Genomic DNA, 288358 nt, shown 5'->3' with positions numbered 1-288358 from the left:
TGGAAACACCTCTAAACAGCATAAAATAGCCTGTTTAGACACGCTATAGCATTTAAAGTTGCAAAAAGTGCCAAAAACACCAAGATTTAGAACCTTGAAAAAATGACCGAAAAGGCAAGGCTATAGTATGGAAAAAAGTTCAAAATTGACATGTCCCAAAAAGTGCTGGAAACACCTCTAAACAGCATAAAATAGCGTGTTGAGACACGCTATAGCATTTAAAGTTGCAAAAACAGCCAAAAACACCAAGATTTGGAACCTTGAAAAAATGACCGAAAAGGCAAGGCTATAGTATGGAAAAAAGTTCAAAATTGACATGTCCCAAAAACAGCTGGAAACACCTCTAAACAGCATAAAATAGCGTGTTTAGACACGCTATAGCATTTAAAGTTGCAAAAACGGCCAAAAACACCAAGATTTAGAACGTTGAAAAAATGACCGAAAAGGCAAGGCTATAGTATGGAAAAAAGTTCAAAATTGACATGTCCCAAAAACAGCTGGAAACACCTCTAAACAGCATAAAATAGCGTGTAGAGACACGCTATAGCATTTAAAGTTGCAAAACGGCCAAAACACCAAGATTTAGACCCTTGAAAAAATGACCGAAAAGGCAAGGCTATAGTATGGAAAAAAGTTCAAAATTGACATGTCCCAAAAAGTGCTGGAAAACACCTCTAAACAGCATAAAATAGCGTGTTGAGACACGCTATAGCATTTAAAGTTGCAAAAACAGCCAAAAACACCAAGATTTGGAACGTTGAAAAAATGACCGAAAAGGCAAGGCTATAGTATGGAAAAAAGTTCAAAATTGACATGTCCCAAAACAGCTGGAAACACCTCTAAACAGCATAAAATAGCGTGTTTAGACACGCTATAGCATTTAAAGTTGCAAAAACTGCCAAAAACACCATGATTTAGAACGTTGAAAAAATGACCGAAAAGGCAAGGCTATAGTATGGAAAAAAGTTCAAAATTGACATGTCCCAAAAAGTGCTGGAAACACCTCTAAACAGCATAAAATAGCGTGTTGAGACACGCTATAGCATTTAAAGTTGCAAAAACAGCCAAAAACACCAAGATTTGGAACGTTGAAAAAAAATGACCGAAAAGGCAAGGCTATAGTATGGAAAAAAGTTCAAAATTGACATGTCCCAAAAACAGCTGGAAACACCTCTAAACAGCATAAAATAGCGTGTTTAGACACGCTATAACATTTAAAGTTGCAAAAACTGCCAAAACACACCAAGATTTAGAACGTTGAAAAAATGACCGAAAAGGCAAGGCAATAGTAGGGAAAAAGTTCAAAATTGACATGTCCCAAAAAGTGCTGGAAACACCTCTAAACAGCATAAAATAGCGTGTTGAGACACGCTATAGCATTTAAAGTTGCAAAAACAGCCAAAAACACCAAGATTTGGAACGATTGAAAAAATGACCGAAAAGGCAAGGCTATAGTATGGAAAAAAGTTCAAAATTGACATGTCCCAAAAACAGCTGGAAACACCTCTAAACAGCATAAAATAGCCTGTTTAGACACGCTATAGCATTTAAAGTTGCAAAAACTGCCAAAAACACCAAGATTTAGAACCTTGAAAAAATGACCGAAAAGGCAAGGCTATAGTATGGAAAAAGTTCAAAATTGACATGTCCCAAAAAGTGCTGGAAACACCTCTAAACAGCATAAAATAGCGTGTAGAGACACGCTATAGCATTTAAAGTTGCAAAAACAGCCAAAAACACCAAGATTTGGAACGTTGAAAAAATGACCGAAAAGGCAAGGCTATAGTATGGAAAAAGTTCAAAATTGACATGTCCCAAAAACAGCTGGAAACACCTCTAAACAGCATAAAATAGCCTGTTTAGACACGCTATAACATTTAAAGTTGCAAAAACTGCCAAAAACACCAAGATTTAGAACGTTGAAAAATGACCGAAAAGGCAAGGCTATAGTATGGAAAAAAGTTCAAAATTGACATGTCCCAAAAAGTGCTGGAAACACCTCTAAACAGCATAAAATAGCGTGTAGAGACACGCTATAGCATTTAAAGTTGCAAAAAGTGCCAAAAACACCAAGATTTAGAATGTTGAAAAATGACCGAAAAAGGCAAGGCTATAGTATGGAAAAAAGTTCAAAATTGACATGTCCCAAAAACAGTTGGAAACACCTCTAAACAGCATAAAATAGCGTGTTTAGACACGCTATAGCATTTAAAGTTGCAAAAACTGCCAAAAACACCAAGATTTAGAACGTTGAAAAAATGACCGAAAAGGCAAGGCTATAGTATGGAAAAAGTTCAAAATTGACATGTCCCAAAAACAGCTGGAAACACCTCTAAACAGCATAAAATAGCGTGTTTAGACACGCTATAACATTTAAAGTTGCAAAACGGCCAAAAACATCAAGATTTAGAACCTTGAAAAAATGACCGAAAAGGCAAGGCTATAGTATGGAAAAAAGTTCAAAATTGACATGTCCCAAAAAGTGCTGGAAACACCTCTAAACAGCATAAAAATAGCGTGTTGAGACACGCTATAGCATTTAAAGTTGCAAAAACAGCCAAAAACACCAAGATTTGGAACGTTGAAAAAATGACCGAAAAAGGCAAGGCTATAGTATGGAAAAAAGTTCAAAATTGACATGTCCCAAAAACAGCTGGAAACACCTCTAAACAGCATAAAATAGCGTGTTTAGACACGCTATAGCATTTAAAGTTGCAAAAACTGCCAAAAACACCATGATTTAGAACGTTGAAAAAATGACCGAAAAGGCAAGGCTATAGTATGGAAAAAGTTCAAAATTGACATGTCCCAAAAAGTGCTGGAAACACCTCTAAACAGCATAAAATAGCGTGTTGAGACACGCTATAGCATTTAAAGTTGCAAAACAGCCAAAAACACCAAGATTTGGAGCGTTGAAAAAATGACCGAAAAGGCAAGGCTATAGTATGGAAAAAGTTCAAAATTGACATGTCCCAAAACAGCTGGAAACACCTCTAAACAGCATAAAATAGCGTGTTTAGACACGCTATAACATTTAAAGTTGCAAAAACTGCCAAAAACACCAAGATTTAGAAACGTTGAAAAAATGACCGAAAAGGCAAGGCTATAGTATGGAAAAAGTTCAAAATTGACATGTCCCAAAAAGTGCTGGAAACACCTCTAAACAGCATAAAATAAGCGTGTTGAGACACGCTATAGCATTTAAAGTTGCAAAACAGCCAAAAACACCAAGATTTGGAACGATTGAAAAAATGACCGAAAAAGGCAAGGCTATAGTATGGAAAAAAGTTCAAAATTGACATGTCCCAAAAACAGCTGGAAACACCTCTAAACAGCATAAAATAGCCTGTTTGGACACGCTATAGCATTTAAAGTTGCAAAAACTGACAAAAACACCAAGATTTAGAACGTTGAAAAATGACCGAAAAGGCAAGGCTATAGTATGGAAAAAGTTCAAAATTGACATGTCCCAAAAACAGCTGGAAACACCTCTAAACAGCATAAAATAAGCGTGTTTAGACACGCTATAACATTTAAAGTTGCAAAACTGCCAAAAACACCAAGATTTAGAACCTTGAAAAAATGACCGAAAAGGCAAGGCTATAGTATGGAAAAAGTTCAAAATTGACATGTCCCAAAAGTGCTGGAAACACCTCTAAACAGCATAAAATAGCGTGTTGAGACACGCTATAGCATTTAAAGTTGCAAAAACAGCCAAAAACACCAAGATTTGGAACGTTGAAAAAATGACCGAAAAGGCAAGGCTATAGTATGGAAAAAAGTTCAAAATTGACATGTCCCAAAAACAGCTGGAAACACCTCTAAACAGCATAAAATAGCCTGTTTAGACACGCTATAGAATTTAAAGTTGCAAAAACTGCCAAAAACACCAAGATTTAGAACGTTGAAAAAATGACCGAAAAGGCAAGGCTATAGTATGGAAAAAAGTTCAAAATTGACATGTCCCAAAAAGTGCTGGAAACACCTCTAAACAGCATAAAATAGCGTGTTGAGACACGCTATAGCATTTAAAGTTGCAAAACAGCCAAAAACACCAAGATTTGGAACGTTGAAAAATGACCGAAAAAGGCAAGGCTATAGTATGGAAAAAAGTTCAAAATTGACATGTCCCAAAAACAGCTGGAAACACCTCTAAACAGCATAAAATAGCGTGTAGAGACACGCTATAGCATTTAAAGTTGCAAAAACGGCCAAAAACACCAAGATTTAGAACGTTGAAAAAATGACCGAAAAGGCAAGGCTATAGTATGGAAAAAGTTCAAAATTGACATGTCCCAAAAGTGCTGGAAACACCTCTAAACAGCATAAAATAGCGTGTAGAGACACGCTATAGCATTTAAAGTTGCAAAAAGTGCCAAAAACACCAAGATTTAGAATGTTGAAAAAATGACCGAAAAGGCAAGGCTATAGTATGGAAAAAAGTTCAAAATTGACATGTCCCAAAAAGTTCTGGAAACACCTCTAAACAGCATAAAATAGCGTGTTTAGACACGCTATATCATTAAAAGCTGCAAAAACTGCCAAACAACCCAAGATTTAGAACCTTGAAAAATGACCGAAAAGGCAAGGCTATAGTATGGAAAAAAGTTCAAAATTGACATGTCCCAAAAACAGCTGGAAACACCTCTAAACAGCATAAAATAGCGTGTAGAGACACGCTATAGCATTTAAAGTTGCAAAAACGGCCAAAAACACCAAGATTTAGAACCTTGAAAAAATGACCGAAAAGGCAAGGCTATAGTATGGAAAAAAGTTCAAAATTGACATGTCCCAAAAAGTGCTGGAAACACCTCTAAACAGCATAAAATAGCGTGTTGAGACACGCTATAGCATTTAAAGTTGCAAAAACAGCCAAAAACACCAAGATTTGGAGCGTTGAAAAAATGACCGAAAAAGGCAAGGCTATAGTATGGAAAAAAAGTTCAAAATTGACATGTCCCAAAAACAGCTGGAAACACCTCTAAACAGCATAAAATAGCCTGTTTAGACACGCTATAGCATTTAAAGTTGCAAAAACTGCCAAAAACACCAAGATTTAGAACGTTGAAAAATGACCGAAAAGGCAAGGCTATAGTATGGAAAAAAGTTCAAAATTGACATGTCCCAAAAGTGCTGGAAACACCTCTAAACAGCATAAAATAAGCGTGTTGAGACACGCTATAGCATTTAAAGTTGCAAAAACAGCCAAAAACACCAAGATTTGGAGCGTTGAAAAAATGACCGAAAAGGCAAGGCTATAGTATGGAAAAAGTTCAAAATTGACATGTCCCAAAAACAGCTGGAAACACCTCTAAACAGCATAAAATAGCCTGTTTAGACACGCTATAGCATTTAAAGTTGCAAAAACTGCCAAAAACACCAAGATTTAGAACCTTGAAAAAATGACCGAAAAGGCAAGGCTATAGTATGGAAAAAAGTTCAAAATTGACATGTCCCAAAAAGTGCTGGAAACACCTCTAAACAGCATAAAATAGCGTGTTGAGACACGCTATAGCATTTAAAGTTGCAAAAACAGCCAAAACACCAAGATTTGGAACGTTGAAAAAATGACCGAAAAGGCAAGGCTATAGTATGGAAAAAGTTCAAAATTGACATGTCCCAAAAACAGCTGGAAACACCTCTAAACAGCATAAAATAGCCTGTTTAGACACGCTTATAACATTTAAAGTTGCAAAAACTGCCAAAAACAGCAAGATTTACAACGGTGAAAAAATGACCGAAAAGGCAAGGATATAGAATAGAAAAAAGTTCAAAATTGACATGTCCCAAAAGTGCTGGAAACACCTCTAAACAGCATAAAATAGCGTGTTGAGACACGCTATAGCATTTAAAGTTGCAAAAACAGCCAAAAAACACCAAGATTTGGAGCGTTGAAAAATGACCGAAAAGGCAAGGCTATAGTATGGAAAAAAGTTCAAAATTGACATGTCCCAAAAACAGCTGGAAACACCTCTAAACAGCATAAAATAGCCTGTTTGGACACGCTATAGCATTTAAAGTTGCAAAAACTGCCAAAAACACCAAGATTTAGAACGTTGAAAAAATGACCGAAAAGGCAAGGCTATAGTATGGAAAAAAGTTCAAAATTGACATGTCCCAAAAACAGCTGGAAACACCTCTAAACAGCATAAAATAAGCGTGTTTAGACACGCTATAACATTTAAAGTTGCAAAACTGCCAAAAACACCAAGATTTAGAACCTTGAAAAAATGACCGAAAAGGCAAGGCTATAGTATGGAAAAAGTTCAAAATTGACATGTCCCAAAAAGTGCTGGAAACACCTCTAAACAGCATAAAATAGCGTGTTGAGACACGCTATAGCATTTAAAGTTGCAAAACAGCCAAAAACACCAAGATTTGGAGCGATTGAAAAAATGACCGAAAAGGCAAGGCTATAGTATGGAAAAAAGTTCAAAATTGACATGTCCCAAAAACAGCTGGAAACACCTCTAAACAGCATAAAATAGCCTGTTTAGACACGCTATAGCATTTAAAGTTGCAAAAACTGCCAAAAACACCAAGATTTAGAACGTTGAAAAAATGACCGAAAAGGCAAGGCTATAGTATGGAAAAAGTTCAAAATTGACATGTCCCAAAAAGTGCTGGAAACACCTCTAAACAGCATAAAATAGCGTGTTGAGACACGCTATAGCATTTAAAGTTGCAAAAACAGCCAAAAACACCAAGATTTGGAACGTTGAAAAAATGACCGAAAAGGCAAGGCTATAGTATGGAAAAAAGTTCAAAATTGACATGTCCCAAAAACAGCTGGAAACACCTCTAAACAGCATAAAATAGCGTGTAGAGACACGCGATAGCATTTAAAGTTGCAAAACGACCAAAAACACCAAGATTTAGAACGTTGAAAAAATGACCGAAAAAGGCAAGGCTATAGTATGGAAAAAAGTTCAAAATTGACATGTCCCAAAAAGTGCTGGAAACACCTCTAAACAGCATAAAATAGCGTGTAGAGACACGCTATAGCATTTAAAGTTGCAAAAAGTGCCAAAAACACCAAGATTTAGAATGTTGAAAAAATGACCGAAAAAGGCAAGGCAATAGTATGGAAAAAAGTTCAAAATTGACATGTCCCAAAAACAGCTGGAAACACCTCTAAACAGCATAAAATAGCGTGTTTAGACACGCTATAGCATTTAAAGTTGCAAAAACTGCCAAAAACACCAAGATTTAGAACGTTGAAAAAATGACCGAAAAGGCAAGGCTATAGTATGGAAAAAAGTTCAAAATTGACATGTCCCAAAAACAGCTGGAAACACCTCTAAACAGCATAAAATAGCGTGTAGAGACACGCTATAGCATTTAAAGTTGCAAAAACGGCCAAAAACACCAAGATTTAGAACCTTGAAAAAATGACCGAAAAGGCAAGGCTATAGTATGGAAAAAAGTTCAAAATTGACATGTCCCAAAAAGTGCTGGAAACACCTCTAAACAGCATAAAATAGCGTGTTGAGACACGCTATAGCATTTAAAGTTGCAAAAACAGCCAAAAACACCAAGATTTGGAGCGTTGAAAAAATGACCGAAAAGGCAAGGCTATAGTATGGAAAAAGTTCAAAATTGACATGTCCCAAAAACAGCTGGAAACACCTCTAAACAGCATAAAATAGCCTGTTTAGACACGCTATAACATTTAAAGTTGCAAAACTGCCAAAAACACCAAGATTTAGAACGTTGAAAAAATGACCGAAAAGGCAAGGCTATAGTATGGAAAAAAAGTTCAAAATTGACATGTCCCAAAAAGTGCTGGAAACACCTCTAAACAGCATAAAATAGCGTGTTGAGACACGCTATAGCATTTAAAGTTGCAAAAACAGCCAAAAACACCAAGATTTGGAACGTTGAAAAAATGACCGAAAAGGCAAGGCTATAGTATGGAAAAAAGTTCAAAATTGACATGTCCCAAAAACAGCTGGAAACACCTCTAAACAGCATAAAATAGCCTGTTTAGACACGCTATAGCATTTAAAGTTGCAAAAACTGCCAAAAACACCAAGATTTAGAACCTTGAAAAAATGACCGAAAAGGCAAGGCTATAGTATGGAAAAAAGTTCAAAATTGACATGTCCCAAAAAGTGCTGGAAACACCTCTAAACAGCATAAAATAGCGTGTTGAGACACGCTATAGCATTTAAAGTTGCAAAAACGGCCAAAACACCAAGATTTGGAACGTTGAAAAAATGACCGAAAAGGCAAGGCTATAGTATGGAAAAAGTTCAAAATTGACATGTCCCAAAAACAGCTGGAAACACCTCTAAACAGCATAAAATAGCCTGTTTAGACACGCTATAACATTTAAAGTTGCAAAAACTGCCAAAAACACCAAGATTTAGAAACGTTGAAAAAATGACCGAAAAGGCAAGGCTATAGTATGGAAAAAAGTTCAAAATTGACATGTCCCAAAAAGTGCTGGAAACACCTCTAAACAGCATAAAATAGCGTGTTGAGACACGCTATAGCATTTAAAGTTGCAAAACAGCCAAAACACCAAGATTTGGAACGTTGAAAAAATGACCGAAAAGGCAAGGCTATAGTATGGAAAAAAGTTCAAAATTGACATGTCCCAAAAACAGCTGGAAACACCTCTAAACAGCATAAAATAGCCTGTTTAGACACGCTATAACATTTAAGTTTGCAAAACATGCCAAAAACACCAAGATTTAGAACGTTGAAAAAATGACCGAAAAGGCAAGGCTATAGTATGGAAAAAAGTTCAAAATTGACATGTCCCAAAAAGTGCTGGAAACACCTCTAAACAGCATAAAATAGCGTGTTGAGACACGCTATAGCATTTAAAGTTGCAAAACGGCCAAAAACACCAAGATTTGGAGCGTTGAAAAAATGACCGAAAAGGCAAGGCTATAGTATGGAAAAAAGTTCAAAATTGACATGTCCCAAAACAGCTGGAAACACCTCTAAACAGCATAAAATAGCGTGTAGAGACACGCTATAGCATTTAAAGTTAAAAAACGACCAAAAACACCAAGATTTAGAACGTTGAAAAAATGACCGAAAAAGGCAAGGCTATAGTATGGAAAAAAGTTCAAAATTGACATGTCCCAAAAGTGCTGGAAACACCTCTAAACAGCATAAAATAGCGATGTAGAGACACGCTATAGCATTTAAAGTTGCAAAAAGTGCCAAAAACACCAAGATTTAGAATGTTGAAAAAATGACAAAAGGCAAGGCTATAGTATGGAAAAAAGTTCAAAATTGACATGTCCCAAAAACAGCTGGAAACACCTCTAAACAGCATAAAATAAGCGTGTTTAGACACGCTATAGCATTTAAAGTTGCAAAACTGCCAAAAACACCAAGATTTAGAACGTTGAAAAAATGACCGAAAAGGCAAGGCTATAGTATGGAAAAAAGTTCAAAATTGACATGTCCCAAAAACAGCTGGAAACACCTCTAAACAGCATAAAATAGCGTGTAGAGACACGCTATAGCATTTAAAGTTGCAAAACGGCCAAAAACACCAAGATTTAGAACCTTGAAAAAATGACCGAAAAGGCAAGGCTATAGTATGGAAAAAAGTTCAAAATTGACATGTCCCAAAAGTGCTGGAAACACCTCTAAACAGCATAAAATAGCGTGTTGAGACACGCTATAGCATTTAAAGTTGCAAAAACAGCCAAAAACACCAAGATTTGGAACGTTGAAAAAATGACCGAAAAGGCAAGGCTATAGTATGGAAAAAGTTCAAAATTGACATGTCCCAAAAACAGCTGGAAACACCTCTAAACAGCATAAAATAGCCTGTTTAGACACGCTATAACATTTAAAGTTGCAAAAACTGCCAAAAACACCAAGATTTAGAACGTTGAAAAATGACCGAAAAGGCAAGGCTATAGTATGGAAAAAAGTTCAAAATTGACATGTCCCAAAAAGTGCTGGAAACACCTCTAAACAGCATAAAATAGCGTGTTGAGACACGCTATAGCATTTAAAGTTGCAAAACAGCCAAAACACCAAGATTTGGAACGATTGAAAAATGACCGAAAAGGCAAGGCTATAGTATGGAAAAAAGTTCAAAATTGACATGTCCCAAAACAGCTGGAAACACCTCTAAACAGCATAAAATAGCCTGTTTAGACACGCTATAACATTTAAAGTTGCAAAACTGCCAAAAACACCAAGATTTAGAACCTTGAAAAATGACCGAAAAGGCAAGGCTATAGTATGGAAAAAGTTCAAAATTGACATGTCCCAAAAAGTGCTGGAAACACCTCTAAACAGCATAAAATAGCGTGTTGAGACACGCTATAGCATTTAAAGTTGCAAAAACAGCCAAAAACACCAAGATTTGGAACGTTGAAAAAATGACCGAAAAGGCAAGGCTATAGTATGGAAAAAAGTTCAAAATTGACATGTCCCAAAAACAGCTGGAAACACCTCTAAACAGCATAAAATAGCCTGTTTAGACACGCTATAGCATTTAAAGTTGCAAAAACTGCCAAAAACACCAAGATTTAGAACGTTGAAAAAATGACCGAAAAGGCAAGGCTATAGTATGGAAAAAAGTTCAAAATTGACATGTCCCAAAAAGTGCTGGAAACACCTCTAAACAGCATAAAATAGCGTGTTGAGACACGCTATAGCATTTAAAGTTGCAAAAACAGCCAAAACACCAAGATTTGGAGCGTTGAAAAAATGACCGAAAAGGCAAGGCTATAGTATGGAAAAAGTTCAAAATTGACATGTCCCAAAAGTGCTGGAAACACCTCTAAACAGCATAAAATAGCGTGTAGAGACACGCTATAGCATTTAAAGTTGCAAAAGTGCCAAAAACACCAAGATTTAGAATGTTGAAAAAATGACCGAAAAAGGCAAGGCTATAGTATGGAAAAAGTTCAAAATTGACATGTCCCAAAAACAGCTGGAAACACCTCTAAACAGCATAAAATAGCGTGTTGAGACACGCTATAGCATTTAAAGTTGCAAAAACGGCCAAAAACACCAAGATTTAGAACCTTGAAAAAATGACCGAAAAGGCAAGGCTATAGTATGGAAAAAAGTTCAAAATTGACATGTCCCAAAAAGTGCTGGAAACACCTCTAAACAGCATAAAATAGCGTGTTTAGACACGCTATAGCATTTAAAGTTGCAAAACAGCCAAAAACACCAAGATTTGGAACGTTGAAAAAATGACCGAAAAGGCAAGGCTATAGTATGGAAAAAAGTTCAAAATTGACATGTCCCAAAAACAGCTGGAAACACCTCTAAACAGCATAAAATAGCCTGTTTAGACACGCTATAGCATTTAAAGTTGCAAAAACTGCCAAAAACACCAAGATTTAGAACGTTGAAAAAATGACCGAAAAGGCAAGGCTATAGTATGGAAAAAAGTTCAAAATTGACATGTCACAAAAGTGCTGGAAACACCTCTAAACAGCATAAAATAGCGTGTTGAGACACGCTATAGCATTTAAAGTTGCAAAAACAGCCAAAAACACCAAGATTTGGAACGTTGAAAAAATGACCGAAAAGGCAAGGCTATAGTATGGAAAAAAGTTCAAGATTGACATGTCCCAAAAAGTGCTGGAAACACCTCTAAACAGCATAAAATAGCGTGTAGAGACACGCTATAGCATTTAAAGTTGCAAAAACTGCCAAAAACACCAAGATTTAGAACGTTGAAAAAATGACCGAAAAGGCAAGGCTATAGTATGGAAAAAAGTTCAAAATTGACATGTCCCAAAAACAGCTGGAAACACCTCTAAACAGCATAAAATAGCGTGTTTAGACACGCTATAGCATTTAAAGTTGCAAAAACAGCCAAAAACACCAAGATTTGGAACGTTGAAAAAATGACCGAAAAGGCAAGGCTATAGTATGGAAAAAAGTTCAAAATTGACATGTCCCAAAAACAGCTGGAAACACCTCTAAACAGCATAAAATAGCGTGTAGAGACACGCTATAGCATTTAAAGTTGCAAAAACTGCCAAAAACACCAAGATTTGGAACGTTGAAAAAATGACCGAAAAGGCAAGGCTATAGTATGGAAAAAAGTTCAAAATTGACATGTCCCAAAAACAGCTGGAAACACCTCTAAACAGCATAAAATAGCGTGTAGAGACACGCTATAGCATTTAAAGTTGCAAAAACTGCCAAAAACACCAAGATTTAGAACCTTGAAAAAATGACCGAAAAGGCAAGGCTATAGTATGGAAAAAAGTTCAAAATTGACATGTCCCAAAAAGTGCTGGAAACACCTCTAAACAGCATAAAATAGCGTGTTGAGACACGCTATAGCATTTAAAGTTGCAAAAACAGCCAAAAACACCAAGACTTGGAACGTTGAAAAAATGACCGAAAAGGCAAGGCTATAGTATGGAAAAAAGTTCAAAATTGACATGTCCCAAAAACAGCTGGAAACACCTCTAAACAGCATAAAATAGCGTGTAGAGACACGCTATAGCATTTAAAGTTGCAAAAACAGCCAAAAACACCAAGATTTGGAACGTTGAAAAAATGACCGAAAAGGCAAGGCTATAGTATGGAAAAAAGTTCAAAATTGACATGTCCCAAAAACAGCTGGAAACACCTCTAAACAGCATAAAATAGCGTGTTGAGACACGCTATAGCATTTAAAGTTGCAAAAACAGCCAAAAACACCAAGATTTGGAGCGTTGAAAAATGACCGAAAAGGCAAGGCTATAGTATGGAAAAAAGTTCAAAATTGACATGTCCCAAAAACAGCTGGAAACACCTCTAAACAGCATAAAATAGCGTGTTTAGACACGCTATACCATTTAAAGTTGCAAAAACAGCCAAAAACACCAAGATTTGGAACGTTGAAAAAATGACCGAAAAGGCAAGGCTATAGTATGGAAAAAAGTTCAAAATTGACATGTCCCAAAAAGTGCTGGAAACACCTCTAAACAGCATAAAAGAGCGTGTTTAGACACGCTATAGCATTTAAAGTTGCAAAAACAGCCAAAAACACCAAGATTTAGAACGTTGAAAAAATGACCGAAAAGGCAAGGCTATAGTATGGAAAAAAGTTCAAAATTGACATGTCCCAAAAACAGCTGGAAACACCTCTAAACAGCATAAAATAGCGTGTAGAGACACGCTATAGCATTTAAAGTTGCAAAAACGGCCAAAAACACCAAGATTTAGAACGTTGAAAAAATGACCGAAAAGGCAAGGCTATAGTATGGAAAAAAGTTCAAAATTGACATGTCCCAAAAACAGCTGGAAACACCTCTAAACAGCATAAAATAGCGTGTTTAGACACGCTATAGCATTTAAAGTTGCAAAAACGGCCAAAAACACCAAGATTTAGAACGTTGAAAAAATGACCGAAAAGGCAAGGCTATAGTATGGAAAAAAGTTCAAAATTGACATGTCCCAAAAAGTGCTGGAAACACATCTAAACAGCATAAAATAGCGTGTTGAGACACGCTATAGCATTTAAAGTTGCAAAAACAGCCAAAAACACCAAGATTTGGAACGTTGAAAAAATGACCGAAAAGGCAAGGCTATAGTATGGAAAAAAAGTTCAAAATTGACATGTCCCAAAAACAGCTGGAAACACCTCTAAACAGCATAAAATAGCGTGTTTAGACACGCTATAGCATTTAAAGTTGCAAAACTGCCAAAAACACCAAGATTTAGAACCTTGAAAAAATGACCGAAAAAGGCAAGGCTATAGTATGGAAAAAGTTCAAAATTGACATGTCCCAAAAACAGCTGGAAACACCTCTAAACAGCATAAAATAGCGTGTTTAGACACGCTATAACATTTAAAGTTGCAAAACTGCCAAAAACACCAAGATTTAGAACGTTGAAAAATGACCGAAAAGGCAAGGCTATAGTATGGAAAAAAGTTCAAAATTGACATGTCCCAAAAGTGCTGGAAACACCTCTAAACAGCATAAAATAGCGTGTTTAGACACGCTATAGCATTTAAAGTTGCAAAAACTGCCAAAAACACCAAGATTTGGAACGTTGAAAAAATGACCGAAAAGGCAAGGCTATAGTATGGAAAAAAGTTCAAAATTGACATGTCCCAAAAACAGCTGGAAACACCTCTAAACAGCATAAAATAGCGTGTTTAGACACGCTATAACATTTAAAGTTGCAAAACTGCCAAAAACACCAAGATTTAGAACCTTGAAAAAATGACCGAAAAGGCAAGGCTATAGTATGGAAAAAAGTTCAAAATTGACATGTCCCAAAAACAGCTGGAAACACCTCTAAACAGCATAAAATAGCGTGTTTAGACACGCTATACCATTTAAAGTTGCAAAAACAGCCAAAAACACCAAGATTTGGAACGTTGAAAAAATGACCGAAAAGGCAAGGCTATAGTATGGAAAAAAGTTCAAAATTGACATGTCCCAAAAAGTGCTGGAAACACCTCTAAACAGCATAAAATAGCGTGTTTAGACACGCTATAGCATTTAAAGTTGCAAAACAGCCAAAAACACCAAGATTTAGAAACGTTGAAAAAATGACCGAAAAGGCAAGGCTATAGTATGGAAAAAAGTTCAAAATTGACATGTCCCAAAAACAGCTGGAAACACCTCTAAACAGCATAAAATAGCGTGTAGAGACACGCTATAGCATTTAAAGTTGCAAAAACGGCCAAAAACACCAAGATTTAGAACGTTGAAAAAATGACCGAAAAGGCAAGGCTATAGTATGGAAAAAGTTCAAAATTGACATGTCCCAAAAAGTGCTGGAAACACATCTAAACAGCATAAAATAGCGTGTTGAGACACGCTATAGCATTTAAAGTTGCAAAAACAGCCAAAAACACCAAGATTTGGAACGTTGAAAAAATGACCGAAAAGGCAAGGCTATAGTATGGAAAAAAGTTCAAAATTGACATGTCCCAAAAACAGCTGGAAACACCTCTAAACAGCATAAAATAGCGTGTTTAGACACGCTATAGCATTTAAAGTTGCAAAAACTGCCAAAAACACCAAGATTTAGAACCTTGAAAAAATGACCGAAAAGGCAAGGCTATAGTATGGAAAAAAGTTCAAAATTGACATGTCCCAAAAACAGCTGGAAACACCTCTAAACAGCATAAAATAGCGTGTTTAGACACGCTATAGCATTTAAAGTTGCAAAAACTGCCAAAAACACCAAGATTTAGAACGTTGAAAAAATGACCGAAAAGGCAAGGCTATAGTATGGAAAAAAGTTCAAAATTGACATGTCCCAAAAAGTGCTGGAAACACCTCTAAACAGCATAAAATAGCGTGTTTAGACACGCTATAGCATTTAAAGTTGCAAAAACTGCCAAAAACACCAAGATTTGGAACGTTGAAAAAATGACCGAAGAGGCAAGGCTATAGTATGGAAAAAGTTCAAAATTGACATGTCCCAAAAACAGCTGGAAACACCTCTAAACAGCATAAAATAGCGTGTTTAGACACGCTATAGCATTTAAAGTTGCAAAAACTGCCAAAAACACCAAGATTTAGAACCTTGAAAAAATGACCGAAAAGGCAAGGCTATAGTATGGAAAAAAGTTCAAAATTGACATGTCCCAAAAACAGCTGGAAACACCTCTAAACAGCATAAAATAGCGTGTTTAGACACGCTATAACATTTAAAGTTGCAAAACTGCCAAAAACACCAAGATTTAGAACGTTGAAAAAATGACCGAAAAGGCAAGGCTATAGTATGGAAAAAAGTTCAAAATTGACATGTCCCAAAAACAGCTGGAAACACCTTTAAAAAGCATAAAATAGCGTGTTGAGACACGCTATAGCATTTAAAATTGTAAAAATTGCCAAAAACACCAAGATTTAGAACCTTGAAAAAATGACCGAAAAGGCAAGGCTATAGTATGGAAAAAAGTTCAAAATTGACATGTCCCAAAAACAGCTGGAAACACCTCTAAACAGCATTAAATAGCATGTTGAGACATGCTATAGCATTTAAAGTTGCAAAAACTGCCAAAAACACCAAGATTTAGAGCGTTGAAAAAAAGACCGAAAAGGTAAGGCTATAGTATGGAAAAAAGTTCAAAATTGACATGTCCCAAAAACAGCTGGAAACACCTCTAAACAGCATTAAATAGCGTGTTTAGACACGCTATAGCATTTAAAGTTGCAAAAACGGCCAAAAACACCAAGATTTAGAACCTTGAAAAAATGACCGAAAAGGCAAGGCTATAGTATGGAAAAAGTTCAAAATTGACATGTCCCAAAAACAGCTGGAAACACCTCTAAACAGCATAAAATAAGCGTGTAGAGACACGCTATAGCATTTAAAGTTGCAAAAGTGCCAAAAACACCAAGATTTAGAATGTTGAAAAAATGACCGAAAAGGCAAGGCTATAGTATGGAAAAAGTTCAAAATTGACATGTCCCAAAAACAGCTGGAAACACCTCTAAACAGCATAAAATAAGCGTGTTTAGACACGCTATAGCATTTAAAGTTGCAAAAACTGCCAAAAACACCAAGATTTAGAACGTTGAAAAAATGACCGAAAAGGCAAGGCTATAGTATGGAAAAAAGTTCAAAATTGACATGTCCCAAAAACAGCTGGAAACGCCTCTAAACAGCATAAAATAGCGTGTTGAGACACGCTATAGCATTTAAAGTTGCAAAAACAGCCAAAAACACCAAGATTTAGAACCTTGAAAAAATGACCGAAAAGGCAAGGCTATAGTATGGAAAAAAGTTCAAAATTGACATGTCCCAAAAACAGCTGGAAACACCTCTAAACAGCATAAAATAGCGTGTTTAGACACGCTATAGCATTTAAAGTTGCAAAAACTGCCAAAAACACCAAGATTTAGAACGTTGAAAAAATGACCGAAAAGGCAAGGCTATAGTATGGAAAAAAGTTCAAAATTGACATGTCCCAAAAACAGCTGGAAACACCTTTAAAAAGCATAAAATAGCGTGTTGAGACACGCTATAGCATTTAAAATTGTAAAATTGCCAAAAACACCAAGATTTAGAACCTTGAAAAAATGACCGAAAAGGCAAGGCTATAGTATGGAAAAAGTTCAAAATTGACATGTCCCAAAAACAGCTGGAAACACCTCTAAACAGCATTAAATAGCATGTTGAGACATGCTATAGCATTTAAAGTTGCAAAAACTGCCAAAAACACCAAGATTTGGAACGTTGAAAAAACGACCGAAAAGGTAAGGCTATAGTATGGAAAAAAGTTCAAAATTGACATGTCCCAAAAACAGCTGGAAACACCTCTAAACAGCATTAAATAGCGTGTTTAGACACGCTATAGCATTTAAAGTTGCAAAAACGGCCAAAAACACCAAGATTTAGAACGTTGAAAAAATGACCGAAAAGGCAAGGCTATAGTATGGAAAAAAGTTCAAAATTGACATGTCCCAAAAACAGCTGGAAACACCTCTAAACAGCATAAAATAGCGTGTAGAGACACGCTATAGCATTTAAAGTTGCAAAAAGTGCCAAAAACACCAAGATTTAGAATGTTGAAAAAATGACCGAAAAGGCAAGGCTATAGTATGGAAAAAAGTTCAAAATTGACATGTCCCAAAAACAGCTGGAAACACCTCTAAACAGCATAAAATAAGCGTGTTTAGACACGCTATAACATTTAAAGTTGCAAAAACTGCCAAAAACACCAAGATTTAGAACGTTGAAAAAATGACCGAAAAGGCAAGGCTATAGTATGGAAAAAAGTTCAAAATTGACATGTCCCAAAAACAGCTGGAAACGCCTCTAAACAGCATAAAATAGCGTGTTGAGACACGCTATAGCATTTAAAGTTGCAAAAACAGCCAAAAACACCAAGATTTAGAACGTTGAAAAAATGACCGAAAAGGCAAGGCTATAGTATGGAAAAAAGTTCAAAATTGACATGTCCCAAAAACAGCTGGAAACACCTCTAAACAGCATAAAATAGCGTGTTGAGACACGCTATAGCATTTAAAGTTGCAAAAACTGCCAAAAACACCAAGATTTGGAACGTTGAAAAAATGACCGAAAAAGGCAAGGCTATAGTATGGAAAAAGTTCAAAATTGACATGTCCCAAAAACAGCTGGAAACACCTCTAAACAGCATAAAATAGCGTGTTGAGACACGCTATAGCATTTAAAGTTGCAAAAACAGCCAAAAACACCAAGATTTGGAACGTTGAAAAAATGACCGAAAAGGCAAGGCTATAGTATGGAAAAAAGTTCAAAATTGACATGTCCCAAAAACAGCTGGAAACACCTCTAAACAGCATAAAATAGCGTGTAGAGACACGCTATAGCATTTAAAGTTGCAAAAACTGCCAAAAACACCAAGATTTGGAACGTTGAAAAAATGACCGAAAAGGCAAGGCTATAGTATGGAAAAAAGTTCAAAATTGACATGTCCCAAAAACAGCTGGAAACACCTCTAAACAGCATAAAATAGCGTGTAGAGACACGCTATAGCATTTAAAGTTGCAAAAACTGCCAAAAACACCAAGATTTAGAACCTTGAAAAAATGACCGAAAAGGCAAGGCTATAGTATGGAAAAAAGTTCAAAATTGACATGTCCCAAAAAGTGCTGGAAACACCTCTAAACAGCATAAAATAGCGTGTTGAGACACGCTATAGCATTTAAAGTTGCAAAAACAGCCAAAAACACCAAGACTTGGAACGTTGAAAAAATGACCGAAAAGGCAAGGCTATAGTATGGAAAAAAGTTCAAAATTGACATGTCCCAAAAACAGCTGGAAACACCTCTAAACAGCATAAAATAGCGTGTAGAGACACGCTATAGCATTTAAAGTTGCAAAAACAGCCAAAAACACCAAGATTTGGAACGTTGAAAAAATGACCGAAAAGGCAAGGCTATAGTATGGAAAAAGTTCAAAATTGACATGTCCCAAAAACAGCTGGAAACACCTCTAAACAGCATAAAATAGCGTGTTGAGACACGCTATAGCATTTAAAGTTGCAAAAACAGCCAAAAACACCAAGATTTGGAACGTTGAAAAAATGACCGAAAAAGGCAAGGCTATAGTATGGAAAAAAGTTCAAAATTGACATGTCCCAAAAACAGCTGGAAACACCTCTAAACAGCATAAAATAGCGTGTTTAGACACGCTATACCATTTAAAGTTGCAAAAACAGCCAAAAACACCAAGATTTGGAACGTTGAAAAAATGACCGAAAAGGCAAGGCTATAGTATGGAAAAAAGTTCAAAATTGACATGTCCCAAAAAGTGCTGGAAACACCTCTAAACAGCATAAAAGAGCGTGTTTAGACACGCTATAGCATTTAAAGTTGCAAAAACAGCCAAAAACACCAAGATTTAGAACGTTGAAAAAATGACCGAAAAAGGCAAGGCTATAGTATGGAAAAAGTTCAAAATTGACATGTCCCAAAAACAGCTGGAAACACCTCTAAACAGCATAAAATAAGCGTGTAGAGACACGCTATAGCATTTAAAGTTGCAAAACGACCAAAAACACCAAGATTTAGAACGTTGAAAAAATGACCGAAAAGGCAAGGCTATAGTATGGAAAAAAGTTCAAAATTGACATGTCCCAAAAACAGCTGGAAACACCTCTAAACAGCATAAAATAGCGTGTTTAGACACGCTATAGCATTTAAAGTTGCAAAAACGGCCAAAAACACCAAGATTTAGAACGTTGAAAAAATGACCGAAAAGGCAAGGCTATAGTATGGAAAAAAGTTCAAAATTGACATGTCCCAAAAAGTGCTGGAAACACATCTAAACAGCATAAAATAGCGTGTTGAGACACGCTATAGCATTTAAAGTTGCAAAAACAGCCAAAAACACCAAGATTTGGAACGTTGAAAAAATGACCGAAAAGGCAAGGCTATAGTATGGAAAAAAGTTCAAAATTGACATGTCCCAAAAACAGCTGGAAACACCTCTAAACAGCATAAAATAGCGTGTTTAGACACGCTATAGCATTTAAAGTTGCAAAAACTGCCAAAAACACCAAGATTTAGAACCTTGAAAAAATGACCGAAAAGGCAAGGCTATAGTATGGAAAAAAGTTCAAAATTGACATGTCCCAAAAACAGCTGGAAACACCTCTAAACAGCATAAAATAGCGTGTTTAGACATACTATAGCATTTAAAGTTGCAAAAACTGCCAAAAACACCAAGATTTAGAACGTTGAAAAAATGACCGAAAAGGCAAGGCTATAGTATGGAAAAAAGTTCAAAATTGACATGTCCCAAAAAGTGCTGGAAACACCTCTAAACAGCATAAAATAGCGTGTTTAGACACGCTATAGCATTTAAAGTTGCAAAAACTGCCAAAAACACCAAGATTTGGAACGTTGAAAAAATGACCGAAAAGGCAAGGCTATAGTATGGAAAAAGTTCAAAATTGACATGTCCCAAAAACAGCTGGAAACACCTCTAAACAGCATAAAATAGCGTGTTTAGACACGCTATAGCATTTAAAGTTGCAAAAACTGCCAAAAACACCAAGATTTAGAACCTTGAAAAAATGACCGAAAAGGCAAGGCTATAGTATGGAAAAAAGTTCAAAATTGACATGTCCCAAAAACAGCTGGAAACACCTCTAAACAGCATAAAATAGCGTGTTTAGACACGCTATACCATTTAAAGTTGCAAAAACAGCCAAAAACACCAAGATTTGGAACGTTGAAAAAATGACCGAAAAGGCAAGGCTATAGTATGGAAAAAAGTTCAAAATTGACATGTCCCAAAAAGTGCTGGAAACACCTCTAAACAGCATAAAATAGCGTGTTTAGACACGCTATAGCATTTAAAGTTGAAAAAACAGCCAAAAACACCAAGATTTGGAACGTTGAAAAAATGACCGAAAAGGCAAGGCTATAGTATGGAAAAAAGTTCAAAATTGACATGTCCCAAAAACAGCTGGAAACACCTCTAAACAGCATAAAATAGCGTGTAGAGACACGCTATAGCATTTAAAGTTGCAAAAACGGCCAAAAACACCAAGATTTAGAACGTTGAAAAAATGACCGAAAAGGCAAGGCTATAGTATGGAAAAAAGTTCAAAATTGACATGTCCCAAAAAGTGCTGGAAACACATCTAAACAGCATAAAATAGCGTGTTGAGACACGCTATAGCATTTAAAGTTGCAAAAACAGCCAAAAACACCAAGATTTGGAACGTTGAAAAAATGACCGAAAAGGCAAGGCTATAGTATGGAAAAAAGTTCAAAATTGACATGTCCCAAAAACAGCTGGAAACACCTCTAAACAGCATAAAATAGCGTGTTTAGACACGCTATAGCATTTAAAGTTGCAAAAACTGCCAAAAACACCAAGATTTAGAACCTTGAAAAAATGACCGAAAAGGCAAGGCTATAGTATGGAAAAAGTTCAAAATTGACATGTCCCAAAAACAGCTGGAAACACCTCTAAACAGCATAAAATAGCGTGTTTAGACACGCTATAACATTTAAAGTTGCAAAAACTGCCAAAAACACCAAGATTTAGAACGTTGAAAAATGACCGAAAAAGGCAAGGCTATAGTATGGAAAAAGTTCAAAATTGACATGTCCCAAAAAGTGCTGGAAACACCTCTAAACAGCATAAAATAGCGTGTTTAGACACGCTATAGCATTTAAAGTTGCAAAAACTGCCAAAAACACCAAGATTTGGAACGTTGAAAAAATGACCGAAAAGGCAAGGCTATAGTATGGAAAAAAGTTCAAAATTGACATGTCCCAAAAACAGCTGGAAACACCTCTAAACAGCATAAAATAGCGTGTTTAGACACGCTATAGCATTTAAAGTTGCAAAAACTGCCAAAAACACCAAGATTTAGAACCTTGAAAAATGACCGAAAAGGCAAGGCTATAGTATGGAAAAAAGTTCAAAATTGACATGTCCCAAAAACAGCTGGAAACACCTCTAAACAGCATAAAATAAGCGTGTTTAGACACGCTATAGCATTTAAAGTTGCAAAAACTGCCAAAAACACCAAGATTTAGAACGTTGAAAAAAATGACCGAAAAAGGCAAGGCTATAGTATGGAAAAAAGTTCAAAATTGACATGTCCCAAAAACAGCTGGAAACACCTTTAAAAAGCATAAAATAGCGTGTTGAGACACGCTATAGCATTTAAAATTGTAAAAATTGCCAAAAACACCAAGATTTAGAACCTTGAAAAAATGACCGAAAAGGCAAGGCTATAGTATGGAAAAAAGTTCAAAATTGACATGTCCCAAAAACAGCTGGAAACACCTCTAAACAGCATTAAATAGCATGTTGAGACATGCTATAGCATTTAAAGTTGCAAAAACTGCCAAAAACACCAAGATTTGGAACGTTGAAAAAACGACCGAAAAGGTAAGGCTATAGTATGGAAAAAAGTTCAAAATTGACATGTCCCAAAAACAGCTGGAAACACCTCTAAACAGCATTAAATAGCGTGTTTAGACACGCTATAGCATTTAAAGTTGCAAAACGGCCAAAAACACCAAGATTTAGAACGTTGAAAAAATGACCGAAAAGGCAAGGCTATAGTATGGAAAAAAGTTCAAAATTGACATGTCCCAAAAACAGCTGGAAACACCTCTAAACAGCATAAAATAGCGTGTAGAGACACGCTATAGCATTTAAAGTTGCAAAAAGTGCCAAAAACACCAAGATTTAGAATGTTGAAAAAATGACCGAAAAGGCAAGGCTATAGTATGGAAAAAAGTTCAAAATTGACATGTCCCAAAAACAGCTGGAAACACCTCTAAACAGCATAAAATAGCGTGTTTAGACACGCTATAGCATTTAAAGTTGCAAAAACTGCCAAAAACACCAAGATTTAGAACGTTGAAAAAATGACCGAAAAGGCAAGGCTATAGTATGGAAAAAGTTCAAAATTGACATGTCCCAAAAACAGCTGGAAACGCCTCTAAACAGCATAAAATAAGCGTGTTGAGACACGCTATAGCATTTAAAGTTGCAAAACAGCCAAAAACACCAAGATTTAGAACCTTGAAAAAATGACCGAAAAGGCAAGGCTATAGTATGGAAAAAAGTTCAAAATTGACATGTCCCAAAAACAGCTGGAAACACCTCTAAACAGCATAAAATAGCGTGTTTAGACACGCTATAGCATTTAAAGTTGCAAAAACTGCCAAAAACACCAAGATTTAGAACGTTGAAAAAATGACCGAAAAGGCAAGGCTATAGTATGGAAAAAAGTTCAAAATTGACATGTCCCAAAAACAGCTGGAAACACCTTTAAAAAGCATAAAATAGCGTGTTGAGACACGCTATAGCATTTAAAATTGTAAAAATTGCCAAAAACACCAAGATTTAGAACCTTGAAAAAATGACCGAAAAGGCAAGGCTATAGTATGGAAAAAAGTTCAAAATTGACATGTCCCAAAAACAGCTGGAAACACCTCTAAACAGCATTAAATAGCATGTTGAGACATGCTATAGCATTTAAAGTTGCAAAAACTGCCAAAAACACCAAGATTTGGAACGTTGAAAAAACGACCGAAAAGGTAAGGCTATAGTATGGAAAAAAGTTCAAAATTGACATGTCCCAAAAACAGCTGGAAACACCTCTAAACAGCATTAAATAGCGTGTTTAGACACGCTATAGCATTTAAAGTTGCAAAAACGGCCAAAAACACCAAGATTTAGAACGTTGAAAAAATGACCGAAAAGGCAAGGCTATAGTATGGAAAAAAGTTCAAAATTGACATGTCCCAAAAACAGCTGGAAACACCTCTAAACAGCATAAAATAGCCTGTTTAGACACGCTATAGCATTTAAAGTTGCAAAAAGTGCCAAAAACACCAAGATTTAGAACCTTGAAAAAATGACCGAAAAGGCAAGGCTATAGTATGGAAAAAAGTTCAAAATTGACATGTCCCAAAAAGTGCTGGAAACACCTCTAAACAGCATAAAATAGCGTGTTGAGACACGCTATAGCATTTAAAGTTGCAAAAACAGCCAAAAACACCAAGATTTGGAACGTTGAAAAAATGACCGAAAAGGCAAGGCTATAGTATGGAAAAAAGTTCAAAATTGACATGTCCCAAAAACAGCTGGAAACACCTCTAAACAGCATAAAATAGCCTGTTTAGACACGCTATAGCATTTAAAGTTGCAAAAACTGCCAAAAACACCAAGATTTGGAACGTTGAAAAAATGACCGAAAAGGCAAGGCTATAGTATGGAAAAAAGTTCAAAATTGACATGTCCCAAAAACAGCTGGAAACACCTCTAAACAGCATAAAATAGCGTGTTTAGACACGCTATAGCATTTAAAGTTGCAAAAACTGCCAAAAACACCAAGATTTAGAACCTTGAAAAAATGACCGAAAAGGCAAGGCTATAGTATGGAAAAAAGTTCAAAATTGACATGTCCCAAAAAGTGCTGGAAACACCTCTAAACAGCATAAAATAGCGTGTTGAGACACGCTATAGCATTTAAAGTTGCAAAAACAGCCAAAAACACCAAGATTTGGAGCGATTGAAAAAATGACCGAAAAGGCAAGGCTATAGTATGGAAAAAGTTCAAAATTGACATGTCCCAAAAACAGCTGGAAACACCACTAAACAGCATAAAATAGCGTGTAGAGACACGCTATAGCATTTAAAGTTGCAAAACGGCCAAAAACACCAAGATTTAGAACCTTGAAAAATGACCGAAAAGGCAAGGCTATAGTATGGAAAAAAGTTCAAAATTGACATGTCCCAAAAAGTGCTGGAAACACCTCTAAACAGCATAAAATAAGCGTGTAGACACGCTATAGCATTTAAAGTTGCAAAAAGTTCCAAAAACACCAAGATTTAGAATGTTGAAAAAATGACCGAAAAGGCAAGGCTATAGTATGGAAAAAAGTTCAAAATTGACATGTCCCAAAAACAGCTGGAAACACCTCTAAACAGCATAAAATAGCGTGTTTAGACACGCTATAGCATTTAAAGTTGCAAAAACGGCCAAAAACACCAAGATTTAGAACGTTGAAAAAATGACCGAAAAGGCAAGGCTATAGTATGGAAAAAAGTTCAAAACTGACATGTCCCAAAAAGTGCTGGAAACACCTCTAAACAGCATAAAATAGCGTGTTGAGACACGCTATAGCATTTAAAGTTGAAAAACTGCCAAAAACACCAAGATTTGGAACGATTGAAAAAATGACCGAAAAGGCAAGGCTATAGTATGGAAAAAGTTCAAAATTGACATGTCCCAAAAACAGCTGGAAACACCTCTAAACAGCATAAAATAGCCTGTTTAGACACGCTATAACATTTAAAGTTGCAAAAACTGCCAAAAACACCAAGATTTAGAACGTTGAAAAAATGACCCGAAAAAGGCAAGGCTATAGTATGGAAAAAAGTTCAAAATTGACATGTCCCAAAAACAGCTGGAAACACCTCTAAACAGCATAAAATAGCCTGTTTAGACACACTATAGCATTTAAAGTTGCAAAAACTGCCAAAAACACCAAGATTTAGAACGTTGAAAAAATGACCGAAAAGGCAAGGCTATAGTATGGAAAAAAGTTCAAAATTGACATGTCCCAAAAAGTGCTGGAAACACCTCTAAACAGCATAAAATAGCGTGTTTAGACACGCTATAGCATTTAAAGTTGCAAAAACTGCCAAAAACACCAAGATTTAGAACGTTGAAAAAATGACCGAAAAGGCAAGGCTATAGTATGGAAAAAAGTTCAAAATTGACATGTCCCAAAAACAGCTGGAAACACCTCTAAACAGCATAAAATAGCGTGTTTAGACACGCTATAGCATTTAAAGTTGCAAAAACTGCCAAAAACACCAAGATTTAGAACCTTGAAAAATGACCGAAAAGGCAAGGCTATAGTATGGAAAAAAGTTCAAAATTGACATGTCCCAAAAACAGCTGGAAACACCTCTAAACAGCATAAAATAAGCGTGTTTAGACACGCTATAGCATTTAAAGTTGCAAAAACGGCCAAAAACACCAAGATTTAGAACGTTGAAAAAATGACCGAAAAGGCAAGGCTATAGTATGGAAAAAAGTTCAAAACTGACATGTCCCAAAAAGTGCTGGAAACACCTCTAAACAGCATAAAATAGCGTGTTGAGACACGCTATAGCATTTAAAGTTGCAAAAACTGCCAAAAACACCAAGATTTGGAACGTTGAAAAAATGACCGAAAAGGCAAGGCTATAGTATGGAAAAAAGTTCAAAATTGACATGTCCCAAAAACAGCTGGAAACACCTCTAAACAGCATAAAATAGCGTGTTTAGACACGCTATAGCATTTAAAGTTGCAAAAACAGCCAAAAACACCAAGATTTGGAACGTTGAAAAAATGACCGAAAAGGCAAGGCTATAGTATGGAAAAAAGTTCAAAATTGACATGTCCCAAAAACAGCTGGAAACACCTCTAAACAGCATAAAATAGCGTGTTTAGACACGCTATAGCATTTAAAGTTGCAAAAACTGCCAAAAACACCAAGATTTAGAACGTTGAAAAATGACCGAAAAGGCAAGGCTATAGTATGGAAAAAGTTCAAAATTGACATGTCCCAAAAAGTGCTGGAAACACCTCTAAACAGCATAAAATAGCGTGTTTAGACACGCTATAGCATTTAAAGTTGCAAAAACTGCCAAAAACACCAAGATTTAGAATGTTGAAAAAATGACCGAAAAGGCAAGGCTATAGTATGGAAAAAAGTTCAAAATTGACATGTCCCAAAAACAGCTGGAAACACCTCTAAACAGCATAAAATAGCGTAGAGACACGCTTTAGCATTTAAAGTTGCAAAAACTGCCAAAAACACCAAGATTTAGAACCTTGAAAAAATGACCGAAAAGGCAAGGCTATAGTATGGAAAAAAGTTCAAAATTGACATGTCCCAAAAACAGCTGGAAACACCTCTAAACAGCATAAAATAGCGTGTTTAGACACGCTATAGCATTTAAAGTTGCAAAAACGGCCAAAAACACCAAGATTTAGAACGTTGAAAAAATGACCGAAAAGGCAAGGCTATAGTATGGAAAAAAGTTCAAAACTGACATGTCCCAAAAAGTGCTGGAAACACCTCTAAACAGCATAAAATAGCGTGTTGAGACACGCTATAGCATTTAAAGTTGCAAAAACTGCCAAAAACACCAAGATTTGGAACGTTGAAAAAATGACCGAAAAGGCAAGGCTATAGTATGGAAAAAAGTTCAAAATTGACATGTCCCAAAAACAGCTGGAAACACCTCTAAACAGCATAAAATAGCGTGTTTAGACACGCTATAGCATTTAAAGTTGCAAAAACAGCCAAAAACACCAAGATTTGGAACGTTGAAAAAATGACCGAAAAGGCAAGGCTATAGTATGGAAAAAAGTTCAAAATTGACATGTCCCAAAAACAGCTGGAAACACCTCTAAACAGCATAAAATAGCCTGTTTAGACACGCTATAGCATTTAAAGTTGCAAAAACTGCAAAAACACCAAGATTTACAACGTTGAAAAAATGACCGAAAAAGGCAAGGCTATAGTATGGAAAAAAGTTCAAAATTGACATGTCCCAAAAAGTGCTGGAAACACCTCTAAACAGCATAAAATAGCGTGTTGAGACACGCTATAGCATTTAAAGTTGCAAAAACAGCCAAAAACACCAAGATTTGGAACGTTGAAAAAATGACCGAAAAGGCAAGGCTATTAATATGGAAAAAAGTTCAAAATTGACATGTCCGAAAAACAGCTGGAAACACCTCTAAACAGCATAAAATAGCCTGTTTAGACACGCTATAGCATTTAAAGTTGCAAAAACTGCCAAAAACACCAAGATTTAGAACGTTGAAAAAATGACCGAAAAGGCAAGGCTATAGTATGGAAAAAAGTTCAAAATTGACATGTCCCAAAAACAGCTGGAAACACCTCTAAACAGCATAAAATAGCGTGTTTAGACACGCTATAGCATTTAAAGTTGCAAAAACTGCCAAAAACACCAAGATTTAGAACGTTGAAAAATGACCGAAAAGGCAAGGCTATAGTATGGAAAAAGTTCAAAATTGACATGTCCCAAAAACAGCTGGAAACACCTCTAAACAGCATAAAATAGCGTGTTTAGACACGCTATAGCATCTAAAGTTGCAAAACCGGACAAAAACACCAAGATTTAGAACGTTGAAAAATGACCGAAAAGGCAAGGCTATAGTATGGAAAAAAGTTCAAAATTGACATGTCCCAAAAACAGCTGGAAACACCTCTAAACAGCATAAAATAGCGTGTTTAGACACGCTATAGCATTTAAAGTTGCAAAAACGGCCAAAAACACCAAGATTTAGAACGTTGAAAAAATGACCGAAAAGGCAAGGCTATAGTATGGAAAAAAGTTCAAAATTGACATGTCCCAAAAAGTGCTGGAAACACCTCTAAACAGCATAAAATAGCGTGTAGAGACACGCTATAGCATTTAAAGTTGCAAAAACGGCCAAAAACACCAAGATTTAGAACCTTGAAAAAATGACCGAAAAGGCAAGGCTATAGTATGGAAAAAGTTCAAAATTGACATGTCCCAAAAGTGCTGGAAACACCTCTAAACAGCATAAAATAAGCGTGTTGAGACACGCTATAGCATTTAAAGTTGCAAAACAGCCAAAAACACCAAGATTTGGAACGTTGAAAAAATGACCGAAAAGGCAAGGCTATAGTATGGAAAAAAGTTCAAAATTGACATGTCCCAAAAACAGCTGGAAACACCACTAAACAGCATAAAATAGCGTGTTGAGACACGCTATAGCATTTAAAGTTGCAAAACAGCCAAAAACACCAAGATTTGGAACGTTGAAAAAATGACCGAAAAGGCAAGGCTATAGTATGGAAAAAAGTTCAAAATTGACATGTCCCAAAAACAGCTGGAAACACCTCTAAACAGCATAAAATAGCGTGTTTAGACACGCTATAGCATTTAAAGTTACAAAAACTGCCAAAAACACCATGATTTAGAACGTTGAAAAAATGACCGAAAAGGCAAGGCTATAGTATGGAAAAAAGTTCAAAATTGACATGTCCCAAAAAGTGCTGGAAACACCTCTAAACAGCATAAAATAGCGTGTTGAGACACGCTATAGCATTTAAAGTTGCAAAAACAGCCAAAAACACCAAGATTTGGAACGTTGAAAAAATGACCGAAAAGGCAAGGCTATAGTATGGAAAAAAGTTCAAAATTGACATGTCCCAAAAACAGCTGGAAACACCACTAAACAGCATAAAATAAAGTGTAGAGACACGCTATAGCATTTAAAGTTGCAAAAACAGCCAAAAACACCAAGATTTGGAACGTTGAAAAATGACCGAAAAGGCAAGGCTATAGTATGGAAAAAAGTTCAAAATTGACATGTCCCAAAAACAGCTGGAAACACCTCTAAACAGCATAAAATAGCGTGTTTAGACACGCTATAACATTTAAAGTTGCAAAAGTGCCAAAAACAACAAGATTTAGAACGTTGAAAAAATGACCGAAAAGGCAAGGCTATAGTATGGAAAAAAGTTCAAAATTGACATGTCCCAAAAACAGCTGGAAACACCTCTAAACAGCATAAAATAGCCTGTTTAGACACGCTATAGCATTTAAAGTTGCAAAAACTGCCAAAAACACCAAGATTTAGAACCTTGAAAAATGACCGAAAAGGCAAGGCTATAGTATGGAAAAAAGTTCAAAATTGACATGTCCCAAAAAGTGCTGGAAACACCTCTAAACAGCATAAAATAGCGTGTTGAGACACGCTATAGCATTTAAAGTTGCAAAAACAGCCAAAAACACCAAGATTTGGAACCTTGAAAAAATGACCGAAAAGGCAAGGCTATAGTATGGAAAAAAGTTCAAAATTGACATGTCCCAAAAACAGCTGGAAACACCTCTAAACAGCATAAAATAGCGTGTTTAGACACGCTATAACATTTAAAGTTGCAAAACGGCCAAAAACACCAAGATTTAGAACGTTGAAAAATGACCGAAAAGGCAAGGCTATAGTATGGAAAAAAGTTCAAAATTGACATGTCCCAAAAACAGCTGGAAACACCTCTAAACAGCATAAAATAGCGTGTAGAGACACGCTATAGCATTTAAAGTTGCAAAACTGCCAAAAACACCAAGATTTAGAACCTTGAAAAAATGACCCGAAAAGGCAAGGCTATAGTATGGAAAAAAGTTCAAAATTGACATGTCCCAAAAAGTGCTGGAAACACCTCTAAACAGCATAAAATAGCGTGTTAAGACACGCTATAGCATTTAAAGTTGCAAAACAGCCAAAAACACCAAGATTTGGAACGTTGAAAAAATGACCGAAAAGGCAAGGCTATAGTATGGAAAAAAGTTCAAAATTGACATGTCCCAAAAACAGCTGGAAACACCTCTAAACAGCATAAAATAGCGTGTTTAGACACGCTATAGCATTTAAAGTTGCAAAAACTGCCAAAAACACCATGATTTAGAACGTTGAAAAAATGACCGAAAAGGCAAGGCTATAGTATGGAAAAAAGTTCAAAATTGACATGTCCCAAAAAGTGCTGGAAACACCTCTAAACAGCATAAAATAGCGTGTTGAGACACGCTATAGCATTTAAAGTTGCAAAAACAGCCAAAAACACCAAGATTTGGAACGTTGAAAAAATGACCGAAAAGGCAAGGCTATAGTATGGAAAAAGTTCAAAATTGACATGTCCCAAAAACAGCTGGAAACACCTCTAAACAGCATAAAATAGCGTGTTTAGACACGCTATAGCATTTAAAGTTGCAAAAACTGCCAAAAACACCAAGATTTAGAACCTTGAAAAAATGACCGAAAAGGCAAGGCTATAGTATGGAAAAAAGTTCAAAATTGACATGTCCCAAAAACAGCTGGAAACACCTCTAAACAGCATAAAATAGCCTGTTTAGACACGCTATAGCATTTAAAGTTGCAAAAACAGCCAAAAACACCAAGATTTAGAACCTTGAAAAAATGACCGAAAAGGCAAGGCTATAGTATGGAAAAAGTTCAAAATTGACATGTCCCAAAAGTGCTGGAAACACCTCTAAACAGCATAAAATAGCGTGTTGAGACACGCTATAGCATTTAAAGTTGCAAAAACAGCCAAAAACACCAAGATTTGGAACGTTGAAAAAATGACCGAAAAGGCAAGGCTATAGTATGGAAAAAAGTTCAAAATTGACATGTCCCAAAAACAGCTGGAAACACCTCTAAACAGCATAAAATAGCGTGTTTAGACACGCTATAGCATTTAAAGTTGCAAAAACTGCCAAAAACACCAAGATTTAGAACGTTGAAAAAATGACCGAAAAGGCAAGGCTATAGTCTGGAAAAAGTTCAAAACTGACATGTCCCAAAAAGTGCTGGAAACACCTCTAAACAGCATAAAATAGCGTGTAGAGACACGCTATAGCATTTAAAGTTGCAAAAAGTGCCAAAAACACCAAGATTTAGAATGTTGAAAAAATGACCGAAAAGGCAAGGCTATAGTATGGAAAAAAGTTCAAAATTGACATGTCCCAAAAACAGCTGGAAACACCTCTAAACAGCATAAAATAGCGTGTTTAGACACGCTATAGCATTTAAAGTTGCAAAAACTGCCAAAAACACCAAGATTTAGAACGTTGAAAAAATGACCGAAAAGGCAAGGCTATAGTATGGAAAAAGTTCAAAATTGACATGTCCCAAAAACAGCTGGAAACACCTCTAAACAGCATAAAATAGCGTGTTTAGACACGCTATAGCATTTAAAGTTGCAAAAACGGCCAAAAACATCAAGATTTAGAACCTTGAAAAAATGACCGAAAAGGCAAGGCTATAGTATGGAAAAAGTTCAAAATTGACATGTCCCAAAAAGTGCTGGAAACACCTCTAAACAGCATAAAATAGCGTGTAGAGACACGCTATAGCATTTAAAGTTGCAAAAACAGCCAAAAACACCAAGATTTAGAACGTTGAAAAAATGACCGAAAAGGCAAGGCTATAGTATGGAAAAAAGTTCAAAATTGACATGTCCCAAAAACAGCTGGAAACACCTCTAAACAGCATAAAATAGCGTGTTTAGACACGCTATAGCATTTAAAGTTGCAAAAACTGCCAAAAACACCATGATTTAGAACGTTGAAAAAATGACCGAAAAGGCAAGGCTATAGTATGGAAAAAAGTTCAAAATTGACATGTCCCAAAAAGTGCTGGAAACACCTCTAAACAGCATAAAATAGCGTGTTGAGACACGCTATAGCATTTAAAGTTGCAAAAACACCAAGATTTGGAACGTTGAAAAAATGACCGAAGAGGCAAGGCTATAGTATGGAAAAAAGTTCAAAAATGACAGGTCCCAAAAACAGCTGGAAACACCTCTAAACAGCATAAAATAGCGTGTTTAGACACGCTATAGCATTTAAAGTTGCAAAAACTGCCAAAAACACCAAGATTTAGAACGTTGAAAAAATGACCGAAAAGGCAAGGCTATAGTATGGAAAAAAGTTCAAAATTGACATGTCCCAAAAAGTGCTGGAAACACCTCTAAACAGCATAAAATAGCGTGTTGAGACACGCTATAGCATTTAAAGTTGCAAAACAGCCAAAAACACCAAGAGGTGGAACGTTGAAAAAATGACCGAAAAGGCAAGGCTATAGTATGGAAAAAAGTTCAAAATTGACATGTCCCAAAAACAGCTGGAAACACCTCTAAACAGCATAAAATAGCCTGTTTGGACACGCTATAGCATTTAAAGTTGCAAAAACTGCCAAAAACACCAAGATTTAGAACGTTGAAAAAATGACCGAAAAGGCAAGGCTATAGTATGGAAAAAAGTTCAAAATTGACATGTCCCAAAAACAGCTGGAAACACCTCTAAACAGCATAAAATAGCGTGTTTAGACACGCTATAGCATTTAAAGTTGCAAAAACTGCCAAAAACACCAAGATTTAGAACGTTGAAAAAATGACCGAAAAAGGCAAGGCTATAGTATGGAAAAAGTTCAAAATTGACATGTCCCAAAAAGTGCTGGAAACACCTCTAAACAGCATAAAATAGCGTGTTGAGACACGCTATAGCATTTAAAGTTGCAAAAACAGCCAAAAACACCAAGATTTGGAACGTTGAAAAAATGACCGAAAAGGCAAGGCTATAGTATGGAAAAAAGTTCAAAATTGACATGTCCCAAAAACAGCTGGAAACACCTCTAAACAGCATAAAATAGCATGTTGAGACACGCTATAGCATTTAAAGTTGCAAAAACTGCCAAAAACACCAAGATTTAGAACGTTGAAAAAATGACCGAAAAGGCAAGGCTATAGTATGGAAAAAAGTTCAAAATTGACATGTCCCAAAAAGTGCTGGAAACACCTCTAAACAGCATAAAATAGCGTGTTGAGACACGCTATAGCATTTAAAGTTGCAAAAACAGCCAAAAACACCAAGATTTGGAACGTTGAAAAATGACCGAAAAGGCAAGGCTATAGTATGGAAAAAAGTTCAAAATTGACATGTCCCAAAAACAGCTGGAAACACCTCTAAACAGCATAAAATAGCGTGTAGAGACACGCTATAGCATTTAAAGTTGCAAAAACTGCCAAAAACACCAAGATTTAGAACGTTGAAAAATGACCGAAAAAGGCAAGGCTATAGTATGGAAAAAAGTTCAAAATTGACATGTCCCAAAAAGTGCTGGAAACACCTCTAAACAGCATAAAATAGCGTGTAGAGACACGCTATAGCATTTAAAGTTGCAAAAAGTGCCAAAAACACCAAGATTTAGAATGTTGAAAAAATGACCGAAAAGGCAAGGCTATAGTATGGAAAAAAGTTCAAAATTGACATGTCCCAAAAACAGCTGGAAACACCTCTAAACAGCATAAAATAGCGTGTTTAGACACGCTATAGCATTTAAAGTTGCAAAAACTGCCAAAAACACCAAGATTTAGAACGTTGAAAAAATGACCGAAAAGGCAAGGCTATAGTATGGAAAAAAGTTCAAAATTGACATGTCCCAAAAACAGCTGGAAACACCTCTAAACAGCATAAAATAAGCGTGTAGAGACACGCTATAGCATTTAAAGTTGCAAAACGGCCAAAAACACCAAGATTTAGAACCTTGAAAAATGACCGAAAAGGCAAGGCTATAGTATGGAAAAAGTTCAAAATTGACATGTCCCAAAAAGTGCTGGAAACACCTCTAAACAGCATAAAATAGCGTGTTGAGACACGCTATAGCATTTAAAGTTGCAAAAACAGCCAAAAACACCAAGATTTGGAACGTTGAAAAAATGACCGAAAAGGCAAGGCTATAGTATGGAAAAAAGTTCAAAATTGACATGTCCCAAAAACAGCTGGAAACACCTCTAAACAGCATAAAATAGCCTGTTTAGACACGCTATAGCATTTAAAGTTGCAAAAACTGCCAAAAACACCAAGATTTAGAACGTTGAAAAAATGACCGAAAAGGCAAGGCTATAGTATGGAAAAAAGTTCAAAATTGACATGTCCCAAAAAGTGCTGGAAACACCTCTAAACAGCATAAAATAGCGTGTTGAGACACGCTATAGCATTTAAAGTTGCAAAAACAGCCAAAAACACCAAGATTTGGAACGTTGAAAAAATGACCGAAAAGGCAAGGCTATAGTATGGAAAAAGTTCAAAATTGACATGTCCCAAAAACAGCTGGAAACACCTCTAAACAGCATAAAATAGCCTGTTTAGACACGCTATAGCATTTAAAGTTGCAAAAACTGCCAAAAACACCAAGATTTAGAACCTTGAAAAATGACCCGAAAAGGCAAGGCTATAGTATGGAAAAATGTTCAAAATTGACATGTCCCAAAAAGTGCTGGAAACACCTCTAAACAGCATAAAATAGCGTGTTGAGACACGCTATAGCATTTAAAGTTGCAAAAACAGCCAAAAACACCAAGATTTGGAACGTTGAAAAAATGACCGAAAAGGCAAGGCTATAGTATGGAAAAAAGTTCAAAATTGACATGTCCCAAAAACAGCTGGAAACACCTCTAAACAGCATAAAATAGCCTGTTTAGACACGCTATAGCATTTAAAGTTGCAAAAACTGCCAAAAACACCAAGATTTAGAACGTTGAAAAAATGACCGAAAAGGCAAGGCTATAGTATGGAAAAAAGTTCAAAATTGACATGTCCCAAAAAGTGCTGGAAACACCTCTAAACAGCATAAAATAGCGTGTTGAGACACGCTATAGCATTTAAAGTTGCAAAAACAGCCAAAACACCAAGATTTGGAACGTTGAAAAATGACCGAAAAGGCAAGGCTATAGTATGGAAAAAAGTTCAAAATTGACATGTCCCAAAAACAGCTGGAAACACCTCTAAACAGCATAAAATAGCCTGTTTAGACACGCTTATAGCATTTAAAGTTGCAAAAACTGCCAAAAACACCAAGATTTAGAACGTTGAAAAAATGACCGAAAAGGCAAGGCTATAGTATGGAAAAAAGTTCAAAATTGACATGTCCCAAAAAGTGCTGGAAACACCTCTAAACAGCATAAAATAGCGTGTTGAGACACGCTATAGCATTTAAAGTTGCAAAAACAGCCAAAAACACCAAGATTTGGAACGTTGAAAAATGACCGAAAAGGCAAGGCTATAGTATGGAAAAAAGTTCAAAATTGACATGTCCCAAAAACAGCTGGAAACACCTCTAAACAGCATAAAATAGCGTAGAGACACGCTATAGCATTTAAAGTTGCAAAAACTGCCAAAAACACCAAGATTTAGAACGTTGAAAAATGACCGAAAAGGCAAGGCTATAGTATGGAAAAAGTTCAAAATTGACATGTCCCAAAAGTGCTGGAAACACCTCTAAACAGCATAAAATAGCGTGTAGAGACACGCTATAGCATTTAAAGTTGCAAAAAGTGCCAAAAACACCAAGATTTAGAATGTTGAAAAATGACCGAAAAGGCAAGGCTATAGTATGGAAAAAGTTCAAAATTGACATGTCCCAAAAACAGCTGGAAACACCTCTAAACAGCATAAAATAGCGTGTTTAGACACGCTATAGCATTTAAAGTTGCAAAAACTGCCAAAAACACCAAGATTTAGAACGTTGAAAAAATGACCGAAAAGGCAAGGCTATAGTATGGAAAAAAGTTCAAAATTGACATGTCCCAAAAACAGCTGGAAACACCTCTAAACAGCATAAAATAGCGTGTTGAGACACGCTATAGCATTTAAAGTTGCAAAAACTGCCAAAAACACCAAGATTTAGAACCTTGAAAAATGACCGAAAAGGCAAGGCTATAGTATGGAAAAAGTTCAAAATTGACATGTCCCAAAAAGTGCTGGAAACACCTCTAAACAGCATAAAATAGCGTGTTGAGACACGCTATAGCATTTAAAGTTGCAAAAACAGCCAAAAACACCAAGATTTGGAACGTTGAAAAAATGACCGAAAAGGCAAGGCTATAGTATGGAAAAAAGTTCAAAATTGACATGTCCCAAAAACAGCTGGAAACACCTCTAAACAGCATAAAATAGCCTGTTTAGACACGCTATAGCATGTAAAGTTGCAAAACTGCCAAAAACACCAAGATTTAGAACGTTGAAAAAATGACCGAAAAGGCAAGGCTATAGTATGGAAAAAGTTCAAAATTGACATGTCCCAAAAAGTGCTGGAAACACCTCTAAACAGCATAAAATAGCGTGTTGAGACACGCTATAGCATTTAAAATTGTAAAAGTTGCCAAAAACACCAAGATTTAGAATGTTGAAAAAATGACCGAAAAGGCAAGGCTATAGTATGGAAAAAAGTTCAAAATTGACATGTCCCAAAAACAGCTGGAAACACCTCTAAACAGCATAAAATAGCCTGTTTAGACACGCTATAGCATTTAAAGTTGCAAAACTGCCAAAAACACCAAGATTTAGAACCTTGAAAAATGACCGAAAAGGCAAGGCTATAGTATGGAAAAAAGTTCAAAACTGACATGTCCCAAAAAGTGCTGGAAACACCTCTAAACAGCATAAAATAGCGTGTTGAGACACGCTATAGCATTTAAAGTTGCAAAAACTGCCAAAAACACCAAGATTTAGAACGTTGAAAAAATGACCGAAAAGGCAAGGCTATAGTATGGAAAAAAGTTCAAAATTGACATGTCCCAAAAACAGCTGGAAACACCTCTAAACAGCATAAAATAGCCTGTTTAGACACGCTATAGCATTTAAAGTTGCAAAAACTGCCAAAAACACCAAGATTTAGAACGTTGAAAAAATGACCGAAAAGGCAAGGCTATAGTATGGAAAAAAGTTCAAAATTGACATGTCCCAAAAACAGCTGGAAACACCTCTAAACAGCATAAAATAGCGTGTTGAGACACGCTATAGCATTTAAAGTTGCAAAAACTGCCAAAAAACACCAAGATTTGGAGCGTTGAAAAAATGACCGAAAAGGCAAGGCTATAGTATGGAAAAAAGTTCAAAATTGACATGTCCCAAAAAGTGCTGGAAACACCTCTAAACAGCATAAAATAGCGTGTTGAGACACGCTATAGCATTTAAAGTTGTAAAAATTGCCAAAAACACCAAGATTTAGAACGTTGAAAAAATGACCGGAAAGGCAAGGCTATAGTATGGAAAAAAGTTCAAAATTGACATGTCCCAAAAACAGCTGGAAACACCTCTAAACAGCATAAAATAGCGTGTTGAGACACGCTATAGCATTTAAAGTTGCAAAAACTGCCAAAAACACCAAGATTTAGAATGTTGAAAAAATGACCGAAAAGGCAAGGCTATAGTATGGAAAAAAGTTCAAAATTGACATGTCCCAAAAACAGCTGGAAACACCTCTAAACAGCATAAAATAGCGTGTTGAGACACGCTATAGCATTTAAAGTTGCAAAAACTGCCAAAAACACCAAGATTTAGAACCTTGAAAAAATGACCGAAAAGGCAAGGCTATAGTATGGAAAAAAGTTCAAAATTGACATGTCCCAAAAAGTGCTGGAAACACCTCTAAACAGCATAAAATAGCGTGTTTAGACACGCTATAGCATTTAAAGTTGCAAAAACTGCCAAAAACACCAAGATTTAGAATGTTGAAAAAATGACCGAAAAGGCAAGTCTATAGTATGGAAAAAAGTTCAAAATTGACATGTCCCAAAAACAGCTGGAAACACCTCTAAACAGCATAAAATAGCCTGTTTAGACACGCTATAGCATTTAAAGTTGCAAAAACTGCCAAAAACACCAAGATTTAGAACATTGAAAAAATGACCGAAAAGGCAAGGCTATAGTATGGAAAAAGTTCAAAATTGACATGTCCCAAAAGTGCTGGAAACACCTCTAAACAGCATAAAATAGCGTGTTTAGACACGCTATAGCATTTAAAGTTGCAAAAACAGCCAAAAACACCAAGATTTGGAACGTTGAAAAAATGACCGAAAAGGCAAGGCTATAGTATGGAAAAAAGTTCAAGATTGACATGTCCCAAAAAGTGCTGGAAACACCTCTAAACAGCATAAAATAGCGTGTTGAGACACGCTATAGCATTTAAAGTTGCAAAAACGGCCAAAAACACCAAGATTTAGAACGTTGAAAAAATGACCGAAAAGGCAAGGCTATAGTATGGAAAAAAGTTCAAAATTGACATGTCCCAAAAACAGCTGGAAACACCTCTAAACAGCATAAAATAGCGTGTTTAGACACGCTATAGCATTTAAAGTTGCAAAACTGCCAAAAACACCAAGAGTTGGAACGTTGAAAAAATGACCGAAAAGGCAAGGCTATAGTATGGAAAAAAGTTCAAAATTGACATGTCCCAAAAACAGCTGGAAACACCTCTAAACAGCATAAAATAGCGTGTAGAGACACGCTATAGCATTTAAAGTTGCAAAAACTGCCAAAAATACCAAGATTTGGAACGTTGAAAAAATGACCGAAGAGGCAAGGCTATAGTATGGAAAAAAGTTCAAAATTGACATGTCCCAAAAACAGCTGGAAACACCTCTAAACAGCATAAAATAGCGTGTTGAGACACGCTATAGCATTTAAAGTTGCAAAAACTGCCAAAAACACAAAGATTTAGAACCTTGAAAAATGACCGAAAAGGCAAGGCTATAGTATGGAAAAAAGTTCAAAATTGACATGTCCCAAAAACAGCTGGAAACACCTCTAAACAGCATTAAATAGCGTGTTGAGACACGCTATAGCATTTAAAGTTGCAAAAACTGCCAAAAACACCAAGATTTGGAACGTTGAAAAAATGACCGAAGAGGCAAGGCTATAGTATGGAAAAAGTTCAAAATTGACATATCCCAAAAACAGCTGGAAACACCTCTAAACAGCATAAAATAGCGTGTTGAGACACGCTATAGCATTTAAAGTTGCAAAAACGGCCAAAAACACCAAGATTTAGAACGTTGAAAAAATGACCGAAAAGGCAAGGCTATAGTATGGAAAAAAGTTCAAAATTGACATGTCCCAAAAACAGCTGGAAACACCTCTAAACAGCATAAAATAGCGTGTTGAGACACGCTATAGCATTTAAAGTTGCAAAAACTGCCAAAAACACCAAGATTTGGAACGTTGAAAAAATGACCGAAGAGGCAAGGCTATAGTATGGAAAAAAGTTCAAAATTGACATGTCCCAAAAACAGCTGGAAACACCTCTAAACAGCATAAAATAGCGTGTTTAGACACGCTATAGCATTTAAAGTTGCAAAAACTGCCAAAAACACCAAGATTTGGAACGTTGAAAAATGACCGAAAAGGCAAGGCTATAGTATGGAAAAAAGTTCAAAATTGACATGTCCCAAAAAGTGCTGGAAACACCTCTAAACAGCATAAAATAGCGTGTTTAGACACGCTATAGAATTACAAGTTGCAAACAACGCCAAAAACACCAAGATTTAGAACGTTGAAAAAATGACCGAAAAGGCAAGGCTATAGTATGGAAAAAAGTTCAAAATTGACATGTCCCAAAAACAGCTGGAAACACCTCTAAACAGCATAAAATAGCGTGTTGAGACACGCTATAGCATTTAAAGTTGCAAAAACTGCCAAAAACACCAAGATTTAGAACGTTGAAAAAATGACCGAAAAGGCAAGGCTATAGTATGGAAAAAAGTTCAAAATTGACATGTCCCAAAAACAGCTGGAAACACCTCTAAACAGCATAAAATAGCGTGTTTAGACACGCTATAGCATTTAAAGTTGCAAAAACTGCCAAAAACACAAAGATTTAGAACGCTGAGAAAATGACCGAAAAGGCAAGGCTATAGTATGGAAAAAGTTCAAAATTGACATGTCCCAAAAACAGCTGGAAACACATCTAAACAGCATAAAATAGCGTGTTGAGACACGCTATAGCATTTAAAGTTGCAAAACTGCCAAAAACACCAAGATTTGGAACGTTGAAAAATGACCGAAAAGGCAAGGCTATAGTATGGAAAAAAGTTCAAAATTGACATGTCCCAAAAACAGCTGGAAACACCTCTAAACAGCATAAAATAGCGTGTTTAGACACGCTATAGCATTTAAAGTTGCAAAAACTGCCAAAAACACCAAGATTTAGAACCTTGAAAAAATGACCGAAAAGGCAAGGCTATAGTATGGAAAAAAGTTCAAAATTGACATGTCCCAAAAACAGCTGGAAACACCTCTAAACAGCATAAAATAGCGTGTTTAGACACGCTATAGCATTTAAAGTTGCAAAAACTGCCAAAAACACCAAGATTTAGAACGTTGAAAAAATGACCGAAAAGGCAAGGCTATAGTATGGAAAAAAGTTCAAAATTGACATGTCCCAAAAGTGCTGGAAACACCTCTAAACAACATAAAATAGCGTGTTTAGACACGCTATAGCATTTAAAGTTGCAAAAACTGCCAAAAACACCAAGATTTAGAACGTTGAAAAAATGACCGAAAAGGCAAGGCTATAGTATGGAAAAAAGTTCAAAATTGACATGTCCCAAAAACAGCTGGAAACACCTCTAAACAGCATAAAATAGCGTGTTTAGACACGCTATAGCATTTAAAGTTGCAAAACTGCCAAAAACACCAAGATTTAGAACCTTGAAAAATGACCGAAAAGGCAAGGCTATAGTATGGAAAAAGTTCAAAATTGACATGTCCCAAAAACAGCTGGAAACACCTCTAAACAGCATAAAATAGCGTGTTTAGACACGCTATAGCATTTAAAGTTGCAAAAACTGCCAAAAACACCAAGATTTAGAACGTTGAAAAAATGACCGAAAAAGGCAAGGCTATAGTATGGAAAAAAGTTCAAAATTGACATGTCCCAACAACAGCTGGAAACACCTCTAAACAGCATAAAATAGCGTGTTTAGACACGCTATAGCATTTAAAGTTGCAAAAACTGCCAAAAACACCAAGATTTAGAACGTTGAAAAAATGACCGAAAAGGCAAGGCTATAGTATGGAAAAAAGTTCAAAATTGACATGTCCCAAAAACAGCTGGAAACACCTCTAAACAGCATAAAATAGCGTGTTGAGACACGCTATAGCATTTAAAGTTGCAAAACTGCCAAAAACACCAAGATTTAGAACGTTGAAAAATGACCGAAAAGGCAAGGCTATAGTATGGAAAAAAGTTAAAAATTGACATGTCCCAAAAAGTGCTGGAAACACCTCTAAACAGCATAAAATAGCGTGTTGAGACATGCTATAGCATTTAAAGTTGCAAAAACACCAAGATTTGGAACGTTGAAAAAATGACCGAAAAGGCAAGGCTATAGTATGGAAAAAAGTTCAAAATTGACATGTCCCAAAAACAGCTGGAAACACCTCTAAACAGCATAAAATAGCGTGTTTAGACACGCTATAGCATTTAAAGTTGCAAAAACTGCCAAAAACACCAAGATTTAGAACCTTGAAAAAATGACCGAAAAGGCAAGGCTATAGTATGGAAAAAAGTTCAAAATTGACATGTCCCAAAAACAGCTGGAAACACCTCTAAACAGCATAAAATAGCGTGTTTAGACACGCTATAGCATTTAAAGTTGCAAAAACTGCCAAAAACACCAAGATTTAGAACGTTGAAAAAATGACCGAAAAGGCAAGGCTATAGTATGGAAAAAAGTTCAAAATTGACATGTCCCAAAAAGTGCTGGAAACACCTCTAAACAGCATAAAATAGCGCGTTTAGACACGCTATAGCATTTAAAGTTGCAAAACTGCCAAAAACACCAAGAGTTGGAACGTTGACAAAATGACCGAAGAGGCAAGGCTATAGTATGGAAAAAAGTTCAAAATTGACATGTCCCAAAAACAGCTGGAAACACCTCTAAATAGCATAAAATAGCGTGTTTAGACACGCTATAGCATTTAAAGCTGCAAAAACTGCCAAAAACACCAAGATTTAGAACGTTGAAAAATGACCGAAAAGGCAAGGCTATAGTATGGAAAAAGTTCAAAATTGACATGTCCCAAAAACAGCTGGAAACACCTCTAAACAGCATAAAATAGCGTGTTTAGACACGCTATAGCATTTAAAGTTGCAAAAACGGCCAAAAACACCAAGATTTAGAACGTTGAAAAAATGACCGAAAAGGCAAGGCTATAGTATGGAAAAAAGTTCAAAATTGACATGTCCCAAAAACAGCTGGAAACACCTTTAAAAAGCATAAAATAGCGTGTTGAGACACGCTATAGCATTTAAAGTTGCAAAAACTGCCAAAAACACCAAGATTTAGAACCTTGAAAAAATGACCGAAAAGGCAAGGCTATAGTATGGAAAAAAGTTCAAAATTGACATGTCCCAAAAACAGCTGGAAACACCTCTAAACAGCATTAAATAGCATGTTGAGACATGCTATAGCATTTAAAGTTGCAAAACTGCCAAAAACACCAAGATTTGGAACGTTGAAAATGACCAAAAGGTAAGGCTATAGTATGGAAAAAGTTCAAAATTGACATGTCCCAAAAACAGCTGGAAACACCTCTAAACAGCATTAAATAGCGTGTTTAGACACGCTATAGCATTTAAAGTTGCAAAAACGGCCAAAAACACCAAGATTTAGAACCTTGAAAAATGACCGAAAAGGCAAGGCTATAGTATGGAAAAAGTTCAAAATTGACATGTCCCAAAAACAGCTGGAAACACCTCTAAACAGCATAAAATAGCATGTTGAGACACGCTATAGCATTTAAAGTTGCAAAAACTGCCAAAAACACCAAGATTTAGAATGTTGAAAAAATGACCGAAAAGGCAAGGCTATAGTATGGAAAAAAGTTCAAAATTGACATGTCCCAAAAACAGCTGGAAACACCTCTAAACAGCATAAAATAGCGTGTTTAGACACGCTATAGCATTTAAAGTTGCAAAAACTGCCAAAAACACCAAGATTTAGAACGTTGAAAAAATGACCGAAAAGGCAAGGCTATAGTATGGAAAAAAGTTCAAAATTGACATGTCCCAAAAACAGCTGGAAACACCTCTAAACAGCATAAAATAGCATGTTGAGACACGCTATAGCATTTAAAGTTGCAAAAACTGCCAAAAACACCAAGATTTAGAACCTTGAAAAAATGACCGAAAAGGCAAGGCTATAGTATGGAAAAAAGTTCAAAATTGACATGTCCCAAAAACAGCTGGAAACACCTCTAAACAGCATAAAATAGCGTGTTTAGACACGCTATAGCATTTAAAGTTGCAAAAACTGCCAAAAACACCAAGATTTAGAACGTTGAAAAAATGACCGAAAAGGCAAGGCTATAGTATGGAAAAAAGTTCAAAATTGACATGTCCCAAAAACAGCTGGAAACACCTCTAAACAGCATTAAATAGCGTGTTGAGACACGCTATAGCATTTAAAATTGTAAAAATTGCCAAAAACACCAAGATTTAGAACCTTGAAAAAATGACCGAAAAGGCAAGGCTATAGTATGGAAAAAAGTTCAAAATTGACATGTCCCAAAAACAGCTGGAAACACCTCTAAACAGCATTAAATAGCGTGTTGAGACACGCTATAGCATTTAAAGTTGCAAAAACTGCCAAAAACACCAAGATTTAGAACGTTGAAAAATGACCGAAAAGGTAAGGCTATAGTATGGAAAAAAGTTCAAAATTGACATGTCCCAAAAACAGCTGGAAACACCTCTAAACAGCATTAAATAGCGTGTTTAGACACGCTATAGCATTTAAAGTTGCAAAAACGGCCAAAAACACCAAGATTTAGAACGTTGAAAAAATGACCGAAAAGGCAAGGCTATAGTATGGAAAAAAGTTCAAAATTGACATGTCCCAGAAAAAGCTGGAAACACCTCTAAACAGCATTAAATAGCGTGTTGAGACACGCTATAGCATTTAAAGTTGCAAAAAGTTCCAAAAACACCAAGATTTAGAATGTTGAAAAAATGACCGAAAAGGCAAGGCTATAGTATGGAAAAAAGTTCAAAATTGACATGTCCCAAAAACAGCTGGAAACACCTCTAAACAGCATAAAATAGCGTGTTTAGACACGCTATAGCATTTAAAGTTGCAAAAACTGCCAAAAACACCAAGATTTAGAACGTTGAAAAAATGACCGAAAAGGCAAGGCTATAGTATGGAAAAAAGTTCAAAATTGACATATCCCAAAAACAGCTGGAAACACCTCTAAACAGCATAAAATAGCGTGTTGAGACACGCTATAGCATTAAAAGTTGCAAAAACTGCCAAAAACACCAAGATTTAGAACGTTGAAAAAATGACCGAAAAGGCAAGGCTATAGTATGGAAAAAAGTTCAAAATTGACATGTCCCAAAAACAGCTGGAAACACCTCTAAACAGCATAAAATAGCGTGTTGAGACACGCTATAGCATTTAAAGTTGCAAAAACTGCCAAAAACACCAAGATTTAGAACGTTGAAAAAATGACCGAAAAGGCAAGGCTATAGTATGGAAAAAAGTTCAAAATTGACATGTCCCAAAAACAGCTGGAAACACCTCTAAACAGCATAAAATAGCGTGTTTAGACACGCTATAGCATTTAAAGTTGCAAAAACGGCCAAAAACACCAAGATTTAGAACGTTGAAAAAATGACCGAAAAGGCAAGGCTATAGTATGGAAAAAAGTTCAAAATTGACATGTCCCAAAAACAGCTGGAAACACCTCTAAACAGCATAAAATAGCGTGTTGAGACACGCTATAGCATTTAAAGTTGCAAAAACTGCCAAAAACACCAAGATTTAGAACGTTGAAAAAATGACCGAAAAGGCAAGGCTATAGTATGGAAAAAAGTTCAAAATTGACATGTCCCAAAAACAGCTGGAAACACCTCTAAACAGCATAAAATAGCGTGTTGAGACACGCTATAGCATTTAAAGTTGCAAAAACTGCCAAAAACACCAAGATTTAGAACCTTGAAAAATGACCAAAAGGCAAGGCTATAGTATGGAAAAAGTTCAAAATTGACATGTCCCAAAAAGTGCTGGAAACACCTCTAAACAGCATAAAATAGCGTGTTGAGACACGCTATAGCATTTAAAGTTGCAAAAACTGCCAAAAACACCAAGATTTAGAACGTTGAAAAAATGACCGAAAAGGCAAGGCTATAGTATGGAAAAAAGTTCAAAATTGACATGTCCCAAAAACAGCTGGAAACACCTCTAAACAGCATAAAATAGCGTGTTGAGACACGCTATAGCATTTAAAGTTGCAAACACTGCCAAAAACACCAAGATTTGGAACGTTGAAAAATGACCGAAAAAGGCAAGGCTATAGTATGGAAAAAAGTTCAAAATTGACATGTCCCAAAAACAGCTGGAAACACCTCTAAACAGCATAAAATAGCGTGTTGAGACACGCTATAGCATTTAAAGTTGCAAAAACTGCCAAAAACACCAAGATTTAGAACCTTGAAAAATGAACGAAAAAGCAAAGGCAAAGGATGGAAAAAAGTTCAAAATTGACAAGGCCCAAAAACAGCTGGAAACACCTCTAAACAGCATAAAATAGCGTGTTTAGACACGCTATACCATTTAAAGTTGCAAAAACAGCCAAAAACACCAAGATTTGGAACGTTGAAAAAATGACCGAAAAGGCAAGGCTATAGTATGGAAAAAAGTTCAAAATTGACATGTCCCAAAAACAGTGCTGGAAACACCTCTAAACAGCATAAAATAGCGTGTTGAGACACGCTATAGCATTTAAAGTTGCAAAAACTGCCAAAAACACCAAGATTTAGAACGTTGAAAAAATGACCGAAAAGGCAAGGCTATAGTATGGAAAAAAGTTCAAAATTGACATGTCCCAAAAACAGCTGGAAACACCTCTAAACAGCATAAAATAGCATGTTGAGACACGCTATAGCATTTAAAGTTGCAAAACTGCCAAAAACACCAAGATTTAGAACGTTGAAAAATGACCGAAAAGGCAAGGCTATAGTATGGAAAAAAGTTCAAAATTGACATGTCCCAAAAACAGCTGGAAACACCTCTAAACAGCATAAAATAGCGTGTTTAGACACGCTATAGCATTTAAAGTTGCAAAAACTGCCAAAAACACCAAGATTTAGAACGTTGAAAAAATGACCGAAAAGGCAAGGCTATAGTATGGAAAAAAGTTCAAAATTGACATGTCCCAAAAAGTGCTGGAAACACCTCTAAACAGCATAAAATAGCGTGTTGAGACACGCTATAGCATTTAAAGTTGCAAAAACGGCCAAAAACACCAAGATTTAGAACGTTGAAAAAATGACCGAAGAGGCAAGGCTATAGTATGGAAAAAGTTCAAAATTGACATGTCCCAAAAACAGCTGGAAACACCTCTAAACAGCATAAAATAGCATGTTGAGACACGCTATAGCATTTAAAGTTGCAAAAACTGCCAAAAACACCAAGATTTAGAACCTTGAAAAATGACCGAAAAGGCAAGGCTATAGTATGGAAAAAGTTCAAAATTGACATGTCCCAAAAACAGCTGGAAACACCTCTAAACAGCATAAAATAGCGTGTTTAGACACGCTATAGCATTTAAAGTTGCAAAAACTGCCAAAAACACCAAGATTTAGAACGTTGAAAAAATGACCGAAAAGGCAAGGCTATAGTATGGAAAAAAGTTCAAAATTGACATGTCCCAAAAAGTGCTGGAAACACCTCTAAACAGCATAAAATAGCGTGTTGAGACACGCTATAGCATTTAAAGTTGCAAAAACTGCCAAAAACACCAAGATTTGGAACGTTGAAAAAATGACCGAAGAGGCAAGGCTATAGTATGGAAAAAAGTTCAAAATTGACATGTCCCAAAAACAGCTGGAAACACCTCTAAACAGCATAAAATAGCATGTTGAGACACGCTATAGCATTTAAAGTTGCAAAAACTGCCAAAAACACCAAGATTTAGAACCTTGAAAAATGACCGAAAAGGCAAGGCTATAGTATGGAAAAAAAGTTCAAAATTGACATGTCCCAAAAACAGCTGGAAACACCTCTAAACAGCATAAAATAGCGTGTTTAGACACGCTATAGCATTTAAAGTTGCAAAACTGCCAAAAACACCAAGATTTAGAACGTTGAAAAATGACCGAAAAGGCAAGGCTATAGTATGGAAAAAAGTTCAAAATTGACATGTCCCAAAAAGTGCTGGAAACACCTCTAAACAGCATAAAATAGCGTGTTTAGACACGCTATAGCATTTAAAGTTGCAAAAACAGCCAAAAACACCAAGATTTAGAACGTTGAAAAAATGACCGAAAAGGCAAGGCTATAGTATGGAAAAAAGTTCAAAATTGACATGTCCCAAAAACAGCTGGAAACACCTCTAAACAGCATAAAATAGCGTGTTGAGACACGCTATAGCATTTAAAGTTGCAAAAACTGCCAAAAACACCAAGATTTAGAACGTTGAAAAAATGACCGAAAAGGCAAGGCTATAGTATGGAAAAAAGTTCAAAATTGACATGTCCCAAAAAGTGCTGGAAACACCTCTAAACAGCATAAAATAGCGTGTTGAGACACGCTATAGCATTTAAAGTTGCAAAAACTGCCAAAAACACCAAGATTTAGAACGTTGAAAAAATGACCGAAAAGGCAAGGCTATAGTATGGAAAAAGTTCAAAATTGACATGTCCCAAAAACAGCTGGAAACACCTCTAAACAGCATAAAATAGCGTGTTGAGACACGCTATAGCATTTAAAGTTGCAAAAACTGCCAAAACACCCAAGATTTAGAACCTTGAAAAATGACCGAAAAGGCAAGGCTATAGTATGGAAAAAAGTTCAAAATTGACATGTCCCAAAAACAGCTGGAAACACCTCTAAACAGCATAAAATAGCGTGTTTAGACACGCTATAGCATTTAAAGTTGCAAAAACTGCCAAAAACACCAAGATTTAGAACGTTGAAAAAATGACCGAAAAGGCAAGGCTATAGTATGGAAAAAGTTCAAAATTGACATGTCCCAAAAACAGCTGGAAACACCTCTAAACAGCATAAAATAGCGTGTTTAGACACGCTATAGCATTTAAAGTTGCAAAAACTGCCAAAAACACCAAGATTTAGAACGTTGAAAAAATGACCGAAAAGGCAAGGCTATAGTATGGAAAAAGTTCAAAATTGACATGTCCCAAAAACAGCTGGAAACACCTCTAAACAGCATAAAATAGCGTGTTGAGACACGCTATAGCATTTAAAGTTGCAAAACTGCCAAAAACACCAAGATTTAGAACCTTGAAAAAATGACCGAAAAAGGCAAGGCTATAGTATGGAAAAAGTTCAAAATTGACATGTCCCAAAAACAGCTGGAAACACCTCTAAACAGCATAAAATAGCGTGTTTAGACACGCTATAGCATTTAAAGTTGCAAAACTGCCAAAAACACCAAGATTTAGAACGTTGAAAAATGACCGAAAAGGCAAGGCTATAGTATGGAAAAAGTTCAAAATTGACATGTCCCAAAACAGCTGGAAACACCTCTAAACAGCATAAAATAGCGTGTTGAGACACGCTATAGCATTTAAAATTGCAAAATTGCCAAAAACACCAAGATTTAGAACCTTGAAAAATGACCGAAAAGGCAAGGCTATAGTATGGAAAAAAGTTCAAAATTGACATGTCCCAAAAAGTGCTGGAAACACCTCTAAACAGCATTAAATAGCATGTTGAGACATGCTATAGCATTAAAAGCTGCAAAAACTGCCAAAAACACCAAGATTTAGAACCTTGAAAAAATGACCGAAAAGGCAAGGCTATAGTATGGAAAAAAGTTCAAAATTGACATGTCCCAAAAACAGCTGAAAACACCTCTAAACAGCATTAAATAGCGTGTTTAGACACGCTATAGCATTTAAAGTTGCAAAACTGCCAAAACACCAAGATTTAGAACGTTGAAAAATGACTGAAAAGGCAAGGCTATAGTATGGAAAAAGTTCAAAATTGACATGTCCCAAAAACAGCTGGAAACACCTCTAAACAGCATAAAATAGCGTGTTTAGACACGCTATAGCATTTAAAGTTGCAAAAACGGCCAAAAACACCAAGATTTAGAATGTTGAAAAAATGACCGAAAAGGCAAGGCTATAGTATGGAAAAAAGTTCAAAATTGACATGTCCCAAAAACAGCTGGAAACACCTCTAAACAGCATTAAATAGCGTGTTTAGACACGCTATAGCATTTAAAGTTGCAAAAACTGCCAAAAACACCAAGATTTAGAACGTTGAAAAAATGACCGAAAAGGCAAGGCTATAGTATGGAAAAAGTTCAAAATTGACATGTCCCAAAAACAGCTGGAACCACCTCTAAACAGCATAAAATAGCGTGTTTAGACACGCTATAGCATTTAAAGTTGCAAAAACGGCCAAAAACACCAAGATTTAGAACATTGAAAAAATGACCGAAAAGGCAAGGCTATAGTATGGAAAAATGTTCAAAATTGACATGTCCCAAAAAGAGCTGGAAACACCTCTAAACAGCATAAAATAGCGTGTTGAGACACGCTATAGCATTTAAAGTTGCAAAAACTGCCAAAAACACCAAGATTTAGAACGTTGAAAAATGACCGAAAAGGCAAGGCTATAGTATGGAAAAAGTTCAAAATTGACATGTCCCAAAAACAGCTGGAAACACCTCTAAACAGCATAAAATAGCGTGTTGAGACACGCTATAACATTTAAAATTGCAAAATTGCCAAAAACACCAAGATTTAGAACCTTGAAAAAATGACCGAAAAGGCAAGGCTATAGTATGGAAAAAAGTTCAAAACTGACATGTCCCAGAAAAAGCTGGAAACACCTCTAAACAGCATTAAATAGCGTGTTGAGACACGCTATAGCATTTAAAGTTGCAAAAACTGCCAAAAACACCAAGATTTAGAATGTTGAAAAAATGACCGAAAAGGCAAGGCTATAGTATGGAAAAAAGTTCAAAATTGACATGTCCCAAAAACAGCTGGAAACACCTCTAAACAGCATTAAATAGCGTGTTGAGACACGCTATAGCATTTAAAGTTGCAAAAACTGCCAAAAACACCAAGATTTAGAACATTGAAAAAATGACCGAAAAGGCAAGGCTATAGTATGGAAAAAAGTTCAAAATTGACATGTCCCAAAAAGAGCTGGAAACACCTCTAAACAGCATAAAATAGCGTGTTTAGACACGCTATAGCATTTAAAGTTGCAAAAGTGCCAAAAACACCAAGATTTAGAATGTTGAAAAAATGACCGAAAAGGCAAGGCTATAGTATGGAAAAAAGTTCAAAATTGACATGTCCCAAAAACAGCTGGAAACACCTCTAAACAGCATAAAATAGCGTGTTGAGACACGCTATAGCATTTAAAGTTGCAAAAACTGCCAAAAACACCAAGATTTAGAACGTTGAAAAATGACCGAAAAGGCAAGGCTATAGTATGGAAAAAAGTTCAAAATTGACATGTCCCAAAAACAGCTGGAAACACCTCTAAACAGCATAAAATAGCGTGTTTAGACACGCTATAGCATTCAAAGTTACAAAAACTTCCAAAAACACCAAGATATAGAACGTTGAAAAAATGACCGAAAAGGCAAGGCTATAGTATGGAAAAAAGTTCAAAATTGACATGTCCCAAAAACAGCTGGAAACACCTCTAAACAGCATTAAATAGCGTGTTGAGACACGCTATAGCATTTAAAGTTGCAAAAACTGCCAAAAACACCAAGATTTGGAACGTTGAAAAAATGACCGAAGAGGCAAGGCTATAGTATGGAAAAAAGTTCAAAATTGACATGTCCCAAAAACAGCTGGAAACACCTCTAAACAGCATAAAATAGCATGTTGAGACACGCTATAGCATTTAAAGTTGCAAAAACTGCCAAAAACACCAAGATTTAGAACGTTGAAAAAATGACCGAAAAGGCAAGGCTATAGTATGGAAAAAAGTTCAAAATTGACATGTCCCAAAAACAGCTGGAAACACCTCTAAACAGCATAAAATCGCGTGTTTAGACACGCTATAGCATTTAAAGTTGCAAAAACTGCCAAAAACACCAAGATTTAGAACGTTGAAAAATGACCGAAAAGGCAAGGCTATAGTATGGAAAAAGTTCAAAATTGACATGTCCCAAAAACAGCTGGAAACACCTCTAAACAGCATAAAATAGCGTGTTGAGACACGCTATAGCATTTAAAATTGTAAAAGCTGCCAAAAACACCAAGATTTAGAATGTTGAAAAAATGACCGAAAAGGCAAGGCTATAGTATGGAAAAAAGTTCAAAATTGACATGTCCCAAAAACAGCTGGAAACACCTCTAAACAGCATTAAATAGCGTGTTGAGACACGCTATAGCATTTAAAGTTGCAAAAACTGCCAAAAACACCAAGATTTAGAACCTTGAAAAAATGACCGAAAAGGCAAGGCTATAGTATGGAAAAATGTTCAAAATTGACATGTCCCAAAAGTGCTGGAAACACCTCTAAACAGCATAAAATAGCGTGTTTAGACACGCTATAGCATTTAAAGTTGCAAAACTGCCAAAAACACCAAGATTTAGAACGTTGAAAAATGACCGAAAAAGGCAAGGCTATAGTATGGAAAAAGTTCAAAACTGACATGTCCCAAAAACAGCTGGAAACACCTCTAAACAGCATAAAATAGCATGTTGAGACACGCTATAGCATTTAAAGTTGCAAAAACTGCCAAAAACACCAAGATTTAGAACCTTGAAAAAATGACCGAAAAGGCAAGGCTATAGTATGGAAAAAAGTTCAAAATTGACATGTCCCAAAAAGTTCTGGAAACACCTCTAAACAGCATGAAATAGCGTGTTTAGACACGCTATAGCATTTAAAGTTGCAAAAACTGCCAAAAACACAAAGATTTAGAACGTTCGAAAAATGACCGAAAAGGCAAGGCCATAGTATGGAAAAAAGTTCAAAATTGACATGTCCCAAAAAGTGCTGGAAACACCTCTAAACAGCATAAAATAGCGTGTTGAGACACGCTATAGCATTTAAAATTGTAAAAGTTGCCAAAAACACCAAGATTTAGAATGTTGAAAAAATGACCGAAAAAGGCAAGGCTATAGTATGGAAAAAGTTCAAAATTGACATGTCCCAAAACAGCTGGAAACACCTCTAAACAGCATTAAATAGCGTGTTGAGACCCGCCATAGCCTTTAACGTTGCTACACCTGCCAAACACCCCAAGATCTGGAACCTTGAAAAATGACCGAAGAGGCAAGGCTATAGTATGGAAAAAAGTTCAAAATTGACATGTCCCAAAAACAGCTGGAAACACCTCTAAACAGCATAAAATAGCATGTTGAGACACGCTATAGCATTTAAAGTTGCAAAAACTGCCAAAAACACCAAGATTTAGAACGTTGAAAAAATGACCGAAAAGGCAAGGCTATAGTATGGAAACAGTTCAAAATTGACATGTCCCACAAACAGTTGAAAACACCTCCAAACAGCATTAAATAGCATGTTGAGACACGCTATAGCATTTAAAGTTGCAAAAACGGCCAAAAACACCAAGATTTAGAATGTTGAAAAAATGACCGAAAAGGCAAGGCTATAGTATGGAAAAAAGTTCAAAATTGACATGTCCCAAAAACAGCTGGAAACACCTCTATTTAACATAAAACAGCGTATAAAGACACGCTATAGCATTAAAAGCTGCAAAAACTGCCAAAAACACCAAGATTTGGAACGTTGAAAAAATGACCGAAGAGGCAAGGCTATAGTATGGAAAAAAGTTCAAAATTGACATGTCCCAAAAACAGCTGGAAACACCTCTAAACAGCATAAAACAGCATATAAAGACATGCTATAGCATTAAAAGCTGCAAAAATTGCCAAAAAAAACAAGATTTAGAACGTTGAAAAAATGACCAAAAAGGCAAGGCTATAGTATGGAAAAAAGTTCAAAATTGACATGTCCCAAAAACAGCTGAAAACACCTCCAAACAGCATTAAATAGCGTGTTGAGACACGCTATAGCATTTAAAGCTGTAAAAACGGCCCAAAACACCAACATTTAGAATGTTGAAAAAATGACCGAAAAGGCAAGGCTATAGTATGGAAAAAAGGTCCAAATTGACATGTCCCAAAAACAGCCTCAAACAGCGTGTTGAGACATGCCATAGCATTTAAAGTTGCAAAAACTGCCAAAAACACCAAGATTTAGAATGTTGAAAAAATTTAGAGTACAAGGGAAGCATTGACGCACTTTTCCTTAATATCAGGAGAATTCAAACAGCTCTCATCATGGCAGCCGCTCAGGTACTTTCGGCTCATCTCACTCAGTTAGGAACCTTCGTAAGCAAAAAGAGATATTGGACTGCAGTCAAGGGACAGGAAGTTGAGTTGAGAGACAGGAAGTTGAGTGAAGGTAAAGGATGAGAGTATAAGAGGCAAAAACAGTAATAAGAACAGATTAAGTAGAAGAGTCAAAAAGTATGAAGCACGGGACTGGAATAGGAAAGTCAGGAAAGTGGCAGAGTCATGAGGCAGGAAAGTCAGCAAAGATAAAAGACGGGGATTAAACATCTGTTAGGTTTTGAATGACAGGGAGCAGTCATATAATGTATGGAAGTTCGGTATGTCATCGATGACGTACCTCACAACGAACACTTAAAACAGGTAAAAACACACAATTGTCTCCTAAATTTTCATATACGGAATACTGAATTTTTTCAGTCGAGAAAGAAGAATACAACAGAGCATCAGATAAGTGAAAAAAATACAAAGTGTTTAATACTAATGTTAGATTGTTAGAAGAAATAAAGTTTAAAATTGCACATTAACATAAGTACTATTGCACAAAGTATGCCTCAGTTTGTTGAGTTGTACAGTTTGATGGTCACAGGTAGAAAAGACCTCCTGTGGCGTTCTGCGGTGCTCCTCGGTGGTCGCAGTCTACGGATCAAGGTGCTCCGAGAGGACTCCGACGTGGTCTGCAGGGGGTGAGAGATGTTGCCCATTATACCGAGCAGTTTCCTCAGCATCCTGCAACCTGCTTTTATTCTGCTTTTAGCGACGACTGCAGAAAATTTAAAACTTGAAAGTTATAAATTGGCAAAGACTTCCTGCAGTTTTCTTGGCTGTAACTTCCTGGAGTCATGGTTGCCTGGCAGCGCCAAAAGGAAACAAACTGCATTTTGTTACCTTTGGAAAAAGCCAGGTGAGTTATTTTAAGTGTTTATGCTAAGTTTAGTTAACTATATCTTTGCCTTAGCAAATTTATAGCTACAGCAGGGATACTCAACTTTGCGTTGGGACCGCTTTGACAAAATGACAGGACGCCAGAAACAGCAGCCACATACATGTTTCTAGGATTTTAGGACATTTCTAGGATTTTAGGACATTTCTAGGATTTTAGGAAGTCTTTAGGATTTCAGGACATTTGTTCGATTTTAGGTAATTTCTAGGATTTTAGGACATTTGTCAGGTCTTAGAAAGTTTCTAGAATTTTAAGACATTTCTAGCATTTCAGTACATTTCTAGGATTTTAGGAGTTTTTAAGGGTTTCAAAAAACATCTAGGATTTTAGCACAATTCCAGAATTTTAGCATGTTTCAAGGGTTTTAGGCCATTTCTTGGATTTTAGCACATTTTTGGGGATTTTTGGTCATTTTGAGAATTTAGGAACATTTCAAGGGTTTTAGGACATTTTTGAGATTTTAGGACATCTCCAGGACGTGAGGATGTTTTCAGGATTTAAAGACATTCCTACAATTTTGGGACATTTCTACGATTTCAGCACATTTCTAGGATTTTTGGACATTTCTCTGAATTTATGGCATTTCTAGAATTTTAGCATATTTCTGGGATTTTAAGAAATCCCCAGGGTATGAGGATGTTTCACAATTTTAGGACATTTCTAGGATTTTAGGACATTTTGAGGATTTTAGCACATATTTAGGATATCTCTTCGGTATGAGGATGTTTTGTGATTTTAGGACATTTCTTGGGATGTGGCATTTCTAGAATTTTAGGACAATTCTAGGATTTTAGCACATTTCTTGGATTTTAGGATTTTTCTGTGATTTTAGGACATTTTCGGTTCTTTAGTACACTTCTGGGATGTGGGGAGTATTCATGAATTTAGGACATTTATAGGATTTTAGGATGTTCCTAGGATTTTATGACATTTCTCTGACTTAAGGCAATTTCTGAGATTTAAGGACATCTCTATGATGTAAGGATGGCTCTGGATTTTAGGACATTTCTTGGATTTTAGCACATATCTAGGATTTTTGGACATTTCTTAGAATTTATGACATATCTGGGATTTAAACATATTTCTGGTATTTTAGGACGACTCTAGGATGTGAGGATGTTTCACAACATTAGGAAAATTCTGGGATTTTCTGAAGTTTCTTAGATTTCAGGACATTACTAGGATTTTACAACATTTCTAAAATTTTAGCTCACTTCAAGGATTTTAGGACATTTCTTAGATTTATGAAATATTCATTTGCACTTCCTAATGCTGTGTGCAGTTTACAGAACAGTTTGAAGAACTTCTTTTATGCCAATTTGTCCTGGCCGCCACCAAGCTGAAGCTCTGATAAATGTTCTTTTGCTGTGTTGGGGATAAAAAGGCGTCTGTCCCTTTAAACCGCAGCAGGAGGTGGTGCTCTCCGGCACATGAGAGGAGGGGGAGGGAGGGCCGCTTTGTGCGCCACACACATGCAAACTAAACGGACACTGGAGCACCAACAAGGGAACTGTCCTGCCGCAACTCTCCTGCCGAGGACTTTGTAGTTACACGGAGGCTTTTTCTCCTGCGTTGCTTTTCTCCTGTTTACGGAAAGCCGAGTGGACTATAACCTGAAACTTCTCCGTCGCTGGGACTGTAAAGAAAGGTAACATTTCTTTATTATTTTAGAGTTGACTGAGCTATAATGCCCTGCTGTATTACTTATTTATACTGCGAGTGACGACGTGTTATAATTATCAGGCTATAGTTAGGCTGCCTCATTGAGTTTTCAGACTATTCAGTGGTGTTAGAAAAGAGACTTAGGTTGAAGTAAAGACAACGGTGTGAAATCTGCATCTCATTTGAATGTCAAACCTACCTTTGGTCAATCAGCGCCTGGGTGTCCCATATGGAGAGACAACAATGAGCCCTCTGGCGTCCTCTGTGTCCTCCATCAGCCGGCAGACTACAAAGTAAAGGGCAAGCATTACATGATGAAAGTCACCACTTAGGTGTATCTTTTGTAGCTCAGAATGAATGAAGTTGTGCAGAGTAGCTCAAACTTTTTTTCTAATGTTGTGGGATTTGCAAATAGAGAAAAATGAGATTACATTACATTTTGCACAAAGGCACTACTTTAGCAAGCAATCCTCCGTTTTAAAAATGAAATAATACATCATGAAATTATAGAATTATCCGTTTTAGAGGCAAGGCCATAATAGGCTGATTGGAGGAGCAATAAACAGCAATGACAGTAAACTATATCACATTGAGGATCCCCACTAGGAGTCCTCAAGGGTCCACAGACCTCTGGATTCACAAATTACACATGACTAAGGGACTGTGCTGTATTTATCATGGCATAGGGGCAGCAGAGGTGTGAATGTTGCAATGTTATGAGTTTTTTTTTTACAATACAATAACCATCTCATAAAATACCTATCACAGTATTATAGATTTTTTATTATTATTATAAGTAACAATGATCCTCTAAGGAATGAAAACAGGATGTTTTTTTTTTGTTTGGCTGAACAACTGTTTTCTCACTGTAATGTCAGTGTGAGATGACTTTTATTTTCAGTGGAAGTATGTGGAAAAAGTTTCCCCTTGAAAATAACTAAAAGAAGATGTGAGAGCTTCTGTCCAGTTGCATTTTTTCAACATTGTAAATGATCAGATGTACAAGGTAATAAATGTCAATTTTTATATGCTATATTTAATTTAATTTTAATGCTATATTTTGAAATCGGTATACCGCTTTAACACTAATCATTACCCTCCTCATAGCTACTAATATTTTGCTTTAAGCCTCCTTGGGTGACTGGGGTAGTCATAAATAACCATATTTCACTTTACACCACCCTCCGCTCTCACTAATAATGAACAGTCCCTAAAACCTTCAGTTTTCATATATACACAAGTGGGAACTAGGTTGCAGTGTCTGAAATAAGTGTCCCAAATAACTATTTTGAGCTACAGGACAGGATATGGTTTAATCAGAGCGGCCAGATGGACCTAAAAGCATCAGTTCTCTTCACTGAGAGTTACGTAACATTAATACTCTGTTATGGGAACACAAAGCACAGTAAACTCTCTGGGAATCTACCAAGAGCTCAACAAGCTACACGGCCACTTTCACCTCATCTCTCACTCCCAAATTTGTCCACTTTCCCGCGTCATTAGAGAGTTGTTCCTGTTTGTGTTTACAGACCTGGCACTTGCCTGTCATGCCTCATCATGCCTGATGAACTGGCTAATTTACTCCAGAATTTCCACCGTGGCCGTAAACCTGCCCGGCCTCATTCATCATGCTCCGATCGAAGGCCGAATAAGTGTGTGCTTGTCTTTAACTACACTGACCATAAAGTGTGGAGGCCCATTTTATAACACTCTATTTAATTATTCAGTGCTCATCGTCTGTAATCAAGTCTTGTTAAAGCACCAGTCTGGACAGAAAAGCATGGGGACATACTGACTAATGGGCCTGGCTGTGGTGTTGACTGTTGCCCTTTGACCCCCTCCTACACTCACAAACACACAACCACACCCTAATAACAGCTTGTCATTTCACTTGATGAATCATCTACCCAACACTTATTTTTAGCTCTATGTTAAAGCAAAATTAAGCAACTGGAGAGATTCAGGCCAAGCCCAGACTGCCTGATCACTATCACCAAGCCAGCAGCGCCACTTTTCCAAGCTTGCTTTTCTGTCTTTCCCAGTCACTAAAGCGATGCATTATCACACACACTCCAGGCCTTTCAGCTCCTTATTGTATGACTTCTCCAGAGCTGCCAGGCAGATATCTCTCCATCAAGATCTATTGTGTGCGCTGCAGAGTCAGAGGGGAGGGGAGCATGTGTGTGTCATCTCTGACTGACTGAGCTTTTTTTGTGCAATGGAGGCTCTGGAGAATACTGCCGCTGCGTAGTGAGGAAGCTGGCTACCTGCCCGACTGACTGCGCTGAGGTCATTACAGCTTTATACTGGAATAGAGGGTGTGCAGGAGTGGGGGTTGGGGAGAGGCAGTTAGACTCATTTTGCACTCTCATGAAAACACTATCTTCAGGCAGTTTCACAACTTCATTTAAGTATAAGCCAACTAATTTCCATGTGACTCAACCTTGAGTGAGCATTGTATTGTGTGTGTGGATTTGTTTTTATGTGGAGGTTTAACTCTTTGAAAGTTTCAAAAACATGGGAAGTTTGGAGTGAGCAACTTAAGAAGAAATGACCCAAAAATTAGTAATAAACAAGAAAAAAAGTACATGAAAGTAACCTGAAAGTTAGCACAATTAGCAATTTGCAGATTTACAGTTACACACATTTCAGCATGGCAGCTGCCCAAGCAACAAGTGACGACGCTGAGGGACGAGACGCTGTTATCCATTTATACCACCAGCTAGCTTTTCGATATAGTCTATAATTAACCCTCTGAAACCTGAGCTAATTGGCTTCAGTTCTTTAAAACATGAGAAGCAACAAAAGAAGAAATGACCCGAAATTTTGATATAAATTAGTAAGAAATACAATATTTTTTATTTTTTTTAATTAGAAAAAAGAAAGTAAAAAAACAAGGAAATTACTTGAAAAAGTGCTTAAACTGATAAAAACATTCTGTAACATAATTTGAAATATATAATTATGGTAATTGATTTTTTTCCCTAGCTTTTTAAAAATAATTTTCTAAATCAACAAATTTCTTGCAAATTTCCAATAATTGTGAAAAGCTTCTGAATGCAGCAGAAAAAAAGTTGATCCAGGTTTCAGAAAGTTAATGCATGGAGCGTAAAGTTTTCACTTTATTTAAAAGAAGAAATTAGTTAACCGGAGTCAGATGTGATAACTTACAGTTTGTTGTGTGCTCTTGTTGTTTCCCATGCCTCAGGAAATGCCTATGTAAATTGTTTGCAGCCTCAGCAATCCACCCACCTTTATCCCGGGCTCTGTTGGAAGCCGGCAGGGAATTATTGGAGCGTCTTTTGGCATTTGCAATTGGATGGCCTGCAGAAAAGCAGAAAAAAGCATGTTAGCATGCTTTGAGACAGACTGATGATTTTTTGGGGAAAAATTGATTATAGTGTTTTCCAAGCAAGATTGATAGATTTTCTATTTTTGGAGCTGGACTATTCACCAGGAGCACTGCAAGAATAAATTTACCATTTGGTCATGCATTTCAACACATTCTCGGAGCACAGAGCGTACTCTTGGCACAGACAGAGCAGCAGAACGCTAGACCCAGTGAAACTTTATCGTTACTTTCAATGGCTCTAAAAGTTTGAATTCAGAGTTCCACCTGCTCTATGTTCACCGACCCAAAAAAATGTCAGAATTTAGAGGATTTTAAAAAATGGACACACACATAATAAGAAAAAAAAAGTTGTCACTCTAAATAAAATATCTGAGTCAAATTCAACAGGGCGGCTGTAAAATGTGAAAAAAAACATCACTTATTGAAATGTTATTACATTAGTGGAAGCATTTCAGTAATGCACTCCAGAGCTCCAAAGCCGTGAAGCCTCCCAGTGTCTGTGAAGTATTAATCACTTCAAAGGTGACGGATTTGTATTTTTTTTTCAGCTGTTGATACTAGAAGTCACCGGGGTTTATGCTGAACTCCCTGGGGAGAGTTGTTTTGTCTCAGACAATTACAGGATTCACCCCGCCTGCAAAGAAAGCAGCGAGGTCTTCGAACTTCGAAGAGAAATCATGCTCAGGGTGTTTGAGTTAATCTTTGAACAGACTTTATATGGAAGCAGAATCCAGTGTGAAATCTTAAGGCATTTCGCGGGATATATTTGACTTTGAACTTCGATCAAGGGAGACAAATTAATCAGATCAGTATCCGTGAGACAGAGGTTCCTTGTGCAAAAGGCCGTGATTTAGTTCTGTGGTTTCCAACCTTCGTGGCTTGTGGTCTCTTAAATCAAAGCCACGTCTGCTCTGAGCTTTTCGTTTTCAGCTGCATCTCAGATTTATTACCAGGTCAACCAAAGATTTGTTTTTCTTTGTTCATTTGAAAAGATTTTCAGCGGTAATGTTATCTAAAAAAACAACCTCTGTCTTGGAAAATTGCAACAGATTGATCATTCGTGTTGGAATTCTAAGGCAGAAGGTCAAGATCCATCTAACCCAAGTTTGTGGACATAAAGTTAAACCTTTTTAACAGCAACATAAAAGCACACACAGTGAACCAAGTTAAATTACGTAGTGTCTTAATGACGTTGTGTTAATGTAGTGTTTGCACTGTAAAACGTGCCGTTAAAGTAAATACAGATGAACACAGGTTCTGCAACTTTATACTCTTGGCTGAGGTTCAAACTATTATGCTCAGAATCTGCTTACACAATCATGAGCTGTTGTACCTTCTTGGAATCAGTAAAGACATGAAGGACTATTAACATGTCTACACGTTTTCTCTTTATTAATGGCAATATGGTAATTAATGTAGGTCCTTTGTTGATGCTTGTGAAACTCGTCATACAAACATAATTTTGCTGCAGGAGTCAATGCTTTCCCAAGCAGATGCACTGGGACGATTTCAGATTGGATTTCGGAAATACCCACTCAGAAATATCGACTTCTGACTTGAAATGGATCGCATCATGAGGGTACAGTCAAACATGAGCAAATGCAGGCAAGTGACCAGTGTCCAAAATTAACTTTTTGCCTCACTAGCCAAGAGGACTGGCCAAGCATATTAATCAACTGCCTGCGTGTCACATATACATACAAACCTGAGCAAAATGTGAAGCAAAATTCTGGTAATACAAACATTTACCCATCAATATGGCAGTCAGCCTTCCAAAATATATGCACCAAACAGAAAATCAACCTGCACTTGCTGCTTGGCGGATATACATTTTGGATCCTGCATGTGGGCAGTGTTGGGTTTGACAGACACTGAAAGCAAGCTTGCTAATAATTAGTGTGAAATATGATATTATATATATTTTCTTTCACTCTATTCCTGTCTACGGATTCACTGCTTGCCAGGCAGCACCTCCTATGTTGGGCAGAGTGTTTATTTCATTGCCAACATCATACAAAAGCTGCTGGTTAGAAACAGCAACAACCAACATCTCCTTTACAACATACTTCTTTGCTACTGGCTGAGGCTGTGACTTTGCTGGGCAGAGTTCACCAAAGTGGATGCAAATTTGCTTTGTCATAGCATGCAAATATTTTAGTGGCCCCTCTGCTTGCACTAAATGGAAGTAAAAGGGAGGCGAATACTTGCTGGTGTTAATTTCGCTCATGTGTGGTTATACCATAGCTCACAATAGAGCAAGATTTAAGGAAAGCCTCAAAATATGATTACAATTGTCTAGCAGAAATATGTTTTTGCTTTAGTCTTATCCTGTTCCTCCTCTTACAATCCCACAGATTTGTCTTTTGACCCCTTGATAGGAAACCACTGATCTAGTCAACAGAAGCCTTTAGTTCAGTTTTGTTCTCTACATAGTCATGTCCTATTTTATTTTGTAAGAGTATCCGAGATGCATTTCAAATCTCCTTTTCTGTGTATGCTGTTTTGAGCCAAACCCCCTGCAAATCTATCAACATTCAAGTTTCAGCACAAGGTTGTAACCCTGTTACTCAGAGAGAAACCTTAGCTGATTCTGTCACAGTGACACCACATGCCCTTTACCATCCCATTTAACAACAATTTATCACGGCTGTTCCCAGGAAAAAGGGGGCCACTTTCTCTTTTGTGCAACAACCCGAATGCACCTGTCACTCTACCTCTCAGATCTGGGCCTGTTTTGGTTACTGTCAGTGTAACGTGACCATTGTGGAGGAAAATAACCAGTTCAACAGGAAATATTGTCCTGTGCAGCGCACACTACACAATGAAGTCATTTCACTTCCTTCTTGAAAACACCAACTAGAACTAAGCCCCAGCTTTTAAACATGTGCTTTACAATGACACATTATGTAATACAGCCATCATCACTTTTGCAGCACATGTCACTTAAAGCGTAAAACCAGTTTGGATAATTATCATGTCTGAGGTAAAGGCAGTTCCAGTGAAACTCACTGTGGCCAGCCTGGTGGGTTGTTCCCACATTGAGAATGTCTGAGAACATCATCTGTGGTTTCTGTCGTACACAAGAGCACCACAGAGTAACATCATCTATCATTGGCTGGCACACCTGCTCAACCTCTGGAGTCCTGTCCAACCACAAACACATTTTGGGACACGTGTCATAGTTCTGTTTTAAATTTCGACTTGCTGACGATAGTACAGGTGGTACTGATTGAAGGGGATATTCCTACTCAGGTCTGTTTTTACATTTTTGTCCATTATGTCTAATAACATACTCGCAATCTCCATTGTAGAGATTTGGGAAACCCAGACTTAGAGAAGGACAAGTTTGAAAGGTTCACAAGGATCACAAGCCTCCTACAGGTTTCCCAAAAAAAGTTTCCAGTAGCTGCAAGGATTTCCACTCAGGGAGTCCTCTTCGTGTTTACTTTGACCATTCCAAGAAAAGTGTTTGACGTTATTTTTGTTTAAAGAGTATTTAACCTACAGCCATTTGTATATCAATTAGTCATGCTGTGTTACCTTGAATTTGTGAAAAAAAAACTTTTTCTTGCATGTCTCCATGGAAAACAGCAAACATACTGATTTCATGATCAACAGGGGTCCATGTTAAACAACAGCAAAACTATATCAAAACACCTGTTTACTCTCAACTCCTGCAGTTCAACAGTTTCATTTATCTAGTCATATTTTCAATACTTCCCAAACACATTCATTTCAACACTGAACTGAAAGTGAAACATATCAATGCACTCTCCAAAGCCGACTCCTAAATAAGGTTGTTTACTTAAAAAACGTTTACTTTTACTTTTGCTTTTTTAGTAAAAATGCATGTATTTGGGAAGTATTGAGTACTGACAGCAAGTTTAGATAATTGAGATTCTGATCATAAAGTGTGAGTTGTGTGAGTTTTTAACCATGTTTTGATATAGTTTTGCTGTTGTTAAATGTGGACCTCTTTTACATTCAGAAAGTATTTTCTCCTTTTTTGGATATTTTCCTCGCCGTGGAGGCATTTGAAAAACAAATTTAAGGTAACACAGCATGACTAACTGATTTTCAAATGATCATTTTGTGGGTGAAATAGCCCTTTAAATATATATATGTATGTATATTTAAAAGTTGTAGGAAGCTTGAACTTCTTGCCCTGATTAAAATTGTTTATACCAGAGATTTTCTTGATAGACTCGTCCTAATAAAATGCTTTCAACAAGAAAAGTCATAAAGGATAAAAATCTGAGAATATGACCCAGGCTGACAGATACTAAAATCTCCCTTTCTTACGAAAAGGTACTATCTTAGAAAACCTTGGAAATTCCTTCTTGAGCTGCATAATTATCATCTCTCCATGTAATTGAATTCATTTTTGAATCTTTTGTTGCGCATACAGTTTGAAGCTGATAAAAACCCGGCAGCTGATACATTTATCAGCCGAATTGTGTAAATGACACAGTCTGATAAGGAACTCAGTGGGTCTTCCTTTTCTTTGTTGTATATCTCTATTAAAATCCAGCATGCAAGTGCAGCCAAAACTCCATCAGCTCTGTCGTCTGTGGCAGCACTAATGCTTCTGAGGAATACACAGTCAAACATTAACCACCTAAGATTGCATCAAGTTTCCCTCCTCCGCTGTTTATCACCGACACAATATTGCTTCTAGCAGCAGGAGCCACGATTGTGCAATATATGTTGACTCGACTATGACTGGGTCATACATTGAAAACACACCACTGGTGGTGTGCAGCTGGCCGTTGCCGTCCAGGCTTTGGGCTGTTTACAGTCCAGTGAGCCCTCATTGTTTCGCGGCTCTGTATGGACACAGAAACAGGTGGTTTCTCTCTCAAGCGTACTGAAAAGACAAAGGAGGACTGTTGGCGTAACTGTGGTCACCTCTGCGCCCACTAGATGATAAATTCATGCTGGGAAACTAGTTCAGGAGGCCGTCACATGAACTATTTGTTGGCTCTTGTCTGATGATCCTTTGAGAATTGCTGGTTTCCTTATGAATAAAGACTCATCTTCCTGCCCTAACCTCGAAAGGACATTTTAGGTCAGCAATCCAGCTCTTTGAATGGTTACCTTGATAGATAAGCATCTCCTTTGTTTCTTTGTATTGAATTAACGTGAATCACAGTAAATAATAGGTTTCATTCATGTGGGTCACCTTTGAGCCCATTTTGCGTGTGTGTGTGTGTGTGTGTGTGTGTGCATGTATCTGTTTTCCTTTCTAGGTACATGCGTGCAGGTTGGGTGTGCCAAATGGGTTTGGTTATCGTCTTCCTCTGTACTTTGTTTTTTGTTCTTACGCATCTATTGTATTTTGTGTGACATTGTTGGTTCCTCAGTTACAGAGAAATTTTGTCTGCCGTTTGGGAACCAACAGGGTGTGTGTGTGTGTGTGTGTGTGCGTGTGTTTGTTTTCGAGCCGTATTTTCGTGCCTCTCCCTGATGACCCTTGAACATATTTACAGCAGTTTGAGCGGAGGCCGTTGATGGACTTCAAACTTAGCGCTCACTTTACACACAAACACACACACACAAACAGTTCCTGTGCATGCAGCCAAGACATCTGTATGTGCTTCACTAATGGAAACTTTATGCTCGCAGACATATGTTTCCAGGAAATCCAAGTTGTTGCTTGATTGCCAAATCAAAGCAGCATGCCAGATGTTTGAAGCTATCTTTAGGAAAACTAAATTAAAGTAAGATGGATTGCAGTAAAGTGACACTGATGATGCCTCAGAGACTTTCTTGACATAATTAGGTGGTGATTCCCGAAAGCTCTCAGAATTTCAACTTTTATCATCTGGCCAACAGGTATGGCTACGTGATGTTTAGTTTTGGCTTTTATGTGTGTCAAATGTAATCTGTTTTCCATGCCTTTGGCATCTCATGTCATAAAGCTACAACTAATGATTGTTTTCTTTAAAGAGGACCTATTATGCTCAATTTTGGGTCATACTTGTATTTAAGGGTTCTACAAGAAGATGTTAACATGCTTTATAGGTCAAAAAATACTTTATATTACTTGTACTGTCTGTGCTGGAACACCTGTATTCACCCTGTGCTTCGTTTTAGTGCCTGTTTCTTTCAGCCTGACTCCAGAAAAAAGCTCAGTCTACTCTGATTGGTCAGTGTTTACAGACCTAGCCATACTTTCTACTGTAGAAAAAATCACCAATAAAAGCCCTTTAACACAACTAGACATGGTCCAGCAGGAATATTATCCAAAAATCCTGAAGAAATAACATCAGCAAACAAGACTCGATGTTAGCATTTAGCTACATGTAGCAGTGTGCTTGCAGCCAGGCAGTGACTTAAACAGAGCGTCTGTTGATTTGAGCCTCCAACTTTCTTGGGGCAGCCCTAAAAATCAACAAAACAACAAAAGTTTCTAAACACAACTGGGAATGTTCCAGCAGGAAAATGATCCAAATTTAACAATTTTAGCAACCAAGATTACATATTTTCCCACCATTAGCATGCAGCTACATGTACTTTAGCAGTGTAGTTTCAGCTGGGAAATGACTAACTGAGAATAGCAACACAGTGTAGCAGTGTGTGTCATGTAAACACCTGCAGCAGTGAGTCTGGAGCAGATGACAATATCAAGAAAACCAGCACATTATGGAGTCATGCTGTAGCAAGAGTATGAAAAACTGTTGAAAATGATTGTTCAGAATGACAAAGAACCTTAAGCTTTACTCACAGGGATTACTTCTATCCTTGTTTACCAAATTATTTGAAACTTTGGCCATGTTAAGTAGAAACATCCTTCATTGTACAATTATATATCATATAGTTCGGAAAAGCATAAAAGACATCCTTTAAATAACTGCACCATTAAAAATGTTGAAAAATACTGAATAAAAGCTCCCAGAGTTCATGGTGACATCTACAAAATCCTCACTTTTTCATTTACAATAAAATTAATGACAAAAATATCTGCAATTCCTTACTTCTGACTGCTGGAAATATAAAACAAGTGATATTCTTGCTGCATACATAACAAATGTTTCCTCAACTATCAAAAGTTATTGACTACTTCTGTCAGTACTAATTTTGCATCCTATCTGGCTTTAATGACATGAACTTAGCAGCCGTGCGCATACTGAGTCCATATTAGATTAAAGCATGCACACAAATCATCTCTGTCTCAGTGAGCTGAGCCGCTGAAATGTAATCAGTCCTTGTGTGCTTAGCTGGACATTCCCGAGGAATCACTTTAGGACGAACTCTCTCTCTCTCTCTCTCACACACACACACACACACACACACACACACACACACACACACACACAGACAGTGAGCATGCCCTTCTCACACACAGCACTAACCAAATCACAGTGGATGTAGGTAAATCAAGTAAGGTTGCAATTATGTTAACAATGTGCTTTACAAAGGAAGGAGCTCCAGTCGTCCTCTCTGTCCTGTTCTGGGTTTTCAGCTTGACAGCTGCTGTTGTGAATTATCAGGTTGAAGTGGCCGTGTTTGTGGTGTTCTCTTTTGTCAGCAAGTGTTTCGTTGTTTGCGTTCGGTGTCATTTAAGTCAACACCAGGGGGGTTTATTAACTCATCGTGTCTGTCAGAGCTGGGCGTCCTGAGGCCTTTATGGTCAGTTTGAGTGTTTGACCTCAGTGGGGAGGCTGCTCATAAAAAAGGCCAAGAGCCGTTAAGAAGTTGACACAGTGCAAAAAACGGTCACTTATCTCCCCGTCACACTGAGAGGTCTCCTGCTGACTGAAAAGTTTGTGCGTCCTGTTTTTGTGGAGTGAAGATTGTCAAGCTGGCATTATCTTTTTCATGATTTGACATATTTTGTCTCCCTGAGGTCTCCTTTTAAGTAACTTGTTAGTGCTTCTGACCTTCTTTCAGAGTTTGCACAGACATGAATAACCTAGAAAAGTCAGGGAAAATGCAAAAGGCAACTTCCAGGCCTCGAAAAGTTTTGGAAAACTAAATACAGCCTAAATGTTTGGGAAAGTCATGTGATGATGTTTGATAAACCTGAATAATACAATGATAGTTTCTGTTTTTACAGTTTCTGGCTGTGTTAGATTTTTTAAAAAACATGCCTTCATTAAAAAAAAAAATTGTAAAGAATAATTTTTAAAGAAAAACATTTTTAAAAGATGAAGAAAATTGCCAACATTTTTTTAAAGAAAAAAAAATAGCTAAAATCTTATTTTTTAAAAGTAGCCTTTTTTTAATTGCCAAAATTTTTATAAAAATACAAACACAAAATACAGCTATTGTAAGTTGTATGTCCCTCCCATAAAGCCAAAATCAAAACAAAGGTCGCTCCCCTGTACTTAAAAAATTATTTGACATGCCTCCCCCTTTTTGCAACCGTCCCTCTCTCACTCTCTCGTAAATAACAAATAGTCCCTAAGTTCTATTTAAAAATTCAGTCCTGATCCTGTTCTGAATTCAGTTTCTAAATAACATATACATTTAAAAGAACGTATTATATAGTTATGAAAAAGAACCGATGAGGAGTATTGACGGTCATTTCAGAGAATGTATGGTGTTGCAAATTTCCCTCAAAGTCATGGAAAATTAATGTGTGTGAATCCTGTTCTTTCTTTGGAAAAATCGCAGCTAATATTGCCACTAAACTACTTGAACTTATTCACTAAAGTGCAGGCCAACTGTGACTTTGGCATCTGCACCATAAAGGAGCATTTTGTATTCCCTTTAGCAAAACCCTCAGTAGAAATTCTGCTTTGTTTTGTCGTCCAGCAACTATTGGACGGTAATTCAACCACTTGGCTCAGATCCTGCACTCTGTTACCAGGCGTGGATGCTGTCTGTTTGTCGGAGACTGATGAGGCAGATTTTGGCGATTAATTAGACGCTGACATGCACGCACTCACACACAGTCCAATCCCTCCACTGTAGGCGTAATGAAGGTTTGAGTACATTTCATGCGGGACACGGAGAAAGAACGTCTGTCACTGTGCTGGCATGACGGAGTGAATCCAATGTGGTGACACCCTCCTCCGCCCCTTTGAGGGTGTGTTTCTCTTCAGAGCCTCCATCTGTGCCTTCTGAAAAATCCCTGCGGTATTGTTACTTCACATGAGTAAGGTTGTGGCCTCTCACATATTTACCCAGGATATTATTCATACACGGAGAGGAGGGACATTTATCCCCAAAACAGACTCTCAGGAGATCTGTTTTGGGCAATGGCTTATTATATAATCACGAAACATGTTATCTGTGTGGTTTTCGGCCAAGGTTCTTCTCTGCTCTCTCTGGCTGGAGCACAGCATGGCAGCCCACCCAGTATCTGACCAAACGCTTTGTGTGCAAGAGTAACAGCTTTATAAAAAGACCAGCTCGACTGGAAACACAGAGAAATCGGTTGGACGCCTGTCCTCTGCTTCTAGATATCAGGATTTGGAAAGATTAAAAAAAAAAAAAAATCACTCAACCTAATCATGCGGTGATTGTGTTGTTTGAGATTTGGGGGTCATAACAGGAGCTTGTGCAACACATTAAAAGCAATAGATAGGATTTTGGAGCCGGACAGAGTGGAGCTGGCTGGTGGGCAGCAGGAGGTCGGTTTGTTTGTGTTTTTTGGAGGTGTGGAGTTTGTCCTGAGCTCCCGTCACACAGAGCAGAGGGCCGGTTCAGGCACGCTGGTTTTATTTGCTCACGTCGAACACACTGCCCTTAATCCTCCTGTGGTTTTGTTTCTGCCGGTGCAGCATTGGGGCCCTGGAGGCTGATCCGCTACAGTTTACAAACACACACAGAGGGCGTGTGGTACTTGGGCAACAGTTCTGCTGATGTAGGTATAATTTGCCGGCACAGCTGTTTGAACTCGTCTCCCAAAGATTTTTCCACGTGAACACGATGAGTGTTCACTATCTTGTCAGTCAGTCTTCTGCAGATAGAGCACTCAACATTTCACCCTTGACCTCTGGAGTCAAAGTCTGAGCTTTTCAAAAGATGGTCGGAAAACGTGTGCACGTGAATTATCTGCTAAACCTTTCGAAAATTATGCTTAATATCTGCAAGTTTGTAAATGTGTAGAAATGTTTTGTAGTCGTAGAAAAAATGTCTAAGTGAAATTTCAACCCTTGATTAAAACTTTCCCCTTGATACAGAAAACATTTTGACCAAAACTTTGGTCAACTAAAACTGGACTAAAACTCTGAAGTAGAAAAATGAATTAAATGTGACTAAAACTAATAAACATTTTCCCGTAAAGACGAGAGGGGACACTTTTTGAGTGTCCCTTGAAAGAATTAATATATTTTTAACAGAAAAAAAGTACAGTTCAATACTTTTCTTTCATGCCACACATGGGTAGAAATCTGTGATGTCGTAGACATCAAATTTTGTTTTGCAATGTGATTGAATAGTGTTGCTATTATCGCCATAGAGATAGAAGTTTACAAACCTAACAGAGGATTTTATTTCCCTATCAACCGTAATGACTGAGAGGAATCCACCGCTCACCGGCAGACTGGGGGTTAACCAAAATGTAGGTTTGGTTAGTAAGTTAAATACACATATACAGCTGTTTGTGTAGATTTTTCTTCACGAAACGCAACAGAAATAGACTCAAAGCAGAAAAAAACGCATGGGTCACTGGTTACCATGGAGACAATTCAAACCTTTTCGCTGAAGCATAAATTAAAAACAACGTGCTGCTCGTAAATTTCTACCAAGCGACACTATTCAAAAGGGATAAAATAGATGCCAAAATTAACACTAATCGCCACTGGATCTAATCTAATAATGTAAATTATTGTACAGTTGTATATATATTACAGTATATTCATAGTTGGAAAATAGATTTTTTTCAACAGCCATTTTGCTGCTGGTATGTAAATTCTTTTGTTTTTTTACCAACCACCATTCTGTTTCCACTCTTAAAGTTTATAATAATAAAATAAAGTTTTAAGTATAAATTCAAAATTTACTTACCAACAGTTGATCGGTTTAAAAGGCTGGAACTGGAAGACCCACTTTCAGGTTCTTAGACATCTACAATAGCAAGAGAGAGTTTTGTATGAGATGAAGACGGTGTGTTGGCATCACTTCACTGTAGTTTTACAATGTGCCCATCGGCGAGATGAGGTAAAAACAAACTGATTCAATCGTTTACTGAATGCCCTCTTTGTGTACCCGCCACTGTGGCTGGTAGGTTAATCAAATTCACCTGCGACCAGTCAATTTCACTCGCATTTGGCAGGTGACGCGTGCTAATTTCCAACCCTGATTATGTAAAAGCCTCGATACACTTTTCTGCAGTGACTACAGCCTGCGAGCGTGGCATTTTTCAGGTCATAATTTGCAATAATGGTGGCAACTCCTACGTGATATAAACTTTATTTTTGTGTAAAGTGTCTCCTAATAAAGTTGTGAAGCACTTCTGCATATTCTTTAGGACAAATGTTTTTCTGTAACTCCGTAATGCCTGAGGGTGAAGAGTTTAATTTAATAGCACTGTTATGTGAGGACAAGTCTGTTGATGTTGGAGAGTTTGCTAATTAAGGTATTAAAAAGGGCCCTCAGGAGATTCCGTTTTAATCAAATAAGGTTTTGTTTACACTCAACCTCTCTCACCAAAAACATTATGTTCATCCTCAGTGCCTAATAAACATGTTGAAAGCATTTCTGCCTCATAAAGCATAAATGGACTTTTTTTTTTTTAGGAATTTGACCAAAAAAAGTAACTCAAGAAGTTTTGTGTCTTGGGCTGTCAATCACACCTCTCTGCGGAATACATCAAAACAATTAAAAAATGTGAGTTGTGGTTGGAAAAAGCTAGTAAGTGGAAATACAATTTCCGAGGTCAATAATTAAGTTTGATTCTGAATTTAATAAAATGGCTGTCGTCTCCTTTGTTTGTCCTCTTTAATGGCTGCATTAGTGAAACACATAATACAAACACTTGACATGCTCTGCAGGACCACGACTGGTCACAAACATCAAAATCTATTTTTAATTATCTTAAATTATAAATTAACTAGCAAAACAAAGCTGGTGCCTGTAATGGGACATTAGGCATGTAGATATAAATGCTGTGTCATGATTTTTTTATTATGTGTTTATCATTTAAGAGCGTGGCAGGAATACAAACAAAAAAACAACAAATGGGTGCAGTTCATCCAGGATCATAATGGCCACAGTCATAAGAGTAGAAACATGAGTTTAAATAGGAAATATACAAAGCAAGATATTTAAAACGTCAGCACGTTGTCCCAGATCTTGTCAAAAACACCTCTTCTACCTTCATCATAAAACAGCAGTCTCTCCAGATGTAGTGCGTTTGCTATAAATCACACTTTGGTGCAGAGTTCAAAGGCAGGAGTTTTAAATAACAGCTGTTAGCATAGTGGCTTTTCAAAGAAGAAGAACTGCGGCCGTAAACTGGGAAACCAGTTTGATTCGGGAGCTCCTTACCCTCCAAGCAGAGGACGAGATCAGCTGTCATGTGACAGAGACGGTAAATGATTGTGATTGACATGTTATGCATTTGTTATTGTTAAGAAAGCGCTGTATGTTTAACACTAGTGGTGGACGCTCGTGTGTTAAACGTCACGCCCATCATGCCTCCTTTGATTTGGGGATGCTGAGATGCAGAGTACAATCACGTAGTGCAGCAGACTGATGCCTCCGCTGGTTAGCTCTGTGTAAAAGTGCAGGGGCGGTATAAAGGGGGGACTTCGTTGTGGCCCTATAGTTTGATCTCGGTGTAAAGGCAGCAATTGTCTGCTGTCATGACAACATATGGATGTAAACTGCAGGTTGACTGGTTGGGGGCGTTCATTTTAATCTCTGATCAGCTGCATCAGGTCAGTGCAGGAGGAGCAGCGACCTTTACTGCTAATGCTTAGTGTTTTCATGCAGCGCGAGTGTTGAGTGAGAGCGTTCAGAGCCCTCCAGGTGTGTTTATATGCGCTGGATCTGTTTACTGTGGGATCGTGCTTTCTCACAGACCGAGTTACACCTGTGATAAATAGGTATGCCCATCCTGTCAGCTGTCTGGACAAGATATTTGGGGCATTTGTCATACAGGGTTAGCCTCAGAGCTTGTGTCTAGATATGAAGTTGAACAGGAAGAACGAGTTCTACTATAGCAGGCTGTAACCAGGCAGTGCTAAAGAACAAAGGATGGCGTAATGCACAGTGTTGTGTGTCAGTAACAGGTCGAAGCACTATTGTCGATAATCAAATCAAATGTTACTGTATCATTCACGTTTTTTTTAGGACTTCTGATTCACTTTTCAGGTATGTTAGGCAAAGCAAGGCTGAGTTTGTTTGTGTTTCTTCTTCTGTTATCTGTGCGGTGAGTTGAGGACAATAAGTAGACGATGGACTGAAGGAACCTTTGAGGCTCCTGGAAAAACAGTGAAGTGAGATGGAGGCTTTGCTAATGAGCTCACACCAAGGCTACAGCAACATGATGTGAGGCGAAATCAGATTCATACATAGTTGATGATGCCTCCTAATCCCTTCATTTTTAGCTGATTTAAGGCTTCTTTTAATGTTAAAGTTTTTGTATGCCTTTGCGCTTAGATGTTGACAGTTGGACTCAGAATTTTTTCTAAAGTAAGATGAAAAATAAATCAATTTATAGATGACATCCACTATGATGGGTATTATATCCTTGGTAAATGCATAATGAATTGTGTACTACTGGTGGACAGACTGGGTCCAGTGCCTCTGACACTCCTCTCCCCCCGTGGGAATCACATGTTTGGGCTGGAGGGCCTCACAAAGTAGCTGCAAATGAAGTTTGCCGACCTTCTTTGTCAGAGTTGCGAACTTTTCCTTTCTTATGCAGCTGCATTGATTAATTGATTAGCAATGTCATAAATGGCCCGCCGTTGGCTGGCCTGCATATTCATTTGCATATCAATGTTGCTGACAATAGGATTGAACAATGGAGCAGATTCAAGGTTAAACAAAGCAGAGGTCTCTTACTGCGCAGACAGCAGAGGCTCTGTGTTGAACATTAGATTTGAAAAAACAACAACTGAGGACTTAAAGGGGAAATACACCTATTTTCAAAATTCATACATGTTGCTACTATGGTCTAGACAGACCAACAATATTAGTACGCTGAAGAACTCTCTCCTATATCCAAAATCGAGAGTGCTAAGCTAAGAGCTGCTATATCAACAGTGAATTGGGAACAATGCTCTAGATGAGGCTGAAGTGGGTTCCCTGTAGCTTGCCTGGTGGAGCGGGCCCCCAGTGTGCACATACTTAAGCTGTACAACAATAAAGGAAAAGCAAAACCAGCAATATATTTTAAATTTGTGAGAAAATTTGGTAAAATAGGCAAACAAATGCCAAACAAAGAGAAAGAGTAGCTCATATTCACAAAAATTGAGCTTCCCTTAAAAAAAACCAAAAAAAACCAAAAAAAACAAAACATGGTGGAATTCCTAATTTCGGTGGTGTTCCCCTTTAAATCTAGATGAGGCAAGTCTTTTATGTTTTACTTGCCCAAATGAAATTTGTAAATATGGAGACACCCCTGATGTGGTACATTATTTCCAGACTTCATGACGTGATAATTTTGAATTTTTTGTGCTCAGAATTGTGTCGTTATGCTTTCCCTGCTGGAAAAGTATATTATTTATATTCCTCTTTTCATAGCCTCTTCTGTAAATATCAAAGTAACCGACAGACGCTGGTTGGAGTCCCTTAACTGTTATGTAATTACCCTTTACGTGTTTCCTTGTAACTCTTACATGGAGGCTTCCACCTTCTGAATAAATGATACTCTTCCTCTGTCTCCCTTTTAAAATTTTAAAGCAGTCAAAAATAAAACCAGCAGCTATCGCAGTCAGCGTTGGTCTGTTGCTTTAACTCGACAGTAGCTGAGCTGTGATTGGATGAGCAGGCAAAGCCTCTTTCTCCTTGCTCACCGGGTGAGAGGAGAGAAAGTGGCGTGGGATAACCAAGGACTGTATGGCGCCTGTGATCCACGGGATTACAAGAGTGAGACTGAACGCTGATGAGCACGGTGGTTGTTATGATGTCATTCTGCGCTCAGTCAGGGTCTGCCAGCGACATAAGATGCTCTTAATCATTCATGGCCCTGTCACCACTCGTCTCAGTTTGAGCCGGAGTCATGTGGCACTTTGAGTGCTCGGTTACATAAAGGCTTCGTCACCGGCTGGCACGATGGCCGAGGCAATAATTCTCAGCTAAAACAAACAAGATAATACCTATTACTTCTTTAGGCATATTTAGTGCTCTAACACAAACGTGTTCAGCTGCCTGTGTGTGTTTTTGTGTATATATCGATAGTAATATGACCTCTGGGTCTGTTTGGCTCCACGAGCCTGTAAAAAGAGAGCTGAGAGGGAATTTTGCCCCCAGCTGAACTGAGAAGTGCGTGGTATAGGCCATACAGGCCAGACTGGAATCCCCAGTCACCGAGTTGACTTCAGCACGATGTATGAGCAAACACAGAGCTATGACTGTGTGTTTTTTTCCAGCTGTCTAGACACTGAAGTGAAAGAACTTTTACACCCTCATTTATTTTTGAGCGAGTCGTATATTATTCTCCCCACGCTCACAAATTCAAAGAGACAGCACCAGCAAATAATGTAGAACATTAATTCCAATCCACACGTTACCTCCAACCCCCAAAAATAAATAAAGGAAAGCATCAGAAAAAGTAACGCCTCATTTCCACCAAACAGTCTGGTTAAGTTGAGTCGACTAAACATGTCACATGAAGACTGGAAACTATTGAAACAGAAACATATTCCACTTTGTCTGACAGTATAACACTTCCTCTACAACTGACTGAAACTACACATTTCCCAGTGATAGAAATTAGAACAACTAATCAATGAATATTCAATATTTCAAGATAATAGACTTAATGTCTGAACCAAGTTTGTAAATATGATTACTTTCTATTTTCAATTAAGTAGAGAAATATCAAGTCTAATAATTTAAGAGGTTAAAGTCAACCTCAGTGCTTAACACTGATTTGGGAAAAGTGGGATAGACTTCCCAAAACAAACTGAAAAAAGATGCTAAATATTCTTTTTATGAGAAAGAACATTTAACACAACTACAGTTTTATATGCAGAGCACTAAAGCACTTTTTTGTCAACTTTCAAAATGGTCTCTTAACTGTTATTTTGAAACAGTAGACTGCACATAACACTGCCATTCTTCATGATTTATCTTTTTGAAAGTACTGAAAGGCTGGAGCTGAATATGACAGGACTGCCTGCAGGCCGTACTTCATCTTTTGTCATGCCCACAATAATGGGGTCTTGATGATCCTGGGGGCGTTTGAACTATTCCTCATCAAACACCAAGGGGCCACCATAGACATAAAACGGGCCATTTCCTAGAAAGACTTAAGGTGTGGGGTTTGCACCTTTTGATATTCGAGCACCCACTGACACATTTTATGCCGAGGTTGAATGTCTTGGAGTGACGAGGCACATGAAAGGCATTCCCCTTGTCTTATTGCCCTGCATGTGGCCACCGTGAAGGGTTAATCCATCCATCTGAGTCCATCTGAATGAGCTGATCTCTCCATGTAGGGGATAAAATCTCTCTCTCTCTTGCTGTCTCCGGCCGGCTTAGAGACAGGAAGCTCGCTTGGTAGCTAGTGATGTTGCCATAGAGAAATACAAAACTATGGGCAGCGGGGAGGAACATATCAGTTGATGAGTTGTCTTGAGAGGTCCGTCACACATTCAGCAGGCCTTTTGTGCAGCAGATACTAATTGGCTAACGCACAAGGCATGAAGTAATAAAGGCTTTGGCTAATAATAGATCATACTGCATTAATCTTACCGCTGTGAGTCCGCTCAGAGGGACTTTGTGGGTATTTGTTTGCTCAGTGCCAGTGATACTCAATTTACAGCCAGCGGGCCAAATCTGGTCTTCCAAAAATGCTTTTGTACTTTTAGTAAACACAAGGTGCCAGAGTGCATAAACCAGCATCAAATTAGAGCTCGTTTGTCAAAGAAATTGCCCGTGGGGGTCCTAGCTAAGCCCCTAATGTCCTAAAATCCTAGAAACGTGCTAAAATCCTTGAAATGTTCTAAAATTCTGAAATGCCCTAATATCCAAGAAATATCCAGAAATCCTAGAAATGTCCTAAAATCAGAGAAATGTCCAAAATATCCCTAAAAAGTTTCTAAAATCCTAGAAATGTCATAAAACCCTGTAAAATTTGAGAAATGTTCTAAAATCTGAGAAACACTGTAAAATCCAAGAAACATCCTTCAGTCCTCGAAATGTCCAAAAATCCTGGAGACATTCTGAAAAACCTACAAATATGTATGCGGTTTCTGTGACTGGCCTCCTGTCATTTTGCAAAAGTGGCCCCCAAGCAAAGCAAGTTGAGTGTCCCTGCTCTACGCTATAATCCTATAATTTGGCATCAAGTTGCTGTTTAAATTCCTAACAGTAAGCCCATTCCAGTTGTCACATTGTTGTAAGGGTGTGAACTTGAACTGAAATGGCTTTTACAATTGAACTTGAAAATATGCTTTTCGAGTACTGTTGTTACTGCTTTTTGTTCGGCTTTCTTTTGTGCCATCTTTTTTGTTGCGGGGATAGTGCATCTCCGCCATTAGCAGCAGCAGAACGACAGAAGAAATCTTGAATGAAGTTGTTCAATATAGAGGATAAAACCTTGGCAGCGGCTAGAGTTCAGTTCTGTTCGGGGATGATCTTTCTTTTCAACAGAGCTGTGCACTAAAAAAAAACAAAACAGCACGAGCTTTCATCATCTATCAAACACCCCTCTGTTCTCTCTAATGGTACAGTTGCCTTTTCAATTCAATGGGTTCTTGTCAGAGATGCAAATGTTTTCATGGGTGACGTTGCTTCTGGAATATTGTTGAGTGAAGCCCCCATTCATTCACTGTGGGGATACGCATACAGGCCTCGAGCGTGGGCTTCAGCTCCGGTCTTAAGACACTGAGAATGATGGGGCTGCTGTCTGGCTAAAACAATCGAAACCCTTGTTAATGTCAGTAGCACATGGAGCTAGTGGACTGGAGCTAGCACATAAGTGGGTGTTTAAACCTCTTCTCTACTCGGTTTGAGATAAAGTTTCAAGGCTTGAGTCACTGGTGACTTGAGGACAGTTTGGTCTGAGTGCTGAAATGAGCCATTTTATTATTACATATGTTATTATTGAGCCAAAAGCCATTTATACACATAGATCCTGCGACAGGGCAGCAACAAAGACCCTTCATTACGCTGGCTGACAGTAGCTCGACCTATTTGTGCATGTAAACGTACTGATGACTAATGACTGACTGCCGGCTGGGTGTGTTAGGCCTTGATACAGATGTTGATTTAGTGCTGACACCTCCTCTGCTTCTAGCTTTAAGATGGACTCAGACTCTTTTTCTCTTGCTGTTCAGGCAGAAATATCACGCCATTATTCTGCCTTGCTACTGTGTATAAAAGGTACTCTTGCTGAATTGGGGGACAGAGTTGTCTCACCTTTGAGCTGGCACTGGAGGTGGTAACAGCACCAATGGACGTCTATGTAAAAGGGTTAGCCTGCAGGACAGGACCATTTATGGGATGTGTGTGTGTAGAGTTGTATCAGACTCAAAATTATGTCAGATGAATCTGACTTCAAATGTTGCGATTTTGGTTTTTTTCCTTATAAAGTTTGACAGTTTGAACGGGGCTCAGTAGGACATTCAGTGTGACAGCGGCACTCGTGATATAGAAGACAAGCTAACAGTGTTAACAAATCGCAAATGTGCAACAAGACGTTTAGCCAACGCTAGATGTCAAACAAAAGAGACTGTATAATATTAAGTTGCTGTGAGCTGTAAATTCACCACTTCTAAGGCACAAGACAGACGATAAAGCTGTCCTCGAGTCTTACAGTGCAGAGTCTCTCTTTCTCTGTGTCACTGCAGCGGATGCTGCAGCCTCTTACAAAGAGTGGCTTGACTGTCAAGAGCACTAACTCAGCAGCAAAACCTGGGGACCAAAACATCACCAAAAGTACACTGAACAGCACAATAGCTTGCAAACAAAACCCTAAAAGCTATCTCAGATTGAGGGGTCTCCAACTGATGATTTGAATATCTGATTTTCAGGGGCAGCCCTTGTAATGAAAGCGAACCCACCAACGGGAGATTTCAAAAGCAGCTGATAGCAGTAAGCAGCTAACTCAAAGAGGAAGAACAGCAGTTTAAAATGCACACAATGTTGTATGTCACACTGTAGTCTGATGCTGTTGTGTTACATCATGCCGGTTTTGCTTCCAGGGGACCAGCATGCTATGTAAAACCACACATTGGGATGGCCTGATGCCTGCGTTCTTTGTTTCTGAACAAAAAAGCAAAGACGGAGTAATGAAGCGACTTGGTAGCGGCACTATCATGCAATCTCTCTGTAAAAGGGGCAAAAGATAATAAGTGAGCAAGATCAACCTTCTGTCCTTACATAAAAAAAGGACACTTTAATCTATGACTTGGCTATCACCAGAGCTGATAGACAAATGTAGGTCAAACATGGCTAATGATGTGCGTTCAGTGAAAAACAGATAAAATGAAGCCAGGATAGAGAGAACAGAATATTCTGTTCTAAGGGCTCCAATTTCACCTTAGAGGCAAAAAAAAAGAGACACAGACTAAACTGAAAGAAAAGCACAGAGAGCTAGCTTTGGAGGCACTTTATCTCCTGATGATATGAATTCAGAACAAAAAGGAGCAGATCTGAACTCTCTGAGCTGTGCTGTAACTCGATCTGCGCTGAAGAAGTTGCTGTTCATTTCTTCTTCTTTTTTTTTTCATTCTTTTATTTCTGCCAGCTTGAACTGCTCCGGCTCCCAGTATCCTGTGTCTTGCGGGTTATGTAACAGTCAGGGGCCTAAATGGGAACTAAAGCGCAGCAGAGACAGCGGACACTGCAGCCGCTTGAAAAACTGAATGTGACAGCAGCCTATTAGAGTGTTTTATGAAGAGCTATAAATGTACTAAAAGAACTGCATTGACACATTTCAATAGGAACTTATTTTTGCCCTGTTGAACTTCATGGGTGGTGTAATGTCTGGTTTTGAGTAAAGTGAAGGTGCTGTGAACTTTGTACCAGAAAGCTTTTCTCCATCATTGCATAACAGCCTCTCAGACTCCTGCATATAAAAGCTTTTGTTAGTGTAGAACCACTCAAGTGAGGCTTCGTTCTGAAGCTCTGGCAACAAAAGTTTCCATACTTGATGCAGATCAGGACAGAGGGAGTTATCTGATTGTGGGTGATGAGAAATGAATAGACATTTAAAGTGGTACACTCTTAGAAATAGAGGCACTAACTTGTTCCCGTAGGAGAACCGTTTTTGGATCCCTGTAGAACCGATTAAAAGAACAGCAATGAACTACATTACCCATAGATTTCTCTTGCACTAACCATGGTTTTAGTTCTTAGTAGATCTTTTTGTTTTTCTTACAAAGAACCTTTGAAGAACTCTTTTAAAACCTTTATAACCTCAGCCCTTCAGGATGAACCCTTTTGGAACCTTTACTTCTAAGAGTTGCTTTTTCAGCAGAATAAGATAGTGTTTGTTATTAATTGCATATTTCCACGTTGCCTGCCGGGGCCATATGTGGGTTTTAATGCTCTCTGTTCTTCTTCACAGGCTGATCCAAGATGAAACCCGAGCTGGAGGACCAGAATGGCTGCACACATTAAACACCTGGAATTATACTTTCTTTGACAACAGTTCAAACGATTGCCAAATAGTTCTGAAAGGAACTCCTGAAGAAGTTTCATTTTCCCCTGTGGATTATAACAGACTGCCATCATGCCTATTCTCAAGCAGCTGGTGAATAACTCGAACCAGTCGAAAAGGCGGTCTCGTGCTGACCTGACCGCTGAGATGATCAGCGCTCCACTGGGGGACTTCCGTCACACCATGCACGTCGGCAGGGGAGGAGACGCCTTCGGGGACACTTCGTTTCTTAGCAGCCGATCAGGGGAGCCTCCGAGGGAGCCGGAGACAAAGCAGGGCTCCCCGGGGCCCAAACCGGGGCTGCTGTCCCGCACCTTCAGAAGCAGCAAACGCTCTCAGTCTGTAAACCGCGGGGACAAGTATGACTACAATATGATGGCGTCTTCTGGTGGCTCATCCAGCTATGTGAAAAACGCCATATCCCTGCCATACTTAAACGAGGAGGACATTAACAGAGGCAACCAACTGCCGAAGAGCGTTTCCTCAAGCCCCATGAAGAGGCTTTCAGAGATCGAAAGCAAGCCGGTAAATGGAGCGGCAGCGATGGCAACACTGGACGCAGAGTTTGAAGAGCGTAATTTCGGCGAGATTACAGATCTGCCCCCATCCATGCCAAAAGGAAGCGGAATGAAGCATGCAGAGTCCATGATGTCCTTCCACATTGACTTGGGGCCCTCCATGCTCGGGGACATTTTGAGCGTGATGGAGAAGAAAGGCTGGGAGGAGGACGACCTCGGCTACGAAGAGGGCAAAGGCAGCGAGGGTCGTGCGTCACCCTCTCTCATCCCGCACATAGACGACGATGATGCGGAGGAGCAGGCACCAGCGAGGCCGCCTCGCAGCATGTACCAGCAGAAGCCTATGGTGGATCCCTACACCCCGGAGCTACACACACGAAACAACCACCACAACCTGGACAGCTGCTCCATGTCCAGCGCCGGATCTGTCAATGAGGAGAAACCTCAGTACCACCTCCACGATGGCGACACGGACAGTGCAAAGTACAGCTCACCACGTGGGGAGGAAGATTTCACTTTCATGGATGACGACGAGGATGAGATTCGAGTGTAGTGAATAGTCTTGGACGCTAACGGGGAGGCTGGAAAAGGCAGCGGAGGGATTTAGAAGCAGTGCTGCTTTAAGCTTCTTGTAGATCAGTCTAATTTCTGCACACTTTGTTCAACATCGTATATCAAACCCATTAAGCCTTATTCACTGTGCTGTAGCAAGAAGATATGAGCTGAGTTCCAGCTAGAGTGCATACATGCTGGCTCCCAAAAAGGAACTTTTAAAAGGTTTGGGTGCGTTGATTGTTGCACATTTTTGCAACATCACACTCATCTTTTTTGGGGAATTTTGCATTTTCAAAGACTGGCTCCTGCACTCAAATGTCCTTCTCAAAGGTGCTTTGAGAAATAAAGGGTGACCCCAGATGCCAATACATGAATATCACATTTGGGGTGTGATATGTGGGAAGGAGAAGGGTATGCAAGGTCACAAACCGGATGTGGAAGTGTACTACAGATTCTGAACGAGGAAGGAAACTGACAAGAAGTGAAACTCTTAGTGTGGGACTGATCATGGAGCTTAATTTCCCAATGACAATGTCTTTGCATAGACACTAAATAGATAAAGTAGTTATTACTTTTGTCCACGTCAGAGTTTAAGGAGTGGTTTCTGCTATTTTTTACTTTATTTTATGTACATAGAGCATCTGGAAGTTGGTCAATGGTAGCCTGTTGTACTTTTTAGTTTATCATTTTGCCGCTGTCTCTCTTTGGCGTATGGCGTTTTCGGACCAAAAAGTTCTGGGGACTCCCTGAGAGGAATTGCCCATTGGGAGAACGACATCTTCGAAGGCTTTTTTCTGTTTGCATTCACACCGCAAAGAGGAACGCTGAGGTGACATACTGTAAGCTGGCTGGTAGTTGGTATACAGGGTTCCTGCAGTCATGGAAAACTTGGAAAAGTCATGGAATGCCACAGTCTTATTTGACAGGCCTGAGGAAGTCAAGGAATTAGTCAAATCCTTCCAAATTTTTTGTAATGAAATTGTTACAGTTATCAAATGTGGATAACGGCCCACAAAATGTAACTTAATGGCAATTTTATTTTCTGTAGCCAATGTTATAACGCGGCTCTAATATGCGGCTACGCTTGATGTGTTGTTTACCAACAATGTTTGAGTTAGAATACAAATCATTATGTCTGAATAATGTTGGTCAAAGGGGGCAAAAAAAAAACAATGTTGTGACAGTATAATTTAATATGTAGGGTCATGTATCCCAAAGTGAGTAGTTGACATGGACATTGTAGTGTGTTTGTTACTAGCAGTGTTGATGCGAACTTTGGTTTACCTACTCTGGAAGTAGAGAATTGTAATTTAAAGGTTAGAAGCAAACGTTTGATTTGAATGAATTAATCAACAGGCCAACCGAACTATAGGCGGCCACCCTTGACAGTCATGGATTTTTGTTTTGATTGTGATTTATGTTGTGAATGGTCATGGAAACTTTATTATTGATCCTTAAAAAATCATAGAAAAGAAGATTTTGTCCATGAAAACATGGAAAACCCAGAGAACAGCACCATCACTTTTCGCTTAGGAGTCAAAAATCGCATTTCTACCTCTGCATATACACTCGGTAAAGCCTGGACTTCACCGTTGGTCCATTTGTCTACGCTTTCTTCCATTTTTTTTCAATTATGAACTGTTGTTTGCATATTGTGGTGTTTACACGTCAAACAAGCTTTAAAAAAGTTGGTACTGGTGCTGAATTGGCTGTGTTTAACCAATCAAGTACACTTATGTCACTCATCGTCAGTGGAATAGTGGTAGTTAATGAGGTGGGTGTACCACGTGGTAGACGGGTAGGTTAACCTGGAGAAAGTGGCTATACTGTCCTGAATATACCAATGGCTTTTTGGCTAAAAGGTGGGCCAGAAAAAAAGGTGATTATATCTTTAGCAACAGCGTAGACCCTCTATTAAACAATGGCACATGGTTGCTCTTGTGCTGGGAGAGAATGTAGGAGCTAAAAAAGTCTCTTAAAATGGCGTTCTAAGATCTTTGTTCCTAGTTTTTGCGGTGTGGATACAACAAAAAAGGGGTTCTTAGAACTGTGAAAAAGCTCCTCCGGTCCGAAAATGCCTGTAATCTTCATTTCTTAAATTCACAGAGAGCTGTGGTATTTATTCTCAGAAGGGATGGATCACACTTAACGTGCACTGCTAGGTCTTAAAAGTTTAGATTTGAGGTTTTTCTGATGTGTTGAATTTCTTACAAAAACTTCACGGTACTACAGAGTGAGCCGGCTTCATTTGTAGAAGTTGGCTGCATTGGCACTTAATTATCGGACTCAAAGAAGACACAAAATTGTCTAAGTTTCATAACTCCCGCTATCACCATCAAGGCAAAGCTGTACTAGACGACAATGACTTCTGTTATACAAAATAACCCGCTGCTAGTGAAGACTTTATAATTGTGAGTTGTGGAAAAAGAAGGCCTTTTGTATGTGTTGGACGTCCTGCAGTTTTTAAAAGCAGGACAGAAGTGGTGATTGTGGCTAATTGTGTGTATTTCCGTGTCATCATATCTCATTCCACATCATTGCTGAGTTTGGTAGGATTAGCAGGTCAGCAGAGAGGCGTAACCATGTCTGATAGGGAGTTGTTGCAGTAGACAAATTGTATGAACCTAATAGTTATTGCTCTATATCCAAAACTCTCTCCAGACATGTGTTCACGCTCGTCTCTAAAGGCAGACGACGGATGTGAAAACATGTACAAAGTGTTATTAGAGCGTAACTACTTAATAGATGGGCATCAGTTATGTCTCGGGGCAGTGAGAGCGGCAGATATTTCCTGGACTGGCCCCACAAGTGATACTAGCCACCTCGTCTACACAACCCAAATCACACAGTAGGAACAGATGATTAAATCAACCCATCATCTGGCCTTTCCCTGTCTACTCATTAAATGTGCTGGATTATTGGCCCCTAACCAGCTGGAACTGCTCCAGAAACTGCAGGGTTAGGAACAGACAGGTGGGCTGTTTCTCTTTGACTTTTTTGTGTTTTATTGCTTTTACAGTGCGCGCTCGCTCAGTCGGCTCCTCCAGGTAACTTCACGCTCTAAATAAGGCACAAAGAGGTGAACTCCCCTCTCCAGTATCCCCTGATTAATGTCTGACCTTTTTTTTAGTTGGTGTTAGAAAACTAATTGCCAGGTTTGACGAACGAGAGCTCTCAATTTCCTGTTGTGGCGTTGATGCAGGGGTGTGTACGCAGAATCAGGATGCTGCTTCTGCCTCGGGTTATTGTTAATGTTTTGGAAACACGTGAACAGGCTGTGAGAAGTTCTGAACTTAAAGGGATAGTTCTGATTATTTTTTGAAGTGGGGTTGTATGACGTACCTATCCGTATTTTCGTGTTACCTACAGTCAGTGGTGAAGTGCAATTAAATACATTTACTGAAGTACTGTGCTGAAGTACAAATTTGAGGTACTTGTACTTTACTTGAGCATTTTCTTTTCATGCCATTTTACACTTTTATTCGATTGCATTTTGGAGGAAAATATTGTACTTTTTTACTTCACAACATTTATCTGACCACTTTAGTTGCTTAACAAAGTAAATTGTTTATGTTAAAACATAAGACTTCATAAAAATAGATTTTTTGACATTAATTAAAGTACCCAACAGTTTATACAAGTACAGCTGAAAATATTAGCTGATTAATCAATTAGCTGATTGAAAGAAAATTGACAACTATTTGAAAAAAAACACTGAAGTAATTTTCTATTTTTTGGATGTAGTTACTTACTATTATTATTATTATTTTGTTGTTCTTGTTTTGTTTTTTTTCCTGCATTGGGTGTAGGTTTGAATAATTTTGAGGTTTTTTTTTTTTTTCTGCATTGGGTTCTTTTACTCATTATACCGTAAGTACATTTTCCTGATTGTACTTAATTACTTTTACTTAAGTAACATTTTCAGTGCAAGATTTTTACTTGTAACATGGTATTTTCATGTGTGGTTATAGTTCTTTTATTTAAGTAAAATAACTGCATATTTCTTCCACCACTGCCTACAGTAGATGTCAGCTGGCACGTCCACACTTTAGAGAAGCAGGCAGGAGTCTGATAAGGGAGCTAAGTAATGTACAAATGTGGCTGTCGTCAGCAACAAAATGTCTCACCTCAAAAAAATATTAGTTTAAGTGTACACAATATTAATATTATGTTTTCATTTCTTTACCTAAGAGACAGACAGCCATTTCTCACAGTGAACTGAAGCTGTAAAACTGCCCTCTCTTAGGGCTGCACAATTTGCAAAAAAAAAATCAGATTGCAATTATTTTGAAAGATATCGCCATTGCTATATGAGTTGCAATTTTATGTCATTTGTCACATGAAATAAGCAAGGTACAAGTAGGCATGGAATTTTTTGCATTTTCACAGGTAAAAAATATAAAAGTGATATTTGATGATATATTTTTTTTCTGTATAAAAAAGCATGTTTTCTTACATCTGGAATATATTTTGTAGGCGGGGGCTTCTCCACAACACCACAATGCTACATTTATAATGGTATGTTGTGATCATTATGCCTCCATAAAAAATTAAAGCTCCTGTGATCTGGATATAGCACTTGGCCACATTGCAATTTTGATAATATTTTGATTAATTGTGCAGCCCCACTCTTAAAAACCAGACTCCATTGAGAAAAACAGTGAGTTAACATCGCTGAACACAGGAGTTGCTGGTCTACCGCTGCCTCGATTGGTTACTTTGTTTGTGTTAATGTATGACTGTGGCATTTAAAAGGGTAAATAAGGATTCAACAAGTTCACATTAACGCAAACTAAGTAATCGAAGCTGTGGTAGACCAGCAGCTCCCATGTTCAGCAAGGTAAAATGACTGTTTTTGTCAATGGAGCCTGGTGGCTTTGGGGACATAGATGGGGAACGAAAGCCATTAACGTCGTTCCCATCAGAGCAAGCTGTCTGAAGAAAAGGTAAAGCGGTGAAAACACACTAAACATAGCCTACACCTGCCTGCTTCTACAGACTGGGGGTGTCTCAACTGACACCTACCGTAAATGACACACTGACTATGGATAAGTACCTCATACAACACCACTTTTGAAAATCTGAATCTTTGGGGCGTTGGGTGGCTGAATGGAAAAAGCAGGCGCCCCATGAATGAAAGCAGTGTCTTTGCCGCAGCGGCCTCGGTTTTGACTCCCGCTTGTGGCCCTTTGCTGCATGTCATCCCCTCTCTTTCCCCCTTTCACGCTATTGATCTGTCCTATCTAATAAGGGCTAAAATGCCAAAAATAGTCTTTAAAAAAAAAAAAACAGAATCTTTTAGAAACAATCTGGAGGAAGTCCAAGTATGTTCTAATCATATTATTGGGTATTGTTAGCAGGATGTTTGGTTTTGTCTCATTTAGTTTTTTATGTATGTATAGATTTGCAGTATGATTTGAGTAAAAACTCTTCCATATTTTGATGTAAATGGGCCAAATTCTAAGACGTCTCTTACTTCTTATTGTGAAAATTTGTGGATTGTTTGGGCAGCTGCAATCCAAGAAATAGACACTTAAGAAACAAAAACACTCCTTATCTGTTGTTTTAATCAAGTCATGTAAATATCGTTTGTGCCATGGATGATTACAGTTAACAGTCTTTGTCATCAGCAGTATTTGGTACAAGCGTGAGAACCAGAGGAATGTTAGCGGCTTAAATAGCACATTTGCGGCCAAATTGTATTTGCAAGTAAATTTGGACGAGGTAAATAGAGAACCCTGGGAAAATTACACTGAAATACTTTCTTTTAAACATCTTAACTTTCTGGCATTTGCTGTTTTTCTCTGTAGGGAACTCCTAAGTAGGCCAGAATAAACCATATAAAGGAATTTGCAAATACTTCCTGCCCCAGGTCTGCTTAAAAGTTTCCCGTGCCCTGACAGCTGTGGTTTGGTGAGTGGCAAAAAAAGATAAGGACTGCAAAAAAACAACTGGCTCAAAGTTCTGCTGGTGAATGTTTTCTTATTTTTTTCTATTCAGTGGCTGTAGTGTTATGCCAAGTATGTACTGTTTTCCTTTCCTTCTCCTTACTCTGGTTTTACAGTATATTAATATATTTACCTTCCTCACTTTCCTTTCTTTGAAATAACAACTATATTTTTCAATAAAAGAGAAAGCTGGTAATCTTTAACTACGGCTCAGCTGTTTTTGTTTTATCTCCTTGAGTCTGTCGCCACAGGAACCTTCCTCATTTTCAAACTCTTCTGCAAGTTTATTCGTTTCCAGAATAGGCGTTGAAATCTGACCTTCAAGTAGACCCAAGAATTTTTACTGAGCAAGCTGCTTAAGGAGTTCCAGCCACATCCACCGTTTAACAAACACCCACACCTCCGAGTGGATTATTCTACATAAATAACCCTGAAATGAAAGATAAAACCTTGTTCAAAAGATTCCACATTACGGGCAAGATGAGGCTTGCTAGCTAATTAGAGCCCTCCAGTCTGACACTGATTTTAACAGGCTTTAGAGCTCGCTCAGTGAAACATAAAGATGCTTAAAACACTCAGGCATAACTTGTGTTTCATGACATGCAGGAATAAAAGTGTTTTTGTATGATCTAATTCATTTTGTAGCTGTGAGAAAACGTATCTTAAATTGTGCATCAACGACAATTCAAGTGAACAGTATATTAACTGTAAAGGTGGAGCTTCTTTTTTTTTTCGTTTTTTTCCCCAAGCCATAGATCCAGTTTATGCAGTAGTATGTGATGACACACAGTGTTATCTCCATTCTCCCTATATTTAAATGACATGTATGTGCTGGGTCTGGGCCAACATTGTGACACACACACACACACACACACACACACACACACACACACACACACACACACACACACACACACACACACACACACACACACACGTCTCATGTCACCGTGGGTTCAAGAGAGTCGGATATTTGTATGTGAAAGTGTCATAAAGAGCGTCATGATCTCGAGTATAAGAATATTAAGAATGGTAGCTGAGAAGAGACCAAAGGGAAAAATTCAGACTTTTGTTTAGATTATTTCTGGAGAGTTTCCCACTTACATAGATTTTACTGTCTGGAAGTAAAAGTGGAATGTAACGAAGTACACGTACTCAAGTAGAGCCCGACCAATACTGAATTTTTTAGGGCTGATACTGGTACCCATATTAGGGAGCGCAAAATCCCCAAATTAATATATCTGCCAATATTCAATCCACCCTTATCTGTTTATTTATCTGAATATTTTTTTCTGGATTATGTTCTTCAGCGCATATTGTACAACATATACACAATAACAATACAGTATATCTGTGAAAGGCCAATATCAGCCAATAAAATCGGCTGATATATCTGTCGGGCTCTATACTCAAGTACTGTACATTTTATACTACTTCATACTTAGATTTCAGAGGGCAATATTACCCTACAGTGTCTGTATGTGACTGCTCAACACCCTTTGCATATTAAGATGAAATATACCACACATGGTAACCTGATTAAATATGATTCTTACAAACTGAACTGGGCATTCACCTGCATGATAAATGGTTTAACTGGTAATACTTTAAGTTCATATTGCTGGTAATACTTTTGTGATTTTAAAGATTTTAAACCTCAAATTACTTGCAATAGGTGCAGAATATTTTTAAATTATGGTTTTGCTACTTTTAGTCACAAAGGACTTGAATATTTCTCCCACCTTTTTCCATCAGCACTGAAAGTTGCCCTCAAAGCTACATGAAAACCAAATTAAGATTCAGTGTAGTTTCATTAAATATATAGCCCTCTCTTTCTGCTTAGTAAAGCACTTTAAAGCCGTTCTATAACATTCCTAAAAGATTACCTGAGGTGCAAATCTTGTTGGTTTAGATTTCTGAACCTAAGTAAACAAAAATAACCTGTGTGCTACTACCGCCCTCTAGTGTTACTTTTATATTAATGCATGTGGATTTCCTGGATGGTTTTTTCTGCAGAGCCAATATGCTGGTGGGGAGATATTAATGTGCTCTTGGTCTAAAGTTTAAAAGATCAGCTACAGATGGCAGTGACACAACAAGTTCAAGAGTTTGTTGTCTTCATATACAATCATATATGCTTCATATGTTTGGTATAAATAAAGGGTGGGGGACGTTTATTAAATTTCACACTGATTCATAAGTAACCAGGGCTTGTAATCCAAAGTCCAATAATTGTTCTGCAGTGTTACTTTACAGCAACACGCATTGATCTTAAAGGAATACTTCATCCCCCAAATGATAATTTTATAATCAGTTACTCACCCTGTGTTACGTTTAATTTGTGAAGAACATATTGTTTTTTTCACGCCTGCCTCTGGTGAACAAAGAATCCAGAAATGAAGAAGATTCCCCATTTACTGAAGCGGTTGGGGTCCATGGTCATCAACAGCAAAACTACATCAACACATCTGTTTATAAAACTCTCACACAACTCATGCACTGAACTAAACATGAAATGTATCTTTGGTCTCTTCATGTCAAGACTTCATTGATGAAATCAGTAATTGTACCGTATTAGACACTGAGGCTGTTGGTCTATTGCTGCCTTGAATTGGCAGGTTGTTTGTGTTATTTTGTGACTTTAGTAAATCCAAATCAGCCCTTTAAAACACCGAAGTCACATAGTAACACCAACACATTAACTGATCCAGGCAGCAGCAGACCAGCAGCTCCTGTGTTCAGAGAGGTAAAATGACTTTTTTTGTCAGCGTAGTCTGAAATCGAAGTTAGTGTAGATGAGTTTCACTTCTTGTTCATTTCACAGTCAGAGAGAGCTGTCTGTTCAGGAAGCACTAAGCATACAATTGGATAAATTTGGCTCGGATTATACTGCATGAGATGTGTGACAGTCTGTAAACTTCATTCGTTTGCGACTTCAATTCATCATGATTTTTCTCCATTTTGTGATTCTTCTTTCTACTTACGTGCATACGAGAAAAACCAAGTTCTCTTAACTAATTCAAAGTAACAATGGATGAGTAACAGACACATACATACATATGGTCATTTGGGAGATGAAGTATTGCATTAAGCCCAATCTAGTCAATTATAATGTAAATTTACATCCTTCCAGGTGTCCGTAACACATCCCTTTCCATATTTACAAAGAACTTCAGCTTACTTTTATTCAAAACATGCTTTCTCTCTACTTTGAATATCACATTTACATAGGCTTTTTTGTTGGTTTGGTGTTGGGAAAAGGGATATTCTGCAAATACACAAAGCTACAGCTGATCCCACAGACACATCTGTAGGAAATACTATTCATGGTTTTTCTATCCTCATTCTCTCCCAAAAACAAAACATAGCTCCCCCAATGTGAGAGTGTTTGGTGAAATTTCAAACAACCGCTATTATAATATATGATTGCGCGAATGTTATTTGCAGGAATATCCGGCTGGAAGTGAAGAGAAAATTGTGAGAAAGAAAAAACTCAAAATCCTATTTTCACTGAATTGTCTAAAGCACAGCCTCCTGCCTTCTTTTCATTTTACATGCAAAACATATGCACATGAAAAGGTATGTTACTACAATATACATCAATGTAAAAATATAAGTACTTGACATGTTGGCCAGAATGCTAGTTATCGTTTATCCAAAAATATTCAACCCAGTATTTTGTTTTATGGATTGCCAGAATCAAGGATAACATTCTCTGTATACATTATTCACATCTAAAGCCACTAAATGTTCCCTAATCGCCAATTACACTAATACCCTACCCTTATGGCTTGTCATTTACACAATACAGCAAAAAAAGCATACAGAATGTATTTGCATGGACAGCTAAGAGGATTTCTAAATTGTGCTTTCAGTAATGTATCTTCTTTGTCTCAGTCTGGAGGAGGACAAATAGCTGGATCAGAATGGTGACTCACTGGAGCGACCGCGTGGAACAGTCTGTGTTATTGCCAGCAAGATGAAATATCCTTCTAAAAAATTAATGTCTGTGTGCTGTGCTGTAAATATTTACCCTGCTTTTCTCTTGTTTGATGTTCTCCATCTACTTTACAGCATCATGTCCTGAATTAATCAACTATAGGGCCATAAAAGAAAGTCTTTCAACACATCCTTGAAATGTTGTTCTACTATGTAAGACTTAAAGGGACAGCTCAAACCAAAATCAAATATAAATAACAGCTCAGATGAGGAGGACGCCATTAATGTTTACGTCTTGCGCTGTCATGAGCTTCTCGTCCGTGAGTAGATGCACACCTCCTTCTGCGCATTTTTGAATTGCCTGCAAATGCTGCACATATCCGCCCCTTTCTCTGTCTCTCAAACTAGGACCGAAATCCAATCAAACGGTAAAACTAGGCAATGCTGATCGCATATAAATCAGGATTACGTTACAGCATTGCCTTTTTAACATGTATTTTAGTGCCCCGTTTTTCTGTAATGGTGATAATCTGTGAACAGGAAGTGGGCGCCATACTGCTTCCTGCAAAATAAAAACCAAAACAAATAGAGATCAAACAGTAATATGTTTAACTATAATATAAGATCCGACCTTGTCTGTGCGAACGGACAAAGTCGCACTACATCACCCACCAGCAGGAGCGTTTATTGGTGCAATACATTATGATAGTTGTAGGTTTTCTACCTTTTGAGGTAAAAGAGTCAATGCCACAGTCCTTTTGCCTGGTTTTCTTTGGTCATGTAGCACCAATTTTAAAAGTATTTGTGTCTTTCTACTGCGGAGATGGCCTAGTTTTATGTGAGGACCCTCTTTTTATCGGTGAAATACTTCTTCAGTAGCACAGCTAGGAGGGAAAATGTAAATTTTTGTGATGGTCTATCTCTTTACAAGGCTAGCCCCTCAAATTTAAATTAAAGACTTTTTAAGACCTTTTTCATACCACCTAGAATTAAAGTTAATACCAGCTTCAAGGCCATACTGGCAAACATCTGAAGGATATGATGTAAAAACGTGTGAGAGCAGCGCAGAGCACCAGAGTAAAAACAGGAACCATCACAGACAGTCTGATAACATCCAAAACACAGCAGGACGCATAGGGAAAAAAAGACCTTTGTAAACGAAATTTAAGACTTTGTTGACAAATTTAATTATTTTTAAGGCCTTAAATTTGACATGTAAGAGCCCAGGGGTACCCTGCTTTAACCTGTGTCTGCTTGGCTATAATATATATATATATATATATATATATATATATATATATATATATATATATATATATATATATGTGTATTAATGGGAGCATTTGGACTCATATGCACAATACATTTTCATTTAATTTTATATTTTGGGGCTAAATATACACGTTTTTGAACTGGGACTGGAAAAATTTGGACTGCATTTCTTAGTCAGTTTTAAATAAAAAAATAACAACATGATATATTAAGAAACATGACACATCGAGCTGAAATTCAATAGCAATAGCTGTTGAGATTTGTGTTTAAGACGCACTTTCTGTTTGTGTGCACAAGCTGCAGATTTTTTTTGGTTTGTTTTGTTTTGTATGGACAGACCAAACAAAAAGAAAGAGTTGATACTTCAATTTGCTCTGCTGTAAAAGCCTCTGAGCTGAATTGTAATTTGTGATTAATGGGCTTTATAGATTGGAAAATTGGAACTGAAATGGAATTGAACTTATTATTGGTGCAGACCTTTGGGGCATGTTTTGTGACTTGGCTGATCTGTAAAGCACTTTGGGTTTCCTCAGAGTAAGAAATGTGCTATATAAATAAATATGCCTTACAGTGTCCTTTTCTTCAATTTTAATGTGTATTGATGGCCAGCAGATGGAGCTAGTGGCTGTTAGACTGCAACATTTTTTCCATTTACTGACCTCTTTTCATCAGTGCTTTGGCTTTGACTGGAGACTCATCTGAAGCATCTAAAGCATGACACTACAACATGTGCATGCAGGAGACATTTTTCTATGTACTGTTCTGCAGCTGTCAATCAAACCTTAAAAAGGGATGATAAAAGCTCAAGATACAGAGATGAAAAAACTCCTCTCATTGGCATATGATTTATCTCAGCGTGATACCCTCATCAGCTTCATTTTCCTTCATGCTACCATCTGTTCTGTTATGTTTTCAATAGTTTCGATATTTTCTGCAAGCTCTCTACCCACGCTCTCTTTCTAGACCGCTGATTCCCACCTTTAAGATTTTTCACAGTACACACTCGGTATACGTGGAAGCGATATATCATTCTCTGGAGCAAAATATACAACAGACAAGACACGCTGTTAAAATAGTTCATTAAAAATCGCCATACAAAAAAAGAGTAATCACAGGTAATATATACTACAAATACACCTAAAATTATATTTTCCATAATGTTGTGATGACTGTGATTAAGCTATTAAAGCATCAGAGATGATTGTTTGGAACATTATTGTTTCAGCTGTTCAACTTTCAGCATAATTCTCACAGACTGACATTTTTAAATGGAAACTTTTATTTTCTCACAATCTACAACAAATCTTTTGAAACCGAATGACGAAATCAAATGTTCCATGTGTCAGATTTTAATTTCGTTGGCATTCCTCAAAGTCATTTTTCATCTGACCGTCTCTGCTTTTCTTGGAGTAAAAGCATGAAGACAAGCACGTTCAAAGAATGTCATATTTTCTTTCTTCTTCATTGTCTTGATGAGTAATTCAGTTTAAAATAATTCTTTGCAGGTGTTACGAGATCTCTTTGTTGTGAAGGTCATATCGGCTGATTGAGCTCTTCTCTTTTAATGCACGTTCACGTCATCATCTGCTCTCAGCTATGCACTTGACAGTCAGATGTTTACACAAACTTGCATACAGATTGGTGTTTATTTCACATAAGCGAGTGTGAAATCAAACAGCTGTGAAGGACTTTATGGAACACAAACTATGAGCTTTTTAATAAGAAAAATCACTTATGCTGGAAAACATTTCATTTGACTTTTACTATTCATACCACGAGGTTTCCAAGGACCACTTATGTCATTCAAAATGAGAAACTAGAAGACTGAGAGATGCTAGTTAGCCTGTTAGCACATTAACAACACAACCTGATGTTGAAATGACAAAGTGCCGACGAGGGTCAACGTCACGAGACACAACACCAAAACTACGACAACAGAAGCCCACTTACACAGTGGTGTAATGTAACAAAGTATTATTGTAACAAAGTATTATGAGTTTGTTCTAGTACTTTGGAGTATTTTGGTTTTTTTTATATTTTTATATTCCTCTCCTCCTTCCTTAACTTTTTTATTGCTAACATTTACTCATACATTTACATTTAAGTACATTTAATATCATAAAATGAATTTTGATACTTGCGTGCAGTAAATATCAGATACTTTACTCAAGTAATATTCTAATAGGAGACTTTAACTGGTAAGATATCTGTACTTGTACTTAAGTATGGCTTTCAGGTACTTCATCTACCACTGACTGCTGGGTGGGTCTGTCAGGGCCCTTACATCCAGCAAAAATATTTTAAATGTCTCTTTTTCTAAATGTAAAATTATATTGTTACTCCCCTCGAAATTGACTTGGCAAAGGCTGATTTTAACCAGAATTTGGCGCTCGGTGGGCTGTAATTTTAGAGGGTTATGGATTACAGATCAGGAGAAGCTCTTATGTTGAGTCCTTAAATGTAGCATCTCTTAAATGCACCTTTGAACAAACAGTGAAAATCTTTCCCAGACTTATCTACAATCATTTCATCCTTTGTTTAGTCTCTGCAGGCGTGTAATTCCTTCTAATCCATAATTTTATCCTGTAATTAGACTGTATTGTATCCACGAGCGAGCAGTAAAGAGCATTCATGTCATTCATGTGCACATAAAGCAGTAAAAAAGAAAAAAAAACACATGTTGGCTGGCTGTCTTTGGCTCATGTTGTGCTTCCCTGAGGCTATTGCATACATGTGACAAAGTAATGTGCATGTGATTTAAAATTTATATGTGAGCATGACGGGGAGTTGCCATGCAGAGGGTGTGATTGGAGCGTGGGCTGAGAAAAACAAACCAGGTTCAAGTATAGACCATCACGAGGGGTCTGAAGCCAACCACACGCACCTCAAACACTTAAATATTTAGTTTAGCCGAGCCGAGCCAGCCAATTAATCTTCCCTCATGAGAGAGTGGTCAAACAAACCGAGATGGGTGCGTATTGAAGCCAGCCTTTAATGAGTGCGAGTGTATGTGGTGTTGTGATTGAGCTTACAGCAAAGAACATCCAAAAAGTGACAGACAACATGAGAGAGAGATGTTTTACAGAGGACAATACAGCTCCGAAACTGTTGTGTTTATAACCTCCACCGACATATAGTTTGATTTTGAAAGCTGTTTGAAATTACCCATCAAGTCAAGGTCCAAGGTTGGGCACTCATAAATTATAATTAATGAGCCTGACAGGTGTTTTTTTTTCTCAGGCATTCCCAGTCATTTTCAGCTGAGCAAAGCACATTTAAGTAAGGGGATAACAGCCGCACATTAAGGGCTTTCAGTGAAAGAATAATAAAAGCTCGGAAATGGACCCCAAGTCGCGCAGCTTTGAGTGCTCGGACTATGCTTTTTTTTCTAGCTTTGGTTATTTTTCAGCAGGCCTAAAGCCCTGGGAACCCTCAAACCAGCGAGAAACCAAGCAAGAATATTTTTCTTAAAACATGATGGAAGTTTGTCCAGGTGGCAAAATTAATTGTTGACCTCCTGTTTGTGCATTTGAACGTGTGGAGTGAGCAGTTCAACATAGCATTAAGTTTTAAAGAACCGCTCAGTAATGAAAAAGGGACCAACCTTCTGTTCTTAAATCGTGGGTGTTATCTGCCGATGCTCTTTTTGGTGGCACTCAGCATTGATGAATGGGGTTTGATGTCAGGAACAAAAGATGAAGGTCAGGGTCACTGCAGTAACAAAAAACAAAAAGAATTTAACATTAAGTTATTTATGTATTGAAAATAATAAATTCAACAATAGTGATTTCAAGTCACTGGGCTAAGGTGAGACATGATAAGTGCACCAAAGTGATGTAAAAATGAATGTAAACTACAAAAAAGTGTAGCTGTCATGTTAGTTACATTATCTGTCATGGCAAGAAGAATCACAGTTTTACCAGTAAAAGATCGACATTATGTTTTATCATGCTGGTTGTTTATCTTTCAAGTGTGAAGGTGGAAACCCAAGATTAGTGTAAAACTTTGTCAGATTATGCATATTAATTCTTAAATTGTGCCCAGAAACATTTTTTGGGAGATCGCAGTGACCTTTGGCCACCCAAATCCTAATCAGTTCATGTTTTAGTCCAAGTGGACGTTTGTGCAATATTTAAGAAAATTCCCTGAAGTCCTTCTTGAGATATTGCATTCAAGGGAAAGTTTGTGCCAAATTTGAAGAAATACCGTAAAGTGTTCTTGAGATATCATTTTCACAAGAATGAGACAGACACAGTAACAGTGAACCTTTGAATTTTCACCACCAAAATCTAATCAGTTCATCCTTGTGTCAAAGTGGACGTTTGTAAATTTTCGAAGGTGTTCTTAAGATATCGAATTCACAAGAACGGGATTGACAGGCAGCCCCAAAAAATAAAGCCTCCAGCCACAGCTATCGTCAGCACGGAGGCATAAAAAGAGAACATACACTTGAATCAGCAACAACTTGGGGAGAACACAACAGATGTGTGTCGATACTTTTTTTGGTCACAGATGTAATAAAAGGCTCGAGGGTCAGAACGTCAGATGAACTGCTGCTGTGCCAGAAGGGGTTGCCCCTAGCAACAACAAAACAACTAACTGAAAGCAACTGCTGGTAACACAACAATGAGGATTCAACACCATACAAAGTGACGAATACATACAGCAAAGCATATAGCCTGTAAAAAAGTCAAAGGTAATCCAAGTGTGCCCTCGGTAATCTAATGAGGTATCAGCAAGACCTTTCTTCATATATTGTATTCATTAGTCAATTTTGCTTGATATGCAGCTCACTTGATTATAATTTAACAAAACAGACTTCCATTCAAACTTGGCAAAACGTCTCAAGAGGAATTAAGTCTTGCTGTCAAGTCAACTAGGATGCATGAGCTTGGACAAAATATTGAATAAAATGTCTTGTGTCTGCCTTTTAATGCAATAGACAAAGAGGGGATGGATATGTTTGATGAAAACTGTTGACAGTGTCTTCGCTTGGACTGAATCCAAAGAATAGCAGAGCTCACAGGAAGTATGTAATATAGTGTACAGCGTGGCCTTGGATACCGCTCTGCTCTGGAATTCATGAGTAGTGCTGGATGTGATTATAATAATGGCACTTGGTAATGTGGTGAGCGTTGGTATGTTGGATATAAGGCCCTTGTTTCAGTAAACATTACAGAGCAACGCCTTTTGTACGTATCACGTCCGAGCAGCACTGGTATTTCTCAAAGGGCATATTGTTCTTTAGAGCGATTTTGAGGGTTGAATTCAGGGGTCTACAAATGAAGACTTGTCCTTCAAAATCTGGAGCGACACCACTCTTGTGATTCTTGTGCTGCTCTCAGATCCCTTTTTAAACCTTTGAATGCAAATCGGTTTGATTTATTCCAAAAAGGTGAAAGAATGAATGAAGAATGCCAAAAACATTCATAGTAAGTGAGATACCGAGAGATTCGAGGGTGTTTTTACAGAATGTGAGGTTGCAGAGCCCTGACATGCCAAAGCTTCCCAACACCACGCTGACCTTACACATCCTGCCTGTTACTACGGAAAAACAGTCGCACACTTCCTTTCTGTTTCCTCCTCGTGTTTCCTGCTGTCAGTCGAAGGGACTGCGCCGACACCCTTCTCCTCCCCCCTCTGGGATTTAACCTCATACAGGGTGGAGAGGGTCAGCTTCCTTCCCCATGAGGATGCTTGAGGGGAGGAAGGGCGCTCGGCTGGCTCCGTCTTTGCCCTGGGAGGAGGTGGCAGAGAGGAGACCGAAGATATTTACAGAAAACACAGGCGTGCCCCGCGCATTCTCTCCCTCTGAATGAAAAAAAAGCCGAGGTGGGGTCAAGAGGGATTTCGTGACGAGACACAGAGGAGGAAATGGAATGGACGGATACTTCACTACTCCATCATCTGCACCCTCCCTTTTCCCGCCAAGTGTTTATTTTTTGCCAGATGTGCATGTGTATGTGTGAGGAGGTGTTCCCATAGTTTTAGCCAAAACTGAAGGATTGAAGGGCTACAGTCTCGAAACCAAACAGCAACCTACAGGCCTGAAAAATGACACCTACACAGAAGTGCCAAAACTGCAGTTCCCTGAGTGGCCACTTGGGGCTGGCTCCGAAAGCGAGTCAATCACCAGAGACACCCAGTTAGAAATTTGCTTCAGAAATAAACATTTCTGTGCAAAAAAACTGTTTGGGGCTTTATAGCTAAATTACCCACTCATGACAACTGTACAGAGGTGAATTTTTACACAGTTCAGCACTCATGATGTTGGCCTACATGTCAAACTTGAGACTTGAAAACCAAAACATTCTCACTCCCAACTCTTGTTCAGAGGCCCTACATGTCAAAATATGACACTCCAGAATCAGTTTGGACACTCAGGGATTCATGTCCATTAATGCTCATTACATGTATTGTTTCTTTTAAACAACTTCCAATGTCACATGAAATGTAGTGTCTGCTTGTTAAATGCATAGTCTTTTTTCCAAAATAAACTTAAAATGTAAATCTAAAAACTTTGAGATTAAGTTTTGGAAAAAAAACATGGTTTGTCTTAAAATAAGTACATTTGTGACATGCGTCGCACAACATAATAATTAGATTTTTGGTTTCACATGGGATGCAGGTTCCCGCATGAAAGTCAGTTTCTATCCGCACTTTCCCGTTCTTTGCCTGAGGTGTCAAAAATGCTGCCACATGGTGCTTCTTATACTACTGCTGAAGGGTGCCTTATTGTGTCAGTGTATGGGTAACTGAGGGTCATTGACCAAGTGTCCATATTTGGAGTATTTTAAGTTGAAAATGGGACTCCACATCTCAATAAGCGACATCAAGGTGGCTACTTCCATTATTTTATACAGTCTTTGCTTGAAACCCTGTGAGGACTCAGTCCAACCCACAGGAGCCAGGTATCCTCCCTAATGGTATCACTCCACCCAATTCCTTATTCTGCATCCACTGTTCCTGATATTTGTCTTAATTAATGCGTGCTCACGGCCGCTGAGATATGGCGCAGCTTTAAAACCCAGAGTGGTTTAGTTACAACATTATTAAATAAAAAGCCCAATTGCTAAAGCCCGAGTCATTTCCTGCAAAACCACAAATGAGATGTGAAGGTGAAATGGTCTCTTGTCTGTTTTACAAGGACTGAAAGTGATCCGCGAGACAGACTGTCGCCAGAATAAAGATTCAGGTGAAGGGTCAAGTACTCCATCCCCGAAATCAAATTGCTAAGATAACAGCCTAAAAGGCCACCATCTCCATTTCGCCATCGTTACCATGTAGACATGAGACAGTAAGAAGGAGACATATTGAAATTCCTCAGTCTCATTGGTTAATCTCACACATCTGCGACCTGTCTCTGTATTTTGGAGCTCTGCCTGAGAATTTAGTTCTCATTGCATCTCATAGAGATTTCCTGTAGGATGCCGTGCTGAATTATTGGGTTTGCTCCAAAAGTCATTCCATCTAAAGGGTTGGACTGGTCATCAGGCTAAAAGTAGATTTTTTTTTATCCTCCTCGTCTGTACAGTGCAGGTCTATAAGCTAAAACAAACACTGCAATACAAATGCTAAGTAAGCATGACATTAAAGGCAGTGAATTCTTTCAGACTTTGACTTCTTTTGTATTATTTTTTATTAGTGAGCAATAAAAACGTGAAAAAGGAGCCCTTTGTGAGCATTTACAGGCTCGATTCATATTCCCTAACATTTACTTAGCAAACCGAGCGGACCCCGTGTTGACTGACAGCGGTCATAGCCACTGGCAGATTAATGGGCCATTAAGCCGGCTGTTCAAAACCTCCGACTGGCCTCCTCGGTCATGTATCAGCAGAAGACTGCTGGCTCTTTGAAAGGTTCTCCAAAACGATGGAAAAAAAGGGCAGTTTCTAAGTGCAAAGTCACAGTTAAAAACTTTTTGACACTGGAAAGTTGGTGCAGAAAAAGATGTCTAACAAGCGTGTGTGGAGGATTTGCTGAGGAACTATAACTGCAAGAGAGGACTGACAGCAAAGTCTTTCAATGTCTGGAAGCATTTCTGGGCGATATGGCCTAAAAATCATATCACAATATATTTGGGCTATTGCTTCATTCAAATGGGGCCATGTTTAACTTGTTCAAGAGAAGTGACCATTTGAACGCCCCCCCGATGTGGTATTCATGACCTCGTAAGATTAAATTTTCTGAGAGCTCTGAGTTTATGACTTTTTGTACACGACTTCAATTGTCATAAAAACGAGTTCACGAGTTCCACTTGGACTGAGTATACATCACGACGCACAATATATGTCTCAATATTTCCAAATCTCCTCTACACTGTACACCACTAAAAAACTAAACTACTAAATAAAGTACTGTAAAGGTAAAGTTAGACAATATATTTTTGTAATAATTTTAAATAAAGTAATGTAAAGTTAAAACACTGTCACTATAAACTATATAAGGTACACAAGACACTGTTGTATGGGGTTAAAAAAGTAGTCATAATTAATTAAAACATAAAAAAATATTAATAATAAAGTCAAACAAAGGATTATCATTATAAAACTAAGAAAAGTATTGTTATAATAAAGCTAGATAAATTTAAAATTTGATGAAGTAGTTGCAACAAAATTAGATAACGTAGTTATAATGAAGTCAAATAAAGCACTGTGATCATTTTAAAGTGTTGTTATAACAAAGTTAATTAAAGTACTATTATAATAAAGCTAAATAAAGTAATGATATAGTAACATTAAATAAAGTTGTTACAGTAGAGCTGAATAAAGTACTGTTATAATGAAATACATTAAAGCTGGACCAATGGTGCTTTTATTCTGAAGCGTCTGACTCGCTTGCAGGTGTTTATTATTTTTAGTGTGCACTTTAAGTTTTTGGTCAACAATTCGCTGTTGGCAGAAAGTTAACCGTTACACCGGCGCCATTAAAAGTAAGGATTTATTCACTGTAAGTGGAAAAAAAGAACAAACTCTTCTCCAGCACAGTCAGTAGTTCTGCCCTGAGGGGGTCACTCTTCTACTTAAGCCAACACTTATGCATGACAGTATTTGAATGATTAACCAGAATATTAGGGTGGTAAGAATGAAGAGTGATACAGAAGCTTGTAAAACCGCAGAGAAATTCAGACGATTAACCCCAATCTATCTCATTTCCAGGAACCTTTTTGTGAAGCGTGCAAGTGGCAAAGACGTTTGCTCGAGGACCACACACAGTGGAATCCAACACCTCCACTTTAAGTTAAGGGTTTATTTACTCGGGCACTGCATGTATCCTCCGACTCAAAAAACCAAAAACATCTGCAAACTATTTCTCTTATGAAGGGGGAAAAAATAGTATAGTTTTTTTTAAGATTAATCTCAGGAAAAAGCTGCAAACCAAGCAGTTTCTTCTTTTGCAAGACTGTTCAGCTCACATGGTTTGCTACAGTAGAACAAATGACAGCAATTCAGCTTCTGTCTTGTTTCCCGCCTTACTTCTAAAAATGTTTGTCCCCATCACTGAACTGTCAGATGTGTGCAGGTGCTGCAGAAAACGGCCTGACACTGCACACCTTTCATTCTACAATTCACTACACACATACTTAACAACACTGGCTGCAATCTAAGTTATGTCAGGTTTCCATTCACATGCCTAACAGGTATGAATTACTCAGCGAATCTGACAGAGGTGTTGCTCAGACAAACTGCGCTCAGAAGCCTTAAATCTACACCTCTGCACATTCCTAGCGGTGCTGCAGAAGGTCAAAGGGCCGCTGATGTCTTGGCTTAGAAACAGAGCAGCTATTTTGGAGGAGTGCAGTGAAACTTGTTTAGGTCGAACTTACAACCCTTGAGTATTTATTGTATGCCCTTGGCCATCTGGAATCAGACACAGTACATCAATCTTCTTACACTTGTTATTGTCATGTTAAAAAGTCTATTTATGATTCAAAAACATGCTTTTCTCAGCATTAAAATAAAGCCTGATTCATTTTCAGATCATCACTCAGAGGCCATCTGAACGTTTGAATGTAATTAAGACAAAAAGCAATTAAACTATAGCATGATAGCCTGGGAGCTTTATCGTTGGGTTTATTAAACTTAATGTAATCATGTTTGATTTATTCTAACAATACAAGTAATGCACTGTAGTTAAGTAAAGGTAAAGGTAAATAATCTTCATCCTGATAACTGTAACATAACAGAGAAGCCTCCAGAGAGTCACAAAATTGCAAAAGATTTACTTTAACAGTTGATATTTTGATGTAACGTGCAAAGAAATGTAATATTTGAACCATTATAAGCTGTTAAAATTCAAAATTTACAGACATTTGACATAGTTTATCTTGAGGTCCAGCAGAAGGCACTCTAAATATTCACTTTGTTCACATCAGTTCGACCTTTTGCATGCCCTATTGACTTACTGATCATTAAAGTTGCCATGAAGTGGATAGCAGGAGACATGTATAGCTGCAGCCACATTCTGTTTGGAGTCTACATGACGCCCCCCTACAAACTGCCCCCACCGCCAATTCAAGACAAACCCACCAACACAACAGTTACTGAAACCTGCTACAAATTTGTAGTGAATAACTGTAGCAATAGTCCACCACATAATATATTATACATGGAGACATAATTCACAAGATGTAACCCTTCCCCTTTCCCTGACCCTAACTGCCTCTCTTTTAACCTAACAAATGCTGATGCTTTATTATGGCGTGTGATACCAATGCTGAAGGCAACCTTTAGCGTCTTTATGAGATGCAGCGGGCTTTCAGCTAATGTTGCCCACTGTTAAGCTGGCGGTGGCAGTATCCCACCCTGAGAGCTACTGACGTGTTATGAAGAGAGAGAAAGTCTGAGTAGCGCTGGAGGAAAGGGAGGTGGATGGGCCAAACAAATACAGGACTTTCAACCTGGAGACCACTGTTCATGTCCTGTCAAACACAAAGTCAACCTTGTTTCAACATATGGTTGCATGACTTATATATGGGCGTCACGTTACATGAAATCTAACAGTAACACCATAAAAATTGTACTTATTGTAAGCCAAAACATGATCTTTTATCTAAATGTAACCAAGAAGTTTTGTTGCCTAAACCTAAATGGACCGTTTCAGAACGTTGGCCATGTGTTTCACTAAGGAGACCACTGTGTGTCACATTAAGATGTTTAAGTTGGCCTTAAGAGTTACCGAGGGGTGTGACAACAATGAGAACAGGTTGGACGCATCTGAGAAGGAGCATGTGGAAGATTTTCCGTTTGAACTCAACTTCATGAAAAAGTGAGTTTGAGAGAGTTAATGGTCGCTGTAATTATTTACTCTGTCGGCACAGAATAAATAATTTCTAATCCTGGCTATACTTACACTACAAAGTTCAGCCAACACTGATTCGTGGGACATAAAAAAGGGAATTTTATACTAGAAAGACTAACTTTGGAAGTATCCACTTCATTTGGCTAACTCAGAATGCTGAAGCATCATAGAGCTTCAGTTTAACACTGTGAAGGTTTCACTTTACAGCCAGTATAGACAGTACAAATGGCATGTCAGTGTAGCATTAAGATAGACCTTAAAAAAAGTTTAAATTGATTGAGTCGTCCCAGCGAAGGTGTAGATGTGACCTATGACTGCATAAACACATCCTGCACTGGAGCTGATGTGTTTGCATGTGAAGCATATTTGCAGAAAGCCAGGGACAGCTTTTCACCGGCTCTAAATACACAGCCAGGGAGCGTAAATTATGACGACTCTTACTGTAGCGGCGACCTGTCTGATATCTTGTTGACTGGTTGCCCTGACACATGCACATACAAGCACATGATGAATGCAAATACACGTAAGCCTCCTCTTCATCTTATTTGAGCGGCAAACCATGTGGCTGTAAAAACCACACAGTGAATATGGGACACGTTTAGAGGGGTGTATTTATAAATGGCAAGCCCACCCGGCCTGGCATGCCTCAGATGCTTTGGGTGTTACCAGAACCGGCACCAATAAAGGCCAGCAGCATTCCTAAAGCGGCCGACATTGGATGCAAAAGAGACAATTTTTTTATATATAAGTATAATATGTGAGGTACTGGTCACAGATATCATCATTCATTTCAAATCAACAGTTGTGATATTGAGTTTTTGCAGGAAGCGGTCACTTGTTGACATTTAAAGCGGCTGGGTGTGTCCGCCATGTTGGCTGACACTCGTATATGTCAGGTCACAGGGGCAGCACCTTCCTCTTTAGCATGTCCAGAAAATAACTGCCCTCTCTCTTGTTCACTCTCCCTCTCTCGTTTCAAACACAAACACACACATTCGGCCGATTTTGGCTGCAATCCCCCCCCCGCTATGCAAAGTTTCCATTCCACCATCCGCGGTTTCAAATAAAAACATCCACTGTACTTATTTTTAGTCTCCTAACACTTCATCAAAACACACACTCTAATGCTTGACAACAGCTTGTGGCTTAACAATTTAAAGCCACTTATAAAACAGAGAGAACGCAAAATGGAAAGTTATGGATTTGTCTGAGCAGCTGTCCGTCTGTACGGACGGTTTAAAGGGACAGTCCACCCTAAAATCAAACATACATATTTCTCCTTTCAGCTTGGAGACCACTGAGCTAGCTTATGTTACAGCTCAGCTGAGGAGGACACCATTAATGCTACATCTCCACTGTCACGGAGACAAGCCTCTCATCCATGAGTAGATGCACATTTCCTTCTGCACTGTGATGTGGTTGGTGGGTGTAGTTTGGTAGAGAGAAAATAGTTCCTAAATCGAACTGCTCACAACAAGGTCTGTGGATTATCTTGTGTAACCAGGTCATGATTTGATCGGAAATTGATTGGGAAAAAGAACATTTCGGTACCAGAGACCTTCATCATATTACCTAGTAAAGGTCTCCGTACCAAAACGTTGTTCTTGTTCCCAAAAAATGTCCTGTTATTGCAAATGTAGCAGACAGTGTACAGGATTTATTTGTTCTACGACAATCTGCCCATGGTCCTCCTCTATGCACCTGTTGACTCTCAGATGTGCAAAAGTTTGGCATTTAAATGTATTTTTTTGGCGCTCTGAGCATCACAAGCTGAGTGCCGTCCAGTTCCATTATATTGTAGAGAAGGCAGACATCTCTGCGGCTGATATCTCCAACACTCAGCAACTCACACCAACGCTATCCAGACTGATAAACAGCAACACAGGCAAGAGGAAGTATGTGGATTTTTGACATGAGGGTGAACCGTCTCTTTAAGTCCCTGTGGGGGTTTTATAAGGCCAAATCTGAATTTAATGGAGGTAGTCTTAATCAGATCAGGCCTCCAGATGTCTGACTTTACAAATAATGCAGCCAATAACGATAAAACGTCTGTTGATTTCCCAAAATGCCCTCTAAAAAGCAAAAGTTTGACCCTCTGAATTAAATTGTTGTTATCCTGCAACCTTCAAAACTAAGAAGCACTATTTACATTTTCAACAGCCTAAAGGCAAGTACTCATACACCACTAAAACTGTGGAGGAATCCAGTTATGCTTTGGCTAAATGCCTAAAAGCTGAACTTTGCTTCAACTGCAATTCAGGAAACTAAATATTTATGTATAACAGCATGTGTAAGAAAAAAGGTTTCAGTATGTGAGTATATACTGTGCAGTGTGGCTCAGGATGCCCCATGACTTCCTTTCTTTTGTTTAATGTGCACAGTTGCAAGAGCAGGCTTTAGAGTCAGGAAATGAGACTTTAAGCAGCAAATTTTCTCTTGATTTTATGTTCTACTTTTTTTTCTCTTACTATCAAATGTAGATTGAACAGCAACAGCATGGCCAGAATAAAGAGGCCATGCATACCATAAACCTACAGTCAGACGTTTTTATAGCAATAACTCTTTTGAAAGCGATCAAGAGATTAAGTCGTGCTCCTTTATACGACATAATGCAGCCTTAAAAGCAATGATAATCTGCAAGACGAAAACCTTTTACCTTAATCACCATCAGGAGCAGAAGGGGAGCTTATATTCATGTGGCTTCTCTAAGCAGTGATAAATCACCTCATTTTAATTACGCAACAGAGACATTTTAATTGCATACATCAAAGTTTCTTGCCATCATGAGTCTACCTACTTAAAGACTCTAAAACAATGTTTGCCTTTGTAGGAAAGTTGCATTCCCTGTCAGGGGCGAGCTGCTGCCCCGTCTGCTCCTCATTATGCCTCTAATGATAGACCAGGTAACTCAAGCTCAGTTACCAAATCTGGTTCATCCTCTGCCTTCTCCCAACCTCTTTCAATTGACCATTTTCTCCCTTTTCTTTGTCTGTGCTCTCTTACTTTTTCCCCAATGTATATACTTCCTTTTGGCACCTTCTGCTCTCTCTTTTTCTCCTCCTTTCAAGGACAGTGTGAAGGACTTAATGGCATCTAGTGGCGAGTATTGCAGATCACAACCAGCTGAAACTTCTCCAGTGTGTCAAGCATGAACTCCCGGTTAGGATTTCATTAGTGTTTATTGCTTAAGAGGTTTTTACTGGGAGTCAAATTATCTGCAGAGGTCTCTTTCTCTCCAAAACAAATAAACCCAATGACAAAAACAGCTAGAACCAGCCAGTTCTCATTCCCTATTCATCAAATACTGACGCTGTGTCAGTGCAGAAACTAACGCACAGAGGCACCCTTAGTGGTGGTATCATACGCACAAGGCAGCTCTTTTCAATATGGGTGGGGGGGTCAAACAAACTCTGAAATTTAACCCAAAAGACCGCTTTTCATTTCTCATGTGAAACCTAATGTAAATTGAGTTATTTTAATAATGTAGCGTGCTAGTATGTATAGCATGCTACGTTAGTGACAGATGCAGTGGCGGCACTTGCCGTAAGTGATATAAGTGCCTAGGGCGCCAATCCAAGGGGGGTGATAAATGAGCTGTTAGTTGCAGCCAACAGCTGCTTAGAGGTAACATTAATTAGCTCTCCACCTGCCGATGTTAACACAAATATGTTGCGTATTTTATTTTCTTCTCTCCACATACCCTCCTCTGATGTGCACTTGACTCCACCATAACTGTGATCAAAGTTTGCATTGTGTGTAGTTCAGACTGTGATGACTTGAACTTTTTATTTTTCTAGGCATAATTTTAGCGCCCCCCTGGGAATGGCACCCTAGCCAGCTGCCTATATTGCCTACAGCAAGCGCCACCACTGGATTTGTCTGTTCTGAGCTACTGTAGAAACATGGCGATCTCTGTAGATGAGGACCTGCTCCCCATGTAGATAAAACTGCTCATTCAAAGGTAACAAAAACACAAAAAATCTTATTTTCAGGTCATTATACACTAAAGAAAACATGCTTATTATATTTCTGCCAAAAGACCCCCCTAATTCCTACACACTGGACCTTTAACTCTTTACATACTGTCTGGTGCCAAGACTTCCAGACAACAAAGCAGTCTGTCATTCTTCTCAGCCGTGAGCGCAGCAGACTCGCCGTGTCCCTCAGCCCCAGAGATGGCCTGCCTACATCACCTACAGCGTCTGAAATAGTCTGAGAGCTAAAGGGGGCAGCAGACAAAGGGAACTGTGTTCTGCTCATTCCCACATATGAAATACAGGGGGCAGTGCATGACAGTGACTTGAGCAATCTCATCAAAAATTTGGCTCATGGTGACAACTTGCTGCTTGCATCTTTTTACTTGTGCCACTCGTCTACCTATTGTTACTCTTTGTCGCACAGTTTTTGTCTCTCAAATGCTTTTTATTCCTCCCCGCTCTCATCCTTTCTCTCACCCCGCCTTCCGCTTCTCCCCTTGCCCTTCCACGGTTAATACACATTTTTACATTTCCATGACTTTTCTATGACTTTGAGACAAATTTAAAGACCATACATTCTCTGAAATAACCATCAATACTCCTTAAATTTTTATTTTTCAAATAATATATCCAGAGCAGGATTAGAACTGAATATTTAAATATAACTTAGGGGCTGTTCATTACTTATGAGAGGGAAGGGGGTGGTGCAAAAAGGAGGGGGGGCACATCTTAAAGAAAAAGATTTTTTTTCTATCTTTTTTTGTTGATTTTTAAAGAAAAAAATGTCAAAGGTTTGGCAGGCATGTTTTCTTCACGTGTTATTATACAGGTTTTGGAACAAAATTCCATGACTTTTCCAAAACTTTTAGGGTATATTTAGTTTCCAAAAACCTCTCCAGGCCTGAAAATTGCTATGTGCAAATTCCATGATGATTCCAGGTTTTTCATGACCGTATGAACCCTGCCTTTCTGAATCCACAATTTCATCAGCCATCTCAAGTCAGACGAATGTCCTTCCTCTGTCGTCCTACACTTCCCCCAGAGAGCATTTTCCAAAAAGCTCTTGCAGCCTCGTCCCACCCCTCATGCTCATAGCAGTCACTCCCACAGGATTCTCTTTTGCAAACAAGGGGAAGGCGGGGAGGAAGAGTGATATATTACATCATACTATTGCTGCTTCAATGGACGATGACGATGTGTATACATTATGTGACACATGCATTCACACTAATTCGCAGTTTGAAGATTCTGCAGACTAACACAACAACAACCACAGTAGGATGGTGGTATGATATCAATTTGCAAGGTGGGAGAGTGTCGGGCGGGCTTGTCGTTTTCTCTGCTCAGCACTGGCACATAGATGCACAGTGGGGGTTTTTGGATTGGTGAGACAGTTAAACTGTGTGTGTGACACATAGCAGCTCTTTGTTTGCCTCAGCAGACAGGGGGCACTGGGCTGCTATGGTGGACAGCAGCCAGGATAGCACTGAGCCATGGTTAATAAACTACACCTAATAAACAGCACCACAGCAGCAGCACCTCCCTCATAACACTTATGCAACAGTTCCTCGTCTGCAGACCTTCTAAGGACAAGAGAGGACAATGTGATTTATTTCCTGTTCAGCAGCAGTGATTATGATTGCATTTTTATACACAGATCCGGTTCACACAAGGACCGCTGAGCTCTCAGACCACTCAGTTTCACTGTCGGGTTGTGAGCAGACTGTGGCGAGCGAGGCATTGTATTGTGTGCCTCAATGTATCCTGTATGGGAATAGTAATTGAAAGAGTGTGCTTGTAAACAAAAGCAACATTTACTCTGCAACTTATGAGCCAATAAAAGCTTTCTTTCACTGCACTAATGGATGCTGTGTGCATAGACTATATTAAAGAAGCCTATATGCACACTGTATGCACCAGTCAAGACAATATTACACAGCAACTTTTGTTTCCTTCTTCAAATATGCAGGCATATGCAGTTTTCTAAGCCCTCACTCCACCTTTAGACACATCAGATCTACCAGCTTATCACTGCTCTCAATTCTGTGCTCTCAATATAAATCCAAGGATGATGGAGCATTTTCAGTTGCTGCCCCGAGTATAGACAGTATCAGGTTTTCCTCTTCAACTGGAAGTTCCATTTCAAGAGCCATCAATCGCTTTTGAGTATACACTGCTATTATATAATGTATTTATGGGCAATATGCCTGAACATTTACCTTTTAATTGAATTTTTTTAATCTTGCACAGTGGCAGCCTTTTGCTCCTTGTAGCTCTAAGTGGCTGCACCTTTTGTTTTGGTTGCATATGGTGTTTGGGCTCTGGGATAGCTACAAGTCTAGCTGAAGCATTTGTTGCTCATTATTACTATTTAATTTCTCTCTTGCAACCTTTCGGTTAAAGCATTTGGTCAACATGTCCATTTGTCCAGTATGTGTAGTCCAGTCCAGTCTGGGAGTCAGACACCCTCTCCACATTTAGACTTTCCTTTTTCATTAAACTAGACCTGTATGTATCCCAGTACCCAAGTATAATTTGCAACCAAAACCAGCAGACTTGGTATCAGCCTTACTAGGAGCTGGCTCAGGCTTGCCTTGAACCAGCCCCTAGTAAGTAACTAACTAAACACTTAAGTATTTGTTTTTTATTCCAACTACTAAATTTTACCTTTAAACCTTTCTGTTGAAGTATTTTGGTCAACATGTCCAGTTGTCTAACATGTGTAGTCCAGTTTCAGTCCGGAAAGCAGACACTGTTTAAAGCTCATAGTTAGGGCTGGCTCAGGCTTGTTTTGAACCAGCCCCTTAGGCTGATATGGACTTAGTCTATGGCTTCCAATGATTCAATTTTTACATTTAGTGCACAACTATGATTCAGGTTCTGAGTCACACAGACTGTCTGAACATGATTGTTAACATGGAGGTGGCTAAGTCAGTGGCTAGCAGCTAACAGTGCTAACAGCATGACCAATGCTAAAAACGGCAACAATGCTGACAGAGCTAACAGATGCCAACTTAGGGGGGAATTAGTTGGTTTGGCCTCACGCACTTGCAACAACATCATTATAACAGCTAACCGCCTGTAACTGCTACATGAGTGCAGTGCACAGCGGCAGCTATTAGCTGGTCTACACACACAGGGATTCATATGCACGAACATGCATGCATGGCTGTACCGTCTACTACAACAAAAAAACGGAGAGGCTGGAAATTCAACACACACAAAGATTACGTGACTTCATTCTCTGTTCAGGATCCCATTATTCCATTACATCTTTACATAGTTTGTTTGCTGCTATATTAAAGCTCTGAATGTCACATACCAAACCCTTAAATGTAGTCTATATATAAACTGACTTGACTTGCTGTCTCTATTTTAGCAGATGGCAATATTTTCACTTGTTTTGACAACATCATTCTTATAACTATCCCAAAACATTTTCGGCTTTTAGAAATGCATCAACCACTTAGAGTCAAAGGCCAAAAAGCAATATATGTGCTTTAATCATGCATTTGGTCCAATTAAAAATATAGATAATACGATTTTAAATACTGGCTATGCTGTGTTTCATTTGTTCATTCCGAAAAAGTTATGCATGTCTCTGTGCATGTGGTTAACACATCTGGAAACGTTTGTTTCTGTTGGTGCATCAGTGGCTAAACATCCAGTTTAACAGACAGATGAATGCATGGAACTGACAGAGGTGTGGCTGCTCACTAACTGAGGACCATCCCCTCATATTACTTCACCATACTGAGTCAACAAAGCCTCAGAGTGAATGCAGAATGCATCACTGCCGGTGTGCCCCTGGTTGCAGCTGTCCAGGGGAGAGTGTGAAGAGGTTTTCCAACGTGAGGAGGGTGAAATCCAGCCCCAAGTGCAGCTGTGCTCTGCTGTCCTCAGCAGCCAGGATCAACTATGTGGGCACGTGATGCCAGCGCTGGGTAAACGAGGAGAGAGGCAGTAACACATTGAAGGTCTACCCTCCGCTTCCCGCTCTGGTTGGGAGCAACGTGCAGTGTGGTCAGAGGCCTTGGGTGGTCGCCCCAAACGCTGCATGGAAAAAGTTGTGTTTAACAACTGAGAGTTCACCACAGCGGCTTGTGTTACACACACAGAGCGGGAAGGTTGGCAGCATTCGCAGAGAGGATTAGAGACAGAAGGAACTGAAATAGTGACAAGGGTTTTCTAGAGATAAATATGTTTTGATATTGCAAATTTTTGACAGTTAAGCTATGAAAAAAGTCTAGTGGCTAATTTTTTGTTGGTGTGTGACGGAGATTCCCTAACAACTGGTCCTCCAGAAGTTTCAAATTCTTGGGTCTGTTGTGGTAAAATTAACCCCTTGAAACCTGAGAAAATTGGTTTAATCCCAAATCAAAATCATGTAAGGCACTGAACAACTTCATAATAAATTACCAAAAATTAGCAAGGTAACAGTAAAGAGTTACAAGAAAATTACCAAAAAAATTAGCACATAAAAAATAAAAGAAAAAACAACAGAAAACAAAAACAAAAAAAAAGGAAATAGCTTAGACTGGAAAGTATATATTTATAATTGAATAATTATTTTTCAATTATTATTTTCTATCAAACCAATTTGCTCTGGTTTCAAAGGTTTCAATGCTTGTGAAAGGCATTTGAACGAAACACAAGAAACCGATCACCAATCACAACTGATCAGCTTGTGGCATCGCCACTTTTCTTCCTACATTTTTTAGGGTCAGGGCCGGTTTTACCTCCCGACACAGTGCAACAGGTCTGATCTTCTTTTTTTGACCTCACTTTTGCTGACCTTGGCTCCTCCCACTGAGGTCAACATGCATTCCCAGCTGCTGCAGCCCGTCCTGTCCACACACAAGATGAGGGCGTATAGCTGCCACACATCCAGCAGAGCCATGCAGGGGCTAACTCAAAGCTCATGGGCACCACTCACGTGGCAAAAACACCTGACATAGCCACACAGGGCATGCACACATACTAAAAAAGTGATACTCAACTTATGGCCCCTGGCGCAAGTCTGGCCCCCAATAGGATGCCAGGTGGCGACCTCAACCATTTTCTAATTTACAATGAAAATAAAGTGATTGGGAACTGTCCTCAAATCCAAGAAATGTCCTAAAATCTTAGAAATGTCCTAAAATCCAGGGGATGTCCTATTATCCTAGAAATGTCCTTAAGTTCTAGAAATGTCCTAAAATCATAGAAATGTCCTAAAGTCCCAGAAATGTCCTAAATTGTTCTAAAATCATAGAAATGTTTACTTCATAGGGCTGCTGTGACTAGATCCTGGCCTCCTGTCATTTTTTAAAGTGACCCCCAAGTTGAGTATCTCTGAACTAAAACATCATCGTAATAGTTTGAATAGACTTTAATGAGTGCTAATATGATCCTCCAGGTTGGGGATTTAGGAGGTTGCAGAACTTGAAATACCGCTAAGACATTTTTACAGCTCCACTCTCTGTGTAGTGCCCAAATTGGGAACCATGCGGCCATAATTGTCACATGCCGATTCTATTTATGATGTCTTGGCATCTCTGCTGAATGAATGTCATGCCAGTGACCCACAGTTTGAATCTGATAAAAACATCCTACACCCTGGAGCCCAGAAAAAGGTGGCAAAATTGCTAAGCAAAAATGAAGAGTTCCCACTGCGTCCATCTTTGACAAGGTTGCCAGGAAAGATAAATGAATTTCTCTCAAGCTCCACTAAATAAGTCGACAATAGCCCCATTCTACTTGAGTCCAAATTTGGGAAAAGGGGAACAATTTGAAAGCTTGTGAGGAGCTGTCAACCAGATGCCGTTGGCATTTCAGAGGGGGAAGGAGGGTGCAGGGGTTGGAAAATGCCTCTGAACAAAAAAGCCATGGTTTTAAATGCCTTTCTCCGCCTTGTGGCAGTAAATCTGAATCTTCCTTGGCCTTTTGTTTGGCCGGAGTGAGCTATTAGAGAAGAATTCAGACAGAGTGTGTGCGCAAATGAGGGAGCTTTCAGTTATATTTTATGCAAAAATTTGTTTCGTGGTCAAGTGCACGCTGTATATTTGCACAGGCAAAATGAAACTACAATTGACAATGGCACTCAAACTAGAGAAACGACAAACCAACCATTCTTACATTTATTACAGAGGTCACTCTGGGGGTAAATCTCACTTTTTCACACATGCTGTAAAGAATATTGGCATAGAAAACCACCAAAATAAAATCAATGTAAATGCTAACAATGTATCCTCTGAGTCTGATTAGAAGCTGCTAAATGGCAGCAGGGGTTACATTGCAGCAGGGTGTGTCCCCCTGAAGGCCTTACATGAGAACATGCCTTTGAATCCACCTGATATCTCACTTGATGCTCTCTGACCTTTGGCAGTGCGCAAAGAGAATGCACAACGAGGGAATGCAGTAGCCGCAGCTGTGTATATGTATGTGTACTGCATACCTGCTGTCACTGTGCAGTGCGCATACTCACAAGATCACGTCAAACTCAGTCTGGAGCATTTTTTTTCTTATCCAATCAGAAATTCAAGTTGACTGTGGGTGTTTCAGCATTTACTTAAAGGGTGAGTCCTGTATTTTTCAACCTATTTTCCCATGTTTTGTGTCTAAGGGCCTTATTTAATGACTAGAATTAACACCACACAGTTGTATGCCTTCCTTATCCTGTTAGAAATTTGTGCAAAATTTTGTCATAATCAGCATATGGATTCTTGAGTTATGGCCAAAAACATGTTTTGTGGGGTCACACTGACCTTGACCTTTGACCTTCAATCACCATATTCTAGTAAGTCCATTATTGAGTCCAAGTGGACGTTTGTGCCAAATTGAAAGAAATTGTCTTTGGGTGTTCTTGAGAGTTCACAAGAAGGAGACATAAAATGATACAATGACCTTGACCTTCGATCACCAAAATCTTATCAGTTCATTCTTGAGTCCAAGTGGATGTCCAAATGCTAATTTGAAGTACAATCCGAAAACAAAATGCCTCAAAGCTTGATCATCGTGGGCACAGAGGCATAAAAAGGATCTTGCTCTTTAACAAAAAGGTCTGTCTCTATGGGGATCCTCTCTACAGAGTTTCCAGACTCTTAGAATCACAATCTTAGCCTGTCTGTGGCAAAAACAAACACTTTTAGTGGATGTAAACTGACTGTGTTCACAAGCCTCAAGTGGTTACACTGCAACCTATTTCAGCGCTGCTGGCTGCAGCTCCCTCGCTCAATACTGGACCAATTTAAAAATTTGTTTCCATTAGTTACTAAGACCCATGTTGGAATATACAGATACCTATTAAAAAAAACCGTCTCTTGTGCCACCTGCTTTCAGCTCCCAAGCTTTCTTGTCAGCGTTTTAAAGAGTCAATGTTGAAACAACATGCAATAAAAAGAACTGTCACATTAAACTTCCAAACTCAGCAAAAACTTTAGTAGGACCTTCACGCCAAAGAAGAACAGAAGAGCTGTTCTGTCTTAATCGTGGAAAGCTTCTCCTCTCTGAGACAACGGTGTGTTTGGAAATGCTGTTAATCATGCGGCAGAGGCAGCCACAGTCACAGAGTCCATCTGGACCAGCAGCCCCGCTCCCAGTTCCAACCCTTGTTCCCATGCTGCCAAGGTCCAGCTGTGCACAGTCTCCCATCAACACTGACAGACACCTCTTTGTGCGAGAGGACATACGACCGGCTATAAAAAGGGTACAGAGAGAACTGTGGAACATTTAACAAGTATTTAAAGGGACTGATGGTGGAGGAATATGCAGAAGGGGGAGACGGTGTGTGAAGAAAAAAATAAGGAAGCAGAGGAATTAAGACGTAAACTTCGCTGTTTCCTTCCTTTCTTTATTTGTCCTTTTGGCGCTGATGCACGATAGCACATCCGCCGGCCACATGCTGCCTCCTTTCACACCCTCTCTCCTAAGTGGCACCAACGTGAGAAATTCAGGGTGCTTTCCTCATGATTAAGGCTCATGATATTCCTCCGCCTGTAAAATGCATGATCATGAGTCACTCTACAACCATCTGAGGTTTCTATCATTCATGTTCCCTTCCTGTCCTGCCCTGATGACAAGCACAAGCTGTGTTTTCCCTAATTTGGGGTGGAGGTCCGTGTGTGAGAGAAATACACACACCCAGGATGAATAATTCAACTCCTGAGTCAGCACGGAAACATTAGACCTCTCTCCCCTTTATAAACGTTTGGACCGAAATAGCTACAATTACAAGCAGCAAGACAGTTGTAACCTCAAAGCACGTTGTTAACTCAATTTACAGAAACTTGGGCTGCTTTAAAATCCTCATGTAAGTGTAAAACAATTTGTAACAAACAATCAGTATGAGGATTTTTCCAAGGTTTTTGGGCACACAAATGAAGAAGTTAAAGGAAAAGTTTGGATATGTTGAAGTGGGGTTATATGCGGTACTTACCCAGAGTCAGTATTTTACATACAGTAGATGTCAGTCAATGCCGTTTGTCGAAAAAGGCAGATGTATAGACACAGAAGAAGAATCTTAGCGGCTCATTATGTGATATGTAGAAATTCAACAGGCAACTCAAGCTGTTTTATAGCTCTGTTCAAAGCCAGACTCCACTGACAAAAAACAGTAATTAAACATCTCTAAACACTGGAGCTGCTGGTCTACTGCCGTCTCAAGCAGCAGAACTGTAACCAAATCAGAATTATGTCGGTCAGATTTAGCTTTTTAATTTATCATTCATTTATTATTCATTTAATCGCTCCAACTCGCTCCAACTCTTCGGTAGTGATGGAAATACAATGCCAAAGCTTGCTCAAAAGTCCTTCCAAACTCAGTCTGCATCGAGTTTAAAATCCTGAGAGAAAGAGATATAATGAGGAAGTAATCAGCATAACATTTCCACTGACCTCCATGCTGGTTTCTACTGTTTACTAATCTGTTCTCCGGCCCATCCATGACGTCGTGACAGAACAGAAAAAAAAACAAACAAAAAAAACAAAGGCATACTCATATGCGTAACAGTTCTGGTCTACTAGCAATTTGAAGGCAGTCTATCACCTATTTGAACAGGTTTTCCTGCTTTAAAAAACTGCATACATGCGCTAATTTTGGTGAATAAAGGGTATTACTGATACTTTTAGATGGGACTTTTTATAGGTGGTTAAAACACAGTTTGCTGCTGACCCATCCACACTAGTATAGTGTTTAGCTTCCATGTTGGTACTTCTGCCTGCCTCTCTAAACTGAGGGCATGCTGGACAACATCTACAGTGCGTATTGCACCGACTATGGATAAGTACCTTATACAACCCCACTTCAAAAAATCCAAACTATCCATTTAATGAAAAGCAATAACTCATTTGTTTTGTCCAGTACACATAGGCTGCAGTCAGGCAAATTTCTCTGTGTCAATTGCAAGCACTCGGCCAATCCTGATGACTCATACCTTCCAACACTGGCAAAGAACCAGTCAGAGATTAAAACATGAAGGACTTCATGCGCAAAGAGGAGTTCTCACTACCTGTGGCTGACCAGCAGAGGTGCTGTCTTGTAGCACATGAAAACACAACAGGGGTCTTCAAGCAAAGAGACTGGATTTATGAATGGTTTGAGCTGAAGGACACAGAGAGGATTACTTCACAGCTGTATACTAATCACCACAAGCTCAAAAATGATTACTTCCTCTTCATAAATCGGACACAACCACGTTTCTTTGAAATGATCTTCATGCTGTATGACAGTGAGACAGGCAGAGATTCTGATCAGTGTTTCCTCTCCTGTCCTCTCCTGTCCTCTCCTCTCCTGCCCTGGCCTGCCCTCTCCTCCGCTCTGATGCGCGCCACAGAGTGGCTCCAGTGGAATGTGATGACCACGGATCGGACAAAGCCCTGCATTCATGGCCCCTCGTCCCACTCTGGAAGTTTGCGACTGGGAGCCTTGATCACAAAGTGGGGGGTGGTCAAAGTCCATACACCCTTCGCCTGTCCTGTCAGACGCTCGCTGCCCTCCCCTGCATCACCACATGACTGTCGGCCGCCACATCAGCCGCACAGAGAGTAAAACAGTGATACTCAATTTATGGACCACAACCCAAATCTGGCCCCTAATAGGGTGCTGAGTGGCCCCCACACTTTTTCTAATTCACAGGAAGAATATAGTGATTCACACTAGGAATTGTTCTTATACTCTTAGTATACATAAAGTGCCAGAGTGTATAAAACAACATCAAAATTTAGATTTTTTTTTCATCATAAAAAGTGCCAGTGGAGGATCCCCAACATCCCTCTTGACAGAGTTCATAGCTGAACCCCTAATGTCCTAAAAATCCTAGGAGCGTCCTAAAATCCCAGAAATATCCTAAAAACCTTGAAAGAAACTAAAATCCTTGAAAAGTCCAAGAATCCCCAAAACCCTTTAAAAACATAGAAATGTCCTGAAATCTGTAAAATGTCCTACAATCTAGAAACGACCTGAAATCCTAGAAACATCTGGAAATCTGACAAACATCCTAAAATCCTAGAAAAATGTATGGGGCTGCTGCGACTGGCCCCTGGCCTCCTGTCACTACGCAAAAGTGGCCCCCAACCAAAGCAAGTTGAGTATAGAGGATGTAGATCCCCAGAACAAGTGCTGAGGTAGGAAACTTCCTGTTATCTCTATCTTTAAAAACTCACAATAACAAGCAGCTTGGGATGCTTCCTGCATGTGGTGTGACATCATAGGAAGGATAATTATCTGAGCACAAAAGGTGGCAAGAAGAGAAATTCATCCTGGAACATCTCTTAACCACTAAAAGCCCAACATCCATTAATTTCAATGGTTGCATGGGAGATTTCAAACAAAGGCAGAAAATAAGGAGAACAAAATTAAAGCTAAATCTGTGTGTTTGTGCACATGAAAATATTACTTCGATGCTGGTTCAGAGACTTCAAACCAGATAACATATACAAAGCTCTACATACATCATCTGCTTCCTGCCCTCCTGCCAGTCTGTCTATACTTCCTCTAAGTATCTAATACAGTATCCATTTGCCTCCTTTGTGAAGCTAATATAATAGAGCCAGAGTGCCTCAGAGGCCTCTCCACTAACCTTGTATCAAACTACTAACAGCAGTTACCATGCAACCTCACACAAACATGCACAACGCATGCAAGCATGTTAATGGCTTCTTATTGCTATGCAACCTGTATGTGTGTAGCTTGATAGACTCAGAACTGTACAATGACTACAAATACATGCACAAATCTGCTTAAAATGAAAGGTGTGGTGATATCCTAGATTGTTCTAATCATCAGCAAATCCTATCAAATGAAACAAGTCTTAAATCTGAATCCAAAGCCTTATTGTTCTGTAGAACAGAAATCCACTGCTCTCCAAAATTTAGAAATAGCCCAATAAGCTTTCACTGGGTGAAAGGTTTCCTCCTTATCATGAACATGAAGACTGTATTTTATTTTGAGGCGCTGTCACACACACTGTCTTGCAGCTATAAGTACTGAACCCAAATCTGTGGTTGAAAATAGTCCCTACCAAACTCACCATGTAATTCTTTTTGAGTAATTCTTGCTAATAAAAAAGTATTTCTTTGACTGATATTACACAGATTTCATGGGATTTGTTTGTAATGATGAGAATGAATGATTTTACGGTTGTATGTCTCTGCGAACCAGTCAAGTTGAAGTTTACATCCTTGTCTTTCCAGACTCACGTGTAGACATGATAGTTGACAATGCTTCATATAAAGATGTTGCTGCAAAGAAGCTACAAATTGTACAGTATGGATGCTTCACACACACACAGCAGCACAGAAGATCTACACAATCAGCACAGTTTCAAAACTGACACCCAAGATTAGTGTCACCAATTCAGTGTCTGACCAAACGTTTCTCCCTCTGTTCCTGAGAAGTGTTTTTCAGATCATAATGATGATGTTATAACATCTCACACTTCATTCTATCCTTTTAAACATTTGTGTGATATTTTTGTCATCCCTAGTGTATGTATTTTTGAGTTATGGCCAAAAACATGTTTTGTGAGGTCACAATGACCTTGACCTTTGTTCACCTAAATCTAATCAGCTTATTGTTGAGTCCAGGTGAACATTTGTGCAAAATGTGAGGAAACACCGCCAAGGCCTTCTTGAGATATCATGTTCACGAGTTTGCAGTGACCTTGACCTTTGACCTATGACCACCAAAATCTTATCAGTTCACTGTTAAGTCCAAGTGGACATTTGTGCCAATCTTGAGAAATTCCCTCAAGATGCCACGCCCATGAAAATGTGACTGATGGACAGACTGACAACCCAAAAACATGAGCCTCTGGCTGTGGCTGTTACTATTGTGGAGGCATAAAAATATACAATCTTATAGGTTTTATACTTAAACTAATGATACCACAAAATGTAAAATGTATGATCCAACAACAATGAATAAAAAAAAGAAAAGAAAAAAGAGAGAAAAAAGGGAAAACAAACATAATCTGCTATGATTGAACACTAGTAACCACTAAATACCATCACACACTTACAAGATTCTCAAACTACTGGAAACCAGCCCACACCAATGTTGGCTTTTTCACTTGAAAAATGACATCATCATCATGAATACTGACACAGCGAATTATATATGAGCCCTTTTGGAGACTTGTGAATGCTGCTTAACTGACAAAACAAAATCCAATTGTCTTTCTAGCAAATAAAGTTATGGTGCATTCCAATAGGGGGGTCCCACTTTTGTCTCTAAAGTTTTTGCATTTCTGCTGCATTTTTGCACCACCCCTACAAGAAATTTCTCAGAAAAGTCAGATTTTATTGGCCCACGAGGTCAAATTCTGACTACACCAAACATACTTGCCACGACAGGGTAAAAAAAGGCCTCAATGATAACTGGAGGACTAAAAAGAGGTAGAGGATAGATGCATAATGAGGAGAGGTGGCTCATTGCTCCAACAGCAAACAGTCAGACCACACAGCAGCTCCGTCTCACACCACTGGTGACGACCTGAGATGAGCCCTCGAGGCTCCTGTGATTTTCCCATCTGGAGGCCCATTACCTCAGCGGGGGATCTCTAATACTGTCATCAGATTTAATGGTTGATTTCCTCCCCTGTGTTCCTCTCCAGGTGTGGCCACCCTCCTCACAGACTGCTCCATCCACAATTCATGAGAGGAAACTGATGCCAGTGCAATGGCCTGTATACTTCGACAGATACAAAGAACGCTGCAAGTCAACTTTATTGAAGTGTGCAGTTTCAAAGCACGGTGGGATTAAGAGGAAGCTGTGGTTTGACCAGGGCGCTAGATTAAGAAGGAAGCGTGTCAGGTTGACACAGAAAGTGGTGGGTGGGGGATGGGTGGGGGGGTGAAGAAGTGAAAACACCAGAGGCCGGAGAGGGAACAAACGAGGACTTGTTTTCTCTGGGTGTGAATGTTTAGAGAACACTTCTGACCTCCCTGCCTTGTCTATTCTTACCTGATAAGATGAGGGTCAATGGTGAAAGGTGAAGGATGTTTCAAGGACTTGGGAAGTCTAAGTGTGTGTGTGTGTGTGTGTGTGTGTGTGTGTGTGTGTGAGTGGGTGTGTGTGTGTGTGTGTATGTGTGTGTTGATTTATATGTCAAGAAATGACAGAACTGTTGATGAGTTAAGGTGCAAAGACTGCATAAAACAATCGTAATACACTGGGCTGCTATTTTGAAGCCTCAGGTTCAGCGTTTTGACCGTCACCATCTTGGATTTTTGAAGCCAGGATGAGAGCGCAAAGCTTACCTTTATATGCTAGCTGCAAGCTTGGTTAGCTTATTTTTTTCAGCTATGGTTACTGTAATAATGCCAATGCTAATTTTTGATGGTTAAAAACAGGCTAGAAATCATTACAACACGAACATCCAACTCCCCTGAAGATCTTTTAGTGCAACCAAACGGCAACCAAACCAAAGACAAAAATGTTGAAATTAACTTTCATGAACTACTAGTAAAAACAGCAGTAGTATAGTGACTCCTGGATTTATGATGTTACAGTATTTAATGTTAAAAGCTAACACTCCAGATATTTGTTTCGGTGGTTGGTTGCAGGATGCTGCCTGGTAGCTTATTCGTGCAGACTGCATGTGTTCATATTTGGCAGGCTCTGTAATGCCTGCAGCTCCACACTCAGGCGTTTACAGGTGTCACAAGGCTTTTATTTACTTTATGTGTGTTTTAAATCACCATATTTGGAGAGAACTCTGCTCCCTGATTAAAAGTGATCTGTGGTTTTTGGAGACATATATGTAAGCTCTTGTGTGCTGTCACCTGCGAACGCTGGCAGAAAGCTCAGTGTATCATTTATTTTGTCTCTTTCCAAATGTGTGCATTCTCCACATCTCTCATTTAAGTCAAAATGAGAAACATCTAAGGGCCAAACACCTCCGCCAAACCGCATGACATGAATTATAGAAATCATGATACTTTTCCCTTCCTCCTTTGGGTCACTTTGCTTCCCCAAAGTATACAGTTTAACTGCTAAGTGACGACAATACCACATACGGAAAGGGAATAATTTCTTAAGTGCTGGATTTTTCAGGCAACATTTAATCATAAAGCTCTTATTTATTGTTTTTTAATTTTTCCTACGGGTATTACAGCCTTCAGTTCAGTATCATTGCGCTCTAAGTGGAGTGGACAGCATGCTTGCCTCCTAAGACATTTCCACTATGCAGTAATTCACAACATACTCTCATGGGCCACAAGACAGGGGTGTATATATAGGCCCCTCTAACATTTCCCTCACGTTCTGAGGCCGGCGGGGAGATCGACTGGGAAACACTTTTTTCAGCAGACACTCGCAGGGGAGGAATTTCATACGAGGGCAGGCTTTTCATGCTTTTCTGGGGCGTATTTATAGCGGCTGAGGTCAGGACATGTGTGCGGTGGCCTTCTTTAAGCTGGCCATGTTAAGTGATGCTGAGGCCAAAGGGGTGGAGCAGTGCCATGTTATTCCAGTCTAAATCTAAACCTTAATGTTTATGACAATAGGAGCAGACCACGAGGTGCAAAATAACGCGTGGAGCGGCCTCTTAAAGGCCCTCCACGTTTGAATGCTGGACACTGAGGAGGTTTCAAGGCAAAAAACTTAAACCTGCAAGCCAATCACATAGCAATCATTAGAGAGCTTGAGAGCTCATGGTATGCAAGTGGACAGAACAGATACTTCACAGTTACATCTAGAACTGGAGCCCAAAGAATAAATTTGAAGGCTGATCATATCCCTAGTCTCGATACAGACCACAACACAAAAATCTAACATGATTTTGGCACCATTTAGAACAGGAATGAGCTTCAGAAATGAATATGTGTAACCATATATACAGATATTTTTCAGATGTTTTTCCTTTCCATTTTTTTAAAAATAATTCTCTTTGCATGACTTTTGCTTTACAAAACGTCCACATTAAAACACAAAAAGGACTCTAAACTTTCACTGGCAGGAGCTGTCTGCAGCTGTCTCCCCTTTGTCACAAAGGTAGTGAAGTGTTCAGGCTAGTTTACCTTTTTCTAAACATCAACCCTTCAATACAAGGATGAAGGAGCTCAGTTAAACAGATGAGTGATGCTCTGGACACGCGAAAGCTTTCTTTCCACTCTTCATTGACATCGATCCCACTCTGGGAATTGTCCCAACATCTGCTAATCAGCCCAAAGACTGTAAAAATACGTAACTATTCACAACATTGTTGCTAACACAACGTCAGCAAACCAATGGTCCACTGTTATTGTGTCTAGCATGTGCTTATTGCACAAAGCAATGGTTTTAGTGACCTAAGACACAGTTTCCATCTGAACCAGAGGCCAAAAAAGAGGAAATATTAGTTTACAAATATTTCTGACATTTTTCATGTCGACATGTTGAAAACAATAGTTACTGACATTGAATAGTGCGAACCTAATTAATTAGCCCAATTTAGATCATTTATTTTGAGTTTCCATCTATAAAGCAATGGTTTTAATTATTTGTTAATACACCTCAAATACCCCTGAATACTTGGTCAAAAGGGAAAAAAATGGCTCAAACATAATAATATATGATGACAAAATGTACATGTATCTAACATTTAATTTATTCTTGTTAATATGTATTTTTTATTTGGACAAAATTCAGTGATAAAGACAGACCACCAGAGTAACTCCCGTCTACAGCTCTGCTCGTCTCTGTAGTGGAAAACCAGGCTATCATCTGTCCCGCCCTGTCCCTTCAGAACAGATTAGTGTAAATGATCCTCACTTCCAATGGTAGGTAACACAACACAGATTATTATTCTGTGCTACAGGGGTTTGTGTGGACTCTTCCTGTGGCATGAATCATTAAACAGGCGACTGTAATCCATACAGACAGCTCGCTTCTCAGGGTGACGGCGAGCTATCTGATGCTGCCTGGCGACCAACTGAACTCCTCTGCTTTGGAGACAAAGCTCAGATTGCTCGCCTTCAAACTACTCTCAACATGTTGTGTTTATATCTGCGTAGGAGGCTGTTTCTAATCGATGTTATGTATCGATGTTCGCTATGTTGCACCACCATGTTTCTACAGTGGCCCAGAAAGGACAAACCAAACACTGAACATCTGGGTCTTAGCTATCAGCAAAAAAAGGAGAGCCCACATTAGCAGGTGCTGGTCTAGCGGACTGTCAGAGAAACACTTCAGCACTTGTTGGACCTGTATCTGTTTTATTCAGTGTTTTTCCATTGTCCCTCCAGCATTTCACGATGCTGCGATCGCAACAATTTACGCAAATTCAGGCAATCCCTGTGAAATCTGCACAGCCTTGCAATTTTGTCCAATCACTGCAACTTTACTGTTAATATCACAATGTCATCCTATGTAACTGAAACTTAAGAAAAAAATAATGTTACAATAATAATGATTAAAAAAAACATCTAAAAATATTGCAACTTCATTGCAACTTTTTAGAAAAGCCACCGCAAAATCAGGCATTTCAGGATGCTACAATCACAAAAACAGCCCGTGAAATCCTGGAGGGACTTAGAAAGGGACGTCTGGGGATATTTCAGCTCATAAAGGCGTCCTGAACATTACACAGTGAGGAAATTCTAACTGGGGGTTCATGCTTGGCACATGAGAAAAGTTTCAGCTGGTTGCAATCTGCAATACTCCCCACTAAATCCTACAGGCTGCTCATTTAAGTAGAGAAAAAGAACAATTTGCAGAGCAGCATCAAGTCCAACATGGTCACATAAAGAAATTCACAGCAGCACAACAGCAGAGGGATTATAATGCCAAGCATTTGTTGTATGTGCTTCTATAGATGTCTCCTATAAAAACAGAGTAAAATCAACAAAGCGGGACGGTCAAAGCGGTGGCCAATTTTATGTGTAACCACTGTAGCGGGCTAATTTCCCAATAAACTACCATATAGACAAATGAACTCGCGGCCGTGAACTCACTAACACGAGGTTTATATGCTGTGTCCATTTGAGGAAAACAGTAGAGTGGGCTCATTTGGAGTTGCAGAGAGCATATATCCAAAAAAGAAAAGAAAAATTACGAAGATACAAATCTTATCTATACTGTAGTGACATTTTTATACAGTTTATTTACACCATACAAAGTAAAAGCCACCTGCTCACCATTAATTTGAAAATCCCAGGCAGAGTGTTTCAGTAGCCTATAGCAACTGCCTCTGTGACAACAGAAATCTTGGACCGGCCAGCTCCTGCAGCCCAGGACGGTGCACCGCCACCATTGGCTGGCTGAATGAATGACTCGCAAACTTGTCTATCTATTATGCATGACAGTTTACCTTTACTGCGTTCTTGAGCTCATTTCCAGGTAAGCAGAGCTGAGAGGGAGCCAGATAGCACCGAGACTGTGCATCTAAAGAAAAGCTCTAATCATCTTGGTAAGTTGTTTCTTTTCCTGTCAGTTTATTTTAGTTTCTATTCACTATGAGCCATCTATATATTTTTAATTTTGTGAAGTACACAGCATTTGATTTGTTTTTTTTACATTATACTTGTCTGATCCATTTATCTAAAGTATCGAGTCACTGACAAGTCACAATGCACTCGTCACCATATTTAATGCCATTTTAACAAGTTAGTTGTTTTAGCTGTTTTAATGCATGAAATTTACAAAAATCATGAATATTTTTTAAAAATGGTTTGTTATGGATTCCAGGATTTCCATGAGTTTGCAAGGACCCATAATATTGTTTTTTCCTTGCCAGACTTGCAAAACGATTACTGCAACAATTTAATCACACACAAAATAATTCCATTAATTTTCCAAAACTTTCAATGGTTTTGTATTATTCCATAACTTTTCCAGCCCTGGAAATGTGACTGTGAAATTCCATGACTTTATAAATAAACCACCACAGAATGCACCCAGATAAAAACAGTGTTCATGAGTGGAGCTCACATCTGAAAAGTTAATAAAAACAAGGCAAATATGTACAATTATTTTGTGGGAAGACAAAGTGGTGATCGCGATTAATATTTGATCATGTGAAGAAAAGTCGAAAAGTCTAAAAATTTAAGATGATTTGTAAATACTTTGTGAATTCTTTTATGCACTGTACTCCAGGGGCAGCCCAAAGAAAGTCAAAAATGGAGTTGATTGGATCCACCCTAACAGCCACATATGCTCGTCCAAAAACCAGCCACTTCCTCCCCGCCATCTCCACCATGGCATCCAGCTATCGCAACACCCAGCCCGCCTTGACCATGAATCCCAGTGCCAACCTGTGGAGGACCAACAACTATTTCAAGAGCAGCAGCGCCATCGCAACACCCTCTTCCTTGCAGCGAGAGAATTTAGATCTGGTTCGAGCCAAGACCATGTTCTACCCATCCAACAGGACTGCGCTGTCCACCCGCTACACTCCCGATGACTGGTACAAGTCCAACATAAGCAACTACAGGGAGTCCGAGTCGTCCCGGAAAAGTGCAGAGAGACTGAGGAAAGACACCATCAGGCTGATTCAGGAGAAGGAGCAGCTGACCAGACGGTCACAGGAGAATACCAGCAAGAACATTGGCGAGCGGCTCAATGACGTCGTCTTCTGGAGGTCTGAGCTGAGCCACGAGATTGACAACATGGTGACGGAGATAGCAGCACTCACTGAGGTTAAGAGGAGGCTGGAGAGAGCCTTGGCAGAGACTGAGGGGCCTCTTCAGGTGAGGGTGGCAGGAATAAATGAGTGTGTGTTACCTTGAACTTTTCCTCTCTGGTAAGTCATATCTGAATTTCTGAGTTGCTATCTCGGAACATTTTGCAGGACATATTTACATTTCTACAAAAACAATTTGCATTTGCCTTGAAATCTTAACACTCGGGTCAAGCTTTTGTTCACTGCACTCACACAAACATTCATGCATAACACACTCTCAGGGTGTGTCACAGTACCTGTGGTGAAACAGTTTTTGACTTGTGTTCTCGGTTTAGTTGTAGCAACAGTATCTGGTCCTTCATGACACTTTAAAATGCACCAGCGCTTTAAATTTGCAGGGTTAAACAATTATTTAGGTCACCTCAGTGCCCTGGTACAGAGAGCCACTGGACATTTGTCTCACGCAGAGTGAGTCAACTTGATCTGGCTGGAGATCTCATGACACAGACACCTTGTTCGACGAAGATCATGTGGCGTTCTTAGAAACTTCTCCAGGTAGCTGTAACTGGAGAATGCAGCTCATATGTTTCACCATATATGCATAAAGGGACACATACTGCACTTATATAACATACCTGCTCACCTGATTAAATGTCACAATGAAAAAAATGCTGCATATTGAATGACTTTTAATTATTCTCCTAATGTAACCATCTCAGCTTGTTTTAGTCACCATCACTTTGTCAATAGGTGTCTCAAGAGTGTTTGTACCACAGAGAGAAGCGGATGTCCATCGATCTGGTGCATGACGGCGTAGAGAAAGACCTCATAAAGGTAACGTTGAAGGAGAACATTGATAATCTACGATATGTTATGTCCATGGCCAAGAAAAAGTTACATTTTTATGTACGAACATCAGCTACTCTTTTTTAAAGCCAGATAGGAAGTCTTAAAGTTGTGATGTCATCAAGCACAAAGTCTGGAGCTGCTCTGTAGACGTTTAATAGGAGACTGATTTAATGACTGATTTAATCAACAAGAATACAACATATATAATCAAAATACAGTCCTAGTGCATACAGGTGACCCAAACGCCTGTTCAAAGAGGTTCGTCTTAAACTGGCTTTTAAGACAAACTTAAGAGTCAGTACTTAAATCAGTACAATCAACAGGATTTTATGTGCTGTATTGTTTGCTAGTGCCTTTTATAAACCAAATCTACACAGCACAGAAGCTAAAAATGTACAGATGTGGACAAGGGGGACAGCAAAACATCGATTAGCCACCTCAAAAATCCATATGACTAAGTTAAGGCTATATTTGGAATTTTGTCAGTCCTTTACACACTAACTGATGGAGGCCGCGGCAGACAATAAACTCCCATGTTCTGCGAAGTAAAATGACTGATTTTCTCAGTGGAGTCTGGAGGCCTGAGGATAATGCCTTCAGGTTGGTCTTTTTCAGGTGGCTAAAAACGAACCAGATGTTGTAGCGTTTGCTCAGAACCATTTCCTTTTACACTGGACAAGCAAAGGATTTCTACCTGGAAGTTATTGTACACAAACATTGTGATTCGCTCGATCTTACAGTACTCTCAGTTCTGAAACAGAAGATGTAGCCATACAGTCAGAACATCCTCCTGGGTGCTCTCAGTGCCATCTAGAACGTCTTTACCGATTCAAAGTCTATGGAGAAAGTTGAGACTTTATACTTAAAGCCATCACAAATTTGCATTTAGCACTCTAGTTTTTGATCTGGGAAAGAGTTGTTCATATTAGAAATGTATTCAGACTGTCCTAGACCAGATGAATAACATGTATGAATCTTGAATGTGGAGAAGTTCCCCTTTAAAGCAGGAGTGTGAGTATGTGTGACCTCTGCTACCAATCTTGGAAAAGAAATATGCTGACTTTGTTATTACCTGTATTGCAACAAGGAAGTTGAAGTCATCAAGTCCTGTCAGGAACGGATGCGGCGACATCTGGACAGAGCCATTGCTCAGCTGGCGTGAGTCTGAAAAATCAATTTATGAAACATTACTAAATGCAGGATTCTGTTTGACGACTGCTTCCCGCTGTGAAGTCTGACAGGCGTTTGATCTGTCGTTTTGTTCCTGACTGCTTGGTGGGTTTCCTCAGGTCAAACCGAGCGGCTCAGCATGAATTGGAAAGAGACATGAGTGACAAAGTGACGGCTCAGAGGATAGATGACAGGTGTCACCATCTGAGGAACACATCAGACGGCATCGGCTACTACAGAGGGATCGAGAGAGTGGACCCCTCGTGAGTTTTATGTGATCAAATATTAAATGCTCTGTCTCATCATGTAAAACAGCTGCTAACAATTTCTGTTGTGTTTGTTTAAACCAGCATGTAGCACGGACTGGGCTGTTCAGTTGAAGTGTCAATCACAGAAAAGCATTTGACAGTCTGTGAGAGTCAAATTAGTTGGCTGCTGTCCTGTTTTGAGTCTACAGTCATGTTAGCAGCTCAGTGAGGCTGTTCTGAAGCACAACAGCTCTTCGACCTAATTTCTAACATGAGCATGCTAATATGCTTTCAATGACAATGCTAAGATGCTGATGTTAGGCGGGTACATTGTTTTACCATATTCACCATTTAAATTTATCATGGTAGCGTACTAACATTTGTTAATTAGCACTAAACACAAATTACAGCAGAGGTTGATGGAGATGTCATTGGTATTTAGTATTTGGTAGGGTTGGGTACGGGCACTCAGTACCTTCATTAAGGTATCAATCGAATTTACCTAGCACAAAGTAAAACTAATGCAGTCAAGTGGTACCTGAATTCAATCCTTTTTTTTTGCCAGATCTGTAAAAAAAAATCAAAGTAGAAAAAAGACATCAAATAAAGTCCTGGTCCTGGTATCACTTTGAGGTTACTGGTATTTCTATTGGTATTGTAATTTTTTAAAACAATTCCCAGTCCTAGTATTTGTTCAAAAGTATTGGACCAATATTTGTCCAAAAAGTTCCAAAAAGTTGTCCTTCTTTCACCCTGTCAGACTTTCTTTGCCGGACACGTGGTCCAAGTTCACAGACGACAACATCCTGCACTCTCAGAGCGAACGAGCTGCCTCACACAAGCTGAGGGACGAGATAGAGATCCTGCTGAACATCACGTCAAACGAAATGTGGAACCAGTTCAACAACGCCAATGTCGCCTTCACGAACCGCATATCAGAAACCGCTGATGCTAAAAACAGCCTGCAGACACACCTGGCTAAGGTCATCACTTTTTCTGCACGGTCTCATTTCAACCAAAGACAAGTCTTGTTTTCTCTGATCATGTGTTTGCTCTTGTGCATCATCTGACTGGCTGTTGCTAATCTCATATATTATAATATATAATTATATTATTAGATATATTATAATATATATAATATTTTTTGTTCACATTTATGACTGCGCTCAAGAAAATCCCACGTTTGCAGTAATTCACAATTGTTGAAAATACTTGTTTAAGTATCTGTTTCATATCACACATGCACCAGGTACATTGTATAGACTGGCCACAACCAGCTCCACCATATTCTGTCTGATCTGTATTCCACTGATACCCCTTCCCACCAACATGGAAGTGGTTCTGGAAATTCATTTTGAACAGTTCAGAGTGTTTTGACCAAAAATAATTTGGATAAGGACCAGAAAAGTTGGTTCTCAGCTAGAACAAAACAAATATCATGCTTGTTGTTTGGGGGGAAAACTGTACTAACAGAGCAAAATCTAGAAATGTTGCTACAGCTGTTTACTTCTGTTGAGTTTTGTGGAATGTCCTCCGTTGACGAACATCCTCTTTTTGCTTTGGTTCAGGGCAAAATTGGTGGAAATGCGGGCTGGTTAAAGATAGCACCAAAGTTCAAAGACACCTGAACAGAAATGGTTCAAGAACCAAAGCTAATTTGGTAGAGAAGGGGTTTGAGTGCACTTTTCTAGTTATGTTTGTGTAAAACGCACTTCTATCTTGGTAATGTAAGGAATCAGAAACAATTTTTGATTTTAAATATATATATATATATATATATATATATATATATATATATATATATATATATATATATATATATATAAGTGGCTTTAAAGAGGCAATCAAATCACATGGCTCCACCTTCTTCCATGAGTGGGTAACTAAATTTGCCATTTATCAAGAAGCGATCATGTGTTGTCTACTAACAGTACCTGTGCTATATTCAGCACCATCTGCAAAAAAGTGGGCCAAGATGGCGTCGTGTGAGATAACTATTGTCTGTGGCACGGCTTGTAGTGGATTATGTGCATGTTTACTGTAAAACATTCCTGAGAGGAATGGTAATAAATGCCCTTTTCATTGCTCGAGCCAAATTCTACACTGGATCCCATTGTCCCCGGAGTTAATTGCTGGGGGTTACACTTTGAATCCACATCAGCTGTTGGATGGGTTTGCACACTGACAGCAGCTGTGATGCAAGGCACACAGTACTTAATAAACCTCAGGCACTGTCAGTTGTGAGGAGTAGTGATCTGCTATAATTGAATTACATCAAATGGGTCTGGACAGAGCAGGCCACTGTGCAGCTCTTAGCTGATTCAAAGCTTGCACTGTTTACTTGTTCTTTACATCCATGACTGAGATTCTCATTTTTTCCCACTATTGAAATTGTTCCTCTTTCATCCTAATGAATACCCTCTACACCAGCTGACGTCCTTTTACCATGAATGAGACACTCAGCTGTTGCTATCACGTACAAATTGTTTTCCCGTCATTTCATTCTGGATTTGTTTTGTCTCGTCACACAGACTCTGCAGGAGATCTTCCAGACAGAGATGCTGATTGAGTCTCTGAGGAAAGCCATCAGAGACAAGGAGTGTCCGCTGAAAGTGGCCCAGACCAGGCTGGAGGAGAGGACCCGCAGGCCCAACATAGAGCTCTGCAGGGACAACCCACACCACAGGTACTGTAGCTCTGGTATGGCATGTAAATCAGTCCCTTCGGGGTGTTGATGTTGCAATCCTAAGCCCATTATCAATAATCACAGTTTCCCTCAGAGAGCTTTACAACGTATGACATCCGTCTGTCCGTTGACCTTCAAAGCAACCAAAAATAACTCCCAAAAAACCCTTTAACCAGCAAAAAAAACCCAAAACAGTAGAAACAATATTCAGCCAATAATTGCATTCTGTGTGAAATTATTTCACAGTCTGTACTTCAAAGTGTCACGCAATGGTTCTCATCACTTCTTTCTTTTTCCTGCAAATTTAACAGTGCGCTGCCTCTCTTTATCTTTTCTCACTTAGACTTGTGAGTGAGGTGAGAGAGATCGAGGACACCATTCAGAAGCTCCAGGAGCGACTGATGGAGGCTGAAAACACTCTGCAAACTCTGGTCAAGACCAAAGTGACCCTGGAGCACGACCTGTCCATCAAGGCCAACTCACTCTTCCTGGACCAGGAGAAATGCATGAGCATGCGCAAGAGCTTTCCAAGTATGCCCCGTCTGGTGGGCTACACCTAAATCAAGTCTTAGAAAAGGGAACAATATAACTAACTATGGTTGTTTTAAAGGTTTTGGAGTGATTTTGAGGGTGGTGTGGGTGATTTGAATGTAAACAAAATGACTTTACACGTACTGATGTCAGAATATGATTATAAACAATACATTATCTTAATTCTGAGTATTGTACCTGTAATGTATTTAAAAGATGTATAAAAATAAAGTGTAGTAAATTTGGTGATGAAGTTGGTGATTTGGTGATTTTGACTCAAATTACACACATTTTACATGGTAAATGTACTGCATACAATTAAGCGTTAACCTTGAAAAACACTGGAAACTCGTGCTGCCCCGAGTATGAGTCTATCGTCCATGAGTAGATGCATACTTCCTTCTGCATGGTGATACGGTTGGTGGGTGTGTCGGGCAGAAAAAATGGGACTACTCACAACAAGTTTTTGTTGATTATTATGAGTAATCAAGTCATAGTGTTGGCTACCAAACACACTAGTTTTAAGGGTACTGACCAAATTACGTCGGTAGTAACAAGTAGTAATTCACGTTAAATCTTGAATATCTGTGACTGAGAACACATCTGGGTGAGAACACGTGGTTTAGACAAAACATGGAAGTGCTGCGAAGTGCCTTAAGGCCTGGAAGCCAGCCACAAAGCTCTGAGGAGCTACGGGGTTCAGATGGGAGGCAGAAGCACTCCGAAGCTGGTAAGCCAAACATGGCGCTCCACAGACGCTCCGTCAACTTCCCAGTGAGCCAAAAACATATCACTGTAGTGCTGAGCTGCCACAGTACTTTCAACATCTGGTCTATTTTCTTTTCTGTTAATTTAGCATACTCTTGTGTCAGTACTAGACAAGCAGACAGACGCACACAAGCTGACAGACAGAGAGAAGATTAGCTCTTTGTGTGATTGCAGAATAGCAGAACTGCTTTTTAATCTGCTACATCAACCCTCCACCTTGTTAAAAAAATACATTTTTGTTATTACAGAGAAAGTAAAGTCCCCCAAAAAGGTACCATTGGGTACCAGTACCAAATTTCGGGTATACTTACTTATATTGGTATGAGTTAGAATTTGAACGATACACAGCCATACCTGGGCATGATTTATGGAAAGAGTCACTGCTGTTGAGTTTTTCAAATGTGTTTTTTTGGCATCTTGAGACCACAAGCCGAGAGTTCCTCTATATTGGAGAGAAGGCAGACACCTCTACGGCCGATATTTCCAACACTCAGAAACTCATACCAAAATGCTCTAGACTGATAAATAAAACTAGGAGGAAAAATACGTATTTTTGATTTGGGGGCGAACACTCCCTTTAAGGCCGTAACAGAAGAGGTGCCTCGACAGTCAAAGGGGAGCATAGCCGTAACTACAAATAAATACTAATTTTCTCTCCATTTCCAAACTAGAGAATGTCGATTTACAACATAAGTGTTGCTTTTAACACTATGAACAGCAATAATATGGTGCAGTGTGACGATTCATCCAAACCACAGGTCTGTTTTTACACCGTGTTGGCGACAGGCCACGGCCCAGCAGAGCTCAACAACAGCGGTCCTGGTACCACATGTGACTGTAATCTCCAAACAAATAAATGTGGATTAGCTTGTTCAACACCTGCCGTCTCGAGACGAGGACAAACACACACGTCTCTGACGTCTTACTCAAACCTGTCAGCATACACTGACCTGAATGTCACGTTAAGGGGGCGGTGACATGGAAGAGACTGTGATTTGAATCCTAGTTTGGTGCACACAGAAATATGGATTGTGACGGACTTTTGTGTTTACTGTCCTTCTTTAATGAGCCATCACCTCACCCAAAGGAGGAGCTCTGCAAACAACTTCAAGTAATGTACAAAACCCCACACCCATCTTACAGGACTCGAGCCCCATACCACTCACTTCTCATTGGCTTCTTTTCTTTACCCTTCATCTCCACCCCTGTTTCCTCATGGCTTCATGAAGGCATCTACACTCTTACAAATAAAGCTTCCAAAAGGGTTCACCCTGAAGGGTTTTGTAAGATTAAGAATTCCATTAAGCACTAAAACCATGGTTAGTGGGAAAGATATCAATGGGTATTGTAGTGCATAACTATTTTAAGAGCCCCCCGCAATGGGTTCTAGATGAAATACTTGGAATATTAGTCAAGTTACATTTATTTATAGAGCACATATAAAACAACAAAGATTGACCAAAGTGCTTCTGAAGTATTCTCAATAGAACTCTCCTGGGTAGGTTCTAGATGAAACTCTTAGAATATGAAAAGGTTGTTGATAGAACTCCCCAGGAAGGTTCTAGATGAAACCATTGGAATATGAAAAGGTTGTTGATAGAACTCCCCAGGAAGGTTCTAGATGAAACCATTGGAATATAAATGGGTTCTTGTTAGAATCCCTTAAATGGGTTCTAGATTAAACCCCCTTGGAATACGAAAAGATTCTTGGTAGAACCACCTGGGTGGTTTCTCGATAAATCCCCCCTAATACCTAAGGGTTTTTGGTAGAATCCTTTGGGTGAGTTCTTAGAAGGTGGAAAGGTTCTGGACAGAACACCAAGAGAGGATTTTGAGTGAAACTATTACACAATAGAATAGTTTTCTATAAAACCTCTTGTAATTCTTGGGTTCTTGGTGCAACTTTTCACGGATGGTTCGAGGTATTACCCTTTACATTGGGTTAGATTCCTATTAAAGTGTTCCAGTTGGAACCTCAAAAGAAGGTTCAAAAAAGGCTTCTCTACAGGAACAAGCCATAGAAGCCAATATGGTTCTAGTTAGCACCTTCATTTTTAAGAGTGTAAATAGTTAACCCTGCACATTTAATAGTTTGATAAAATTTTGTTTATTCAATCAACACCTCTCAGAGCTTGAACTAACTCCGAACAAACACGCAGGCTATTAAACGCCTCGACCCAACCCCTCCGCTGCTACTGCACTTCCCGCGTAACCTTTGGTTTCACTCAGGAATGTGCCTGAATACTATTTGACGTTAACATCTTCTGTGCAGCAGTCAGCACGTCTCCAATCATTAAATTGATCACTGCTATCAGAGTGAAGGACAGATCACATCACAAAGCACCAAAGGGATGAGACAGAATATGTCTCAGTTTGACAGTCTGCAAATGAAGTGAATGGAGGTTGGAGGGAGACGCTGCTTAGACCAACAGTAATCAGAGAAACAAGGTTTATACAGATTTTTACCAATAAATTTCCATGACAATGAGACAACTTTTAAAGGCGATGCATTCTCTGAAATGACAATAGATACTCCTTATCGGCTCCTTTTCATTACTATATAATAGTTTTTCAAATATATATTAGTTAAAAAAACATTATGAATTCAGACCTGGATAAGAACTAAATATTTAAATATAATTTGGAAAATGCTAATTGCAAGAGGGTGGTGTAAAAAGGGGGAGGCATGTCAAATCATTTTTGACCACTAGGGAGGAACATATGTTTTTTATTTTGGCTTAGGGGAGTGGTTTACAACATTAAATGGTTCTATTTTCTATTTATTTTGCCATGGATTTTGGTCTTTTCTTTTCTTTTAAAAATTGGCAGATTTTTAAGATAAAGTTTTTTTTCTTTAAACATTTTCAGTTATTTTTTAAGAAAACATGACTTCCATATTCCACGTTTCCTTAAAAATTGGCAAATTTTAAAGAAAAAAAAACTTTTTTTCTTTGACCATTTTTAGTGATTTAGAAGAAATTATTTTGGCAATTTTTGCCAAAAATTAATTAAAAATAACCAAAAATTACACAGTCATCACAGCCAGAAACTGTAAAAGCATAAATTATTGTTGGTTTTTCAAATTCCTGACTGTCCTTGAATACATCACGTTATTATACAGGGTTGTGAGAGAAAACTTTCAAACTGAAATTGCTATTTGCAAATTCCATGACTTCTCCAATTTTTTCATGACCGCACGAACCCTGGAGATAAGAGCAGTATCTCATGAAATCCGGTAAATTTTTTCAGTGTCTTCAAGTAAAAGCATGACGACATTACTGGTGTGAATAGTTTCATTATACAGATTCCTAACAGGAGGGAGGGGGTGACCATAAAGATAAACCACTCAGTGCATGTGTGTGTAACTTGCACTTTGATTCAGGTGTAATGTTTTACAGCTGCATTGTAAGTCACAGTCACAGTGAGCGCTCTCCGCTGTGCAAACACTATGTGTTTGACTAAAACCCTCAGCAGCAAGTAAATCTCAGAAGGTCTCTGCCATGGTTTCCTACATGTGGGGTGTGTATTTGTAGTCGCACTCCTGTGCCCGGGCACATTCCTGAGCCCTAGTATCGCAAAGAAAGGCCCCCTGTTGTCTATCTGACATCAAAAGACTCCCTGCTCTCATCACCTTGTGATTAAACACACTGACAGATGGCACAGAGTTGTGGGTTTTCTACCCCTTTCTGTGTTCCAGCTTCGGCTGAGAAATACATGAAAAGTCAGTTCACTTGAGTGGAATGACCCTCTGTTTCTATGTCTCTTTGAGGTTACGGCTCTCTGTTTGGATGGGACACAAATAGGCCTTCCCATCTGACCTCCTCTGCCGCCCCCGCATATGGGGAATGTACTCTGGAATTCTCCCTGCAGTCCAAACATATTGGCGGTTTATTCTTAACACCCGTTCTTGTTATAGATGCCCTGTGCCCTCTGTTATTTTATGTTTCTTACATACCGGCATGCCATACTAAAGAGCTGATCGCGGATCACTTGAGACTGGTGTCAGTCACCGACGGTTTCTTAGTCGGTGCTGTAATTACAAACTTGGACTGAGTGTGCATCATTGAAGAGGAAAAGTTGTAGATGTCATGGAAACTATTTGCTTTACTGGAAGTTTGCCAGTTTAACAATATATTGCCACCATTGATTACCCTATTACAGGCATTTAATCATTAAAGTGCTTCTTAATAGACAAATGAAAAGCTAATCTGCTGCTGACTTAGGAGAGGGTAGTAACAATTCACAAGAAACGCACAAAAGTAAAGCTGTAATACTTTTTACTTGACTACATTTGTCATTTTTACCTTAGTTACAACAACTAATGTTTGACCATGATGCAATGATGATGGAGCAAACCCAGACCAAGAGGCAGCTTTCAGCGACAATCTCTGGCCACATTCAGCCACACTTTTTATATCAAAATCCAAAAAAGACAACAGTTAAATGAAGTGCTTCTTGTGTCTCCCACAAAAACACTGGAGCCTCCAAGGACACGTTCAGACGAGAGCGGCCCTACTAAAAATGAAAAAGTCTTTCCTTAGCGTTTTTTTTTAAAAAGCTCTGTGTATATGGTAACCATCCATCCATCCATTTTTTTCCACTTATCCGGAGTCGGGTCGCGGGGGCAGCAGCCTAAGCAGGGAAGCCCAGACTTCCTTCTCCCCGGCCACTTCGTCCAGCTCTTCCCGGGGGAACATTTTAAGAAAAATCCTTGTGTGCACAGATCCACAAAAGCATCGAAAACGCTGTAGTATGCATGCCAGGCCAGTAGTTGCCGGTGTAACTTTGTAATGACACACCACAGAAGAACGCCACGCGCATGCAGTGCAGTCGTGACGTCACCGTTTTCACAGAATCAGCGCATTGCCAGTTACGTTTTCAAAAGTTTACACTATAACCAGGTCTCTAAAGTTTGCATTTTCAGGCCCCTAATACGCTGTTGTCGTGTGAACGAAAGGCCAAACTGCCACAAAAGTTTAATGTTCTATGCAAGAACCATTGCCATCTAAACAGCCCCTAAGATCTAACCTCCTCATTAACCTTTTCAAGCATCAAGCACGCTGCTCATGTAGGCAAAAATGAAACTAGCCAGGTAATGTTAGTTTTCATGTGTACTAACAGCAAGTGCTGTTTTTCATTACTTTGCGCCAGCCTGCACACCCTAAAAAAGTATTGTAATGTAAAATAACTGAAGCACTTTGAGCAATTTTTAACTCTCAACTTTTCAGATCAACCTTTTAACTTTTACTCAAGTAGATTTCTAAAATGATGAAGCCAGGTATTATTAAATTGAATCCTCTCCAAAGCAGGCCACATCTTCCTTAAACGAATCCCCTAATAGAGCTTCAACTTCAATGCAGAAAAAAAACACAATATAAACTTCAAACGAGCAATAAATCAAATACTAAAGTAGGTGCATGCAAAACTGCACGATCAACATTACATAAAACAGAAAATATCCAATTATAATATTCAGAAAAAACAACTGGGATAATACAGTCATGAAAAAATGTGTCTGGGTTATAACTGATGGTAAAGGAAAATATCTAAATGACCTAAAACTGTTTCAGGGGACGACGGGATCATGGCTTTTACTGGAATATTGAGTTCAAATCCCTGTTGTTATATGATATGGAACATTTATCGCTTCATCTCCAGTCATCTCAAACTGCCACAGAGCTCAGTTTGGCCTGAACACTAAACATTCATGGGAACCAGCTCTTCCTGCCGCTTTTGGATCTGTGCCAGAACTCTGACTTTTCTCAAGAGGCAGTTTGGCCTCTCCGTCTTTGGGCTGTGAAGTTACTGTAAGCAGGGATGTAACAAGAAAAGAGGAGGAATCCGTTGAGTAATCGGCGCAGCAACTGTTACGAGATACAGAGAGGAAGCTGGAGACAGACTGATAAGTCACATCATATTCGATGTGGTTTTCCATCCCAACTGCTGGCTACACATACAACAGCTCTGTGGTCGTGTGTGAATGTCAGCTGATAACCTGCTCACACGAGAAATCTTTGCCTCCTTAAACTTTTATCCAATCACCATTATATGCCTCAGACATTCTTCACAGTTGAGATAAGCCAGAGAAGTCGTAAATGCTACCCAAAGTTCAGAGGTCAGCCACGAAGATGGAGAGAAGACAGAGGTCTTATGGGTCATTTTGTGTGATTGAGTGGAACAATCCATAACATTGATCTGTGGTCCAATTCTTCACATTCTCTGTAGAAAGAGAAGTGGGTGGAGAAGAGAGCGACACAGAAGCCAGGACAGAGTACTGCAGTCTTTCCTGCTGAATCATAGTGGGGTGAGGATGACAGGGAGTTCTGCACCGACCAAATTTATTAGATTTTTTTTATTTTTTTTATTTCATTATGAGGAACCATGGAAACAAGCACAGCACAATAAAAAATGGAAGTGGTCAAAAGTGCAGTTTTTCTTCATCCTTTTTTCACATTTTCACGGTCCATGACCTTACTGTCACGCTCATAATCGAGCCACCTCTTTCCCCATTTGTAAAGCGAATGTCATGAGATAACACGTGAATCATGGCCGTGTGATTTTAGTGATGCCAGAATGACACGGAGCTTTTAGATCCTTCTAGATTACGTGCTGGTGCCAGAGTTTGCTGACAAGCTTCAATTCAAAATTAGAATGGAAATTATGCAATCATGGACATTTCCACAAATAGTGAGCTTTTGGGCTTAGAATTAAAGGGTCAATCCATCCACTTTTTCCTTGTTTTTTATAGATTTAGGGCTCTATGGATGATGCTTTTCTGTAGGCCTAAGTGGAATATAGCTTTGCCCTGGTTCCCTCATTAAAACCTTTGAGATTTTTCCATTGGATTTTGGATCATTGCAGAAATAAGCTCTGTACTTCCAACAGGTTTTATTAAGCAAGATAATCTTCACAAATAAACATCACTTTCGGTTGCCTTTTCTCCAAAAGGCTGTACAGTCGTGTTCGGCGTGATGACGTCCTGTAGTTTTTGCCATTTGTTATCAACCGCCTTTTATAACACTTACTGATGGGTATTTTATTGTATGTATTTTATGTCACTGAAAAACATTTGAAAGTATTTTGAGCTTCTGTTATTTTCTCAATCACTCTGAATCAGGTACATCCAAACTGAAGCTTACATCTCTGCAGTGTTACCTTTATTATGATACCAAGATTATTTCTATAGATCTTGTAATTGCAAACACATAATCGTATTTGGGCATTGAATTGTCAAGCAGAGGCATGACCTAGAGGACTAGTAAATAAGAGGTCAATCATTTATGAGCACAGATTTAATAATACTGCAATGACATGAAAACTTTGGTGTGATTTAAGAGTGAAACCCTTCACTTTTCCACTGGCTTCATTTAATTATTTTCTTGTTAACTTGACCCAAAGACCGTCTGTGCTCACATCACAGGCAATCAGTTGTGTACTAAGTCTATTTTAAGGGACAAGGCTCACTTCACCCCTTTGTTGTCATCCCTCTGTGTCTCGCCTGATTAAAATGTGATGACAAGACGAGGGTTGTGACTAAAACTTATCAACGCACAAACAAACAGACTGTATTTACCTCTCAGCTTTTTTTTTTAAGCCCGTCTGTATCCCCAATTTACTTGCCCTCCTTTGTGTTCTCATATCCAGTTTGCACACTTCAGAATGTATTATCATATGATTTCTGTCTCTTTTAAGAGGCAGTTCACCCCAAACTTAATTTGTCCTCTTATCTGTAGAGCTATTTATCAGTCTAAAATGTTGTGTGAGTTGCCGATTGTTGGATAAATTGGCCGTAGAACTAGAATTAATAATAATAATAATAATTTTTAAATATGAATAAAAAATAAACTGTCAACCTGCACATAGTATTTTAACCAAAACAACAGCCTTTTCCTAAACGTAAGTGACGGTGACCATTCATAAAAAACTTTGCATTTGCATTCTTTTTGCATCTCCAGCACCTCATTTCAAGGTATTTTGTGCCCACCAACAAATATAAATATATATTCACAGATACAGCTGCTGACATTTTTCAAACTTTGGTGCTTTGAGCACCACAAGCCGAGTGCCATTTATTTCCATTATATTAGAGAGAGGGCAGACATCTTTACAGATGTTTTCTACAACACTCAACAGCTCACAGCAAAACCAACTGGATCGATAAACAGCACTGCAGGTGTGATGCAAAATATGGACTTTTGATTTTAGGATGATCTGTCCCTTTAAAAACTCTCATATATATGCATGTGAGTACTGTACGTGTGACTTTGTATCACAGTTTGGTAGATTGGGGCCAGAGGAGTCTGACGTGAGTCGACAGAGGGGCAGTCCGACTCAGACACGGCTGCAGTAGGAGGAGAGCTATTAAACTACTGCAACACAGTGGACAGCGGCACTTCACATGCTGATGACAGGACACGAGGACTGATCACCTTTGACCGACAGCTGTCAGAGCGACACATACGCAGGGCACAAACGCCCCGTCAAACAGTGACGCACCAGATAGGCCTTCAGTCTGACCTGCAAGGAGCCTCAGCTGGATCCCCCGCCTAAAGCTGAACAATATCTGCTGTGAGTATGAGCCATTTATTCATCACAGCTAATGGATTGTGGATTGAGCCAAGATAAGTGAAATTGCACATAATGCAATCAAGTAAAGGAAAGCCTGTCACATTGTTTTAAAATCAACAAGAGTGGAGTGTAATTTCATCAAGGGCGAGTGCCCATCTTTGTCTTTTTGCTACATTATCTCTAACGCTTCTTCGTTTTACAGATCTTGCGGGAATTAATTCGGTAGAAACAAAAACATCACTTGTGATCATCTGTTTTAACACTCTTCTCTGCGTTGGTATGTGGATGGAGTTACTGTAACTCAACCACTCTCCAGATTCTACCCCTTGGCCGAGGTCCTATCTGTGGTTTTGGTATGCACTCTCACTGTCCGCCGCGCTAATGTGAAGATGCCATTTTAACGACGGAGGTGAAATGCTAGACGCCGTTCCAGATGTAACATTATTCAGTATCAGCCTGAATGTTTGTTATGCGGAGAGTTTGGCTCCAACCCCGGCTACACAAACGCAGTAAAGTTAACACTCCCATGTCCACTCAGCCCACTGATTGTCAGTCTATACAAACATTGACATATAAGGGATGGGGATGGGGAGCGCGTCAATAGCTACGCCACACTTTTAACAAGAGCTCTCCTCTTCAAGTCACTGTAAAATTTACCGCTCATGTGATCAGGGTTCTGATCATCATCAGACCTCATGATTCAGTAAACATCAGAGCTACGCAAATGTAAATATCAGCCACAAACAGAACAATCATGTCAGACAAAGAGGCACTTCTACGCAGCTCGGGCTCACAGCGCTGCAAAGCTCTCACTCAGCAGCACTTCATGGCTGTGATCTGGTCTTGTAACTGTCCCTTTCATGTGTGCATGTTGACATGAGCCCTGCAGAAAGGCCTCTGTTTTCATTGGAGTGTGAGAAACACATGCAGAGGACGTCCAGGAAGTGTGAGCTAAGTGAGTGGAGAATAAAGAGTGGATGTTGACAGGGGTTATCTGAGGTCGGGCAGCTCCTATAAGCTCTTCTACCAGCCAGCTAATGCAAAGAAAGCATGTTTCATAATGTGCTGCTCGTCGAGCAGCAAGCAAAATCAGCGTTTGACATCTTGCAGAAGTCAAAAGGATAGTTCGTTTTTTTTTAGTGGAGTTGTATGGAGTACTTATCCATAAAGCGTTTATTACAAAGAGTATATGTCAGTCGGCATGCCCCCAATTTGAAGAAGCAGTCTTAAGTCTGACAAGGAAGCTAAGAAGTGTACTGCTGTGGATGGGAGCCATATACAAAACAAATTTTAGCCACCTAAAAAAAAGTCCCACTTAAAAAAAACAATACCAGTTGACGTGTATTATATATTTAGCATAATTACACTGTTTTACCTCAATGTTGGATAGTCATTTTGAGCTGGAAAATTCAGCTGTTATATCGCTCTCTTCTAAGCCAGACTCCATTGAGAAAAACAGTCATTTTAGCACGCTAAACACTGGAAATGCTGGTCTACCTCTGCCTCGATCTGTTAGTTTATTTGTCAAATTGGGTGTCTTTGGTGTTAGCTAAGATTCACCAAAGTCATTCAATAACACAAAAAAATTAAATGATCGAAGCAGCAGTAGACGAGCTCTGGTGTTCAATTAGCTAAAATTTCTGTTTTTCTAAATGGAGTCTGGTTGCTTTGACATAGATGGAAAACCAAAACTGTTAACAGCTTTCCTGTTGAATCAGATTGTCTGACAGAAGGCAAAACAGTGAAAGGCTGGTGGCTAGAATATGTTTTGTTGATGACCTCCATCCATCACTCAAACCTGTTTCTCCAAACTGAATGTAATGGCTGTAATGTTCAACCCTGATTATGGATAAGCACCTAATGCAACTTACCCTAACTATCCCTTTAAGGAGTATAAACTTGATGATTTGTGAACATAATATATCCAGTGTTATCAGAAAACTATGAAATCAATCCACCAAGCTAAATTATCACTGACAGCTGGTTGATCTTGTCTCTCTTAATAACCGTGCAGAAGAAGAGCCAGAGGGAGGAAGAGATAAGGAAGTCGATTCATACTTCCAAATATTTACACTTTTGACCGCTCCCTCTGTTCCCTCCTGGAATTCCATTCATTGCAACACCCATCTTTATAGGACTAACCTCCTCTACATACAATACACATTTACAACAGTACAACAGGGGGCTGCAATCCCTTGTCAGGGTGGAACGCCATCTCACTCCGGCTGAAAATGAGTCACGTCAAACAGAGGAGAGCCCCAGATGCTATCGCTCTCTCTGGTGGTGTGCCGGCTATACCCATGCACACTTTCACACATACTGTGAATCATGAGGCTGACTACATGATGACCAGAGGGAAAAGACCAACACTACACCACTGTTTCTGTTTGTAGTTGTCAAGGCAACGAAAGGATGACTTTACAGGGAAATATAACATTTTGGAAAAAGTCCAAAATACCTTTCTTGTAGTCTCATCTATGCTCATATAGCAACTTAAAAAAAACCCAAAGGTTTACACATAAAATTGAAACAACAATGACCAAAAAGAGTCTGAAATAAACTTAAATTTTTTAATTTAGTCTTTTAATTTTTAAAGACTAGAAAATTACTACAATAAAACAATAAAATATTTTAAAAAAATGATAAATATAAGTCTAGGGGGAAAACACATTCAAAAAAAGTACAAAAAACAGTGATTGGAAATAAAAAATAAGAGCTTAACATAAAACAAAAAAAATCTACTATACTATAGACATAAATACAATCTTATTCATTAAAGACCTGACCAAGATATCTTGATAAGCTAAAACTGCCAGTTATCAAATGTGGAAGTACTCTCTAAGCTTTCTGAATTGCTATATTTTAGAGGGAAAACAACAGTAGTCCCATCTGCCAAAAGACTAAACATGGTATCAATGAACTCATAGCAGGCTGAGATTTAAAAAAAACCCACATATTTGAAGTATACAAAATTATATGGAAGGCATTTCATAAACACAGTGTGCCTTTTTCTTATTTTTTTTGTTTAAAAAAAATCTGTCTTTGACTATCCATAAAAGTGGAATTTTTCAAGGGATCTAAACACGTCAAAGTTTTACTATTAGATACTTGCCCAAAGTATGTATATATCAAATTGCAAAAGACTTTATACCAATCAGAACAATTTTTGTGTCATTTCCTCTTATCATACTAAATTGCCAAAAGTAAATGACATAGATGAGTTAAAAAAGTTGGAAAAATCTTTTCTGAAATATATGGGTTAAAATCAAGTTGTGTAAATTGCTTTGCAACTCCAAATTTTGTTAAATATATAACCCAAATGTTGTTATTTAATAATATATACTGTATATCTGTTATAAAATAGCATTTAAAATGAACATATCTGTTATAAAATAGCATTTAAAATGAACATATCTGTTATAAAATATCATCTAAAATGTATTTCGACTATACTCTTACTTTATATACATATATGCAAATTCTATCTTGACTGAGCAAGCAACATCAACAAAAACAAAATACACAGTGCAGTGTAACTTGTAACAACAGCAATTTAAGTTGGAAACAGTGTCAGAGAGAAGAATATAAAAAAACCCTCGAAAGCGGATCGCTGAATTTAGTTACCACGACAGCCAAACAATGATCACACAGCTCACTACACATACAGCAAGTCAGTAACTAAGGCAACCCATGCGCTATTACGCACGGCGCATCTATATTGGGAACCCTGGCCGCGGACCAGAGGGTCACTCCATGACGCAGCGACGCACGCAGGGCGTTGTTCTTCCATAATGAGACACTTTATAACAGAACGTCAGCCCCTGGCATCAATCTAGTCTAAGAGCGCCTTTTAGGACTGAGGGACTACCGCTGCTGGACTCTTTTGGGGAAACACTTGCTTTCTTGCGAGCCTGAATCTGTTTTTTTGTGTGTGTGGAAATACCAGCTCACTGATCTAAGTAAGTGGACTTTGGTCTTTTTAAAACTTCCTTATGTTCAGCTGCGCTCTGAGTGGACGATTAAAGGAGGAAACGCGCTTTTCGCTGGGATACCCGCCGCTACATTGCGCACACAGACAGGAGGACAGAGCTGTCATCTCAAACATTATTTGGCCGTTATTTTATTATATAAATACATCTAAATTAGACGGGATTTTACTTTGATAACTTCTTTTAAGTCGCTTTTAAGTGGTTTTGAAATCATGTAGAGATCCGCGCGCATTATTGAAATCATTTCCATTTTGTTGATGACACACGCCGGCATTTTAAAGCCATCTTAAAGGAGCGGAGTCAAGTTTATCGGGCACATTTGATTCTAACAAAGTAAATGAAAAGATACACCTAGCGCTTGAAGTCAGGTTCATCCTGTCGTCAAATATGCTGTACATGTAAATCAAATTTTCCTGCATGCAAATATTAACAACGACTTTCTCCTAAATGCGATCCTATTGTTATGTACACGTAAAGGTGGTGGACCCTGCCATCCGATGAAGTTTCTATCCGTGTTGCTGCAGCGACACACCCATGTCCCACTAACTTCTCTCTCTCACACACACACACTGATAGACACTGTCTCCTCTTCTCATTAATGCCCAGATCGCCTGCAAAGATGCTGCTCCTACTACTGGGAATCATCCTCCTGCACCTCGCTGCTCTGGTTCTCCTGTTCGTTTCTACGATTGTCAGCGTAAGTGGTTTATTTTTTTTTTTCTGTTTGTGTTTTTCTTTATTCAGATGTAATTTTAATTATTAAATGCATTTTTAAAAAATCACTACTGAAGCTTAAAGGCATCTTAACCATGTATAATTTGACTTCATAGTTGTGCTTTAGGAATTATTACCATAAATATTCATGTGAAACTTTTCCTCTTATTCATTTTCTTTACAAATTACTGACCAAGTTGTGTGTTGTTGACACCAGGTGTGGACGTCAACTGAAACTGGCACCTCAGACCTCTGGTTAAACTGCTCAACTGTCAATGGAGGATCCCACTGTGACCCTGCAAACACTGGAGGTCAGACTTCTCCGTGACATTTTACTATTTTCCCTTAATATGTAGCACTAAACTACAATTTAAATCATCCGCAGTGACATTAATGGTGGTTTGAACTTTGCAATATGACTTGCTGAAATGCAACATTCACTGTGTTGATGATGTGGGTGTGTCGCGGCCTCCTCTGGGACTCTGGTGCCATCTAGGGCAGAGAATGTGGCGGTGCTGTTTTTTAAGTGCCAGCTGATAGGCTGCCGCTGTATAAATAGTCATGGTGTGATGTCCATATTCAGGTCCCGTGTTGGGAGTACCATAGTGACAGGAGTTTGGTAGTTGTGGAGGATCAGGGTGGGGCTGTGGGGAGTATTTAAAGTTTTAGATCTATGTGTGTGCATGCCTGTGACAGTGTTTGGATGCAGGGAGACCTTGGACCACCTCATAGCAGAAAACATGGCATGCTGATGGCGGGTCACGCCCAGTGTCAGATCAGAGTGTCCAGTGTTAGTTTGCAGGGATCATTGGGACAATTTAAGGCAGCAGCTGCAGCATTACAGATTAATTTAGACAGACCTCAAGTTTAAAATAAATAAGCTAAAGAGGGGTATAAATTCTGCTGTTTTTCAAGATCTTACAACATTTCCACTGTCCTAAAATGAGTTATTTAGCAATGAATTCATGTGAGATCACTATTGGGCAGCTGTATGTTTTGCTCCTAAATGTGCTGCCACAGTGGTGCAGCCTGCATCTGGGTGATGTCATTTGTCTAGAATGAGCCGTGCTCAGCCAGTGTGTGTTTTGTCAGGAGGCAGCAGCGCCTGCACACTCTGCCAGGTAGCTACATGGCGCGGCCAGTTTGTTTGACTTTGTTTTCATTAGTGCACTGACGCACCGTGTTTATTTAAGAAGGCGCGTGTGCCCGCGGTCTGTGCTCTGGCTTTGGGGAGATGGAAGATAGTGAACTTTTTTTTTTCACGTGGGCGCCAAGCTTGCGTTCAGTGGAGCTTTCTGAAGTTTTGCTGAGCAATCAAGTTCCTTCTGAAGTGAATCATAAACAGACATCTGTCATAGTTATTTTTAGGGCATTTCTGAAACTTCTGAGTTTCCTCTTGTCGTTTCCGTGGTTGCAATAACATTGGCTGGGTTTAGTTTTGATGACGCCCCAGTGAGAGATACTCATGTCATAGTTATCACATGCTGAGCTTGATTTAAATGGCACATCCATGCAGCCAGGAAAATTACTTCATAGAATTTACTCGCTCTAAAATTAGCCAAAGAAGAAGAATGTCTTGTGCTAACACAGACCTACAAAACATAAACATTAGGGGTGGGGTAAAAAATCGATACAGTATTGCAATGTTTTTGTGAGGCAATATTGTATTGTTACACGGGTGTCAAATATCTTTTTTCTGATATAAATTATTAATATTACAAATACAAATTAAACTGTGGTTAAACAGTGAGATGAACAGTCTGATCATTTTATCTAATGACATAATGCAGCTGCTGACAAAGTTTTCCCATGAGGGCATAATTGGCAGCTGAAAAAAGGTAATAAATTGCAATATATTTTATCAAAATACTCAGCATGTCACAACACTTTGAAAATCACAAAAAATATTTTATTGTGACTTATGTAACTTAAACAGAAGCCCAATAAACATCAGCTCTTTCTACACAGATATTACACTATAGGGCCAATAAAAACTCCCTTCTTTAATCCACCTTTGCACTTTTACACAGAATCAAACAACGGTGGCATCACGCCGCTGCATTGTGTGATTTTAGATAGCATGCCGGCATTGCAGAATCAAAAGAGGCGTGACTAACACAACAGCCTTGGCCTTTTGAAATATAACTCGTCGGTGGTCCCCTCTAAACAACAGCATCAACGGCATAACATGTCAATAACAAACGTTTACCATCCCTGTTTTATGGCGCCTGATCTCTTCTTCTTCTCAGAGGCTAAGGAGCTCTCAAATCTCATTGTTTTCCCAATAAGAGAAAATTTCTTCTTTTTTGAGTTGGCTGCTAACTGCTACAAGCTGCTTATCTCCTGGGGTGGGTCGCACGCATATCACATGTTCAAAACGTTACAACCATTTACTATTCTAGCAGGTTACCAAAGGTTTAACTTGTACTTGTACAACCGTTTCAGAAAACATAGGTTTCCTGATATAAAGGTATTACAAAATGATGATTATGATTATTATTAGTAGTAGTAGTAGTCGTAGTAGTAGAAGAAATAGTAGTAGAAGTAATGACCCTTAAAGAAATGGAAAAAAGAGGAGATTCCTTGTTCAAACAAATGTTTTGTTTCTATAATTGAAACTAAAAGCCACATTTTAATGGATTGATTTGTGAAAAAAACAATCTCCCTTTAAAAAAAAAAGTAAAATAAAGGTGTACTGTATTGTAAATAAGTGAATGGATTTGGTACGTTAACCTTAAACTTTTATATCAGGGTATACCTTGAGACTGGTATACTCCTGCAACTCTATTGCCATCTGTGTATCGATATGGTATTGCAATGCTATGCTGTAACCCCCACCACCACCACCACCCCTAGAAATTACTTGCACTAAAATTAGCTATTGAGAAAAAATTTCTTAGGCTCACACAAACAAAACATAAACATTTTTTTTTGTGGTGCACTACTCTGCAGCACAATGGGGTGTAAGACCTAAGAATAGAAAGCAGAAAGCATCAACAGTTAGTTTCCTGTTTGGTATTCCAACGAAAAGCTCGACTAGCTGCATTGTAATACCATAATAATAAACCAAGGCATTCAAGTGAATTTCTGAATATGAGTCATACTTGCTTATCTGTGATATTGTAAGCCTTGAGCCGCGCCCTCATAGCTAGGAAATGCCTCATATCGTTTCCTACAACTGGTCAGCGAAGGAAGGAAGGAGGACAAGATGTCTGTTTATCAGGAAGCAGTGATGTATTGTCTGTATTTATAGGGGAGCACTATTCATAGGGCAGGGGATGGAACATTTCACCCATTTCTCACAGTGTTATCACATAGTATTATGTAACATCTGACAACAGGATCATTATTATGGAGTCTAATTGTTGCTCTGGTGTGGAACTGTGCTGGAGATTTGCAAGGTGTCGTGTTTCCTCTCATATCACATCGACCCAAGGCAATAATTATCAGGACATACTGAAGGGCTGTTATTGTAGGTAACCTGACTCCATATTGGTAAGCCTGTGCATGGTAGAAGATGCTGTTACCCTTTAAATCTATAACAGAGTTGTGTTTCTCCACAGAAAATGCATGATTCTTTGATAATGTCCAAAGATAGAAGAGTAATAAATATGCAGGGTGATGAAGTATTTTCATCTTGGCCAACTGTTAAATTGTGGTCAGTCAAAGTCATAACACAAAGTAAGCTGTCTTATTACTTACTGTAATCATCCTTTTTGATGCAAGGGCCATAATAAATTATGCATTGTCTTTTTTTCCATGGTGTAAGTGCCCCCCATCAAACCACAACATATCATTCATTAACATAATGCAAGAGAATCAATAAAGCACAGATGCTTGAGAACACTGCATCAGAGATTTAAATGTCAGAGTTCAGCATTGGCGTGCACACAAATGGCGCCATAATAAATTTTTTTATGGGCTTGTTTGGAATATTTGCTGGGATAGGACTTGTGCAGCGGCTGCCAATGCTCAAGCAGACTGAGGTGGCTGAGTACCTGGCGACATGGCTGCATTTTATGGCACCAAAACGCGACAGTAACAGCAGACGGGTGCTCAAGAAATTTGAGAGGCTTAGGAGGCAGCATGGATAACACTCGGACAAGAAATAGACCCTGCTTGGAAGCCCTGGGATTCCTGGCATGGTGGCACGAATGAAGCACAGACACAAACACACAGCCACGCACTAGCACGGATAGATGGTCTTCCCTGTCAATGCAGGTGTCTAATGGGTTAATGGGCTTCTAGCGTCCTGGCCTTGGAAGACTAGCAGTAACGATCGATGTGGTACATTTAGTCATAGTTCCTGCTGTTAGGGGGCGCACAGAGCTTTTAGGAACAAGATACCTCAGTTTCATTATTATAGATCCATTACAGATTCCCAGAAGTAAACATGTTCTCTGACGGAGGATGCTCAAATTCTGCCGAGACAAACCAGCAGTCTTTGACATTTTTAAAACATTTTTTTAGTCTCTTGACACTCTTCTGCTCTCATCAAGCCAATTCTATACATAAATTATGCTTTGGTTAACGACGACTGTGGGTAACTGAAGACCTCCTTCTCTCTTCTCCCCCCTCTACAGAGTGGATTCAGGCAGTCCAGGCTCTCATGATCCTATCCATCATCTTCAGCTGCCTGTCCCTGTTCCTCTTCTTCTGCCAGCTCTTCACCTTGCAGAAGGGCGGACGCTTCTTCCTCACTGGAACCTTCCAGATCCTTGCCAGTGAGTTCAAGCCTCCTTTCACACTTCCTCACAAATCCATCAAGATCAAATTGACATTACACTGGTATATTTTTGTCCAGCCCGTTCTCATTCCCAGGTTGTCAAATACCGATGCTTTGTCACACGCCTTGGCATCTAAGAGCGATGCACACGGTACCCTTTAGCATATCTGTGTGATGCACAACTGCAACACTGTGGTTAGTGTTGTGTTAAGATCAGGTAAAAAAGAGTATGTTTGGGGTTAAAGTAACTACATTTGTTTTGCAGCATAACGACGATAATGTAAATACTGCGCAATGATTGTATGTTAATTATTAAATTAACATTAATTAAAACAACAACGACTTGTTATCACACAAGACACAAACTGTGATGTCCTGGGTGAAAATCTCCTGGGTGAAAGGTCGTGTCTGTGTGATATGTAAAAAAAGATCATATTTTGGGTAAAAAATAATTATGCAGTGTAACCTGATGTAAATATTGCATGACGATTGCATGATGATCACACTTCAGTGTTTTGGGTAAAAGTCCATATTTGTGTGACACAGGATAATACAAAAATTATGCAAGGTAATACAACATTAACGCTGCACGATGATCTTTTATAAACTCAGTAAAGTTAAAACAATGTAACCTGACGTAATCACTACACGAAGACCGTGACGTTGCATAAATTTGCGTTAAAACAGCAATGACTTTTGGTTTCACTCAGGACACAAACTGTTGTCTCTGCGGTAAAAATTCTCCTGGGTGACAGAAAAAATGGTCATGGGTTATAATTATGCAGTGTAACATTGTGTTAAAACAACATTGACTTTGGGTTTCACATGGGACACAAACTAGTCTCCTAAGTGACACAAAAAAAGATAATGTTTTTGGCTAAAATATTTATGCAATGTAATGCAAGGTCAATAATGTGAGATGATCCTACATAAATCGCATAACGTGACGTTAAAACAACATTCACTTTTGGTTTCACAGGGGACATGTCTCCTGGGTGAAAGTCAGATTTAGTTTGACCCATTCACCTCCTCTCCTTCTTACTCTTCGTGCACTTTCTTGCTCTTTATGCTACGTCAGTTGCACTTAACATTTAAAATGCCACAAATTGGTCAGTGGAGTAATTTAAAGCCTGATGTGTCGCAAAAAAACCCTAAAGGGTAAAGGTCGATATCACACGCTGAGGGGCGTGACAAAGCGCCACTATTTGACGCCCTGGGAATGAGAACGATCTGCTTCGGCGAGTAGCAACACAAAATGTAAAAAGGGAATTTTACTGGATCTGGTATGACTATGCATTTGTAGTTTTTCTTTGATTGACTGATCAAGCAGATCAGAAGTTGGAAAGACCATTTTTCAGCATTTGTGCTTGACAAACATCCACTTGACAATCAGCTAAATGACTAATCTCTTCAGCACTACTCTGATTAGCACAGTAACACTTGAGTAGTCTGAAAATACACCACTCTCCACAAATCCTCCTACACAGATAAACCAATAGCAGATGCTCACACTGCATCGACTGTGGCAGAGAATTAAATTAGGAGAGTCTGAGCCAGTTACTAATGGTTTAATGCTTCACTTGTCTATTGTACTTCATGCCCTTTGGCCAGAGAGCAGCTCCACTGCCAGCCCATTGTGTCCTCTCTTGGCAGCCCTTTCCAACATCCTAGGTTTGCTCTCTGTACTGTGCCAGCGCATTGCCTGGCACCCAGGTGCCCACTCAGCCAAACAGGAATGACACCGGGCAAAACGCCAGCCGCGCAAGTTGAAATGTCAGGGAGGCTGGAAGCGCGGGGGTGAGACAAAAACATCATGCCGTGTCAGACAAGGGAGGTGGGCAGAGCAGGAAAGGCTCACGAGGGCTGGCTCGGAGATCAATAAGCATGAAACGCTGTGATCTAGTGTGGAGGGATGCTTTCTGGGAAACACTGACCCCGCTCGCCTCCTCTGCCAGACAGAGTTCAGCCCAGGACAGAGAAACATGATCTGATAATTGAACAAGATGATGGCCAGCATTATCCGGCGCTGACTTTATTTCCCCTCCTCCCTGCAGGTTTGTTCGTGATGAGCGGAGCCATCATCTACACGGTGATGAGTCCGGACTGGGTGGATGATAGATACTCCTTTGGCTACTCCTACATCCTGGCGTGGGTGGCCTTCCCTTTGGCGCTGATCAGCGGACTCATCTATGTCATCTTGAGGAAGCGAGAATGAGCCGTCACTCCATCCCAGTGTTCCCAGTAACCCCCTGCCCAGCTGCGAGTGTCATCAGCCCCCCTCAGAAGTATAAGTTTTGACGTACCAACGGCCCCTGGAGCCACCAGGCCAATCAGATCACAGTGAAGGGGGGGTAATACCAAAAAATCAACAAGCAAACCAACACAAAAACAACCAATACTGTCTCAGTTAAAAGATGTATATAGTATCTATGGTTTAAAACCTATTTATAACACTTTTTACATATATGTACATAGTTGTTGTGTTGCTCTGTCAATGGATGAGCTTTGTTTTAGCTGATTAAGTGCCTCAGTGTTTGTTTGTAATGATGAAATAATTAGATTTTGTTGTGTTTCTTTCTTTTTTTGTTTTGCCAAAGAATTAGCAAAAAAGAAAAAAAGTTTCTTCAAGTATATTAACCAAAGTGCATGTATAGAAATAGAAGGAGCAGAAGTTTCGTTTTTTTTTTTTTTGGATGGGCTTGCTTTATAAAAAGAGTGGTAACATCCATGGACGTAGCATAGCCAAGAAATATAGATTTGGTCCTTTTTTCTATTTTGTGAATTTTCAGTGTTTTTTTTTCTATTTCTTATTTTCAACAAAAGATGGTGCTATGTATTTATCATTCCTATTACTGATAGCAATCTTTACAACACTTTGTTATTGTTTAGAGTCAAACAGCCATTAATTAAAGTGAGAATCAGACAGAGGTACACCTGTACATAACAGTGCCTGACTGCTTCTTTAGGGAACACAGTCTATTTCACATTGCAGTCTGATTTTCTTTTTTTCTTTTTCTTCATCAGCTACTGTAACAGAAGTTTGGGGTGGTGCACTGATGAAATCAAAAGTGGAATGTCAGTATTATTCTGCAAGTTCGTAAAGAGTCGGATTACAGTGAAATTACTTCATATATAAGCTTTATTTCGCTCTAATTGCCTTAATTGTCCTTCATTCTGATGTCCGTGTTCAAGCCAAATTGCCTATTTAGTAGAATAATGAAAATAACACTGTGGGGCATTATAGCCTACGAAAAAAACATTTAACATTACTAGAGAGAAAAATGCCACTGAGTTGAAGCCATATAAGAAGAGGATAGGAAAAACATATTAACTCTTTATGTGAGAAAAAAAGGACAGAGAAGTTTGCAGTGATGATACAAATGTCTGTTTCACATACTTGAAGTTTGACATGCTGCAGTCTCTGCCCACTACAAGTTCTACTGTATAAAAAAAAAAGCTGTTTATGTGTTGCGCATAACAGATGGTGATGACAATCTAGCCTAAAATAAAAACTACTCTCACATTATCTAATACTGTGTATTCCACTGTTACAAGGGACTGGATTCACGCTAACACTTGCATGCAGAGGTTCATTTTCTAAGGTTGTTATCCTGTCTGCCTGTAAACTCTCAAATCTCTGGGCTAAAAAAACTGCCAGTAAATGCGAAAAGACATTAAAATGGAAGCAAATTTAGCGTGGTGTGTGATGCATATGCTTTGAGGTGAATCAAAGATGCCCGAAACTGAAATGCAGCCTGTAAATTCCTGCGTACAGTCGAGCTGAGCAACCTTACAGTATGCCACCACTCTCTGCTAGATCAAATAAGCTGCCTTGTGCATGCAGTTGCAAATGCTACACACACCGGGGCAAAGGCAGTTATTCAAAACACGCAGCTCGTGTTTCAGCGTCAACGGTGCCTCTCATAGCATGAGAAATAAGAGGACTTGGATGTGCTTGCGAACACTGTAAGCAAGGGTCTGTCCTCCACTTGACATCTCCTGTAGCTTTCCAAAACAGAGTGGTAGATTAAAGTATTTAATTCAGAGCTTACACTAGCTAGTCTGCTGTGTTTTTTTTCTTTTCAGCATGATGCTCATCATTGGGTTCAGTTAGAAGAGATGACCTCTAATGACAACTGCCCTGCTATTTTGTGTAAAGCGACAATTGTCTTTGCCATGTTTACACCTAAACTTCCAAAATGCTCTTGATAATACCAAAGCTACTTTGAGTTTAATCATCATTAAAGGATGTTTCTTACCACCACCATGGAGCTTTCATTGTGTCTTTCAGTCACACTACATGTGCACACACCAACAAAAACATGAAAACCACTGACAGGTGAATTGAACAACTTTGATTGTCTCCTTACAATACAATGTTCTGCTGGAAAACCTTGGGTCTTGACATTCTTGTGGATGCCAATAGTCAAAGTTCCCCCTTCATGGCAGCATCAACAGCACTCCCTGATGGCCCTCTAGCAGGACAACGTGCCATGCAACATCTCGAAAGTTGTTCAGGAATGGCTGAAGGAATGTGACAAAGAGCTAGACATCAAACTGGTCACCACATTCCCCAAATCTCAATCCAACTAAGAGTTCGTGGGACATGCTGGTACTCCAGATGCACGGTGGGGCCTCTTTGGATCAGACTTGGCTATGACATTTCGAGACATGTACATGGACCTTTGGGGTGTCTGCCACCAGGGAATTGGCGGTGGTCCCGTAGATTGTTAAGTGGGGTATCTGCACTTTCCACAGATGCTCCTTTAGATTAGGATTTGGGGAATTTGGAGGCAAAGTGGATGCACTGAGGCCTTTTTTCACATTCCTCGGGTCATTCCTGAGTAGTTTTTGCAGTGTGGTGTGTTAGAGCCCAGTCTTATCCAAGGAGGCCCCATCATGGATCGGGGGTACCTCTGGGGTACCAGCATGTCCTACAAGAGCTCAATCGAATTGGGATCCAGAGAATGTGGAGGCCAAATCTCCCTGACTGCAGAGGCCAGCAGGACAACACGCCAAGTCACATCACAAAAACTGTTCAGGAACGGCGGCAGAGTATGGCAATGGGCTTAAGACATCAAGCTGGCCTCCAAATTTCCCAGATTCAAATCTGATGGAGGATTTGTAGGACATGCCAATACCCCAGAGTTACCCCCAGTCCATGGTGGGGCCTCCTTAGATCGGACTTGGCTCTAAAGTATGTAGACATGGACACAGGACCTCTGGGGATGCCCTGTCCTGAGCCCTCTGTCACACTCTTGGGCAGTGAGGGGGTGTAGGTGCTCTGCAACAGCATTTGGGTGGGTAGAGTCTGTCAGCTGGCCTCGACATGAGTGCCATAACCCAAAGTTTCCCAGCAGAATATTGCATTCGAAAAAAAAATTTCAACCTTGTTCACGACACCTGTCAGTGGTTTCAGTGTTTTGGCGGATCAGTGTATGTACATTTCTGATCCATTTTTGGTGAGGCAGCGTGTTTATATAATGAAGCGCTACACAATTTACAGCTTGCACATAAAGACTAACGGTTTGTGAAGATATCTATTCCTTTTAAAGACAACAGTCGGTCCATACCCAGCGCTGAGCTGATGATAGGGAGCTTAATCTCCAGTCATGAAAGAGTACTCTCAGAAGGAGGATTCTTGTTGCAGGCCTGAGAGGTCACAGCCTCCCACTGCCTCCCCCTCCTGACATACTCGCACTGGGTGAAATGGGGACACTGCATTCTGGTCTGCATGTCTGTGTGTGATAATCTGTGTCTGAGAAAGTGTGTAGATCTGTGTGTGTGAATCTAATTTTCCCCTATGTCACAATCATATCTATGTCTAATTTATCTTGATTAAACAAGCACAATTCCACCTATATGATCTTTACATGCTTGTAGGTGGTTTTTCAGGTCCTGTGCAATACCGCCATCTGGTGGATGAATATAGTAACAGCAACACATTTTTTATGTGAGCCTCGGTTAGCAAACACTGCCTCTATGTGGCACAATACAAGCACTACAATTATCCACCATGATAATCTGGATCAAGTGGAAGACTCTCAGTAATGTCTCCCTTGGGCTCAGCTGATCATTTTTTCTTATTAAAATGTGCTAAACCTCATTAATTCTATATATGATCATTAAGCATCGTCTCAGCTTGTTTGTGAGGGTGGATCTTCCATTAGTATGCACTGAAGTGATAGAGAGAGGTGATTTCTCCTACTTGTCTGCTCTCAATTACCCTTCAGTCAGTCTAATGAATGCTCCTCCTCCGGAGCCATTATGAAGGCTTTTATGGCACAACACATCATTAAAGAAAAAAGCGGAAGATGAATTAGTCTTCTACATTTGATAAATTGTTTGATAAATTCAGATAAAGCAAGATAATATCACAGGGTTTTTGTATAGAATGGGGTACGGGACGAGGGTCAAACTGTGGTACAAACACATCTTTTAACCTTGATCTGTAGGTTTTCGTCAAAGCTGGGGTTCGCTTACAAACAATTAAAAACATTCAGATCTGGAGGACGTACAGAAAAAGTCTACACCTGCTGAGCTAATCAGCAGCTCCAGAGAAACCCCAAGAGTTAGTTCAGACCAGATAAGTTAAAATTAAATAAAGATATTGGTGCCAAATTAAAGGAAAATACAGCATAATGTTTTAGGAACAGCATGCCTCTCTATAGCCTCAGTGCTATTCAGCATATACTTTATCTTACATGTTTCTGGAATAAAAGGGACGACCCTCATTTTTTCACTATATATTAACTAATTTGATGTTTTAATGATGGTGGTTAAGAGCAAAATCTAAAACAAAACCTCCCATAGGTGTTAATTTGGGTTAAGATCTAAGATGCATCAGTTCAGTGACCCCTCGTGCCCTGTGTGGAAGAATCTGCACATTATATGTTTATTCTTTCATTTATTCAGAAATGTTCCTTTAGTATGTCATCCGTTTCTAGTTTGTTTTTTAAACCTAAATATTGATCTTACTCTGCTTGAATCAGAAATAAATATATAAAAAAAAAAAGTGAAATATAGCTGCAAGCGGTAATACTGGGGTTCAAGCCAGTGTCGATCAATACAGGTTCAACGCTGCAAAAAATCAAGACCTTTGCCAGTTTACGACACCTGCATTAAAGATAAGATTAAGTATATTTCAAGTACTTATGTGGAAATGTCCTGGACGTTTTGTGATGATTGGCCCAATGGTTGTGGTGACAGGTCTATTTATGTGCTGAGCGACGCCGCTTTTGAGGTTCATTGATCAATATCTTCAAAACCTTTGAGACACCAAAAAGCTTTTGCTAAATTTTGATATGCTTGGCCCAAGAATGTTCCACAGAAAATCTGGCAGTTTAGGAGATGATGTCAAAAATATTTTTCTAAAAATTGTGGGTGGGCTTTAATGGTTGTTGAGGCTTTATTGTGGAACACACTGAGCTAAACTTGTCTGCTAAATGTCAAGTCAGCTGGACTTAGAGTGTGAGGGGAACTGGCTTTCCAAAATTGTGGTTTTGGGCCCTGGGCCCTTAAGCCTCATCAAGCAGATTGGACTCATGTTTGTTAAGAAGCATTTGGTCTGATCGTTGGTGAAAATCTAATGTGTCTATTTAAATGGGAACAAAAACAAAAGGTTTTCAGCAATTCAGGCTTAAACAAGGTTGGAAATTGGCATCAGCCACCAGCCAAATGCTGGTAAAGACTGCAAGCGTCTGCTAGATCTGCTTCACTCTCCAGCTACTAAACAATGGTAATCTATTTAGTGGCGGGTAGATTTTGGAATCCGCCAGCCACAGTGGCAAATGGACAAAAGAGTAAATTTCAAACCCTGAGTTTGAACCACTAAAGGCAAGTATAATGCATGAAAGCAGGATATAACTGACTGGAGCTGACGCGAAAACTCACTCCTGTCTCTCTAATCTGCATACCTCTTCTTTAAAATCTAGACATGTCTCACTAAGTGAACCTTTGCGTAAATTAACATTCATACTCACAAACACAGTGACTATAAATGTGTGTTGGGACAAAGCAGACAGACACCAGACAAATTCATCACGTCATCCTGAACCACCACCAGTCAGTCTGGAAAGAATCGCCCAGTCGCCGTCGCATTATAGTGATGATGACAGATAAACATCCTGTCACAGCTCGCCATTTGATTGAAGCACCGCCTGTTTTTTCGGCACCTCAGTAAACATCATAAACTCCTGGCTTCAGATGCAGTCTCCTCAAGCTGCATACGGTTTAATTGTCATTTGGTAGGTGCAAAAAGAGTGACATAAAGAGAAGAAATCACAAAATCAGTGTGTCTATCAAGTATTGACTGATATGCATTATTACCTCAGAGCTTAATCGGTGTCTGGGGGCTCCACACATCATTGTTTTGCCATCAGAGGGTCAAGGACAAGCTTTTAAAACAATCGCTTTTCCCATTAATGCCTTAAAAACTCCCCCTGTCTTGTCCCATCCCACCCAATGTCACCGTCACCTCCTGCACCCCCTTTTTTTCAGTCCGAGCCTACTGGGAGATAATATTTTCTAATTTCTGGAACACATTGAGGGGGGTGCAAACAGAAGGTCCACCTTAATCTATCACAGCTCCACCAAGGGGTGCAGGGGTGCGCGGTGACAGGCACAAAATCGCAGAGCCGGTGGGGAGGAGGGCAACAGACGCAATTAAGGCTCATGAAATGCAAATGCCGCTTTACGCGAGGGGTTGGGGCTGGGGAAAAACGTCTCCGTCTCTCCTGGTCGTGCTGCCATCTGCTTGCCATCACCACCAGTGGAAGAACCTCTGGGTCTTGGTAATTTGTAGCTTTAATAATTTTCTCCCTCAGCTGGAGAAGAAAGAGGGAGATGGGGATGAAGGGAGCAAGAGGACGTGCAGCTGGCTAAGATTAGATTTAGATTAGCTGGTCAGATCACACGGAGATCTGACCTCTTACACTTTAGCGCAGGCATAAACACACTAGCATGTTCACACGCAAGCATGCGTCACATGTGCAGCCCCGCTCTCGCTTCCACCAGTACTTGCCTACATCCCATCAAAGTTGACCCTGATCCGAGGTGTACTTCTGGTCGAGCGGGTCCATAAATCCCAGAGGATGTCTGGAGGTTATTTCGGAACATGATCCTTGGCCGCTGGGGGCCGGGCCGCAACCCCATGAGCAATTCTGGGTCCTAACTTTCCCTGGAGCGCAGTTCGTGAGGTCAAAGTGGACACAGTGTGTTTTTTTTTTCTTTTTCCCTGATGACACATCCATTCATTTGTCATGTGCAAAAGAACAGCCGTTTTGAGCCTACACACACTTGCTAACACCCACCATACCAACCGATTTCCAAGGTCAATACCGGGCCAAGGTCAGCGCCACACATACCCGACCCCTGACCCTGCGGGCGTCCATCACGCTCAGGAAATAAAGCCAAGATTGGCAGCTGATGTACTCACGGACTAAATCAACTTCAGCCTGTGCCATACATCAAAATCACTTCCACCGACATGCACTCGCACTGAGCGCCTAATCATTTTATGCTATGAAAGAGCAGAGAAGATGGACGGGAGCTTTGTGGTGGATTTAGCGCAGGCAGTGGAGTGGAAGTGCGTCTCTCCGTCTTTAAATGTGGTTTAACATCAGCGAGTGCACCTTCAGCAGCTGGGGAACATCGGTTAACATACGACTGCCAACAAAATGGCTCCTTTTCTGCCTCATGAAACTGAAGCAGCACTTGTAACACTTTGACGAGACACAAATATTTGAGACTGGAGGTTTTCTTCAGAGATCAGCACCTACATTTACATGCATTCCAATATTCTACTTTTATTCCCAATGACACAATAGTCTGAATTTAATACAGGTTTAGTAAACAGCATATTTTGTCCCTGTCTTCCTGTCCGGGGTTTTCGGTTTACGACAGAATTTGTGTAAAAATAAATGAATTAAAACCTGAGCTGACGATAATAGAAGTCATCAGCATGCATGCTATTGTCAAGCCTACAGTATAGGTTTGAGCAATATGATAAACTATCCCAACACTGTAGCAAGAAACTAGTTGTTTTAACTTAACCCTTTGAAACCGTAGTTTGATTTCTTTGAGTAAAAAAGAAGAAAAGGCAATGACCAACTTGGCAAGAAATGTCCCACAAATTGCAATAAATTAGTAAAAGGTGACCTGAAAATTAGTTTTAAAAAACAGGCGAGGTTATTAGAAAATTATCCCCACGCAGAAAAAAAAAAAATCCATAAAACTAGACTCATAAATATTATATTATATTATATTTAACATTATGTTACAGAAAAAAATGCATATACATATTTTGGAACAAGCTACTTGAGGTGTTCCACTTTTCCGTATTTTGACGTGATGTCAGATGTTAGGGCACGTCAATCAGAGTATGCATGGCTGCATGTAAACCAGAATATTAGTGGAATATAGCTACGTATGTTAACAGCTTACAAGGAACATTGTCTTTTTCAGAATAAGGGCAAATTTAAATTTAATCACTGTTTTTGACAGCACAACATCTGCAGCATAAACACACCCAGTATGGATCATATGTGTTGTTGCATAAATGACCAGCACGATGGCCTCCTGCCACACAACACAGTCAAAGCATGTGCCTGCTCTGGATTTTCATTTCAATGAAACCCGCTCTGGAAGGGGCGCGACAGGAATCTCTCAGCTCTATATGGAGCAAATAACACAGGCAGTGTGACTTTGTGCATGGTGTGAGTATTAAATGCTATAATTACGATGGCATGGTAAGTGGTTGCAAGTGGTAAATGGTTGCAAAACTGCAAGAAAGTTTCAGGGCTGGCATCAGGCTGCTGCGTTTAATCTCTGCAGACAGACGGATAGACAGAGACACGCAGATGGCTCTCATGAGGTCCAGTAAAGCTTCATACTGGTCGGATGGACGGCAGTAAAAGCTCTCTGAATGGTGTCGATGAAGCCTCATAAATTCCCCGGGCAATAACGGGGCCTCCTATGGGAATGGGGCACACAGCAGCCAAGTAATTTGGAGCTGTGCTGCATTTAAAACTTTGAGAGCCCCATTCATGGGGGGGTTATTATTTTATTTTACAATCTATTCATTCCACAATACTATAGTGCACATGCACACATACATGCACGTGCACACACACACACAAAAAGACTCTAACAAGTGTTTGTACACAATAGGATGTCAGGGATTAACCGTTAATCAGTTAACTGTAGAAATATTTTTGACGGTTTATGCATGTCAGTCTATAGGTTTTAGCAGAGGTGTGATGTAACAAAGTAATAATACTTCATTAGAGTAATTAATGGGAGTACCTGAAGCCTACTTTACTTTAGTTTTTATATTTCTGTGAACTTTCACTTTTACTCTGCTACATTTCCCCTAAGCATCTTAGCTACTTACTGCAACATAGGAAAGGGAGGGAGGGCGGGAGGAGGGAAAAAGTAGACGGACGAAGGATTTAAAACTGGATTTGTTTTTCTTCAAATGTAAAGTGTGCTCTTTTTAAAGGTGGTCTATGTGAGATGTAAGCACCTAACATAATGATTTGTAATTCTCAAAAAAAATGTGACTGCTGGCTTTTTTGTCACCAGCATTTAGTCATTTACTGGTACGATATCTGTACTTTTACAGTATAGGTTAGAAGTACAGGTTTCAGGTACATCAACCACAACTGGATCTTTATCTATTACAAGAAATGCTCAAAAATTCTCAAAACATCCTGAAGTCCTGGAAACGTCTTAAAGTCCTAGAAACATGTATGGGGCTGCTGTGACTGACCCCTGGTCTCCTGTCATTTTGCAAAAGTGGACCCTAAACAAAGCAAGCTGAGTATCTCTGATGTAGTGTCTTGTCATGCAGTTGAGAGTATTTCAGCAGCCTCTCTAGCTAAGAAAAACAGCTAAAATTATACTAAAATTGTACATAATAACACTTTGCATCCTGTTTTCGAAGCGTTTGCTTCAGTGCCAAGCATGAGCTTTGCTGCCACTATCTGGACATTGTCTGTGTGAAATCTCTTCTTTCTTCTGCAGTGACAAAACTGACTCAGCCACCAACACAAAGCATGTCCTCAAGCTCTTAAAGGACACCCTGAGATGAATACCCAAATGATTTATTTACAGCTCTGAAAGGCACATATGCAGCTCCTAATTATGATATCACTTTCCTTTTGAATAATTGAGCTGAAAAGGCTCCAAAAAAGAAAAAAAAATCTTTCTGTCCTTAGAAACACAGAGATTCAGACCTAAAGGCTAATGAAACTGTGATTAGTAAACCTAATTAGTCAGCTACTTTCCCAGCTTTTGCATGTCCTGAAATCACCATTCATGTACATGGAGTAGAGACAGGGTGATTAGTGGAACAAAGACGGAGGCTGTAATCTGCTCTCAATGGAGTGTCAGCCGTGGCCCATCAGGAGATAGCGGGGCCCGGCTGATAGCGAGGGGACTGTCGGACTGGTAAGTGCCCGTGTAGCCGGGAAAGCTGAGGAATCCCAGGACAAAGGAGCAGGGCCGGGGGAAGATAAGACAGGACGCAGGGGCATGAATATCCAACCGTACTGTATTATGCATTCATGGAAACAGAACAAAGAGGAAATATATAGTGTACTCTACATGCATGCAGTACACAAGCCACAAGCTTCACACACCAGCGCATTAAAATTAAACTCTGTGAAGTCCAATCTGATATCAGTTCCACACAAATATCCCTAAACACTATTATATATGCAGAAAAGAATATTAACCGCAGAATACAGTGAATTATTTTAATCTTTTAACTCAGAAACCAATAAGAAAATGCAAATGATGTTTTGATTTAATATGCACCATCTTAGTAAGTAAATAAATAACCTTGCTTTACAGTGGTATTCATGTCTGAATTTTGCCCATATTTGGTATTATATTATTTTTTTACGTTTGCTGTAACAATTTTAATGAACAGTGGGGCTTCAACAAACCGTTATTTTGATTATATTTTGATGATCTGATGATTATTTCTTTAATAAAATAGACAAATTATTAAAGATACAGTGGGTAACCTTTTTCGGGAAGAAGGACTATGACAAAAAACATGTTCCTCATCCCACCAGTCAGAGCCGTGGAGTCTCTAATGCAGCTAATATGTGTCAAGATTCTGTCACTGCATTATTTCCCGCTTCAAGTGTTTTCAGAAACATATTTTAGAGCACTGTTAAGGTGTAAAATAAGAACGTTTTGCTCCAGCCGGTTGGTGGTGTTTTCTTTCAGCTCAAATGTTTTAAACACGGCAAGCGGCTCACATTTTACAGCTGAAGATTTCACAGAAATATGTTCCTGAAAACACTTTAGGTAAATAATAGGCAATGCAGTAACAAAGTCTTGACTCATATTTGTTCATCACTGCAGTTTGACAGTTGAAGTTCATGGCGTGATTGACTGCTCCACTCTGAATGGTTGTTTTCCTCAGTCCGTGATAGATTATGGCAAATGCCATTAGAAGTACGAGGAGTTTTGTCAGACTATCTGTCTCATGTGCTAATGTGTTGATTTAGTGAAAGTTCAAGCAAACATGACAAAAATCTATTTCTATATAAGTTACCAACTACAGCTTTAAACCAATGGAATTTTGGAAAGTGAGCAGATAATAAGCTATTTAAATAATTGACCAACTAATTTATTAATTCATTTGAATTTTTCTTAAAGAGAAAAAAATTCTCTGATTCCAGCTTCTTAAATGAATATTTTCTGATTCTTTACTCCTCTATGACGGTAACCGAATATCCTTGGGTTATGGATGAAACAAAACAACTGGGGACATTATTTTCGCTTTGGGACACTTAAAAAAAATCTGGCATTTTATAGAAGAAGAAACTCACAGATTAATTAAGAAAATAATTGACAGATTTATCAACAATGAAAAACTCATTAGAAGAACCCTATTTACTTCATTTGAAAAATATTTGGTGGTAGATGATGACCGAACAGTTCAAACGCAAAACTGTACATCGTTAAAATGATGGAATCATGTTAGTGGCTTCACAAGGTAATATTTACATCCCCACAGCCCATATAAATTATAAGATAATTAAAAATGATAAAAGTCTATAGGATTATACACTGGAATGTTACATCAATGGGTTAAATTGAGTGATAAAATACACACACAAACATGCACTAAGACACAGGCCCATGCTGAAGTTTCAGGATATAAGTTTCACGTTTAAGTTTTCCTTTTAAAAAATCTAACAGAGGATCATTTATCAAGGAGACATGTTGATGGGCCACAGTCTGCATGTGCGTCTGCATCTATAAGTGTGCAAAACCTGAAGTGGTCTGCAAAGGACTGTTGGTTTGTGCAGCCCTCTGTTGGCCTGACCCTCTGAGCCTGCATAAAACCCCTCAGCCCTCAGCCCCTGAAACACTGTTGCACTTGCAGTTCAGCGCTGTAAATCACACACACACACACACACACACACACACACACACACACACACACACACACACACACACACACGTACGTACGTACATACGTACGTACGTCTGGATAATGTTCACACTGCCACCACTCACACAGGCTTTTCTGCAGCCTCGTGCAGCACTGGGAATTTTGAGGACACCCCCCCCTTCAACACACCACTCAGCCCCTTTATGCTTTCTTGCCTTCTCCTTCTATTTCTCCCCCTAACAATCAAAGGCCATATGGCAAACATATTCCTACGGTTCATTGGCTTTTACGGCTGTTGTTTAAAGAATGGGCCGTGGCTCGACTGGGGGGTGTTCCGGGGGCTAGTGTGAAGGGCAAAATAATATAGTCTGCCCTCAGTCCATTAGAGAGCCTTTATTTCTATTAGTCCAGTCACTGGGCACTGTGGGACCATTGAAAGAACCCCCGGTTAATTAGGAAAGAAAAACATAAGCACATAACGTGTTTTAAAGCAAAGTGGATGCTGCCGATTTCTTTTGCATCTCTGCACCCGCTCGCCGGGCATCAGTCCTTTAATGCGTCATTTGATCACTTCACTGGAGCTAATTGCGCTTCACCGGGAGATTCAGCAGTCATATTAAATCGACGGCCAAACAAAAACTGATTACATTCTGCTTAAAGTGTCTTAATCATACATGAAAGTGACTTTGGGTTTCTCCGAGTGCTTGCAGAAAGGTAATTTGCTCTGCTTCAAAAGTTAATGGTCCACAATATTTGGCACAGACAGCAAAGTGCCACCAAAACACACTGGAGGTGTTAACACGAGGATATTTGTAGCAGTGTTTTTCTTCGCTGACAGGGAGCTATAATTCAGAAACATTTGGAAACATTAAATCGTTTCCACTGATCCAGAGCAGAACCTCTTGTGACAGACTAAAGTGTCAACTTTCTCAAAAACGAGTTAGAGGAAAACTAAACACAATAACAAGGAACTCAATCTCCAAGGCGTTTCATGCACATTTGGCTCATTCTGCAAGGTGGACTTTAGAGTCTCCTTTCTGTCAGCGGTGGCTTTTTACAGCAAGCTGTAAGTCACTCGGACAGCGTCCTGAACCCTGCGGCTGACCTGCATCTGGACAGCATCTGGGGTCACCGCAGTCACCCTGACAAGTGCTAAACCATCTGGAGACTTCCTCCTTCACTTTGAGGGGTCACTGAGGAGGGGTGATGAAGGGGACTGCTACAATGGAGGCCTGAAAAGCTCCTTTTACACTGGCCATTCAAGGCGTGAATTTCACGCCGTTATGCCGCCTCACCGATCTGTATGAAAGGTACAATCGCAGAATGGGAGGACGGAGTTGTCTTGCCTTTAGTTCGCCCTTTTTCACCAAAATTAGTGCATGTATGCAGGGATATTTTAACCCTGAAAAACCTAGTTCTGCATCAGTTTTCTTGTGCTACATTCAGACACATCTCTAAAGCTGTTTCACAGTTTGAAACCGGACCAAATTGGTTTGATTTCTTTCAAAAATGAGAAAAAAGGCAATGATCAACTTGATTTAAAAAACTTCCCAAAAGTTGCAAGAAATTAATAAAGGATGATGACAAAAATGACCTGAAATTATTGTTAAAAATGAAACAGGATTTAAAAAGCAGCGGATAGCACTTAATAGTCAACTCAAAGAAGAAGAAAAGGGGCCTTAAATTTTCATAAATTGGGAAAACAAGAGGTCCAAGAGCTCGTTGCCCTCCAAGCATAAGACAAGATCATATGTCAAACCATGTAACAAGGACAGGTAAATGATTGCTATTGTCATATTATGCCATTGCTATTGTTTAGAAAGTACTGCCAGCGAGTATATTATAGACAGAGACAGATGCTGTTGCGTTATGTCCCCCATTTTTTGATTCTATGATGCCAGCATGTTGTCTAAAATCTCACATTGGAGATGAACGATTGTTGTTTGGTACTGCGTAAAAATGCATGGAGAAGGGACTCTGTAGCAGCCCTATAGTGCAATCTCTGTTTAAAAGGATATAAAAATGGGGGTGATTTAAGAAAGAAGAACAGAGTATTGGCTGTATGTTTTGGAGAAGTGATTTTAACTGCTAGTGATTATAATACAGCATATTCAGCAGTATGGGAGATTAAATACTCTCGCAAACCACTCATCGCTAAGCACTTTAAAAATGAGAGGCCCTCTATTGAGGAATCCTCTGTTGTGGCTTGTTAAGTACTCTTGGATAATGGAAATGATTCGATGTTAACAGTTACTATTCCCTTGTGGCATCCATTCCAAAAACATCCTCCTCTTCCTCTTGAATTCCTCTGATTTTGTCTGTCTCTCGGCTACTATGGCCAAGTTGAAAGGATCTCTCTGTATTCAGATATGCAAACAGCTTCTGGTGAAGGGTGAGGAGTCAAGAGAAACATTCCTCACCAAATAGAAAACAAGTGTCCTTGAGAGAACATGATACTTTCTCTGCTGGCGAGTGTAGCGCTCAGAGAAGAAAAAAGGAGATAAACATCGCCCCGACAAAAGGAGGAGAGCGTTGAAGAGGGAGCTCAGTGCCCTACACTACTTGAAACACTTGAAAGAGTTCGCTGTGGAGCCCTGGGGTGGACTCGGCACTCAGGATGAAGGATCCTGCTACAGGAAGTAAACAAGGCGCTGAGAAAACACAGTGAAATGTTTTAGACTCAGAGGATGGATTGGGGATAAAAAGGGGGTTTTTCACCAAAAAAAGGGGAGGTTGTTAATCAAGTTGCGAGGGAGGATGGGATTGCGAAGGACAAGAAGGGATGTGAGAGCTGAAGGAGTGATAATGGATTACAGAATCATTAGTCTCAGGTGAAAGCTGCAGGACACACCAGGACGCTGTATAGAGAGCTAATTGCACCATGGGAGGCGCCGTCACTGAGGGCTATTGTTCTGTGGCTGCTGCGTCTCACAGGCTTGTAATTAAAGAAATCATTAGGATCGAGACGCACAAAAGGATGGCATCTGACAGCAAATATTATGTCATTCCTCAAAGTCAGTGAGGGAAATTACATAAAGAAATTGAAGGTAGATAAAAGGAGTATTTGAAATATATTAGATTTGTCTAACCTTTGATTTAATGTTATGACACAAGAACTGTCTTTTACAAGGACGTCCTTTGTAATGATCATGCGCACATACAGAAAGCGTTAAGGCTCAGTATTATTAAAAAAAATTAAAATAAATCACAGACCAGTACCCTTGAACTGATACAGATAAAAAATTAAGTACTTCATTTCAAGGCTGCACAATAAATTGAATATTAATACATATCATGCTTTTGGCTTCCCACAATTTTACATGAGTATGACTGTTGTATTGATGTTTAAAATAAATGCTCCTCACAGAGAGGACTCCACAGCATGCCAAATGAAGCGCTTCCTAAACTTACAGTCAGCCCCCACTTCTGAAGAGCTGCTGAATGTTGCATGTGCAGAGGCATAAAACAGAAATTATCTGAAACCAGCATTATTATCTGTTGTTTGGAAGTCTTTCAGATTCAGCAGAGTACATTTGTGTCTGCGCCGCAAAGCAACACAACTAACTTGTTAAAACACATGTCAAAACATCACAATCGGCATAAAGATGAAAGCATGAAGACCACAAAGAATAACGTCTACAATGTCAACTCACCGAATCCCCGTCCTTGTCCAGCGTCAACTCAGACATCTATGACAGTGACGCCATCACCACTGTAAAAAAGAAAAAAATTAAAACATCAAAAATACAGCAACGTTTATCTATTCACAGGACATGCAATAAGTTTAGGTGAAGAAGAACCTTCTTAAAAGACTGATTTTGATGCAAATATTCGTATTTTAACTGGAATGTAACACAACACGAAAGTGAAAGCACTGGTTTGTTTATTTAAATGTGAAACTGTCATTAAAATATTTTGTCCCTATAATCAATGAATAATCATGATACAAAATTGTGATCTCAATATTGATCAAAATAATCAAGATTATCATTTCAGTCATAATAATACAACCCTACTTCATGTGGTGCCTTTTTTATGGACTTGCGAATGCAGTGCAGCTCTCCCTGAAGTTTTCTCCATGTTTATCATGTTGCTCATATTCACGGTTTTTCATGAAATAATCCATCTGCATTTTATGCAGTTGTTTTAATCAGACACTACAGTATAGTGTCATTGGTGGCATCTTAGCTCGATGAACTACAGACTGCCAAATACTCCTTGCTTAACTTCAACACAACACAGACTGAATGGGTTGTAGCTGCATCAGTAGTGAGCCAATCACACATCGCGTTAAACTGAAGATTAGCTGTGAGTAAATCTATACAAATAGTCATTTTTCTCTAAATCTGAATACAAGAGGGACAAAATGCAGGTATCTTTGACTGGAGGAGTTTCCATGCTACTTGGCACTGTTTTTTTTTGGCAATTAGCAGATGTCAGCACTCATTTATGCTCAATGTTAGATACATACGCAGTCATATATTGAGTCCATTGTGCACGTTTTTTGAAAGCTTACGGAAACAGAGAAGTACCACCAGAGAATGTGGGGCAGTGTAGTATTGCACAAGTGAGATACAACTTTGATACATCTTTGAATGTCTGCCAGCTTTTCATATAGAATAGACAAAAGTGATGCTTTCTCCATAAAATAAAAGTAATGGTGCAGAATAAAGGGGTAAGTTTTTTCTGCTATGGCAACTATGATTGATAAGCCCTCAACACAATCACAGAGAATCACTACGGACAGGATTAGGAGTCGTTGCTGCCGCTCATGTTCTTCAGTTGTGTGTAATCAATAGGAGCTCTTGGTTCATTCACTATTGAGCTAATGGTAAATGTGATGGGACCCTGGGAAGTGCTTCTCATTAACAGAAACTAGCTTTTAATGATGTCCCGTCTCATTTAGGCTGATGATAAGAATTGATCCTTCTGCCGCCCATTGACTGCCTACTGTTTGACCTTTGGACCCTGAGTACAGTAGTTAAAATGTAAGCCCGCCAGAGCGTTTTTATAGGAGGTCGCTCTGCATCTGTCACTGCAGGCCAGGGATACTCAACTTGCTTTGCATAGGGGCCACTTTTGCAAAATGACAGGAGGCCAGGGGCCAGTTGCAGCAGCCCCGTATGTGTTTCTAGGATTTTATAAAGTTTCTAGAATTTTAGGATGTTTCCAGGAATTTAGGACATTTCGAGGCTTTTGGGACAATGCTTGAATTTGATGACATGGGTTTTGGGATGTTCCTAGGATTTTAGAAGGTTTCTGGGGTTTTATGACATTTCTTGAATTGTAGTATGTTTCTAGGATTTAAGGACTTTTCCCAGTTTTTAGGACATTTCAAGGATTTTAGGACGTTTCTAAGGTTCTAGGGCGTTTCAAGGATACATTGCTATGATTTTAAGTTGCTTGTAGGATTTAAGATGTTTCCAGGACTTCAGAACATTTTATAGGATTTTTTACATTACGGGCTTAGCTGGGACCTTCGTGCGGGGGATCATCCACTGGGACTTTTTTAATAAATAATCTCTATTTTATGCACTCTGGCACCTTATGTATACTAAAAGTACAAAAATAATTCCCAGTGTGAATCACGATTTTTGAGTATCAAGTTGAGTATCACTGCTGTAGGCACACACATACAGCAGGAAGAGGTGGAAAATGTGGAACTGGCATAAGGATATAATGAGAAGTGAGGAGAGGGAAGGTCAGCGATAAGGCTAATGGTTGATGATGAGGGTGAAAGTGATGTGACGATGTTGCTGATGTTGCACTCTTTGCCCTCTCTCTGCCCCGGGGCACTGTCTCCCAGCTGATCCCACAGGCCCTGACTATACCCTCCTAGACACTGCCCCTCTCTCCCTGGTGACCCTCCATAGCCCGCAGGCAGGAGTGACAAATGAGTGACAGAGCGAGCACCTTGTTGTCCGTGTTCAGGGACCAAGTGAAGGTGCTCGGTGGTCATTATAGACGACCAGGGGCACTGCGGGGGGAAGCCCCAAATGATCTCACCTCTGTGCTCTCAGCTCACCTCTTTATATGCTAATGACTCTATGAAGCTGTCTGATGTGCTAATTTGTAACAGCTTGGCCAATCAGCGGGGAGCTCTTTGGTTGCCATGGTGCCGCTCAGCAGGAGCGCCCTGGTACCGGGGTGAGTTCGAAAGACGGCAGGTGGACAGCAGGGCCGTTTGGTTCCTGTCCTGTCACCTCATCTCTGTCATCTGGCTGTGGGCACCAGCTGAGTCCCGCTTCCACGTGTCACGACCCTGAGATAACCACCACGGAGAGGTCACTTTACCTCCTTTAGATCTGCAGGCTGCCCCCTTTAGTGTTAAAACACCAGCGTCTGATGTCAAATAAGGACAAATTTGTAGTACCGACATTTTCAGAGAGCAGCACAGCAGGCCTGAAATGATTTTTTTCTATATCTGATTGAGATTAAATTTAATTAAAAACTGCATTAAAATGTTTTCACTGCTAAATTTTATTTATACAGAAAACCATATTGAGAATTCAGTCACATTTGCAAAGGCAAGACATAAAACTAAACCACAGATAACAAGATAAAAAGGCCAGTGAATTAAAAAAGACACTTTAATATACTTAGATAGTTTCATCCTTTAAGCCCAGCAGCTCAAGGTATTTTTTTCCCTAAATACGCATAAAATATAAACTTCCAAGAATAAGAACATTTTGTATGCATGTATGGTGGGATATATTTCTGTGATGGCAAGACAGTGGGGTCATTTAAGGATAAGTACGGTGGCTGAAAAGGACAAGCACCCCACAACGGCCCAGCTAAAGACATGAGACCAATACAAACCCACACATGAAGATCCAAGAAAAATACACTTATAAAAGTGCAGTCAGTAGAGCGCAGATCGCCGCAACGTGACTGCCCAGACAGATTTGGCCATCTAGACAATTCTTGTAGACGTGCTGCAGGATGTTTCAGATACCTCCCAAAAATTTTAAAAATACACAGCCTGTCTATACCCGCTAACAGACACCGTACGTAAAATATAGAAACAATAGCATTATGATGATTGACTGCATCTGAACAGCCAAAATTTTTTGATCCATGTCATTAATAACTGGACTTTGAACAGTTTTAACAACAAAGTAGGATTTATCAATGATAAACACATTCAAAACAGAACCATTTAACTAAATATCCTGCTGGAGCCATGATGAAGGCCAAAATTTGGTTAAGTTTTCTAGTGGAGTTTATTTCTGAAAAAAATGTGGCTCCTACTAACAGTCAATAACAGTATAAAAACAGTCAATAAAACAACTTTTTCAACAATTATGAATCACCGCAACCGTAAGAGATCCTTCACTATACAGTCTTAAATGTGCACACAAATATTAGGCTGATTGTTCCAGTAGTTTGTGAGATTAGCTTGTGTGAACAGATAAAAACACACAAATCAAACGCATAACCCCCTCCAGGCTCACGCATGGCAGAGAGGATAAAGGGCAGCATGATAATGTTTCGAGGCTTCCAATATTCATCAGTAAACACGTAAATAATCACAAAAATAATGTGCAGATAAAACACTCATTTTTGATTGCCACATTTTAGCATTTGCTAAATTTTCAGCTTATTTTGAAAGAAATCGTGAAAGCCTGTGAGAGTCGTATTTTAGCCTGTAGTGTGTTTAATTGCTCAGAAATTAAGGCTATAAAGATCAGGTAACATTCACAGCACACACTCACAGCTGTACTGGAGTTAAGAGTGCCCACAAGTCAAATGCAAATTACAGTTTATTTCTTTCGAGAAATCCAGTAAATCACTCAGGGGACATTTGGGACATTTGGATGCTAATGCGAGTAAGCAGAATGAAAGAGGTTATCCCCCACTTTGAGAGGCCGCAAGTGCCCTAATCCACAACAATCACCTCAAAATGAACCAACTTTCCACTGGAGACAGTGGCTCAACAATGAGACCCGGCTTCCTTTCAAAGTACCATCAAATCAGTCATTCTGTCATTAATGAGCTGTTGTAAAAACACATTGTCTTTGCCAGTGGGAATGAGGAAGGGTGAGGGGGAGAGGAGTCCCCATTCACAAGAAACATTCACTGTAAAAAGCTCTTTTCTGCCCTCCTCCGCCTCCTCCTCAGGTCTATACTTCCACTGCTACCAATTAGCCATCCTGCTCAGTAAGAAGGGACATAATTGGGCTGTTTGCCTGTTAAAGGATGGGTCTGCTGGTGACTCCAATGAAGCTTTTGGGTTCTTTTCAGGAAAGATGGAATTATAAAAGAGACAATAGCATTAGGTTTCCTCTCACACCAAGGCAGCCCTTTGCCCACTAAATTGCCAGTTAAAAGAGGATAATGGCAGATTGATTAGACCTAATGGACTCATTTTTCAACTAACACCATTTGCTAACAATTTTTCACTCTTTTCAACATCCTCTGTGCTCCTGGAGCGAAGAGGGAAAGTGCTTTCATACGCAGTAAATCACACACAGTGAGCCACATTAGAGCCTTTACTTTGTGCAGCAGTTAACAATACAGTTTTGTTTCTGAGAAATATTGCCACTTCAACCTGCAATTACTCTTGAGAGTGACTGTTGCTTGTTGATTGCCAATTAAGTAAAAGCTAAGGTTAAGTCAGGTAATTTGGGACACTTTTTTGGTAGATTACAGGGAAAAGGACTCTGAAGACTACCTTAAGAGTTACTTTTAGAACTTGTTATGGATCTCTGCAGTATTTTTATGAAGAAAATATGTTGCCAAGTAAAATACTTTCTAACCTTTGGACCTTCAGACACATCAACAACCCCAACCTCACTCGGATTACATGTTTAGGTAAAATGGGACTGACATTCGTGCTTGCTAGTGTGCAACGATTTTTTATTGTTGACTTTTGTGGCTAACATGGACTCTCTGCATTATCTTTAATATTTTTAAGTGACAAAAATACTTAAAACGTCAATATGACAGGGGGGCACGCATTAAGATAACTTGAGTTTTTCTGGCACCTGGTAGACTAAAACCATGCCGGTTTCTCTTCAGAACTAGAAGTACCTCCTGGCAGGTGTATGCCACCGTGCACCAGTCAAGTCCCAGTTACAGTTTGCATCCTCGTCTGTGAAAACGTGGAAAAAAACTAAAGTGACTTGTGAAAATATTTTGATCCTAAGTCAAACTTATATTTAAATGCCACATCCTACAACCATTTATGTTGTTATTATGGTTTTAGCTATTGCACTCTTATCGCCAACAAGAAACAACAACAGTTGAATTGAATTGAAACAATCAACCCGCCACATGGCTTACCTTGGAAGTTATTGGACAGGTAATCACTTGTCCAATAACTTCCAAGGTAAGCCATGTGGCAGGTTGATTGTTTCAATAATCTCTTTGTTCTGCCCATCCTAGTTATCTCAGACCAATCAAAATGACTGACGTTAAATTAAAGTAAATTTGTAACAACAATAAATCACGTTTGGTGATCGGCTGGTAAAATCTGAACAGCCGAAGATGTAATATCTCATTTGCCCCATTTAATCTGTTGTTCAATATTACCTGACTTTACCCTACATAAATTTAAAGTTACATTCTTGAAAAAGAATAAACTGTAATTAATAGTTGATGGATTGTGAGCGGTTATCACCTGTGCTTCAACCCAAAGACAGACCTTGCATAGATTCTTGAGCTGGTTGAATGGGTTTAGAGCCCCCATCAATCTTGGCTACGGCTTGTAAAAACTAGTCTGTCAAAACACTTTAAACTTGGCACGGCCATAGAACAGCACGAACAATTTGCACTTATCAGAAATTAAAGGGCATAGCTATAGACGTTAAGGAATGTCAGCACGCTGTGGTTGATGGGGGCAGGAAAAACTAAATGAGGATCATTAACTGGAAATAAAACTCCTGCAAGTAGGTACGTGCCACACAAAGGGGCATTTCTTTGGGCTCATTTTTTGCGGCTTCAACCCTACAAGAGAAGATGGCAGTATAAAATTCTGATGGGACTACGACGCATCAGCCAAAAGACCCTCAATTACTCAGTCTCACCTTTACCTAAAATGTCTAACAACCCTGGCTAACCCATGTCACTCATGATATATATTTGCAAAATTAGGGCCCAATTAGAAGTAATGGGCCTTGCAGTGTAAAATTTATTACCATGCGGATTTGATTAAGCACAGCAAAGGCTGCAGACTGATTGTTATATCTGAGAGCTTCAATGCCAGTCAGTGTTTTAAAGCAGACGTATGGCTTCATAGAAAGGATATTTGGAGAATTGCCAACTATGGCAGATCTCAAAAAAAAAAAAAAAGAAAGAAAAGAAAGCAACAAAGATATTCTCACAAAGCAGTTTGCCTAAATTTTGCCAGAGCACTTCAGGACAAATCTTATTCATCATTAGCTTCATGTTTCAGCATGTGTTTGGGCCAGTCTTTAGCTCTATTCACACTGGACTTGTATTAGCTAGGGAACTCTAATAATTTGTAATAACTACAAATGTTGTCTGTGATCTTAATTCAGTGCTAATCTGCTAAATCCGTCATTTGTCAATTAAATATTCCACTGAAAAGTACCTACAATATCTTAAAAAACACAGAGGTTGTGCATAACATTAACACTGTGCAAATCAGTAATTTGTGGTAGATTATTGCACCTTTTTTCTGCTTCTTTCCTAGTCAAGCATCAATTATCAACAATTAAAAATACGTTTTTAATCTTGCTTGTTAGCAGAAAAAGCAAGCTTAAATCAATCAGATGACAGAAATCTCAAAGATGATGAGATTGATAATGTGACTATGGGCCTAATGCAAGAGGCTATACAGTACACACACTTTGTTTGGATCCAAGATTTGTTTATATTTTGTTGGTACGTATTGATTTCCGGGAATCCCTTTTATCATTTTTTTGCTCTTTTCTTAGGTGGGAAAGCATTTTTCGAGGGTTCAAGAGCACTAAGATAAGGAAAAAACTAATTTGAGGAACATAAAATTATTAGATTACTTATGATCCGGTGGGATTCATCGTTCACCAAACCTGGATAAAAGCAGATGTAGATGGTTAAGAACATCTGGTGTGGTGTTTATTTTTTCTTCTACCAGAAGAGAGGGTATCATATCTGGGGAATAATGTCAGAAAATTCTGGTAAAGTACAAAATTCACTTATACTGTGCAAATGTGCAGCACGAAACACATACAAGGGGGAGACTGAGGTCCCCATATGATACCAGTCCAAGCAGGAAGGGCCTTTGAACCATGTTTGACTCGAAGAATGCAACTGGACAAAGCTAATGAGTAAAGCTAAAATTTGTTAACCCACTGTGGCACTGGAGGCGGACAGAGCCGTGTGACCCACCGTCAGCTGTGTTTGGTGTCCCCGGTGCACAGGTTAAAGATTGATGCCGGCCCTAATCCCCGTCTCCTCCCACACGCACACTCACTTTCTCTCCCTTTGTCCCCGCGACCCAAAGCAGAATCAAAGAGTGCATTGAGCAGACCTGGAGTGCCAGCACACCCCATTGCACATGAAAAACTGATAGGTTCCTTTCGGGCCATGAGAGGTAAGCCCTGAACTTTGTGGTCCGCATTGTCCACAGTGCACTTTGACACAAGGCAACAATAGGAGCCCTATCTCCAGCTATAACGTGAGCTCAGAAGAAGGGGCTGAAAACCATTCAAGCCGTCATTAACCCTTCTGGAAACCAGAGAATGGGGTAGTTCCACCGTAACACCCTGTCCCATACACCTCACACACCACCCTCCCCAACAGACCCACTACCCTCCAGCGGTACGGCCCCCCTTTGTCCCATTGTGCCGTGAGTGATGGATTCTGGCGGATGGGAAGAAAATGAGGGCCGCAGAGAGTTTCATAGCCCTGATTGGCAACTTTGGATATTCAGACTGTCAACAGAGAAGGCAGGAATAACTACGGTACACCTAAATGGGCCGGTCCCAAAGGAAAGAGGGCAAGGGGCACAGTGTTGACACATAATCGTAATGATAAAGAAAGAAGTCCCCGTAGAGAAAGCCTGTGTGCAGCTTGGCCTTTTCTCTGGTGGGTTAACTTGATCTCCTGTGAATGCTGATGGAGGATCATGCAGATATTTTGGGGGCGTAGAGAAGGTGTCTTTACGGAGGCCTCTTTTGAAGCACGGGAGCATTATAAATGCTAAATACCAAGCCGGACCCAGATGATCACCATAGCCTGCGGCAATCAATAAGTGAATGGAGACCAGGTGGTGACGGCGCCATTCAGAAAGAGAGGAGGAGGACCAGGGTTTTACCAAGTGGGGCTGGAGTGAACACACAATGGAGGGTAAAACTAGGAGATCATAAAAGTGATTGCATTCATCGAAGGCAAAGCTTTGATTAAGCACAAGACGAGATGGAGAATCAATATATGTGTGTAGGATCTTGGAGCCCTGAGGGTGGACATAAGTACAGGGGAGACAAAACCAACAGTGATTGATGTCACTGCTTTTGCTCTACAATCATGTTATCTAGCAACATTTTTAAACCTTTTTTTACTAATTCTCAATACCAACATATGGTGTCAGAGGTTTGAAAGCATTTAATTCTACTGTAATGGAGCACTGAATCCTAATCCTTATCAAATCTGTTTAGGGTGTAGTTTTTATCTACATCCACACTAATTAGTATTAATTTTAACCCTTAGGGCCCGCTTTAATATTACACACACTCGCATTGCTCTGCGCACAAAATGCATTTCTCAAAATCAGGTTTTAAAAATATATTATACATTAATATTAAACTTCTTTTTTTAACATACATCAGTCCGTACATTCAAAATATTCAGTAATTTTCATAATTATAACCCTTTAAATGCCAGGGTTGTTTTTTTGCATAATGCCAACATTTATGACAAGTGTGCATGGTGTGTATTTTTATATAATTCACCCTTTTACATTCTATTAAGCCTTTAAGTTATGCATAATGAAGGGCGCGCCACTCTAAGTTACAGGTTATCTGTCCTCGGCTTCTCCGTCCGATCCACCTCACCCTCCTCCACCCTCTTGCCCAAATATGGTCACTTGTGGCTCCAAAAAACCAAGATGCCAACACTCAAAATGCCGAAGTTGAGGCTTTAAAACGGGACTCCACAAACTAGTGGGTGACGTCACAGTAGTTCGACCAATACGTAAAACAATCTATAGGTATGCACTCTACCAGGTGAGGGAGCAGGGTGTCCTGCTGGAACTTAACTGAAACTGCCACATCAGTAAAAGGCGTTAGGCTTTATGGCCTTTACTGCTGAGAAACACCAGGGGGCGATCAAGATTAAATAAATTACACTTCAGGGGAACTGTCATGTTATCAATCTCTATATACAGTCTTTGGTTTCACTCGAGAAGACGCAGCACTGTTTTGTGTCTTGTTGAATGTGTAATAGAAAACTGCAGTAGTACTTTCTCTAACCAGGGATTTTTGACCAAGTACACAACAGCTTGCATATAGCATATTAACCATACGACTGCAGCCAAGTTTCATTTGGGCCACTGTGTAAGTTACTTAAGGAATTAATGTTTATTAGCTACAGCAGATATAATCTGCCGCTGGTGATGGTTGTCATTTGCACCAACATAACGTCACTAATCACCAAATAAAATTAAAAATTGAGAGGCCTGCTACTTCAATGTTTTTTAATGTTCTGATGCTCAAGTCATTAAACATGATTAAAAAAATTGAACTGAATCCAAAATACTTAGTTAATATAGTACTTTCATTTGTTTTAATTTCCAAGCCAATTCTAATATTCATGAAATAACACAATGAATAATCCAACACGATCACAACCCACCTGTGTGCAATATGCTTGAGTCATTTTAACTACACTAAAAAATATTCCACCTGTTCTTTGAACAGCCTAATATATTAATGACTCTGCTCTGCACACCATGTGATCCCAGCTGCTTTGCCATGTCTAATGTGATCCAGGTACGGGCTTAGCCTTCACTTAACTGTAATCCTCGCACACTTGATACTTTCTTATACTCGACTGTAATGCAAACATCATGCCGAGGCGCGTAGAGCTGCTTAATGTGATTGCAAAAGGAGGGGTAGGCAAACATTAAAAGATAAGCTTTGCCCGTAAACCGTTACACATTAATATGGATCAGGTGGAATCCACTTTTCTTCTCAGTCAACAGAGCTGCGTCCCGTGAAAAGAGGAGTGCAAGAGTATTTAACTTCCATGCTGATTGAGGAACAATATGAAACAATAAACCCAAGTGTTTCTTATTTACCATTTGGGCTTAATGTGTTTTTAAGTGTGCCAGCGTACTTAAAAGCAGCTCTACCATATGCTGGGGTGCCTTGTTCTAGTTAATCAAATGATAAATCACCAATACAGAACAGCTGCTGTACACTACGGACACAACGACGCTCATCTGGATTGATTTAAGGAACGTATGGGCAGACTGTACGACAGGAAAACAGCCACTGTATGAGCGAGAAAGACATAAAGAAGCATTTATATGTAACAATTTATTTATGTTAAAAATCTTATATCAAGTCACTTAATTATTCTTTCTTATCGAGAAGCAATCTGTAAATGTTAATCGTCTAAATGGCTGCTTGTACACCGAGTACAATCTTTCCTCACAATCATTTTTTATGTGTTCAATTATAATTGAGCACTTTCCCTTATTTCATTTGCATCTGCAATATCACCCCACACTTATATCCCCTTTGGATTACATGCTTTTTAATGAACTCAACATCGGTGGGAATAATCATAGTCATTTTCATCTGCTGAATGTTAATCATATATTGCTGCTCTGGCTTTAATTACTGCCGTGCTGCAAGCCGCTGCATTCGTTAATGTTATTAATTAGCATATTATTCTGAGTAATGTCGGGATTTTCTCAGCGGTGGCAAACAAATGATTATACTGATTATGTGCGAAAAACTCAGGATTCAATACTGTGAACATGAGTCAGTCCTGATTTCTCTTCGTGTCTTTGCTGACGCAGAATGAGAATCTCAAATTAATTTCTGGTGTGAGGCGTTCTAACGCACAATTATTGGCTACTGTGGCTTTAGTATGAGGGTCCATGAGTGGGTTTCGCTCAAGATTTTGTTTACATTCAACATTCTCAAAGTGTAATGTGTCGTGCACATTACAGACGACAACAAAGCTTCACTGAAACTGGAATTGGAGCCTAAAAGTCCGACAAACGTTGAATGTATCTCCTACCTCATGATATATTGGCTTTTGTTTCAAAGTTTTGGAGTCTGTGTTGGTTATATTGGATTTATGATTTGTGTTTGCAGAATAAGTACTTGTTATATTCAAGTAAATAACAACAACTAGCACAGTCACTAGTCGGTCACAACAACACCACCTCTGCATTTGTATTAAACCGTTTTTACTTCTTTCAGCTTTCATCCATCCAGGAAGAGAAACCTGGTTTATAAACAGCAAAACAATATCAGAGATTGATACAAACCTTCAACTTGCATCACTTTTATATTCAAACTATGTGGATACTAAGTATAAAATACATCTGAGAAGGTATTTTCTTTTGTTGTGTCTTTTTGGGAAAAATATGAAAAGATAGAGATCCACACACCAGGAAGCTCCCTTTAAAGGATTTTATTCAGCTATCTTTGTGTCTTAGACAAAATACAACTATTGAACCTTCATATGAATTGTCATATACATTTTTTTGCATATACTCTGTGTATGTTCTCCGACACACTTTTATTTATCTACACACACGTGTGTATAATCCTTTGAAGATGCCTTTTTTTATACACTATATATATTATGTATTTTCACTATGTTGTATATCTGTATTTTTTACTTCACTCAAGATTGAATGACCTCAGCTATCTTTGAGTCACGTGATTGTTGACATATATTTCAGATGGCTGAGGAAGAGCATTTTGGCTCGAAACGTCACTTATTTTCGCAGAATAAAATCCTTTAAGGGGAGCGTCCTGCTGTACGGATCTCTTTTCACATTTTGGTTTACCTTGGATCCAGCACCCACTATGGGATGTGTGTGTCTTATTTTTGAATCTCTTTCTGGGGAAAAAAAAACAACTTGTAACAAACCCGTAACTTGAATTACTTTTTAATATTATTACAATATAATTTTAAAGTTGGTGAAGTTATTCTTCAGCCACTTGTACTTTGGCCAACAGATACTTTTAGAATTTCCCTGAGGGCTTAAAGGTGGGGATGCATTTTCATCCACGGTGAGGTTGAGTAATTAATACAAAAATTATAATGCTGTGATGGACTATTTCTTTAAACTTTCTTAGAATGACTTTGCACACCCTGAGGGAAACACAAAGTCATTCAGCTGCATGAAACTCGCAGCGTTTGTCCTTTTATTAACCTGGTCTAAGGATCGCTTCACTTTGAACCTCGGAGCTGTGGGTGCTGATGAGCCAAAGCTCCCCCGGTGAGAGCGTAATTACAATCCTCTCCTATTTCTAGCCTCTTGTGTTTGAGTTATGGGGTAGAATTTGAATAATCTATCATTTAGCTACCTGGAGAGGGCTGCGCTTTGTGATTTGATATCAGAGTTTTTTTCATGTCCGCATGGAAGAGGAGGCGAAGACTTATTGTAAGAAGCCTAGTTATCCTGAAGTCCGTTGCTCCATCTCCTTAGAAGAGAATGTACTGGCATTTGCTCGGATTTATCTTATTTGCATTTCAGACCAAACTACTTATTCCTCAATAATGGAAACGTATAGATATAGAGCACATACAAGGGGATAGATTCACAGCAGATCAAAAGAGACATGCTTTTTCTTGCAAGCAATTCTTTCCTCTGAAGCTACGTCGCTATACTCCCCTACAAGCCTTTGCAGACTTTTCAGAGCCCTCCGTTTTTTTTTTTCTCAAAACAGATTCAGAGACAGTGATCACATGTCAGATGACACCGAGCAAAGACTAAACAGAGACGACTTGAAAGCTGAAAACTGTCGTGACTCCTGCTTTTTCAAAGAGGTGTGACTGTCTTCTCTCAGCACCTCGATTGAACAGAATCTAAAACACACTTCAAACAATGTTTTGCAAAGAAAGTCTGCATTGATGTAAAGCTGTGTTATGTTTCCCAGGTAACTGTGCTGTGTGTAATTTTTGATAATTCTGAAAATATAGCAGAAAGACTAACGCTGCAAACATGCCCTTAGTCCGTGACTTTCAGCACAGCGGTTGTTCACTTCAGTAAGCAGCACAGACAGGGAGCGTATAATAAACACTGGTAGGGAATGATAAGATTTGTCTCACTTTAAAACTGTTAACGCTGCAGGTTTACAGGAGCAGAACATGGCGGGAAGGCAGCACTAAATGTTTCTAAAGCTTTATGATGAGTTTGGGGAAAAGGAAAGAGTTGATGCTTAAGAAAGAGTTGTAAGGAAAACGTAAAAAAAGTCCAGCTCGTCCACATATCTCCACCTCCTCATGCACACTTTTCGATTTTTTATACATTTTATAATTGGTTTGGTATTGGTATAATTGGTTTCCACTATTGAAAAAGTTGCTTAAAGTAGATTTAATGTGTTCTACGTGTTTAACCCTTTGAACCCTGGAGTGGCATCAGTTACCTTGTGCTGCTTTCAGATGCCCTTTGCATTTATTTAAACCTGTGAGGCCTGAGCAATATGTGCAATTTATTTCAAAAACATGGGAAAAAAAGGCAATAAGGGAGACGGTAAAGGAAAAAAGCCGGGGAAAAATGAAAATCATCATATTGATACTTACATACATACATTATTATAAGATTGTCAAATTTTAAGTCGTTTTGCCAGGTTATTTCATTGTTTTTTTTTAACTTTCTTTTTGTTTAGATACTTCATTATTTTTTTTAGTTTAAAAAAATAATCATTTCAGGTAATTTCTTGTACTTTACATATTTATATATTGAATGCACTACTGCAAAATACCAGCCCTGCAAAAGTAGCCTTGTATATTCTTTGTCCCCATTTAAAACAATAAAAAACATGAAATGACAGTAATGAGAATAAAAATGCAGGTGCCTCCCTGCCAGCAGTCACAGTGCTAAAACCACAGCACGCCGTTATTCTCTCTGGAGCAAGTGAGCTACATGAAGCCAGAAACCACCGCAGCTCCCAACAGATTTAGCAAAAAGGTTCTGAAATGCTCGCTGAAACCACAAATGCATGAGGGTGGAAATGTTTCTCTTCCAGTTTTTGACTTTGATTACATTTGGAAAATCGTCGGCTCTAACTCTAAGTTACATTTGGCACAGAAATTAGTCGAATTCTCACACGTGGACGTAGTGAGTCAGGTTTGAGCGGAAGTTTGAATCACTACTCCTGCTTTCTCTGAGGTCTTGTCACTAAGGATTCACTCACGCTCCATCCAACCATCCATCCATCCATCAACCCATCCGTCCGTCCGTCCATCCACTGAGCCATGAGTCTTCTTCGTTATCTGTTGAATGCTTGCTTCATTTGCCTGCTCAGCCCTGCCTTGTTTGAGGGGATTTGAGGGGCGAGATTGCTAATCCCAACTTTGAACATGAATCAGCGTCCAGGGGGAAGGCCTCCTGGATTCTCAGCCTCTTTCTTATGATAATGGTCCAATCAGTATGGCCGGAATGATGAAAATGCCAGCCAGCTTATCTCAGTGGGACAGCTTGGCGGAGGGGAGGGAGGCCTGTCAGAAAGACAACAAGAACCTGTTTTGAAATAAGGAGGGAGCAGCTCTTATTTCTGCTTGCTAGTTATAGCGGTATCTGTGCGCTGTTTTGCCTGCGCGTGCACATTTGTGTGCCTGCGTATGATGTCAGCTGAGGTAAACAGGATAAAAACGTGCTTCGGTATGATTGTGTACGTTGGTATTTGCATTTGCCCAAATGCATTTATGGGGGACAGGAGTGTTGGATGCGAGTGTGTGCGCACGTTTATTGATTTGTGGTGTTTATGCTTAAATATGTACTTTGCTCAGGTCAATGTTGCATTAGACTCACATTCCTGAAACTAATAAGTGCTGACCAGAAGATAACCCTTTCTATTTGAGGACTGAGCAAGCTACCGAAGCACATGCAGCTTGATAAACACAAACTTGATAAATGCATTAGTTTGCTTATTGAGCAGTCAGTGATATTCGTACTTCATACTTATAAGGTAATGAAAATAATAACCCAGTACCAAGTATTGTCAAAATGTCTCCACTAAAACCTGCATTTTTAACCTTTTGAGAAACTGAGCAAATTGGTTTGATTTCTTTTAAAAAATGGGCAAAAATGGAAATGATCAACTTGGTAAGAAATGTTACATAAATTGCAAGAAATTTTACTCAAAATTTTGCTTTAAAAAGGGGAGAGGATTATTAAAGCATAATCCAAAAAATGTCAAGAAACAAATCTTTATAATTATAATAATTTTATATATAAAATTACGTTGCAGAAAAGTATGATAAAATGTATAAAATAAACAAATATTTTTTCAGCAGTTTTTCTGGCTTATTTTCTTGTTTTTATTTTTGTAATTTTTTAAAAAAAATTTAAAAAAAAAAAAATCAAATTCAGTGTAAAGGTTTTACTAATTTCTTGCTAATTTTGGAGGCCATGTCTTGTTAATTGCTTGTTGCATTTCGCCTTTATATTCTAATAAATAATTAAATAAATAATTAAATAAATATTAAATAATTTAATAACTATTAAATAAATGCTTAGGTTTTAAAGGGTTAAGGCTACTGGTATTGTCATTTTTTAAAACCATACTGATTCAGTGTCATACTGTATTGATTGTAGATTATTTTCTGAACTTTAGTAAACTTTATGTTTGAGTGTCTGTTATCGCCCACACAAGTCTTATGACAACAGGTGCCTTTAGTCACCGTCAGCGGGCGGTGCGAGGGTTCAGTCACATTGCAGATGCGTCAGTGGGAGGTATTATGGTATTTGGCATGAATGAAACGTGTTAACTATCAGTCAGGTGGAAGTTGTTGCCAGCTGAGGAGGAGCGGAGGATGGACTGGATGGGAATTGGCTGTGTGTCCATCAGTGTACATGCGAGCTAGAGTTACAGTTAAGGCATTATGCCAGATTATGGGGCTAAGCAGGGGGCACTGTCTGTCTCTCCGCTGGTGCTTGGAGAGGACTCGGGGCTGGACTGGACACACAGCTGTTCCTGGCCGCTTCGCAGCAGACACTCAGGCGTCCAATAAAACTGCATGCCTTTTTGTGTCTGTGTTAATATTTGTCTTGTTGGAGTGTCTGTTCCTGTTTGTGTGCGCTCGCGTCCAATTATGTAAGCGAGCAAATATGTGAATGGGAATGGGCCCTCTCGTCGTGCACTTTCCCACTGTGTGATGAGAGACAGCAGTCTGTGATGTGGCGGCTAAAGCCTGCATCTCAGGGATACTTCACTTGCGGGCCAGTTTTGCAAAATGACAGAACGCCAGGGGACAGTCGCAGCAGCCCAACACATGTTTCTAGGATTTTAGGATGATTCTAGGATTTTAGCAGATTTTTAGAATTTCAGAACATTTATAGGATTTTAGGACATTTCTCAGATTTTGGGATGTTTCTCGGATTTTGGGACGTTTCTCGGATTTTGGGACATTTCTCGGATTTTAGAATATTTCTCGGATTTTAGGATGTCTCTGGATTTTAAGACATTTCTAGGATTTCTAGACATTTTTAGGACTTTTGGACGTTTCTAGGATTGCAGGACATTTCTAGATTGTTAGGACGTTTGTAGGATTTTAGGGCATTTCTTGCATTTTAAGACATTTCTGGGATTTCAGGACATTTCTGCACATTACAGGCTTAGCTAGGACCTCTGTCGGGGGTGCGGGGGATATTCCACTGACACTTTTTTGGATAAACAAGCTCTATTTTCATCCTCTATGCACTCTGGTTCCTTATCGCGTGAATCACTTTATTTTTATTGTGAATTAGAAATTAGAAAATGGTTGGGGGGCCGCCCAGCACCCTATCCGGGACCAGATTGAGAGGCTGAGTATCACTGCTCTAACTTATCCAGAGTCTCCCCAGGGCTGCCGCTCTGTAATGAGAGGCCATTATCACTGGAGAGTACTCTGGAGATAAGAGAAGCCCGCCTGTGGGCAACCATCGCTGCTCACTGTCACCACCCAGGAATAACTGTATGACGCTTGTATCCAAATTTAATTCTCATCCCCTTTTCTCTCTCTCACTACCCATTACCTCAAATGTTCCTGGCCAGTCTTTATTTCTCTCCTCTTCCCGTTTATCAGCTCCTTCTTTCTCTCTAACGCCGCAGGATCAGCAGGGCCCAGGTGGGATTGTGCTTGTCAGTGGCGGCGGTGGGAGTGGATAACAAGCGAGCAGAGGAGTACCGTGATTATGAGCCCACCCGCCCTCAAGAAGAAAAAAAAAGCTCTCTCCATCAGCGGATAGGAATGGCATGTACAGTGTGCCAGCGGAGCTCCGACCCCATGAGCTCACTTTCTAAAAGCGTGAGTGTGGAGTAGAGATGGACACCGTATCCGTGGAGGAGCGCATGTGTTGTGTTTGTGACCTTTGGGCCTGCTCGGGTTACATTATGTGTGAAATTTTATTGTGACATCATGTACATAATCATTAGCACAAGGTTGCAATTTAATATCAAATGAAAATCACAACAGTCCCAGCAACTCTTTAAAGTCTCGAAAACGCTAAATGAAATGACACTAAGAGCACCAAATGTCCCTTTATCGTCCATCTTAAGTTGCCTTTGAGTTTTCTTTTAAGCATCTTCTCTAAAATTTAAATCCCTCTCCGTCTATTACAGGCTGAGAGCGAGAGGATCTGCCTCTGTCGACTTTCATTCGCCCTGTCGGACACCATTTGCATAGACTGACTTCTCCTCTACCAACCAATAACAGCAGCTACGCAGAAGCGGATTTAAAAGAGAAACTTTACTAAGTGGATATGAAGGAGGGAAGCTGTTTGGAAGGAGCTGAAGTCCTTTCCATTCTGTGTCCTTATCAGCTCTGCTCACAAAGCCGGACCTCAACACTGTGAACTGCAGCGAGGACGCAGGCAGTTATAGAAACTTATGCAGAGAGAGGAAGGGCCACTTGAGTTCAAAGTTAAGGCATAAGACCGGCAGGGGAAGTCATTTGCATTCAGATTTACGCTGTTTGGGTGATTCTGAGCAGCACAGTCAGAATATTGAAAATAGCCGTCAGTCCGTGTGAGCGAGGCTGCCAGGTTTCTTTTGTGATGAGCTTTCTGGGAATGAGAACGTACAGCTCATCCCATTAAGACAAGTATGAATACTGTTTATGTCATGACAAAGTAGACCAGAAGCAAAGAAATGAGCGTAGAAACAAGTGAATTAGCAAAAGCTACGACCGCGGCAACCATGACGTCACCCGCTGCTCTGTATATTCCCATACAAATTTTTAGATGATCACAAAAACTTATTTGGCGAAATACCTGATATGATAATGAATGTGTATTATTTTTGTTTCTGTTTGTGTCCTATTTTTTCTCCTTTTAAAGATTTGTATTTGTTCATGCATTGATATTATGATTATTAGTTATTACTTATCATGATCTGTGTAGAATGTCAGTTTATTTGTGCTCTCGTGTATGTTTGTGTTCTTGTGTGTCTGACATATTTTGTCCTTAAATAAAGCTATGGAAAAAAATGAAGCCTTGAGTTGAGCATGTTGGTCGTCCCCATCTTGGAATTTTTGGAGCCAGAAGTGACCATATTTGGTTGAGAGCGTGGATTAACCCTAATGCTAGCTTCTAGCTTGGTCAAAACAATGCGTTTTCTATGATTAACTATGATAATGCTAATTTTTGTATGTGAAAAACAGGCGTAAAACCATTTAAACAAAATGTTTTTTAAAGGGGAAACTCAACTCCTTAGATGGTCTTTTAGTACAATCAAATACTAAATAAGACTTTTTTAGGTGACAAAAAGGTTTCATGAAGTGAAAATACACTGAAAGAGTGACAGCTATGGATACACCTATACTCTGGAGTCTGGGGTTACGCCATGGTTACCAAACCAATGTTGTCGCTATGGTAGCGACTTAACGGACGGCACCTACCTGTCACTCAGAGTAGCCACGCCCAACTTTAAACCTTAATAACATTTAAGAAGAATATAAAGATTTACCCCCCTACAGTAGTCATGTACAGAGACATTAACAATAGAGCTCGTACCCATTTTTATACAGGCTGTAAACATGTTTATTTCTGATGTAAAGTTGGGGTCTGTGAGGCTTGACTCACTTTTGGAGCCAGCCTTAAGTAGCCATTAGAGGAACTGCCAATTTTGACACTTTGGCGTTCATTTTTGAGGCCAAGAGGTTGCCACTTGACATACACTTAACCTTCATGCAAAATTTCAGCCTCCTTGGGTGAAAACTGTGGCTGCCATGGGAGGATTTTATAAAACTTCTGACCAACCAAAGGACAGAGCGAGCTGTAGAGCTACCGGTTGTAGTTAATGAAGTAATAAGAAACTTATTTATATATATATATATATATATATATATATATATATATATATAGAGAGAGAGAGAGAGAGAGAGAGAGAGAGAGAGATCAAAGATGGGATGTAACATCTGTACTGTTGGGACTTGTGCAAAAAAGGGAAGAAAAAAAGTATATTTTGCTTGAGGCAGTAAAATTGCTGTTACAGCAAAGAACGACACTGAACTTCATACAGAGTTCTAAAAAGTTTTAAAGCTATCTTTAAAGCAACTTTGAACATACGTCTCCTATAGAAAGACTTAAAGTGAGTGTTATTTTTGAAGACTGACATGTGGATTTGAATAAATTCCCCATAACTCAAATCTGAACCCGGCCCAGAATAAGTAGTCTGAAGAAAAGGAAAAGAGAGAATATCCCTAAAGTACAGTTCGGCTGAGCTCCATTGTGATTTCGCTCCATGTTGGGTAACATCTGGCTAATGAATCCTGGTTCACGGGGTCCATATGACGATTCAGTCTGTTGGCCCTCATCCGGCCCGAGCCCGGAGTGAACGTGAACTGCTGTCTCACTGCGTCCTGATTAGACTGTACATAAATTAATACCAGCGGCTGACACATCATCCGTGGTGAAACCGAAAAGACAGGTGTCCCTCTGGCACGATGTCCCTCATTGTGTGTGTGCACATAATACGGAGAGAAAACGGTCTACTGTGTTAATCTGTCACACTCTGCCATGCCTGTCTACGTTCAACCAAATGTTCATCCATCACATGTGTCCGGCGAACACACACACACACACACACACACACACACACACACACCTTACAGTGCCAGCGCGTCTGCCCAAAAGTGACTCAGGCCACCCGTCACTGTTCCCCCAAATGTGGCACCTGCCACACGCAGCTGCCGACCCGCTAGATCAGAGATACTCAACTTGCTTTGTTTGAGGGCCACTTTTACAAACTGTCAGGGGGCCAGGGGCCAGTCATAGCTGCCTCATACATGTTTCTAGGATTTTAGGACATTAGTCAGATTTTAGGACATTTCTAGGGTTTTAGGAAGTTACTAGAATTTCAAGGCGTTTCAAGGGTTTAAGGACATTTTCAGGATATTAGGGGACATTTCTAGGATTTTACAATTTTTCTAGGATTTTAGGGGCTTAGCTCGGACCTCTGTTGGGGGCTGTCGGGGATCCTCCACTGGCAGAAGCTCTATTTTGATGCTGTTTTATGCACTCTGATACCTTGTGTGCAGTAAAAGCATAAAAACAATCCCCTGTTTCAATGACTTTATGTTTATTGTGAATTAGAAAATGGTTGAGGGCCCAGATTTGGCTCACGTGCCGCAAGTTGAGTATCACTGCGCTACAGTGACTGAAATCAAAAGCCCCGGCACATCTGCAGTCATCCAAAACACTGACCAAAAGAGCTGCGACACCTGGAGCTCTGAGCTCACCCACGTCAGGACAGGAAGTCCGCATTAAAACCCTCAAACACCCCTGACCCTCCTCCAAGCTCCACCCAAAACATGCAATAGTGACACACAGTGTTTTGGGAATACAAGAGCTCATCAATCATCGATTAGCTCACTTTTTTATTTGTCGTGTCAAACATAAACCTGTGAACACTTTGCTCCGTTGCACACCCAAGCTTCCTTTTCTTCCGCTCCCATTAATGGTCAATTCTCCGTGGTGCCGCCCAGTTTTACCACGCTGCAGATGCACAGCTTGCAGAAAAAAAACCCACACTTCTCTTAGAGAGCTGCAAGCAGGTGTGAAAACAAGGCGAGGAGGAGGGACAAGAAAAGGAGGAGGAGGAGGAAAGAAAGAGGAAGAGGTGTATGCTACGCTCCAGTTAAGGCTGTGGGGTTTAGTCTGTGGCTCCTTCATGTAGCAGAGGCACATTAATCATTCCTCTTCCCTGACAGGACCTCTGCAACACACTTACACCCACACACACACACGCAAACATGCATGAGCACCCACACGCCTGCGTCTCCGCCCCCGCTGCCACATACACAGAAGAGCACGCCCTAATTTTACCCAAACATGCCCGACGATCCTCTCCGCCCGCGCTCACGTCCATCCCATCAAACCATCAAGTCATCCATCTTCCACGTCCATCTCTCATCCATCTCTCCATCTCCCCGCTCCGATAAGCACTGGCAACTGCTCATGAGCCATCAAATCTGCTTTCATTTCTTTCTCCACTTGGCAGCCGTTGAAAGAGAACACAATCTCAACATCGCACCAAAGAAAATAAACTGAGGGTGAAATGCTACATAAACTGTGAAATGACGTCAAAACAAAGCAGAAATGAGAAACAATGAAGCAGATTTCTCAGTAAACACGCAGTTTCGCAGAGCACCGTTACTCAGAGTGGCTTAGAATAAACCTGATTATAAACCTGAAAAGACTTTCTGACAGAGGACAGGAAACTGTCGTATTGGTAATGCATCACATGTTGCTCTGGCTTGAACTAGTATAGCCAGAGCAGAGTGTCACGGGTCCCCCTGGCCTTCAGCTGCAAGATGTCACTCAAATTAACATGTGCTCACCAAGAAGAGAGTCAAAATGACCACAAAGAGACACAAAAACACCACAAAGACATGCACAGAAACAGCAAAGAGACAAAAAATAACTACATCAATAACAAAAAACAACCACAAAGACACACAAAAAGACCACAAGGAGATGCAAAGGAACTGGAAAGAAAGAGACAACATAACAAAACAAAAACCTGGCAAAACAGACACAAAGCAACACAAAACAACAAAAGAAGACAACATTATCTCAACATAGAGACCTGAACCACTATATAAAGACACAAAACAACCACAAAGAGACACAAAATTACCAAAGGGACACAAAATTAACTCAAAAGGACACAACATAACTTCAAAATGCGACACAAATGATGGAAAGTCACAAAATTAAATCAAAGAAAATGCAAATCACTACAGAAAGACACAAAACAACCACAAGTAGACACAAACTGACTACCAAGAGACGCATAACTACTACAAAGAACAAACGATGACCACCAAAAGACACAAAATGACCACAGAGACAAAACTACTTAAAAGCAACAGAAGAAAAATTACCAAAAAGAACAAAAGATTAGAGACTAAAACGACTAAAAAACACAGAAAACAGCCACAAGGAGACAAAAAGGATTATTAAGAGTCATAAAATGAACAAAAAAACTCTCCAAAAGACATAAACTAACAAGGAAAAACAAATTGACTACAAAGAGACACAAAATAATCTCAGAGACACAAACTACAAAAAGACAGAAAACAATCACTACGAGACATGAAATTGCAAAATTACAAAAAAATACCAAAAATCACACTAAATTATCTCAAAATTCCATCAAATAAACAAAAACGACTACAAAACACACAAAACAACCACCAAGTCTGTGTTTTGCTGCTACGTAGGAGAGGTGGAGCCTTTGCATATCTGCGCTCAGGGGCCCATTATATCATAATACAACCATGCATGCAACAATACTGTATGCACCATGTTATTAAACAGCTCCACGTACACATACGATAATAAAATAATAAGTGACATTTGTACAAACAAAATTCAAAGTCAAAGACCTGCACAAGAAATTGTTGTGAACTTTAAGAGCTACAACAAAGTGACTTCTTATTAAAACCTTTCCACTTTCCTGTAACGTGACATGAACTAAACATGTCTGGAATTTAATATGTTAGTCTGCGGTTTCGTGAGATGTCTTGATTGACAGTGGAATATATTCCTTATGTCATCTCATATTCCTCCTTTTTTTTTTTTTTTTTTTTTTACATCCTGCACTGGAAATATTTTCCGTTATGAAGCCTATATATCTTTTTCTTTTTTTTTTAATAAAAGAAAAAAAAGGTTCTACTATGACAGTAGAAGAAAGGCACTGAGTCAACTCTGTGAAAGTGTTATATCCACAGTGACCACCAGGGGCTATCTACTCCACAGGTTTCTCCACTTGAAAGCAGAAACTCCCCCCAAGCTTCAGTCAGCAACCACTTCTCATGACAAAGGATTAAAGGCTGAGTATATTACAGAAAGTGTATTATTCCAGCAGTATGCATTTCACTAATGTATCCATCAAAGTTTTGACTGAATGAAAGAAAAAGAGAAGAAAACATTTTGAATCTGAAGCAGAGCGACCGCAGTTTTCCACATTAATCCAGCATGTGCAACTGGGCTGCTTTTCATTTCTGTGTGAAAATGAGGAATGTGTGTTTGTGTGTGTGTGTGTGTGTGTGTGTGTGTGTGTGTGTGTGTGTGTGTGTGTGTGTGTGTGTGTGTTGTTGTTGTTGTTTTTTCTGTTCAAAGAGACAATGATTACTCTGCGAAATTATCCACTGAGATGAGAGGGCACAATGAACAAATTATACCCTTGAAGTTTTTTGCAACTGCATGCAAATTTGAGACGAACAAAATATGTCCTGTATGTGCGTTTAACCCGTTCGGTTGGCGAAACATCAACATGGTGTGAGATGTGCCTCAGTTGTAGTGGTGAATGTAAACAATCGCGGTTTGAGTGCATGAGAAACAGATGAGTAGGATACAAATTTGAAGATGTGTAGTTTTGTTTGTCACAGTGTCAGTGAGGGCGACTGAACGCATGAAGGACGGACGTAAAGCAGAACTGGAAAGACAGAGCTGTCACAGTCCGATTAAAGGGACAGTTCACTCAAAAATACATATTTTTTTCCTCTTATCTGTAGTGCTATTTATCAGTTTAGATTGTTCTGGTGCGATTGCTGAGTGTCAGCGGTGGAGATGTCTGCCTTCTCTCTGGTGCTCAAAGTGCCAAAAAATACATTTGAAAATTCAACAGCAATGTCTCTTTCTGGAAACCATGACCCGGTTACTCAAGACAATCTACAGACTTTGATGTGAGCACTTTCATGTAGGAACTATTTTCTTTCTCCCAAACAACATTAGACAACTGTATCTCTGTGCAGAAGGAATAAATGAATTTTCAAAAGCCAATATAACAACATATAGTTTTGAACAGGAGAAAGCTGACAGCCATTTAATTGGTCAATATCACAACATAAAAATCAAGTTGGTAGTGATTTTTAATTTTAGAGCTGTTCATTTTTTTTCAACCAGAGATTCTCTGGTACTCAGTGACATCTTGACTTTGTATATGGACCCTCAATGAAAAACTGTGATCACAGATAGGCAACATTTCTATTAATTGTACAACTTATTTTTACCTCCGTCTGGCCGGCAGTGTTTAATAACAACAGCACCGACGGCATCCAGGTGCATTCTGGTTGGACGCAGAAGGTGACCTTTGGTGTCACGCTCATACACCGAAAGCACTGACAGAGCGGCTCTGTTTGACAAGTCTGGAGTGAGAACGGGCCGAAACTGCTCACAACAAGGTCTGTGGATTATCTTGAGTAACCAGGTCATGATTTATGGAAAGAGACATCGCTGTTGAGATTTTTAACAGTATTTTTTGGCGCTTTGAGCACCACAAGCTGAGTGCCATCCACTTTTGTTATACTGGAGAGAGGGCATCTCTGCTCCCGATATCTCCAACACTCAGTGACTCACACCAAAACAATCTAGACAGATAAGCAGCACTACAGGTGAGAGGGAAAATATGTACTTTTGATTTTGGGGTGAGCTGTCCTTTGGTTGCAGAGAGAAAAGAAGCTGAAGAATAGATATGCAAATACTGCGGAAGAAAGAATCTCAAGGTAAGAGAAAGTTGGACGGAGATAATAAATGTGAGTAGATTAGATCAGACAGTGAAAACCACATATGGGCGAGGAAAGTGGAGCTGCATTAGAAGTGCGCCTAGATACAAAAATAAACACGCTGAAGGCAAGAGAGGTGGTCTGATGCCAAAAAAAGAGGAGGGAAATAAGGGATAATGATGCAGCCAAGAAAGCTAAAAAGATGACATGCCTCAGACCATCAACAATTTAGAAGAACTGAGAGCATCCTCTGGAGGTAATATTTTCCTCTCTGCTTTTCACCTTTGTGTGGCAGGAATTATAGGTAAGGATTAATGAGGTAACTCTTTCCTGATTCCTGCTGCCATCTGCATCTTCAAAGGGATTTCACTGTGTAGAGGAGTAATCACGCGGGGGAGACGAGCAGGGAAATGCCTTGAAGGGATGTCAGTGCTAATTGTTTCCCATTTAGCCAAATCAAATGAGTTACATCTTATAGGGTTGTTAAAATATGACTGTGCTGTCAGATTCAATATGAAAGGGGCTTGATTGAACCCTCGGGGGTCATTGGCCCCCAGTTTGGAAATGTCTTGTTCAGGCTAAGAATAACCAGATGTCTTGATGCTAATATGTGGTAACTGACTGGCAACAGAGACATTGTGATATTTATAGATAAATATCTCGGGGTGGGGGGCAGCGATGAGAAATTATTAAAAAATAAAGTGATGGTAATAAAGACTTTGGGTATCCCTTTGAAACATGGGCAAATTTGCTTAATTTCTGTAAAAAACTTGGGGGAAAAAGCAATGAGCATTGATTAATACCAGTAAAAACACTAAATGAAGCAGTATCACGTTAAAAAAACTGGTGTTTTTATGTCGCTCTTGTCACGGAGGGGCTGCTATCTTATGATGGCCAATGCAAAAAAAGTTGAATGTCTCTATCAGTGTTTGATTTGATGTTCTGGCAATCTCTGTGCACAAGTACCTGCTCCCTCCATACACATAAACGGCTCATTTTAAGGTGAATATACATTAAAAAAAAGTTTGTATTAAATTACATTTCATTTCTGCCAATATTTCATTCTAAATCCTACTCACTGGACCTTTAAGAGTTTAAATCTAAAGAAAATTCACAGCAGATATCATCAGCAGCACAGACTAGGACACTATGAAAAATAGCAGTTTAGACATGATTATTAATGTAATACATAATCAGAGACTAAAATAGCTCTGGCTTTGACTGTTTTCATAAATATGATTATTACTGTGACAACGAGGGGGGAAGAAAAAAAAAACGCTGGGCTTAAAAGCGATCTCTCTTTTTGCCAGTGTTATTACATGTGCAAAAGTCACCATCAAACTGGATTAGGGGAATAGGATTGCGATGCTCGCCTTTGATCTGCCAGATTACAGTAAATCTTCCACGGCACAGAATGAAAAGTTAGCGCTAAAGAGAGAGACAGAGAGAGAGAAACAGAGACGGGGAGGAGGGGATTCTGCAGGGGCCCGACATCCATGCTGTCTCTCAGCTAAGCCGAATTCTTCCCCCCTCGCCTCGTGCTTCCAGGAGATTTGGTGTGGCTGTGATGTCTAAGTCCAATAAGACACAATCGGGACAGTTGCTAATATGGCGGCCGGGGAGAAAAAAAAAGGACGGGCATGGAGAGAAACGAAAAATACGAGCGACACCCTTCGTTAATGATGCCTCTGTTTCTTCCACCCCCGTGTTACATGCACTCAGCCATACATGTATGTGGAAAGAGATCAAATGTTTCTATGAGATAAAAGCTCACACCAGGCAGTCAACAACACTCTCACCACGCTCCCTAAAGGCTTTAATCTATGATATTATTTGATGTCGGTTGGGTGCAACCATTTCTAACAAATCTGATATGCTAGATCTGCGGGCTACGTCACAGCGCGGTAAGATTATCCGTCTGTTCAATCTGTGCGGGTGAACAAGGCTTCAAAACCGCTTTGCTAATTAACTCCAGAATAGGGATGTCACTTTCAGCTAATATTGCTTTGAAAGACTGACACTCATAATCCAGTAACTAACCGGTTAATTTTTAAGAAAAAAAAGAAAAAATACCTGAATATAAAAGGCATTTCTTTTAGTCCGCCACTCAGTCGCCTCGGGGAGCTTTGGCGACGCATTTCAAAGTGCTATCCATTTAGAGGTGTTGAAATTTTATGTATCAGTGGTTCCAACTGGTGAGTCGCAGTCCATTCTGAATGGACCAAAAGTCACTTGCGAATGTGTCCAATTTGTTAAAAAAAACACTTTATTTTGAAGTACAGTAAATTTCCGGCACAGAGCAGTTGTTTTGGAGTGCTGTTTCCTGCTGTAGAGTGAGTGAATAACAGACAGTTACTTAACAGAGACAGCAGACTTGCTCAACGACATGGCCAAAAGCAAATATGACGCTAAATATATTAACATATGTGGAGTTGAACAAACAAAATGTGGGAAAATGTGGACCTTGTGGCTGGACCAGTTAAGAACCGCTGTCTTATATTATTTTCTGTTGGCTTTGCTGACAGACGGCCGACAGCTGCGTTAACATGTGGAAACATGCCCACTGCCCGCTCTTTTCTCTACACCTTACCATGGACTCTTTTGCTTAAATCTAACAATATCGAACTCCTTGGCCTAATTCTAACCATCGTGGCGGTCCATGTTGGTTGCCAGGTGCTGTTTTGTAAACATAAGGAACGTGCTGAGTCATCCCACCAGGTGTATTTGTTGACATCATGGTAATGGCATCCTGGAGCATAAACAGCTGACGCATACACGTACCTAAAATGTCATAAGTAAACGCAGAAGGTCTCTGAAAGAGCGGCACCATGGGGTGGAGTGCCGTGCGGTAAACTAAAGTGAAGCAAAATTAACCTACAGTCCGACGCCTGTAACCAGTCAAAATTATTCTCCGCAATTAACCAGTTGACAGTTAAGCACTGACATCCCTGCTCCAGACGATAGTGAAGAAGTTGAGATCTGGCGAATCGGAGAACAAATGTCCTCCTCTCTTTACATCACCACCACCGCCATGTCAATCCTGCTCCGTCCTGCCACCTTGACAGCATGTTCACTTAGTCATAATGATGCCGTTCAAAACTCCCTCAGCCCCCCGTTCCTCCCAAGGAGCGGTAAGAGACCTTTCACACGACTATCTCATCTGCTCGGCTGTCGAGAACCCTGAAATCCTTCAACGATCTCGATAATGAACCTCCCTCCTGAGCCGGCCAGGAATTAATCGCCGGGGCGGCTGGGACGGATGGGAGACAGACATCGAGAAAAAGAGTGAAATAATCGTAAGGGTGTGAATGAGAGAACATGACATGTGAGAAAGAATTCAAGAGAGAATTTAGTGCCACGGACATCGAGTGCGGCCTGGAGAGTCCATTAATAATTGCTCAGAAATCCTGTCATCGCAAGGCTCCCCTTATTACACATGAGTCAGATGGTCCTATTACAAGCCGCCGCAGTGCTGGCGTCGCTCTGTCCTCTGGCTAACAACTCTGGACAGGCCCACTATCAATGATACTTTGGACATTAGATTAGTCATCAAGTCACAGGAAGTCAGGATGATTGCAATGTCCATCTTGATAAAAGCAGATGCTTTCCCACATCCTCCTACGCTCTTTCTTCTCTGTCTTCATAGCCGTTACTTTCTCTTTCTATTACTTGCTCTATGTCTCAATCTGTCCACCCAAATTTTATTTTCTTAATCATCTTTATTCCTTCCCTTCCTCTATTCCTGTTCTTTCTATCTTTCCCCCTCCGTTCCCTGTGAGTGTGTGTGCCCAGTGTGCAGGCTCTGGGGTAAATAGCTGGAAAACATTCAGACATTAATCAGCCTGTCGCCAGACAGCGCTGACATCACAGGCCCAGCAGGATAAACACACGCAGGCAGACACGCGGGTGCGAGTGTGCGCACACACACACTAACAGGTGATTTTTTTTTTTTCGGAGGCCAGCCCGAGACGTTTCTCTCTGCAGCTCTGCAGCAGGATAAACAGGTAATCAGTCTGGAGTGGGACACTAATTGGAACACGTACTGTATGTGTGCACGTACGCACGCATGCACAGAGATGCACGCACGTACACTTCTGTTGGGCTGATTTGGCCGGCTGCAGGAGGACAGTAAACAGAGGTGACCTCATGTTGGTGACCTAATAGGGTGTCCGAGGGGAAAATGTGTCCACAGGCAGGGGAGGCGGGGAGGTGTTGGCGCGGATAGTTGTGGTCGGGGTCTTTGTCGACATCGTGTACCTGTGTGGTTTCTCGACCTCAACTTTTGTTTAAACAAATGAGATATAACATGTTGAGCTTTGAACATGGCCAGACTGCTTCCAGTATTTATGCTAAGCTAAGCATGAATGGATTGAGACCATGGGCCCCTGCGTGCAAAAGCAAAAGGCCCCACCACCTCTCCTCAACAGAAGCAAGACAGACAGAGTTTGTGCTAGTTTTGCCTCTTTTTGTGTGGCTGATTTGCACGGCAAATTTATGTCTCTTTGTGGTTGTTTTGTGTCTTTCTGGGGTAATTTTGTGTCTCTTTGTAGTCATTTTGTGTCTCTTCAGGTAACTTTGCATCTTTTTTGGTTGTTTTGTGACTCTTTGTGGTCATTTCAAGTCCTTTCCTGACTGGTATGTGTTAATTTGAGTGACACTTTGCAGGTGAATGCCGTGGGGGGTGGGGGGGCTTCTGCTCGTAGGTTTGCCTCTAAAGTTTCTCTACCATACTAGGATAAGTTTGTAATACAAGACTTTGGACTACAATGACTATAATCCTTTACACCCACTATACAGCCAGACAGTCACGCCCCTGTGTGAAGAAGCAGATTCACTTCCTCACAGACTGTTGCTCCAAGAAACTTTCACCGTCTTTCTTTGTGTCTGGGATCGACAAGCAATCGTAAGCTTTCATTTTAATAACTGGATATGTCGTCTTGCATTTCTCTAAACTTCTTTCCATAAAACATACACTCTCTTTGTCACACACGTCTGTGCCCCAGAGACTCACACTGAGACTCAGACACACAGATGTTAACACGGAGGGTGTCAGAGGGTTGATGTGGTAAAGGCTGTGTCGAACAAAGAAAGATTCGGTCGCACCCCTCCTCCCCGCCACAAACGACCTGCCGGGGGATTATTTCGTAGCAGTTACGGGAAGGAAGATTTAGGGAGCAGACATGCACCTCACCTCGCACCTCCCAATCCCCAGCAGGCGCCCCTTTGAGACAAGGGTCCCAGCTCTGGTGACACAGAGAACTACAAAGGTTTCGCTACATCCGCCACGAGTGCTCAGCAAGCATACAGGCCCAAAAAGATGTACACAAAGTGAGCACGAAGGAACTCAGACGCACATACAAAAAAGCACCCGGGACAGGAATACGCAACTTGCTTTGCTCCGGGGCCACTTTTGCAAAATGAAAGGAGGCCAGGGGCCAGTCACAGCAGCCCCATACATGTTCCTAGGATTTTGAGATGTTTCTTTGGCACCTTATGTATACTGAAAGTACAAAATCAATCCCCAGTGTGAATCACTTCATTTTTATTGTGAATTAGAAAATGGTTGAGGGTCAGCTGGTACCCTATAGAGGGTCCAGTTCTTCCCGCGGTCAGTTGAGTATCACTAACTTAGACTGATATGAACACCCTCTCAAAACACAATTTTCTCAGCAAAAACATGAGAAATTTCCAGGAGGAGGCATTATTTTCTCTCTTTTCTTCACAATCCATACATTATTCTTTTGCCATCTCTCTCTCTCTCTCACTCCTGCCATTTCTCTCTTTCTTGCTCATAACTGTCCAATTACCTACAGCATCAATCTCCCAAAACACAGCCACTCAAATAGCTACTGCCATTATGAGCTATACATCATTACCTCTGGAAGAATGAGAGATCCTGTTTGGAGCATGACATCCCTTTATTCTGAGACGTGCAGGGATCAGGGACTGTGTGTACAATGTATGTGCATGTGAGAAAGAGACAGCGGGTACAGTGAAGTCTCAGAGGCGGCCTTCAGGAGCTGACAACGACTTAAATACATGCATACTGTAGTGCGTATTATTCAGAGGCATGCTAAATGAAGATGGCATTTAGACATCTGTAATTCTTCAGCAGTGCAGCAGAGTAAGGAACAATGCCCTGCGGGTAGAAACCACAAAAGCCCTTTCAATGAGGTGATGCACGTTTTACTGTATAATTGCTGAGATACCCAGTACACTTTCCCTTTTAGTCGCTCTCTCGCCTTCAGTGTGTGTCAGTTCTGTAATCATTTAGTTAGCAGAACAGACGTGTCAATTACGTGTAGACTGCTTGTGGGTGAGAACATTCACGTGTAACCATGAGTGTAAATATTTGCCGTTTTGTGGCAAATTTTAAAGATTTATTTTCCCCGTAAAATGCCAGAACTTGAGCTACCTTTTTTGTACATGCAAAAGTGAATGTAACTAATGTAATTACATGCACCATTTCTGACCCTTTTTTGTGCACTATTTGGTATATTTGTCCTTTTTTACCTGCACTGTATTGTGTACCAGTGAGAGGGACAGCTCAGAAAGCGCTTCCAGTGAAAGAGCCAGAAGAGAGAAAATGTCATAAGATAATGGCAATGCCTCTCACAGCATAAAAAGAAAATACTAAAATCAGGTTTTTCAACAGTCCTTTAACATTTAAAATGAATACAGATAGTTTTCTGGACTTTTTTTCAATCTAAAAACATAATGGCACATATCCAGGAATTCAAATGTATCTAAAGATCTCACCTCTGGCTGATTTAGCAGGAAAGATAACGATGTCTCGGTAAAAAATGAACACTTTTTGTCCACAATCTTGGACAAGCAAAGCAAACATATCTTTATAAAAAAAAAAAAAAATCTAAAAAAATCTGACTAAAATCTCAGTTAAAACAAAGCAAACAAACAAAAAACACTAATGCTTAAACATAACTGGATTTGTTGGCTGTTGTAGCGTGCAGTAGTCTGCATCTTGCCAAGGCGACACACCATCCACCAACCCGTCCACCTCGTGACAACTATACCAGCTCAAACACTACATCGCAGTATAAACATTGATATGATACATAAAACATACAACTGTAACATAGATTTTCCTCTGGAAACTGGGCTAGGTTTTATAATTCAGTTCCTATATTTCTGTCCAAAATGACACATTTATAGACGAGTGGGGACAGTGACAAAACAACAGGAGCTGTTTACAGGACACCCACGATGGAAACGACATGGATGAGAGCTCTGAAACTGAACCAAAACAGTAAAGTTGCAGAGCCAAAACAATGAGCTGAAAGATGCTCTAAAGCTCCACAGAGCTGAGGGGATAATTCTGTGTGGGTTCATCACTACAAGAAAAATAATACGCATGTGACCGAAAGGAAAACAGTGTCACAGTCGACGCCTGAGCTGTGAGAGAGTGATAAAATAGGACATAGATGTACGGAGCTGGCAGCCTGTGAGTTAGGGGTCTTAATCCGACACAGGCAGAGCAGCCAGGTCCTCATAAGGGCTCTTTTCATGGAACCGTGGGGCCTGGTGCTTTCTGGGGCCCGGGGTGCAGGGACAAGCCCCCGCTTCCCTCCCCCATCCAGACCCTAGTCATCCTCCTTCCACCCCCTTTGTGGGTCTTTTCCACTTTGATTTCATGTTTGCCCATCTCGTGGCTCGGAGACGGGGCGAGCAGAGACATTCCACAAAGGACCCCGAGAGACGCTGCCCCCTCCGCTTCCTGCACACCGCATATACATAATCACACACATCCTCACACGCACACAGCCTACATATATGTATAGGTAAATGTGTGTATCGACATAAACCTCTTGTTTCCACTCCCACTTAAAGAAAGAAAACCTGTGCCAATTTTACACAAACAAAGACTTCTTTCTGTTTCGCTTTCTGTTTTCGGGGGGTTTTCCGTGAGGCGCTTACAATCTCATGCACCTATTTGCTGACCTGCTCAAATTGCTGCATTTCGCCAGAAGGGGTGCAAATCTGTACGAGAAACCCAACCCTGTCACAACTTCTGGGCTGATGACAAACCTGGCAGAAACCACACAGTGGTCGCCAACAGTGTCAATTTTGTTGACGAAAACTGTGAAAAGTTTTTGGTCAACAACCTTTTTTTACATGATGAAAACGAGACATTGAGGAGTTAAAACAAAGATATAAAAGGGATAGTTCACCCAAAAATGAAAATTCAATCATTATCTGCTCATCCTAATGCCGATGGAAAGTCGGGTGAAGTTGTGTAGTCTACAAAATACTGTCGGAGGGTCACGGGGAAAAGGCATTGCACTCATCTCCCAAACAATTAAGGCAAATGGTGACCGTAAAAAAAACAAAACAAAATAAAATCACAAAATGTCTCTGTATTGCTCGTCCAAAGTAATTAAAGTGTCCTGAAGCCCCGTTGTGCCGAGTTGTTTTGAAAAACGTGGCTGGCGCCATGTTTTTAACCTTGTTGTAGCCTGTAGCTCACAGTGCAGGAGCAGCCTGACTATAATTAATCACTTAAAAAATGACAAAGACATCATGACTAAAATTATGGCAGATAATATTTACTACAATTTGACTAAAACTAAAAAGCATTTTAATCTCAAGATTAAGACTTAATCTAAAATAGCAACCAAAATTAACACTGGTCACAACTTCTGGACTGATGAATCCAGCAGAAACCACAGGGGGGTCCCCTCAGCTGTTTCTCTCTCCCCCCACAGACTAGCAGCCCGTCCCTGGCTGAGGGGTCCCAGGGTGTTCCCCTGAGGAGCCCCAGAGCTCTGGGTGTTAGTGTTGCCACTGGGGCTTTATAGACTCCCTACTGAGAGCATCTCCTTAGAACAGACAATGGGAGGCATTTATCCCCTGGGTGACCGTGCTGACCCCCTAAACTCACTCCCCTAAATCCGCCGGGCATGGACTGGCGGCTCCTTTCAGGGGGAGCCTTTCAGAAGGCCTCACAAAGCGGCCTGGCCCATGGGCAAGCCTCCTCAGCAATGCATCACTTATACAAGATAAAGAGCGGTAAGCAAGTTTGTGTCCTTCCATAAAATAATCAAATCTAGATTCAAAATGTTTCAGAAAGTGTTTTTTTTTTCACATTTTCAAGACTGTCTTCATAGCCACTGATGCTGTAAATTCACACGACAGCAAGGAAAACTCCATGGAAACCTACACTGACACAAACAAGAGAGTCAAACCGCTCCCGTCGAACACACAAATAAAAACATTTTCTATTTCCAGCCTTATTTTTTCTGCCTTTTCTCATCCTCCATGCTCTCCCCTTCCCCTAACCTTGTTCTCTCCTTTTGAAACACATCTCCCTCCTTTCAAACGCACTTCCTCTCCCAGTTTGCATTGTTGTCGTTTCTTCCCCCATTCCTCCTCTCGCTTTCACTCAGCACTTTTAATTCCACCCGCTATTTTCTCCCCGAGCCTCGGTGTGGAGGCGCCGTTTCAATCAGAGGGGGGTGTTTGTGTGTATGAGATTGTATGTGTGTGTTTGTTCGTGTGAGTGTGTGTGAAATAAGGGAGGGGCCAGAAAGAGAGAGGAAGAAAGAGAGGTTAATATATGTGTGTATATTTGTGAGCGAGTCGTTTTTTTTTGCTTGTGTGTGTCTGTGCCATGCATGTCTTTGTGCGTGTGATGGAGACGGAGTAAAGGGGTTTACCCTCCACTTTAGTTTATGCGTGTATCCTTTTGGGGACCCCCGCTGCAAGGAAGAGGCTTCCTTTCATTCTGTTTTTTTGCATTCCAATGCATCCTATACGCTCTGTAAGGCGCCGTTAAATGCGGAGAAAATAGGCCGAGTGGTATGAGTGAGTGATAGACGTCTCTATTCTTTTCTCCAGGCTCCTATTTATTGGCATTTTTTTTTCGAGCCATGAGAATCTGAAAATCACTATATTTGCGAATGCAGCATGGAGAGAGAACCCCCCACACGTCATGGTTTGTTACGTTCAAAGTCTGCGAATCGAATGGTGAGAATCAGCTCAGATTTGACAATCTGATGGATATCGTAGAAAGAAGGTCAAAATTTTAGGAATGTTATACTATATATTTGATATTTAGCCTAGTTCGAAAGAAAAACTGAAGTGGGAATGCCCAAAATAGCAAACATCACTAACTCTCACAGAAAAACTGTATGCCATGGATGTTTTGGGACCCTTACATGGCGTCCATTCATTTCAACCGAAAGTACTCGCTCAGCAAAATTAAGATTTCTCGCTACCTAGTTTACATCTGTGCTGTGTGGCCCACAACTAGGGACGTCAGTTTAGTGTAGCAAGATTCACCTACAGACCAACATACATAACCTGTCAAAAATATTCTCTGACGTTAACAGAACTACACAACTAATACTGAACATAATTAAACGTATAAAAGATACTATGTATATGTTCAAAGGAAAGACAAATGAAAATATCGCAATTTTACATGTCTTAATCTGCATGTGGGCACATATGTATATGGATGTGTGCATGTATTATTTGGATCAGATTTAGGATATCCTCAACATTTGTAACAAGAGTGGTTATTTTTCAGATAGCACTGTAAGGGGCGAATTTAAAAAAGAACTTTTGGTGCCGTTAAACCTGCATAAATAGGACAAAATCCTCAAAACATCCGCAAAGGGTAAAATGCTTCCTCCTCCGCACTGCCGAGGGAACAGCCCCGCTGCGCTCCTTTGTCATATGCACATGTTTCAGTAAGGCAGTATGCATACATTTGACACAAAATTGGCCCCTTTATATGCAAATGAACATCACTGCAAAAACAGCAAAATTCACAAAGATCAGTGTTAATAGACAAACACGTTTACACTGAAATTAGTGTCATGCAGTCTGGAAATTTCAGTTTTGTTTTTCTCTCCGTCATTGATCTGCCTGCCTTGTCTTGCTAGCAGCAAAAACAGTTTTTTATGAATTCACCCGTCATTGTAAAATTCAGTGAAAGGCAGAATGCAAATCATAAAAGTAGTTTCATTCACGCAGACAGGCCATCGTGTGTTTTTACATGTCTACCAAATCATGACCTGGATACGGTCCTAATTCAAATATACAGTATATTTGACATGAATACAAGTACTGTATGTAAATGTTTGTGCAAAACATGACATTTAAAAGGAGTGTGACTTTATCCTATTATTGTTAGTGCTAGGGTCAACCCTAGCCCTGAGCAGTTGACAAGCTAACTTTCATTTCTAGTCAATGAAAAGTTGCACAACAAGGGACAATCAGCCTTTTCCCATATATAAAAGTAAACAGACGGGATCAGATCTGTTTTGAATGAGAGCAAAGTCCCTCATGTTTCCTTTGAACGTATTTCTTTTTGGGTTTTTTTCTTCCACTGGTCTCAGAAAGGTTGTTGAGACATAACATGTGGTCAGGTCAGACAAACCGCAGAACACGCTTCTCTAAACAATACACCACCATGAGAACAAGCTGCCATCGTCCACACGATGGTAGCCACATGGGCACGTGTAAACAGAGGAACATGCACCCAAAAATGCTGGCTTCTGCTACACGAACTTTCGAGGAGTAAATAAACACACATCATGCCAAAGATTCAGTATCAGTTTGTTTTCACAAATCCCTTGAAGAAAACTATAAATGGGGTTGTTTGCAGCATTTGCATGTTCTCAGAGAATATGTTGGAGGAAAAAGACAAAGATATTTGGCCTTTTCTTTAGCCCTTTGAAATCTGAGTAAATCGGCTTGTGTTTTTTGACAGCATTAGGGAAAAGGCAAATAAGCAACAGAAATAAGCCAAAATTTTGAGAAAAAAACAGAAATGTTAAAAGGGGGACACCCACAAGCTCTACTAATAGAGCCATGAACAAAGGTCATGCTCTTGCAGCCGCTGCAGGTTCAATTCCAGCCGCGGCCCTTTGCTGCATGTCATCCCCTGTCTCTCCCCCTTTCACGCTTAACCTGTCCTATGGAATAAAGGCATAAAAAGCCCAAAAAATAATCTTTAAATATATAATTATGGCCATTATAAATACAGATTTTGGTCATTTTTCATCAAAAACATCAAAATCTACTAATTTCTTACAATTTGCATAACAGTTCTTGCAAAGTTGCTCATTGACCTTTTCCCCGTCTTTTTAAAAGACAGCACACCAACTTGCTCGGATTTCAAAGATTTAGATACCTGTGAAGGCATCTGAACGCAGCACAAGAGAAGTGATGCCTATTAAGAGACTGAAGAACAAAGAAAAAAACAGCATGTAATGTTGAGTTGCTTCACTCTCTTTCAAAGCTGATAACAGACCAAGTCAAGTGGAGGTGCTTTTTAAACTTTATCCCACTTTCAACAACATTTAACCTCAAAGGTTATTGTCATTTAGCTGGTTACTTTGAGGTTAGCCTTTGTGACAAACAGAGCTGAAGACTGGTCTTCACTGTCAAAGGCCGTATCAGAGTTCAGGTCCACAAATGTGTGTGCTTTGCTCTGACCTACGAGTGTGTGTTTGTCCATCTGCACGGCTCTGCTGTGTGTGTGAGCAGTGCCCTGACCCGACCCGGGGGGGTAATAGGTACACGAGGGTCAAGTATGCCCGGAGTGCAGAATATGTGCAGCAGGTTGTTGCGTGAAGTCTCGGTGGGTGCGGCGGGATAGAAGGCAGGTGGAGAGTCAAAGGGTTAAACTAGAACAGGTTGGTAAGAGTGCAGGCATGTATGTGGCACACAGTTGGTATCGACATGCAAGTGTGTGAAGTCAAAGGGGTCGGTCAGTTCTGAGTGTGTGGCTGTGCATTACTGCACGACATGAGGTCAGGGTTAAAAAGACACGGTTGTTTTAACCCTGTGAAATTAAGCGTTTGCCCTTAAGGTCTAATCCAGATTTTCCAAAAATGCTAGCATATGTCACACTGCGTGAAACTCTGGTATGGCCACTGAGAGTCAGCGCTGACAGATGGGAAAAGTCAACGAAGCAAAATCAGCAATTTCTTTCTAAGAACAGTACATATTTAGAAAATACTTGAAAACAAGTGAAAAGACTGGGAACTGTGTAGTACTGCATGATGGAGTCAGACCGTTTTTAACTTTTTCCATCATATCTGTAACCAGGAACATTAAGAAACATCTTTGTTAAATGCCACAATCATATAAACCAAAGCAAAACAGTCTTCACTAATGTACCTTTTAGTCTTTCTGCCCAAGTTGGCTACCCAGCTTCTCACTCAGACTCCAAACTGTTCTACCAAAACATTAACATAAGCCTGTTAAGCATATATGTGTTATTTTACAAACACATATTTCAACGACTACAATTGTTCCCAATTCATTCAGTTTGTTTTTGAAAGATCAGTCTGACACAAATAAATAACCAGACAGCATGACTAGAAACCTCATATTCTGCAGGAAAACAGTTAAGGCTGTAAGCTAAGCTAATTAAAATAAATATCTGGGTTTACTGGTGCATTTAAAAGAACTTCACTTGAACACAGCCTACCTTCGTGATGAAGCTCAGGCTCCACAGTGACAGCTGTGGTTGCGAGTCCCGTTCCTCATAGCCCACATCAGACACAACTGGCTGGAAGGTCACCTCAAAAAGAGATGAATATGGTTCAATCTAACGCACATCAAGACACTTTTTGGCATTATAGACTTGTACTGAGTGCAAAATTACTGTACAAACTCAAAACTTATTGTAAATGTGGCAATACTGCCAAGAGTATTTATAGCCACATCGCCCACACAAAAACAAAATAAAATGTGGCTTCTGTATTTAGTAGAAAAGGTTACAATCAGCATTAATTCCTGGGACAAATAACTCTGCAGTAGTTAGTTCCAAATTAATCGTCCGTAACCATAACATTTTCACTGGCCTCCACGCTGATTGTTTATTTCCTGACAGAAAGGCATGCTCATCTAATGGCAACAGGAAGGAGTCCGTTGCCTATTTTTAGTTATTTTTTCCACTTTAACCCTTAAATTGGGCAAATTGTCTTGATTTTTTGTTCTTTTTTTGTTTTTGTTTTTTTTTTCCCAAAAACATGGGAAGAAGGAATTGAACAACTTTAAAAGAAATGACACAAAAAATAGCAAAAAAATTGTAAAAAGTACAAGAAAATTACCACTCATAAAAACAAACTGATGAAAATTTTTTTAATTTTATTTTTTTAAGGGAAATGCCTTAAAGATGCTTAAAAATCAGAAAAAAATCAGTGAAATAATTTTAAATATATATAAAAAAATTATTACTCCTACTTTATTTCTCTGGAAATTTTAGCTTTTCTAAAACAAATTTTCTAAATGTGCCAATTTCCTGCCAAGTTGCTCATTGCCTTTTTGGAAAGAAATCAAATCAATTCGCTCAGTGTTTAAAAGTTGAAAGATTTGCGAAAGGTGTCTGAATGCAGCACAAGAACAGTGATGGTGATCCAAGTTTCAAAGGGTTAAAAAAAACCTACACGTAAGCACTCGTGGAAAAAGGGTTCTGTTCACCATTAAATCGGCTGGTTTCGAATACGCCCTTTCTGTGTAGCCAATGTGAGAATCTCTTTTTCAGAAACCTTATGGGAAGAGGGAATCGCTTGACTAATGCAGCACGAGCGCCCGCTGAGCTCACAGAGAAATGAAATATCTTCATCATGTGAATGAGAAGTGACAGTCATTTTTCCCCTCGACAGGGCCAACAAGCGTTGATGCAGCAGGCCTCACACAAACACCCTCGCTTCAGCACATATATCAAGTCCCCTCTAACGGTGGCCTGCCCAGCGGACGCTCGCCGAGCCCCTGAGTGGAATTTCTGCATTTACAATCATTTTCCACATTTCTCTCAAACTCGCCACACCTCTCTGCTGGCATTCCCGAGAAATCTGAGATATTCCTACAAAACCTTGTTCACTTACAAGTCATCGACATTTCACACTAACCAGGAGCACCAAGGATTCGGGCTCAAATTATTTCTGAACTATTAGCTGTCTCGGCAAAAACCTCGAGTGTTTCGATGCGAGCCAGCCACAGAGAGAAGAGTGGGAGTAGGTGGAGGCTGCATTCTTTCGTTTTCGGCCTATAAATTAATCTCATCCAGGCGCAGGGCCATCCCTCCGTACTGTTGTGCTTTAAGATGCACATTAGTGACGGGCTGGTTGGACACTTTCACAGCTGCAAAGGTGAATAAGCTGCTGGCACTCAATACCTTATTAACAGCAACCATTTGCACTGGCAATACTCCCTTAAATCACTTTCAGTCGCCGTGTAGCAACTGTTGATGGGTCGTTTTTTCAACTATGGTCCATTTTGGTGTGGAAACTTTCAGAAAATGGAACACATATTTAGAGAAATAATACAATATTTACACTAATTTAACACTGGCATCATTATTTCTATTCTTGTATGTCTTCTTCATAAAAAAGCAACAGAAATTATGTTTTAGATATTTAAAAAAAATGTCTTAATAAATGCCTGTTTTAGCATTTGCATCAAATATACACAAAATGTGCCAAACTTAAATAAATTCCCTTCAGGAATTCTTGAGAAATGGCCTTCACAAGAATAAGACATACAGACGTAACGTATGGACCAACGTATGGACGTACGTATGGACGTACGTAAGGACAGCCTGAAAACGCCTCTGGCCATGTATATTGTCGGCACAGAGGCAAAAAATTTGACCTCAGTTTCATTTTATTTTAGTTCCCTCCAAAAATCCAACTGTCTTCAAGCCATTTGCTCTCCTGTCAAATGAATATTATTGTGGTCTATAAGTACACTGGTCCCCAAATTTACATTTTGTAGCATATGGCGGACAGTGTGTTGTTTTAATGAAAGAAAAAAACAAAAACATAAAATACTCATAAATCTTACACCATGACACGTCTTTAAAATGGGGTATTTACATGTCATTTGTATTTAAAGTTAATATTAGATCAATATTTAACTCAAAATTAAGCAGGGTTGAATGTCCAAAATCTGGAAAAAGGAAATATAGAAAAAAACACACATAAAAGTCATTTTTAAATATAATAAAAATCATGATGATCATTTCATCTTTTCTGGTTTCTTTTAGTGACAAAAAAAATGACAAATGCGTTTTCGTTTTATTACTTACAGGTTCACACAAATCACGAAAGTTGAAGAATCACCCTGCTATTGAATATTCTGTGTAAATGAATTTTAGCTCAGACTCCCTGAAGAGGAGTCTTCTTTTCTTTCCTCTCCCCTCGGGAAGAGGAGAATGTAGGTGAAGGAGGCGGGGAGCTCTCTTTACTCCCCTTGTAAAATCACATTTTCCCCTCCTACTTGAAAGGATTTCTCAGATATCTGGAAGCAATGGCACACATGCACACACACACACACACACACATGCACGCGCGCACACACACACACACACAAACACACACCATGAAGGTTAGGTACTTTTTTTAGACATACTAATAACAGACTAACACTCTCCACTGTGATCTTCAAAGCAACAGACGAGGAGAGGAGAAAGAGGCCATTGAGGGAGTTTTTGGCACATTTGAACCCACTTAGCCTGTAAAAGAACACTTTAATATTAACAAATTGCAGTAAAACTGCACGCGGCGCGAGACCGAAGCCAATCCACTTCTGCAAACATAAAGTCTGAGTGAGGGGAGTTAATTTACAGGCGCAGAATGCAATAAATAAAAACAGCTTTTACTGTGTCATTTTAGAGGCTCGTAAAAAAAGGAAAAGTTTCCTTTCTTCATCTTCAAGTGTGAATTTAACAGAATTATAACCTTTGAAACTGTACAGGATTATTTATTGCTTTATCTTAAAGTGGTTTGCTGACTAATTTTCAACAGTATTGACATAAAAAAATGTTCCAACAATAAAGCTGACTGCTCTGTGAGATTGTCGGACGGGGAAACCCAACACGCTTCGCCTGGAGGCCACTTCTGCAAAATGAGCCGCAGCAGCCACATACATGTTTCTAGGATTTTAGGACATTCTAGAGTTTTAGAACATTTTTCAAATTTTAGGGCAGTTCTTTTATTTGAGGACGTTTCTCAGATTTGAGGACGTTTCTAGTATCTTAGGACCCTTTTGGGATTTTTGCACATTAATAGGAGTTTAGAAAATTTCTAGGATTTTAGGACATTTGTGGGATTTTAGGATGTTTCTAGGATTTTAGGACATTAGGGGCTTAGCTAGGACCTCAATCTGGGGGTGCAAGGTCCTCCTCTGGCACTTTTTTGATTTACAAACTCTATTTTGATGCTTTTTTATGCATAAACACAATTCCCAATGTGAATCACTTTATTTTCACTGTAAATCAGAAAACTATTGGGGGCGCGCCCGTCACCATGTTGGGGATCTGATTTAGCCTGCAGGCCGTAAGTAGAGTATCACCGGTCTAAGAGGTTTGTGGTTTACTGCTTGCTGTTGCTGCTGTCAGATCAGACATTTTTATTTTATTTATCCTTCACAAAAACGGAAATTTGACTGACTCATTTCTCTCGCCGTGTTTATTATTACATATGCAGCGCGGCTGAAGTTGAAGAAAAAACATTGGAAGTGGCCACAAAACTTCATTGCTAGTTTATTCAGCCATGGGAAGTGGTAGCTCTCATTTAGCCCACACCGAGCCCCAGATTATGTTTACAACTGGCATTATAAAGCTGTCTTCGATGACAGTCTCATATTTCATATTCTGTAGCAGATGATATAAATGCAACTGGAGCATCTCAAGAATTTTGGCAAGGCCATATTTCCTTCAGGAAACAATGTCCTGACGGAGCTCAGCTGCCACTCAGGCTCCTGAGGTTTCCCATGGGCCAGAAGAGGCTAAATCAGTCTCAGGATACAACAGTCTTTATAGGAGGATAGTTCATGTAATACATCCCTAAAAATCTTTGACCCGGTTTTAAATGAGTGCATCAGACAGAAAATCTATAAAACTTTTGAAATAGCTATAATGACAGAGAGATAATATACACAGCAGAACCGTAGAAACTTTTGGACGGAGACCGAATCCATAAAAGTGGACCGAAAATGGTCTCAAGCATGCAGAATTATCCTGCATCAAGCTGTGTTTTGGTTGTTGGTGGTTGAGGTTGTTTTGCATTCATGTATCCTTGTTGTACTTTGATTTTAAAGGGACAGTTCACCACAAAATTTAAAAATACAGATTTTTTTCTCAAATGTAGTGCTATTCATCAATGTAGATTGTTATGGTGTAAATTGCAGAGTGTTGGAGATATTAGCCATGGAGATGCCTGCCTTTTTTTTTTAAGTATAATGGAACTAGATGTCTTTCAGTATGCTCAAAAAATAAATAAAACATTTGTAAACATCAATGGCGTTCTCCTCAGTAGAGCTGTAACCTTAGCTCACTCATTGTTGTTATTTGAGCTAACAGTTGGTGCGTGCTTCCTTCTGCGTGCTTTTGATTTGGAGTTGAACTGTCCCTTTAACTTGCACCATAATAAAACCACATAATAATGTCACTAATGTGGAAATAAGGCTTGTGAGAAATCTCTCACCACACCTCGTAATTAGCTGTGCTCTAACTTAATACTCATTGTTTGGATCAAGCAATGCGGCTGATGCAAACAGACACACACGCACACACAGGCTAGAAGTCGTCATTAAGTAAACTAATGAGTCGTGCCATTCTTGCGCTCGCCCTGAAATTTGGATCTAATGAGCTGAGCGTCCACTGAAACTTCCATCTTGTCTGTTTCTAGATACGAGCAAAAATCACAAACAAACAGCCTCCTTCTCTCACAGGCAAAACAACCCATGCATAAACCACAGCTCCATTTCCCCAGCCACATTCATCGAGGAAACAAGTGGGTTTAATGGAGATCTAGTTTGCTGATTACAGATTACTGTGGTAAACAACATCCCTTTGCCTCTGAAAGGAAAAAATGCTGCGAGTCATAAAAGGTGATAAAAGGCAAACAATAACAACCGGTGCCTAAAAACACAAACAAGGGAAGCTTATTGTACCCTGCAGGGAGCTGTGCTAATGCAATAAACTGCTCCAGTCATTTTAGGCAACTCTCCCAAACTGTAATGACTTTCAGCTTAATTTTGAGGCAGATCAGGTGAACTTGTTAAACTTAATTTAAATGTGAGTGTTATACGAGGGCTGGCCAGGAGCGTGAAGCCACACTGTGTTGTAGCTGTAGGCGGGGCCCACAGCTTGTACGGAAGAAAGCGGCAAACCACAGACAGAGCCTGAAAAGAGCTCCTCGAGTACCAGCATCAATTACCACCATTACTGCACATTACCCAGGCCCTCATTCTCTTCCTGTGTGTGTCTCCTCGTGCTCGTACGAGCCAGGCACACCACGGCACCTCAGGCAGAAGAGTGTGTGCATGTGTGTACCGTGAGGGGAGAAAATGTGCAAACTCCTGCACGCCCATTTGTGTGTGTGTCGCCGGGTAATACATCATCTCGGCTTGAATAGACCCCCAAGCCAGAAGTTAATGAAGTGAAATGAGACTTATTAGCCAAAAACCTTTAAAGTCACTGACAGGCGAACGTGGGGAAATAAAGACAGCCTGAAATTATTAATGACAACGGAGACGGAGGTGCACAAAGGGAGTGTGAACACGGGCGCAGTGCACAAAATTTACATTGTTTATACCTGAGGAAATATAAAGATTTAAAAAGATCGAAACTTGAGCACTACTATCCCTCTAAATGTAGCTTTTTCTCTGTCTAGGGTTGGGCCTGTGAGAAAATACTTTGGAGCTCTTCATTCACATAATTTAATAGATTTTTTAATAGATTAAAAATGCATTTCTGTTACTTCATGTAGACAAACCACGGAAATATCAGCTTTGCACTCAAAATCAAACTGGAGACAAAGCCACTTAAAACTGGGTGAGTAACTGCAGACAGATTATGAACCCCGCCCACTGCATGTTTCTGGATAGGACATGGGCCAAACTAAAATTTCAAAGAATTCGTCATTTAAATTTTTCGTAAACATGGCTTCTGTCATTTTAGATAGCTCTAATCGAGCTGATGTTTTTTTCAAGTGAACACTCTTCTAATAAGTTTGGTTTTAGTTAGTTATTTGATGCTCTAAAAGGGGGATTAATGTTATGATTGACAGCTGTTTGTGCTAATCAGCGTGCTTGCAATTAATGAAGTTGCTTGCCATTGGTCAGGCAGGTGTATGGACGGGAACCTGAAACCACAGAGATCACTACTGCCAAATCTGTGGCTCCAAACAACATCGTTAGTGCAAGATGGTGGCAGCCATATCCAGGATATTTTGGCTTCAGTTCTGTATAATGGAGGTAAGTAGACACATGTCATTATTCTTATTGTTGGGAGACATTTTTTGTTGGCTTCAAATCCAAAATGTTGGCGTACTGGTGCAGTTTTAGCTTTCTTCTAAACCAACTCTGCTATGTCTGTTCTAGTAACCCCAAAAAACACAAACTTTCAAGTAGTCACACACTCTGTCCCCTCCAAGCTCGACTGAAATTTGATGTCTTCATGCTGCCGTGCTCAGACACAGTTTACAAACAAACATAATATAACGTTAATAAGATTGTCATGTTGCTTATTACCAATGGAATACAAGTTGGGTTTAGCCTTAAATGCTATCATCACATGCTGCTGATGTCGACTACTTTTAAATTTGCCAGAATGTGTCACGATGACAAATGCCGCTTCAGTCAGTTTGCATAAAATAACCAGACCAACAAAACCATAAATCGACCCAATTCCACCCCTGTCTTCCTCAAAAGAGTCCAATTTGTGACAAACATTGATCAGTCTGGGTGAGCCCATGTTTTGCCCCCTCTTTGCCCTGCAGTGGATTAACGTAAGAGTTGACACTATCATATGATCCACGTGGTGCACATTTCTCAATGGCTTTATTTTTAATGCGAGCGTGCAGCCTGGGTCAGCTAAACCAGGTAATGTTCAGACTAATTGGACAGGAATGACCAGTTATCTGGCTGATTACTGCCACTCTTCATCGGGTAATGGCGGCTCAACGGGGGACAGGCTCTGTCTGACGTGCAGCACATGATTGAGAGTACAGCCGTTGGAGGGGTGGGGAGGGGGGCTGCAGCGCCTGCTGGCAGAGGCTGTTCTGGGGTCAGCCAGCGAACAGCGACGCACTCCTCATCACTGTCAGAGATTTGGAGGGAGCCCTCACATTTGGAGTGGGTAGGCCTCTTGACCGAGCAGCTAGTGCGCCAGACTTCTGACAGCCTGACTGTCAAAATGGTTGGAGGGATGTTTGTGTGCACTTGTCAGAGAGATGGTGACCGCGCAGGTTCAGTCTTTCTTCCACTGCCTCTCCATTTGAACAGTAAAGATAAAGGCGGCAACAGATGAAGATAAATTAAAAGATCGGGTTTCACCCCCACAGACCCCGCGGCTGACCCTAAAGATGCTTTGAAGCTTGATACATCTGGTTGCCTTTGACTCACAGAGAGACAGAGGTGTTCAGGTTGGACTGAGCAAACCGCTCTCTGCCCTTTCTTTAGCCCGGGCTGTAACCTTGTATTGACCCCGGCTGTGTTTGCTTAAGGGGTCATCAAGACTGAGCCACTTGTTTCGCCTAAGGCCAGAGACCTCAAGACCCCAGGGTACAGGGCTATGCTCTGAGTCAGCCAATCGTGGTCGCGGTTTGGATCATGAAATCAGGGCTTGCTGGATGGGAAATGAGACCTGACAGCCTCATGCTTCTGATCAAACGGGACACTGATATGGTGGTTGAACCTTTCCTAAAAACCAAACATAGTCTTGATTCAACATGAGGTGTATCAGTTATGGTTATCCTTTATTTTAGACCAAGATTTACAGTATAAAAGGGGTAGGTTGACCTTTGTTACGGGAAAGTTTGGAACTATTTAAGGGAGGTTATGTGAAGTACTCACAGTAGTCAGTGTATTGCGTACAGTAGATGTCACTTTAAGTGTACGCTTCACTGCGTCATTGGAGCACTGAAACAGTAAATTACATATTTTACATACCAATACTTCTGTCACCCTTTCACTCCACCAGAAATCAGAACAACTATTTGATGTCCTACTTTTGAATATGGTGAAAACACCATTTGGCCTATAAAAATGATCCATTTAATCGTGAGAAAGATAATATCAAAGAAACAGGATGACGAGGCTTTCATCGTAATTTTTTCCGGGCTCCATCTCTTCACATTCACAGCTCTGTCAGACAATACCCAAGCCCTACCTTTTACACACCGACTTCCCATTATAATAAATGATTCAGCTGCACTCACAAATAACTCACTTAGCTGCAGAAATTGGGCTGAGAGCTGACCTAGATTTATGCCGACCCTTCCTTCTCCACTTATCCTCCATTTCTTCAGGAAGTAGTAAGAGGAATGTGAACAAGGTGGGATGTGATGGTAGAGCAGCCGCAGGACTGGGCGTGAGGTGAGACGTGAAGAGTTGCCGGGAGGAAACTATTGTCTGGACAGAAGCGGATGGGGGAACGTGGGAAATTTGTCCGTTGGCCGACGGCCTCAAAATCTGGCCTTTAATCATATCTCATCATGGACTTAGTTCTGAAGGGGAATTCTGGGAAATTTAGCAGTTTTCAAAAGCTGGTTCGAATCCATCTATCGGTTATTTTCTGTAACGATCTGTATTGAGCAGCCAGGCTCTGAGCCAGGTTCTCTGTCCTTCCTCCTGGACGGAGAACGGGGCTTCTCTGGCAGGGAGACACACTGTGGAGAGTCATTTATGTCATGATCCTGAACGGGCCGGGTTTTGGTTTCGAATCACAGGTTTGTTCGGGTTGTAATTTTTTTCTCCCCGTTGGGAACGCTAATTCAGCGTCATGGTTTGTTTGGTTGTCCACCAATCGCAGGGTTAAGACAAGAGCAAATGTATGACGATTTAACGATATGGTACTCGTGAAACAAACTGGTTTGTAGGATGTGTGGTATGATCAAATCTGAAGGTAAAGTTTTTATAGATGTATCCAAAAACCACACTCAAAGGGGGCCAAAAAGCCTCCCTCCATAGACAGCAGCAAGACGCAATAATCATTCAAAATTATGATAACAATGCAAACTTTTGGACAATCTTTCCTCAAAGAGATTCATAGAGTTGTACTCATTTGTACACACAACAAAGATGCAGGTTATGTCTAAAACAGCTATCTGCATATGTATACGGGACAATGTTTTGTTATCAGATGTGTTATGATTTCTGTTTGCAGTCCGAGTAGATTTGACCAATCACATGTGGGTAAACAGTCTGTGCAGAGAGCAAAAGAAGTGGAACGCTTTGGCTGAAATGCAATCTCAGAACCTATCAGCTATCGTCTGATGAAGATTTATCTTTTAATTTGCTTTTTTCTGCATTCACATGCAGATACCTGTTTATAGAGATTAGCTGAAATGACCGGCGCACAGAAGAGTAATGCGGTGTTCAAATAGAATGAGGTAAACAGCAGACAGCAGACCGGATATCATTTCAGTGGACGAGAGCAGCTCTGTAAAATTAGGCGAAGCCAGAGGAAATTCCCGACAAATAGACAGCACTGCTGTTCAAAGTTAAAATATTTTAACTTCTCGTCTACTTCTGAGACGAGATTACCAACCGGATGTTATGTGGTTCCCTCAAACGAGGACAAAACATAAGCAATCTGGACAATTACTGGACATTTCTGGAACAATTTTGTAACATTATAGACACAAAATAATTTTATTAATATATTTTATTGGACATTACCATCATCACGCGTGTTTTGTTTTCCTGTCCTGCCATTGATTCAAACCATTTTTTGTTTTTCCCATGGCATCAAGAGGGTGTTGCCCTCTGCCATCAGCCTGATCCCATATGAGTGCCACTGCAGTCTTGAAATATGGGAAACTACCCCAAGAGGTTATCATCATCAGACTGATAACCAATGTGCTCTGAGATTGAGATGGAGGTATTTGTCTTCTGAATATCATTTTAGTGGACGTGCAACACTGATGTAGAGAGTGCAATGCCTGCAGAATGTGAACGTGAATGTGTGTGTGTGTGTGTGTGTGTGTGTGTGTGTGTGTGTGTGTGTGTGTGTGTGTGTGTGTGTAATGCGTCTCCTGTTTGAGGCTGCTAATTTTTCATTGTAACTACTTTTTTCATACTTCTTTTATTTCATAGTTTTTTTTAATACCTTTTGAGTAGCTTTCTTAGTTTTTATATCTCTCCTTGCACTGTAAGAACTTCATTTTAATTCCGTTGTACTTGTACAATGACAATAAAGACATATTCTTCTATTCATCTTCTACTGTAATTAAAGAGAGAAAGAGAACTTCAAATACAGCCTACTCTTTCACCTTCACTGCATGAAGTCTGTGTTATTATTGCACCGTCAGTTTTGGAAAGTTACAAAAACTGTTACTGGTATGTTTTTTACTGCTGTATTTGATTCTAACAATCATGATGGGTCAAAATTCCTAAAATGTTGCCAAGTTTTGTTAAAATAAACCTTGGCAAGTGTATTTTTTATGCTAAAGAGCAAAGATGCCCCCATCAGCTAATTTCATCACATTTGCAAAGTCAGCAGTTCTGCTCCCAAGCCGGAGCAGACGGACAACTGAGGTCAGATTCATACAATCAAAGCTTCCTCTGCTGCTCACTGCTGCGACTGCGCCCTTATCACTGAGGGCAGAGAGGAATAACAGGAGGAACCCTTTAATGTTCGGCGATGGGTTCTGTGGGTTCAGCTTTATGGCTCTGCTGTCTCCGTCTGTCTCTGGCTCACTATTGACTCCTGCAGCCTGCAGGCAGGAGGGGACAGTGTGTAGCTGTCTGGGTGGGAGGGGCAGGGCTGTGCAGGAGGTGCTTTGGGGAGAGTGTGTGAAATAGCATCCATGCATGAAGCAGATAAAATAGGAAGTACACGGTAATTCTGATAATCAAGGTTGTTTCCATTCAGCTTTGCTTGTTTAATTTAGTGACAAATTATTCAAATAGGTCAGAGCCCTTTACTGGAGCTGAAACACACAGAGTCAAATTTTGCTTAACTGATTTGTTGAGTAATTTACAAAGCAGATCTCTGTTTTATATTATTTTATACTAAATATCTTTTGGTTTGGACTATTTGTTGAAGAAAATAAGACCAAATAAACCAAAGATGTCATCTCATGCTCTTGAATTTCATAGACTAAAGAAGTGATTAATGAATCAAAACAAAGAAAACTGACAGATTATGTGATAAAGTAATTGTTAGTTGCAATCCTACACTTTAAATAAGGATAACTGCATATCAAAATCTCATTTCTGAATACCAAACACTATTTAAAGGGGCCCTATTATGCTAATTGTCAGGTTTATACTTATGTAAGGCTTCTACTAGAACATGTTTGCAGGGTTTAATGGTCAAAAATCACTTTAATTTCCTTATACTGTCTATGCTGGACCACCTGTATTCACCCTCTATCTGAAACACTCTGTTTTAGCACCTGTCTCCTTAAGACCCATCCCGAAAAAGCCCCATCTGTTTCGATTGGTCAGCATTTCCAGACACTTTCTACACTGAAGAATCACTAGGGAAAACTTCTAAACACAACAAGACATGTTCCAGCAGGAATATGATTTGAAAACAGCAAGAAATCAACATCACAATCAACATCACAACAACATGCATTACATGTTTCCCTGAAGTTATCACGTCGGTACGTGTAACACTGTAACAGACTTTGAACAGCGCCACAGTCTCTCACTAAAGATCAAAGATACAAACGTAGAAACCAAAATCTTTACAATCGAAATGTTTATGATTATGATTATGATTACCTTTACATACCTTTAGGCCGCTTCACCATCAGGACCACATGGAAATAGCACCTGCAGGATTTCAACGTCATCTCTGCGGATTATCCATAGATTTGAAAAAAAAAGAAAAAAAAGAGAAAGATTATTTTAGAAAAGAAATACTGTCGATTACATTAGCAAATATTATTACTTATTCGCAAAAAAGATCTGCAGATTATTATAAGTAGAATGCAAACAAGCAAGTATAACTTTATTTATATAGCACGTTTCATTCAGGGAGAAGCACAATGTCCTGCACAAAGTGCAAGGTACAAGTTGCAGGTGCAGAGCAAAGCCAGCAACTGACCATAAAAGGGATCCAAATCCAATAAAAATAAAAACTCATTTAATATTAAGATGAAGAATAAACCAATAAAAGATACAAAGACGTGAGTCAGGACCAATAAAAAAAATCTAAAAAATTAATCAAATAATACTAAAATTAGACCATTAAAGAGGATACCAGGATATATATAAATTTAAATTGATAAATTAAATTCAGAATACAATGAAGTTAGATAAATACACCAATTAAAGATGATAAGTAAAACCAACAAAATAAGATAAAATAATAGATTAATTACCAGTGTAATATTATATAAATGACTGACTTTAAAAATATGACAGAAAATAAGGAACAGTATAATAGGTTCCCTATAAAAAGACAATCATGATTTTAGTTGTGTTGTATTTGTGTGAGGACAAGGGAAAGGGGGTGGGGTAGAGTCTGTGTGTGAAAATACTTAAATGTCAAATTGCTCTTGCAGACATGGGACCAGAGGATAGTGGCGATAGTTGGTGTAAGCCTGTGTAAGCACAGAAAAAAAGGAGGGGGATGCTTGGTTTTCTGCAGACCTCTGGGACCAGGGAGGCTGGAGATAAGCCAGCGAGCATCAGCACCCCTCATTCTGTTTCTGCATGCTCATGTCAAACCACCGGGGTCCCCTGTACTGATAACCCCGAGCAGGAAAAGCACCTTAATGTCGCCTGTCTGAGCCATTTTACCACCGAACACACACATACACACACACACACACACACATTCATGCAATTGCATTTGAAAATGTATGATAATCATCGCATGCAACCACCTTTTCCTGCAAAACACACAGGCTCAGTGCATAAATCCTCAAAGACAGGCAGCAGCTAGGTGGTGTGAAACAGCAGCTAAAGAGGGAGCATGGCCTGAGGCTGCGGGTCAGAGTTCTCCCGAGGTCATTCACCGCCAAATTGACTCGGAGAGAGAAAGAGAGAGAGAGAGAGAGAAAGAAAGGGAGAAAATGAACGAGAGAGACAGGGAGACAACCTCCGGAGCCACTGATACAGCCCCCGGCTCTCTTTGATCTATCACTGCCAGCTTCCTGAAGTAAACACAGGCTAATTGTCTGGATCAGGTTTGAGATGCTTATCAGCGTTCGCCTGTCTGTTTCCCTCCAACGCTCCGATACGTTTCTTCAGTGATACAGAGGAGGCCAAGCTTGTCGGTCCCAATCAGACTGCTAGAGGTACTGATGAACACACCCGACGTTTTAACTGCTTCCATCCGCTGCCCATCGCTGAGTCCAGGCCAGGTTTAGCCCCAAAATGCATATCTCTTGACCTTTTAATCCCGTAAGCGCCTCACAATTAATGCAAACCTGATAAAGAACAAGTTGGAGAGGCTTTTTAAAAACCCATTTAATTGTACTCTAAACTTATCTTTTAATTGCCTTGCTTACAAAAAAAAGTTAGCTTTGTTACCAAAATTTTGATTTTAGTTGAGAATCAACCTTTTATTATGTTCTGTTTTGTCAGCAGTGTCACATTTGACAAAAGTTGTATTATCTCTTTTGCTACTTTTTTTTTGTTGCTTTGCATTTTAGTCTGCCATAAAAGCCTTTTGCCGTTTTGACAATAATAGAGATAAAGAACGAGACAGAAAATAGAGGCGGAGAGAGGAAGAGATGTATTTTCATAGCTTTGAAGTTGAACTTTTGGCTGACAGGAGGTGGTGACTGGGAGGCAGGGATGACAATATCCTCCTTTTTGAACTCCCGAGCATAAATATTGGTACTGATGTTGTAATGGGGTTTTCCTCGTGACCCTCCTCCAACACAGACTTTCCAGAAAGCCCTTCATGTGGATTCTGCTTCCCCTCCTCTGCACCCCGAGCCCACAGAGATCAGACAGCGGGGGTCTCCGGGGGGAAATAGCTCATCCAGTGATGGCGCTACTCATTGCAGGCCTGATTGGGTTTAGTGATGCCTGAGGCGGCTGAGGCCAGATAGTAGAGATATATCAATACACCACGGCTACTGGAAACACACTGTCTTGATCTTGGAGGAACTGGCGTCATGCAGCTGGTTGCTGAAGGTTGTGTAGCTGCAGCCCAACTGCCAGAATAAATGGTGGCATTTTTACATTTCTGCAAACGGATATGTTGCATTTGTACATTACTATACTACCAGTGTAGGAGGCACTTTCCCAACAGCAAAAACAACGATGTCTCGGTAGAAAACAAACCAATTTTTAATCTCAGCAGGAAATGCAACAATCCCAGTAAAAAACAAACATTTTGTTGTCACTATACTGGCAGGAAAAGCAGCAATGTATCAACAAAAAAAATTACATTTTTGTTGCACTATCCTGTCAGAAAATGCCCCTATGTTTCAGTAAAAAACAATTTCATTGCAGATGCTGGAATGAAACGCAGGGATGTCTCAATAAAAAGTAGTCAATTTTGTGGCAATATCCCAGGAGGAAATGCAGCAATGTCTGTAAAAACAACTGATTTCATGGCACGACCCCAGCTTGCAGCAGTGATGTTTCGGGAAAAAAACAACCTATTTGAGAGGCACTATTTAGGCATAAAACGCAGCAATGTTTCTCTAAAAAAAACAAAAATGTAGTGGCAATACCCCAGAAGGAAATGCATCAATGTTTCTGGAAAAACAACCGATATTTGTCGCAATATCTCAGCTGGAAACACAGCGATAGATTTGTTGGACAAAAAGTCACTGAAAACGCTGTAATGAATTGCTGAAAGACAACAGATTTTGTTGTTTGTTGTTTTCAGCTTGACTGTTGTTGCGCCAAGGTAATGGTATATGTACTATGTCACACGAGAAACATTGATATGATACGAAATGTACGATTGTAGTGAATCTGTAGTTCGTAGGAACATACAATGCCAACAGTTTCTTCTGGCACCTCGGCCGGTCACTGCAAACATATTTACGGTGGCATGTGAATAAAGATTCATAGACTGCCTTCAGTTTTTTGTATTTATTTTGAGCATTTTCCTCCTGTTTTTAATAACCTTCAGCATCCATCTGAACAACAACTGATAGAGTCCATTCAATTTCAGATGCAGCAAAGACAACAGCCTGCAGTGCGGGTGGGTATGTTCTGTGTATGCAATAAAAAGCAATGGAAAAAGCCAATGTAATTTACACAGCCGAGGGTGGGATTTGTTTGTTGTTTTGATGTGGTGTGTCCAAATCTGATTGATCTGAAATCCAATCAAGCTGTATTTATAAAGGCTTGTTTTTCATATATATTTTTACAATGACATAAAATCAAATTTACAACTACATCATACGCTCAGCAGCCTTTAACAGAGCCAGTAAAATGGGTGTATACATTATTTATTTTCTCTCCCAAAACTGTTCTCCGGTCTCCACTGGAAGACTGCAGGGAGCATAAAAGGAAACAGGTCTGTCTGTTTGCAGACATGTGTGTTTATGTACAACATGTTTGCATGAGCGTGCATTTAAATGTGCGCATTTGCTCCTGCCATCATTTGTATGCATGTGTGTGTGAAACAGAGATACAGCCTCCATCATGGACCAGACTTCTATCTAGTCGCTGCATCATTCTCACCTCGGGCGCAGGACTCCACTCTGTCACTCATGGTGACACATGGAGAGGCAGCCCCCTGCCCGTGGCGTACAGAGGGGATCACCGCCCTGTCACTGTCTGTCACTCCGGCTTTGTCCCCTGTCATGCCCCCACGCTGGCAGGTTGAGGGAGGAGGGGGCGTGCGGGGTGCCCGTCACGAACTGTGACAGACTGACAGGTGACAGGTGAAGCCAGCCAGACAGCGAATGCCACAGACACTCAAACCTTCATATGTAACGCAGAGTGGTTCAGTGTGTGTGTGAATGTGTGTTCCCATACAAACACACATTCACACACACAAGGTCCTTTTGGGGTTAAAATGACACCCTCTGAGAACTGCTGTGCAACTTCTTAAACTGCAGATGTTTCAATCTGAATGTCAGAAATGGCACAAAGTAGAAATTTGGGGGAAAACTTAATAGTTTTGAAGGCGGTATAGCGACGGCTCTGCCTGTCCTCCTATCACCTCAGAGCTGTAATGATCATCTCTACAGTCAGAACTGCAGGATCTCCCCAGGCTGAAAATCCATCTCCTATAACTGCACTTTGCCTCCAGCACTTCATCCAACCAACGAGTATTTTTGGTTGGTTTTTTTTTAAACCGTCATCGACACACACATGTTCTAACTGAATAACTTCACTGCTCATCAGACAATCAGTTCTTTCTTGACTTTGTTGATCAGCTTTGTTTTCAGAGCACTCCGTTCATGAGAAACCTGAATTTGCTAGGTAAAATACTTGAAGAAACTGGGATGTATATGCAGAATATGAATAATCCTATTTTTCTGTGCTCATATACACACCAAATACTGTTACTTGTAATACTTGTTATCACGCTGCTCACGATTGGTCAGACAGGTGTATATGTGGGAACATCATACTATGGAGATCACTAATGCACAGAATCTGGCTCCAAATGGCAATATGGCAGCGACCATATCTGGGATATTTAGGCTTCATTTTTGTACAATAGGAAGTCATGGAGTTGCATTGTCCATCATTATATACAGTATTTAAAATGTACATTATGGGGTTCTGATAAAGTGCATTTAGACAAAAGGCCATACAGTACAGATCAAGAAAAATATTCAAGCTTTGCTAATAAAATATGCATACACTCATACTGATGCTTCAACTGTATGTAGTAACATCTGCACATCCATTAAAGAGTTCAGCATGCAAGCATATTCACAAATACAGACACACACACACACACAAACACTATGATCTTTTGATGGCAGTCTGCCCTGCTGGAGTTAAAACCTCCCCACTGCAGAGATGCTGCTGATGCTGTCAGATCTAAGCGAGGACTGAAAGTGTGTGTATACCTTTGATGCTGGAATAAGCTTCAGCTTATACTCAATTTTTCATGCTTGAAAAAGGCAAACAAACACTACAAGGCGCGGGGGTAAATATCTAGTTTAATTCAGGGTATTTATTAGCCCAGCTCCAGATAAATCTTTTGTTCTCCTTTAAAATCAGTTTTCTCAGACGTGATTGTGTTGAATAATCGCTGAGAAAATACAATGAGACGTCAGGTTATTTAAGTGTAACTGCATTACAGCCAACATATGTGCGCAGCCCAATATGGGATTAGATTTACAGCTCTCTTTGTCACTCGATGGACTTTTAATGGCCATTATTGCTGCTGGTTGAGGTCCCAAATGGAGCATTAGACCTTCACTGCGGCTTGAATCTAACCTGGTGCCAGAGGTTGCACCCAAATCATTCCATTTGACCTGAATCTCCCATTCCATTACCCAACATTCCCAGTGGGGACAGTAGTGCTCCCTCAACACTTGAACTCCGACCCCGACCCCCATCAGGAGGAGGGCCAATAACGGTGAGGGAGGTTTTATAGGCACCCAGGCTATCTGAATTGTCTCACTTCGCATCTCCGAGGGGACATACAGTCATAATGATGCCCTATGAGGTTTTGCCCTGAAATGTGATTTAGTGCTTATTACCTACAGTCATTTTGTGCGAGGCAGCGGGGAGACCTGTTTCCAGGTGAACCTCATTCTGCTTCTCCTTCATGAAAAAAGAAAATAAAAAATGTGCAACTGTCATCTTAGAATATTCACAAGAATATACTCCATTTTTTGTTGTGTATATAGTGCAGCCGTATGGTACCTATAGTCAACAAGAACAGACTTAAAAATACTACAGACAACACACATTGTACACAGAACTTGTTCCCATGGGGCTTTACGAAACTCAGAGCAACACTAATGGCACAGTTTCACAGAAGCTGCAAAGAGGAGCTCTGTTGATGTGATAAATAGCAAGATGTGTCTAAATAAAGAATGACAAGACTGAAGGCAGCCTGGGTGGCTGGTATTAATGTATGACAAAGACAGGCACGCTTATGCTTGATTTATGCTTGGTGCATCCGCGATGGTCACAAGTGTCTGCACGCTAAAGTGACGTTACTACATCAGATACAGTCCTTCGTGGGCGCAACGAGTTTTACTTGTCCGTGCACATCCAACATTTCTAATTATGTGGACACAGATGGGCAGAGAAGCTTGCTGTAGGCGTCAGTTATGGATTCACTTTCCACTAAAGTTTGGTTTGCAGTGACAAGAAACTGCATATAAATATAATATAAAAGACCCAAACGCTTCCTCGTCGCCATGAGGACAGCATAACCGAGCCTTTACAGTGTTATGTACGTTTCACACTTCACAATAGTTAGCCAAAAGTTTAATTCACACAAATGATAATGAGCTAGTTCACAGTCATAGTTCACAATTTCTATTTTGAACTAAGTTCACAGTCCCAAAAAATATTAAGTTTACGTCCTGATATTCCATTTTATTAAACATAAAAACAATATTGTGATCATTTACTCACAGATATCTCTAAAGACTGGTTGAATAATCGAGCTTTGTGTATCATTAAAAATTTGTGCCGATATGGCTGATATTCTGACTTTTTTTTTCAGACCCAACGGGCACACTTTGTATAAAAATGTGCCATTGTTTTTGATAGATTTTCTGATTGTTTCATTAAAGTTCAAAAATCCATATGGACTTAATCTGCAGAGACTCTGCCCTCTGCCTGTATTTTCTCATTTTCTGTCTATTTTGCTGTGTTAAGGACATTTCTGGGCACAGAGCTCAGGTGAGGTCTGGACCTTATTAAAAGGTGCGACCAGGTGCCAGACTGTATGCAGCACTCATCCAAGAGGAAGGTACAAAAACTGCAGACACAGCGCCGGAAAAACACAAATAGAGCCGGGCAAATCGCCAAGCTGAGTGAAGCTGGGGTTGGCTTTCACTTTCATTGCCGCTGCTAATACTGTTTGCAAACAGTAACTCACAATTCTCGCACAGTATACCTTTAAAAAACTTTTCAGGGCATTTTCTTGTGACCTTTTACTCATTTCCTGCAATTTGTAGGACATTTTTTGCGAAGTTGAATATAAAAATACATTATTAATATAACGGAGTCAAATATACTCATCATATTGTCCAAATGCACCATCTCAGCTCACTACCTTTGAAGACAAGTAACCAAAATGCCCAACAACATCCCAAATGCAAACATTTTGGATTCAGCAGAATAAATCCTAACCCTGGTAGTGTTTGTCTAAAGTGTGGCTGTCAGTATGAATTTTATTAACGGAAACTTATCCGGTGGTAGAGGAGGAGAGACAGGAGACGCCTCGTGCGGTGGTGGCTCGGGGTGATTGACAGACTGAGTACCTCTGCTGATCCACAGTCTGAGACCCTCCCACCAAATGCTCATACTGTGACATAAATATCTGGCAACCAGAAGTAATCCTCTCCTAAGTCTAGTTTCCTGAAAATTAGTTCAGTAAAGTGGGAATGGAAAAAGCGAGAATGACTGACACAAGCACATTCAAACACACACAAATAACACACTTCAATCACACACACTCACATCCCACCTTTTAATGAGGAGCGAGTTAAAACAGTACAATAGCTGGCGAGTGTAAAGAGGGAATAAAGACCAGGCACAAAGGAACGGAGAAGGTTTGAAAGAGGAGCGAGGAGGGAAATGAAGTATGTTTTCACCGTTCACCGAGTCCGTGGCAGGCCTGTGGGATTGGCAGATTGGTGGGGATATGAGAGAGGCAGCACTTGAAAGCCCAGCCAGAAGTTTAAGATGTTCAGAGGGAGTTATTGGTCGCCTGCCCCCCCCTCTTCCTCTGCTTCCCCGAGTCTTTTCAAGCTCCAGGCCTGGAGACCCTTTCTTCTTCTCTCATCCCTTAGAGCCCTAACATGCATGACAGGTACAAGAGAAAGGAGGCTGCAGAGGTGTTCGGAGAGGAAGAGGATTGGAGAAATGGCGGGGACGAATACAGGTGAAGGACTCCAAACAAAGGAGGGAGAGAGAGAAAGTAGGAATAGAGGTGATAGGTGGATGGGAAGTGGGATAAAGACTCCCTGCACTTTATTTGGTGGCATTTCTAGGGACGTTTCAGCTCAGTCTTGTACAAAAAGGATGCATAAAAAGCTTCCTTTCATGGTACTGTGCATTGCCAAAAGTATGAAGACACCTAAATAAAGTGTGGGTGTCCAAAACCATGTGCATCAGCACATTGATAAATGAGCCTCCACTCTCCCTGATGGGCTTTCTGCAAGATTTTGGGACCTGGTTGAAAGGATTTTTGCTCCCAGTCAGCAACAAGAATATTAATGAGGTCTCACATTCAGTGTTACTTTTCATCCAAAAGGTGTTGGATGGGGTTGAGGTCAGAGCTCACACCAAACTCAGAAATGAATTTCTTTATGGACCTAACCTTTTACACAAGAGAATCATTAAATTAAATGAGTCTATATTTCTTCCTACTCCCTTTCGGACATGTAAATTGATGCAATCTGCAAATGGAATTCATTGTATCCTTTCTTCTTCCCTCTCTTTTGTTGATACGTTTTTAACTATTGTTTTTGTTGTATTTGAAATAAAGACATCAATCAAATAAGAAAGAATCTTCCCCAAACTGTTGCCACTAAGTTGGACACTATTGTCTCCGCTAAAATACAACTTTGCTGTATGTCCCTTATCTCCGAATAAGGCTACGTTTATGGTCGCAATAGGGTCCCAAGCATGAGGGACCCTAGGGACAAGTTCATGCACTGAGAAAGAAACTGAAAACAAGCTTAAAACTGTCTATATGTAAACCAGGCATAAATTTCCTCCAAAGCATATATAACGCAACCCAGTTGTGCAGAAATATCATTCTTAGAAGATAAGGTTCAATATTCTGAAGGGCGTTGTTAAACTGAAAATATGAATCCATATATATCAAGTAAGGCAAGTATGTGGTTAAGTGCAGGTGAAACGTATTCTGTTTCAGAGAAAGTAACTGCTCAGACTTATGATTCTTTCATCCTTAAAGGCATCAATTCTCCTGTGACCCCATTCAAATTTACTGGCTCCTTTGAAAAGGGTTTATCTCAAAAAGTGATGTAATATTCATCTCCACCAGTCCGAAATCCCAGTATCAATAAAGTTCAGGTGTGCAGTGGATGGGAAGACACAAGAGTGGTGTTTTAAGTTTGTACGGATGAGTTATGGCTGCCATTCTTTGTGCCGTGTAACAGTGATTTGCATGACAGGCCTGTAACAGTCGATGAGGTCACTGAAAGGGAGTTTAAAGCAAGGGTGCTTATGGTTAAAGATAATAAATATTGCTCTGACAAGATGAGAGTAGAAATGACAGATGGTAAGAGGTATTTTTTTCTTCTTCTCAATGCCATGTGTGTCTTCTATCAAACCTTCCTTCGTTCAAAGGTTGACCGGAGAAAGTAAAGAGGTTCAACTGCGGCTCAGAGAGGAGAAAGGGAAGAAAAAGTTTTGCTCGTTCTCTCACAGGGCTCTTTCATAACCATTAACTGTGTGATGACACCGGCGGATATTCAGATTGATTTACCATCGTCTGGGGATCACTTGGACCGTGCAGAAGTCTCCCATACCAAAGATTCATTTGTGTCCTTAATGAAAGGCTTCCTGCCCCAACGTTTCTTCAAACCAAAATCCACCTATTTTATACTTCACTTTGATTGCCGTAATGGCCTTATTTATGAGGTCACGGCTGGACCTCGTTGGCAGCCCTTTAGCTGCAGAATGGGCAGGGAATTTATCTGAAATCTCCAGATCCGACCCTCATTTTTCAAAAAATTGCGGCAGTGTCCTGAAAATCAATGAAGGAGTTAAGGAATGCCAAACTGTGAGATAAAGGACGAATTGTCTGGAAAGTCTTGGCAAAACCCCAGTGAACTAGAAGAAGAATACCTATGAGAAGGAAAGACTCTCAAGTAAAAAATAACTGGAATTACTACCTCGCAGTTGTTTCCCTCCACAAACTAGTCAAGTTCACACAGTTCACAACCATTTCTGTGAAAACATGAATGCTTTGTAAGAATTTTCCCCCCCGGCAGCACAGAAGGTCTAAACAATCAGCACAGTTTTGAGGTGGACACCCAAGATTAGTGTTACAAAAACAATTTGGGAAAAACATTTTGATGTCACAGTGAAGCTGACCTTTTGGATATAAAAAAATGTCATCACTTGATCATTTTATCCTATTAGAAATTTGTGTAAAATTTTGATGTAATTGGTGACTTAATTCTTTTGTTATGGCCCAAAACATGATTTGTGAGGTCACAGGGACCTTGATCTTTAGCCACCAGAGTTTAATCAGTTCATTCTTGAATCCAAGTGGACATTTATGCCGAATTTAAAAAAAAACGGACGTAAGGTCACAGTGACTCTGACCACTGACCACCAAAATCGCAGCACCTCAACCTTGCGTCCAAGTGGACGTATTTGCTAAATTGGAAGAAACTTCCTAAAGGCGTTCTTGAGATATCACAAAAATGGGATGGATGTGAGAATGCAAAAACCTTGACCTTTGTCCATCAAATTCGAATAAGTTCATCCCCGATTCCAAGTGGACATTTGTGACAAATTTGACAAAAATCCCTTGAAGTGTTCTTGAGATATCTGGTCCACAAGAGTGGAACAAATGAGGTCACAGTGACCTTGACCTTTGACCTATCACTACCACAATCTAACTAGTTTATAGTTGAGTCCAAGTGGACGTTTGTGACATATCTGGGGGGGAAAAAATCCTCAAGGTGTTATGTGATATCTCATTCACAAGAATGAGACAGACAAGCTCACAGTGACCTTGACCTTTTAGGACCAAAGTCTAATCAGTTCATCATTCAATCCACGTGGACATTTGTGCCAAATTTTAAGGAATTAACTCATGGTGTTCACGAGAATGAGATGGATGAACAGATGTACGAACAGACGGACAACCAGATAACGTATTGCCTGCGGCGAAGTTTTTTTCACCGGCGCCGAGGCATAAAAACAGAATGCTAAGTAGATACCACTTAGACCATCACGACCATGTGTTTAGCAATTACTGTCCCATAATACCATTATTGATGCTGACATATTCGCCCTGTGGAGTAGCCTGAGAGGTAACATCAAAGAAGTCATCAGCACTGACCCTGACCAGGCCCGGAGAGGAGGTGGCATCAAAGCCGTAGAATCGCCGTGTGTCTCAAGTAAGTCCATAACACCGGCCTTATTAACATGTCACAGGAAGATGAGGGGCCTCTATAATCAGCCTGCAAAAGGTGATTAGACCCCAAAGTCCCCACTCTCCCAGAGCTGAGGGCCACCTGGGGAAGCCAAAGTCTCAGTCCGACAAACAGGTCATTTAGCTCTCCTTGCAAAATGGATGTAGACACTGTGTGACAGTGAAGCATGAGGTTATGGTTTCTAATCATAGCTGGCGAGGAAGCTGACGGGTGCAGGCTGAGTGGTTGAGAGGGAATGGGGGTCATTTTACAAGGAATGAGTGGGTTTCCCTAGACTCTGTTCACCTTTGACCCTGCGGGGACGGCGACCTGTATTTCCCCACGGTGATTCATTTCCTCTTTCCCTCAAAGCACCCTCTGCTCCATGACCGCCGTATGTACACAAAACACATGCCTGTTGCTATGGAGACAGCTGTAGGTCTTAATGGGATGGGAAGGATGAATTTTGGACCAGTGGCTGGACTGGGATCTTGAGGAGGCCTCTGAGGACGTGTCATTAACCCTTGAGGCAAAAGCAGTGCACAGCAGAGGGTGATACTTACCGCTAAGAGTCGAGCCAATCGAGGGAATCGACATGTGTATGGATCGGGGTTCGAGGTAATTACTTGCAACTTAGCCAATAGTAGAAGAAAAAGGCCTCGAGGTGCAGCTCTGTGTGCAGTAGGGCATGAAAGGAAATAGTCGAGGGGGTAAAGACCAAATTAAAAAGACATTGCTTGTCAATGGTGCTCATCACTGCTGGTGCTGATTAAACACAATCACTATTGAAACATTTAAGCATAGGCCCACACAGGGCAGGGCTCGAAATACCGTGCACGTACCTACATGACTCTCAGCTCTACATGCACCGGTGAAGGTAACTTGGTTCAGCTGCCAAGTTACGTAACTGAGATTTTTCCCACGCACTCACGCCACATTTTATGCACACCACACATCCAATTTCTCATGCAGTGAAAGGAAAATTAATAACTGCTAACGTAGCGGTGCCAAAAAAGGACACCAACAGCACATGCACCACTGCACTGCGCTGAAATCTGTTTTAAGATGGAGATACAACAGACGTTAACTCTGGACACAGCAGCGTCTTCTTTCTCAGTTTTACCTGAATATGGCAGTTGGTGGACAGTTAGGTCACCTGCTAGCCCTCTGCTTAACTGCTGGAGGCTGATTTAGGGATTATTTATATATTTTTACTTGCCAACATTAGTAGAAATTATAGTTAAAATATACTTAATTGGTCTCATGTAGCACACTTGTTTTCATTATAACATGTAGCTCTTTATTTTACATAAATAACTGAATTAAAAATAGTCATTTATTTTCAATATTTAGTGCTTCTTCTATTTTATATTAATTGCCATGGAAAATTCATGATTTTTGTCTCCCAATAACTAACATGTATATATCCCAGTGATTGACACTTAATATTAAAATGTATCTCTACACAGGACACACCACTTTTTACAGGATTTTCGTAATTTCTCTATTTAAAAAAAAAAACTAAAGTTAAAGAAAATAAAATCATGTTTTTTTGTTGCATATTTGCAGATAAAGACGGACATATATGCCAAATGAGGAGTAAAGGAATGTTGGTGCAGGTAAAAAAAAAAGAAAAATTGTGAAAAAGTATGTGAAAAAGTATTTCAACCCATGAAAGGACTAACAGAGCTGTGGATATAAGATGTAAGGCTTACATCAGATTCAAGACACAAAAATTAGGACTTTAAACGTAACATGATGCGTCCCACAATCCTACAGTAAAAATAGCTGGTTTCGAGTTCTTGAATAAACTAAACACCCTTTAACTGTCACATCTATAAGTTGGTGATGGTCCATTGTTTCTGAAAGCTCCATGTGAGGCCAAACACCAAACAATGAGTCAACCATTAATGGAGCTTCCAGTCCAGCTACAATCAGGACCAGAGAATCCCAAGGCCATGTGGTGGGAGTCATACTGAGGAAGAGCTGCCTGGTCTAAGCCCCCAGAGTTACAAGAAACGGCCAAATTAATCCCCTCACCCTCATTCTAGACATGCATTATCCTCCACTGTCATAAACTTGGCTGTGGTGAAGATTTACAGCTGCCTCGTGCTCTCTCTCGCACGGCTTTCCTCCCTAATTGTCCACATGGCCAAGACCTTGACCAGCGCTTTTCTCATCTGAAGAGTCTGAGATCTACAGATTGATTGCCAAAGCTGGCTAATAATAACACAAACTCTTCACCCTCCGTTTGCTGAGGGAAGACAAGACTGCACTCCTGATGGCGGATTTGCACGAAAGCCAAAGTAATTAAATGATTTTCCACTGAATTAAGATCTTTGTCGGAGAGCATATGCCAAACTGAAGTTAAGCAACCTGGGATTAAAATGGAATTTGCTGCCAATCGGCTGACAAAGCTACACAAAGAAATTCCTTAAGTGGAGATGGTCACAAGGATTCTTTTGACATGCACATTATTAACTGATAATCTGTTTTCAATCTCATGAACGGACATAAAATACCAAAGAGCTCTGCAGAATGAGCCTTTATAGTAAATAATGCATGCTTAGGCTAAAAAGGACGTCAAGGATAGATAACATTTTAATAATTCCAACGTTTTAACGTTTTCTCCACTGATGATAATGTTGCTGCTACACCAGCACATACATCACATCACGGAAAAAACCCTTTTCAGCGCCAATTCAGTTAGTGGGAAGCAGCAGCGGATATGAGCCAAGGTTATGAACCAGAGGACATCAGCCCTTCTGATAACGTCCGGCTGTTGTCTGTCCTTGGCCAAGTCCTGACCAACCACCGGGGCTGCGATACAGCACAATGACCTACACTGGTTGAAACACTATGTCCATAACAAGAGCATTCATACCCAAAGAATGGGGGGAACAAGAAAAGCAATCAAAGAAAAAGCTTAGGACCTTTTTTTTCTCCTTTTTTCATAAAGACGGTCACGTTTTGCAAAGAGTCATTAGGTAGAAAGACTGCAGACACCGCCGTCGCTTCTTGGAACAGATTTTATTTCCTCCTTTCTATTCTGAATGGTTCACTGAAATTTCATTTTGGCTCAGAAATAATGGAAAGTGGGTGAGAGCCGGAATTGTAGCAGGAGGGGAGGAGGGGAGATTGGCTTCTCGAGTGGCAGGTGATTTAAGTCTCCTGCTCACCTCTCATGTACTCACTTGCTTTAATGTTGATAAGGTGCTATGGTTTAGTCTGCGGGGGACTTACAAGGTAATAATAGTAGAGACTGTGAGCGTTACAGATCATGGAAACAAAAAGGGGTGAGAGAAAAATCAGAAATTGTAATTTTCTGAATGTGGTTTGGTTTGTTTTTTACCCTCATTTGATCATCTATCACATTTCTAAATTTCAGTGACTTTTTCCTGGATATTTTGATTAAATAATTAATTACGGCACACAATTACCAGTCTAGAATAGATTTTATTTAAAGACACAGTTTGTAAGATTTATGTTGTATTTTACCAATTGTAACTATGATTATTGTATCTATATGACCATTAAAAAGACACTGAGTAAAAACAATAGTTTAAAATACTTCTATAGTGGCCAACATAAAAACACACAAGAGCAATTCGCTACATGTTTAGTTTGCCAATTCTGATGTACTGTAGAAACAAGTCAGCGAGTCTTCATGGTCAAGGACCCGCTGCCTTTGTAGAGACTAACAGCTAACATTTTTCTTATTTACAGGCGATTATACTTTTTAAAAAACAAAAAACTCTACTTATTATATTCCATTTCTGCCAGTATATCCCCCTAAATCCCACACACTGCACCTTTAAGCAACCTTTTTAAGCTTGTTCACAAAACCTGAAAATTTCTTTATTGAACCCAAACTTTGCTGGAAGACTTTGCTAAGCTCAGGTGTCGTAAGCTAGAGGCTAAAATAATAACAATGAGAAAGCGGCGTGCTCTCAATGGCTGATTTGATGCCATTAAGTAATGTTTCCCAGCAAAGAAAACCGTTCGCCTCAGGCACAGCGTTCTGCTGCAATTTGGCTGATTAGATGAACTCGGCTGGTATTTATGGGGGGATTTTGTTTGATCTTTTGGCTCCAATAGATGCGGATGGTGGGGGAAAGAGGGGTGGAGGTGAAGGGACTGGAGGGGAGGAGTGGGCAGAGGGCGGGTGAAGGGACGGTGTTTGCAAGAAAACTACATGAAATGAAAATCCTTTTAGAGTTGCTGAACAAAGTAGAACAAGAGATTGCTGGAGATAAAAAGAGGAAGTCGGGGAGATGGTGAGAGAATGAAAAAAGTCAAGAGACAAAGTGAGAAGGGGAGACAGGGTGACAGGGCGGGAGAGGGAAGAAGGTAAGGAGAGCACAGGCTTATTCTCATTACAAGTCATTGAGGCAAAGGACAGCTGTGGCTCCTTTTACTGCTGTACCATGTGTCTGATTGCACGTTATTACACAGACGCCACACCTCCACTTTCATCATTCACTGCTGCTCCAAGTCTGTTTACCTTTCACTTTTTTCTTGGTTCCTTGTCCCCCTGTAACCCCAATTTAAAGGTTCAGTATGCATCTTTTTACCAGTATTAATCATTTTAGGTTGTTACATAACTTAAAAACTTTCTTTGTTGCTTCTAGCAGCCTACAGACTGACTTCTATGTAAAGGACTCGACGAATTTTAAAAGAAAATGCAAAGAATGTGACGTCAGCCTCTTCTGCTCCACTACAGCGCTGACAGTGTGCAACAACAGCGAATGTTATCTATGAGATGAAGTCCGCTAGTGTCAACAACGACCGGCACCCCCCACAACAGAATCCACGCATGCTGTGTTTCCGTTATATATGTCGGCACTTGGCTAGCTTGCCGTCTGCAAATGATTTCATCAGCTAATGTTATGAAGCAACAAGCATCATTAGGCTTACAGCATAGTTTAGTTACAGCTAGCTGGCTAACACTGAGCTTGCAAACTTGCTGACGTTATGGCAGAGACATGACAACAAAAAAGGTTGTAAGAAGAAGAAAAACTTCTACAGTAGAGGTTAGGGTTAGGGTTAGGGTTTAAACTGAGGTTTAAATACATTTAATAGATTAAAATAATTGAAAGAAAAAGCAGAAAGTCCCAATACATACACATATATGAGAAACTGTAACTATTACTACTACTACTGTAACTTTTTTTTTTTTTAATTAATTTATCGACTAAAAGTTTTAGCTGCACTTCAATATTTTCATATTTTGGGTTGGTGCGCAAAAATCATTAAATTGTATCATTATCTGATAATAGAATGTGTAAAAACTACAATATTTCCCTCTGAGGTCTTTCTTTTGCCCTTAAATTTAATCATCCGGTTATTATAATTACTCTAAAACCTCAACTAAATGTGATTAAACGATATTCATGCTTTTTTTTTTTAAATATTCCTCAAACATAAACCTTATTTTTCCCTGTGTCGGACAATAATTTGTGGACTGTGAAAGCGAGATGTTTATCTCTTATTTTGGTAAGAGTGCTCTGGACCACTTTTACAATTTTCTATTACCTGACAGAAAAGCAAAAATAAGAAAAGCTATTAGAAAGACAATAAGAAAACATTAGTGAATCCCAAAAATCTATGGGTACTAACAAAATAAAAACAAATCCTGGATACAAACAAAAATAAGAAAGAAATTTCTTTGTATATTGTTTCCTGCACAAGGCCCACCGACTGATATTCTAAATATGATTTAGATTTGTTTTCCTGCCTGTTTTTAACATGATGACATTCAATCACGTTTGTCATTGGCGATGCCCAGGAGTGCGAGCACCATAGAGCGAGCTTTAAGATGCTGATTGCAGTTCACTTAACGGCCTCAGAGGAGTCTCACTAGAATTTTCTGAAACGTCCCCTTTCTTCCATTTCCACCTCTTCTCTCTCATTTCTATTCTGTTATAGCAGGCTCGTATCCAGGATATCGATATGATGTTATGATTCATTACTCATCTTTGCTTTTTCCATCCCTCCTTTTCCTGCGGATGGGACATATTTCCGTACCTCCTGCTCTGTCAGACCGCTACCTCTGGTGGTCTCGTCAGCGTGTGTCAGCCTTTGCTCGACCACCTCCCTGCTCAAAACCGGTCCAAGCAAAACCACAACCTTTTTATCACAGACCCATACTGTGCTTTGCACCCCTAACCCCTGTTTTTTCCACCTTTACAGCAGCAAAAAGTCTGCATAAAACAGCATGCTGGTAAAAAAGCCAGACATTTGATAAACAACATGCTCCTAATATGCCCCCCCCGGCCATTTATGATGTATAAATAAGTTGCACAAAAACATTAATTAAACATAGTTTACAGCAGCAGCCTCTCTCTGCTGCTGGGTAATAGTTTAAGGGAAGAAGGCTGTTAAAACAGTGCCACCAACAGAGAAGACACAAAGGGAGCCCACACAGGCTGCAGGTTGTCTCTCTGTCTGCCCCAAGGACAGTGAAGCCCATCACTGAGTGTTTACATGCATTCCAGGCCGGGATGCATCCTTTTCACTGCTGCAGCAACAACTATGCAAAAACCCCGACAGTGGGAATAAACATGTGAGCGAGCAGGCTGCCGTGCTACAGAGCAATGCCAAGTGCAATATAGAGTGGAATAATGGATCACCTCAAGTGTTCACTACAATAAGCCACGAGCCACGTAGCAAGACTCAGATTTCGTTCCACTTTCTGTTCCACATGGTTCTTCACACTCTTTTCTCTTTTCTTCGAGCCAGCGGTGTTAAACCACTAATGTTGGGCAAGTTACTTGAAAAATATAATCAATCATAAATTATTCATTTTTCATTTAAAAACTAAATATGTTACTATTTTACTGTTGGTTATTTAATTATTTTTGGTAAACTTTTGCTAAACCGAGCATTTGTTATCAGGAAGGCCCACAACAACTGGAGGATTAAAGCTGTAACGATTATTCAATTAGTTGTCAACTATTAAATTAATTGAACAATAATTTAATCATTGATGAAATGGCTGGAGTAAAATTTTACAGAAACAAAGTCAAAATACTCCCTAAAAGTGTGCCCCTTTTACAATTACAAATTTTCAGTTTTTTGACAAAAACAAAACTAAAATGCCAGGTTTAGATGTATTTAGTGACCATCAAGAATCAGCTTAGCTAAGTCCAAACTTCAGCAAAGCCGCAGGACTCGCACACTCAGGTGGTTCCCAAATGTAGGCTTACCGGTAGTTAGCTTGCCAGATAAGAATTAGGGAATTTTTATTCAGAATTAAAATGGGAATGATCTGCCTGAACTCACTAAAATTCACAATGTATAAACATAACGGACATCCTTGCACTCCAGCAAGAGGCCACAATAAAATGTACTCTCAGTCGAATGTATATTACTACCCTCTTGTCCTCTCAGTTAAATAAGTATTTCACCAATGAAGAGGATCCTCACATAAAACTATGAAATCTATGCAGTAGAAAGAAACAATACTTTTGAAATTGGTGCAATGTGACCAGAGTAAACAGAAGAAAAGGACTGTGGTTATTTGATTGTGTTTAAGAGGCAGAAAGCCTACAACTACCAAATGCAATGTGCCGTACAGGACCAATAAACGCCCTCTCTGGTGGATGACATAATGCGAGTTTGTCCATTTCACTCAATGGCGGTAAATGATCTCGTATCACAGTTAAATGGAAAACTAAAACATATTTCTGAGAACAATTTAGGCGAGAAATAGGCAACGCAGTAACAGAATCTTGGTTTACATCTAAAAAGCCACAGTTCATCTACACATAAGCTTCTACCTACATCTTTTTGGTACTACAAAGCTGGTTTAAAATCGGCCAAATATCCCTTTAACTAGCTGTTTTTACCAATGCAAAATGAGATGTGAACAGATAATTGTGATGGCATCAAATAAGCAATGTGTGGAAGGATTTAACACCAAAAAAAAAATCATGGATAAAAGGTAAGCATGGTTGCTGCAGCGTTATAGTAACATCACCAGAAAAAACAAATCTGAAATCCTCTGTTAGTATCATTATAAACTGATTAAATGTCATTTTTCTTTCACATTAAATTACTGGTTGCTACTGAGATTAGTTACTGCAATGTAATTACTGAATTTCGATTGTAATCCCTTACACATTGCAACCATCCAAACCAGTCCCACATCTCTCTCTTCCTGATTTTCTCCTTTCCCTCACATACTCACAAACAAGAACACAAGCCTACACACACACACACACACACACACACACACACACACACACACACACACACACACACACACACACACACACACACACACACACACACCAGAGAAACCAAATCTGCAGCACAGCTCATCTGGTTTGCAGGTTTGTCAGATTGTTAAGAGACATAACACTTATTTCTTCTCCACATCTGAAGCTCGGTTAGCGGTGAGCGCCTGTTCATCTCCAAAATAGCCTCCAACAGGGCCGGGGTTAGAAGAGAAAGGATACCAGGCCGGCCACAACTAATCATCATGTGATGAATCATTTGAGTCGAAGCCCTTAGCTGTGGCTAAAGCATCACAGATTGCAGCTCTTGTCTCTTAGGGGCCCTGAATCTTCTTGATTTATATGGACTGCGAGTACAGGCTGTGCTTCTGATCTACTGTACCGTCTTCCCAAATCCATATGTGCAACTGAAGGTGGAGTTGAGATGGATGAGAGCAGATTTTAAAAAATGCAACTCTTCAGAGGCGAAAATAGAGAGACATAAAACGAGTATTATGAAAAAAAATGTGACAAAGAGCTTTTTAAGTGGTCACGGCATCATCAGCCCAAATCTGTCTTTCAGCAAGCCTTTGAAGGAGATACACAAACAGTAAGAGTAGATCAGGAATTAAACAGGAAGTGGGAAGTTCCAGAATGCCGGAATTTTCCATTTGTCTTTTTAATTCGTTTCATGCCATCTAGCCTAATTTTCTGGTATTGAGATAAATGCACATGTTACAGCGTGTGGCCGTACCACCCAGAGCAGGGAACCGTTCACCACCGTGAAGCTTTTTAAGCGGTTACCCATGCTGGTCTAGAGCATAGGTTGTATATAAAGATGGACGATGGCAGACTGGAGGGGGAGTCGAGGGTGGCAACAATGTTTCCGCAGCAACGGTTTAGCAATACCTGTGGTAATCACAAAGGGATGGCGCCAAAAGCTAGCTCCTACCCAAACCCGGGTGGAGCACAGTGCAGTGCAGCAAAGGCTAACGCTATCCAGCAGAGACCAGAGGGTGAGCAGTGGACATAATGTTTCTGTATGTTAATAAAAATACAATAAAAGGCAAGACAGTAACATCACAAACATTAAAATTTCACCACCTCTAAATGGAAAGTGCTTTGAAATGCAGCACTACAGCTCACTGAGTCGATGAAGAGCCGGACTAAAAGGAAAGGCCTCTAGCATTTCACATTACTGTGTGCTTTTCATTCTATTCTCTTAAATTAAATGGTTTGAATGAAAAGAAACTGACAGATTCACGAAAAATAGATTAGGGGGTCTACCAATATTGGTTTTGCAGGGGCGATACCAATGCAGATTATTGGCAGTTAATGAGACCGATAACTGATATTTGAAACGATATGCCTTTACAATAAAAATGTAAATCTGTAACAATATTAAGAATTTGGAATATAACAAATTTCAACACAAAAACAGGAAGAAGAAATAATAATAGCTCCCTGAGGTTTTCCAAAGTAAAGGTTCTAATACTGACATTTTTTGTTTTGCACTTTTTAATTAATTAATTGTATCGGCGTTTATTAAAATAACATGCCAATACAGTTAATCGTCAAAATGCCAATTATCAGCCCCATGTCCGATAGACTGTCGACACTTGGAATGGATGATGTCATTCAAGCAGTTATTAATGTATCTAAATTAATAGTCATGATTCAAACTTTCAGGACGTACAATACTGATGTAAGCATCTCCCTCCAGCAGATGTTAGCTTTACCAGATGCTGGCCGAAAACAAACAGAACCTGTGTAATTTGCAATTTACCTTTCTCTGTTAATGATTCAGGGACGCTGCGACACGTTTACACCCAGCCAATAATTCATAAATGAGGTAATGTAGTGAGACAAGGTAAATAGCAGCCGGAGACGTGCTCACGCAAAGCCAATGTCATAAGACGCTCTGGCAACAAACTTCGCTGCCGTACCTCCAGCCCGCTCCAGCTATGAGACGGTCGCGTTGACAGAACTGAAACCTACGAACAACTAAGTGGTAAGGTGATGCTGGGCCGCTGGCTGAAATGGAAACTGTGTGCAGGGTAAACATTTACACAGGCTTGATGAGACCTCCAGCATCCGGCAAACCGCCTGAGCCATATATTCCAATCACATGCTCCACGCCTGCATGCTCCCCCATGCTGTGTGCTGACACCCACTTTGGCTCTGTGTACCCCCATTTATTTAACTGCAAATGGAGCAAAACACTTCAATTGTAGCTTTGGCCACACTTTGGCTGAGACAGGCCCCCGCAGTAAAACAAAATCTCGACTCTGCTGATTGCCCGAGGAGAAAAATGAAATGAGCATTCAGTCGGAGGGGGTGGAAGAATACTCCCCAAATTCTACGAATGAGCGCCTGTGTACATGAGAGAAGGTTAAATTGTTGTAATTGTTTAATTGAAGGAGGGGAGCTGGAGGCTACCTGGCAGCCGCTGACAGACAGATGTTGTAATGGCAGGTGGGAGATTGACTAAAACAGAATTTGCAGCAACATGCAGACCTATTTATTTCCCAGCCTTAAGCTTTCTGAAAGATTAATTAGATAGATTTGCCTCTCATAATCTAGGTCAGACTTGTCAGTTTATTTGGGGTTTTGGTTTAACTCTTTGTGGTGAGGGAAAGGAAGAAAGAGTGAGACTTAAAAAGTAGCCATCGTGATTGTGAGGCCTTCTGACGATTATCTTCTTGTCCCTCAAAGCTGTATTTAGGACTGGGAGATATGGAGAAATTAAATATCATGTTCAAGAGAACGAGACAGACGAAAGGTCATATTGACCTTGACCTTTGATCACCAAATTCTAATCACTTCATTGTTGAGTCCAAGTGGACGTTTAAGCCAAATTTCAAGAAATTCCCACAAGGCATTCTTGAGATATTGCATGCTCAACCTTTGACCACAAAAACCAAATCATTTCATTCTTGACTCCAAGTGGGCATTTTCCCCCAAATTTGAGTAAGTTCCCTGAAGGTGTTCTTGAGATATCATGTTTACAAGAATGCCCTTTGACCTTTGAGCACCAAAAGCTAATCCTTCAATTGTAAAGTCCAAGTGGACATTTGTACCAGATTTTAAGAAATTCCCTTAAGGAGCTCTTAAGATATCACGTTCACAAAAATGTGACAGACGAGGTCACAGTGACCTCAACCTTTGACCGGTGATGACCAAAATTGAATCAGTTCATGGGTGAGTCCAAGTGAACGTTTGTGCCAAAGTTTAAGCAGTTTCCTCAAGGCATTCAGGACATATCACAAGAATCACAAGAATGGGACAGACCAACAACCCAAAACACATTGCCTCTGGCCACGGCTATTGCCGGCGCGGAGGCATAAAAAATAAAAATAATTAAGTGGGTAAAGGCAAAACATAGAACATTTAGAAATTAAATAAATGTTCTGTAATTCAGCTTTTAAATCCAGAAAAAGACATCAATTATTATATTTCAAAATCCAAAATCTAAGATGACAGCTTCTCTCATATCAAGATAGATCTAATGTTGATATATTTCCCAGCCCTACCTGTACTGAACGATTGTTCATGCTCCAATTCCTTTAGACTGTAAAGGAAGCAACTTAATATGACGGTTGTGTTTTATTTGTTGCTTTTCAAAAATGCAGTGCATGCTGTGCCCTTCATGTGGATAGCCAGCATGGTTCTAAGCTCCCAAATACAGCCACCAAACCACATTAGTAGATTTAATCAGGGACACAGAAAATTGGACAGCCACTTAACATCTTCCCTCCCTGATGTAAGACTGCTGAACACATAATCTTTGTGTTTAAAAAAAGCAATGAACTCAGTGCCATCAAACTGGATATTGCTGTGGACGGATTAGTCAGTTCTCACTAAAGAGAAAGAAATTCTCACAAAGTCTTAGAAACTCAAAATATCACACCATTTTTGTGCCTTGAAATCTCCATGAAAATGTAACTTATCTGCGAGTCTCAAGTGGGTTCGAGAAGCAATTTTTCAGGACTTGTACCTCATGAAGGGAGACATTAAAATCATATCTCAAATATTCCTATTGGCTGAAAAAAAGGCTCCTGTTGAAAATATACTGTACTTCGGTGGAGAAAGCCAGGGGGATGCCTTTGTTCTGCACAATGAGCTCTCCCAGTATTACTCACTATCTGATGACTGGATACTGGCTCAGGCTTTTGTTGGCAGGAAAGACACTAAAGAGGACGTAAATGGAAGCACGCTGAGAAAAAAGAGTCTGGAGGAGCTAATCTATCACAGAGCTATAGTACGCTCCAGAGAGGAACTCGCTGAGGTGCTGTAGCAGAGCAACATAAGGTCTAACTGTCATGCAAAGCTAGAGAGGATAACGGGGAAATGAATAAAGTGGATTTGTGCACATGTATGCATGTTAAAGGGAAAGTTCACCCCAAAACATATCACCTATTTTTCCTCTTACCTGTAGTGCTATGTATCAGTCAGTTTTGACTGTGTCACATTGATATGATAAAAATTGTCCTGTGAGTCGTTTACTTTATACTTTCTTTATTAAACTGCTCACAACAAGGTCTGTGGATTATCTTGACTAATCGGGTGATAATTTCTGGAGAGAGGCATTGCTGTTGAGTTTCTCAAATATATTTTTTGGCGCTTTAAGCACCACATGTTGAGTGCCATGTAGTTCCATTATATTGGAGAGAAGGCAGACATGATGTGATATCTCCAACACTCAGTAACTCACACCAAAATAATTTAGACTGATAAATAGAGCTACACGTAAGAGGTAAAATGTGTATTTTTGATTTGGGGTTGAACTGTCCCTTTAAGATACATTTACATGTATGCGGCTCGAAACAGTATCCAAAGTTTTGTGTGTGAGCTCTTCAGTGTGCAGAGAGCAGGTCAAAATTTCTTGAAAACTACCTTTTGATTGTGGTATCCTTTTTTTTTTTTTGAACCAAAAAAATCCAATATTCTATCTGGATCTGACCTCTAACATTTATGTGTTGGCCGTTACAGCTCCAGCTTCCCTCAAGTTCTGGTGGACAGGGGCCAGATTTACAGCACAGGTCTGAGATGAGGAGGCCGAGGTATAAAAAAGGTATTAAACCCGGGCAGCAGCACAGAAAGAGAGGGGGGTTGGTGGGGCAATCTGATATGGGGCTTCCTCTAATCAGCCAGAGGCTCCACACTCCCTCAGGCAAACAGGATGCAGAAAGTCTTAGAAATCACTCCCTATACACTCCGAAAGAAAAGACAGAAAGAGAGAGAGAGACGGAAAAGGGGTGGGGGCTGAATGGACAGCCAGAGGCATCTAAATAAACACAAACCAGATGCAGAGCATGTAGAACACGTGTGTGAACATGAAACAGGAGTGTGTGGATAAGTGCTTTTAGTAATATGTTTACTGCACATGGGGCTGACAGGTCTGATGATATGGGCTGCGTGTCTGAGAGAGTGTTTTTGTACTTTTATCTTTGTCAGGACATATTTAACTCTGAGACAGTGAGAGTGAGGTCATTTTGTTTGCTCCTATATGAGTTAAGAGGTAGTTTCAGATTTGAAGCTGTACTTGGTAACTACTGTATAAATAACTTTTCGTCATAGTTGCTGAAACTGTCACTATAACCGCACAGTACTACATGAGACAGATAGTCTACGATAAAAAAAAGTTCTTCTGCCTTCTCATATTCCTCCTAATGGCAATACCACATGCAAAAGAAAACAACCAATCAGAGCCAAGGAGTCTCTAACGCAGTTGTCTATCACTGCTCATAAACTGCGGTTAAACTGTCAAACTTGGCAGCACTGATCAAATATGAATCAAGATCCTGTTACTGAATTGCCAAGTTCTCAACCCTTATGTTTTCAGAAACATATTTTAGTGTACTGTTTAGCTTTAAAATGAGAAAGTTGGTGCAGCTGGCGGATGGAGGGCTTTTAGTCAGATCTTTATCATCACATCATCTGTTACTTCTGTCTCATTACAAAGTCATCAAATATACCAGTTTGATCAGGGATTTTGGTGTCAGACACCGACACCAAAAGCCACCTTTTGGGACAGTATGATACTGGATGGCGTCAGTTTGAAACACTATTGGTACTGACAAAATATAAGGAGCTGGAAAGTCCCTATAAGCCAGCAGGAGGAGCGGTGGATGGGTCCAACAAACCCCAGACTATCAACAGGGAGCCCACTGTTTGCTTCCCGTATGAATGTTGAGCCAAACCATGATGTCTTTTTTTCTAAGCTACACCACGTGCTTGTGCTGCACAAGGGAATAAAAGTAAATTTGAGGTGTTTTACCAACACACGTTTATTTTGAAAAAGGCTATGCATCTAATGAGCAGAAACTGTACATTTCCTGTACAGTTTTCCTGTACAGAAAAACAGAAGTGTAATTTAAGTGGACATATGTAGATGTGTACAGGTGCAGATCATGCTAGTTAGCCACTGACTGTAGTCTTTGCGGTATGTTCAAGTGCAACTTTTTAGCCGAGACTCAAGCGACTTGAGGTGACGCAACAGTTGGCCTTCGTCACCACTTCTTCTTTGATGTCGGTTTGATGTGTCTGAGCCTTAAGTCTCTGTCATCTGTACCCACACTGCAGTATATGTCTACTTCCCCTCCGCAACCTTGACTTTAAAGCCTTCTATAGTTCTTCTAAATCTCAATTCCCCCAGGGCTGCTTGAGTGGCACGGAGCCTTAAATGGAGCAAAAGAGCAGTCGGTTTATTCTAATGTGAAGTTTAAGTCTAATCCCGTCTGCCCTTTGATATGTGATTTAAAAAAATGTTTGCTGAGTGATATACCGCAGGAATAGAGGCCACCGGGGTGACTGCTCCTCACTGCTGCTGCTTCGGTCCTTGTTGTGGTTCCTGACACTGGACCAGAGAAGAGCAGAAGACACAGACAAATAGGCTGATGACTCTCATTTCTGTCTCTCTTGAACCGTTTCCTCATTTTCCCCTGAGCCTCGCTTGACGGGTAATAATGATGTCACTGGTAAAGTAATAGCTACCGAGCAGTAAAAGACAAATCTCCCGATGAGTGCTGTGACGACTGAGCTGCCATCACCGTGGTCCTTCGAGTACGTTGCGCAGAGGGTGTGGTCTGTATGTTTTGAGGCACATGTTTTCTACCAACCGGCGAGCCAAGCAACCGGCCGGCCCCACCCGTCACCCCTCCTGAGAGGCCCGTGGTAATGGCTCTCAAAAGTGTTTGAAATACTTGGAAGGATGACACACGCAAGGAAAAGAATGGCAGAGCCAAAGTAGCATGAAATAAACTGGCCTCGAGGAGAGACAGAGACCAGAGAGCAATTTGTTTCCCCTTCTGCGAATTACAGGCCGGAGCCAGCCACTGTCTCTAAATGGGAACCAGCTCGGTTCTGCCCAGACACCACTATTTGGGCACAGTAAGTGATTTGAGTAGAGAAAAACACGAGCCAAAACCCCACGTCTCCTCTGGGCTACGGAGCCTGCCTGAAAATTCTTGGGTGTTCCTTTTAAAACAATCTCTGAAAGGACTTATATAAGTGTACAGTGGAAATATCTAATATGGTGTCAGGCCTCGGAGGCGTCTGCTTTGTTTTATCAGTATCATATTTGTATAAGCAGCCACGTGTCGTCCCCCGGCAGTTTTGCACTGTCAGACAAGAAATTCAGCTGCATACACATTCAGACATACGTTTGCACAAAAGCTCCTACAGTTTACTTTTTCTTCCCTTAGTAATATGCTGATTAAAAACAGGTTTCTCCTGGCACTTACTGATTTGCATAAAATTGTATAGATAAACAGTTTCTGTCTCTGGATGATTACACAAGATTTTCAGCAACTTCACTCCAGTGCAACAAACTTCGTCATGCAGAAACAGAATTGACGAGTTAAATCCCTTCATTAGCTAAGCCCATAATTTCTCCAGACATGAGCCAACACACTGGACCTCAGGATGAGAATACAACATGTTCTTTTTCTTAACCCTTTAAAACCCGAGCAAATTGGCATGATTTTCCACAAAAGCATGGAAAAGTAACTTAACAGGAAATTACCCAACACTATAGCAAAAAAAACAATAATTCTAATACATTTTTGATAATTTACCCATTTAATTTTTTAAATTATTTTTTTAAATAACAATATTGAGTAAGACAGTGAACCGAGTGGAAGCATTCATCTTCTCCATGTGCCAAATATGGAGAAATAATACAATGCACATTTTTATGCATTGATGGCTGTGGGCTTAAAAAATGCAGTTTGAATGAGTTTCAACGGTGCATTTTTTGCACTTAACAGTATGAAAATAGCAATTTTTTCATACAGTGTATTTTAGACTGATTGTAGGAGCTGAGCTGAAAATTCCAGGATTACACAAAATGACACAGTCTTGTCCAAATGTCTGCCATATGCATGAATACAGCCAAAATTATTAAAAAATTAAGAAAATACGGTTAAACAGTCCCTTAGGGTTAAATCCCTCATGGTTCTCACACTGGGACCATTATTCTATTCCAAAAGCTCTTCTTTCTGGTGCCGGTGATGACACTGGGCAAATTGGAAAAACCAAAAACATCTTAGGAACACAGTTCAAAATCCTCCCCACATAGCAAAGCCCTCAGGCCCTCAAGGATTTCATCATCCACTCTTTTAATGTAAACCTGCTTCAGCGTTTTTCCCCAAAAACCATTAATATCATTTTAAAGTCGCAAAGTTCAGTGTGTTTTTAATTCTCAACCCCCGCTGGGATGGACGTTCAGTCTGTCTGAAGCCATTTCCATGAAACATTAATTCATGAAGAGACGTCAAATGTGATGATGTCCTGCATCATGTATATGAGGGTAAAAACCCTCATTTCATAAAAGCACCATTATTATTCTGAATGAGGTTTTTACATGTTAGACACTGTTTTCTATCATTTCCAACATGCATGACGAAACGTTGTTTGCTGTGGCTATTGGCAAATGAGCTATTAAATGAGTCATTGGCTGGATGGACCAACTCAACTCCAGTTCTGCTGAGTAAGCATATTGCTTTGCACGTGTATTACAGCATAAATGTACAAATAAAGCACGTGCAGATGTGTTGTGGAAGCAAATAAAAGTAGTAAGCGTTTGAAATTGAACAGCTACTGAATACTTAAACACCAATGAATCTATGACATAATAATATTTTAATTTAAAAAAAATACAAATTTAATTGCAATTTCAAAAGCTGAATTTGACTTTATATATTTGCAGTGTTCACAAATTCATATTCAGAATTTAAATAAAAATAGTTTCAGGTTGCTCATTTCAATTGGTCAAATTCAGATCCATTAAGGTTGAAATTTTTCATTTTTATATGAAACTGTTTTTACCTGAATTTTTTTTAGGTGACTTAAACTTGACCAATTTCAACTTGAATTTTTAGATTTAAATTAGACCAATCACAATTAAGCAATTTGTTGAAAACACGTGAAAATTGTAAATTCTAAATTGTTGAGTCAGACCATTAAACAGTTCTTCATCATTTCTGTGTCCTGAATTTTTGTGACTGGACTAAAAGTCTGCATATTATAAAGCTTTATTCAGTGGCTGTTCAAATTCAAATCTGTATGTCTCTTTATTTGCTCCCACACGAGTAAACAGACACATACATGTAACGAAGTGGCTGATTAAATGAACACCAGCCCTCCGTGGGTGCTGATGTCCACAGCCTGATGACAGAATCAAAGTTGTGCAGCGTTTGGTCACTGATGTCAACGAGCACAAGCCACAGCATCAAATCAAAGATATTAAAATGCGTCTCTGGAGTCTCTTCTTTCAACCGTATGGGTGTCTTTCAGCATGTGGATGTGTGAGGCACGGCCAGCATTTCTAGTTTAGGCCGATGTCAACCAATCGCAGCCAGTTGGTTCAGTTTTCCACTCACATCTTGTGCCCCTGTGGCCACTTAGCTCATCTTGTCCTCTGGAAAGAGATACTTATTCAAATGGATTAATCACCAGAGGGGTCCACTTTGAAGAGGCGCACAGAGACGAAATGAAGGGGTACAGTAGAGAGACGGTTGGAGGGAAGTGGATGTGAGGGGATAAGATGTGATGTCGTAGCCAAGGCAGCAGGGAGGACTTCAATAGCAGGCTGCTGGCACGACTACGTGGCTTAAGATTCCTGGCATTGCCTGCATGTCTTCGGGGGGCCGTCTTTGCGTGCCCACCATATTAAGGTGGGCCAAGACCCCTCAGAATTCAGCCCATATGCTCCCCCTCTCCCTACCCAGCAGCACCCAGCGCCTCAGCCAAAGCACACAATCTGTCCCGATTACCGGCCTCCCCCCTCGTCTTTGATACTGGCCTCATCTAAAATATGCATGTGTCTGGTTGTCTCTGCTCCGTGATAACTCAGCTGCACTACAAACCGCACACACCCCACCTGTCTTTACCTCTGCCTTCTTTGATCTTTGACAAATTACATGTCCAGCAGCAAATTGGTTTGCTTCCTTTTGAAATCATGAGAAAAACAGCTATGAGCCACTTGGCAAATTGCTGAAAATTAGTATATTTGGAAAGGGGTTTTTTTTAGTTTTTTTGTTAATGATTCATAATTATCATAAATATATTTTTTTAACTCTCTTATAGAATTATTATTTTTTCAGGTCATTTTTTTGTTTCTTGTTTGTTTTTTTTAACATTTTTTTTCATTTTTTTTATGTAATTTTCATGTACAAGAAAAAGAAAAAATTACAAAAAAAAAAACGTTTGCTTTCTTTTGAAAATATGGGCAAAAACGCAATGAGCGACTTGGCAAGAAGTATTCCAGAGACTGCAGGAAATTACTAGATTTGGAAAGTTGTTTCTTTTTAAAAACCATGGGTAAATATCCTAAAAAATGAATCATAATTATCATAATTATATATTTTAAAATATGTTACAGAATTTTTATAACTTATTTTTAAACACCTTTTTTTACTTTATTTTTATTTATTCTTATTTTTAATTTCTATGTAATTTTCTTACACTTTCTGCAGTTTATTTGCAAATTTTGGGGTCATTTCTTCTTGAGTTGCTTATTGGTGTTTTTCAATGCACTGGTTTGAAATAAATCACACCAGTGCACTCAGGTTTAATCTGATTTACAAGAAGGGAGAATTTCATCATGGAGCTTTCATACGGTGGTAAACTATCTGTCCATGTCCTTGCTTTTTTTAAACCCTGTTTCCATGTTGGCTGTCTTACATTCATCATCTCTTCAGCAGGGGTGTGACATCACCACGCATGGCCGTGCTGTTCCATGCCAGGCCGTAGCCAGGGCCAGACAGACAGTAGCAGCAGTTTTCATGGTGCCTACCAGCTATATTGGACATTCTTGGCTTGTTGTGGGGATGAGTGCAGCTGCAGACGACCCAGTCCACAGCGTGTTTCTGATGGCTGTTTATTCAGTCAGAGTGCCCCACTAATGGCCTGCCACATGTAACCAGGACGAGCCAGACTCGCACTGCGGTGGCCACATGTCTCTGAAAATACTGATGCACCACTCAAAACTGAATGAGCCCTCACAAAGTAGACACACTTGGGCTGCAACTAATGATTATTTTATCATCAATTTATCCCTTTTTCATATTTTCACTTAATTTATGAGGCTAAAAAATGCCAAAAACATATCCCATCACAACTTAAAAGAGACCATGCTGGCATCTACATAATGCTTGTTTTGTTCAGCCTACAGTCAAAAATGTAAAGATAAATAAATATCCAATAAATTTGCGGAGAGAGAGTGTCTCTCTCTCTCTCTTTCTCTGTCTTAGAGCAGCGAGCCGCCATTATTAGTCTTGTGCAACACAGTGCATTATTTTTGCTTTGGTCATGTAGCACCAATTTCAAGTGTTTGCGTCTCTCTACTGCATAGATGGCCTAATTTTACAATATAACATTCTTTATATTGATAAACCTCTGGAAGCTGGAAGAACCAAATATTCTGCATTTTGTCTGACAACTGACTGAAAAATGTTCAGAACAACTAAAAGTTCTCACATTTGACAATCACATTCAAACATATGCCGTTACATTCAGTCCTCATAAGCACACACACACACACATACACTTTATAAAAAACAAATCTTTTTCCTTACTTCCCCATATTTATACCATAAATGGGTTTATTGATTACATTTCAAAGCACTGCAAAGGAAAACTCAGCACCTCAGAAACTCACTGACATGTTTACTCATAATTACATTCTATTACAGTGCAAACAGCCAAAGTAATACAAAAGAGTAAGTATGACAAATATACCTTGTCCAACAAACCTAAGGCCAGCTCTCTTTTTTTGGGATTGTTGTTTACTTCTGCCGAACATAGCAACGCAAGACGTGTTTGTCTTGCTTTGGAGATGATGATGGTGGCATAATAGACTCCAAGGACAACAAACAGCCTTACAAAAGCGAGTTGAAAAGGGCTAATGAGTAACTGCAGGTCAAACACTGGGGAAATATGGGTCCAGGGAGGGTGGCGTGTCTTTTTTTTTTTTTTTTTTAAAGCTTGAACGCAGCCGCCCTGGCCTGGCTGCTGTGCCATGTTGAAATACTTGCTTTGCTTTTACATGCTTTCATTAGACTCTGAGTGGTCATTAATCACAGCACCCCTGTCGGACAAGCCTCAGTGAAACAGGGAGAGACTAAATGGTGGTTTATAACAAGAACAAGCACCATGGCCAGAAGAAAATGTTACCATTGTCTGTTTCTGCAAACTACGGATATGTTACATTTGTACATTTTATACATATCATAATAACGTTTCTAAAAGCGACATTGTATATGAGCTGAATTTGTCACTGGGAAATGGTGGATGGCATGTCAGGCTCCACACCACTGATCGAGACCAACAAACAAGAAAACTGGTTGTCATTTAGCAAGTCATTGCTGTGTTTCCAGCAGCTTTTTAGGCACCAAACATGGTTATATTCACCACGACATCGCTGCAACAAATATGGTGTGTTCTTGCTGGAAAAGTGCCACAAAAATGTTGCTTTTTAAAGAGACACTGCAGCATTTCCTACCAATATATTTCCACGAAAAATTAATGCTTTTTGCCAAGGAATCGCTGTTTTTCCTGCCAAGATAGTGCCACGAAAAGTGGTTGTTTTCTCATGGAAACATTGCAGGATAGTGCCATAAAAAGTTGTTGTTTTTAGCAAGACCTTTTCCTACCATTACCAGTTGGTTTTTGTGCCTAAACCTATCAACACATAAACCATAGTGCTTCTGAAACATATAGTTTCAATGTATTCACTATATAATACAGTCATAGTGTTTGAGGAACTCCATGTACATAATAAAAGAGGCAGGCACACAAATGTGTGCAGTCTCCGATAAACACACCACAAAAAAAACACATATACAAACACAGTCAAGTGTTGCACTGCAGTATCTTTGCGTAACGCTTCACAGTGCAAAGCCTTATCAGTGATGAAATGAAAAAATGTACGTCAGAGGAAAGATCTTTCTATCTGTGACAGATATCAAACCACCATATCTGATGTGAAAGGTTCAGGTTTCATTCTTCAGGGGAAATTCCTTCAACTCTTCCAACAAAACTCAAACAATGCTACAAAATCCACCCGTCTGATGAGACATAATCAGTCATGATGCGAGTTGAGACAACATCTAAAAAGAATTGGCCAGACTTTACAGAACCTGACGGTGAAGCTTATTTCAAAAGCCCAGAGATGACTTCTCCATACGTTCAAGCTGTTTTTGGGAAAGAATATAAAATGAGCTCGTCTGTGCATCACCAAAAGAAGTCTGCTGACACACCACGCTATTTCAATTTCAAACAGAGTGTTGTTCAGTCTGACGTCAGACGCAGCCAAACTTTTTATGTGCCAAACCTGATGAAGTAGTCTTTTTGTACTACACCCTCGTCCAAGGCATTATTTAATGTTAAATTGTCAATTAAACTTTTATGCTTCGACGGCAGCGAAGCCACAAATCTTCAGCTCCATCTTTTATTCATCTGGCCTAGTTTGTGAGATACATAAAGACTTGCAGTATACAGCACTGCTAAGCCGTCCGCTCATCACTCAAGCCGTATTTTTTTACAGTCTGCAGTAATATCTTAATGTCCACTGATTGGATGGCTTTCTTTAAGGTGAGGTGCTACATCTAGGTCACCTTGTGTGTGCCATATGTGTGAGTTTGTGTGTTTGTGTGCATAAGAGCATGGATGGATTAGTGAATGGACCTATACTGGTCACAGGGGCCCAGTCAGGGGCCCAGTCAGAGGCCCTCCGGCCGTCACCTGCAGAAGTACTGACCAGGAAGAGACTCAAAAAATGAATGAATGAATTGAAAAATAAATAAAAAATACCACAAAGAGACACAAACACCAAAAAGGCATAAAAATTACCTAAACAAAAGACCTCAAAAAGACACAAATCAGCCAAAAAAAGACATATATAGATACAAAATGACCACAACAAAACAGAGGAAAAATCACCACAAAGTCAGTGTGTGTGTTTCCAGTCCTCTGTAGAAGAGGTGGTGGGGCCTTGACATGTCTGTGCCCGGGGGCCCAGTGTCTCTTGATCTGCCCATGTGCAAGAGAAAAATGAACAGGAACAGAACCAGTTAAAGACTCCAGAGACAAAAGGTGGGAGAGAATCCAAAAAAAAATCCCACAGTGGGTTGAGGAGTCACACCACATCAATTCAGAGCAGATTCTGCTTCAAAGCTGATACCTCACAGCTCATTTACCTCCACAGTCATTTTTCATTCAGGGAATCCGTGACAGGCAGCGAGGAACATGCACGATACACGCTCACAGATGGACATCCTCTGGCATTAAAGGAATCTAAATGTACTCTTACAGTGTTCGTTTTACCTTTTCCAACATTTAATAGCTGCCAGCTGTCAAATTTATAATCTGAAATGATTCTGCTCAGATTCAACCGACCGTAACACTGATAGTAAAAATTGTGTACAGAACCATGTAAGAAACACGGAGGCTTTCAACTGTAGGAGCTTTTGTGCGGAAAGATTTTCAGTCTGCTAAATCTCTTGAAAATGAAAACACATTTGCAACATCGGAGAGTAGAAAAAAAAGAAAGAGTTTGTTCATACTTATTGGCACAGTAGGCCACAGGAAACAGAAACAGAGAACTTCACATTCCCCACTTGGAATCCACCCGAAAGCCCATATCCATCCTTTATATTGTCCAGCCATTAAAATCAGACTGGGAAATAAAATCCAGAAGCATTTTTGGTTTGGTATTTGTGAGCAAAGGCTGAAAAAAAATCCTCCAATATTCCATTTTACTCTTTTTTTCCCTCCTCTGAAACAGTAAAATAAAATCTTTATCACGCTTTGAACAGAAAGACACACATGCACAGCATCACAGGAGGTCGGTTAATACCTCAGGGCAGAAACACTCAACGTGCTTTACTTTTACAAAATGTCAGGAGGCCAGGGAGCAGTCACAGAAACCCCACGTTTCTTAGATTTTAGGCCATTTCTCAGATTTTAGGACATTTCAGAGATTTTAACATGTTTCTCTGACTTTTAGATGTATCTAGGACTTTAGGACATTTCAAAGATTTCAGGACATTTCTAGGATTTTAGGATGTTTCTGAGATTTAAAGAAGTTTCTCAGATTTTAGGACATTTCAAAGATTTCAGGGCATTTCTAGGATTTTAGGATGTTTCTGAGATTTAAAGAAGTTTCTCAGATTTTAGGACATTTCAAAAATTTCAGGACATTTCTAGGATTTTCTGACATTTCTAGGGTTTCAGGACAAGGCTATATTTTAGGAGAATTATTGGATTTTTGGACATTTCTCAGATTTAAAGACATTTCTAGACTTTTAGAACATATCAAGGATTTTAGGACATTAGGGTCTTTTTTAGGACCCCTGTCAGGGGTTACAGGGTAAACTTCTTTTGGTACTTTTTTTTTGATAAACCAGCTTTATTCTGATGCTGTTTTATGCACTCTGGCACCTCATGTGTACTAAAAGTACAAAAACAATTCAGAGTTTGAATCTCTTTTTTTTATTGTGAATTTGAAAATGGTTGGAGGGCCACCTGACACCATAACAGGGGCCAGATTTGGCCCGTGAAACAGAAGTTGAGCATCACTGCCTGAGGGAGCTTCTATCACCTTTCAACTTGAGAAAAATCTGTCTACTGTTAGGATACAGAACGTCTGTCAAAAAACTATGTGAAAAAAATATAGGCTTCCTTCTGCCATGGCATTTCAGATCATGTCATATTAAGATTTCAATCAAAAAACAGTCAAACAAAATCGATTTTCCAGGGTTAAACTCTCTGGCACTGTCATATGTGGCGTACAGGTTAAACCAAAATCCATGAATCGTCTGCAAATACCATTTGCCTGAGCTCAAACTCACAGCTATATAGCACATTACTGAAAAGTCTCCAATGGGATGGATCAGAAAAAAACACTAAAACATAACGGCTCATGTTAAGTGCAAGGTGCATTAAATTCTCTTTTTGTCCGTCCATGGTCGATGTTACTTAGCTTATGCGTCACACTTTTACTGTATTGTATGAGTGTGTATGAGGAGGAGAAAGGGCTCCTTGTATGCTCTTCATGGCCGTGACATTTCTTCCTCTCAAACCGTAGGCCATATATTACTGGCACCATTAAAACCTGCAACTCAGGAGATGATCCAACAGCATTACATCCAGGCCACCCAGCAGAAATACCCCCTTTAACGATGGAAATGGAGGAAAAGAATGATCAAACTGCCATTGGGTTTTAGAGCATGCAGCGCCTTTGATACAGGCCAGTCGACTGTAGCGCGGACTGAAAGATCCCATTTTGCTCTAAGGAGAAAATAATGCAAACCAGCCACGGGAAGGAGGGAGGGAGCGAAGGAGGGAGGGATGGGAGTTCGCATACGTATATGGAGATCTGCCACAGCGGAGAGAGCTGTCCATGCTTCAGCGTGATGAAGACGTGGAGATGTGGTACGGAATCTGGGAAGCGTCAGTGATGACGAGCAGCCACAGGAGCGGACGCCACGTAATTCATCTCTATTAACTCCTATTCACCTCGCCTTTGAACTGTCATTTGACTGGATGGAGTCTGTGCATGTGTTGCCTGAGCACCGTGGGTCTGTGCATACAGAATACACTGTGTGAGTGTTACCAGCCATCTGAATTTAATTTGATAATGACGCATCTTCCTTTGAAAAAACTGATTTTTTTGTTGTTGTTATTATTAACTAATAACTGCCTGGCTAAAAGTTTTCAACAATTTATTTTTTTTATTTTATTAAAGTAATACAATAAATGAACAGAATATAATAAGTAGTAGTGTAAATCGAGCATAATTTTTACTGGAGCTACTGAAATCAATCACTAAAAACACTAATTAAATTGATGAAAATATAACAATCAATTAAATTATTACGTCAAAATGCCAAACACTTACTACTTCCAGCTTCACACTTTGCTTTTGTTTCTGAGTTTCACGTTTTGGAATTGGTGCAAACGTACTCATTTTGGGTTTGGTCACACAAAACAAGCAATTCATAAATATTCCAGAACGATTTTTTTTTTTTAAATAACGTACTGAAACCCCGGCCCCAGTGATTTTCTTTGTAGTCTAAATAATGGAAGTAGTAGGAGTAGCTACAACCATGGAGTCAGATCCACTCCTGCCTCCTGAACAGTGCCAACCTCTGGTCTAAATACGGTCACTCCTGGCTTCAAAAAATCAAAGATAGTGACTGCCAACAGAAAGATAGTCCACAAACCAACGGGTGACATTAAAGTGAATAAGTCCATTATTTTTACGGTCTATGGCGTGAACGGGAAGTATAATATGCCATGGATTCGGTGAGTAATGCTGTGGCCCACAACGATTATGTGTGATTGATATCAAAATAACGATATCCTCTGAGAGTCACACTGAATCAAGAAAGTATGTGTGTTGAGATTCAACGTTTAAAAAAAATGTGATATTTGGCACACAGGACAGCAACGGATGGAAAGTGGTTGCATAATTCATCAATTACTGGGAAAATAATCAATAGATTACTTACTGATGATAATGGAACCTTAAGTTGGAGCAGTTTCTCCCTAATATTGGCATGCTTGCTCCAATCGATTGATAACTGAGCGGAAAATATTTGTTTAAAATAGTCGATCAGATGACGCAAAACTACTGCTCTATACGCTGCTAAGTTTCAGCAGTCTGGCTGTTCTACTAAGTGTCAAAAAGGCAACAAATTTGCAAGTTGTGGTCTAAAGGCATCCTTCACACAGGAACACAACCAAAAAAAACTCAACACTCAAATTTCAGAACTCCTTGGACTGGGGCAGTTTCAACCCATTATTATTGGTTACTTTATATTCAGTGAGTGTACTTCTTCTATCTCCATTGCACAAAATACTCACAATCTAGGAATTTGCACTTATTCAAATCACTTAAGAGCAGAACTCGACTGATAAAAACTCTGATGTAGCGGTGCAGTGCGTCAACATCAGCGTCTGCAGCCAGAAAGATGATGATGTGTTAGTTGGATCAGTAGTTAGAGCGAATGATGATCCCTGTGAACCATAATGGCCTCTTTTTTCCCCCTGGACCCACTGAACGGGAGCCTAATGATCTCTGAGACCAGATGAGACTCATCACGCTCGGGCCTCCTGTGTGTAATCACACAAACACACACACATCAGCAAACACACACAATTAGAAGCATATGTGCATGAAAACACAACCGAAAGCTCATATCATAAGTGTAGCAATGCTTGGACTGTTATTTTGCACCTGGGTTGTGCATAATTCAGGTTACATAACTTACATCTGAGAGCCGCTGGTCCCACCTTGCTGAATTTATCAGCGTCAGTGGCGAGCAGAGGTCCACAGTGTGACAGTATGAAAGAGGATAGATTTTTAGGGGTCCAGTGGGTAGACAAGTGCCCCAACTCCAGACATCCACCGTATGTCTGCTCATCCGCTCCCCAGGATGTCACTCCATTCATCATCCTACTGCACGCCACACAGCTCCGCTTAGCTGCATTCTTCAGTTACAATCGGGCTTTCATACTCATCCTCTGATGACTAAGCCAGACACTGGAACAGACAGTAGCTCCTCAGTTGGCTCTCAGTGGCAGGAGATTTGAGGAGGCTGATACTTTATCCACCCAGCATCTGCCGATTCATGCATGCAAAACTATATCTACAGAGGGGCTGTATGAAAAAGTTATCTGGTGTAATCTGGGGGAATCTAAAATTACTGTGAAAAGGTTTTAATGATAAAATAGCCTGAGCAAGAGAGGGAAGATCCTCTGATAAAGTGCAGGGATTCGCAAAGAAACAGGGGGAAAAAAGTTAGAAAAGCAGGTTTATGACTCAACGTTAATGGAAGTTGGATTGATTTCCTGCTGAGAAAAGCTCATAGGATAAAATGAACAAAAACTTTCCAATTCTATAAAGAGGGATGGACGTCTAGTCAGTCCTGGGGGTGTATTCAGTCCATTTAACTGTGTGATTCTCAGCAGTGAACCCACAAGGCCCGAACAGCTTGAGGCGCAGTGCAGCTGCTAGCTTCTCTTCACATCCTCCACTGAAAGTAGGGCTGGGCAATATGGCTTTAAAAAATTGTCCCGATATTTTAAGGCTATATCACGATACACGATAAATATCCTTATATTTTTATATGTCCTTTAAACTAATGTTAGCTACTAAAATAAAATATGAAAATATTTAATGAACCGCAGTTACAATAAAGTTAAATAAAGTAGGTACTGTCATATAGTAAAGTTGAATACAACATTGTTTTAATATTCATTAAAAATATGGTTATTAAGAAGTTAAAGTAGTTTTACAATGACATTTTAAAAAGCATCGTTATATTTCAATAAATCAAAGTGGAACCCACGTTGCTTTTATTTTAAAGGACCTGGCTCGTCTCAGGCTGGAAGTGTTGATGTTTTTGGTGTCGACTTGAAGCTTCCGATCAATATTTGGATATTAGCTTTAGCAGACAGTTACAAATACCGCAGCACTTTTAACTGTGAGGACTCATTCACTGTGAACTGGCAACAAACCAAAAGCTCTCTAGTTCAAATATAATAACAATATCTGCATGTCATACTGGTGCTCTGTGGTCACAAAATATGACTAAATAGTCCCGACTGAGCTCTGCAGATACAAATATGTGCGTCACCTGCTCAAACTGCCGCCATTACCACTCACTAAGTTAGACTGTTACCACAGCAGCTAAACTTGATGATGAATTCACTGTAATCTGGAAACAATCTAACAGCTGTCCAGTTCATATCCTAATAGTATTTGCAAATCGCAGCAATGCACCATGGTCGCAAAATGCGACTAAATAGTCACCATCTGGAGCTCTGCAAAAGCCCAGTTTTGTCTGTATGTATCTGTGAGGAGCAGAGAGCTGCAGGAGAGAGCGAGAGAACCAAAATGCTTGTGGCTTATAAAGACATGGGACAGTTTATACTCGATATACAGGATAGTCATTTTATATATGTGGAACAGGCCGTGATACCTCGAGAATATTCAATATATTGCCCACTCCATCGAACTGTATATTTTCTTCACACTGTAGTACAATTGAAAAACGATTCCAATACCTGAACTTGTGTATCGGCCGATGCAGAGCACCGATTGCAACTCTGAAACCAAAACTCTGTGGTCCGATTGTTAACTGAAAATGCTCCCCAAGGAGCAGAGAAGAAAACTAGAAATACATAGAGGGTAAACACTGTCAAACTGTGTGGATGTTAAATATGTCTCCCTTTATATTTTCATATAAAGATGAAAATCGGCAGTGTTTCTTAAATAAGTAGCTATGAAGTACACTGAACCCCAGTTGCTATGAAAAATAAAATCTCACCAGTGAAAATCCTTTTTTGGATAAATCATTCTAAAAAAAATATGTCGTCTGAAATTATTGTAAAAGCATTTTAATGATAGCTTGTGTAAGACAATCCTTTGATGAAGTACCAGCTGTGGTTGAAGCTCTCTCACACAGTAAACGGAGAAGGTAGCTGAATCTCACTACCTGTCACACTAAGAGGCCTCAGAGCTCTCAGGATGTGTTTCTCAGAAGGTGATTCAGAGTTTCATAGCCAGCAAACCTCCCGCAGACAAACCCAAACAACAAGAAGATTTACAGATACCCCCGTAGCTTGGGTGAAGTTTCACATGAGGGACGAGAATAAAGACGCTGGAGAGGAGATTATTTCTCTCGACACTGATTGAAAGATTAGAGGAAGAGGTCTGGTTTTGAAGTCAAGCGCTCTTTATGCAGCTTCAGCTCCACATGACAGCCTTTGGAGAAATTTCTGCGTTGGATCACCAAAAAGTGAATCAATACAAGCTCTGACGTTTCCTAGCAAGAGGTTTAATTGATTGATTCTTTTGGAAAACAGGCCTTCAGCTTCACAAAAGGTGAATTCACTCCATGCAGCAGCGCTGTATTCATATGAAAAGAGTGCTGCAGTGATAAAAGACTTTCAAACGTGCCAAAAACACTAAACGAGTGCAGAGTAGGTCAAAAGCTCCGCGGTATCACCTCAGGAAAATCCTTTCACATTTTTCTTCAGTCTTATTTACCTATGATTATTCATATATAGGACCGCCGGTTGGGAGGGGGTGTGCAGGGAGTTGGAGTTATAAGGTGAAAAACAAGTAGAAATGGCCGAGGGAAATAATTACCAGCTTTGGCTTTACAGGGAAAAAGAGAAATCCACAGTAGAATTCCTCGACTGGAAACTTTGCTAAAGGGACTGTTATCTAATTAGGAATTTGCAGGAGAGGACGCAACTCCAAGAACATGAAAAAAAGAAATACCTTTCAATATCCTTTCTTACTTCTTAAAATACTACTTCTACTATAACTACTAAACATCTAAAAGTAATAATAATAATAATAGCTCAAGCTATGATGAATTTTTGAGGTCTACACTTAAACTGTTGTATTTTTTTTATGTAAACACTTTACTTTAATGTATTTCTTTTTCTTTAATGTTAAGAGTGTTTCCAGTAAATTTATATTTTTATATATCATTTTATTTTTTATAATATTATATATTATATTTTATATTTAATGTAGGTCCCCATGCCATATTACACTTTACATATGATCAGCAATTGATATTTGACATTCAAATCAATAAAAAAATCAGTGACCAAACATTGACCTTTCCTGCCATATTTATGAATTTATGACGTCAAGTCAGCAGTTGTTATAAAATAACATTATCAATGTCAGTCTACTCGCCTGGTGTGCTTTGTAATTAAAAGTTTGCTTGCTTGCTAAAGCTGATAGATGCATGTACTAACATGTACAACTACTAAAAGTAAATTATAGTTACAAGGAACAAAATAACAAAATAGAATTTTTTCTGTCAGCTTTTGACAGTTTCCATGCTTTCCGCCATTTCTGCTGCGCTGAAACGACACGCAAACGTCAAATGAACCACTGCATGCAGATATTTTTGTTAGATGGGACGGGCTTTGGACAGTTTGTTTTCTTAAATTTTGCTATTTTTTCCCTTTTTCCAGAAAACATCAGATTTAAACAAAATAGTATGCTTTATGTGCAAGCCGATCATCGACAAAAGGGCTGTTTATGTTTATGCATTGTGTATTCTTCGTTTACAGCATTTTTCTTCATATGTGATTCCAACTACAGAAAGTGTTTTCAACCAATATATAATATAAGTGAACAGATTGAACTGAAGCATCTTTAGAGCAGTTGGAGGGCAAACCTTGGATGGGAAATTAAAAAGAGTCCCTGTACATGTGAGCCAAAGCAGGGACAGATTCACAGAGCGAGCCTGTGGCAGGTGGAAACAGCGGAAAGCACTTACCCTCGCTCGTAATAGCGATGTGCCGCTGCAGAAGCTGTCGACATGCTGGATCAAACAGAATAACAGCAACAGAACAGACTTCCAGACGCAGCTTTATACTGTTTTGAAGGTACAATACATACAGTATCCAGGATCAAATACTGCTATTTCTGCTCATTTTCTTGGCCACTTTCTTTGCCGTTATACAATATTTCACCTGTTCCACTTTTATTTTCTTAAGCTCTCTTTTAAATACCTGTGTCTCACCACGTTTTCCTCTTCACCATTATCATCTTTCCCTCTGCTTCCTTCCTCTTCTCTGGCACTGAGACAGAAGTATCTGGCTCTGATTCCACATGTCAAAAAAAGTGGATAAATGCTTTGTGAAAGTGATGTTAACCCCATGACAACTTCTAATACGATGATTTATCGCAGCCAAACATGTGTATATGGGCGTACGGGCATGTGCTTTTGGCCTGGCTTGGAGTCCGTGTCAGCTCTGCTTACCGTATCCTTTCCCAGATGAAAAAAAGATCCCATACCTTATCGATTGCGCCGCTTTTAATGGCGTGCATGTGCGCTGAGGAAATACCTAGTCTGAGAGTATCCACAACAACCGTAGACAAAATCAGTATCAATCACTTGAAGGAAAATCCACAAAATATCTGTGGGTTTTGGCCGTTCCACAGCCGCAGGAACCCCAAAAATTATAATAGACACATTTATTCTTGCTCTGGCTGACGCGTCAGCCAGCGCTGGGATCTCCGTTCATTCTTTCTAAGAGTCCTCACCATTCTTTTGCAGTTTATGAAACATAAATACAAAATGGCACGGGGAATTTGGAATTCAGCTACTGTAAATCCATTAGGTATCCACAGTAATATTTTTGGTTTCTAGGTTCTACTGAAATGATCTTTATGACTTAGAGCAGGCGAGAGGATGTGGGGTGAGTTTGGAGCCTCTTTCATACAGAAATGAAACAAAAGAGGAAATAAATTGTAAATACCCATAATGACTTAATATATCACAAACCAGAAAAAAAATGTTTCCAAGGCCAAAACCCCAACCTCCTGATGTCACTTTTTATTTAGAGGAAAACAAAGTGTGGGAACTAAGTGGGGTTTGCATTTCTTGGTCTACTGACTGTGTTTATACTGTTCATGGATTTATATTGAGTAAGTGTGCAGGTGCTACTTTTTCTTAATTTATGCTGATATTAACAGCCCTGCACCTATGTGATGTGATGCGAAATAAGGTCTTTTCACATGACCGAAATATGTGGGAATAATAAGACTGTATGCGCCCACACATCTTCCCTTATTGTTGTTTTTTTGTTTTTTTTTTAATATGAGTTGTGATAAAAAAGTTAATTTGATTCTTTTATTTCCTCAAGTTTGCAGATGTGTGTTGTGTTGTGGAAACAGCATGCCACTCCTCCTGTGATATCTCTACCAAAGCACTGTACGACGAACACTGTATTAAGAACCAGATCAGACCCTGACTCCTCCAGTACAGCTGACCCTCTGTCTTCCTGTTCAATCGAGTCCCCAGAGCCCCCGGTTCCTGTGTGGACTTATCAGGCCGATAAGAACCGGTTCCTCCTCCCAGGGAACTCTGGTGCTGTCAGGCACTGAGAGGTCTGCAAAAGGATAGAGGCTGACTCTCAGGGCTTATCTCTCCTTTAGCCAGCAGTACAGAGCCAGAGCCAAGGCCAGCCAGGTGGGCATCCCTGTGAGGCATATCAGCAGCATGCCAACCACACACACACACACACACACACACACACACACACACACACACACACACACACACACACACAGACACAGACACACACACACACACACACACACACACACACACACACACAGACAGACACCGGCCGCTAGCTCTGGGCCGCTTGCCCCCTTCCCTTCCATCACTTTCTCCACTTGGCAGCCAGGGTCAGAGCACAACACGAAGCGGATATTAGTAATATGTGGGAGGCAGACAGTGTTTCTTCCTCACCAACTCCTCTTTGTCTGTGTCAGTACTAGTACTCCTGCAACAATTCTTCAAGGGTCAGTTTGCCAGAATGACTACTGAAAATGACCACTAATGTATCATGTTAGGGTGGGCAATATATTGCATATATCCGATGTATCGCGGCTTGTTCTACATGCGATATATAAAATGACATCGCAAAATACGCTTTGCTTTTTTGCACAGAGCAAATCAAGTTTTCCTGTGAGGATGAATGTATTTCTGATAACCAAAGCACTGCCACAAATCTTGATCCTTGTCATTCATTAGCACAACAACTGTAGGAAATGTAACTAAAAACAGACCAAAAAAGAAACAAAGTAGGTGTCTGACTTACTTATTGTAGAAGCACAAATATTAAGTAAAAATGAGCACATCAATCAAATTCGAAAGTCTACAAAATAAAGCAGGCAAATTGCTTCTCTGCCTCTGAAATAGTCTCAGTGTGGTGTGAAATCATGCAGCAGGCTGAGGTTGCAGCTGCTCCTGGCAGAATTGTCCCTCCAGGTTCCCTTACAGTCAAAATGGCACCGAGTGCCACACTATATCAGATATGATCTTTGTCTGCAGATGTTCTGGTACAATATAAGACCAAACTTTTCTACAACGAAAAAATGGCCTGCAAAATGCAGCAAGGCTGTGCTTCCACAGGCCGGTTAAGAGGAGTGAGGACTCAGCAGTCAATGACTGTAAAAATCACGCAATGAAACAGATTTTTTTCAACAACTGTGAATCACAAGAGATCCTTGAGCATACAGTGTTGAATGTACACAACAGCAGTTTGTAGTAAGCTGTGAGCAGACAGATATACACACTCCACACACGACCAAAAGCAATAAACTGAAGTCCATAAACAAAATTCCATTGATCTCAATTGTATTGCTGTGGTGGCAAAAGTACTGCACTAATATCTCAAAATTGTGGCAAATAAAAACAGAACTAACTGTCGGGCTACATAATTTGGGTGAACTGAGCCTTTAATTTTAAACTGATGTTATTCATCTACTATTTTGCATGATGTTAAAACATCTTGTCCGCACTATAATGTCCTTCAGTGTCCTGATTCAAGCGTGAATCCTGTATTTATGTTATGCATTCACGCATCTCTCTATATTGAAATCATTGTGCAGTTTCCTCGTGTCCTGAAAATCACAACAATGTGTGGCATAGCAATGAGAGTGGACACGAAGAGGGTGTTGCAATTTCCCTATCACTGCAGAGTCAGCAAACCTCACTTCTGGGCTGAAAACTTCTCCTGCGCTGCTCGCGGGCTCCTCCGCGATCTTTCTTAATTCCATGGAAATTTCCCGTAAAGTCTGCCGCTAATCAGATAATGTGCTGAATATTGGATTTTAGAGTACGGTGAGTGTTTACACATGCGGTAACACTGATTGGCCCCCTGGAGTAACTATTTGTGATTAGGAATGAAAGAGGTTCATTAGTGATTGTAACCAATTGTTTGTCTTCAGGGCAGAAGATGTTTTCGTGGTGGTGTCGACTCAGCGGATCACCTGAGGTAAGTACGTGGAGCAGATTCATAAAATATGAAATGTTTGTTTTTGGCTTCCTAAAAGAGATAAGAAGAGACAGAGCTTTTGTATCAAAGATTAATATAAAAACAACGGAACCAAGAAAATAATACAAAACTTTAAGATTTGGATGTTGACAAAAATCACTTAAAAATATAGCAGGGAGATTTTTTCCACATCTTTGGCTACAAATACCAACATTTCAAATTAAGACTTTTCAATAAAGCTGCAAAGAGCACATTTGTATCCTGCTCGCTGCAACCAGAATACACTAGAAGTCTTTGAGAAGACTTTGAAAAGAGTAAAGTCTGACACCATCTCACATCTAAAGACAATGTTTATGACACATTGTCTTTAGATGTGAGAAGGTGTCAGACTTTAGTCTTTTAAAAGTCTTTTCAAAGACAGGGCTGCAGCAATTTCTGTCCACTTTTTTTCCTCCTCCACTCTACCCGAGTAGAAATGGGAGGACACAAAGAGGCGAAGAGGCACTCCTGTTCACTCCACAACTCCCAACAGTTTCTCCTCCTCTTTCACAGTGCAAGAGAATGAAGACGTGTTCATGTTCTTGCGCCTCCTCAGTCACCTCCAAGTTTACAGTCTACCAGGTTTTAACCGTAATTTTAAAGGTTTGATGTTCCAGGACCATCAAGACTACAAAAGACTGACGTCTGGCTAAAACAACTGTTGGAAAACTGCATATCCAACTACTTAAAGGGTCTTTCAGTACAACCAAAGGGTGAAGAAAACTATTTTAGGCAACCAAAATGTTACAATTAACTTTCATGAACTGAAAACACACTGAAATAGCAACAGCTACAGCTACGGCTATACTCTGTGAATCTGGTTACGCCATGGTCGCCAGGGTTGAGATACCTAACCAACGTAGTCACGGTGGTAGTGATTTGTCAACAGACGACAGTCACCTGTTATTCAAAGTGACAACACGATTAATTATATATAACTTTAAGCCTTAATAACTTCGGGTGAGTTATATCAAAATTCAGCCCCTAGCGTTGTCATGAATGTTGAAGTTGCTATAGAGACCTGAAAATGTTTTCTGTACCAGGCTGTAAACATGTTTATTTCTGCTGTAAAGTTGGGCATTTTAACACGGGGGTCCATGGGGATTTACTCCGTTTGGGAGCCAGCCTCAAGTGGTCATTAGAGAAACTGCAGTTTTTGGCACTTTTCACGATGACTTCATTTTTCAGCCCCAGAGGTTTTCACTAAGAAACTACTAATGACAAATGCAACAGCTCAAAAAAATATGGTTTTAATTTGGTTACCACCAGTCAAAGCAGTTCCATCACCCACCTAAAACACACACACACACACACACACACAGTCTCCCTCTCTCGCATGAAACTTCACGTGAGCACGCACAAAGCCCATGACATAACTCCTCACGCCGCCGCAGCTGTATACTCGCCATGTGCCACTAAACATAAAGTGAAGCCAGGCAGAAAGCGCTGCCGTTTCAACCTTTGTTTACCTTGCTGCAGATCACATTTCCACTCTGCGGTCGAACAGAAAGCACATAAACCTGAGAAAAAGCACAGGGGACATAATACATCATAATGAAGTGGCCTGCTGGTTTGCATATTTTAAGGCCAGCAGTGTGTATCACGCAAACCTTCTGTACTCACTCTACATGTGAGCTATAAATACACATTAAGCTGACTTGGTTTGATTTACCTCAAGTAAAACAAATTGACATGTTGGAAAGTATGCATATCTAAGCTGAGAAAAACACATGAAAGTAATAAAAAATCCAGGATTTTTAGTGTAAACTTCAAAAACTTGAACACATCACGCTCACTGCCAAGTTTATAGGAGCTACTAAGAATATCTTGGTTATACTTATTCAAGAGTGAGTTTCAAACACGTGTTTTGGCTGCTTTTGCATCTCCGTGACCGTTCAGACTGTTGTTTATCGCAAGTGCTGCCAGGTTCCTTACATGCATCCGACCAATGACCATTTTCTTCTACAAACACCCAGAGGTTAAAGGACATTTTTCTAGGTTATTTTGTGCCACAACACAAAAAAAAACAACAACAAAAATGAAAAAAAGCTGGCAAAAATGGAGATTTTTCAGTGGCATTTTTACAATATAACCACAGAGTAGCACCAATGGGGAAAAAAAGCTGCATTATTGTTCTGTGACAGAGCCAAGGGGAGGATCTGAGCGTTTGCACGGAGGGGATTTAATCACATAACAATAAATCACTTCATTTTCTTTTTTAAATGTATTGCATAGAACTGACCAAAAGAAACTGGACAGGTCCTCGTTGGCCTGTTTAGATAGCTGCCACTGCACCTGCCAGAGCATTTCTTCAGTGAGGTGGGTGCGAGGGTGGTGGAGGTGGAGGTGGAGGTGGGGTTAAGGGGCGTCACAATCATGTAGAGGGTGGTGGGAGTGGGCGGTGCTTTTGGGAGGGTCGGGGTGGGACTTTGATTGACAGGTGCAGACAGGGATCGTGGTAACAAGTGGACTGCAGTTACTTCAGCTGCACTGTGGAGGGGAGGGGGGAGAAAACAACCTCAGCTGTGACGAATCTGTGGGCCCTTGGAGTTCAAAGGCACCGACTCATAAAGCAGGATGAGGAGGTTGTTTGTGTGTGTGTGTGTGTGTGTGTGTGTGTGTGTGTGTGTGTGTGTGTGTGTGTGTGTTGGGGCAGTGGTGTTTTGAATTAAAGAATGGATGTACATCAGATAGTGATCTAAAAGGAAAGTCTGAGCATTTCTTAGAGAGTTTAATCACGCAGACGTAACACAGAAACAGCTTGTGTGCATTCAGACTGAGACCAATTAAAAAAGGGAGATGGTATGCATTTGACTCAGAGTTTTACTGATGGCTATGCTTGCACTGTAGATTAAGTTGGGACTGCAATCAACAATTAGTGTCAACATTAAAGGAAGAATTCACTAAACAATGATCACCTGTATATCAATAACTCCTCCAGTGTTATGCTGAATTTGTGTGAAGAAATCTCCACTTCCGTCTTTACTCACATCACCATGTTGGTCATATGATCGCAGCCTTGTCAAATACATGGATTACATATGAATTATTGGTTCATGATATCGTGGGTGTCTTCTGGGTATAATCACAAACGGTGCATGAGTGCAGCATGCAAAACGTTACATTCAAAACACTTCTGCGTAAAAAGCCTCACACATGGACAATTAGCACTTCTGGGGCAAGCACATGTGTTTTAAGTCTACTACTTGTATGCAGATGTTCTTTAAAAAGGAAGACATTTTAGCAAAAATGCATCTGGGTGGATAAATCAGACTGAAATGATACTGCAGTTGCGTAAGAGTTTGAAAACTGATATAGTTTTGCTGTTGTTAAATTAATGCACTGTTGTCACTGTGGCACCATGTGAGAAAACATTCAACTGAACATAGGGTGAGTTATAGATATACAAATGATCATTTGTGGTTGAAGTTGCTTTAATCTAATGATTTTTTTCTATTACTTTAGTGTTCGATCAGTCTCTGAAAAAATGGCCATCATAATTAATGGGATTTGATTTCATGAAAATCTTAGATTGTAATTCTAAAGCTCTAAAAAGGCAAGAGCATATTTGAAATACTTGAACTGAGCTAACCTATCAGGTCCCAAACACTATCAAGACCTACTTTCCATGAAAAATCACCTCCAGTAGGCCTTCAGTACATATATATCCAGCTGTCCTCTATTTGCTTTACATTCACAAACTTGAGTTTTAATAAAGACGTGATGTTTTCATGTCATTTCTCTCACTGAGGTGTAAAAAAAAAAAAAAAAAACGGGGGGCGGGCAATTTAATTTAATTAAAGAACATCTCACATTTCTCCGCAGACATGCTCACTTTCCTCTGATATGATCAAAGAATAGCATACCGACTCCTGCCCTCTGAAAATCCCACCGCATACTTCTCTGACACAGTAGTCTATCTCTTCTGAAAAACACCAAATAACGCTTGAAAGAAATGAGAATTTGAATTATCTGCTCAGACAGTAAATTTGGATTAGGGTTTTCCCCATTGTTTGGGTTGGCCGGAGCGCCTCGATCCTGTTACAAAACCGCACATACCTCTCTGTGCGGCGCAACGGAGAGAACCAGCGGTGGTGGGGGAGAAAGCCAAAGCCCCCAGAGGAGAGACACCTGAGCAGGGGAGGTGGGCACCCCTGAGATCTCTTCAGTTCCAGCTAAAACACAGACTATTTAAGAAGGAATAATAAAAATGCCTAACCTTGTTAAGTATAAGGGCAAGTATTCTCATAACACTCCCATTCAGAGGCATAAGGGAATTCAGTCATTGAATTGGTTCGAGCTGAGCTCGCATCATGGCGTTTTTACTCTCCACGGCAGCGCCTGCAGCAAGCCGAGATTGCCTTTCCTAAGCCTCCCGAATAATATAAGCGAGGCGGTGCAAAATGGCAAGAATGTTCCAATATGATTTGACATAAGGAGAGGATTGTTTCATTTCAATCTCCGTCTCTTGCTCTCTCTCTTTCAGACATGGTGCCGCTCCTCTGAGACAGGCAGTAAAAATGGCTGGCAGTTGTTTCTTTTTTTTTTTTCATTGGTTTGGAGAGTTGTGTGGCGTGTAATTGGCAACTCTGGCCTCAGGATCTCCGAGCAGATAATAACTGTCTGTCTGAGAGGGGGGTGTCTCAGACCAAATGTGCTAAATTCATTACCTGGGAGCATTATTCAATTACTCCTCTCTATTAGGACATCAATTATTTGCCATTGAACTACGCTGGAGCCAAGATAAAGACAAGCAGCCGGCTCACAGGGAGAATCTGTCTTCCATAAAGGCAGATTAGAGTATTTAAAAACACTAATAGGGTATGGCATGAAAAAGTTCAAAATGCAGCATTTTCCAAGTTAAAGTCACATTTTTGCAGAAGTGATCATGCGATGGCTACAGCAGCACCCGCATGATGTTGTTCGAGGAAATCGTAAATGAGACCGAACCACAACTTGTCACACTATAACAATCAAATGAGCCTAACAACACAAACGAGTGAGTAAATGCTTCCTGGAAAAAATAAACACAGAAGAATGTGTGCAAGCAATAAGAAAAATCAAAATGTTTTCCCCATGATGGAAAAACTAGATACTGCTTGCAGCTGTCTCCCGTAACCAGTTACAGTTTACATCCTAGTCTGTGGTTTAATTATGGATGTAACTGCAAATAAGTTACATACTCTAAAACATGAGTGCTTCACACTAATCCTCAGCCCCAAAAGAACAGAAGATCTGTACAATCAGCACAGTTTTAAGGTGGGTACCCAGGATTAGTGTCACCAGTTCAACATATGACCAAATATCGTGGTTATGGCTTTGAATAAAGGCTATAACATTATGATGTCATAGTGAAGTTGACCTTTGACTGCTTGGATATAAAATGTCATCACTTCATTTTATCCTGTGATATTTGTTCCGAAATGTCATAATTAATGTATGAATTCTTGAGTTACGGCCTAAATATGTTATGTGAGGTCACAGTGACTTTGACCTTTGACCACCAGATCCTAGTCAGCTTATCATTGAGTCCATGCAGACATTTGTGCTCTATTTTTCGAAAATTCCCACAAGGCGTTCATGAGAGATATGGTCACGAGAATGGAAAGGACGGACCATTCAGAAACATATTGCCTCCAGCCGTGGCTGTCACCAACGCGGACGTATAAAAACCACAGGCTTTTTTTAAGTACTAAAGTACAATACATAGAAACTTATGTTCAAGATATACAGAAATACATTTTATATATATATATGTGTGTATATATATATGTGTGTGTGTGTGTGTGTTTGTGTGTGTATGTATGTATATATATGAGTGTGTGTGTGTGTGTCTGTATATATATTTCGAGCAATTATGTAGTAATACTGACAAAAACAGTGGGAAAAAAATCATGCTACATTTAAGAATACTTATGTCCACACATTTTAACATCATATTATAACTGACATTACTGAGCACTGTTCAGAAAAAGTTACACGGTGTTGATTTAAGTAGAGATTCATCTGGAAAATATCTGAAACAAAGACAAAAAAAAAAAACGCTAAAACTGGAGGCTTAACATTGAGTTAAATCCTTAAAGAAGATAGAAAATCCTTAAAAATACCTTCCAAGAATTGGGTCTGTCTGTTTGAGGCTCAGAGTGAACCGCGGTGCCCAGGTGGTAGTTTTCACTTGCTTGGCACTGATATGAAAAACCAGCTAATGGAAGCGGGAGGCAGCCTACTGGGTAAAGCTGTCTCACTGACAAGAAGCCCCAGCGGACTGCAGGAGGGAAGGCTACAGAGGTGGGTGTGGGTTGGGCAGGGTGGGGGGGGGCAGATGGCCCCGATGGTGCAGGAGCCACACAATTTCATGGCGTATTTTCTGCAGATGTGTCTGTGGTAACTCATGCGAGGGTGCAGTTTGGCCACTGACAGGGGTGATGGATAGACCCCGAGTCCCACTGTGGCAAAAAAAAAGCTGACTTTCAGGCCACAGCAGAGAAATACTTTTTATAAAAACAACTAGAATTACCGCATCATGGTTGTATGCCTCCACCAGTCAAGATGTATTTACAGTTTACATCATGTGACAGCATGGATGCTTCACACACATCTCTCTCCCCGACAACACAGAAGATTCTACTATCAGCAGAGTTATGGTGTTGAGTGATGGCCAGAAAAGTTATTTTATCCTGTGAAACATTTGTGGGAAATGTTGTCACAATTAGTGTATGAATACTGAGTTCAAGCCAAAGACGTTATGTGAGGTCAAAATGATCTTTAGCTTCCAAATTCTAATGAGTTCATTCTTAAGCCCAAAAGGATGTTTGTGCCAAATCTGAGAAAACTTCCTTGGCTCTGGACCACCAAAATCTAAGCAGTTCAGCAATGAGTCCAAGAGAAAGTTTGTGCCAAATCTGAAAAAAAATCCCTCAAGATGTTCATGAGGCATTGTGTTCACAAGAATGAAAAACATGAGGTCACAGTGACCACAAAATTTGACCTATGACCACCAAACTGTAATCAGTTCATAACTGAGTTCAAGTGGATGTTTGTGCCAAAGTTAAAGAAATTCCCTCAAGGCTTTCTCGAGATACTGCATTTACTGGAATGGCACAAGCAAACAGCTCGACAACATAATGCCTCTGGCAACGGTATAAAAGACCGTAAGCCTACCTTTTAATGTTCTGTCATCAGAAAGTGATGTCAAGACTAAAAGGAAAAGAACAAACAAGAGACGGTGTGCTGAGGATGAGTTGACCACAACAATGCAGACACAGCTGCCCCGGGGAAATGTTTGGCTCTCCCTCAGCCGGGAGCTTCACGGACGAACTGAATTGCCTAATCAGTGCATTGATCACTCTTTAACCCAGACCTAAATTAGATCCAGGCAGCTCACTAAATAATCCATAAATGCTGATGTAAACTGGGGAGATTTGATGGATCTACACTGGACTCTCTGTAACATGATTGTTTGTCCTCTGAACCAAATAAAAAGCAGCCATGGAGACATTTCTCACCAAGTGTGACAGTTTTATACTTTCCTTTATGTGATTTTCATAAAGTTGGCTCCACATTAGAAGTTTAAAAAACTAATAATAATGCCATCAGGTGAGGGGGGAGGAGGGTGGAATAAAAGGTACGTTTGAATGATTTCCCCGTTCACCTGAATGCGCTGTGCAATTTCCCCTAAAAGGTGGGAATTTCCCTCAGGATGAGCCAATAACATGCTTGTGATGCATGATCGATGGGATTCAATGGCTGATGAAAATGAAGCAGATGTTTTGAAACTGAAACATTCATCTTGTGTCGAGCTTTTCTCGACATGCCAGCTTTCATCCAGCTCGCCCCGGAAAAGGAGAAAGAAAAGTGTTTTGAAAGGCTGATGAAATTACATCATAGAACATGTGAAGGTAATTGCTCCCCGGAACGGGATGAATACATTTTATCAAATCAGACTCCAGCCCTGCTAATTTGATTAATGGTCACAGCATGAGGCTTTTAACATGTCTGCAGGGAGTCACTCATGCATTGTATTTTCTGATTAACCAGTGGGAACGTATATGCAGTGCAATGTGACACACGTTCACATCAGTTTGTTTGCAATATTCAGAGCCAGAGTTCATACATGCAAAAGGATGTTTGAATTCACTTGGTATACTTGTTTTCAGTGGTGGAGGAAGTATTCAAATCATTGAAAATACTCTGTTAAAAGTAAAAATCCTGCATTGAAAATGTTAAGGTGTAAAACTGAGTAAAATCAGGAAAATGTGCTTTAAGTATGAATAGTAAAAGTACCCAATTTTTTTTGAAAATTGTTTATTAACTTAAATCCTGTATACTTAAATGTTTATTCATATGATTGCCAAAGTACCCAATTAAAAATGCCAAGACTCCAAACTCAAAGCAATTTAAAAAAAACAAACAAAAAATAATATTAAGTAACAGATTTGGCAACTATTTTGATAGACTAATCATTTCAGCCGTACTTGCATAAACTATTTTGGTAGTTTAACTTATTAAAAAGATTATATTCTATACACTATTTGTATGATTTCTATGTTAATATATATATATAATTTGCATATTAAGTATAGTAAGTACAGCATTCAGATAAATGTAGTAAAGTAAGAAGTACAATATTTCCCTCTGAAATGCAGTGGCGTAAAGGTATTAAGTGGGATGAAAAATCAAGACTCAAGTAAAGTACAAGTGCCTCAAAATTTGTAAATAAAGTACAGTACTTGGGTACTTAGTTACATTCCACCACTGCTTGTATTATTAGATCTTCCACCTTGGCTGTGTGATTTCTGTCTATCCCGCCTCACCAGGTGTGCGTGCTTTCTAGTGCCACCTGTAGAAGCCCTCGGGTTGCCCTCCCTGCCTGACAAAAACAAACTCTGGGATTCCCCACATTCTCAGCGCCGCCTCTTCACTTCCGATCATGATTCCCTCAAGCAAAAGTGGGACGATCCTCCTGTGTGTTCGCTTCCAGAGTCCATTCATGTTCACCTCTCCACAGGACCACATACTGTACGCAGACAAAATACAACCTCACACATTAACTATTTATTACCTATAAAAATAGGAATGTTCGGATCAAATATTTTTTCCCCCCGATCCCGTTTCGAATCATTTGATATTGTATCTGCCAATACCGTGTCTTTATACGATATTTGTATTTAACTGAATAATAGAATAATACAGCTGCATAATGCACACTAATTTGAAGTTATTAAAAACAAATCCAGTGTATATGCTTGACTGTTTAATAACTCTGCAATGCAATAAAAGAAAGAATGTTTGCACCCAAACAGTTCCTTAAGGGTTTTTTTGATTTTATATTTGTATTTACTTGTATAAAAAGTCTCCCTTTAGGAATAAATGTAAAGGTAATGTTCTCCGTTCGACTGCATTTTTTTCAATAACGTACTACAAATTCACACTGTATGATAACCGTCGGTTTTCATACCACAGTATACCTCCAAACTGGCATACTGCTGCAACCCTACCGACCCAGATGGTACGCAGTGCAAAGCAACCAAGGCTAATGATAGCTAACCAGCGTTAGCATGGCCAGAGGACTGTCTGTCAGCAAAGACAACAGAAAATAAAATCAAAGGCAAGACATTTACATCATAAAACATTAAAATTAGCAACTCTATATGAAAAGTGCTTGAAAAATAGCGCAACAAATCACTGAGCCAACGGAGCACCGAAGAAAAGGCCTCTTATATTTCACACCAAATGAAGCAGTTAGTTACCGGTTAATGGGTGTCAGGCTGTCAAAAACAATATTAAACAAAACTGACATCACAACTGTTGTGCAATCATTCAATGCTAACACTTGCGTGTGCATATTAAACATGTTATTTTGGGAAGAGCGAACAGGTTGGAATGTGAACCTGCCAGCACATGTAGGAGAGGACATGACTGTACAGATGGACAAACAGAGGGACAAATGTTAATCTTTTCCCTCCCTCACATTTTGTCCTTGCCCTGCAGTATGTGGATCAAAAGCTACTGAATTAAGCAGCAAACTGCCGGTTGTTTTATGGTAAATAATAATCAATATTCCTCTCATGCTTCCTCTCATGCTGCTGGATCAGTGGTAATGGATATGACCGGTTGAAGGGTTTTAGACAAACAGTTTGATCCAATATAATCTGAATTTACTTTGCTTTTTAAGTAAGGTAGCAACAGGGACCTTTTTGAGCTCTCTAATCCTCCCAGACTGTCCTTTTATGAACCCCTCAAATTCTTAACTCCTCCCAGCCCCCCTGAACCTTAAATCCAGGCATTAAGATAAACACCGGAGGAAATTCGGCTTCCTCGCGCAGGCCCTTTGGCTCGCTGATTGGCATTATATCCTCTTTTCCTGTGCTGCTCTATCTTTTCTGCACTTTCTTATCCTGCACAGTCACTCACTCTCTTATCTGTCAACCAAGGTCATCGGCAAACTTTGTCGTACTTCCATCTCCCCGTGTCATTTCAAACTTAATCTACAGTACAGTCGTCATCTTCTCTCGGTGATTACAGCAGGTCTCTGTCTCCTGTCTGGTCAACCCCCGTCTCCTTACCCCTGCAGCCCCAGACTCTTACCTCAGCTCCCCCGGGCGGGCTGATTAGCCCCCTGCTGAAGGGAGCAGGGCTGTAGGTTTATGGGGCAGTTTATGGGGGACTATTGAGTCTTATCATCACAGAGAAGCCGTGCTGTGGAGCGCTGAGGGCCATTTCTGGACCAGTAGGTTCATGGAGATTATGACCAGTGCTCTGACTGGCAGGCAACAGATTGCATGGGCCCTGGCTGATGGGGGCAGATGGTTTTTTGTTGGAGAATTGCCCTGCAGGATGCATGCGTGCTGACTACATGGTGTCAAGTCTAGCCAATGCACCAATAATGTGCTCTTTTAGTTGTTTTTATTTTTTTGCTTTCTTCTCTGAGCACCGTATGAAACTGTGGCCTGTCATTTGTCAAAGATGTTTTTGTCTGACGTGCCCGCGTGATACAAGCGACCGTAATTCAATCTGGGTCATCCAAGACTGAGATAAAAGAGCAAAAATATCAGATTTATGAAGGGAAACACTTTTGTGTCAAGCTTTTATTCGTAAATCTAATCTCGCTGGCTTTTATCGGATGTGGAGTCTCTGACGTCTTAATACGTTTGTTCAATGAAGAATCAGGATGTGTCTGATTTAAAGAGCAGCGAGAACTCATATTGATCCGCACTTCCCGAGGAGACGGTCAAATCGGTCAGATGAAGTGCAGCAGCAGGGCATAAAACAGAGACCACAGAATATCTGTAATCTATCACTGTGGACAGATCTTTAAACGGGAGGGGGTCCAGAGTGTGCTGGTCTGATCTCTGTCAAAAGCAGAAGAAGAGCACAAATGTTTGCAGATGGACCGGGCATTGCAGTAATGAGAATATTGCTTGGACACATCACAATTAAAAACCTCATGGAGCCTTGTTTATTTAGCTAACAAGGCTATTATGCTGCCGTTTTCAACTCCGCTTTCAACATTGGATTCCTATTTGCTTGCTATAAAGTCTGGGTGTGCTTACCACTGCTGCTTTGAGAGGATGATAAGCACCAGACAGAGGTTAAGGAGTTTTTTTAAATGTGAGACAGTGGAAGGTACTGCATGTATCTTAAAATCCACCGCAGTTCACTCTGAGCCTCTGCAGGTTTAAAGCGTAAAGGTTATTGATTTTTGTGTTTTGAAAAAATACGAAAAAATAGATCCAGGTTTTGATCCCCATGCCTAGTATTCAATGACTAAAGTTTGATCCAAAACATTTTGAAGCATCCACAATGTGATTTGACTCAGTCAATGGCACCACCACAAAGGATTAAAAGATATATTTGGGTTTGGGACAAATCAAGTAATTAGGAGATGAAGCCTGGTGCTCTGGGAACTTGTAAGAGGAAGTGAGTTTAGTATAATTGGGTCCAGTAAGCCCGCAGGTGCCTGCAGGCCTGGCCAGATGTCTGTCCACCTCTCAGCACATCCAGTTTGTGACAGGAAGTGTTCGCCTGTGGCCAGGATGTGATCAGTGTCAGCACCCGTGCTTCACTCGCTGCTCATCAGGCCAGCTGCCTGCCAGGAAACGCCTCACCGACCGGGCTGCGAGCGCTCCGCTTTCCCGCACCAGCTCTTATGTTTCTCTCCCTGTTTGTTCTCATGGTTACTATTAATGATTAACGTGGCGCCAAAAGGGATCAAGGAAGTTCAAAGTTGGAAAAACGAAGCAATTAATTTGAAATAAAGGAACTAGAAAGCTGCAATATATTTGATTTTCTTAATAATGTGTGAGAGTGCACATGAGGGCCAGAAAAGACTGTTTGCCTGCCTGTTTATCTTTGTTTTTGTTTTTTCGATGAAGAATACTACAGTAAGTAAGTAAAAAAAAAGAAGATGCTGTTAAAGAAAGTTTCCACCGCTGTAGCCTGTACAGGACAGTTACAGGTCAGATAGGATGAGCTGAACGTTGCCGCTGGCTCGTGATGGATTCAATTAAGAGTCCGGTTCAGTGTGGAAGCCACCTGCTCTGATTCATGTGTGATTGTTTGTGTCCTGGTCCATTCCCTTCCTGACTGTAATATGTTACAGATGTCGTATTTGTTGTGCGTCTCGTTGCTGTAACTAAATGTGTGTGTCAGTGGAGGTGACTGTGTTCGGTTTAATTTGTTGTGAGTGTTTGCTTCTTGTTCTGGTGCCACACGCACGTGAACTGCACACTGAAAGCATTTTCACTGATTGAAACACATCCGTGAAACGTCTGCTCCATCCGGATTAGGTAATCATCACCTTGCACTAGTGTGTAGTGATCTCAAATACCACAAGAATTAAGCAACGAATACTTTAAAAAAAAAAAAAACAAAGAAATGCAAACTCCTGGTTACACTTTCTTTGCATTTGTCATATGCTACACATTTAAAATCAGATTTTTATTTCATTTAATTATCATAAATAATAATAAATAACAAAATTAGAATTTTAATTAATTATTTTGACCCTATGTTTTAGTTATTTATTTATTTATTTATTTATTTATTTATTTAACCACAAGATACGCAAATTTTAAAGAGAGCAAGTGGGGGTAAACGTATTTTCAATATTTTTTTCTATGTTTTTTCTTTTTCCATGTATTTTACTAAATTGTTTATTGTCAATTGTTTTACCGCCCTGAGTGGTTTAGAAGGTTAACCACACCTGCCACCATAAAGCTCAACTGCCAATTTGCATGCATTATATATAAATGTGGGCGTGGTTTCAACTTCTCAAAAGTTTTTGACCTGAAAAAACATTCAAGAAGGATCAAAAATTTTGTCTTCATTAAAACAGAGTGGCATGAAGTTAGTGTACAGACGTTTATTTTTTCCTCAATGTTAAGCTTATTTTTGAAAAATGCCTACAAAGTTTGTGTTATAATTTATTTTTTAAACTGATTTTTTTTAAATAATCACAATAAATATCTATAAATTCCTGAAAAAAAAATCAAAGCTCCATACATTGCTTCTACTTATTCAAACGTGTAAAGAAATTGATTATAAATTCTATCTGTACGTAAGGGCTGCAACTAACAAATATGGTCATTACTGACTATTCTGCTGAATATTTTCATAATTAATAGATTAATCATTTAGTCTATGAATGCCAAAATTAAAAAAAATTGAAAAAGGTCATCACAATTTCCCAAAACCAATAGGATTGATCAGTTATCAAAATAGTTGCAGACTAATATTCTTTCAATCAGCTAATTGATTATTCAACTAATTGTTGCAACTCTAATAATACATATAACGTGATATTTACATCTTACACCTCACATCTTATTTTACATCATATTTTTGAGGATATCATGACTGAAGAAAGTTCTCCATGCCAAAATATTTGCCTTAAGCCACTTCCCCTTAAATATTGTTTCTCTTTCTCAGTGACTGACTTAATGATCCATACTGTCACTTTTAAGACAATATTTTTGGCAGCAGCCTCTAGTTTGTTTTGTATTTTTAAATCGAATTCATATGCGGCACACAAAACATGCAAGCCAAAGTGAGTGCAAGAGTCAACAACACACTTATCAATGATATCAGCCCTGCCTTCAGTAAACTATGACGAATAATAAGACTTAATCTAACAGGAACTGGGATGATATTAATGGGAAATGCTTAAAGTTTCCCTCAAATCAAGAGGATTAGGAGCCATTTGTGAAGTTCTCTAATCTCATTTAGGAGAGCCCCGGGCTCACTCTGCTGGTATGTTTTACATTAGCTGCATCAAATGCTGTCAGTAAGATGGCATACAGGTCAGGGCTTAGGCTATAGGCCGCACACAGAGTGTCAAAGCACTTCTTATGCTTTCTTTACTCGCAGTTTCTTATATTCAATCATTCCTGTTCAGCTTACATCACCTGTCCCCAGCGTCAGACACAACCGAGACACAGTTAAATATTCATAGTTTACACATATTAATAGACTATGCATTTTCTGCCTAAATTAACCATATCTCATCTTGAAGAGCTTGCTCAGGCAGAAGTGACTGCATGCTCTATATAAATATTTCAGTGAGCCTCACATCCACTGCAAGTTCTTAAGTATGAAAACTTTGCATGGAAATTCAGTGAGAGGCTAACAGTTTGCGTTGATGGGTCTGAATGCAGATAAGCTGAGATCCATTAAAGTTAATAGCATATACATGAATTTCAGATGAAAATGTATTGCTAGCTGCTGCCCCCCCTACATAATATACTGCTTTAAGTTAAAAACAGCACTTTGAATGAACTTTAATTTTAAACTGAACTTCTGCTGAACTTGAATAAGCTGTATGCAGCATTGCTGAATTACACTTGATGTATTCCAGCAGCTACAAGACCAATTACACTTGGATACCTATATTTAGCCCCGCAACTTTACTACGCTTCCCTCATGCAGATGCATTTTGCAGCTGTGCATGAGCCGACTGCTGTACAGATGGATTGTGGAAAGAATGTAATTGTAAAATTCTCGGATTAAACTTTGGCATCTTTAACGCAATCAACTCAAGAGTGCAACGAGACAAAGGTCAGAGTTTTTCACCTCATAACTAAACATCATTTCTCCATTTCTTCTTCAAACGAGCTTGCAAATGTTCGTGACACGCAATGAGCCTGTGATGAGATCTGGAGGCGACTTGAAAGCCAACGAAGCTCTCCAGTAAGGAAAAGATTAGAGTTCAGGTCTGTCTATCAACACACTAATAAATCTGAAAATGTATTCCTCTTGAAGATGAACTGCCAACTCTATTAGTTCCAAGTTGTGAAATGAGCTGGAAAATCAGAAACATGTTAAAAAGCTATTCTGGTGTGCTTTTTTGCTCTTATTGGTCAGGAATAATTAGCAGAAGGCAGTTAAAGATGACCAGATGATTCCAATGTCTGCTACGCCACACCAGTTTGTATATGGAAAATAGTCACAGCGGAGCCAATCCACGCTGCCATAAAACAACTCTTTGTGTAACTCTCACTCACACAGCCGGCTGTTAAAGTGCCACATAAAAGTTACCCTCACACCAGATGAAGAGTCGGATTTTAGCTGCTGAAAATACTGTATAGAAACACTTTAATGTGACATTGTCTGAAGACAGGCCACATTTTGGAAATGTTTCCCCGTCTCTACCTTCATCTCACTGTAATATATGAGATTAGATTTCTGTATAGTTCACATCAAAATGTAATGGTGCCCCGTGGGGGAAATTGGACAGCAGAGAAGAACTGGATACAGATAAAAATAGAGCAGACACTGAAGATGAAACAATGATATAATGGCATCAAAAGAAACCTGGAGATAATACAACAATGATTCAACTATTTGCACCTTAACAGGTGTTTGCAAATGAAGAGAATTTTATGGAAGAAACTCATTTATATGGCTTATTTTGCAAAAAAAAAACAACACATTCTCACTCAAAACTGATTTTATTTATTTGTGTGTTTTATTTCATTATTGTGCTCTTACTGTGTTTTGGATATGGTTAACGGTGACCGCTTAAGGAAACTAAAACCCTTTTAAAACCATCAGTATGCTCCAACATTGTCTGACCTGGGGTTTGCATCATGTATATTCATAGTATAAGTACTGCAGTGAAGGTGTACACCAGTTAGCATTTGAGTAATTTTATCTCACTGTAAAGACATAAAAGACCAAACCTGGTCAAAAAGCGCTGGCAGTGGTAACAGATATCAAGGCTAAAAATACGGCCAAAAGGAAAAGTATTTTATGAGACATAATAAAACACTGTTTGGATGACATAAAGGACGTTTAGTCTGATCGGACAGAACAGGAAACAGGGATTTAAAGAGTGCAAAGAACACAAAGGGGATACAGTGAAGGATCGGGCTGTGACCAAAACATATGGGCCCAAGAGAGCGAGGATTTGGGGGGTTCATCAGGTGTTTTATCCATTATGAGAGCTGGAGGACTGGAAAGGTGAAACGGCAGGAATTAAAGCATGATTGCAAATCGGTTGGTATTCCCATCAGGAGTGACAGACGCAGTGTGGGAGAGAGTCCAGGGTAGCTGACGGTATTTTGGTTTTCAGATTTGATGGTACTCCGAAATATGCATTCAACATGTGTGTTTTTCGTGTGTTATTTTTTGTACTTTAAAATGTGCAGAGCAGTGAAAGGTGTAAAGAAGGGATACTCAACTTACTTTGCTTGGAGGCCGATTTTGCAGCGGCCCATTCAAGGTCCTAGGATTTTAATATGTTTCTACAATTTTAGTATGTTTCTAGGAATTTAGCGCGTTTGTCGGATTTTAGGACGTTTCTAAGATTTCAGGACAGAATTTGGATTTTAGGACATTTCTCGGATTTCAGGACGTTTCTTGGATTTTAAGATATTTCTAAGATTTTAGGACATATCTCTCAATTTAAGGATGTTTCTAGGATTTAGAAATGTTTGTAGGATCTCAGGACATTTCTAGGACCCTTGGACATTTGTAAGATTTTAGGACATTTCTAGGATTTTGGCACATTTCAGCAATTTTAGCACGTTTTTAGGACATTTGTAAAGTTTAGGTTGTATACCAGTGGTGTTAATTGTTGGGTATGTTATGAGAAAACAGAAAAAAATATCAAATGATGGCTTGAAAGATGCATTCAACTACTTCGACAATTCAAAAAAGAATTTACCCGCACAAAATAAATTACAGAAGATGAATTTTTCGTTCTTTCTTCCATTGTGAAACAAAAGTCGTGACCATGATCACCTCTATTACTAAATCCGTTCCCACAACCCCCCGCATCACTGACCACTGTCCATTATTCTGCATTGCAATAAAGAGTGGGTCACCGCTGGCCACTGTCCATTCAGGACACTCTGACCTCGTCCACCCCCTCCGATAGCAAAAATGAGACTGACCACAGGCTTTTGTGGACCCATTGTAATGGTCTCCAGAGAGGGACCAGATCTGTGTGCCCCCCCCCTCGTTGATTGATGCTGGCCTGACCCCGGCCATGGCCTGTCCCAAAGACTCTGGTGGACATGCAGCTGCAATTAGCCCGAATTTGTCTCTTTAAGTGTCCTCATCTGCCACAGAAGGTACACACATCATGAGACACAAATTCAACGACAGGCTTGTCTCTCTGTTTTCCCCTCTTTCTTTCTTTGCCTCCCTTTCTTTCCTTCTTTTTTGTGTCTTTCCTTCCTTTTATCTTCCTTTTTTCAGCCCTTGCTTCACTTTCCCTCTCTTCCCTTGTTTCTTTTATCACAACCTTCCTTTCCCTCCTTTCTTCCCACTCTTTTTCCTTTCTCTCCCCTTTATTTTTTCCATTCCTTTTTCTTTTCCTCCATGTTTCCTTCCTCTTTCTCTTTCTGCCCTTCTTTCCTTAGACTTTTACTCTCTTCCATTTCTGTTTTCTTTTTTCCTACTTCTCTTTTCTTCCTTTGCTTTTCTTACTTCTTTTCCACACTCATTTTCTCTCCTTTCCTCTCTATTTTATTCCTCCCTTCTTTCTGTCCTTCCTTTCTCCCCCCTTTCTTTCTTTTCCTCCTTTTTCTTTCCTTCCTCCGTTCCTTCCCTCCTCTGATGTTATTCTGCACTAAGGATTATTTTCACTGTCAAAAAGTGGTTAAACTATTGACCAGGGTTTGCCAAAGCCCAAGATGACATCCTTCAATGTCTCGTTTTGTTCACAAACCAAAGATATTTAGTTTACTGTCACAAAGAAGGAAAGAAAACAAAAAACATTGACTTTGACTTTTTTTCTTAAAAAACTAGTCAAACTGGCAAAGCTATTAGATAATTCACAACTTCAGCTACTTTGGGAATATACCTAATTTATTTTGGGTGAAGCCTTGCATGCTTTTATCCAAGAGAATTTTCTCCAGGACTTTTTAGGCAATACGGTATTTCCTTGTTAATTCCCAACCTCTTCTCCCCCCACCTGAGGAAGTCCTAAAGGAAGAGCTCCTATCTGCTGCTGTCTCCTGTCCTGCAGAGAACTGTCACCACTCCTCCCCTCGGCGACTAATGTCTCCTCTCTCTGTGTTTAAAGGGGTGATAACACTTCTCCCGCTGCCTGTCGTCAGGGCAGCTCCACAGGGTGTAGCATGGCTCCCTCAGCTAACTCCATACATGGCTGTAAAGTGATGGAGAAGCCCCGGGACTGTCAGCCACTCCTGTAGTTTACTTCACCCCCATTTCTCTCCTCGTCCTCGCTCTCTCCCTCCATCTCTCTCTCGCACCTTGTCATACCTCCTGGCACCTTCATCAGGGGACACTTCAAAAAATAAACACCAGCTCTTCCTCCCGGCCCTATTCTGTTTCTCGGCGAGGGAGAAAAAGTATCTCACTGTAGTTGCTGAAGAGAAGTTATGTGAGGGGTTTGAGAGGAAATGTTCTAAAATAAAAAAAATGTAAAAAAAAATAGACACTAAACTTTGCTTAAAAGTGAATCAACTGGGAAACGGGTACATTTTTTGCCTGAAGCAAAAAGTAGTGTGTCCCATGACATGATTGATTCAGCAACTCTGACAGATCCTTCAACTGAAGTGTAATTAAACTAGAATTACCGCCTCATGGTTTTATGCCTCAGCGATACAGTCAAGTTACACTTTACGTCCATGTCTGCCCAGACAGCCATGACAGCTGACAATGCTTCAAATATGGATGTCGCTGCAAAGAAGCTACAAATCCTAACACATAGATGCTTCACACACACCCAGCAGTACAGAAGATCTAAACAATCAGTACAGTTTCAAGGTGGAGATTGGTGTCATCAGTTCAGTATCTGACCAAATGTCTCCCCTACTGTTCCTGAGTTGACTAATGGCCAGAAATGTGTTTTTGCAGAAAATGGTGATGTAACAGTAAGGTTGACCTTTGACGTTTTGGATATGAAATGTCATTATTTATTATTATTAGCACAAAAGTCTAATCAGTTTATCCTTGAGAGGATATGGATATTAATGCCATTCTATTTCTGGACCACTTGGGGCACTATAGCAAAATGTCTTGATGTGCTGATCCCTATGTTATTTGTATCACATCTATCACTGAGAGGATTTATATGCATGCCAATACCAGGGAGGATGCTACATTACATCACTGGGTTGATGTGATTCTCATGAATCTACAGGGTGGCTATGCATGTTGACAGTCTGTTGCTGTAACCTGCCAAAAAAAAAACAACAACAAACAAAGAAGAGAAGAAGCCTTCAAGCTGATGTAAACAATGCCTATTTCAAAACATTCACAACAAGTTTTTCATGATGTTGTTAATGTATTCAACATGTTTTTCAGGCCTTAAGGACACACAGAATGTGTTTTGGTGAGAAACTCTGAAGGTAAACAGAAATGTTTGTTTACACTGTAAACTCCTCAGGGCACCTTCACATTTGAAATTTTAAATATTTTTATGGAATTGGTTTCTACAACAGTTTTGGCTGTTTGTTGCTGTGATCAGATGATTGTTGCGCTGCTCCTAATGTTCTCCCAACGATGGGACTAGAGAGCCCACGTGTTGGGCATGCATAACATCCATCAAGGATCTAAAAGGGCCACAGCTTTGACATGATAGATTGAAGCACTGACACACGGAGCGTGGACTAAATGCTCTTGTTTGACCTTCTATTGGCTAAAGGTCCAAACAGCTCAACTCAGCTCTCTGAGGGGCAGACAGTATCATCAATGTCCCAAATCACACAAGGCACCACAAGCTGAGATAAAATATTAAAGAACTAAAGAGTGAGGTGGCAATTAATAATTTTTGTAATCATTAAGTAGAAGATAACAAAGGTAGCTATGCCAAGGATTTTGCAGTGGACTACTGCAGTCTCTTCCTCTATCAGCCTCCTTATCTGTGTATCTTATCTGTGGTCAGGGTGACAGAAGCCAAATCTCTCCTCAGGGGCAGGGGATGGTGAATGATGGTCAACTCACATCAACAGCTGGCCTGTTTATTTAGGACTGTCGGTAGGCAGCTTTGTCACATTAAGCATCTCTCTGCATCTTCTCCTTTGCTCACAAAGCAATTTGAGGGGGGGGCTCCATCCTCCTTGTTAGCCAAGCCCTTTGGAGGGGGGGGCCCTGTGTTGAGGTCCCTAGCATGAGAATCGACTCTCAATGCAAAAGCCACAAACACACCATTACTGTAATGTTACTGTATTGTTTGTTTTAAAAATCCCACGCAACACAGTTCCATGGATAATTACTAAAGAGTAGACACTCCTTAGTTTTGAGAGTGAAGACGAAATACAGCTCGTGTACACAGATACGCAAAAACAAGTGAAAATGCTGTAGTATGCATGCCAGGACAGTAAGTGGCAGTGTAACTTTGGTATGACACACTGTGCAAGAACACAACTCTCATGGGCGAAGTGCAGCCATGACCCCACCGTTCTCACAGGATCCGCACATTGCCAGTTTATATGGTGATAGGAGTTGCGTTTTCAAAATATTACACTCTGAAACGCGGTTTCAAAAGCCCCCAAAACTATGTTGTCGTTTGCAAAAGGCCAAACCACAAAAAAGTTCAAATGTTTCCTGCATGAACCGTTGCCGTGTAAACGGCCCCTAAACGCTCAGAGACCAATGTGTGTCTACAGCTTTCTGGCTTTGTGCAATAGGTTGTGTTTTCAATGCAAATGCAGTTGTAAATTGATTAGATATTTATCTTCCAAGCTGTTAGGGGTCTTGGCCGGGATCTGGAGGGGCATGAAGGAACAGAGGCCCCTTGAGGCAGAAGAGAGGGCCCCAATCCCTCAGGTCACAGATTGAATCTCTGATATTTGAACAAGCAAACATACACAAGCCTGTTGATCAGCGGGGTTAACGCTAATCAGCAAATATTTCATAGCCTGTAAGTCCCACATCTCATTTACATGACGGAAATTATACAATATGTGAGATAATACGTTTGCATTTTTCACAGCATAACCTATATGTACATCATGTGTCGTACATGTGACATATACATGTGAGTATGAGAAGGTGGGTAGCTCAGCGAACACATGCCAGGAGGAAGGGAAGGAGTCCTTACACAAAACAACAGGGGGGCCTTGACTGTGCTATGGAGATGCAAATGACCCGAGAGACAAAAGTGCGCGAAAATAAGTGAAAACGCAAATAAATATGCAAGTGTGCTGCATGTGCAATTACACACACACGGACGGGCATCATCTGACCTTTCATGCCAAGCCACAAGGGAGCGGGCCCCGTGGTGTTGTGACACGACCCTCAGCATCTTATGGGGATTCCTTTGCTGAGTTAAAACAATCAGCTCCCACACCCACAGATCCAATCTCATATCTGCCCTGAAATGAAGCTTGAAGACAACAAAGGGAGCGGGAGAGGCGTAAGAAGAGGGGCACACGCATCTATGAGGGTCCCAACTCAGTGTGACATCCTTTCTAATGATCGGCGCGGC

At 39.7% G+C, this 288358-nt stretch overlaps 3 protein-coding genes and 2 long non-coding RNA genes across 6 annotated transcripts; 4 read left to right on the top strand and 1 right to left on the bottom strand.

Annotated features, from left to right (window-relative positions):
- Nucleotides 1–54145: 54145 nt before the first annotated feature.
- LOC148186293 (uncharacterized) lies at nucleotides 54146–208238 on the bottom strand. The gene is made up of 8 exons (XR_015774945.1): nucleotides 208144–208238; nucleotides 169202–169260; nucleotides 128805–128896; nucleotides 96131–96237; nucleotides 70520–70579; nucleotides 59461–59532; nucleotides 56408–56494; nucleotides 54146–54280 (listed from the first exon to the last, which is right to left on the bottom strand). It is a non-coding gene; the product is annotated as an uncharacterized LOC148186293 (long non-coding RNA).
- cdc42ep4b (CDC42 effector protein (Rho GTPase binding) 4b) lies at nucleotides 56030–87518 on the top strand. Its single transcript, XM_042507785.2, has 2 exons — nucleotides 56030–56194; nucleotides 80202–87518. Exon 2 carries the CDS (start codon nucleotides 80367–80369, stop codon nucleotides 81363–81365), a length of 999 nt encoding a protein of 332 aa, XP_042363719.1. The 5' UTR covers nucleotides 56030–56194; nucleotides 80202–80366; the 3' UTR covers nucleotides 81366–87518.
- Nucleotides 124899–132607, top strand: tekt3 (tektin 3). Its single transcript, XM_042507784.2, has 8 exons — nucleotides 124899–125671; nucleotides 126358–126950; nucleotides 127634–127717; nucleotides 128820–128890; nucleotides 129022–129165; nucleotides 129911–130133; nucleotides 131682–131836; nucleotides 132180–132607. Exons 2-8 carry the CDS (start codon nucleotides 126381–126383, stop codon nucleotides 132394–132396), a joined length of 1464 nt encoding a protein of 487 aa, XP_042363718.2. The 5' UTR covers nucleotides 124899–125671; nucleotides 126358–126380; the 3' UTR covers nucleotides 132397–132607.
- Nucleotides 141519–155396, top strand: pmp22b (peripheral myelin protein 22b). 2 transcript variants are annotated; one of them, XM_042507764.2, is made up of 5 exons: nucleotides 141519–141703; nucleotides 146299–146389; nucleotides 146624–146717; nucleotides 150990–151130; nucleotides 153187–155396. In XM_042507764.2, the coding sequence occupies exons 2-5, from the start codon at nucleotides 146312–146314 to the stop codon at nucleotides 153345–153347; spliced, it is 474 nt and encodes a 157-aa protein (XP_042363698.1). In that variant the 5' UTR covers nucleotides 141519–141703; nucleotides 146299–146311; the 3' UTR covers nucleotides 153348–155396. The 2 variants fall into 2 exon arrangements, with proteins under 2 accessions (XP_042363698.1, XP_042363697.1); XM_042507763.2 differs by lacking the exon at nucleotides 141519–141703 and adding an exon at nucleotides 145502–145662.
- LOC148186294 (uncharacterized) lies at nucleotides 185915–188129 on the top strand. Its single transcript, XR_015775016.1, has 3 exons — nucleotides 185915–186641; nucleotides 186779–186974; nucleotides 187289–188129. It is a non-coding gene; the product is annotated as an uncharacterized LOC148186294 (long non-coding RNA).
- Nucleotides 208239–288358: the final 80120 nt, after the last annotated feature.

The sequence above is a fragment of the Plectropomus leopardus genome, chromosome 19, assembly GCF_026936395.1.
Source record: "Plectropomus leopardus strain MGB_pleo_1.0 chromosome 19, ASM2693639v1, whole genome shotgun sequence".
Classification (NCBI taxonomy): Eukaryota; Metazoa; Chordata; class Actinopteri; order Perciformes; family Serranidae; genus Plectropomus; species Plectropomus leopardus.
The sequence above is the reverse complement of the archived record's forward strand: the minus strand, read 5'-3'. Positions and strand labels throughout refer to the sequence as shown.

What these genes read in the sequence shown, in the direction of transcription:
- pmp22b (XM_042507764.2), top strand. Translation starts at nt 146,312, where the DNA reads ATGCTGCTCCTACTACTGGGAATCATCCTCCTGCACCTCGCTGCTCTG. An exon ending in TCGTTTCTACGATTGTCAGC is followed by an intron (nt 146,390 to 146,623) that starts GTAAGTGGTTTA and finishes TGTTGACACCAG; the next exon opens with GTGTGGACGTCAACTGAAAC. An exon ending in TGACCCTGCAAACACTGGAG is followed by an intron (nt 146,718 to 150,989) that starts GTCAGACTTCTC and finishes CCCCCTCTACAG; the next exon opens with AGTGGATTCAGGCAGTCCAG.
- tekt3 (XM_042507784.2), top strand. Translation starts at nt 126,381, where the DNA reads ATGGAGTTGATTGGATCCACCCTAACAGCCACATATGCTCGTCCAAAA. An exon ending in TAGAGAAAGACCTCATAAAG is followed by an intron (nt 127,718 to 128,819) that starts GTAACGTTGAAG and finishes TATTGCAACAAG; the next exon opens with GAAGTTGAAGTCATCAAGTC. An exon ending in AGGGACAACCCACACCACAG is followed by an intron (nt 131,837 to 132,179) that starts GTACTGTAGCTC and finishes TTTCTCACTTAG; the next exon opens with ACTTGTGAGTGAGGTGAGAG.
- cdc42ep4b (XM_042507785.2), top strand. Translation starts at nt 80,367, where the DNA reads ATGCCTATTCTCAAGCAGCTGGTGAATAACTCGAACCAGTCGAAAAGG.